At 38.8% G+C, this 223,709-nt stretch overlaps 10 protein-coding genes, 5 long non-coding RNA genes and 5 pseudogenes across 45 annotated transcripts; 11 read left to right on the forward strand and 9 right to left on the reverse strand.

Moving 5' to 3' along the window:
* Positions 1–5,627: 5,627 nt before the first annotated feature.
* On the forward strand, positions 5,628–9,975 carry LOC149036604 (uncharacterized). Its single transcript, XM_089189448.1, has 2 exons — positions 5,628–9,180; positions 9,613–9,975. The coding sequence occupies exons 1-2, from the start codon at positions 5,636–5,638 to the stop codon at positions 9,677–9,679; spliced, it is 3,612 nt and encodes a 1,203-aa protein (XP_089045574.1). The 5' UTR covers positions 5,628–5,635; the 3' UTR covers positions 9,680–9,975.
* Positions 9,976–25,813: 15,838 nt separating this feature from the next.
* LOC149036605 (trafficking protein particle complex subunit 11-like) lies at positions 25,814–49,418 on the forward strand (annotated as a pseudogene). The gene is made up of 33 exons (XR_016181444.1): positions 25,814–26,379; positions 27,584–27,753; positions 28,306–28,376; positions 28,849–28,963; positions 31,316–31,388; positions 32,016–32,042; positions 32,354–32,427; positions 33,010–33,106; positions 33,922–34,051; positions 34,898–34,977; positions 35,299–35,377; positions 35,938–35,992; positions 36,617–36,697; positions 37,317–37,381; positions 37,930–37,991; positions 38,285–38,420; positions 38,731–38,803; positions 39,857–39,914; positions 40,444–40,578; positions 40,964–41,142; positions 41,467–41,592; positions 41,781–41,824; positions 42,258–42,352; positions 43,338–43,397; positions 43,815–43,880; positions 44,329–44,389; positions 45,151–45,263; positions 45,754–45,805; positions 46,674–46,785; positions 47,204–47,295; positions 48,590–48,723; positions 48,941–49,107; positions 49,395–49,418. The product of XR_016181444.1 is annotated as a trafficking protein particle complex subunit 11-like (transcript).
* A 53-nt stretch (positions 49,419–49,471) lies between these two features.
* Positions 49,472–151,773, reverse strand: LOC149036606 (uncharacterized). Its single transcript, XM_089189440.1, has 3 exons — positions 151,446–151,773; positions 149,002–149,064; positions 49,472–49,607 (listed from the first exon to the last, which is right to left on the reverse strand). The coding sequence occupies exons 1-3, from the start codon at positions 151,608–151,610 to the stop codon at positions 49,512–49,514; spliced, it is 324 nt and encodes a 107-aa protein (XP_089045566.1). The 5' UTR covers positions 151,611–151,773; the 3' UTR covers positions 49,472–49,511.
* On the forward strand, positions 67,051–78,063 carry LOC149036607 (tetratricopeptide repeat protein 28-like). 2 transcript variants are annotated; one of them, XM_089189293.1, is made up of 3 exons: positions 67,051–68,460; positions 68,701–70,118; positions 70,239–71,791. In XM_089189293.1, exons 1-3 carry the CDS (start codon positions 67,476–67,478, stop codon positions 71,772–71,774), a joined length of 3,939 nt encoding a protein of 1,312 aa, XP_089045419.1. In that variant the 5' UTR covers positions 67,051–67,475; the 3' UTR covers positions 71,775–71,791. The 2 variants fall into 2 exon arrangements, with proteins under 2 accessions (XP_089045419.1, XP_089045420.1); XM_089189294.1 differs by lacking the exon at positions 67,051–68,460 and adding an exon at positions 77,712–78,063 and having other exon boundaries at positions 70,117–71,770.
* On the reverse strand, positions 81,670–89,921 carry LOC149036608 (uncharacterized). 2 transcript variants are annotated; one of them, XR_016181644.1, is made up of 3 exons: positions 85,695–89,921; positions 83,752–84,307; positions 81,670–82,147 (listed from the first exon to the last, which is right to left on the reverse strand). XR_016181644.1 is itself a non-coding variant. In XM_089189433.1 (2 exons), the coding sequence occupies exons 1-2, from the start codon at positions 85,971–85,973 to the stop codon at positions 84,149–84,151; spliced, it is 438 nt and encodes a 145-aa protein (XP_089045559.1). In that variant the 5' UTR covers positions 85,974–89,921; the 3' UTR covers positions 83,136–84,148. The 2 variants fall into 2 exon arrangements, 1 of the variants encoding a protein (XP_089045559.1); XM_089189433.1 differs by lacking the exon at positions 81,670–82,147 and having other exon boundaries at positions 83,136–84,307.
* Positions 89,963–93,145, reverse strand: LOC149036609 (uncharacterized). The gene is made up of 2 exons (XM_089189358.1): positions 92,374–93,145; positions 89,963–92,131 (listed from the first exon to the last, which is right to left on the reverse strand). The coding sequence occupies exons 1-2, from the start codon at positions 92,735–92,737 to the stop codon at positions 90,561–90,563; spliced, it is 1,935 nt and encodes a 644-aa protein (XP_089045484.1). The 5' UTR covers positions 92,738–93,145; the 3' UTR covers positions 89,963–90,560.
* LOC149036610 (uncharacterized) lies at positions 93,144–102,830 on the forward strand (annotated as a pseudogene). The gene is made up of 4 exons (XR_016181664.1): positions 93,144–98,155; positions 98,878–99,597; positions 99,720–100,021; positions 101,337–102,830. The product of XR_016181664.1 is annotated as an uncharacterized LOC149036610 (transcript).
* Positions 105,651–109,202, reverse strand: LOC149036611 (uncharacterized). Its single transcript, XM_089189366.1, has 2 exons — positions 108,565–109,202; positions 105,651–107,285 (listed from the first exon to the last, which is right to left on the reverse strand). The coding sequence occupies exons 1-2, from the start codon at positions 108,615–108,617 to the stop codon at positions 105,770–105,772; spliced, it is 1,569 nt and encodes a 522-aa protein (XP_089045492.1). The 5' UTR covers positions 108,618–109,202; the 3' UTR covers positions 105,651–105,769.
* LOC149036612 (trafficking protein particle complex subunit 11-like) lies at positions 111,425–130,354 on the forward strand (annotated as a pseudogene). The gene is made up of 29 exons (XR_016181620.1): positions 111,425–111,518; positions 112,334–112,467; positions 113,032–113,092; positions 113,367–113,447; positions 114,167–114,254; positions 114,550–114,629; positions 114,945–115,023; positions 115,593–115,647; positions 115,922–116,002; positions 116,599–116,684; positions 117,234–117,295; positions 117,611–117,746; positions 118,055–118,127; positions 119,233–119,290; positions 119,820–119,954; positions 120,341–120,518; positions 120,851–120,976; positions 121,165–121,208; positions 121,642–121,736; positions 122,714–122,773; positions 123,190–123,255; positions 123,932–123,997; positions 124,791–124,898; positions 125,390–125,441; positions 126,196–126,307; positions 126,726–126,817; positions 127,909–128,042; positions 128,261–128,428; positions 129,296–130,354. The product of XR_016181620.1 is annotated as a trafficking protein particle complex subunit 11-like (transcript).
* LOC149036613 (uncharacterized) lies at positions 127,861–143,093 on the reverse strand. The gene is made up of 2 exons (XR_016181669.1): positions 142,170–143,093; positions 127,861–128,932 (listed from the first exon to the last, which is right to left on the reverse strand). It is a non-coding gene; the product is annotated as an uncharacterized LOC149036613 (long non-coding RNA).
* LOC149036614 (uncharacterized) lies at positions 135,426–140,490 on the forward strand (annotated as a pseudogene). The gene is made up of 4 exons (XR_016181638.1): positions 135,426–136,330; positions 136,435–136,656; positions 137,244–137,383; positions 137,484–140,490. The product of XR_016181638.1 is annotated as an uncharacterized LOC149036614 (transcript).
* On the forward strand, positions 145,092–148,330 carry LOC149036615 (uncharacterized). Its single transcript, XR_016181672.1, has 2 exons — positions 145,092–145,555; positions 146,456–148,330. It is a non-coding gene; the product is annotated as an uncharacterized LOC149036615 (long non-coding RNA).
* A 2,923-nt stretch (positions 151,774–154,696) lies between the features above and the next one.
* Positions 154,697–157,715, reverse strand: LOC149036616 (uncharacterized). The gene is made up of 3 exons (XR_016181663.1): positions 157,465–157,715; positions 156,322–156,413; positions 154,697–156,088 (listed from the first exon to the last, which is right to left on the reverse strand). It is a non-coding gene; the product is annotated as an uncharacterized LOC149036616 (long non-coding RNA).
* A 508-nt stretch (positions 157,716–158,223) lies between these two features.
* LOC113665333 (uncharacterized) lies at positions 158,224–167,267 on the forward strand. Of its 4 annotated transcripts, none has more exons than XM_089189270.1 (3): positions 158,224–165,630; positions 166,023–166,091; positions 166,204–167,267. In XM_089189270.1, exons 1-2 carry the CDS (start codon positions 159,654–159,656, stop codon positions 166,082–166,084), a joined length of 6,039 nt encoding a protein of 2,012 aa, XP_089045396.1. In that variant the 5' UTR covers positions 158,224–159,653; the 3' UTR covers positions 166,085–166,091; positions 166,204–167,267. The 4 variants fall into 4 exon arrangements, with proteins under 4 accessions (XP_089045396.1, XP_089045398.1, XP_089045397.1 ...); XM_089189272.1 differs by having other exon boundaries at positions 158,224–165,620; XM_089189271.1 differs by lacking the exon at positions 166,023–166,091.
* A 2,492-nt stretch (positions 167,268–169,759) lies between these two features.
* LOC149036617 (uncharacterized) lies at positions 169,760–172,715 on the forward strand. Its single transcript, XM_089189383.1, has 2 exons — positions 169,760–170,035; positions 170,146–172,715. The coding sequence occupies exon 2, from the start codon at positions 170,650–170,652 to the stop codon at positions 171,925–171,927; it is 1,278 nt and encodes a 425-aa protein (XP_089045509.1). The 5' UTR covers positions 169,760–170,035; positions 170,146–170,649; the 3' UTR covers positions 171,928–172,715.
* LOC149036618 (uncharacterized) lies at positions 172,420–174,313 on the reverse strand (annotated as a pseudogene).
* LOC149036619 (uncharacterized) lies at positions 172,613–173,170 on the reverse strand. Its single transcript, XM_089188599.1, has one exon. It carries the CDS (start codon positions 173,168–173,170, stop codon positions 172,613–172,615), a length of 558 nt encoding a protein of 185 aa, XP_089044725.1.
* A 5,424-nt stretch (positions 174,314–179,737) lies between the features above and the next one.
* On the forward strand, positions 179,738–186,081 carry LOC149036620 (uncharacterized). Of its 2 annotated transcripts, XR_016181671.1 has the most exons (4): positions 179,738–180,225; positions 181,742–181,808; positions 182,147–182,670; positions 184,967–186,081. It is a non-coding gene; the product is annotated as an uncharacterized LOC149036620 (long non-coding RNA). The 2 variants fall into 2 exon arrangements; XR_016181670.1 differs by lacking the exon at positions 184,967–186,081 and having other exon boundaries at positions 182,147–183,317.
* Positions 186,082–187,133: 1,052 nt separating this feature from the next.
* On the forward strand, positions 187,134–213,202 carry LOC149036621 (tetratricopeptide repeat protein 28-like). 21 transcript variants are annotated; one of them, XM_089189320.1, is made up of 11 exons: positions 187,134–189,471; positions 190,642–190,696; positions 191,056–191,119; positions 191,958–191,996; positions 192,973–193,029; positions 193,249–193,318; positions 196,811–196,838; positions 201,497–201,524; positions 202,112–204,510; positions 208,967–212,398; positions 212,864–213,202. In XM_089189320.1, exons 10-11 carry the CDS (start codon positions 211,129–211,131, stop codon positions 212,884–212,886), a joined length of 1,293 nt encoding a protein of 430 aa, XP_089045446.1. In that variant the 5' UTR covers positions 187,134–189,471; positions 190,642–190,696; positions 191,056–191,119; positions 191,958–191,996; positions 192,973–193,029; positions 193,249–193,318; positions 196,811–196,838; positions 201,497–201,524; positions 202,112–204,510; positions 208,967–211,128; the 3' UTR covers positions 212,887–213,202. The 21 variants fall into 21 exon arrangements, 14 of the variants coding, with proteins under 14 accessions (XP_089045446.1, XP_089045445.1, XP_089045447.1 ...); XM_089189319.1 differs by having other exon boundaries at positions 204,316–204,510; XM_089189328.1 differs by lacking the exon at positions 196,811–196,838 and adding an exon at positions 212,688–212,756 and having other exon boundaries at positions 187,137–189,471; positions 204,486–204,510; positions 211,620–212,398.
* Positions 213,203–216,370: 3,168 nt separating this feature from the next.
* LOC149036622 (uncharacterized) lies at positions 216,371–219,495 on the reverse strand. Its single transcript, XR_016181684.1, has 3 exons — positions 219,191–219,495; positions 217,322–217,369; positions 216,371–216,961 (listed from the first exon to the last, which is right to left on the reverse strand). It is a non-coding gene; the product is annotated as an uncharacterized LOC149036622 (long non-coding RNA).
* Positions 219,496–223,709: the final 4,214 nt, after the last annotated feature.

Genomic DNA, 223,709 nt, shown 5'->3' on the forward strand with positions numbered 1-223,709 from the left:
GTAATGAACACGTCCTATAGAATTGTATGGGGAACCAAATATGGTCGATTTGAAGTAGTAAAATTGTGACGTGCAAAACCGAAATAGATTCACTGCGGAGTAAACTGCTGATCGGTTTTCCATATCAGTGCATGAAAAGTTGATTATCGCTCACAGCAAGCTTACCGTTTAAAGAAAGAAGCTTTGGTTCTATTGGTATCGATCTGGTAATGAAATTTTAATTTTCGAAATGGATGGACACAGAAGCTTGACATTTCGTGTGAAAAAAGAATGAAATAAGTTATTTTATACATATGTTCAATCCAGCAGTGGTTATAAAGTGTGACGTACGAAACCGAAATTCATTCGTTTGAGATGGAACACTTAAATCTTCAGGGTAAATGTTGATTCGCCCTCCAGATCCCCCTTACTAATTCGCCATTAGTATTCGAATTCCGTTTTGAATTTTCGAAAGTCGCATGAAAACTGGGGAGTTTAACTCTCGCTATCTTCTGCAAGGTTAGAGATATATTTATAATTTGTACTAACACTTCGTGATATGAGAATCACTAGTTCACGTCTCGTACATAATGAATCACTTCAGGGAAAAAAAACATACCATTTTGATCTTTTTCTCGATCGTATTTGATAATTGATCAGTTCCTATTCTCGGTAATTTTGTTAAATACTTTTAATCACAGTTTTCATTTTTCCTAATCACAAATTGGCAGTAACAGTGTTAATAATAATAATAATTAATAAGATTAACCGTGAGGCGTAAAACGGCCAAAAAAATTAGCAGTTAAACACTTTTCTGGTAAAAATTTATGGAACGAGTTGTTAAACATTTCTGGTAACAACTCATAGAATGATGTTAACCGTTACGCGTAAAATGGCCAAACTTTTAACCGTTAGCCGTAAAAGCCATCACCCCGAAAACGAAATTTCTCCGCATTTCGAGAAATCAGGTAATGTTGACATCAATACTAAATTAAACGGGAAGCAAGCTTGTCAAGCTGGCAATTGTTTGTTATTTTTTAAAGACATGCAAGAACCTAAGCCATATATAATTTTTATCATTCAAATGATCGCTGGGTGTTGGTGCCCTCTAGTTGCAAGTTTCTTGCGATTGTCTGAGGAAAAGAGGAAACAAAAAGGTTGAAAAGCACTATTGCCATTGGGAGTTTTCAGGAAAGTCCCTTCCGGATGCGCGGATCCTACAACGTAACTGTAGTCCAGTCCATTTCCCCCACCTCTCTTCCCTTCTCAAAAGAAATATGAAGGACAATTAAGTATAATTATTGATTATTACTGAAAGTCAAGCTACCTCCTCATTTACTTGTTGCCATATTTCAGTCATTGGATTAACACCTTCAAAGGTAAGACCAGTGATATGATTATGTTCAAGCAAATTACCGATCCACTCCGTCCGTTTTCTTTTTTTTTTTTTTTTATCAATTATCTCAGTTGCTATTTTTGTCTTCGATCATGCAAATCACACCCTCAAGAAAATGAAAAGTTCACGTGTACAATGGGTCAGTTTTTACGCACAGATAGCTTACTGTTTAAAGACAGAAGCTTTAGTTTTACGCTCAATCTTATCGATCTCGTGATGCAAATCCTAACGAACTAAAAGGGACGAACACTGAAGCCTGGCGTTCAGTTTCGAATAAACAAAGTAAGATGTGTCATTTTTGGATGCTCAAATCCATCATTAGTTAGAAAAGTGTGACGTGCCAAACCAAAATACAGTCACTAAGTTTTTTTTAGTATTTTTAGCTTCGATCATGCAAATCACACCCGCTAGAAAATGAAAAGTTCATGAAGGCAATGAGTCCATTATCACGCAAAGATAGCTTAGCGTTAAAAAAGAAACTTAGGATCGATCTGTTCCACGTTCAATTACATCGTGTGTGATAAAAGTTGGACGTACAAAACCGAAATACTGTCTTATTAACTGAGTGGTATGGCCGGAAGGAAAATTATTTGGCTCGGGGTCATGACCTATGGACAGAGCGCAGCGATGCTCAAGCTTCATCACCCAGAGCCAGATATTTTCTCCACTGGCCCCACTAAATTCGGTCAATAAGCATTTTATCATATGACCACTGACCATTTTCAACGTTAATGGGAAGCGATAGACGGGCATGCGAACGCACAAAAAATATGCAATTTTATTTCGAGTAGCCTAGAGCGGGAGGGGAATAACCGAAAACACACGTGATCTAGATACCTGAAACGCCGTGACAGCGAAAGTTCGGAAGGTTGAGAAAAGTGCGGAGTGTAATTCATTATTTTTGTTGTTTCATTTTGAAAGCATCAGCCACATTGTCAACATCTTGGTAAGTGCGATTGAAAATCTTTCCTATTCACTCGGTTTTTATCAGCCTTAGTCATTTAGTAACTGTAGAGAGCGAGGTAAGGCTCTCATGGCAAAGCCCAGTAGCTGCTTTTTCGAGCTTTGGTTTTTGCAATATGTAGTTATGTCTCGTTTCGAGCGTTAGCCCTTCATTTAAGCGGTTGATGGCGCCATTGAATCGCCACCACAGTGAAATAAATTCGTTATCCAGCGGTCTTCTCAAATCTCTGTAGCTTTATACCGTTTAATTTATCCTCATTAACTAATGTTATTGAGTATCGTTCAATTTGAGAAATTGACGATCATAAAACTAAAATCAGACCTTTATTTATGTTGTGGACTGTCCCTCGCTGAAGGAATCTCTGGTGCTTGATCAGGTGGTTTTCCAATGGCTATGACTCTACATCAGCTATCAACTTGAATCTGTTTAGGAGGGTTGAACGAACGATTCAGAGATCGCACTAGATTCGAAATGCCATATTTCTACTTGTACACAAGCGTTTCATTGTCGAAATACCCTTCACTTAAACCTTTGGATACTAACGGCGGGTTCTGCGGTACATATTTTTCTAAAGCCGTAATCTGTTTCTTTTTTTTTCCGTTTAAGCCCCAGAGTCTCGCACAGGAAGATAAGTTGTGAGGCTGCGCGCTCACTAAGAAACATGGTTTAATTTTCTCAGAGGAGTGAAACTTTCTTAAATTCACTGTTATTGCATTCATAGTATAAGCGTATCTTACCGTTGAACGGATGCTTTATATTTCCACCGTTAAAGTTCTTTCTTCAAACCGTTAAGGTTTTATACAATATATTTCAACCTCAGTAGTTAAGATATTGTTAGGCATTGTTTAATTTGAGAAACTGATGGTCTCAACAATCACGTGATCAAAAACTAAAATCAATCCCATATAAAGATACATTCATAATGCAGAATGTCCTTTACTGATCAGTGTCAGCAGAGGTGGTCCAAGTTCACGTCTCGAGAAAAAGCAAACGATTAATTCATGATAGCGTCACGGATTGTGTGACTTATGTGTTAAGTTATGAGCGTTGAACACGTTATTAAGAATAGAATGGGGAGCGAATTATGGTCGATTTATCACGAGAAATATTTCGAGAAATCAACATTTAACACGTAAAATCAATAAAAGTACACACATCTTGTGTGTCCATATTAGTTTCTGGCGATTTCTGCCGTTTTAAGCTTACTTTGCCATCGCTGTTATTCCCATCCCCACAGTGACACCTCGCATTAATCGAGCGTCCCAATCAACCAAGCAGACAGCTGTCCCCGTGATAGGTCTGCAATTCCTGATCCATAATAGGAATGCACGATAGAAGCGGCACCAGGATCGTGCATGCTATACCACTGGAACATACCACAGAAACCTTTTTCCAGCCGCTCGAAAATTGTTGATGACTTCCCTTACCACAGTAGACTTACCAGTTCCCCCCTTGGCCAGTCCCTAAAAAGTTATGACCCTCACAAGCCAGGCATACAATCTCCGCCCGTCCGTGAGATAAGTGAACGCTCATATTGACGACATGCTAATAACTGAATATTATGGAGAAAGAGTTGTCACAGGAAGAAAAATTATGAAATAACATAATGAACATCACTTGACGATCTGCGCGCTTAAGGAATTGGCTGAACTAATAGAAATTTTATTGTCCTTTACAATGAATTTCCGGTGACTAAAAAGGCATTAACACCAACACAACTGTAAGGGGGTAGATTAAGGGTAATTCGGCCAAATCTTGCAGGCTTTTCTTTTTATCCAGAAGTTTAGTGACATCACCTTGGAAAGGTAAATGCAATCGACGGTAGGGCATCATGTGGACAATTATATTTACTATATTTGTTTTCAGGGACATTCGTCTGATAAATGCACTCATTGCTTTTAAAATGAACAATCTTTGCAAATGTTGCCATATTCCCGAATGTCAATAACTTACATCTGTGATCATCTCGGTAATGAACCAAAAGAACGGTGTTTCAATAAAATCGAGCGAGGGAATTTCCAGTACAAACATTTTGGACGGTACATTATTTAAACTGTAGAATAGTTCTCAAAAAAACCAGAGCAATTTTCTCAGTAATCAATCTTGTATTATTCATGAATAAGAAATAAAATAGAGTGATCCGAAGGGCCTGCATTGCAAATACATTTTGACAGCCGGTATAAAAAAATCAATAAACTAAGAATGGGGAAACTAGAACTTATATTGTGGACTATTCCTTTCTGATTTCTTTCTGATTTCTTTTGATGTCCATGGATTTTTCATTAGCTGAATTTGCATTTTTTTTCTTGTCTTTTTTGTTTGTTTTTAATCAAAGCGAATAATGCCTCAAAAACAAATCAGCGAGTCAGGCTATGACACATGACAGAAGTTTGTTTCCTTTGAGAAAAGGTAGCTTCCTTACCTCACAATACATGATATAACCAAGCCTCTTATTCTTCAATCTTCTTCATTGATTGAATCAATGAGCTTCATTATCAATTAAGAAGGGACTCTCTTTTCCCATTTCTTTCTGTTTCCGGTTTCCTAATTATCTGCCTTAAGAAAGTTGAGACACTGGGAAGAGAAATTTTTTTAGTTTCCTCATGCGATAATCACTTTGAAACCTTCAACATTCCCTCCCTTCTCCTCGAGCACCCCACAGGCATTTGATCTTCATCCAAGCCAAAGAGGGTGGGGGGGGGGGGGAGGGGATTTTAACCCTGCCTGACTGGCGTTAGGGAATTTAAGGAACCTGTCCGTAGGTTCTTTTTCCTCTACTTCAGACTCCTGTGTAGACCATTCAAATGACGAAGGTAAATCCATGGAAAAATTCTCTAACTAACCAAATGAAAGTTGAAAGTCTTGAATTCTGGAAGAGATCTTAAACCTAAAAGTCTTACTTCCTCTAACAATCTCCTAGATAAAGTTTTTATTTCCAACTTTTCATTCGTAATTTGGTGTTGTTTCCTCTTTCGAAGAGGCTTTCCTCTCTTTGTTTATTAATATTTAACCTCATGACATATCAATTCCATCTCCTATTTTCTTTCAATAATTCAAATGTTTCACATTTGTTTGTAAATCCAAAGAGGGCATGCACTGACGTTGTTATCCCACGTACAAACCTACTTTTCCCCAGCCCGTTTTTGTAACTTAACATGTGTGTTCCTGTTTGAAGTGACTCGTTATTAATCAAGATTATCGACCATTTAGTATTGTGTTACTAAAAATAATGTTTTTCCCTGATAACAGTTGAGGATTGCAATGGAAACCTAACAGCAGAATCCATGACACCTTTCATGAGCCTCGCCTTATTTGTTGCCCTGTTCTTGCTCAACTCAGATCGCATTCAAAAAGCCATTGAGATATGCAGCGAATGTTTGATTTTGCTAAATGGCACCGATCAAAACAGCAAAGACCAATTTGACTCAGCACTGCTACAATTTTACAGCGACATCTATACCATTCTTTTCAGCGCTTATCGTCATATCTATGACTACATAAGTGCGGAAAGATACGGAAGGAAACTGTTTGACTTATACAGAGGATACGGAATTATGCTATATAAACTTAGCGAAAGCCTAAAAGCAAAGAAATATTTTGAGAGGGCCCTTGCCATAACAACCAAAATTGCCGACAGACGAGGGGAAGCATCATGTTATGGAAACCTAGGTACTGTGTTTACGTCGCTTTGCCAATACGACAAGGCTGAAGAGTATCTCCAAAAAGCGCTTGTCATCACAACTGAAATTGGTGACAGACAAGGGGAGGCAACTCACTACGGAAACCTTGGTACTGTGTTTGCGTCGCTTGGCCAATACGACAAGGCTGAAGAGTATCTCCAAAAAGCGCTTGTCATCACAACTGAAATTGGCGACAGACAAGTGGAGGCAGCTGCCTACGGAAACCTTGGTACTGTGTTTAAGTCGCTTCGCCAATACGACAAGGCTAAAGAGTATCTCCAAAAAGCGATTGTCATCAGAACTGAAATTGGCGACAGAGAAGGGGAGGCAACTGACTACGGAAACCTGGGTACTGTGTTTAGGTCGCTCGGCCAATACGACAAGGCTGAAGAGTATCTCCAAAAAGCGCTTGTCATCACAACTGAAATTGGCGACAGACAAGGGGAAGCATCATGTTATGGAAACCTAGGTACTGTGTTTCTGTCCATTGGCCAATACGACAAGGCTGAAGAGTATCTCCAAAAAGCGCTTCTCATCAGAACTGAAATTGGCGACAGACAAGGGGAGGCAGCTGACTACGGAAACCTTGGTAATGTGTTTGAGTCGCTTGGCCAATACGACAAGGCTGAAGAGTATCACCAAAAAGCGCTTGTCATCAGAACTGAAATTGGCGACAGAGAAGGGGAGGCAACTGACTACGGAAACTTAAGTACTGTGTTTACGTCGCTTGGCCAATACGACAAGGCTGAAGAGTATCTCCAAAAAGCGCTTGTCATCAGAACTGAAATTGGCGACAGAGAAGGGAAGGCAACTGTCTACGAAAACCTGGGTACTGTGTTTAGGTCGCTTGGCCAATACGACAAGGCTGAAGAGTATCTCCAAAAAGCGCTTGTCATCAGAACTGAAATTGGCGACAGACGAGGGGAGGCATCATGTTATGGAAAACTAGGTACTGTGTTTAGGCCGCTTGGCCAATTTGACAAGGCTGAAGAGTATCTCCAAAAAGCGCTTGTCATCACAACTGAAATTGGCGACAGACGAGGGGAAGCATCATGTTATGGAAACCTAGGTACTGTGTTTAAGTCGCTTGGCCAATACGACAAGGCTGAAGAGTATCTCCAAAAAGCGCTTCTCATCAGAACTGAAATTGGCGACAGACGAGGGGAAGCATCATGTTATGGAAACCTAGGTACTGTGTTTACGTCGCTTGGCCAATACGACAAGGCTGAAGAGTATTACCAAAAAGCGCTTGTCATCAGAACTGAAATTGGCGACAGACAAGGGGAAGCATCATGTTATGGAAGCCTAGGTGCTGTGTTTGCATCGCTTGACCAATACGACAAGGCTGAAGAGTATCTCCAAAAAGCGCTTGTCATCAGAACTGAAATTGGCGACAGAGAAGGGGAGGCAAATGAATACGGAAACCTTGGTACTGTGTTTAAGTCGCTTGGCCAATACGACAAGGCTAAAGAGTATCTCCAAAAAGCGCTTGTCATCACAACTGAAATCGGTGCTAAGGATTTGGAAGCAACAGTTCTTGGAAACCTTGGAATTTTGTTTAGCACTGGTGGTGATTTTGAAGCTTCTGAAGAATGCTTGGAGAAAGCTTTATTCATATCCAGAGATATTGGAGATGGAAGAACAGAGTTTGAAATCCTCGAAGGTTACGCCGTTTTGTATTTATATCAATATAAAATCAAAGACTCCCTGTCGTGTCTTCATCTGTGCATTGAAAAGTATGAGGAGCTGAGATATTTCTTGGGCGCCAATGATCAGTTCAAAACATCATTTCTGGAGGCCACAGGAATATTTCCCTACAAGCTGCTTTGTACTTTGCTTTGTGACACCGGAAATGCTCGGGATGCTCTTTATGTTGAGGAGTTGGGTCGAGCTAGAGGCCTATCAGACTTAATGGCAGAGAAGTACTCGGTTGAAACGCACATCTCTGCTAATCGACAATCTTGGTTTGGCATTGAGGACATTTTAAGAAAGATAAGAAACTGTACTTGTCTGTACATTTCTTATTTTCAGAATCGTCTGCATTTGTGGATCTTGAAAACAAGTGGAGTCCTTCACTATAGAAGAGTATCACCAGAAGAGAATCTAGTTCAGGCTGGGTTACCCAAAGATTTGTCTTTGAGTCAATTTTTGGATTATAATTTCCGGAGTCTTGGTATTTTGCTCACTAAAGATTGTGAAGATCGGTCTTTAAATACGATTAAATTGCAACCTCTCTCCCCCGCGCAAAAGAGCTCAGCAAGATTGCGACTCGTGGAGGAGGATGAGGACGAGGACGAGGACGAGAAAGTGATTTCAAGTCTACATTTGTGTTACAAAATGTTCATTGCCCCCGTTTATGAATTGCTTGATGAGCCTGAAGTCATTATTGTTCCTGACCGCAGGTTGTACAAAGTTCCCTTCGCTGCCCTGAGTGAAAAGGAGGGAGCCGAATACTTGTCAGAGACTCGTAAGATCCGTATCATTCCTTCGTTGACAACACTCAAGAACATTCAAGATAGTCCAGAGGACTATCACAGCAACACTGGTGCCTTGGTAATAGGCAATCCCAAGGTTAATTGGCTGCAACCATTGCCAGGTGCAAGAAAGGAAGCGGAGATGGTCGGACGACTGGTGGGTGTTCCGCCTCTAGTTGAAGAGAAAGCAACGAAGCAGGCGGTACTCAAGCGGATAAGTTCAGTGAGCCTGATACATTTTGCTGCCCATGGTGACGCCGAAAGGGGAGAAATTGCCCTCTCCCCCGTTCCTACTTCCAACAGTGGAAACGCTACCCAACCAAAGGAAGATTACATGTTGACGATGGCTGATGTCTCACGAGTGAAAGTCAGAGCCAAACTGGTGGTACTTAGCTGCTGTCACAGTGGAAGTGGAGAGATAAGAGCCGAGGGAGTTATAGGAATTGCCCGTGCGTTCTTAGGATCCGGTGCTCGCTCGGTGTTGGTTGCGCTATGGGCCATTTCAAATTCAGCAACAGAGCAGCTGATGAGTCGGTTCTACGAACACCTTGTTAAAGGAGAAAGTGCCAGTGAATCCCTTCATCAGGCCATGAGGTGGATGAGGAAAAACGGCATAACCAATGTGTCTGAGTGGGCTTCGTTTACGCTGATTGGGGATGATGTGAGACTCGAGTTTGACAACCAGCGGCAAGATTCGGTGAGAACAGGTATTTCATAAATTAAAGTTAAATTAGATGTGAGGATGGTTATGACTTACTGGTCGTTGACCGGATGGGGATCCTCTGTTACCTTGAACATCAAGGCTAGTTTAATATCTATCTATATATACATATATATATATATATATATATACATATATATATATATATATATATATATATATGTACATAAATATGAATATATCTATATTTACGCACACTTTTTTTTCCTTTTTGAAGAGTTACTATCTCCACTCTCTGGTGTAAAATATAGAATCTCACAGATGCCTCTCTATCAATGAGACACAAGTAATAGCCAATTATTTTTATATATCGTGCTTGGTGTAATTGTGTTTGCTTTATATCCAAAATATTAATTGAGGTAATAACAAATTGGGTTATTTCAAATTTTTTCTTGCAGGAAAAAAGACCCCGATAGAGTAAATAATGACAAGTACTCGAAGGGAACAGAGTTAAAAGACTTTTAGATGGATAAATTAAATAGAAATAAGTAGAGAAAATACTCTATCCGGTATTTCATCGACATTAAAAAAAAAGAGCTATCCCAGGTTAGGGGAGATTTATTCCAATTTTTGGTGCTTTCTTTTCTGATATTCTCAGGAGGAGGTACTGGTTATGTACTCACCATTTTTTATGTTTTTCACGCAAAAATTATATTCTGATATAATAGGCACGAAACTGTTGACCTACGTAAGGCTTTTGAGTAAAACGAATTCAGTAAAGTTAAGACAGTGGTTTAAGTATTAAACAAACCACTAAAATCTGGTTTAATTTTTGTGTTTTCAAGCCTTTTGTAAGGTTTAGTTATTAAGAATACCTTCCATATTTGTTTTTGTTAATATACGGGTAACTGCGGAGAGATTCGTTTATACTAGCTCAACGCCTAGCAGGAGTCGTGCCGGCACGTAAACACTTTTTAAGTGGCGTTAAGATAGGATTCGCAAAAGGAGAAGCGTTGCGCATCCTAAAAATAAGTCCGAAGCACTTCACATTTAAAAAAATCGTACAGAGCTTAAAAATACGACTTAAAGAGGGGAAAGAGGATACCTGACGAACTTCTGGAGAAATACGTGTCTGAAGTTATCTGCTCCAGTAGAGAAGGATCACTTCCGGCTTTACAAAAGCTCAAGAACACGCTGATGTGGAAATGTCACATTCAAAATCACATCGCCAAAAAGTATATCCTGGCCAGAACTGATCTTTGGAGACAGAATTTTAAAATCGCTTGCAGATGGCGGGAGTGTCATGGGGGCATGTCGATACTTCAATTTTTAAATGGTCACTTGCCACTTGTGCTATGCACCCTGCGCGAAGCTTGTCGACTCTTAAATGCAGAAAAATCTCTGCCAATTGGCTATGAGTTAGATCTCTGAAATATGGAAGTAATCCTGTCTTGGAATAAAGAGTTCATCTGTTGTAGAATAAGTTGATTCGTAACACCCTGTATGTAAGGAATAACAGCAAAACCAGTCGCTGGTTCCCTTTCATCAAGAGCGTTACTATTTGTAACTGGTTTTTGGCAGTTACGAAGAAAAGTTTTTGTATAGCCATTTGCCCATTTGGATTTTAGTGAAGAGCGAAACAACGTCGAAAGATACTAATTCTTCACAAGCGTTAAGAGTTTTATCTTTTATGAAATCCCCAAATTCGCAGGAATTTTTGACAGTGTAATCAGTATTCCCAACAACAGGCGACAAAATTCTCGCAAGATAACCAGAATTTGCTTAAGTCGGAGAATTAACAAAATAGACAATTGGTCCCAAAGGAATTCCCGGTTTATGAATTTTAGGTAGGCTATAAAAACGTGGACATAAGCCGTCACTACTGTCTAACATTTGTACGTAGAGTCACTAATTTTACCAGCTTTTTGCAAATCAAGCAACATTTTGTTTAACTTTCTTTGAGGTTTTACTGGTAGGATCAGAGTTTAAGACAGCATACGTACTCTTGTCATTAAGCAGAGTCAAAGCTTTGTCGTGATATTGCTGTTTGTCCATTACCACAACACACTTACCCTTGTCAGCAGATAATACGTGCCTGTCCGGATCCTTTTTGAGAGCTATAAGTGCATTGAAAACATCCTTTTGAATGTTTTTGGGAGGAGGTTTAGATCGTGACGATGGCGGTTTGCTTCCTGACGCTTATTTACACCTCGTCAGAAAAACGTTTGGTCTATGAATTGTAACTTCGGTTACATTCATTAAATCTGCAAACCAGAGTAGCATCAAACTATGTCTGATTGTCCAGGTTGCCGTGTGAACTTTAATGTATTAGATAAGAAGGCATTTGCTTACCTTGGCTCCTTTGATCACTGAACCAGTCGGCCTACGGTTGATGAAGTTCGGGATCTTTTGGTCGGTAACGGCCCATGGAAGCGCGCTTGACAAGGTGATACAAGATGTCCTACTATTGCGCCACTTCCAAACCATTGATTTGGAAATTCCGTATTCCCTCGCTATCTCTCGATTGTTGTTAACAGCTTCAATTACGTTTTTCAACTTAAAGTTGAGATCGTAAGAATGATGGCGAGCGTTTGGCATGATTGTGCTGAATGTAGACTTCGCAAGATAATGTTCACCAGTTGAAGTAAATTTGCGACTACTAATTTTGTTGATCGAATTGTTTTTATACTTTAAAACCATGTTTCCCGAGAGGGAAGGCTAAAAATTAATGTGTACCGATAGGTTGTCATTAAATGTGTGACCTTTTTTGCTTTTTGTTTATCACTGTGATTAAATGTGTGCCATTTTTCGGCTTTTGTTTATGTGTGTGACATTTTGCTTTTGGTTAATCAAGGCTTTTCTTTGTGCGCGTGGCCGCGTGTGCGACAATTCTGCTTTTGTTAATTAACGGTAAACTAAAATCAATACGCGACTTTTTCGCTTTTTTGTAAGTTTATGAAAGAATTTACAATAAACTTGACCGATCTTTACTCCCCAAACAACGATGCGCCTTATAACCAAGTATTTTAGCGATATTTTCATTTTGAAAACATGCAATAATGAAATTGCCTAATTGGGGGTGCGTCTTATAGCCGAGTGCGCCCTATAACCGAATAACTACGGTAGTATGGAGGTAATTACCAGCACTGATCTGGTTCTTACTTGTTCTGCACTTTTCCATGCAGACCGTTTCCTGTGAAACGGTCATAATCCATGTATTTTTGTTTTAAAAGGTACCAAATTTAAAACTAAAAAGTTTAGTCCAGTTGCAATGTGATGAATCACTTGCTAACTTTTCTTGCTCAAATTCTACTGAGGAATATTGGCCATCCGTTGTTTTTGTGAGGAACTCAGGAAAATGTTCTCTTATGGCCCTCAGGCTTGGTAAGAAGTTATCATTTGCAGTTATGGCTGAATTAATCTGCTGCAAATTTACATTTATAAAATGAATGAGAGACAGTTGATTTCATTTTGATTCATATTTTATATTTTTAATATGGTTGACGTGGTGGGCATGGTCACCACATCCACCGTGTAGGAGTGCCCTCTCCCTCCTAAGTTGAAACATTTTTTATTTCTTTGATAGAAAAAAAAAATGAAAAGTTGAGGTAAGGCAATGCACTTGCAAGGAGATGTAACCCAACTGACAACTATACTCATAAGATCTAAATAAATTACCCTTTTGCCCTAAAATCCCTATTTGTATTATCATAGATTTTTATCTTTCAATGCCTGCTTATGGCAGCTTTTGTTGGATTGGAAATAAAACAGTCTTTGTATATGTGTATGTGCTGGAAACTGTTGCAATGGACCTTCAAAGGGTTTTTTATTTGATCTATATTAAACTTTAATTTCTTTGTCAACAGTCAAAAATAATCATATAGTATCACCTTTTTTTTTCCTTCTCACCTCTAAATCTTTGAAAAATTATTTAATCTTCTATTTGAGAATTGTTTAGAAATGAAATTTATTTTAATACAAATAGGGATTTACGCTGTTAAGTAGTATCATTTGTGGCTTTAATGAAACGAACAATGCATTTTCTCAGTTGTTAGCTTCCAATCTTTGTTGGACAGTAAAAGAAAATTTTGGTATGTATGAAATGGAAGCATCATACCATGGAAAATGCTTGAACAATTTTTATCCACTTGTCGCGTTGATCAAAAAAATTCACTTGTTCACTAGGCTCAATTGTTAATTTTTGTTTGATGCAATAAATCTCATTTGTGCACACTTTCCATGGAATAATCTCTGTTTGTTACAGATTGAAAAATATTTCTTGGGCCCCATACTGTTTCTAAAATTTAACTTCTTTTCGCATGAGCATGATAAATTCAAGATTTTCTAAATACTGTGGAAAATGGCATCGAAAACAAATGTTAGCCCAGTTTATTGTAATGTCAGTTGTTGTTAGGTTACTATTTACTTTACTTCACCATTCCACTTCTTCCACACCTTCTCTTTTTAATTATTTTTCTTGTCCACATCTATTTTATGAAAAAAGCAATACTTGGTTTGAACAAGTTTATTAAAAATACTGCACAAGTTCTATAACTGTATTAGAAAAGGTTTCTCTGAAGTGACAATATTGAACCAAGTGATGGTAACATTGCAAAATTATGAACTTCTACTTTACTGGAAATGGTCAAAGGAAAAACAGTTTGCTAACCAGACATCATTTCTTATTGCTTAGACTTTAACAGGAAAGTTGTATTTCAAGGAGGCTATGGTGTCACTTTTCCAACTTCCTACAGAGGGGAAAGACTATTCACTGCGTACAGTTGCATGACATTTTGTGGAATCATAGCATTATAGAAGAAAAGAAAATATTACCGTTGACACTTACCTAGATCACTGCCTGCAGGGGGTGGTCCTTCAGGTAGATCTTCATCATCTATTGTATAAAAACTAAACGTATGTAATTGTCAATTTGAAAAAAAGGTATTTTATTTAAATCAAGGTAAAGCATTATACATTGTTTAAGCGCCAGAGTCTCGCATAAAAAGATAAGTAGTGACTCTGCGCGCTAACGAAGAGAGATGTTTTAATTCAGGGAAACTGAAACTTTCTTAAATTCAATGTTATTACATACATAGTATAAACGTACTTTTCCGTTGAACGGATGCTTCATATCCTCACCGTAAAATTGCTTTCTTCAAACCGTAAGGGTTTTATACAATATATTTTAGCCTCATTAGCTAAGATTGCTCAGCATTGTTTAATTTGAGAAAATAACGGTTTCCGCAATCACGTGATCAAAAGCTTAGCTCAATCCTATATCAAGGCATAGTTATTATGCAGAATGTCCTTTACTGATGTCAGCAGAGTCTGACATCAGGCTCGCGTCTCGAGAAAAACCATTAATTTATGAATCACACCCACAAGAAAATGAAAAGTCCATGAATACAATGAGTCAATTTTCACCACGGATAGCTTACTGTTTAAAGACAGAAGCTTTAGTTGTGCTCTCGATCTCATCGATCTCTTCAAGCAAATCCAACCGTTCCAAAAGGGATGAACACTGAAGCCTGACGTTTTGGTTAAACAGAGTAAGATGTTTCATTTTTGGACGCTAAAATCCATCATTAGTCAGAAAAGTGTGACGTGCTAAATCGAAATATAGTCACTCAGTTTTTTTTTTTTGGCAATTCTGGCCTCGGTCATGCAAATCACCTCCGCTGGAAAATGAAAAGTTCACGAAGACAAGGAGTCGATTGACACGCAAAGATAGGTTACCGTTTAAAGAAAGAAACTTAGGTTGTACTGTGATCAATCTTGTGATGTAAATCAAACTTTTCAAAGACTCAACACTTAAGCTTGACGTTCCTCATTAAAAATAGAACAAAACTTTTCATTTTTCATGTTCAGTTACAATGGGCGATAAAAGTGTGACGTACAAAACCGAAGTACTGTGTACTTATTGATTGAGTGGTAGGAGCGCAGCGAGGTCCTTGCTTGATGACCGAGACCCAAAATTTTCGCGTCCGGCCCAACCAAACTCAGTCAATAAGCAGTTTATCATAAAACCACTAACTGTTGAAAATTTTGACCTAAATAGGACGCAATAGACGGGCATACGAGCACAAATCTTTTTTTTTTGTCTGCATAAGCGCATAGGAGTCTCGCATAAGAAGATGAGTCATGACACTGCGCGCTCACGAGGAGAGATGTTTTAAAATTCTCAGAAGAACTAAAACTTTCTTAAATTCAATGTTATTGCATACATAGTATAAGCGTACTTTTCCGTTGATCGGATGCTTCATATCTCCACCGTCAAATGGCTTTCTTCAAACCGTTAAGGTTTTATACAACATATTTCAACCTCATTAGCTAAGATGGTTAACCATTGTTTAATTTGAGAAACTGATGGTTTCCACAATCACGTGATCAAAAACTAAAATCAATCCAGTATTATGACATATTTATCATGCAGAATGTCCTTTACTGATGTCAGTAGAGGTGGCTCGAGCTCACATCTCGAGAAAAAGCAAACGATTAATTCATGAAAGCGTCAGGCGTTTTGTAACTCGATGTTAAGTTACGAGAATTGATCACGTTGTAAAGAATAGTATGTGGAACCAAATATGGTCGATCTGTAGTTATAAAAGTGTGACGTGCAAAACCGAAATAGATTCACTGCGGAGTAAACTGTTGATCGATTCTCCATATCAGTTCATGAAAAGTTGATTATCGCGCATAAATAGCTTACCGTTTAAAGGAAGAAGCTTTAGTTCTACTGGTATCGATCTTGTAATGAAATTCCAATCTTTGAAAGGGATGGACACAGAAGTCGGACGTTTCCTGTTAAAATAGATTGAAATAAGTTATTTTTATGTTCAATTCCATCATTGGTTATAAAGTTGTGACGTACAAAACCGAAATTCATTCGCTTGAGTTAGAACACTTAAATCTTTTGAGTAAATGCTGATTCGCTCTCCATATCTCCCTCTCATTAAATATTTTTGATCACAGTTGTCATTTTTCCTAATCACAAATTGGCGGTAACAGTGTTTGATAGAGGGTCTTAATAAGGTTAACCGTTGGCCGTAAAACGGCCAAAAAATTAGCCGTTAGGCGTGAAAATTGACAAATTTTAACCGTTATTGGCAAATGCCAAATGGAAAGATATTAACTGTTAGCCGTAAAAGCCATGGCAACACCCCTTTGCGACCCTCGTGATACTTAGAGAGGTATCCTCTCCTATTTAAAAAATTTTCTCAACTCCTCAGATTCTAATAAATAGTACATAACCTGTGAAATATCTATGGTGTCAGTTGCATATGATAGCAAATAATCGCGGTAAAAACCTTTTTGATGTCAGTTATTTACCACTGATTTAATACGTCGTATACTTCTAGTGGGGTTTTAATGGGGTTAACCAACAGCAATGAAACAGCCAGAAATATTTAAGCGTTAAGCTAAAAATTGTAAAATTTTGACCATAAGTCGTAAATAAAATTTAACCTCAAAAAAAACAATTTCTGGTAACAACTCATGGAATGATGTTAATCGTCAGCTGTAATAGGGCCAAAATTTTAACCGTTAGCCGTAAAAACCATCACCCCATTGAGACCCTCCCTCTACTACAGTGAGCCCATAATTCTCAAATGCGATTTGATTGGCTATGACCGTGTAAGCTTCGAAAATGAAATTTCTCCGAATTTCGCTCAGGGTTAAATCAGGTATTGTTGACGTCAATACTTAATTAAACGGGAAACAAGCTCATCAAGCTTGCAATTGTTAGATATATCTCGAAGTCAAGGAAGAACTTAAGTCACATATAATTACTATCATTCAAATCATCGCTCGGTGTTAGTGCCATCTTGTTGCAAGCTTCTCGCAGTTGTCTGAGGAAAAGAGAAAACAAAAAGGTTAAAGCAGCGCGAATTGCCGTTGGGAGTTTCAGGAAAGTGCCTTCCGGATGCGCGCATCTTACAACGTAACTGTAGTCCAGTCCATTTCCCCCACCTCTCCCCTCCTCAAAAGAAATATGAAGGACTATTAAGTATAACTATTGATAATTACTGAAAGTCAAGCCACCTCCTATCCCTGATGTCATTTGCTTGTTCCGTCACTGGATTAACGCCTTCAAAGGTAAGACCAGTGATGTGGTTATTTTCAAGCAAATTACCGATTCACTCCGTCCGTTTTTATCTATTAGAACAGTTACTGATTTTTGTCTTTGATCATGCAAATCACACCCTAAAATAAATGAAAAGTTCATAAGTACTATGGGTCAGTTTTCACGCACAGGTAGCTTACTGTTTAAAGACAGAGGCCTTAGTTGTACTCTCGATCTGATTGATCTCGTGATGCAAATTAAACCGTTCTAAGAGGGATGAACAATGTAGCTTGACGTTTTCGGTTTAACAGAGTAAGATGTTTGATTTTTAGATGCATAAATCCATCGTTAGCTAGAAAAGTGTGACGTGCCAAATGAAATATAGTCATTTAGCTTATTATTATTATTATTATTGTTATTATGGGCTTCGATCATACAAATCACACCCGCTAGAAAATGGAAAGTTCACGAAGACCATCAGTCGATCATCACGCACAAATAAATGAATTCGTCGCGATGCTGGACTTCAAAGCTTTGTGGTCTCACATATTGTTCATCATTCTTATCAGCTAAGAATAGATTCGTTTTCACTGAAATTTATCTGATAAGTAGGCTCGTTACTTGGTAATAACCCGCTGCAACAAAATTTTAAATCATTCAGGCCTTATTGCGGACTGTCTGGCAATTTTCCAGGAAGTTGTAGCAAAAGGTTATCTTTCTTGTTAGCCTAAGAATAGAACGCTTTAAACTCGACTGCATATAACTTGATCCCAAGAGGCTTCATTGTAAATACGCTCTGACAGCCAGTAAAAATCCAGATGGAAAACGATGTATAATGTTGATACAGCAGGCCACTCTCTGTTGGTTTCTTTGGAGAATACTGGCAATACAACATCATTGGTTTCCCAAGATTATCAAATGCTCTAATGAAGGGCTAACGCTCGAAACTTCAGCTTCAGAAACTCATTACGATGGCCAATTTACATTGCCAACTCAGTTGGTAAAGCCAAATTATTTTGTAATACCCCACCAAAGTTTCTTTAGAAACTTACCCCGTTGATTTATGTTATTTATAGAAACTATGCATGGGGAAATTTCTCATAGGAAAAGTCATGGTAGATGCTGTGCTTTTTGTTTTTGTCCTGTGACTTTTAAGTCGTGTCGTGTTTCGCAGCAAAAATTACGACTCAAATAAAATGAAAGGTGACAAGCCGAATTTTTCAAACCATTGTTACCTCAAATCTTGGCAATCATCTTCATCAGTTACCAATAGATTGGTTTTTACCCATCTACTTCAAATAAGTAAGCTCATTATTTAGTGATCATCATAATCACTGCAGTTTGTCGGGGGCGACAATGACTGTTTCATTCAGATTCCTTCACGCAGCTCTGTCCTTCACTTTCCGCTGCCAGGAACTCTTGTCTATATCCAACTTCTTCAGGTTTCTTTTAACAGTGTCTTTGAATCTCAGCCTTGGTCTACCCTGATTGCGTTTGCCTTCGCATAACTGTGAATGAAGTAGCTGCCTAAGGAGACGTTGATGATCCATCCTCTCAACATGGCCGGGCCATTTTAGGTTCATCTGTATTAGCAGACAGTCCAAGTCTCAACACCGTACAATAGAGTAGCCAGTATTGACGCTCTGTACACTTTGCATTTCACACGAACAGACACATGTCGTTTATTTCACAGTCTCTCTCTCAAGTTTCCGAACGCAGAACTTGCTGTTCCCATTGTGAGAGATAGTTCATCCTTCAGCCATGCATTCTCTGAAACAGTACTCCCGAGGTACTTGAAAGTCTTACACTTGACTAGTGATTCTGTACCAGTGCTGATCTCTTCTAGTAGTGATGTTGAAAACTGGAACTTTGGCGGTTGGTAAGGGAATTCTGTCTCCTCGCTGTTGATTTTGAGGCTCAATTGATCGGCTGTTCTCGCAAATTTCTCCAATGAAGATTGCATATCTTCTGCGCATGCACTGTGTGCAGCTAGGGACTTTCATCGGCAAAGAGCATTTCTACTACTACCTTCGTCGATGTTTTACTCTTAGCTTTGAGCTGTGCCACATTGAACAGGTCTGCTTCTTTCCTTGTTTGAATGTATACTCCTTCTGAAGTGTCTTTGAAGGCCATCTCAAGCATCGCTGACAGATAGTAGCGAGAAGAGTGTAGGCGCCAGTACACACCCTTGTTTAACCCCGTTGCTTACTGAGAAGTCTTCAGACACTGAACCACTCATTGCCACGTTAGCTTACATACCTGTATGGAGTGCCTCGATCACGTTGACAAACATCTCTGTGCAGCCATATTTCTTGAGTACCTGCCAAAGTCCTTGTCGCGATACAGTATCGAAGGCTTTACCGAAGTCAATGAAGACTACAAAAAGTGGCATGTTCTGTTCGATACACTTTCCTTGAACCTATCTCAAGCAGAAAATCAGAGGTGTGTTGATTGAGCCTGTTCAGAAGTACGCGTGCGAGAATCTTACCTTTATCTTCTTTCACCTCCCCTGTGTTGGTCATTGTTGGGGCATACACGCTGAGGAAAGTGGCATACATCTTTCGCTGTAGTGGGAGTCTCACAGTCATTATTCTGTCGTTGATTGGCACTGGTTCCTCGTCCTTGTTAACCCGGGCGACGTCCGAGCCGGTATGAGTTGTTTTCTGACTGACCATTTCATGAAACTGCTTGCAAAGAACTGAAGCACTGCTAGCTCTAGCTGGATTAGCAGCACATTATCGGCAGATGAAGGTGTTTCAGTGGCAAGGATAGGCCAAGACAAACTGACTCCAGCATCTGTTGCAGTAACTAACCAAATGATTGGTTAGTTTGTCTCCGCTCTTTTTGAAATGCATTCCACAATGCACCGACTTGCAAAAGTCCGCCACAAACCTTACGACAGAAGTGTTGATCATCTACAAGGATGTCCATTCTCACCCCGAGTAACTGGGAGTGGTCCACCACAGACCTTAAGACAGATATTGTTTTTAATTCTGTCAGGATGCCCAGTTTCACCCTCCACGCTCTCTAAGGGGCGGGGTTGCCGGTTGAGTCGACTTCCCGACCCATGAGACGGGTAGTACTGGTTTTTATGGTTATCCAGTAGCAAGCAAACCAATACCTGACCTGACTTGGTGATAAACTGCTAGAGAAACATTTTCAAATGTTCCCAGAACGTTGCAGTGAAAGAATCGATTCTTCTTATTCTTTTAGAAAACCCGCGACCTTTCGAAAACCACCTAATTGATGGCGAGACACCCGACACACGACCATTAATCAAACTCAAGCATGCGTAACTTTTTTTTTACTTGATAAGATAAACAAACGAAACAAACGTAGTTAATATTGTGAATTCTAACACTTTAAGCTCGTTATAAAAAGGTTCCAGTTGTAATCAAATCGGCTTCACATATAGGTTCCTCTTTGTAGTGACTCATTATGAATCCAGATTATCGAATCGTTCAGTTAACTTGTGTTACTAAAAACAATGTTTCCCTAATAACAGGAGAGGATGGCAATGGAAAAATAACGGCAGAAGCCATGATAACTTCCATCAACATCGCCTTACTAGTAGCCCTGTTCCTGCTAAACTCCGATCACATTCAGAAAGCCATTGAGATATGCAACGAATGTTTAATTTTGCTAAATAACAGCGATCAAAACAGAAAAGATCAATTTGATTCAGTGCTACTACAATTTGACAGCGACATCTATACAGTTCTTTACAGCGCATATCGTCATATCTCTGACGACGTGAATGCGGCAAGATACGGCAGGAAACTGCATGTCTTCTACAGCAAGTATGGAATTCTGTTTTATAAACTTGGCGAAAACCTAAAAGCGAAGGAATATATTGCAAGGGCCCTTATCATATCAACCGAAATTGGCGACAAAAGCGGAGAAGCATCCTATTACGTAAACCTTGGTGCTGTTTTTAAGTCGCTCGCAGAATACGACAAGACTAAAGAGTATCTCTACAAAGTGCTTGTCATCATAACTGAAATTGGCGACAGAAATGGAGAAGGAGCATGTTATGCAAACCTAGGTAATGTGTTTCTGTCGCTCGGAGAATACGGCAAGGCTAAAGAGTATCTCCACAAAGCGCTTGTCATCACAACTGAAATTGGCGACAGAAATGGAGAAGGAGCATGTTATGCAAACTTAAGTACTGTGTTTCAGTCGCTCGGAGAATACGACAAGGCTAAAGAGTATCTCCACAAAGCGCTTGTCATCAAAACTGAAATTGGCGACAGAAATGGAGAAGGAGCATGTTATGCAAACCTAAGTACTGTGTTTCAGTCGCTCGGAGAATACGACAAGGCTAAAGAGTATATCGACAAAGCGATTGTCATCAAAACTGAAATTGGCGACAGAAATGGAGAAGGAGCATGTTATGCAAACCTAAGTACTGTGTTTCAGTCGCTCGGAGAATACGACAAGGCTAAAGAGTATATCCACAAAGCGCTTGTCATCGCAACTGAAATTGGCGACAGAAAAGGAGAAGGAGCGTGTTGTGAAAACTTAAGCGCTGTGTTTAAGTCGCTCGGAAAATACGACAAGGCTAAAGAGTATATCCACAAAGTGCTTGTCATCACAACTGAATTTGGCGACAGAAAAGGAGAAGGAGAATGTTATGTAAAGCTAGCTACTGTCTTTCAGTCGCTCGGGCAATACGGCAAGGCTAAAGGTTATCTCGAAAAAGCGCTTGTGATCACAACTGAAATTGGCGACAAAAATGGAGAAGAAGCATGTTATGGAAACCTAAGTAATGTGTTTCAGTTGCTCGGAGAATACGACAAGGCTAAAGAGTATCTCTACAAAGCGCTTGTCATCACAACTGAAATTGGCGACAGAAAAGGAGAGGCAACTGACTACGGAAACCTAGGTATTGTGTCTCTGTCGCTCGGAGAATACGACAAGGCTAAAGAGTATCTCGAAAAAGCGCTTGTCATCACAGCTGAAATTGGCGACAGAAATGGAGAAGGAACATGAAGATTTAGATATATGAAAATTCACATATTTGCACTGCGGCGGAAAGATGAAATTAGAAGATCCTCGCAGCTAAGAACACTACTGAAACTAGTAGTTGTAAGTAGGACCTGAAAAAAATTTCAGGCCCGTACGGGATTTGAACCCATGACCTCTGCGATACCGGTGCAGCGCTCTACCAATTGAGCTAACAAGCCAACTGGGAGCTGGTCAATGAATTGGGTACAAATAAACCTCCGAGTGAATGAAGATTTAGATATATGAAAATTCACATATTTGCACTGCGGCGGAAAGATGTTCTTAGCTGCGAGGATCTTCTAATTTCATCTTTCCGCCGCAGTGCAAATATGTGAATTTTCATATATCTAAATCTTCATTCACTCGGAGGTTTATTTGTACCCAATTCATTGACCAGCTCCCAGTTGGCTTGTTAGCTCAATTGGTAGAGCGCTGCACCGGTATCGCAGAGGTCATGGGTTCAAATCCCGTACGGGCCTGAAATTTTTTTCAGGTCCTACTTACAACTACTAGTTTCAGTAGTGTTCTTAGCTGCGAGGAGAAGGAACATGTTATGCAAACCTAAGTAAAGTGTTTCAGTCACTCGGAGAATACGGCAAGGCTAGAGAGTACCTCCACAAAGCGCTTGTCATCAAAACTGAAATTGGCGACAGAAAAGGAGAAGGAGCATGTTATGCAAACCTAAGTACTGTGTTTCAGTCGCTCGGAGAATACGACAAGGCTAAAGAGTATCACCAAAAAGCGCTTGTCATCGGAATTGATATTGGTGATAAGAAAGGGGAAGCATCACATCTTGCAAACCTTGGACATCTCTCTGCAATTGTTGGAAATTACGAAGTTTCGGAAGTATGCTTGGAGAAAGCTTTATCCATATCCAGAGATATTGGAGATAGAAGACAAGAGTTCCGAATCCTTCAATATTACTTTTGTATTTTGCCCACTGAAGATTGTGAAGATCGGTCTTTAAATATGGTTGAATTGGAACCTCTCTCCCCCGAACAAAAGAGCCTAGCAAGAATGCGACTCGTGGAGGAGGACGAGGACAAGGAGATCATTTCAAGTCTATCTTTGTGTTACAAAATGTTTATTGCCCCTGTTTATGATTTGCTTGAGGAGCCTGAAATCATTATTGTTCCTGACCCGGCAGTTTGTACAAAGTTCCTTTTGCTGCCCTGAGTGAAAAGGAGGGAGCCGAATACCTGTCGGAGACTCATAGGATCCGTGTCATTCCTTCTTTGACAACACTCAAGATCATTCAAGATAGTCCAGAGGACTATCACAGCAACACTGGTGCCTTGATAATAGGCAATCCCAAGGTTGATTGGCTGCCACCATTGCCAGGTGCAAGAAAGGAAGCGGAGATGGTCGGACGACTGGTGGGTGTTCCGCCTCTAGTAGGAGAGAAAGCAACGAAGCAGGCGGTTCTTGAGCGGATAAGTTCAGTGAGCCTGATACATTTTGCTGCCCATGGTGACGCCGAAAGGGGAGAAATTGCCCTCTCCCCCGTTCCTACTTCCAACAGTGGAAACGCTACCCAACCAAAGGAAGATTACATGTTGACGATGGCTGATGTCTCACGAGTGAAAGTCGGAGCTAAACTGGTGGTACTTAGCTGCTGTCACAGTGGAAGTGGAGAGATAAGAGCCGAGGGAGTTATAGGAATTGCCCGTGCGTTTTTAGGATCCGGTGCTCGCTCGGTGTTGGTTGCGCTGTGGGCCATTTCAGACAAAGCAACATAGAAGCTGATGAATCGGTTCTACAAACACCTTGTTGAAGGAGAAAGTGCCAGTGAATCCCTTCATCAGGCCATGAGGTGGATGAGGAAAAATGGCTTAAGCGAAGTGTCTGAGTGGGCTTCGTTTACGCTGATTGGAGATGTGAGGCTCGAGTTTGACAAGCAGAGGTAAGACTTGATGAGAATAGGTATTTCATAAATTAAAGTTAAATTAAATGTGAAGGTGGCTATGACTTACTGTTCGCTGACTGTCGGCAGTTATCCTTTGTCACCTTGAATATCAAGGCTAGTTTTATATCTTTTTTTTTGTTTCTTTCAAAGAGTAACAATTTATTCTCCCAGTTAGGTGTAAAATATAGAATTTCGAAAGCGTCTCTCTGCCAATCAGATACAAGTGTACATTTGCCTACATATTGCGCCTGGTATAACTGTATTTGCTTTATTTAAGAAATGTTGATTGTGTTATTTATAATTGTTTTTTACGTTTGTCACAGGAAAAAAGATGATAATATCTCGAAGTAAACAGACCTTAGAGACTTTTAGCTGGATAAACAAATAGAATAAGTAGAGAAAATACTCTATCCGTTATTTCATTGTGTAATTACAGAAAGGGCAATCTCAAATTAAGCATATTGATTTTAATTTTTTGCTTTCTCTTTTCCGATCTTCTCAGAAGGAGGTATTGGTTACGTATCCGAGAATTTTTTTTTCTGCACGAAAATTATCTTATCCGGCCGATATAATTAGCACGAAACATTATTGACTCATACGGCTCTTAAGTGAAGTGAAATCAGGAAAGTTAAAACAGTAGTTTAAGCATAAAAAACGAGCTAGTTAAGTCTTACAGGGTTTTCCTTCAAAGCCTTTTATTATAGGTTAAGTTAACAGAATCCTAAATTTTTTTATGTAAAATCTTTCCGGAAAGTTTTTCTTTTGGTGAGTTCCAGTACTACTTCTGAGTGCTTAAAAGACTGGAAAAAATACATGGATTTCCAAACAGAACCATGGAAAAAGCTTTCAAGGTCAAGAACTTAATCAGTATCAATTGGAAAAATGACGGCAGCAATATTTTGAAATTGGTTGAACAAGTCACTTAATTACGTATTGTAATGTTTGAGATAATGTATGTTTGCACAGTGATTTAATTGTTTTCAAGTCAGGTTATTGTCAAAGTGTTGTTTATGGAATCAAAATATTCTTGCTATTTACCACAATTTATACACTTTTTTGGGCAAAGTTTCTTAGAGGATTATGCAGTAATTCCAAAGACGCTAAAATAAAAGATGGCTTAAGAAAAATTTTTTAGACAATATCGTGAACGTTTGTTTTAACCAGGTTACAGAGTAAAACAGATAGCACTGTTGTTCATTGTTAAGGCGGCAAGGTGGTGGGATAAATGATGCAAGTGGTAGGAGTGTCTGCCACGGTCTGCTGACGCGGATAGGAATGATTAATGCTTGCTTCCGCCGAAAACATCAACAAACGCTATGATCGCAAGAAAGTTGTTTTGTTTCTCAATGCTTTTCAGCGCATTTCTTTGATCGTTTCTCCTCAACCCATGTTACTTGATACTTGTCTTATAATCAAAAAAATTCTGGCGATGAAGTTCTGGTGATTAGTATGCTAACGTCGAATATTAGTTCCAGTATTAAATAGCAATCCAAGCCGCAACAGTTATAGCGTCAAAGATCATAACAAATTATGGGAGCCAAACGAGTTTTTCGTCCCTTCATTTGACGAAAATTACGTTAACTTCAACATAAAAACTTGACGCATAAATAAGTGATCACATGCACGAAAAAAAGTTTGACCATGTCACGTGTTCTTGATAGGGTGTCCTTCTCATTTCCTTCTTTAACAATTTCTAAGAGCGTTTAACATCACGCTAATTATTCCGAACGTTAACACCTGAAATATTTGAAAGGAAGCGCCAGTGCCTGAAAGCACCAGAGATGTTGGTGAAATAACTTAAAACGTTGGCGAAACGACCTAAGACGTTTTTATAGCAACAGCTGGTCGTTAAAGAAACGACCCCCAAGCAAAACGGTCGCAATTCCCCGATATAGATCAGACTTAACCGCTGATAGCCATTCACTCGTGGAAAGCGGAAGGAACCACTACTACTAAAAAAATCTGCGTCTAATGAAGTCGATATTTCCGATCCAGTCACTACCGGTCGACGTTACAGCCGGCCAGGTTACATTTCTAGCCTAAACAATAATGGCGGCTGCTAGCGAGTTTCCAACAGAACTGGCGACCCGTCCTTTGGGCCTCACAGCTCTTATGGGACTTGATATTAATCAGAAACCTTTGCACAAATCTATCTGGGAGTCTTTTTCTGTGAACAGGCATCCTGAGAGAGTTCCACTATCCTTCAGACTTCTACCAATTGATCACGAATTTCCCAAAGCAAAATCAAAGGTGAGCTTTGCTATCGCTTTTAAGTGTAGTCACTCTTAAATCCTTTGATTACGTGAAATTCTTCTTATTTTAAGCTCTTTCAGTATAGTGGGAGCTCACTCAATGGGCTCTCTCGTAGTAGGCAAGTCAACTTGGCCCACCTTCACTAAAAATTAAACCCTTTTGAGCTCTTGGACTAAACCTAACCCTTTAAACCCGAACGTCAGTATGAATATTCTCCATACTTTTCCTAATACTTTCCTAAGGTAACAATCAAGAACTGTAGTTGGTGATCATTTCCGTTATTCTCATGACCTTAGCTTAATGTTTGATTCTGGGGTTATATGGCAAAGAGAAATTAGATGCTGAAGGGTTAAATAGACACTATTTTCGTACAGCAAGGGTGTCTGCATAGGAAGTTGCCACTGTTTCATTTTTCTTAGATAATATTATAAAGAAAGTTCCAGGAGTGATTTCCACAAAATCATTAAAAGAGTTAATCACAATTCAATCATACTCCTGGGTTTTTTTCCCAAGGAAGCATTCTCTTGCTTCCTTGAGTTCTGACTTTCTTAAACCTTTCACTCCAAAGATTTCCTCAGTAATTCTCTGTACTGTTTGGTGTACAATTCTTAGGATGTTAGTTCAGAGAATCTGGAATTGGATCAACTAATGATCCTGTAATTTATTCTTTTTTCTTTTTTCTCATCGCTTGTCTGCTTGATATTGCATTGAAATTTTAGAAGTAAGTTCTGTCTCTGTCACTCATGGGATTTGAAGTGTTAACCCTTTAACTCCTAAGATCTGATTGTTAATTTTCCCCTCCAGCTGCCACAAATTTCCTTGTAAATTAGTTATGAGAACTTGATGCTAGATCAAGATGAAAGCTTCTACCTGATAAATTTGAATATTCTCATTACCTGTTTGCTGAATAATGTTTGGATATCATAGGGAAAAGTTTCATGTTAATCACTTCTGGGAATTAAAGGTTTAAGTGAACCTTTATCTTTGTTGGTGTGCATGGAGCCTCAGTAACATTTTCCATTAGTGAGGGCAGATACTGCTATTAGTGGGGTCACTACCATTGAAAATCTTAGCAGATAGCCAATTAATAATGTAAGACCTCTCACAGAAACAGTAGGCCTCCCTGTAACCAGTGTTACTGAGACCTCTGCTTATGCAAGTGTATGCTGGCTTTTTATCACTGAGTCTTGTTTCCCTGTAGCGTTCTACCTATGAGTGGTACATACCAAAGGGTATCTTGAAGACAAAATGGATGCACAAACATCTTTATCTCTCTCCTGCTGTGGTGGTCATGTTTTATGAGTTGGATTGGGATGACGTTCAGTGGAAAGACAGGCAAACTGAATGTGCTTCAAAACTAGAAAGAGTCAGGTAATAACAAGAGAGTGAGAATTTTATCTTACTCCTCTATAACAGTGAACCTTAATCAGCACTAATGACATGACTGAAAATTATTAATAAGTATTATGAAAAGTGTAGTTTGATTAAGAGGGTTCCATTGTATGTGTTGATTTTTATGACATTGTACAACTCAAAAACTTAATTCCGTGCTCTCTGACAGATAAACACACAGAATAATATGTAAATACTAACATGTATATTTGAGCAGAAAACAATTGTTTAATTAACAAAAGAAAATGACTTTTGTCCAATCATCAGCTTAATTAACAATTACTGTGATTTAGAGTGCAATTCAAATAACAACCATGAAATAAGTTTGTCATAACAACAGTAAGTGCTCCTGACACTCTGGAAACCTCCTTCTCTACCAAGCGACAATCAGATACTTGTAAGTTATAATAAGAACATTACAAAACTCATCAACTCATCAAATGCAAAAAAAAATACCCAGTACAATGAATAATTTTGGATTCTATAACTTCAATCCTACACATTTAAAGCAATCTTTTAATTTCTGAACAGGACCAGCCTTCAAGACCAGAACACTAAGGTTGCTGTGGTTCTTATCCAAAAGAATGCTCCTCTTCCTCCAGGTAAACATCAGTAAATACATAGAAGTCAAAAGATGATGTTATTAAGTAGAGAGTTTTAGATCCATGTTTAGTGTTTTCATGCTAACGTCAAACCATAAGTGACTGCCAGGTCTATCCTATAAATCTGCCAGAGGCATTATGATGTTATTTACATGTCATTTATTGAGCTAGGCATGGGCTGGAAAATGGAGAAAAACTGTGCCCAAGGTCTTGAGTATGGCCCAAGACTGGTGTCTGTAATCGAGGTCAAGGGCACAGTTTCTTCCCACATCGAAAAACATGATTGTAAAACTGTATTTTAACAAGCTGGACCAGTTACTGGGGTACAATTGGCCAATCAGAGTCAAGAATTTAAGATTCCAGCCTGTTGACATGCTTCAGAAAAAAAAAATGTTATTTCATATTAGTTCCTGTATCCAAGGATTTGAGTACCCTTCATGGAGGAAATTTATGCTATTATAATGAATCACAGGTGATGATTTACAAGCACTAGAGAGGGCAGCAACACTGTGCAGTGCATGTGACCTGTCAGCCAAATCATTGTTTGTCCTTCCACATACAGATCACTTGATTGGCTACACAATTAGGTATTTGTACAAAATTTATCATTTTAGATTGATTTTGATGAGATTGGTTTTCATTGAGTTTGCAGTTGAATGTAAAAGCCCAACTTTTGTCAAATATAAGAAAAGATTTATTTAGTAAGAGTTTCATATTTTTTCTATCATATTTTATTGTAGCTGATCAAGAAAAGTTACAAAACAGGACACAATAAAGACTTAGTTAGTTAGAATTATTTGGAAAAAGTGACAGTGAAGTAGAAAGAAATTGAAAAGCTTTTACATGAGTAAGCCTCAGACTCTATTAACCCTTTAACTCAGTCTCAAGATTTCATTAGTAATTCTCTTTACTGTCTGCCATACAATTCATGTGATGTTTGTGTGGAGAATTTGGAATTGGATCAACCAATAATCCTCCACTGGATATTTTTTTCTTCATTCTCATTACTTGTCTGCTTGATATTGTACTGATGTGTAAGGAGAAATTTTGTCTTGGTCACTAGTGGGACTTAAAGGGTTAACTAACTTTAGACTCACTACAAGTTGTTTAGTTACTTACATGGGATGAGAATGTTTTAAAAATAAGGGAATATCTATCAGAAAATCAGATGTTATCAGCATTTATCAAGACTTTCCCAAGAGAGTTAACAGCCCCTCTATTGATTTGTGTTTTCATCTGATTAACCCTTTAACTCCCAGATCAAATTTGTAATTCTCCCTACTGTCAACCATACAATTCTTATAATATTAGTTTGGATAATTTTTTATCAGATCAACTAATTATCCCCAAATTGATATTTTCTTTATTCTCATCTCTAATCTAGTTGATATTGTATTGATATTGTAAGGAGAAATTCTGTCTTGGTCACTCATGGGAGTTAAATGGTTGAATGATCATACATATATGTTATTTGCCGGCTGGGAGGTCTGTATGGTGAAAAACTGTGACCGAGGTCTTGAAAATACTGCCCGAGGCCGTACGCCGAGGGCAGCATTTTCAAGGCCGAGGTCACAGTTTTTCATCATACGGACCGACCCTTAGCCGGTAAATAACATATTTATTGTTTTTAAACTCGACGAAATTCTTTCCGAAAGAACCCGAATGACTTATGACCGTAAATACGGCAAGATCTTCCATAAACTGAACAATTTTTGAGTGAGTAAATGGTAGTTAAAATAGAGGTGATGCAAATTTGAGAGAGATGCCTCAGCGAAACATTTTCATTTCCGTAACGATAAAGGTGATTTAAGAGGCTTCCAAACAAACTTTGAAACATTATTTTTACAAGTATCTGTCACAATCTGACACCTGTCAATTAGAGAGCGCGCAAGAAAAAAAAAATCGTAGGAACATTTGAAAACCAACAGAACTAGTTTGGCAAGGACTGTCATGACAATGTTTTCTTAAAAATCAGTTAATGATCTAACGGAAAGTATTATTTACTCTCATCGACCATTCATTCATGTACGAAGATTTACCTCTGTTCATTAAGTAAACGGCGAGGAAAGTAATTGTGAGTAAACTCAATTTTTTATTTTGAAGTTGTGAGAGTTTGCTCGTTTGTTTGCTGTAGTGGCGTGTTTAACTCTGATCTTTCCTTCACAAAAACTAAATTCGAACAGCACACTCCAACGAGACACAAGGGAATTTAATGTAGCCTTTTCTCAATTCCTTCAATTTCTGTTGTGCAATTTAAGGTACAAATGTCCAAATTGAACGGAATTGGAAAGACTCACCAGGAGCGTATATTTGTTGTAGAACTTAAATTAAAACTTCGCTCGCTCTTTCACTATGAACAAATTGCTTGAGAAAATTCAGATTTTAAATGAATGAAAGTTCCATCGTTCAGTTTAACTGTAACCAAATACCTCACGTTTCAACTTTCTGGGTACTTTTTGTGAACGATTAAAATTAATTGCAGACGGTTTTTAGGCCGCTTGTCAACCAACGTAATGACACTATTGTTTATACAAATTCATTCTGAAACCAATATTTTTCTGTCAACCAAAGTGATTTGATAGAGAGAAAAGGGAGGATTCATAAGTTATTTATCGGCTTGAGGTAGTGACCGACGTGTTTGCTTAAAAATACAGCCCAGCCAGAAAACGAGGTATATTTATGAAAAATGACAACGAAAGTTGGGATGTACTCGGCGACTCACGAAAGCGTTACCGTGGCCCGTGGGCAGAGATAGGAAAATACTGACTGGGTAAAGAACCAATCAGATTGCAAGATTCGTTACCGTGCTCTCTAAAAAAACAATAATACAAGTTATCGTAGTCATTCATGGGACATGAAATTCATACAGCTTCAAAATAAAAAAGGAACAGGTTTGAAACTTATGAGATAAGTATTTCTTCTTCTTCTTTTTTTTTAAGGCTGGAGAATGCTTTTTATGATTTAGCACAGAGTTATTACCATGGAGAATGTAGGAGAGTTAAAGCCCACAAGGTGAGGTTGCAATTCTGGAAATTTAAGGGAGTAGGGAGAAGGTCAGGTTATTAAAATCCCAGCCAGGAGGAAACAACAAGCCTGTATTTGCTTCATGCTGCAGTGAATGGTCCTTGTCTAAAATTTATTTTCAACTGTCACTGTCTACATCGTCTTGTACATAGATGATATGTAGATGGATGACACAGATTGAAGATGAGGCCACAGTCTCTGAGTGTCTTGAATTGAATTTTCAACTAGTCAGTAAAAGGGGAAAAGATAGTGTTCTGGTTAGCTTTTTGGACTCTTTTGGTTTAACTGCCTTAGTTCGACATAAATTCATGCTAAAACCATTGGGTTTTTCAGTAGGACACTCCCCTTGTACTAAGTAAATTTCTCTTCTCAGATCAAGGACAGAAAAGTATCAGTAACCTAAACTGTCTGTTGGAAAATGTGCCAAAATTCTGGGTCATATACATGCCTGTATAACTTGCCTGGTAGGGCAATGTAATGTTTCTATAGATTACCTTTTTACTAGCCAGAATTACCATCAAAATAATTTTATGTTGTAGCACAAAAAGTAAAATTTTATCAATATACGGAATGAAGAGACACTTATTATGTTTTCATGCTCTTTATGATCATTAGGAATTTCTTAACAAAGGAACTCATCAGGTGAGAACTTCAATTTGCAAAAGTGATCTTTGTATGTCAATAATTTGATGTGATGGATTCTACTCAAACTACAGAACTACATTTAGTTAAAGGCTGAGGGAAAGAGTTACCAAGAATTCTGAGCAGAAAAAGCTTGTTGATGTCAGCTTTGAAAGGTGTTACTTTGAAATGTTTCTCATTCGGTGTCTTTTTTTTGCTACCCTCTTATATATATATATATTCCACCAAAGACATCGCTGACCACATTTTGCTTTGCAAATGGCCTCAACAATTCACAAATCTCTTATTTTGCTTCTCTACTGTTGTTGTAGCTATTGTTGGTGCGACACCAATTCAAGGTTTCCTTTTTCAATGAGCTAAGACAAGACCCTCACTCTGCTATCAAGTAAGTTCATCAGTATTTATTTTTTTATTGATCTTACAATGACAAAAATTAGTTGGCCAAAAGGTAGATCTCAGTGTTTCCCTTTTTTTCGGTTAAGGGGTCAGGAAGGAAAAGGCACTTTCAGGGCTGTATTAGCCAACTTTCTGTTAAGAAACTTTTTTGAGAAAAGAAAATATAAAGAGGAAAAGTAGAAATGAAAATTTTGAAAAGGACACCTTGTGAGAATATTAAGCAATATAGTTTCAGCTGACATCAATGCTTGTCTCTGAAATGATCAGCAAGTAGTGTAGGATTTTTACAAGGTATCTCAAGGTTTAGAACTAGGACAGTGGAGGAGAAGGAGCAAATTTTTTTTTTATGAAAGAAAATGACAGAGAGTTAAAAGTTGTTCTGCCTTGCCACATGACAGCCAAAGACAGTTTACAAAATTGGCAACTCCTGCCACAGATTTCTTCCCCTAATATTTTCAGTCTTCCTGCCTTGGAGATCTCTCAACATAAACTCCCAAGTTAGTTACATTTGCATATTAACATACCAGACATCAGCTGATTGATGTAGGACTTTTTTAATTTTTAACCCCAGGCACTACAGGCAAGCATACAGTCTTCTTGGAGAAATCAAGACAACTGACATGAACATACTAGAGATCAAAGTTGTTGCTGGATTTATTAATTTCAAGGTTTGTGTTTTTTCATATTTTAGAACTCTAGTCAATATATATTTGGTGTATACCATTGTAATAATAGTTACATAAAAGTAATGATGTGAAGAAGACATTGTACATCTTGGACGAGTTAAAGACATGATCTCTTATCACGTAATTTTACATTTTTGGGATTATGTACTCCTTTTGTCAAATATGCAAGGTAAATTTTTCACCAGATACCTTAATTGTGCCATTAAATCAAAAGATCTCCATCTGTAATTCTAAGTCTGAGGTGTACAGTCAAGTTGCTCTTAAGTGGGCACTTTAGGGAGGTGGCCATTTAATAAGTTTATTTTAGAAAAATATAATCAGAAAGTTACGAGTGAACTATGGTACAGTACTTATTTGGTATTTATTAATTCTTGAAATCAGTTTACCCACTTAACCATCCAATTTCATTTCAGAATGAAACTACATTATAGAAAGTGTCGCTTACAACATTGATGAAATATTCCTTATTTCTCTCTGATTTTATAACAAACCTGTTGGTGACTGCTTATGAGAAACACAGAACCAAAAATGTGTCCAACATTTTTAGTATGGTCACTTACAGGAGTGTTTTGGAAACAGTGACAAACAGAAACAAAATGGTTATTGGCAGAGTGGTTACAAAAAAACCAAATATCTTTGAAAACATTTGATGCTAAATTTAGATTCAATGGAATTTAAATGTCCTATGGGACCAATATATCTGGTGATTTATATCCCTCCTACAACATATATTACAGACTTTTGAGTTATCCTGACAACCAAACAGTATTAATCAATTTTTATTAATTGTCTCACAGATTTGCCGTCTAAGTTTCCAAGCATCAGCCCCATTAGATGCCATATCACAATTCAGATAGCATGTGGATTTGTTTAAGGAAAAGGTTGGCTGCCCTGACTTAGCCTTTGAACACTCAGCCTGGCTCTCCAGTGAGTATTTTTTCTGTTTAGCCTCCTCACTCTTAACTGGAAGGTCTGCATTCAGTTTGTTTTTTGGGCACTTACATATGTACAGCTAAAGTACCTCCCTCCACCCCAGAGTTGAAATAAGTATCGGCCAATTATGAAGGGAATTTGATAAAAATGCTGGGGGGTGGGGGTAGGGGGTAATCTACCAGACCTATATGTAGCATCAAATCCAGAGAGAGAACTTTTAGTCTCTTTATGCTACAGAAACCATGATAAGCTTTGATGTGGTGAGTCCTCTTTGGTTTGTGTTCTAGAAGGTTTTTGCTTTCAAAGAAACCCAAGCTGTAACCAGGATCTAACAACTCTTGTTTCTTAACAACATTAGATCAAGAACAGGTCAAGTTGAAGTGAAATTTTCGACTGAACTTTTCAACATAATGGAATTGAAGTGATGAAAACAGGAGACTTTTAAATAATTTGTTAGTCAGTTCAATGATGAATAGTTGTCAAAGTTAATACAACATGCTGTATGGTAGGGAATTATAGAGGCTTAATCAATAACAAACTATGTGAAAAATTAATACAGGTTCAGTTTATTTGGAGAACTGTTTGATGAAGCCATCAGAAATGGTTTAACCACCTTACTCAGTAAGTTTCCTTTGCAAACCATGTACTGGTTGAAAAGCTCAGTGTTAGAATTTTGTTCCATTTGATAAGAGAAAACTTTTGGTGTATTAAAAACACTCTGTTAGAAAAAAAATTCTAAAACTTTTTTTTCGAGCTTATTTGAAACTTGATCTGTTGAGATGCAATACTTTCCTTTAATTTGTAGAACTGCTGGGTTCATTTGACTTAATATATTTGTAGGAACAGAACCACCAGATGCAGGAATAGAGAAGGCTGGAATTATAGCCTTGCAGTCCCAAGAAATCCAAGTGGACCATTCTGTAAGTGCACTGTATTGTTTGGCAGACTTTCATTTCAAGAAAATTAAGATCAGATAAATGTCAGGGAGAAATCATGGTGACAAACTAAGTTTAAATGCAAGGTTAATATGTCTGTAAATTTTTGGTTGCGCACAATTGCATCAATGAGCTTTCTAGCCAAACCAAAGCAATTATGAATTTGAAATCCCAATTGCCAGTATTACATAATACCTTGTTAGCAAATACTCTTACCATCAATCTCTTTATTTATGCTAACCTACTTTGTATATTTGGTTGAGGTACTTAGAATATTGGCTCCTTTTTTTTTTTTTTCTCTCGCAGTGGGTTATCATTCCCCTTCTCAGTAGTGCAGTGGCTCAGTTTAAAAAGTACAAATCACCCAGGATGAAGAGATACCTGAGTAAGTTCTCTCTTTTTTCACTTTAACCCTTTAAACCCTAAGAGTGACCAGCATCAAATTTCTCCCTAAAATATCAGCCCTGAATCACATGTTAAGGTCATGAGAATAAAGGAAATGATCACCAACCAAAGAGGCTTTTGATTGGTGAACAAAATCTCCTTGTCAGCACCTTAGGAAATGTATAAAGAACAGTATGGAGAATATATAGACTGATTTTAGAGTGTAAAGGGTTAAGAACTTAGCAAGATGCAACTAAAAGCTTTTGTTTCTTCATGACAATGTACATGTAGTGCTTTTAAAAGTTAACAAAGTCAAGACAGACGAATTTGCACTCGTGCTACACGAGAATGCACTCGTTTTTAGCCAATCAGAAGCGCGTAATTTTTGCATGTACATTTTTAACGTTCTAATATCATGAGAAAAGAGAGACCGCTGAGCAGTACCTGTACGACAAAAGAGAACTTTAAGTTTATCATTATGTCTTGTGGTGTGGTTGTGAACATGAGAACGTTTCGTGATGATAATAACCTGACAGAAACTATTTCCTGTTAATTCTGCAGTGGTTCAGATGGGTTAGGAGTATTACCACGCCAGGGATTACAGTAAAGCTTTATTGTGAGTAAAGCAGTAGAGAAAGTTTCAGTTTAGAATCAGTAGTGGTCAAGTATTGTACCATAGGCAGACCAGGCAGACCAGGCCGTTTGAAGCGTTTTTTTTTAAGAAATTACTTTCGGCCGGAGGCCGTTATGAGAAAGTTATTTCGTAAAAAGGCGCCAACATACCACAAAATGAGTTGATTAACATTTCATTTAACTTTATGGAGAAAGTCAGACCGAGATGTAATTTAGGTATGCATTTTTCAGGGCTTTATTCATAACCCTCGTAGATTTTGTTAAGTAACAACAAACACAGTGTGGTCTGCTTGTGATTGCACGGAAGTTTTCGCCGCTCCTTTGATTGATGTTTAAAATCTAGCTTTTCATTGTGTTTTTCACGTTACCATCTTCCTACCAATAGCTTAGCTCCATTTTTCTTTATATAAACCACACACGACTCTCAATTCCTCCATTCGCTCTAACGAAGGGCTAACGCTCGTAACGTCAGCGTTAGAAACACTATTAACGGTGGCCAATTTTCTTTATCACCTCAACTAACTTTACCGACCTCCGCCGAAGCAGCACCAAAGTGTCTTCATAAACTTACTCCATTTATTGTTGTCATTCTTTGTTGTTCTTTAAGGTTGTTGGGAAAAGTCACGTGGGATTACCGCAGAGAAAAATGGTGGTCACTTCTCACGTCAGTTTTAATCACATCACTGAGGTACTGTTGTTTTGTAGTAAGTGAGACAAGATTTGTACTCTCCAGCTCTTGTTTCTGAGAACTCAACATGTAAGCATTTTCAGTGGAAATAATCTGAGTTTACTTTAGTTTTGCATTACCTTGCTCTTAAATTTGTCTTGAAAACACGCGCTACCCTCTCAACAAATCAGAAGTAAAATTGAAGCCAATGGCGCCTTGGTTAGGCGCGTTTTCCCGCACTTCAGGCAGGTTACTTGTTTTTTCTTTAAGTTACCCCTTGTGGTATTTACCATCACTGTGATTGGTTGTTGGGTTTACCTTGGTTGTGGTTGGCAACACGTTATTGAAAAGCCCTTAAGCGTGAGAATCAGGGATAGTATGTCGATGTTGGTGGAAGTTTGGCTCATTTACAGTGCGGACACAACCAACTCGGACAGACAGAATGATTCCACGTCTGTTCAGTTGGACTGCTACAATGCCAAAAATCAAAGTTGGTCTTCTTTTTCCATTTCAAATTATTGTCAAGGGGTTGTTTATGAATAGCAACTTTGGGGGTAGAACATTCAAAACAGCTTTTCTCAACTTCAAATTTTAGATTTATTTATTTTTACATCCATAGTCTACTTAACTCTTATTACAGGTGTGCATACTTGGTTTGCAATGTGGAGGAATATATCACCCTTTCGCTTGAATTGACAGGAAGATGTACCCTTGAAAATATTGCCTATCATCTGAATAACTGAATGTAGCATTTTTTCTTGATGAAAAGATTCTCTTAGTTAGAGTTATTTTCAATGCAAAGTGATCTGGGATTGCATTGGTTTAACTTAGCTTCGTAATGTGATTGGTCAAGAAAACTCGGGCCACTTTCTCCACCAATCAGATGCAAAACTAAAACCAACCACGACTTGGTCACCCGCTTTTTCCCGCGCTTCAGGCAGGGTGCCTGTTTATGCTTTGAGTTCTTATTGATTCTTCATGCTAGTCACTCTTAGGGGTTAAAGGGTTAAAGTGATTTCCAAGTCAGGTGGAAAGGCTGAAAAGCGCCTTCAAAACGCAAGGTACTCTACGGTAACCAACTAGTAAGGTTGCAAAATTTGGGAATTTTAGAATAATATCAATTGACTATTGTAGTCGTATTAAGCTGAACAGATTTTCTCTAAGTCAAATCCATCGCGTTGTAAAAGTGAAACATCATACCCAATATGTGATATTGTATTGGTGATAGAGTCCTTGATTCAAGAAAACATCAGATGTTGAAAATTCACCAGAGGAGAAAACAAGATGTCAGACTAATCTTATTCACGTCATGTCGGTAAGGACTTATTTCAAATGGTCGTTTAAAGAGGATTTCTGGAAGAACATTTATTGTAGAATGAGTTTACGCTGAGTTTCTCTGTTTTTGTCATCTACGACCCTGACACTGGTGATTTAAACATAGAAAGCACACGCGCGGGAAAGAGAGTTTCTTTCCCCGCATGGCTGGTCTTTCGCGCGTAGATAACTCGCGTTTTCGCCGAGCGCTTCTTACAGGACAAGCATGTTACGAAAAACAACTGAATTCTTATCGCTGTATCATTTCTTATTTTTCATTGGAATTACAAACAGAATGAATGTCCTGAGCCCGAGCCAGGCTGTGACTTTGAAGCAGTGGAAGAAGCTAAGGTGCTATGGAAAACACTTAAAGTGACACCACAGGCACCCCAAGTATTTACCATACAGATGGAACAAATAGCACCATTTGGTGAGAAAATGTCAACTCTATTGTGTATTTTTCCTCTTTGCGCTGATATCATTTCACAATTTACAGAGGATTAAAATGAATTTGGTTGTAGAAACTGCTAAATTCAATTTCCAAATACAGCAAACAAAATCTTGCAGGGTAGGAAAAAACTCTTCTTTAATACCCTTTGAAACCAAAGCTCGATAAGGTGACGGGTAAAATCTTTAAGCTCAAAATATTAATGAGTGAATGAATTTATTTTATTTGTCTTATGCAAAGGAGCGTGATATTTTAATATTTCCTGTTGTTTTCAATTTTGTTCTTTCTCCAGTGGAATGTAAGCCAGTCTTTGATTCAGTTTCAACAACAGCAGATTCTACCATCCTTCTTCAAATTTACTTAAGGTTTGTCTTCTTAGAGTCGCTTAATCCAAAACAGCTTTCACCTTTAACTCTCAAGCTTTTATTAATTCTCCAAACCAATGACAGATTTTTCTTTTGATGGTGAGTCATGAGAATTTCGTTTTATACGTGACAAACAGATTCCATGATGCCGTGTGTCTGTTCATTAACAGATCACAGACGACGTCAAAATGTTGAAATAACAAAAAAGTGATACATTTTCACGTCTGCACTGAAATTATTTAGCTCTTCTATACATGGTAACGATTCGGTGATTCTTTGTGAGCGTTATGAAGTACGCGATCTGACCCCAAACCTCTCTGGTTTTCACTCTGCTGCTACTGTCGCGCTTTATCGCGTTTTACCCTCTGAACGCATGGAAAGAGAGTTTGGTGTTATATTTGACAAACTGGTTCCATGATGCCGTACGTCTGTTCCATAATAGATCACAGACGACCTCAAAATGTTGGAAAGAACCAAAAAGTGATGCATTCTGATGTCATCTGTGATTTATTATTAAACAGACGCACCGTAACATGTCGTCGCTTTCTTGAATATCCCTTGATGGATCATTTTCTGTTCTTGATTCTCGTAAACTTTCTGTTTTACATATTATTAAAGTATGGAGAATTTAAGTTCTGATTACTCGTGGGAAGAATATGGTTAAGAGGAAGCTTTTAAGAGACCACAACCTTGGTTCAAAACTGTCAGCACTGAAGTTATTTAGCTCTGTTATGCATGGTGACGATTCGGTGATTCTTCGAGAGCACTTTTTGATTAAGTGTTGTAAAGCAACCTAAAATAACCACAACGGTCACTCAGGACAAAAGAAAATATCACGAGAAGTTTATGAAAACTCAGCGTACAAACAAACTGCCATTAAGCGCGGGAAAAGGCGGGAGATTGGTCGAGAGAGTGGCTCGACTTTTCAAGACCGATCTTTGACCGTAACGAAGAATAACTGATGTAGTCTCGCATTACCATTGACAATCAATTAAAAGTTGTTCTAAGTAAAGGTCTAAACACTCGTTATTGTTGTGTGTTATTATATTTCAGGGTTTCTTGCCCATTTCCCCTCCGATTCTCGAAGTTTGCCGTTTTCTTTAGCAATCAGGTAAGTTAAAATATTCCTATATACGTAAGGCTAGTGTTACTTTGTTTCGCCAAAATATGAAAGCACAGTTTAGTCTCGCGCTTACAATAGCAAGGTAACTACCACAGCTAACCGGAACGAAGGTCGACCATAAAATGCACCAAGGAGAACTGAAATCAAACAACTGTGTACAACAGTAAGTGTAGGACAACGCGGATAATAAAGGCATGATTGGTTTGGTTTTGCATGTGGCGTTGAGCTGGTGTCTTATTGTCTATGATTTTGAAGGCGTCAAAAGTGAAATGTAATCATTTGTGGTCACTTTCGATGTGGATCGCAACGTTTCGACTGCATACTGCCAGTCTTCTTCGGGCGATGAGGTCGATCGAGTACACGTCACTAATATGCTCTTGTGCTAAGCTGTGATTGAATGCTTGGAACATGCTAATTTCGTGTCTGCCTGCCTGTAATCATGTCATGACACTCTGGATGCTAATTTGGTTGCATTTTCTACTGGCCTGACTCAATTTTCTTTTATCTTTTATCTTAGTTTTATAACCAACAGTGTGTTGTGGAGACTGGGTCCGCTCAAGGGGAGGGTGGATTGTATCTTCTTCCAGCAAAGACCAAAGTCATACCATTTCAACTAGTGCCCCAGCCTGAGGATGTTGGAAAACTACTTCAGGTAAAAAAATACTGAAATACTTCGCCATACGAGTCTTTACACTTATCAATAATTTATTCGTATGAAATGATAATTGTTGAAGTCAGCTGACGAGACTAGTAGCCAAAAGAGGAAAAGCTAATGGTCTTTTACTAGAAGCTATGTTTAGAGTGTTGCTGTCAGTCCAAAGTAAGATTGCCCCCCTCCCCCTGCTTCCCCGCACTTTATCATTCCTAGGTGTAGAGTAAAGAATTTTTGTCCAAGAACATTACTCAGTGATCCCAACCCAGGGCTCAAACCCAAATCTCTCGGTGATGTCACCGGCAAAGTTTGACAGAAAACTTTTTTCCAGAGGAGAACGCTTTAAAAGAAACTTCAGATTTATTTTTCTTGGTGTGGTTCTTAGGTCACCTCCGTTGCTCTGGAGTTGGGGTCCCGTGAGTCTCGGTGTGCTGTACTGGTGTGGAGTGGCTGGGGAGGGGAGACTGGTAACCAAAACCTCCCTTTTGTATCATATGGTTTAAAATCCGCCAGCAAGGAGAATCAGTTTGACTGGGATGAGTTAAAGGTTATCTCGAAAATTAAGTAAGTCATGCTTGTTTTCCATTGAATCTTTAGCTACGGAGTGGAGTATATATTAACAATTGTTAACAGACGTAGAGGTGAATTGTTGTTTCAGTTTGTACCACACAAACTGAATAACTAGTGATCCAAAACATTTTTAACGTATCTACCTCCCAGTTAGCCAATCAGCGCGCGCGTATCCACTTGAATGGTAATTGCTTACAGGTTTGAATCACATGGCACTGAGAGTTCTTCGGGAAGTAATTAGTCAAATGAATAATTACGACCCCAGAAAGCTGGAATTTATTGTTGATATCTGTTCCCTTCGCGAACTCTTTACGCCAGAATTGAACCGCGCAAGCCTAGAGTTAATATCACACTGAAGCACGAACCACCCGCCCTCGTAAACGAGCTTTATGAACTTCAGCTGGTTGTTGAGAGTTTGGAAGATACACCGCTGAAAGACCTCAGGTATGCCTTTTTAGTGTGTTTTTATCTAAGTGTTAAAAAAGAACGTGAACCAGTTTTCTCCTCTCCTACCGTCATTTGAAAGTAATGCAACATGTCTTTGCCTTTCTCACATTTTCGCGCTTTTGTCGGTCTTCGTGAACCTAACTCCTTTTTCAAGCGTTACAATAACAATTAATGCCTTTTTTTAGAGTATGGCTTGGATTTCAGGACGAGCAGGAATCTCCCAAAAAAGGTGAGTGTTTTAAAACAACAACGTCTTCCCAAACGTTATATTGTCATATGTCAATAAAGATATTCAATCTGAGAGAGCCTGGGTATTTTCCTACGTCGGAAGATTAGAGCGTTAAAGCGCTTTTTGAGTTAGCGTCGTAAACCAAAACCACAGGAATCACAACAGCCAATCGCAAGAAAGGAAAATAACTTTAAGAGCCAATTAGAGTTCAAGGTAAAACCGAAGTTTTACATCTGATTGGTGGAGAGAGAGGCGCTAGTTTTCCAGACCAATCACACAGCGAAGTTAAGCGAAATCAATGAAATCTTTGTTTACTTTTAACACTCAATTGAAAACTGCTCCAAATTGCATTCATAATTTAACCGATTAAAATTTAATTTTTGTTGATGTGTTTTCGTTCAAAATGTCAAGTTTCTGTTAATTGTATTTCCAGGCGCTTTGATATACTCAGAAGTATCCGCAGCAGATAAGACTGAGAGAGATGCAACGAACTTTTTGGAATTTACTGTGGATGGAATGACTGATAAGGTATGAGAGGTTGTATAAAAGATGATACTTGGCCGTGCATGGCTACGAGCTTTATCTTCGACCCTTGCGTCTCTACCTTCAACCAAGAAGCTATGCATTTCAGAGTGAAATTTGATTTGCGACACGTGAGATTTGTGTACAGAAAACTTTGATGGTGGTGGTGAATTTATTGTTTTGTTCACATTGAGAACCTCATGACACACGCTGAATTTTTATCCTTTTAGACGTTTTGGTGTGTAGTATGGCTGTGTTTTTTACGATGTTGCCGTATTTTGACAACCGATTCAAATTTGAAACCAACGAAGGAAAATACTCAGTGATACTATACACCAAAACTTCTAATAAGTTATTCGTTATCCAACTGATTTATTTATACGAAAATGTCGTCCTTTCTTTTCTCCAATAAACCAACTCACGCAAAGCATAGCTAACCTGTCAAAAAGGTTTTTTTTTTTTTTTTTTTTTTTTTTATCTTTCTTATTCTATTTACAAAACATGACGCCAACGACATTGCTGATCCTAGCAGTATGCAGGACGCGTGTCATATATGAGCTTCGTAAAGGGAATTGCTTACCATTGAGTCTCTGTGGCTCAGTGGTAAAGCATCGAAGCGCGGAATCCGAAGGTTTGAGGTTTGATTCCTCATGGGGAATGTTTTCTTTGTCCTACGCTCGAGACGAGACGAAAAACACCTTTCTCTTTTTCTTTACCGATCTTAAAAATAACCATCTTTTTACTCTATTTACAAGGTTTTTTTTGCAGTACAAAGTAACCAACTGTCGAAATAACCGTACAATATCGAGGGTAATTTATACTCGTTGCGCGCGTTATTTCTTTTTGATATTCTATGTAGTGCTGTGGGATAAAAAACGTACCTTTACTTCGTTTGTCTGGTGTGCAGGAAAATGAGGCTTTAACGCTAATAAACCACCCTAATTCACGTCTGGCTTATTGTCAATGTGTCCCTTTCGTCTTTTCTCTCTAGATCGAGAGGTCGTACTTGGTCAAATGCTCTTAAGTAGGATCGCGGACTGTAACAGCAAAGGTGTAATACTTAAGTAAGCTATAATTGTACCTTTAATCACAATTCTTTGGGCGTCTATTTAGAGACCTCAAGTCAAATTGTCGTGCAATAGGTAGCCTGCAGAAGAGGCGTTTTTAAGGCGAACGAGGATTAGAGAAAGGGGAGGAGTGCCTTATTTTTCCCCGCCTTTCCCTCGTACGTCACTTCCGCTTGCCTCCGTTCGCCCTATTGTGCATGTTCTGCGGGCTATGCGTTTCCGTTCAGTACGTAGTTAATAGATCTCTATACAATACCTTTAGATACGTAATATTTTTGTATGTTCTTACTCTCTTAGGATCGAGTTTCAAGTTAAGATATCTTGCATTCTTTGAAAAGATTCCTATCAATGCTTAATCCTAGTCATTTGCTTATTTTTTTATTTATTTTTTTTTAATGCAGATTATCTATACTGTAGATGTCCAAGTTGAACCAAATTCTTCGCCGGTCACCTGTACCTGTGCCAAGGTGAGATCACTCTTTTGTGTCTTAAAAGTAAAAGTAAAACTACCTCTCAGTATTTCCACATTTCATTTTAATTCTCGTTCGCTTTGTAATGTAGTTGCACTTGTGAATGTGACTTGCACTTGTAACATGGAGCGCTTTTCGGTTGACTGTCATAAAACCAAAACCAAAGCAATCACAACGGCTAATCAGAAGAAAGGAAAATAACTGAAAGAGCCAATGAGAACTCAAAAGAAAAACAACAATACCTAAAGGGCGGGAAAACGTGGCTTTAGTATTGCATCTGATTGGTTTAGAAAGTGGCGCAAGTTTTCTGGACCAATGATAGAACGCAAGTAATCTCAGATTTCTTTCGACACGCAATTAAAAAATCCTCTACCTGGTGAATACAAAATCACGACGACTTTTTGCCTTCTTCTTTCTCTACTGTCCTGATTTAAACCCGCCCTAGGAGGAAAGTGTTGTTCTCAAGACTGTTATGCCATTTCAAATCTCTTTGTCTCTGACAGATAAGGGAAAATAGGCAATATTTTTTACGATGTAATTTTACGTCTCTTGGAATCGATCAAACTTGCGTTTTTGGCTATGTTAGCAAACTTGCTCTCGCTCTTGTTTCAATTTTTTTTTATTACATTGAAAGTTATGGCATATATTAATGCATCTATAAATCCGTCAAAAATTTTTGATCGCTGCATAACTCTACGAATATAAACCTGGTCTGGTGCATCAAGAAACACTTTCTGACTAACACGCATCTGAATGAGGGTGCTGTGGTTTGAATTGATGATTAGCGCCAAGTTGTCTTTTACCACGCGATGAAAATTCAATTGTAAGGTTCCTATACAAAGTAACGCAGTGTCTAGGCTAGTAAATGGGGACCTCAGGCAGTCAGGAAGGCAACGCCGCAGTAAACGATGGTTTAAAAATGAATTTATAATTTCGCGAATGGCTAAATGCGTTTACTGCTTCTTGTAGCACCACACGTCAACCGCAGCTGAACGTATGGCAGCAGCGTTGAGTTCCAAACGGGCGCTTAGATAGTTTGCCATCGGGTTTTCCGTTCACAGACCACACACATTTGGTTGATTTCAAGTTGTTGTTTTGCAAAAAACGGGTAAGAAATGTACAAAGTTTTGAAATGCACGTGCCGATCAATTGTTCTGAAAATTAGATATTTTGTTTTGTTATGCCCTCGTTGTCGTCGTCGTGGTTTGCTTTTGGGGGTGTGAACCAAAGCAATGTAATGAGTTCAAATCATTGATTTGCGTTTATTCTCAGTTGGAGAGACTGGATCAGCTGTTCGAAGAAGAACCATTCCTCTTATTAGCTGGCATCAAATGCACCTCACCTTGGCCTGTTACCATGGTCACCACTACATTGAATATGGTGAGTTTACAAACAATTTATGTTCGTAAAAACTTGATTTGTCTTCCTTTAGAAAATATAGTCGTGAAGATAAGTTAATGGAGCAGGAGAGCAAGTGCTGCAAGATATTGGGTGCGGTGGGGTGGGTCGGAGCGAAATCTCCGATTAAGTGGAAGAGTTAATCTCTGGGTTCACTTAGTATCCCCTCCCCCGAGTCAAGCTGGGAATGTATATATACTACAGCTTTCGTGCGTGTGCCGGAACCGCGCGAAAATAATATGTCATTAATTATTTTTCAACCTTTGGATAAGATGACATGTCTCGAATTGATCTTCTCAAACTTACTGCAATTTAACTCTTTGAAGAAAAAGTAGCCTGAGAAATTCAGGTTTTATCGAGGATTGACAAGGAACTTATATCTTCTTGAGAATAGTCGGTTCCTACTTTCAACTGTGCTTCGAATTAGAAGCAGAAATTCTGGAGAACTGTTTGTTTGTTTGTTTGATTTCAGTCTCCAGAAGTGAATATTGTGGGCGAAGAGATGGGATCGCAGCTGCAAGGAAGTAAGGAATACATGTCTGTGTATTACGAGAATAACCGATCGGAATTAGTTAAAGATGCGTCTACTTGCATTGCTGTCCCCAAAAAACTGTGAGATTCTCGTCGTTAGAGTGGATTAGGCTTCTTTATAACTAATCGCCGAACATTTGGGGAAACTAGACAAGGTTGAGCGTTTTTTGGACCAATTGAAGGAGGGGGGAATCAGCAGGGGAAGACAAGGGAATTTTCCTGAGGAGCTTCAAGGCTTTCAAGGCCCCCTCCTCATACTAGACAAGGTTGAGCGATTTTGTAGATCAATGGAGAGAGGGGGTGTGGGGGGGGGGGGGAAATCTGCATGGGAATACGAGGAGAATTTTGTTGAGGTGTTTTCAAGGCCCCTCCTAATTAAAAACATACAAGACAAGGTTGAGCGATTTTGTAGACCAATGGAGAGAGGGGGGGGGGGTCTTCATGGGAATACGAGGAGAATTTTGTTGAGGCGTTTTCAAGGCCCCTCTTGATTAAAGACATACTAGACAAGGTTGAGCGATTTTGTTGACCAATGGAGAGAGGGGGGGGGAATCTGCACGGGAATACGAGGAGAATTTTGTTGAGGGGTTTTCAAGGCTCCTCTTCGTTAAAAACATACCAGGAAAGGTTGAGCGATTTTTTAGACCAATGTAGGAAGAGTGTAAGAATTTGCATGGGAATACGAGGTGTATTTTGTTGAGGAGTTTTCAAGGCCCCTTTTCATATGAACATACAGCTTTGCGTTATGTGTCCTTACATGCAAATTGCAGGTGCAAGATTTCTTGTGAAAAACGGACAATTATTCCCGACTTGCTTGCTGTTTTCTTTTTCTCCTTCTAACGTCATGTGTGGTGGTCCCAGTCTCTTTGCAACAGGGTGAAAGTGCGTCGGAATGCTACTGCTTAGCTGTTAAAGAGGGTGTCAGTAAACTGAAGGTCGTGAACATTGGAAGTCTTACCCTCCAGTGGAGACGGTAAGTTCGTGGTTAACTCGAGGGAGTCTAAGATAAGTGAGATAGTTGAAGCAATTTTCAATTGAGTACCGATTGTAATACCGAACTGCATTCAAAATTTGGTCTTGCCTTCCTTTGCTTTGTGATTGGAGTAGGAAAGTTGCACAACTCTCTCTCTCTGTCAACCAATCATGAAATGCAAAGTTTAAACCAGTGGCGACTTGGCCATCCGCGTTTTCCCGCGCTTCAGGCAGTTTGCTTGATTTTTCTTCGTGCTCTCATTGGTTCTGATGAACTAATTTTATTACTTTGGTTTTGTGGTTTTTGCCAACACTCAGTGGACCCACTGATGCCTTTTCAACTGAACCTTATTTAGGGGAATATATAGAAGTCCTTTCGTTTCTTGATTTAATCATTTTACATTGTTTTAATTCTTTAGAACTTCTGCGGCTGATAAGTTTCCAGTTGTGGTCACAGAGCTCACTTTCCCTTCTGTAACAGTAGAGAGTGTTCCTTTTGCGATACAGGCAGGTGCGTTTCCAGCAAGGTTAATCATACGGCAATATGCCAAGCGTCAAAATCAAACTATACTGGAAAAGGTTTATTCGTGCTTCTCCACCTTTGTGCAGGCAAAGTCGTCCAGATGTGAGTTTATGTTTCAACTACAAGTTCAGTAGTGTTCTTAGCTGCGAGGATCTCTTAAATTCGTTTCTTCACCGCAGTGCAAATGTATGAATTTCATATATCTAAAATCATTATTCATCACTTGGATGGTTAATTTGGACCCAACATATTGACCAGCTCCCAGTTGGCTTGTTAACTCAGTTGGTAGAGCGCTGCACTGGTATTGCAGAGGTCATGGGTTCAAATCCCGTACGGGCTTGAAATTTTTTTCAGGTCCTATTTTCAACTGCTATTTCAGTAGTGTTGTTAGCTGCGAGGATCTCTTAAATTCGTCCAAATGTGTTACAACTATCAGTCTTACAGTCAATTTGGTGAAATTCCGGGCCAATTGGCATAAACACGATAAAGTCGATAAGGTTGTGCGAAAGCACTCTTACTGCGCGTTTTACAGGGTTTCAAATTGTTCAAGAGATGAGAAACCTCACACGCACTGGGAAAAGCCACTCATAAGAAAACGTGGTTAAACTCAGTGTTAATAAATGTATAGATGGGGTACGTTTTTAAACATAATTTGGTGCTACGTCAGTGGGGGTATTGAACAATAGTCATGTTTTATTAACAAAGTTAGTAAAAGAAATTGGTCCCTGTAAAGAGTTTCTCAAGCGGACCTCTCGAGCGTCAGCCCTACGTCGATACTTCAGCTGTAGAAATCCTTTACGGTGGCCAATTTACATTATCACTTCAGTTGATAAAACCAAATTATCTTTGAATATATGTATTTGTTAATGAATAGAAAGGGAAAGACGGTAAATTTATAGCTCCGTAATAAAGTAAAGAAAGATATTTTTTCTTCGTCATACAAGCGTGGGACAAGGAAAAAGTAAAGCTTGCCATTCGAGAGCGGAAGTCGAAATTCTGGGGCTCTAATCCTCATGGAGGCACGACCTCGTTACAAGACCAAAGAAAAAAATTTATATATTGTACCTGGTAATTTAATGTTAACAACTAGGTTAAAAACGTAAATTAGCCATCGTAAAGGGTAAAAGCTAGCTTTTTTACCCTTTACGTTGGCTAATTTACGTTTTCAACCCAGTTGTTAACACTAAATTACCTGCTATACTCTCCCACCGACGCAGCACCACAGTTTCTTTAGAAACTTACCCCTTTATTCATTTGTTATTTATTGTACCGTTTTTTTCAGATTTGCCTGCATACGGCTGTGTACAGAGCCCACTTTTCGTAAGCTATCTCGTCCGCAATAGAACGCTTCAAGGTCAGGAAGTCGAAGTCACAGTGGAGCCAAGTGACGCCTTTATGTATTCAGGTCATAAACAGGTTAGTTCAGCTTACTTGCTACACGTAAAACTTGTCTCATGCGAGGGGGTTTGGTGAAATAATATAATTGAAGAAATATATCATTGGCTACTGCGCTGCGATTGGCTACTCAAACTCCCAATATCCTTTGCTATTTATCTACGAGAAACGCGGGCGGAATTCGCCAGAAGCCAACGCAACTTTGGTGAATAGTTGTTAACTATGAATTTCATCTCAGATTCAATTTCGTCTGCGGCCAACTGGCGATCACAGGCTCAAGTTCAGTTTGTACCCTCTTTACGGGGGCTTTTTGACTCTTCCCAAGCTGCATTTCAAACTGCCTCGCTTTCAGGTTAGCTGAGATGAACATGCGCAGAAATTATTCCGACCAATGTTTTTATAAAGGTAAGAAACTTTTTTTATGTCCAAAACGTGAAAAAATGCAAATATTTTGCAACGCGTTGGCAGAACATCGGATAACGGTCAAGTTGGTTTGTTATATTTGTTAACACATTTATCGTTCTAATTCGGTTTACTAAACTAATTATAAATTATTCAAGTTTTTGATTACCGTAACGTTAATGATTCTAATCGCCACACTGGCTTCTCGCTGAAAGGCTGTATCCTTTAACCCTTTCACTCCCAAGATATTTTTATTAACTCTCCTTACTGTCTGTCTTACGATTCTTTAGATGTTAGTTCGGAGAATTTGTTGATGGATCAACTGATAATCCCCTAGTTGATTTTTTTTTATTCGCATAACTTGTCTGCTTTATATTGTTTTGATATTGTAAGGAGAAATTCTGTCTTTAGTCACTTATGAGGACTTCCTGACTTGAAAGTGGATGTGAATTCTCTTGCGAGGGGGAATTCCCGGTGGCCGTATTTGCAACACCTCTATGGCCCTGAAACGAAAGACAACAACAACAAAAAGACAACAACAACAAAATAAACAGCTGCATTAACCTTGTTGGAAGGGATGGCTGTGTAATGTGTTATTACACAGCGTGGACCGACTGTCTGAACAAATCACACATACCAAAAATGTATTAGTTATCAGTGTTAAAAGTTAGCACGCAGGATGTTAAAGCCAAACAACTCTGTGGTTAACAGATACGCTTACGTGTTTTTGCGCGCATGTCGTACTGATATCACGTAGAATCAGTTGCACTACTTCCTTTGGGTGGATTAAGAAATTAAGACTAGCGCTATTACATGGAACGACGACTTGCCTGACGATTTTTGCTCCGTTTGTGAATTTCTCTCTCTTGTTGAGTTGGGGTGACATTTCCCAGTTTTGTTCATATTCAACCCTTGAAATTTCGGGTGGAGCGCTTTTTGACTAAGTGTCGTAAAACTGAAACCAAAGTAATCCCAACAGCCAATCAAAAGAAAAAAATACTCTGAAGAGCCAAAAAGAAATCAAAGTGAACACAACCAAACTGTCTAAAGCGCGGGAAAACACGGGCGACTAAGTCGTGGTTGGTTTTAGTTTTGCATCTGATTGGTTGAAAGAGAGTGGCCCAAGTTTTCTGGATCAATGACAGAGTGGAACAAACAAACGTAATCTTGGATTGAAAATTGCCCTATGAGTTCAAGATTTCTTTCGCGTGGTCGTTGACGTGAGCCAAGCCTGAATCAATTCTCACACAGAGAAATCAAAAGCGAATGATTTAACTGTTTCTAAGTTGAACTCGTTCAAAACTTAACAACGAAACAGGCTCATGGTTTTTTTAGACACCTGGACAGTATGAGGCTACGTAGTTGCGTAGCCAATCAGATTGCAGCATTTGCGAATTTCTACTGATATATGATTTATGATATTTCTTTGAATTTATAGCTTATACCGTCGATTCTTAAAGAAGTTATTGTTCAAGGAAATTGTAAAAGTCAACATAGTCTTAGTCATGTAAACTTAACTGGAAATAATGTAAAAAAAACAACAACAACAAAACAAACAGGCAATACAAAAATGTTTAAACTACGACGAATGACTAAAATTAATGGCAGCAGCCATATTTTTTATTGAAATTTAGGAAATAAAAAAAAACAATGTTATGTTGCTATGTTTACCTATTACTTAAAGGATCTATAACACAAGAACAACCCATAAATCTTTCAAGGGGATTGGGAAAATCGAAATGTAAAACATGTCAGAGCTTCCAAATGTCTCTTTTCTGACGAAAGATGAGCGTTATGTAAATCTGCTTAGTTATAATGGTACTATAGTACATTTTATAAATAAGCTGCCTCTCTGCCAATCAGACACAGGTGTTAGCCATTTATATTTTTACATATTGTGCTTGGTATAATTGTATTTGCTCTGTGTCTAAAATATTAGTTGAGTTAATAATAACCGTTGTTTTCCACCTTTTGACAGAAAAGGAGACCCCGACAGGGTGAATGATGAGAACTGCTCGAAGGGAACAGAGCTTAAAGTTTTTTAATAGACTTTTTAAATTAATAGAATAGATAAAAGACGAAATTTGTGAAGCAACAATATTAATATTTGAGTATACTAATACCAAATGTTTTACATAAACAATAAACATGCCATTTCTCTCTAAATTTAGAGACTTGCGTCCATATCTCCACTATACTTTGTAAGTTAAATTCTTCACTTTTATTTTACATATTTTCGCCATCAGAATTTAGCGTCTTAACTTGAATGAAAGAAATCAGACAAAAATCGTAACATGTGTCGAGCCCGCGTTTTTTTCTTTTGAGTTTAGATAGTTTACATTTTGTTATTCCGACCTACCTGTAGATAGCTTGTTCCGTCATCTTTCACACCCCTTATTGCCACATCATAGTTACTGGTATTATTTGGTGCTACTCCAGCAACACCGAAACCAACCCAACCTGTGGTTCTTACTTGCACCATAAACTCCAGTCTGTCTGCGAACTCATAGTAGTTGTGGGAAACATTGTAATTTCCTTTGTCATCGAGCATGATCATGTTGGAATACATGTTATACATACTGCTACTTTTTGTGGAAGCCACAAACAGCGCTAATATACACAACTGTACAACGGCCATTTTCTTCGTCAAAGATCGGCCTCGCCTTCACTGAGGAACAGTAGCCTTGAATGACCGTGCATTTTTGTAATTGTGCGTTTTATAGCCTTTTTTCTAATTACTTATGTAGCCAATATCTGTCGGTGGTATATTTTGTATTTTTACTTTTTTTTTGGCTTCAAAACAAGCTAAGTGCGATAACAGAGAACAGGAAGCAGCAATTAGAGGGAAAAAAAAAGATATGCGAAGAGAATATTCAAGTAGAAAGTTTTCAGTGATAACAGGATGGGAAACCAAGGAAACCAGTTGTTTTCTGAATGAGATATTTCCTTTTACGGTGAATCTGAAGAGATCAAAATTGAATCATGCAAAAGCTGGAAGAATTTGTTAACTTAATCAGATGAGCACGGAGATCTCAACTACTATTCCGATAAAGGGAAGTGATAAACAGCAAGCGAATGAAGTGAAAGAAAGGTAGAAAATACATAGGTAAAAAAGTGACATCTTAGCCAGCTGAAAATTAGCCAATGATATCTGAGAAATATCCAAAAGGCAAAATCTATCTAAATTTAGGCAATTGGTTGTTAATTTTGGACCTACTTATAACACATAACCGCTGGTCTTTAAGCGTGAGTCCAGCATTGGAACAGTATTGGTCAAGTAAGATAAATTAATCAACTACCTTCGCTTTCAACCAATATCGATGCAAAGTTTCCCCACTTTGAATACGCATGTACTTGACTTAACGTTTAAACATGTCAGTTGTCAATATATCTGATGAGTCTTAAGTTCAGGAAATTTAATCAAACCACGTCACTGTTTGTTTATTTTGAAAAATGTAGTCTCACTCTATAAAGTTTCTCATTTTGCAATCAGCGTCACCGACTTCTTTCAATTATGTGACCCCTGCGTTAATTTCAAAATCGACTTTTTTTTTTTAAACAATTTTATTTACAAGACCATCACTTACACTACTTACAGTATTAATTACACTTACATTGTACTTGCTACTTACACAACTGATACGTATACTTACACAAATTATGCATACACTACATTACGATACATGTATTACAATACTATTAACATTAATTTAATTTACGGTTGGCGTGTTTACAAAGTTCTTTTCAATTAAAAGACAATCACAAGTAAACATACAGGTCTCAAAAATGCTACATTTCTTTGGATATTTACTTTTGATATAGCTTAAACAAATGTTTATGAAATTAAGTATAAGTCTAACCTAAAACGACAGCAGCATGAAAAATTAAAGTAAAAAAGCCCACGTGCGATAAAATTTCGGAAGTTCTTTTTTTGCGGTCGCGATCTCTTTTAGGATTTCAAGTTTTCCCGTCATGAACGGTAGGAAGATTTGAAAATCTAAGATGTCTCCGGAAAGGCTTGTGCAGAAAATGTGATATTTGGCTAACAATAGGCAATAATTTAGGACTTGCCAATGCTTTGTCCTATAATGCCAGCCATAGAGTATATGACTTGTGGATAACGTTATTGTTTCATTTGTTTTTTGGTGCCACCAGTCTTGAAACAGAATCCAGAAGTCGAGTATTAGTGTGCAGTTTATTATTAGGTGATGCAACGTTTGTTTTTCTGTATTGCATAGGTTGCATAAGGGGCTCTCTGAAATGCCGTCTCGGTAAAGAGTGGCGCGAGTTGGAAGCACGTTATGAATCACTTTATACTGAAACATTATTATTTTAACTTCGTTTGTAACTTTAAATGGCATAAGATAAATGTTCTTGATGGTAGTTTTTGTAAATCCGTGGCGTAGAATTTTGGTTTCGGCAGTGGGAGGAACAAAGACAGTGTTTAAAAGAGAAGAGTAAATAGAACTGGTTCTTAGGCTGTTTACAGTGGTGTTCGCGTGTGTGACGTTTGGAATAGGGTTTGTAAGAATAGCTTTCCAGTCTTTTGGGATTGCGTTGACCAAGCCATAGTATGTGGTGAAAGGCACATTTAAATTAAATTTTGTGACAAATTCATGCCACTTCAAAAATTTCTGATTTTGGTTTAACAAGTAGTCGCTTATCTTAGTAATACCGGCGTCATACCAAGTTTGGTAAAAGACAGGTTTTTTTCCTATAAGAATTTTTCTGTTATTCCACACTATTTCGTTTTTAGGATTTGTTTTGGAATCGATGCCCGTTAAGATTTCAAACTCGCACCAATAATCTAACACTTTTTTGTAAAATGCATGAAGCTTATCATCGAGGTCTAGTGTGCTTGGTGTAAAGTTGCATTTTGTTAGAAAAGTAAGACCACCATGTTTGTGTAAGAGCTGGTTAGGAATAATTTTCCAGGAGGCTTGTGAGTCATCTTAATAATAATAATGACAATCTTTAATGAGGAAACTTTTTCACTAAAAAGTGGTTTACAAAAAGGACCTCGAAAATTAAAAATTAAAAATTTACAATGAATAAAAATGCTAAAAGATGCTACTAAAAACTAATGTATCTTATGTGTAATACAAAACTTAAATCAATGAATTAAAAATCTGACGCTTCAAAATATTTACATTATCAGAGGCTCGTATAGTTTTGTCCAGCGAGTTAAAATCACTTACAGCATGATAGCCAGTTCTTTGTTTACCCCAGTTTCTTTTAACGGATGGAATTTTGAGGTTTGCTTTATTTCTTGTGTTGTAACTATGCTGTTCTTGCTGAGTGACTAATGTTAATTCGTGATGCGTGAGACCATTAAGACATTTATATACATGTACGCATCGGCGCTGGAAGCGCCTTTTTTCTAGTGTTAACCACTTCAGTGTAGTTAACGCATCAGACGCAGAGGAATACAGTGGTCGATCTAATATTATTTTAGCCGCCTTATTTTGAAGCACTTGCAAACTAGACATTAAAGTTACATTATGTTTGTCTCCCCAAACTAAATCAGCATACTCGAATAAGGGCATAACAAGGCTTTTTATAAAAAAGGATGCGCGCCTTAAACGGTAACAAATGCTTAATGCGTCCAAGTAGGCCAAGCCTTTGATTAACTTTCCCTGCCATGTATTCGACATGATTTGTCCACGAAAAATCAGACGATATTAAGATTCCAAGATATTTAAAACAAGTAACATTGTTTATACAATGATCAAAGATTGAAACAGTTAGAGCTATTTTCCTCTGTAACTTCTTGTTACTGCCTATAAGCATGCATTTGGTTTTTTCCAGATTCAGTGTTAACTTATGTTCATTCAGCCATTTCGCCACAGCCAGGAGGTCTTGGTTGAGCTTTTCAGTCAGCTCCTGAGAGGAAGACCCATAGCAGTAGATCACCGTGTCATCTGCATAAAGTGATGCTTGACAGGCACTAGAACGCTTGGCAAATCGTTAATGTAGATGACAAATAGCAGAGGACCCAGAATACTTCCCTGAGGGACCCCATGGGTAACTGGCAATTCATCAGACAACTCATTCCCACAACATGTACGCTGTTTCCTGTCAGTAATGTAAGAGCGGAACCACTGAAGCGAGTTCTCACATAAACCAAATTTGGAAAGCTTGCGTAACAAAATCCAATGGTCCACGGTGTCGAAAGCCTTGGTTAAATCCAAAAACACGGCCCCACACAGTTTACCTTGTTCCATGTTCAATAAGACTTCATCAGCAAATGATGTCAAAGCAGATTCAGTAGAGAGCCCCTTCCTGAATCCAAACTGTTTCCTTGTGAGAAGGTTGTTAATAACCAAGTACTGGTACAACTGGGAATGCACGGCTTTCTCGAGAATTTTACTGAGTGTCGGTAAAATAGAGATAGGTCGATAGTTCGATGCATTTGACCGGTCGCCTGATTTAAACAAGGCTGTAATTTTTGAGCATTTCCACAATTTAGGAAATTTACCAGTAAGAATCGATCGATTCAACAGCTTAGTGATGGAGGGAGTGATTGTATTAGCAGAGCTCTTGAGTAGTCTAGCACTAATTTTGTCCAAACCAATTGCTTTATTTGTCTTCAAAGAGGTAAGCTGCTGAAGCACAAACGATTCCTCTAGTTCAGTTAACTGGAACTGAGACAACGGTTGTTCTAAAACCAAGTTACAATTCGACCAGGTAGTCGTTATTTTGTCAGCTAGGCGCTTGCCTATGGATGCAAAGAAGTTATTCAAAGCAACAGCAATGGATTTGGAAGTGGTGTGCTGAATGCCATCGGAAATGATGCACTGAACCTTTTCTGAGGATGAATTACGATTGCATGCTTCGTTTACAGCTTTCCACATTTTGCCGTGATCTCCTCTGGCTTCCTCGATCATGTCACAGTAATATTTCGACTTAGCAGATTTTACTAAGCGGTTTACTTTGTTCCTCAGTTTCCTGTAAGTGTTCCAGTGCTTTTCTGAGTTCGATTTACGTGCTTTACGATGATACCAGTCTCGATCTCTCATTGATTCGCTAATTTTGCTATTCATCCAAGGAAGAGGTGTTCCCTTCACACGTCGTCGTTTGACAGGTGCATGATCGTCTGCAACTTCTGAAAACAGTTTGTTCCAAGTTAATAAAGCGTCATCGATATTGTTTTCATTGTCAACGACGTGCCAAGGAACATTCCTAAGATCTTCGTTAAATGAATTCGCATCGAAATTCTTGTAAGAGCGATACTCAAACATTCTTGGATGTGCTTTTGTGTGCACACCAGTCTTTAGAATGCAAAACACCAGGTAATGGTCGCTCAATGGAAACGGAACAACACTAGATTTAACAATGCGATGTTCATTATTGACAAAAATCAGGTCAATCAAGGTCCGTGAGGTGTCAGATATTCGAGTAGGCTCTTTTATCAGCTGTGTGAAGTCAAAAGCGCGCGAGAAGTTGAGAAGTAGTTGTTTGTCTTTCTTGGGCAATTTTGAATTAGGCATCATGTTTGCGTTTAGATCTCCTAAAATGACCACATCCGATTTTTCAAGATCAACAGCAGGCATACTATCTCGCAGAGACGAAATAAAAGTGCGGAGATCGGCATCTGGTGCTCTATAAGCGCAACATAATAACGTTGGCTTACATTTATCTCGAATTAACTCAATCCATAAACATTCCTGTCCACCAGTATATATATCATTCCGCAAACGAAACGCCAAATCTTCTCTTACATATATAGCAACTCCGCCATATCCCTCTTTATTGCCAGTGCGATCTAACCTTATGCACACAAATCCAGGGAGTTTTATTTCAGCATCACTTGTTGAGGAATCCAGCCAAGTCTCGGACAGAGTTAGCACGTCAAAAGTTTTGTTGTTAATTCCCTCAAGACGCAGAGAGTCGGTTTTGTTTGCGAGACTTCGTATATTCAAGTGAGCAATCTTGAGACCTCTAGTGGACTTGATATCAGCAAATGTCTGGTAGCCGGGATTAATCTCAATGTCACCAGCAAGAGCAATAAGAGTCAAAGCAAAACAGGCACGATGAAAAAGCTTACAAAGCATAACACTCTTCAGTCGTCCATTAGACTCTTGCCTCCGGGTCGGTTCGTTTCGATGAAATGAAGCACCAGCAACTTCAGCCCTGCAATTCATCTGGGAAACAAAATACGTCTCTCTATCGTTAAGCAAAGTGTTCTCATATACATCTGAGAACCTGAAGAACTCCAAAGTGATGTAAATACAGAGAAACACACATAAATTTGCGGAGAGCTTGAAGCCGCGTCCGAACGCCATGATAAAAGTATCACCTTGATTCATCTTGAATTCTGTTGGCCCAAGCTATTTTGAGTGCTTTTTCCATGATATTAAAATCGCACATTTTCAAACCGCCATCTTTCTTTTCTCCAATTATGGTGTTTCTTTTTATTTTAGGGGGTTTTCCTGCCCAAATAAAGTTGAAAGTTAGCTTATTTATTTCTTGGATATAGTGATCTGGAACAGGGAGCACGGAGGCTGAGTAAATTAACTTAGATATCCCAAGTGTTTTGACTATGTTTATCTTTCCATAAAGAGTTAGATTTCTCCGTTGCCAAGTGGTTAGCGTTTTCTCGAGATTACGTATTTTTTCACCGAAATTCAGTCTATTAGCACTTTCTTGGTTATGAGAAAAAAAGACACCAAGGGCATTGACAGGTTCTTTTGGCCATTTAAAACCAAAGGGTTCATCTGTTCTGTCTTTCCATTCGCCTAACCACATTGCTTCGGTTTTAGTTGTGTTTATTTCTAGGCCAGAAAGTTCTTCAAAATCGACTTGATTACTCGGTATTTTTACGAGGGACCGGCGTCTGCTCAGGGCACACCAAAAGGGCAACTAAATGTCATTTTTTAAAAATAAATTAATTACCCTGCCTTAGAGACCTAAGCAGCATGATTTTTGTCTTCGTTCAGCCGTAACGAACAAACGGCTTCTTCATTTTTGTAATGTAGCAAAGGCAGTAACAAAAAACTGTTTTGTCACTGCCTTGAAATTGTGAGTTTTGATTTGAGATTACTGTCAACAAGATCCGGTCAAATTTCCAAACTTTCATTTCATTTACACTTTATTTAGAGAAAACACTGAAACTAAATTTGCTGGGGAAAAAAAGAACTTTTTAAAACTTTTGTTCCATACTTTATAAGTTTTTCAGTGATATATAGTTTTTATGGTTTCTTTGAAAGTAGGGCGCGTAGAGCGATTTTTCAAAATGTTTTTTTCCAAAATGTTTCCTTGTCTCCATACATTTCGATGTTTACTGTGCATTTTGTTGCATATTTGTCGTCTTTACTTGAACTCCCTCGACGAGGCCGTACAGTTCATGATCATCAAGGCAGGCAAAGCGCTAGTTCCTCTTTTTCTTCCTTCTTGTTCCTCACTGAGGAGGGGGGACGGAAGCCAAACCCCAAATCAAAACTTAGCACATTTTTCTCCAATTCCGATATTTATCACTTATACTTGAAATTACTTTGCGAGTTGCGAGTATTGGGAAAACTGTGAGTTTGAAATGTTTTCAAATTGCGCCGGTAAATATTAAAAGTGTGACGTCCCAACAAGCTGTGTTTACATACTCTCATCTAAACTAACCAGTTGACCTATGAGAGCGTGCGAACTATCTCAATTATTTTAGAACCATCACTAGTTACAAAAGTGTGACGTGCAAAACCGAATTACAGTCACTTGGCTTTTTTAGTAGTTTTGGCTTTGATCATGCAAATCACACCTGCTAGAAAATGAAAAGTTCACGAAGACAATGAGTCCATTATCACGCAAAGATAGCTTAGCGTTAAAAAAAAAATAGACTTAGGTTGTACTGTGGTCGATCTTGTGATGAAAATCAAACCTTTCAAAGGGGTAAACACTGAAACCTGACATTTCCTGTTGAAAAAGAATAACATTTTTCATTTTTCATGTTCAATTACATCATGAGCGATAAAAGTGTGACGCACGAAACCAAAATACTGTGTACTTATTGATGGAGTGGTAGGGGCGCAGCGAGGTCATTTCTTCATGACCCTGAGCTTAATATTTTCTTCACTGGCCCCACCAAATTCTGTCAATAAGCATTTTATCATATGACCACTAACTGTTAAAAATTTCCACCTAAATGGAACGCGATAGACGGGCATACGGGCACACAAGAAGTATGCAATTTAAAACTTTTCCCTTTATTTCGATAAGCCCAGAGGGGGGGGGGGGGGGGGGGAAGGGAATAACCTAAACACGCGTGATCTGGATACCTAAAACACTGTGACAGCGGAAGTTAGGAAGGTTGGGAAAAGTAATTCGTTATTTTTGTTGTTTCATTTTGAAAGCATCAGCCACACTGTCAACATCTTGGTAAGTGCGATTGAAAATCTTTCCTAGTCACTCGGTTTTTATCAGCTTTAGTTATTTAGTAACTGTAGACAGGTAAGGCACTTATGGCAAAGCCCAGTACCTACTTTTTTGATCTTTATGTTTGCGATACGTCACGTTTAGAGTGTTAGCCCTTCGTTAAAGCGGTTGATGGCGCGATTGAATAGGCGAAATAAATTGGTTTTACGGCAACTTTTTCAAATCTCTGTGGCTTTATACCGTATAACTAAAATAAGGTTATTGAGCATTGTACAATTTGAGAAATTGATGATCATAAAACTGGACTGTCCCACGTTGATATAGGAAATCCGTAGTGCTTCATTACGTGGTTTTCCAGTGGCTACGATCTCCACCAGCTATTAACTTGACATTTTTTAGGAGGGTTTAACGACCGATTCCAAGATTGCGGTAGACTCCAATTGAATCTCCGTTTTCTGCTTGTACACAAATGTTTCATGGTCGAGATACTATTCGCTTAAGTTTTTAGATACTAGCGGCGGGTTCTACGGTACATATGTTCCTAAACGCCGTAATCCCTTTCTTTTTTCTGTCTGTTTAAGCGCCAGTCTCGCATAAGAAGATAAGTCATGATGCTGCGCACTCATGAAGAGAGATGTTTTAATTTTCTCAGAGAAACTAAAACTTTCTTAAATTCACTGTTATTGCATACAGAGTATAAGCGTACTTTTGCGTTGAACGGATGCTTCATATCCTCACCGTAAAACCGCTTTCTTCAAACCGTTATGGTTTCATACAATATATTTCAACCTCATCATAACTAAGATTGTTCGGCATTGTTTAGTTTGAGAAACTGATGGTTTCCACAATCACGTGATCAAAAACTAAATTCAATCCTATATTAAGGCATAGTTATAATGCAGAATGTCTTTCACCGATGTCAGCAGTGGCGGCCCAAACTCACATCTCGAGGAAACGCAAACGATTAATTCATGAAAGCGTCACGCGTTGTGTGACTTGTTGCTAAGTTACGAGAGTTGAACATGTTATAAACAGAGGAAGATGTTTCATTTTTGGACCTAAAATCCGTCACTAGTCAGAAAAGTGTGACGAGCTCAACCGAAATACAGTCACTCGGTTTTTTTTTAGCAATTCTGGCTTCGATCATGCAAATCACACCCGCTAGAAAATTAAAAGTTCACGAAGACAATAAGTCGATTGTCACGCGAAGATAGGTTACCGTTTAAAGAAAGAAACTTAGGTTGTACTGTGATCAATCTTGTGATGTAAATGAAAGCTTTAAAAGAATCAACACTTAAGCTTGTCGTTCTCCATGAAAAATAGAATAACACTTCTCAATTTTCATGTTCAATTAAATCATTAGGGATAAAAGTGTGACATACAAACCCAAATACTGTGTACTTATTGGTTGAGAGGTAGGAGCGCAGCGAGGTCCTCGCTTCGTGATCGGGAGCCTAATATTTTCCCGTCCGGCCCAACAAAACTCAGTCAATAAACATTTTATCATATGACCACTAACTGTTGAAAATTTCGACCTAAATAGGACGCGATAGACGGGCATACGAGCACAAATCTCTTTTTTTTTGTTTTTTTTTTTGTCTAGCGGCGAATTCTACAGTACATATTTTTCTAAACGCCGTAATCCGTTTTTTTCTCTGTCTAAGCGCCAGAGTCTCGAGTAAGAAGATAAGTCATGACGCTGCGCGCTCACGAAGAGAAATGTTTTAATCTCTTGATAGAAACTAAGACTTTCTTAAATTCAATGTTACTGCATACATAGTATAGGCGTACTTTTCCGTTGATCGGATGCTTCATATCTCTACCATTAAATGGCTTTCTTAAAACCGTTAAGGTTTTATATAATATATTTCAACCTCATTATAACTAAGATTGTTCAGTATCGTTTAGTTCGAGAAACTGATGGTTTCCACAATCACGTGATCAAAAACTAAAATCAATCCTATATCAAGACATATTTATAATGCAGAATGTCCTTTACTGATGTCAGCAGAGGCGGCCCAAGCTCACGTCTAGAGAAAAAGCAAACGATTAATTCATGAAAGCGTCACGCGTTGTGTGACACGGTAGTCACTCACAAGAAATGAACACTTCCTATAGAATTGTATGGGGAACCAAGTATGGTCGATTTGAAGTAGTAAAAGTGTGACGTGCAAAACCGAAATAGATTCACTGCGGAGTAAACTGCTGATCAGTTTTCCATATCAGTGCATGAAAAGTTGATTATCGCTCACAGCAAGCTTACCGTTTAATTTAAAGAAAGAAGCTTTGGTTCTATTGGTATCGATCTGGTAATGAAATTTTAATTTTCGAAATGGATGGACACAGAAGCTTGACGTTTCCTGTGAAAAAAGAATGAAATAAGTTATTTCATACATATGTTCAATCCAGCAGTGGTTATAAAGTGTGACGTACGAAACCGAAATTCATTCGTTTGAGATGGAACACTTAAATCTTCGGAGTAAATGTTGATTCGCCCTCCAGACCCCCTCTCATTAATTCGCCATTAGTATTCGAATTCCGTTTTGAAAGTCGCATGAAAACTGGGGAGTTTAACTCTCACTATCTTCTGCAAGGTTAGAGATATATTTATAATTTGTACTAACACTTCGTGAAATGAGAATCACTAGTTCACGTCTCGTACATAATGAATCACTTCAGGAAAAAAAAAAAACATACCATTTTGATCTTTTTCTCGATGGTATTTGATAATTGATCAGTTCCTATTCTCAGTAATTTTGTTAAATACTTTTAATCACAGTTTTCATTTTTCCTAGTCACAAATTGGCAGTAACAGTGTTAATAATAATAATAATTAATAAGATTAACCGTGAGGCGTAAAACGGCCAAAAAAATTAGCAGTTAAACACTTTTCTGGTAAAAATTTATGGAACGAGTTGTTAAACATTTCTGGTAACAACTCATGGAATGATGTTAACCGTTACGCGTAAAATGGCCAAACTTTTAACGGTAAAAGCCATCACCCCGAAAACGAAATTTCTCCGCATTTCGAGAAATCAGGTAATGTTTACATCAATACTAAATTAAACGGGAAGCAAGCTTGTCAAGCTGGCAATTGTTTGTTATTTTTTAAAGACATGCAAGAATCTAAGCCATATATAATTTTTATCATTGAAATGATCGCTGGGTGTTAGTGCCCTCTAGTTGCAAGTTTCTTGCGATTGTCTGAGGAAAAGAGGAAACAAAAAGGTTGAAAAGCACTATTGCCATTGGGAGTTTTCAGGAAAGTCCCTTCCGGATGCGCGGATCCTACAACGTAACTGTAGTCCAGTCCATTTCCCCCACCTCTCTTCCCTTCTCAAAAGAAATATGAAGGACTATTAAGTATAACTATTGATTATTACTAAAGGCCAAGCTACCTCCTCATTTACTTGTTGCCATATTTCAGTCATTGGATTAACACCTTCAAAGGTAAGACCAGTGATGTGGTTATGTTCAAGCAAATTACCGATCCACTCCGTCCGTTTTCTTTTTTTTTTTTTTTTATCAATTATCTCAGTTGCTATTTTTGTCTTCGATCATGCAAATCACACCCTCAAGAAAACGAAAAGTTCACGTATACAATGGGTCAGTTTTTACGCACAGATAGCTTACTGTTTAAAGACAGAAGCTTTAGTTGTACGCTCAATCTTGTCGATCTCGTGATGCAAATCCTAACGAACTAAAAGGGACGAACACTAAAGCCTGGCGTTTTCGAATAAACAAAGTAAGATGTGTCATTTTTGGATGCTCAAATCCATCATTAGTTAGAAAAGTGTGACGTGCCAAACCAAAATACAGTCACTAAGTTTTTTTAGTATTTTTGGCTTCGATCATGCAAATCACACCCGCTAGAAAATGAAAAGTTCACGAAGACAATGAGTCCATTATCACGCAAAGATAGCTTAGCGTTAAAAAAGAAACTTAAGATCGATCTTGTGATGAAAATCAAACCTTTCAAAGGGGCGAACACTAAAGCCTGACATTTCTTATAACGAATAAGATTGATGGCGCGATTGAATCGCCACCACAGTGAAATAAATTCGTTATCCAGCGGTCTTCTCAAATCTCTGTAGCTTTATACCGTTTAATTTATCCTCATTAACTAATGTTATTGAGTATCGTTCAATTTGAGAAATTGATGATCATAAAACTAAAATCAGACCTTTATTTATGTTGTGGACTGTCCCTCGCTGAAGGAAATCCGTGGTGCTTGATCAGGTGGTTTTCCAGTGGCTATGACTCTACATCAGCTATCAACTTGAATCTGTTTAGGAGGGTTGAACGAACGATTCAGAGATCGCACTAGATTCGAAATGCCATATTTCTACTTGTACGCAAGCGTTTCATTGTCGAAATACCCTTCACTTAAACCTTTGGATACTAACGGCGGGTTCTGCGGTACATATTTTTCTAAAGCCGTAATCTGTTTCTTTTTTTTCCGTTTAAGCCCCAGAGTCTCACACAGGAAGATAAGTTGTGAGGCTGCGCGCTCATTAAGAGACATGGTTTAATTTTCTCAGAGGAGTGAAACTTTCTTAAATTCACTGTTATTGCATCCATAGTATAAGCGTATCTTACCGTTGAACGGATGCTTTATATTTCCACCGTTAAATTTCTTTCTTTAAACCTTTAAGGTTTTATACAATATATTTCAACCTCAGTCGTTAAGATATTGTTAGGCATTGTTTAAATTTGAACTTAAACCTTTGGTTTCAACAATCACGTGATCAAAAACTAAAATCAATCCCATATAAAGATATATTCATAATGCAGAATGTCCTTTACTGGTCCAAGTTCACGTCTTGAGAAAAAGCAAACGATTAATTCATGATAGCGTCACGGGTTGTGTGACTTATGTGTTAAGTTATGAGCGAAGTTATGAGCGTTGAACACGTTATTAAGAATAGAATGGGGAGCGAAATATGGTCGATTTATCACGAGAAATATTTCGAGAAATCAACATTTAACACGTAAAATCAATAAAAGTACACACATCTTGTGTGTCCATATTAGTTTCTGGCGGTTTCTGCCGTTTTAAGCTTACTTTGCCATCGCTGTTATTCCCATCCCCGCAGTGACACCTCGCATTAATCGAGCGTCCCAATCAACCAAGCAGACAGCTGTCCCCGTGATAGGTCTGCAATTCCTGATCCATAATAGGAATGCACGATAGAAGCGGCACCAGGATCGTGCATGCTATACCACTGGAACATACCACAGAAACCTTTTCCAGCCGCTCGAAAATTGTTGATGACTTCCCTTACCACAGTAGACTTACCAGTTCCCCCCTTGGCCAGTCCCTAAAAAGTTATGACCCTTACAAGCCAAGCATACAATCTCCGCCCGTCCGTGAGATAAGTGAACGCTCATATTGACGACATGCTAATAACCACCAAACTACTCTACTGAATATTATGGAGAACGAGTTGTCACAGGAAGAAAAATTATGAAATAACATAATGAACATCACTTGACGATCTGCGTGCTCAAGGAATTGGCTGAACTAATAGAAATTTTATTGTCCTTTACAATGAATTTCCGGTGACTAAATAGGCATTAACACCAACATAACTGTAAGGGGATAGATTAAGGGTAATTCGGCCAAATCTTGCAGGCTTTTCTTTTTATCCAGAAGTTTAGTGACATCACCTTGGAAAGGTAAATGCAATCAACGGTAGGGCATCATGTGAACAATTGTGTGATCATCTCGGTAATGAACCAAAAGAACGGTGTTGCAATAAAATCGAGCGAGGGAATTTCCAGTACAAACATTTTGGACGGTACATTATTTAAACTGTCGAATAGTTCTCGAGAAAACTAGAGCAATTTTTTCTTTAATCATTCTTGTATTATTCATGAATAAGAAATAAAATAGAGTGATCCTAATGGTCTGCATTGCACATAAGTTTTGACAGCCGGTTTAACAAAATCAATAAACTAAGAATGGGGAAACTAGAACTTATATTGTAGACTATTCCTTGCTGATTCCTTTCTGATTTCTTTTGATTTCCATCGATTTTTCATTAGCTGAATTTGTATTTTATTCTTGTCTTTTTTGTTTGTTTTTAATCAAAGCGAATAATGCCTCAAAAACAAATCAGCGAGTCAGGCTATGACACATAGCAGCAGTTTGTTTCCTTTGAGAAAAGGTAGCTTCCTTACCTCACAATACATGATATAACCAAGCCTCTTATTCTTCAATCTTCTTCATTGATTAAATCAATGAGCTTCATTATCAATTAATAAGGGACTCTCTTTTCCCATTTCTTTCTGTTTCCGGTTTCCTAATTATCTGCCTTAAGAAAGTTGAGACACTGGGAAGAGAAATTTTTTTAGTTTCCTCATACGATTAGAAAGACCAGAAGTTCTAGTTCGATCACAAATCCTGTGACAAATTCTTAGCAACAATGAAACTTTTTGATTTTCAAATATGAATGTAGTTTAAGTCAGGCACAACTGTCTATCACCTGAGTGAAATGTGAACAAAGGTATTAAATATTAAATACCAAAATAAATATTAAAACCAAAACTCTTAGTAATTTATTTTTTTTTATGCGATTATCATTTGGTATCTATTTGTTTATAACCTGTATGAGCTTTCTTAACATTGATTTATTATATTCCAATTGTAACTGTTTTAAAACTACAATTAATTCCATTGTCATTCCTTTAAGCCCATTTGCGGATAATCTTTAAGTTCTCTTTGAAGTTTGTAAGACTTTTCACTAATCTTCAGACTGCTCCAACATCGAGGATGTACATACATAGATTTTTGGCTTTTAACGTTCACTCACAAAAGGATGAAAGACAGAAATCGGTAGGAATATGATTCAACCTAAGGGCAAAATGTTTCTTTTACATCACGTGACGAGATGAAGGAACCAAAAAACCTAGGTCAAAGTATAATATATAGATTTAGCCAAGCCTAAAAGCGGAGCTCTAATTTTTTTTTTCCCCGCACGTCTCAAGGGCACAAAGCCTTGCCCCGGCCAGGACTAGAACCCGGGTCGCCCAACTCGCAGCCCAGTGCACTGACCACTGAACTACTGGACAAAGCCGTGGCGTTGGCGTGCCCGCGGTACAGTTGACCACGCATGTTAAAAGAAGCACCTTGTACGGTCGTACGGTAGAACGGTCGTACATGCAAACTTTTTCGGCTTGATGGGCTACTACTATTTTGCATAATCTGCGAGCTCCGCTACTATTTACGACAGTGACCCAGTGAGTTAAGTCTAGTTTCTACGGTTCGCTTACCTGCGAGTTAACAAAGTTGATGGACTTCAACACGGAAGCTGAGTCAGTTCAGTAGTAAACTTGGTCTGCTGTCATTTCCAATTCTTCTCCAATAATTCTGGAGAGCCTCACGCAGATAACACTGACTGTCAGTTCCAATATTGGAATTGAAATTTCATGTATGGGACTTGCTTCTTCCATGACAAATGCACAGTGAACTTGGTTAATTACATTTTTTCAAACGGATGTAAACGACGGCTGAAATTCATTATCATGGCCAATTTACATTGTCAACTCAGTTGGTAAAGCCAAATATTTTTTTTAATACCCCACCAAAGTTTCTTCAAAAACTTACCCCGTTGTTTATAGAAACTATGCATGTGGAAAGTTCTCATTGCAAAAGTTAAGATAAAGTCTGTCAGTTTTTTTTTATCTTTGTCCAATGACTTTAAAGTCATGTAATGTTCTGCAAAAATCCCAACTTGAGGAAAATGAAAGGTGACCAACTGACTTCTTCACTTTTTTGTTTTTTTTCTGTTTTTAAGTGGATATTGTGAATTCTAACACTTTCAGCTTGTTACAAATAGTTTCCGGGTGTAATCGACCCAGCCCGTTTTTGTAACTTAACATGTGTGTTCCTGTTTGAAGTGACTCGTTATTAATCAAGATTATCGACCATTTAGTATTGTGTTACTAAAAATAATGTTTCCCTGATAACAGTTGAGGATTGCAATGGAAACCTAACAGCAGAAGCCATGACACCTTTCATGAGCCTCGCCTTATTTGTTGCCCTGTTCTTGCTCAACTCAGATCGCATTCAGAAAGCCATTGAGATATGCAGCGAATGTTTGATTTTGCTTAATGGCACCGATCAAAACAGCAAAGACCGATTTGATTCAGCACTGCTACAATTTTACAGCGACATCTACACCATTCTTTTCAGCGCTTATCGTCATATCTCTGACTACATAAATTCGGAAAGATACGGAAGGAAACTGTTTGACTTATACAGAGGGTTTGGAATTATGCTTTATAAACGTGGCGAAAGCCTAAAAGCAAAGGAATATTTTGAGAGGGCCCTTGCCATAACAACCAAAATTGGCGACAGACGAGGGGAAGCATCATGTTATGGAAACCTAGGTACTGTGTTTACGTCGCTTGGCCAATACGACAAGGCTGAAGAGTATCTCCAAAAAGCGCTTGTCATCACAACTAAAATTGGCGACAGACAAGGGGGAGGATCATGTTATGGAAACCTAGGTACTGTGTTTAAGTCGCTTGGCCAATACGACAAGGCTGAAGAGTATCTCCAAAAAGCGCTTGTCATCAGAACTGAAATCGGCGACAGACAAGGGGAAGCATCATGTTATGGAAACCTAGGTACTGTGTTTACGTCGCTTGGCCAATACGACAAGGCTGAAGAGTATCTCCAAAAAGCGCTTGTCATCACAACTGAAATTGGCCACAGACAAGGGGAAGCATCATGTTATGGAAACCTAAGTACTGTGTTTAGGTCGCTTGGCCAATACGAAAAGGCTGAAGAGTATCTCCAAAAAGCGCTTGTCATCACAACTAAAATTGGCGACAGAAGAGGGGAAGCATCAAATTATGGAAACCTAGGTACTGTGTTTAAGTCGCTTGGCCAATACGACAAGGCTGAAGAGTATCTCCAAAAAGCGCTTGTCATCACAACTGAAATTGGCGACAGAGAAGGGGAAGCATCATGTTATGGAAACCTAGGTACTGTGTTTACGTTGCTTAGCCAATACGACAAGGCAGAAGAGTATCTCCAAAAAGCGCTTGTCATCACAACTGAAATTGGCGACAGAGAAGGGGAAGCATCATGTTATGGAAACCTAAGTACTGTGTTTCTGTCCGTTGACCAATACGACAAGGCTGAAGAGTATCTCCAAAAAGCGCTTGTCATCAGAACTGAAATCGGCGACAGACAAGGGGAAGCATCATGTTATGGAAACCTAGGTACTGTGTTTACGTCGCTTGGCCAATACGACAAGGCTGAAGAGTATCTCCAAAAAGCGCTTGTCATCACAACTGAAATTGGCGACAGACAAGGGGAAGCATCATGTTATGGAAACCTAGGTACTGTGTTTAGGTCGCTTGGCCAATACGACAAGGCTGAAGAGCATCTCCAAAAAGCGCTTGTCATCAGAACTGAAATTGGCGACAGAGGAGGGGAAGCATCATGTTATGGAAACCTTGGTATTGTGTTTAATTCGCTTGGCCAATACGACAAGGCTGAAGAGTATCTCCAAAAAGCGCTTGTCATCAGAACTGAAATTGGCGACAGACGAGGGGAAGCATCATGTTATGGAAACCTAGGTACTGTTTTTACGTTGCTTAGCCAATACGACAAGGCTGAAGAGTATCTCCAAAAAGCGCTTGTCATCAAAACTGACATTGGCGACAGACAAGGGGAAGCAACTGACTACGGAAACCTAGGTATTGTGTTTACGTCGCTTGGCCAATACGACAAGGCTGAAGAGTATCTCCAAAAAGCGCTTGTCATCACAACTGAAATTGGCGACAGAGAAGGGGAAGCATCATGTTATGGAGTCCTAGGTACTGTGTTTAAGTCGCTTGGCCAATACGACAAGGCTAAAGAGTATCAGCAAAAAGCGCTTGTCATAAGAACTGAAATTGGCGACAGACGAGGGGAAGCATCATGTTATAGAAACCTAGGTACTGTGTTTGAGTCGCTTGGCCAATACCACAAGGCTGAAGAGTATCTCCAAAAAGCGCTTGTCATCACAACTGAAATTGGCGACAGAGAAGGGGAAGCATCATGTTATGGAAACCTAGGTACTGTGTTTGGGTCGCTTGGCCAATACGACAAGGCTGAAGAGTATCTCCAAAAAGCGCTTGTCATCAGAACTGAAATTGGCGACAGAGAAGGGGAGGCAACTGACTATGGAAACCTAGGTACTGTGTTTCTGTCCGTTGGCCAATACGACAAGGCTGAAGAGTATCATCAAAAAGCGCTTGTCATAAGAACTGAAATTGGCGACAGACGAGGGGAAGCATCATGTTATGGAAACCTAGGTACTGTGTTTGGGTCGCTTGGCCAATACGACAAGGCTGAAGAGTATCTCCAAAAAGCGCTTGTCATCAAAACTGAAATTGGCGACAGACAAGGGGAAGCAACTGACTACGGAAACCTAGGTACTGTGTTTAGGTCGCTTGGCCAATACGACAAGGCTGAAGAGTATCTCCAAAAAGCGCTTGTCATCACAACTGAAATTGGCGACAGAAGAGGAGAAGCATCATGTTATGGAAACCTAGGGACTGTGCTTCAGTCGCTCGGGCAATACGACATGGCTAAAGAGCATCTCCACAAAGCGCTTGCCATCTTAACTGAAATTGGTGATAAGGAAGGGGAAGCAGCAGCTCTTGGAAACCTTGGAATTTTGTTTAGAACTGTTGGTGATTTTGAAGCTTCGGAAGTATGCTTGGAGAAAGCTTTATTCATATCCAGAGATATTGGAGATGGAAGAACAGAGTTTGAAATCCTCCGAGGCTACGCCGTTTTGTATTTATATCAAGATAAAATCAAAGACTCACTGTCGTGTCTTTACCTGTGCATTGAAAAGTATGAGGAGCTGAGATATTTCTTGGGCGCCAATGATCAGTTCAAAACATCACTTCTGGAGGACACAGGAATATTCCCCTACAAGCTGCTTTGTACTTTGTTTTGTGACACCGGAAATGCTCGGGATGCTCTTTATGTTGAGGAGTTGGGTCGAGCTAGAGGCCTATCAGACTTAATGGCAGAGAAGTACTCGGTTGAAACGCACATCTCTGCTAATCGACAATCTTGGTTTGGCATTGAGGACATTTTAAGAAAGAAAAGAAACTGTACTTGTCTGTACATTTCTTATTTTCAGAATCGTCTACATTTGTGGATCTTGAAAACAAGTGGAGTCCTTCACTATAGAAGAGTATCACCAGAAGAGAATCTAGTTCAGGCTGGGTTACCCAAAGATTTGTCTTTGAGTCAATTTTTGGATTATAATTTCCGGAGTCTTGGTATTTTGCCCACTAAAGATTGTGAAGATCGGTCTTTAAATACGATTAAATTGCAACCTCTCTCCCCCGCGCAAAAGAGCTCAGCAAGATTGCGACTCGTGGAGGAGGACAAGGACGAGGACGAGGGCGAGGACGAGGACGAGGACGAGAAAGTGATTTCAAGCCTATATTTGTGTTACAAAATGTTCATTGCCCCCGTTTATGATTTGCTTGATGAGCCTGAAGTCATTATTGTTCCTGACCGCAGGTTGTACAAAGTTCCCTTTGCTGCCCTGAGTGAAAAGGAGGGAGCCGAATACTTGTCAGAGACTCATAAGATCCGTATCATTCCTTCGTTGACAACACTCAAGAACATTCAAGATAGTCCAGAGGACTATCACAGCAACACTGGTGCCTTGGTAATAGGCAATCCCAAGGTTAATTGGCTGCAACCATTGCCAGGTGCAAGAAAAGAAGCGGAGATGGTCGGACGACTGGTGGGTGTTCCGCCTCTAGTTGAAGAGAAAGCAACGAAGCAGGCGGTACTTGAGCGGATAAGTTCAGTGAGCTTGATACATTTTGCTGCCCATGGTAACGCGGAAAGAGGGGAAATTGCACTCTCCCCCATTCCTACTCCCAACAGTCAAAACGCTATCCCACCGAAGGAAGCTTACATGTTGACGATGGCTGATGTCTCACGAGTGAAAGTCAGAGCTAAACTGGTGGTACTTAGCTGCTGTCACAGTGGAAGTGGAGAGATAAGAGCCGAGGGAGTTATAGGAATTGCCCGTGCGTTCTTAGGATCCGGTGCTCGCTCGGTGTTGGTTGCGCTGTGGGCCATTCCAGACTCAGCAACAGAGAAGCTTATGAGTCGGTTCTACGAACACCTCATTGAAGGAGAAAGTGCCAGTGAATCCCTTCATCAGGCCATGAAGTGGATGAGAAAAAACGGCTTGAACCAAATCTCTGAGTGGGCTTCGTTTACGCTGATTGGAGATGATGTGAGACTCGAGTTTGACAAGCAGAGGTAAGACTCCGTGAGAACAGGTATTTCATAAATTAAAGTTAAATTAGATGTGAGGATGGTTATGACTTACTGGTCGTTGACCGGATGGGGATCCTCTGTTACCTTGAACATCAAGGCTAGTTTAATATCTATCTATATATACATATACATATATATATATATTTATATATATATATATATATATATATATATATATATATTTATGCATGCTCACTAGTTTTTCTAGTTTGAGCACTCTGGCATGGCTTAAGTGATCCCACATGTGTGAGATCACTTGGGGTGGCTTTATGGCCTTACCTCCATCCTAGCATCAGCACTGCACTGATTCGGCCCAGAAGGCCGAAAAAGTACTGAAAGCTTCTCGGCCTCTTGGGTAAGGTTAAAAGGCTTATGAAAAGTTTATTTTCCTTGCTTTTGCAGCAATTGGTCAACATGGACAGCCAGGAAAGTGAAAATATCAGCCAGTTTACTACAGATAACTCGACAGCGAATCCAGGAGACGTCGTAGACGCAAGCGTGGTAGAAGGTTCACAGTCCTGGGGCGCAGACGTGGAAATCGAAATCCCTGAGGTACTAAAAAATCTGGAAAATAAGGGTGTGAAATTTCAGGCCGTGCCTTTTTTGAATGCTCCTAGTCAAAGTAGAATCACGAAGGATCGCTCTATTTATTTTAGCGTTGATACAACCGTCACATCGCAAATAATTCTCGAAGCTTTTGACGCGGCAGAAATCGATATTGACGCTATCACCGGAATCCAGAGAAAGGCGTCCAATAGATCTTGGATCGTGACTTTTAAGAGCCGTGCAGCTAAAGAAGCCGCTCTTGAAACACCTTTTGTCGTGATTGCCGGTCTCAAAGTGTTCCTGGGCGACTGCGAAAATCGTTTGGTCCTCGTCAAGATCCATGAAGCCCCCGCTGAACTACCCGACACTGCCGTGATTGGCCGACTCAGCCACTACGGTCGTGTCCTTTCATTTCGGCGCGACAAAATTGCACAACATATCGAGAATGGAGTAAGAACGGCTCGAATGGCGCTACATCGAACTATCCCTGCCAACATCAACATAGCTGGTGAACCTATCAAAATATGGTACCCAAATCAGCCAAAAGCTTGCCGGAATTGTGGAGCTACTGACCACATGGCCAAAGACTGCTCTGCAGTCCGTTGTTTTAATTGTGAATGCCCTGGGCATCGAGCTCAAGAATGTAAAGACTCGCCAAGATGTTCCGTTTGTTTAGCGGACAACCATTCCATGCCTCAATGCCCCTTCCTGCTCTTCAGCGCGAACGTCGATAGTGAGCCAACGCCACCTAAAACTGAAAAGGAAAAGAAACAAGAGCGAGCCCAGCGCGCCAAGGAAAGAGAAGAAAGGCAGAAAAAACTACAACAACAGAGAGAACAACAGCGACAACAAGAAGAACAACAGAAATTACTAGAAAAGCAGGAACAGCAACAACAACAGAAACAACAAGATCAAGAGAAACAACGAGAACAACAACGCGACGAAGGTAGAAGAGAACGACCAAGAGAACGAAGAGACGAGCGAGGGAGGGACGATCGAGAAGAACGAAGAGATGACCGGAGAGACGGTAGAAGAGAGAGAGATAGAAGCGATCGAGATTATTATCGCGGCCGCGATGACCGCGATAGATCTTCCCGCCGTGACTACTCTGGCTCCGAAACTGATGATGATGGATGGGAGAGAGTTAAACTTAGGAGAAGGCGGTACAGATATTAATTTTTTATTTATATTCAATGAGTAAGCTTAAAATAATTTCTCTAAATGTGCGAGGACTCGGGTCCTCCAGTAAAAGTCGAAAAATTATTCAAGAATTAAATTATTCAAACTGTGACATAATCCTTTTACAAGAAACACATGTCTCATGCAAAAAACAAGCGGAGGAATTCGAAATACTCTGGCGCGGCAAATGTCTGTGGTCCTTCGGGACTGGCAGGTCTGCCGGTGTTGCCATCCTCTTTTCTCTAAACTTTCCAGGCAAAATTATCCGTTTTTTGACCGATTCCGAAGGAAGAATATTGAGCTTACTCATTGACTACTATAATTCTAAACTAAATTTAGTAAACATTTACTCTCCCAATACTATTTCGGATCGTAAAAGTTTTTTCTCTTGTCTGCACAATTACTTTCTCCCCCAAGGGGACCTAGTGATCGGGGGAGACTTTAATTGTGTGGACAATGTCCTAGATAAATTAAATTGTTCCGCCATCCTATTGTCTGATCAAAAGCTTCTCCGATCCCTTTGTGCTGACTTCTCACTTACAGACATTTGGCGCAAAAACAACCCGCGCAAAGTAGCTTTCACCTGGTCTAATAAAGACCATACCCAGGCATCTAGAATTGACCGCTTTCTCGTCGCTAAAGGCTTAACCCTAGTAACGAAATGTAATATTCTTCCATGCGTATACGACCTATCCGATCATGACTTTGTAAAAATTGAACTAACGACTAACCCTTCTAATCACGGTCCTGGAATTTGGAAGTTCAACAGCTCTTTACTCTCAGATGTAGAATTTAAAAACATTATGTCAGAATCGATTAACAACTTTAAGCTTAAAATCCCCGAATTCGCCTCCCTTCGCGAATGGTGGGATGCTCTAAAAATTGAAATCCGCAAAACAAGTATTTCATACTGTATCCGTAAACAGAGAACAGCAAATGCCAAAAGAATCCTAATTACTAAGCAATTAACCCATGCTAAAAACGCTTTACATTCTAATCGCTTAAATAACCCAGGTGTAATTAGCGATTTGGAAAGCCAATTGTCCTCTCTGATCTCGAAAGAAGCCGAAGGAGCTAAAGTCCGCTCCCGAGCACAATGGTTCGAAGAAGGTGAGAAACCAACACGCTATTTCTTCCGTCTGGAGAAAAAACGAGCTGACATGAATAGTTTTGAATCTTTTTTTGACGAGAACGGTGTTCTCAGAAATTCTCAAAATGATCTTGAAAGAATTTTAACCAATTTCTACAAGAATTTATTCACCCAAGATCCTCTTGATATGCGAATTCAAACTGAAATAATTGACGGCCTCGAATTTTCACTGACTGATTATGAGCGCAATCTATGTGAAGGCCCTTTTTCTAATAAAGAATTACTTACTGCATTGGAAGGCCTTCAGACCGGCAAGTCACCTGGTTCTGATGGTCTCCCAACAGAATTTTACTCGTGTTTTTGGAACGATTTGAGCGAATCTCTCCTTTCTGTTTTGAACGAGGCCTTTCTTGCTGGCTCCCTCGCGGATAGCCAGTACGAGGGCCTCCTACGACTCATCCACAAAAAAGATGATCGACGCCTCGCAAAAAATTGGCGCCCAATTTCCTTGTTAAACACTGACTACAAGTTAGCATCTAAAATCATCACTGAACGATTGAAAAAAGTCATGAACTCCATCGTGCATTCAGACCAAACGTGCGGCGTGGTCGGCCGCACTATCTTCTCAAATTTGGCCTTACTTCGTGATGCCCTCGACATGATTGACAAAACTAATGAACCGGGTATTCTCATTTCCTTAGATCAAGAAAAAGCTTTTGACCGAGTTGACCACGAATTCATGATGAGAGTATTGCGTAAATTTGGTTTCGGCCCCTCCTTTTGTGGGTGGGTCGAACTATTTTATTCTAAAGCCTTCTCTAGAATCATTGTTAATGGCTCCCTGTCCCCCCCTGTCCACTTAAGAAGAGGGGTGAGACAGGGATGCCCATTATCTCCTCTCCTTTATGTGCTAGTTTCAGAAGTATTATCAACGCAAATCCGTAATTGTAAAGATATTGAAGGTTTCCTGCTCCCCGGAGCAGGGGGCCTTCAATATAAAATATCCCAGTACGCTGACGATGCTACTTGCATCTTAAAATCCGAAAGATCTCTTTCTTCACTTCTCCGAGTCGTATCAAAATTTGAACAAGGATCTGGCGCTAAACTGAACACGTCCAAATCAGAAGCAATGTGGTTAGGAAAATGGCGAACTAGAATTGAATCTCCCTATGGCCTCAAATGGGTCACTAAAATGAGAGTGCTTGGTGTTTACTTCTCAAACGGCCTCGTCAATGTCGACGACGACAATTGGCGGGCCAAATTAGACAAACTAAGTTCGGTTCTAAATCTTTGGAAACAAAGAGACCTGTCTTTTATCGGTAGGACCTTAATTGTAAATACTTTAGGCGCAAGCCGTTTATGGCACGTTGCTAAAGTCATCCCCCCACCCCGTTGGGTGCACGATAGCTTTAAGTCGATCATTTGGCCTTTTATCTGGAGAGGAAAAATGGAAAATGTTAGTCGCGATCGCTGTTGTGCGCCCCCATCATCCGGGGGCCTCAACGTCGTTAATTTTAAAGCTAAGTGCGCTAGCCTGCGCCTTTCTGTTTTTTCCAGTTTAAGAGATGACTTTGGCACATCCAAATGGCATTACCTAGCTCGATATTTTTTAGGACATAAGCTAACTATTCTAGATCCCCGTTCTTCTTTTCCCACCAATTCTGCTCCCTCTTCCTTCCTTCCTTCCAATTACTACCGCCTTTGTCTAGATAATTTCCGTACCTTGCATCAGAAAACTGGTGCCTTACCTGATTTACTCACCGGTAAGAATTTATATCTTTTGTTGCTTGACCCCGTCTGCGTTGCACCCCGGTGCTCCGGTTTTTGGACGTCTGCTATGGACCGCCCCATCAATCGTTGGGCCTGGGTGTGGCGCAAGTCTCGCCTAAAGCTAATTGAAAACAAGAAGAACGATCTAATTTGGCTATTGATCCATAGAATGATCCGCGTAAGATATCTCCTTAAGTCTTGGGGATACATCAATAATGACAAATGCGCGATCTGCGGAAAAACGGAAACTATTGAACACTGCTTCTTGGGATGTCCCAGAGTTGTGAAAGTCTGGGACCACTTCTCCCCCCTTTTCCGTGCTCTACTCGACTCCCCCTTCTCTATCTCCCCTACATCTATCTACTACCCTTTTTCCCTAGACCAATCTACCACCGCTATATCCTTATCTGACTTTCTCAAGGCAACCATCATATATTGGTGTTGGCTTGCCAGAAATAAAGCTACCTTCGAAGGTTCTCTTTTGAGCTCCAACGCGATTATAGACTTAATTAAGAAAGATGTCCAACTCAGAATTCTTAGTAACGACACTGATACCTTAAGGAATTTTTGGTCTTTTAAAAACGTACTTTGTTCGGTCGACGCTGGTAAGCCCATCTTCTTCCCCTCTCTTGCTCCCCCCTGAACCTTTGCATATAATAAAACTTGTTAAATCTCGCCCATGAGGGGTGCTTACTCCGGGCTACAGGCCCGCGCGCTGTTTGCGCCCCACATGGTCTGAAATATCTCTTTGTAAATAGTAAATAGAAAACTTTTAAATAGAACTTTGTTACCTCTTACAGGTGGGCGCTTACTCCGGGCTGTTATAGCCCGTGCGCTGTTCGTGCCGCCTGTAAGAGAAAATATCATTAGTTAATTGAGACCTGTAATTACCTAAATAACTCATAATTTAATTCGAATACTTTAATCAATTAGAATTGTAAATAGATATCATTGACGAAATAAAACTGCCTGGTCTCCAGGCTTTTATATTAAAAAAAAAAAAAAAAAAAAGTACTGTCTGCAGTTAGTTATATATTTATATATATATATAAATATATTTATATGTATATATATAGTGTGCGTGTATATATATACGCACACTTTTTTTCCTTTTTGAAGAGTTACTATCTCCGCCCTCTGGTGTAAAGTATAGAATCTCACAGATGACTCTCTACCAATGAGATACAAGTAATAGCCAATTATTTTTTTTATATCGTGCTTGGTGTAATTGTGTTTGCTTTATATCCAAAATATTAATTGAGGTAATAATAAATTGGGTTATTTCAAATATATGACTTTCATATATTCTTAACCATTTATTCAAATTTTTTCTTGCAGGAAAAAAGACCCCGATAGAGTAAATAATGACAAGTACTCGAAGGGAACAGAGTTAAAAGACTTTTAGATGGATAAATTAAATAGAAATAAGTAGAGAAAATACTCTATCCGGTATTTCATCGACATTAAAAAAAAAGAGCTATCCCAGGTTAGGGGAGATTTATTCCAATTTTTGGTGCTTTCTTTTCTAATATTCTCAGGAGGAGGTAATGGTTAAGTACTCAACAATTTTTTGTTTTTCACGCAAAAATTATATTCTAATATAATAGGCACGAAACAATGTTGACCTACGTAAGGCTTTTGAGTAAAACGAATTCAGTAAAGTATTTTAAGTATTAAACAAACCACTAAAATCTGGTTTAATTTTTGTGATTTCAAGCCTTTTGTAAGGTTTAGTTATTAAGAATACCTTCCATATTTCAAGAATGAATTTGAAGTAGCATCTGAAGCGATCTTGTCAACCACGCCTCTGTTTTTGTCAATATACGGGTAACTGCGGAGAGATTCGTTTATTCTAACTAACGAATAAAGGGGTAAGTTTCTAAAGAAACTGTGGTGCTGCGTCGGTGGGAGAGTATAGCAGGTAATTTAGTGTTAACAACTGGGTTGAAAACGTAAATTAGCCACCGTAAAGGGTAAAAAAGCTGACGTTTCGAGCGTTAGCCCTTCGTCAGAGCGATTGACGAAGGGCTAACGCTCGAAACGTCAGCTTTTTTACCCTTTACGGTGGCTAATTTACGTTTTCAACCCAGTTGTTAACACTAAATTACCTGCTATTCTAACTAACGCCTAGCAGGAGTCGTGCCGGCACGTAAACACTTTTAAAGTGGCGTTAAGATAGGATTCGCAAAAGGAGAAGCGTTGCGCATCCTAAAAATAGGTCCGAAGCACTTCACATTTAAAAAAATCGTACAGAGCTTAAAAATACGACTAAAAGAGGGGAAAGAGTATACCTGACGAACTTCTGGAGAAATACGTGTCTGAAGTTATCTGCTCCAGTAGAGAAGGATGTCTTCCGGCTTTACAAAAGCTCAAGAACACGCTGATGTGGAAATGTTACATTCAAAATCACATCGCCAAAAAAACATTAAAGTATATCCTGGCCAGAACTGATCTTTGGAGACAAGTTTAAAATCGCTTGCAGATGGCGGGAGTGTCATGCGGGCATGTCAATACTTCAATTTTTAACTGGTCACTTGCCTCTTGTGCTATGCACCCTGCGCGAAGCTTGTCGACTCTTAAATGCAGAAAAATCTTTGCCAATTGGCTATGAGTTAGATCTCTGAAATATGGTAGTAATCATGTCTTGGAATAAAGAGATCATCTGTTGTAGAATAAGTTGATTCGTAACACCCTGTTTGTGAGGAATAACAGCGAAACCAGTCGCTGGTTCCCTTTCATCAAGAGCGTTACTATTTGTAACTGGTTTTTGGCAGTTACGGAGAAAAATTTTTGTATAGCCATTTGCCCATTTGGATTTTAGTGTAGAGCGAAACAACGTCGAAAGATAATAATTCTTCACAAGCGTTAAGAGTTTTATCTTTTATGAAATCCGCAAATTCGCAGGAATTTTTGACAGCGTAATCAGTATTCCCAACAACAGGCGACAAAATTCTCGCAAGATAACCAGAAATTGCATAAGTCGGAGAATTAACAAAAGACACAACGGGTCTCAAAGGAATTCCCGGTTTATGAATTTTATAAAAACGTGGACATAAGCCGTCACTACTGTCTAACATTTTGTACGTAGAGTCACTAATTTTACCAGCTTTTTGCAAATCAAGCAACATTTTGTTTAACTTTCTTTGAGGTTTTACTGGTAGGATCAGAGTTTAAGACAGCATACGTACTCTTGTCATAAAGCAGAGTCAAAGCTTTGTCGTGATATTGCTGTTTGTCCATAACCACAACAATTACCCTTGCCAGCAGATAATACGAGCCTGTCCGGATCCTTTTTGAGAGCTATAAGTGCATTGGAAACATCCTTTTGAATGTTTTTGGGGGGAGGTTTAGATCGTGACGATGGTGGTTTGCTTCCTGACGCTTATATACACCTCGTCAGAAAAAAAAAGGCCGCTAATTAGTGATCATATAAAAGGACCCCTTGTTACAGCGTCCAGATCACCCCTGATGAAGGCACTAGACAGGAGTGTCGAAACGTTTGGTCTATGAATTGTAACTTCGGTTACATTCATTAAATCTGCAAACCAGAGTAGCATCAAACTATGTCTGATTGGCCAGCTGGTTGCCGTGTGAACTTTAATGTATTACATAAGAAGGCATTTGCTTACCTTGGCTCCTTTGATCACTGAACCAGTCGGCCTACGGTTGATGAAGTTCGGGATCTTTTGGTCGGTAATAGCCCATGGAAGCGCGCTTGACAAGGTGATACAAGATGTCCTGCTGATTGCGCCACTTCCAAACCATTGATTTGGAAATTCCGTATTCCCTCGCTATCTCTCGATTGTTGTTAACAGCTTCAGCTTCAATTACGATTTTCAACTTAAAGTTGAGACAGTAAGAATGACGGCGAGTGTTTTGCATGATTGTGCTGAATGTAGACTTGGCAAGATAATGTTCACCAGGTGAAGTAAATTTGCGACTACTGATTTTGTTGATCGAATTGTTTTTATACTTTAAAACCATGTTTCCCGAGAGGGAAGGCTAAAAATTAATGTGTACCGATAGGTTGCATTAAATGTGTGACTTTTTTTGCCTTTTGTTTATCACTGTGATTAAATGTGTGACATTTTTCGGCTTTTGTTTATGTGTGTGACCTTTTGCTTTTGTTTAATCAAGGCTTTTGTTTGTGCGCGTGGTCGCGTGTGCGACAATTCTGCTTTTGTTAATTAACGGTAAACTAAAATCAATACGCGACTTTTTCGCTTTTTTGTAAGTTTATGAAAGAATTTACAATAAACTTGACCGATCTTTACTCCCCAAACAACGATGCGCCTTATAACCAAGTATTTTAGCGATATTTTCAGTTTGAAAACATGCAATAATGAAATTGCTTAATTGGGGGTGCGTCTTATAGCCGAGTGCGCCTTATAACCGAATAACTACGGTAGTATGGAGGTAATTACCAGCACTGATCTGGTTCTTACTTGTTCTGCACTTTTCCATGCAGACCGTTCCTGTGAAACGATCATAATCCATGTATTTTGTTTTGAAAGGCACCAAATTTAAAACTAAAAAGTTTAGTCCAGTTGCAATGTGATGAATGACTTGCTAACTTTTCTTGCTCAAATTCTACTGAGGAATATTGGCCATCCGTTGTTTTTGTGAGGAACTCAGGAAAATGTTCTCTTGTATGGCCCTCAGGCTTGGTAAGAAGTTATCATTTGCAGTTAAGGCTGAATTAATCTGCTGCAAATTTACATTTATAAAATGAATGAGAGACAGTTGATTTCATTTTGATTCATATTTTATATTTTTAGTATGGTTGACGTGGTGGGCATGGTCACCACATCCACCGTGTAGGAGTGGCCTCTCCCTCCTAAGTTGAAACATTTTTTTTTTCTTTGATAGAAAAAAAAAAATGAAAAGTTGAGGTAAGGCAATGCACTTGCAAGGAGATGTTACCCAACTGACAACTATACTCACAAGATCTAAATAAATTACCCTTTTGCCCTAAAATCCCTATTTGTATTATCATAGATTTTTATCTTTCAATGCCTGCTTATGGCAGCTTTTGTTGGATTGGAAATAAAACAGTCTTTGTATATGTGTATGTGCTGGAAACTGTTGCAATGGACCTTCGAAGGGTTTTTTATTTGATCTGTATTAAATTTTAATTTCTTTGTCAACAGTCAAAAATAATCATATAGTATCACCTTTTTTCACCGGCCTTCTCACCTTTAAATCTTTGAAAAATTATTTAATCTTCTATTTGAGAATTGTTAAGAAATGGAATTTATTTTAATACAAATAAGGATTTACACCGTTTAGTAGTATCATTTGTGGCTCTAATGAAACAAACAATGTATTTTCACAGTTGTTAGCTTCCAATCTTTGTTGGACAGTAAGAAAAAATTTTGGTGTGTATGAAATGGAAGCATCATACCATGGAAAATGCTTGAACAATTTTTATCCACTTGTTGCGTTGATCAAAAAAATTCACTAGTTCACTAGGCTCACATGTTAATTTTTGTTTGATGCAATAATTCTCATTTGTGCACACTTTCCATGGAATAATCTCTGTTTGTTACAGATTGAAAAATATTTCTTGGGCCCCATACTGTTTCTAAAATTTAACTTCTTTTCGCATGAGCATGATAAATTAAAGATTTTCTAAACACTGCGGAAAATGGCATCTAAAACAAATGTTAGCCTAGTTTATTGTAATGTCAGTTGTTGTTAGGTTACTGTTTACTTTACTTCACCATTCCACTTCTTCTTCCTCTTCTCTTTTTTATTATTTTTCTTGTCCACATCTATTTTATGAAAAAAACAATACTTGGTTTGAACAAGTTTATTAAAAATACTGCACAAGTTCTATAACTGTATTAGAAAAGGTTTCTCTGAAGTGACAATATTGAACCAAGTGATGGTAACATTGCAAAATTATGAACTTCTACTTTACTGGAAATGGTCAAAGGAAAAACAGTTTGCTAACCACACATCATTTGTTATTGCTTAGACTTTAACAGGAAAGTTGTATTTCAAGGAGGCTATGGTGTCACTTTTCCATCTTCCTACAGAGGGGAAAGACTATTCACTGCGTACAGTTGCATGACATTTTTTGGAATCATAGCATTATAGAAGAAAAGAAAATATTACCGTAGACACTTACCGTATTTCTTCACCTACAAGCCGAGCGATTTTTCAGTATTTGACACAAAAGTTTGAAAATTTTTTGACAAGAAACGGGGTTCGGCTTATAGCCGAGGGTTTGGGATTCAAAACAATTACAAATTTTAATGTTAATGCGAAATGACCGTAAATTCCGTGACTGCAGCGCTCTTTACGTGATGTGGTTTTAAATTGACGTGATAACAACGTATTTCTGACCACCAATCAGATTCTTTGCTTCCCACGCATTGAAAGACGATCTCACTCAACTCGGCAAAAACTCTCCTCATCGCACATTACTAATGAAATATTTGGTCTCTCTGCTGTGAAAGTCACTCCATCGCTCGCTGGTCTAGTTCGGGACACTTGGGAGTGAAACGGCCTATTTTTGCACGTTTTGCCGAAATCTTAAGCTTGCCAGAAAGAATAGTCGCCGAGTCTTATCTCCAGCGTCGCACCATGGACTCGCTAAGTCCATAATCTCGAGCGATTTCCGAGCTGTTTTCTACAGCTTCGGCTTCCGCGGTAACTTTTATCCTGAAAACTATAATATACAAAAAGCGGCGTGCTTCTGGCATGATGAGAAAAATAACAGTAAAGAAGAGATACTGAAATGTTTGTCAGGCTACAGTAACTGTTGTGTTTCTGCAGTCGCGTAGTAGTATTTACATCTTCACTGATTCGCCTTTTTTTCTTTTGGGTTTATTCTCATTCATTAGCTTTTGTGTTCATTGAGCCATTTCCCAATTTTTCCCGTGAGATTCGCACACTCAAATGGCCGGTTATAATCAAGAATTTCGCTCTCGGCTAATAGCCGATGGTTTTGCTTTTTCTTTTGGATAACACGAGTCTGTTGGAAGGTCTCTAACTTTTAGGGTGTCGGCTCATAGCCGAGGTCGGCTTATAGGTGGAGAAATACGGTACCTAAATCACTGCCTGCAGGGGGTGGTCCTTCAGATAGATCTTCATCATCTATTGTATAAAAACTAAACGTATGTAATTGTCAATTTGAAAAAAAAGGTATTTTATTTAAATCAAGGTAAATCATTATACAATGAGCTAACCTAACAAAACCTTCATTGCACAGAGTTTAAAAGTGAAATTGCGTTTCAAGGAGGCCATGATGTCACTTTTCCAACTTCTTAAAGAGAGGGTAGACTATAAATTGTTTACAGACGCATTACATTTCGTGGAATCATGGCATTATGGAAGAAAAGGAAAACTTTATTTTCCAGTCAACACTTACCTAATCTCCACCTAAAGGAGGTGGTCCTTTGAGTAGATCTTCACCATCTTTTATATAAACAGTAAACTTAAGTAATTGCCAATGTGGGGAAAAAGTATTGTATTTCAACATTAAGGAACAGATGTGTTGTGAAAATATTTTGTCTAAATTGACCATCTAAAAAAAGTTCGTCATGTGGTTGCAGAATATATTTGTTGAATAGCATATTATTTATTATGCATATGTAATCTTACAAACATTTAAATCTTAATCTAGTTTAATAATTGTGGTTTAATTAAGTTAACATTCTGTTGTAAAACTAACACTCACCTTCTTGGTTTAAATGAAGACCATGTGTGAGAATAAATAGAAATGTTTCCACTTTAATTGTGTAAATGAGTTTGTTAGTAACCTGTGGTTATAAAAATCTTATTAAAGTAATTCCATGTAAGTGGTTCAGTGCCTTGACAAAGATTATTAGAGAGTATGTCTGAGTGTTCATTTGAAATGGCAGTTTTAAGCCTTGAATTAATTTTTCAAGAATGATATGCGTCGCAAAGTAAACTGATCTTGACATCTGAAAAAACAAATGCCATAATTTTCATGTGATTGTTTATTCCAATTTAAGATAAGACTTTGTTGAGATATCGTTGTAACAAGTAGTATTGAGATTGAAATTAGAGTAATAAATCTCCTTTACGTCTGGAAATATATGAAAATCATATACGTGCACTGCGGTGAAGAAACAGATAGAGGCGATCCTCGTAGCTATGAACACTACTGAAGTAGTAGTTGAAATAAGACCTGAAAAAAATTCAGGCCCGTACGGGTAGAGAGTTGCACCGGTATCGCTGAGGTCATCAGCTCAAATCCTTTATTGAGATTGAAATTAGAGCAATAACTCCTTTAACGTTTTGCTTGATTGTGGGGAATGAGTAAAACAAATAACAGCGATGTGCATTCTACTCACCTTCCTCAAAATAGCTCTTCCACTCACCTTTTATCACGGTGAAAGATGGCGGGAAAATAGATGCTGCCTGGCATTTCCTTCATCTGGCGAGAAAATCCAAGGTGTTAATTGTTAGAGAGCAAAATCGCCTGTTTCAATTTCGCGGTCCCATTTTGCCCCCTTATCGTTGTTTTCAGAGGTACTGCCTCGTTTAATTCAGTTGCTTAGTAAGTTTCTGAGCGCCTTCTGCGTTTCTGGATACCAATTATCTGAGATATGAGATGATGTGTGTCGTGCTTTATGAGCACTAGCAGTGTTTTACAGGTGGAGACTGCAATTTCACATACTTGTCCATACATGCCCCAATATTAAACGAGTCCTTGCATTTTCTGGTTGCATATTGTTGGAAAACTTTTTAACGGTTTACACAATCTTCAGTTCGTTCCTTTTATTGAAAATGTTCGACTTCTCGCTGCAAGCTATTTTATGGAGACCCCCAAAAATTGAAGTTACGGATTGAAATCCATTAAAATACGCGCTCTACTTTTGGGCTTGGCCAAATCTATGCATTATACCTCAAAATAAGTAGACTCATTTGCAAGAATTTCGGAGTTAATGTAATGTGTTTCCTCAGGATGGACGTGGAGGGGAAGTCGACTAAAACGAAGCTTTAGCCAAAAAATGAAATAGGATTAAACGCTAGTAATGAAAGAAGAGATTTGTTAGCATCAATATTTGAGTAAACAAATACTCAAATCCTCTAGGCTGTTTTATATAAACAATAAACATACCATTTCTCTTTAAATTAAGAGACTTATGTCCATATCTCCACTAAACTTTATTCACTTTAATTTTAAACATTTTCGCGGTCACAAATTAGTGTCTTAACTTTAAAGGGAAAATGAAAGAAATCAGACAAAAAACGAATCATGCGTGACGCGAAACTTAAAATCGAATCTCACGATTTTTTTTCTTTCGTTGTTTAGATAGTTTAAATTTTGTTATTCCGACCTACCTGCAGATAGCTTGTTCCGTCGTCTGTTACTCCTTCTATTGCCACATCATAGTAACTCAAATTATTTGATGCTACTTCAGCAATACCGAAACCAACCCAACCTGTGGTTCTTACTTGCACCATAAACTCCAGTGTGTCTGCGGCCTCATTGTAGTTGTCGGAAACATTGTAATTTTCTTTGCCATCAGGCATGATCATGTTGGAATACATGTTGTTTATACTGCTACTTTTTGTGGAAGCCACAAACAACGCTAAACTATACAACTGAACAAAAGCCATTTTCCTGGTCAAACATCGGCCTCGCTTTCACTGAGGAACAGTAGCCTTGAATGACCGTGCATTTTCGTAATTGTCCGTTTTACAGCCTTTTTTCTAATCACTTACGTAGCCAATATCTGTCGGTGGTATAATTTGCATTTATACCTTTGTTTTGGCTTCAAATCAAGCTAAGTGCGATAACAGAGAACAGGAAGCAGCAATTAGAGAAAAGTAAAGATATGCGAAGAGAATATTCAAGTGGAAAGTTTTCAGTGATAACAGGATGGGAAATCAAGGAAACGAGTTGCTTTCTGACTGAGATATTTCCTTTTACGGTGAATCTGAAGGGATCAGTATTGAATCATGCAAAAGCTGGAATAATTTGGTAGCTTAATCAGATGAGCACGGAGATCTCAACTACTATTCCGATAAATGGAAGTGATAAACTGCAAGCGAATGAAGTGAAAGAAAGGTAGAAAATACATAGGTAAAAAAGTGACATCTTAACCAGCTGAAAATTAGCCAGTGATATCTGAGAAATATCCAAAACAAAATCTATCTCAATTTAGGCAAATCGTTGGTAAATTTGGGTCTACTTATTACAAATAACAGCGTGAGTCCAACGTCGGAACAGTATTGGTCGAGTAAGATAAATTAATCAACTACCTTCGCTTTCAACCATTATTGACAGAAAGTTTCCCTAATTTGAAAACGCATGTACTTGACTTAACGTTTAAATATGTTGTCAATATATCTGAAGACTCTTAACTTCAGGAAATATAATCGAGCCACGTCATTGTTTGTTTATCTTGAAAAATGTAGCCTCACTTTGTAAAGTTTCTCATCACCGAGTTCTTTCGATTAAATGACTCCTGCGTTAATTTTAAAATCGACTTGATTAACTCTGCATTTTTACGAGAGACCGACGTTTGCCCAGGGCACAGTAAAAGGGCAACTAAATGTCATTTTATTAAAATCAATTATTTACCCAGCCTTCGAGACCTAGGCAGCATGATTTTTGTCTTCGTTCAGCCACAACGAACTTTCCTTTGGTATCTTCCAACGTTTATCATTGTGTAGAAAAATTAAAGCTTACTGCACATGGGTTGCGTGTCGTCTGTTACAATGAAGATTGACAGAAAGTGCGTGAGGTATGACAACACAAAGACGAACGTAGCTCATTATTGTTCAGCTCTACAACTTTAATCTCTTTTTTCAATACATAAATGCTTTTCCTATGAACATTTCCATGTAAAAGATCAATGAATTTAAGCAGCAATATATTATGGCACGGTAAGATTTGACGAACGTTTATGTTTGCGCCACTCGTGTCAGAAGTTTTTTCTTAAATGAAATAAACAGTATTTCAACGTATAGAACTTTGTTTTTCTCTTGACTCATAGCTGATAGCATTCAATATTGGAAATATATAATTAAGTATTTAAAATTTCACTACACCTTCAATTTCCACACTAACAACTTATTGATTGAACAGTTGAACTAGATATGAAATTTGGCTTTTTAATTTTTGTAATGTAGCCATGGAAAGGCAGTAAAAAAAGAATGAGTTTTGATTTGAGGTTACTGTCATCAAAATCTGGTCAAATTTTCAAACTTTCGTTTCCTTTACTCTTTATTTAGAGAGCACATTGAAACTAAATTTGCTGGGGAAAAAAGAAACTTTAAAAACTATTCTTCAATACTTCATAAGTTTTTTAGTGATATATAGTTTTCATGGTTTCTTTGAAAGTAGGGCGCGTAGAATGATTTTCCAAATGTTTTTCCAAAATTTTTCCTTGTTTCCTTACATTTCGATGTTTTCTGCGCATTTTGTTGCATATTTGTCGTCTTTACTTGAACTCCCTCGAAGAGGCCGTACAGCTTATGGTCATCAAGGCAGGCAAAGCGCTATTTCCTCTTTTTCCTCCTTCTTGTTCCTCACTTGAGAGGGATGGCAGCCAAATCCCAGATAAAAAATTGGCACATTTTTCTCCAATTCCGATATTTATCATTTATACTTGAAAGTACTTTGCGAGTATTGAAAAAACTTTGAGTTTGAAATGTTTCCAAATTGCGCCGACAAACATTTAAAGTGTGAATTCCAAACAAGGTATGTTTACATACTCTCATCTAAACTAAACAGTTGACCTATGAGAGCGTGCGAGCCATCTCAATTATTTTATAACCATCATCAGTTATAGGAGTGACGCGCCAAACCGAAATACAGTCACTTGATTTCTTTTCGTAGTTTTGTCTTCGATCATGCAAATCACACCCGCTAGAAAATGAAAAGTTCACAAAGACAATAAGTCTATTATCACGCAAAGATAGCTTAGCGTTTAAAAAAAAGAAACTTTGGTTGTACTGACCCTGAGCTAAATATTTTACCCACTGGTCCCACCAGATTCGGTCAATGAGCATTTTATCATATGACCACTAACTGTTGAAAATTTCAACCTAAATGGGACGCGATATACGGGCATACAGGCACACAAAAAATATGCCATTTAAAACTCTTCCTTTTTATTTCGATAAGCCCAGAGGGGGGAGGGGAAGGGAATAACCTAAACACACGTGATCTGGATATGTAAAACACTGTGATAGCGGAAGTTCGGAAAGTTGGGAAAAGTGATTCATTAATGTTTCTTGTTTTATTTTGAAAGAATCAGCCACATTGTCAACATCTTGGTAAGTGCGATTGAAAATCTTTTCTAGTCACTCACTAGTTGTTAAGTAACTGTAGAGAGTTGAGGCTCTTATGGCAAAGCCCAGTAACCGCTTTTTTGATCTTTATGTTTGCAATATGCCACGTTTCGAGCGTTAGCCCTTCGTTATAGCGATTGATGGCGCGATTGGATCGTCACCACAGTGAGATATATTGGTTCTTCGGCGACTTCTTCAAATCTCTGTGGCTTTATACCGCACAATTTATCCCCATTAATTAAAATAAGGTTATTGAGTATCGTTCAATTTGATGATTCAGACCTCTATTTGTGGTGTAGACTGTCCCACGCTGATATCATAGGAAATCCGCAGTACTTCATTACGTGGCTTTCCAGTGGCTATGATCTGCACTAGCTATTAACTTGACTTTGTTTTAGGAGGGTTTATCGTTTATCGATTCGGAGATCGCGGTTGATTCAAATTCAATTTCCATTTTCTACTTGTACACAAGCGTTTCATGGTCGAGATACTATTCACTAAATTTTTGGACACTAGCGGCGGGTTCTGCGGTAAAAATTTTTCTAAACGCCGTAATCCGCTTTGTTGTCTCGCATAAGAAGATAAGTAATGACGCCGCACGCTCATGAAGAGAGATGTTTTTATTTTCCTAGAGAAATTGAAACTTTCTTAAATCCAGTTATTGCGTACAGAGTATAAGCATACTTTTGCATCGAACGGATGCTTCATATCTTCACCATAAAATTGCTTTCTTCAAACCGTAATGGTTTCATACAATATATCTCAGTATATTTCAACCTCATTAGCTAAGATTGTTGAGCATTTTTTAATTTAAGAAACTGATGGTTTCCACAATCACTTGATCAAGTTGCTATTCTCAGTAGTTTTGTTAAATACTTTTGATCGCAGTTTTAATTTTTTCAAATCAAAAATTGGCGGTAACAGTGTTTGATTGAGGGTCTTAAGAAGGTTAACCATGAGCCATAAAACGGCCAAAAAAATTTAACTGTTAAGCGTAAAAATTGTGTAATTTTAACCGTTAGTCGTGAACAAAATTAAACTCAAAAAAAATTTCTGGTAACAACTCATGCATGGAACGATGTTAACCATTAGTCGTAAAATAGGCAGAATTTTAACCGCTAGCCGTTAAAGCCATCACCCCATTAATTAAGACCCTCGTTCTACTACAGTGAGCCCATAATTCTCAAAAGCGACTTGTTTGGCTTTGACCGTGTAGCCTTGGAAAATGAAATTTCCCCGAATTTGGAGAAATCAGGTAATAGGGACCTTAAGGGGGGATTCTACCTAAAAAAAGTGCATTTTTTCAAATAATTGTAGGAATTTAAGTTTTGGTCACAACTATCTAAAACTATATATCACTGGAAAGCTTATGAACTATATTTTTCAAAAAAAGGTGTTATGTCACACCTGCAGCAAATGTAACCTGACACCGGTCATTTCAATTAACAACTTGTAGTGTCTCACCTATATGTACTTGAGTAAAGATTGTTAGAAACTGTTTCAATGAAATACCAATATTTTGCTGTTATTCTAAAGAATATTGAATACTTGTTGGGATGAGTGAAGGATTTCAAGAATTTTTTAAATTTGACATCACAGCACTGGTGTCAAGTTACACATCTAACACATGATCACTATTTGTTTAATCATTTCTTTAGAAAGACCTCTATGGCATTTTCCTTCACTCATCCCAAATAACTCAATTAGATCAGCAATCCCTAAAAATTTCAGGTCCATAGCTCTCATACTTCTTGAGTAATCTTTTCTCAAGTATTAAAAAATACGTTTTGAGAAAAAAAGGCCTAAAGTTACAAGATTTTAAAATTAAACACCTCCTGTATTCAAATTATGAAGTCAATGAGTAGCCATAAGTTCAAATATAATTAGGATAGGCAAGAGCAAGAGTTAGAATGCCCCAGCTTCATATGAAACATCTTCTTTTTCACGAAGAGCCGCTTCTCTTTGAGTACGGATAAGCTGCAATCCCTGCCGGCGCTTCTTCTCCTTGGCCGTTGCCTGCTTATCAGCTTTCCGAAGCCTTGAATTATCTCTTAGTCGAAATGCATCCTCAGTAAATGCACCTCCAGGAATTGAAAGCCTTTCCATCAATCTTTCTCTGCTTTCTGCACCTCTGTGGAAGTGGCAGACTGCAGACGCAGCAGCACACTGGACAACTTTCACTCCATGGTGTTTATGTTTGGGACACCGGACCCAAACCATTGCGTTGATGCTTTCATTTGGGTTCTGGGTTTTTCCTCGTACACATCTTTCTAAAAGTTTACTGTCACTTAATGACACAAATGTGGGTTTTAGAGTCTCCACGAAGACTTCGGGCAAACAGTCATCTCCTTTGTAGGTACTGGTTCCTGTTGCCTGGTCCTGTTGCCATTTGCACCATGATGAATCACCTGGTGGACAGAAGCGGTGTTGTTTAGCATTGTCAGTTGAATTTACACAGTGATGGAGAATGGCAATAATATTTTTTTTCATAGCATAAACTGCAATGTCAACCTCCCGTTCAGAGGGATTTGCCTTGGTCAAGGTGTTTTGCCGGATTGCTAGGCCATAGTACCTTTGAAGCTGCTTGATCTTTCCTTCTGTAAGCCGGCCACGCCCTCCTATAGGTTTTCCATCAGCAAGTTTACCCTTACTGCATGCCTTCAAATTCATTAAATGTTTGCCCATCCTTTTCTGCACATGGCCTACACAATCCAGTTTAATAACTTCACAGTCATCATAGGCATGTTGAACAGTGTTAAAGGCCTTACTGTCCCCGTCTGACACCATCCATTTGTACCTCATGTTATGAAGTTCGATGGATCTATTCCAAAGAACAGAAGCTCCTTCTGCTTCCATAGCAGGTGAACTTCCTTCGAAGTTGATGTCACAATCTCCAGATGCAAAATGCTCCCTCCTCCATTCTTCAAACTCTTCCACATTCCCTTCACATTGTGAGTTCTTTAGGGAGCACTTACGGCAAGATTTAGACATCACATGATAGTCTAAAACTTCTCCTGTGTCAATTGAGATGACGAAAACAACACCTGTTAGTGATGTGAAACCTCTTTTGGCCCAAGTGCCATCAAAGCTAACAGCAGCATCAATTATTGTGGTGCTGTCTGAGATGCCATTTTCCTCCATGATTAGCTTTCGGAGCCTTTGGCCTGCACCTTTTAGTTCTTCTTTTGCTTCACTTTCCAGTGCTTCCAAAATTACATCAACTTGCTTGTAGTAAGCAGCTCTTGACAAACAAGGCATGTTCATTATCGCACAGAAAGAAGAGAGTCCGTCGTAGCCACTTCCAGTTTCTATTGAGTGGTAGACAGCTCTCCGGTTGACATCAAATGATTTGCCTTTCTTGGCAAGGTTGGGTGATGTCTGCCAAGGAGTACTTTCATCACAAGAATTGCAGTGAATGGAGAGATCTGACATCAGTCCATAACGGCTAGCGGTATTTTCTTCAATAGTAAGGTCTCCTATATTAAAAACATGACGGAAAAGGATGCTATTAGCTATAGTTACTGAACCAAACAGAACCACAATGTTGGAGCATTAGTTCACACCTCCATAAATGTGTACAAGTGTTGCAGTGAAGAAAGATCAGAAAAAATGATTAAACAATAATAAAACTCCTTTTCTGCAAATAATTCTAACTATCGTTTTTCTTTAGGTTCAAGGGGCTGAAAAGCATATTTATGATGTGTGATATTTTTCTCACCTTCTTCGCATTTGTGTAAAGTTGAGAGCACAGAAGAGAAGCTCTTTAGATCAACGAGCCTGTATCCTTTTTCTACCTCAGCTACCTCGAAAACTTTTTTGTTTTCATCAGAACTTGAAGAAGACTCATCTTCTGAGCTCTGGAATCTCATCTTCTTCCTTGAAGAACTAGGAAGCTGATCGCTTTCTTCGCCAAAATCTGACAGATCAGACTGATCGTGCGAAGTTCCTGGGGTCGGTTCGTTTGGTTCACTCTTCCTGTTGCAACCGCTTTTCTTCAGTAATTGCGCTTTTTTACGATCTCCTCCATGCCCCTTTCTTTTCCTAGTTTTCCTGTAAACGGTTCTTTTCTTCTTTCCAGTCATTCCAGCACAAAAGAGACAAAAGGAGTTCAATATTTCGCAATACACTGTGACAACTTTCACACAAAAATCTCTCACTCGTCTCCAGTGTTACTCTTTCAATTTCTTATTTTCCCCTTCATGTAAGATAGCACAAGGATTCTAAGGGGCGTTTCGGGCTTGTTTGACATATTTTGAGCTCCAAACAGGCTGGTAAACAAGTAAGAAACAAAAAATGCTGTTTTGGTTGCCATGGAAACGAGATTTCTATTTAGATACCTCTTCTTTTCTAACGTAATTTCTCATTTATATTTTAAAATTTTTCGGTAAAAACGATCGTCAGTGTAAAGTCGAATAGTTGAACCTCGCATTTCTGAAGAAAACAAAAAAACAATATTTTGAGCTAATTTCAGGTAGAATCCCCCCTTAAGCAAACCACGACGGCGACGGCAACGAGGACATGGAAAAACAAAAGATCTAATTGGCAGAACAATAGTTCAGCACGTGCGTTTGAAAACTTTGTACATTTCTTTGCCGTCCTATGCAAAACAACAACGTGAAATCACCACAACTTGCGTCGTCTGCGAACCGAAACCGCGACGACAAATTATTTTAATTTCCATTTGGAACTCAACGCTTCTCTTATTACGTTATGCTGAAGTAGAGGTGTGGTGCCGTATGAGACGGTAAACACATGCTGCCATTTTTAAAATTTGATTAAAGGCAGAAATTCATTTTTTTGATCGAAGTCTTCGTAAGCGTTGCCATCCTGACTGCTTAAGGTCCCTGATGTTGACGTCAATACTAAATTAAACGGGAAGCAAGCTTGTCAAGCTTGCAATTGTTTGTTATTTTTCGATAAGAAGGAAGAACCTAAACCATAGTGAATTTTTATCATTCAAATAATCGCTCGGTGTTAGTGTCCTCCAGTGGCAATTTTCTTGAAATTGCCCGAGGAAAAAAGAAAACAAAAAGTCAGTGCCTTGCAGATACGCGGATCCCACAACGTAACTGTCGTCCAGTCCATTTCTTCTACTTCTCTCCTGTTCCCAAAAGAAATATGTTGAACTATTGATTATGACTATTATTTATTACTGAAAAGTCAAGCAAAGTCAAGCTACTCTCTCTGATGTCCTTTACTTGTTGCCATATTTCAGTCTCTGGATTAACGCCTTCAAATGGAAGACCAATGAGGTAGATTTTTCGAGCAAGTTACCCGAGCCACTCCGACCGTTTTTTTTTTTTCAGTCTTTTCTCCCCTCCCCCGCCCCCTACCCCCACTACTCTTCACTCCCCTACCCCCACCTCTCTCCTTATTTTTGACCGTCGACCGCCCCCTTGGTATAAATTTTTCCTCTCCTCAGCCTTCCGCTGCCATTAAAATCAAAGATGGCGGCCATAATATTCGTTATGAAAAAACTAAGCATTTCCTAGCTTAAATTACGCCTGCTCTGCAGGCTAGGTTCTGTGTTACATATTTTTCTTAAGGCCGTAATTTGTTTCTTTGTCTTTTAAAGCGCCAGAGTCTCGCATAAGAAGACAAGTTATGACGCTGCGCGCTCACGAAGAGAGATGTTTTAATTTTCTCAGAGAAACTGAAACTTTCTTAAATTCACTGTTTTTACATACACAGTATAAGTGTCTTTTCCGTTGAACGGATGCTTCATATCTCCACCGTTAAATGGCTTTCTTCAAACCTTTATGGTTTTATACAATATATTTCAACCTCATTAGCTAAGATTGTTCAGCATCGTTTAATTTTAGAAACCGATGGTTTCTACAATCACGTGGTCAAAAACTAAAATGAATCCTATATCAAGACATATTTATAATGCGGACTGTCCTTTACTACTGTCAGAGGATATTCGCGGTGTTACAGTTCGTGGTTTTCCAGTGTCCATAATTTTCTTTAGTAATTCACGTGACCTTGTTCGCTTTTTGTGAAAGTACCAAGGTCTCGCATAAGAAGAGAGGTCAGTCTATGACCGCGTGCTCACGAAGAAAGATGTTATAATTCTCCTTGAGGAACCGGAGGAAGTGTAACTGATCACTGCGCTTACTTTTCAGATGTAATTAGTTTACGAAGCCCAGCCGTTAAATTAGTTGAGAAGTATTGTGAGGCTTTCAAATGAGCTCCAACAACATTCCCTTTGAAATCTAAATATTTTGTCATTGCTATTTCACAAACTCATAATTAAATCCTTTTACAAATGTGGGAGAAGGGAGATTGCAATCTTTTTACTTCCATCACGTTATCAGGTTACTGGTAAAATGACAACCAAAATATTTCTCTATCTCTTAAACGGTCAAAAACGTGCAGCACAGTATTATGTGGTTTTAAAATTAGTCAATATGTTTTTAGGGGAAAAGTGCAAAATGTTTTTGTCGTTTCACTTTCAGAAGTATCAGCTGCGACATTGATAATTTTGTATTGTTTTTTTAGAATAACTTAACCGTAACTTAAGCTTTAACTTTACGGTTACTTGAGGTATGAGTAACCTTTTAATTCCAAATTACTAATTTGTCCTGTCCTTTCCTGATACTATTAAGTCATGGCATGTTGTGCGAAGATTGGCACCGGAGTGAAATGAATTCGTCGCAAAGCTTTGTGGCCTCACAAATTGTTTATCATTCTCATCGGCTAAGAATGGATTCGTTTTCAGTAACATTAATCTGATAAGTAAGCTCGTTACTTGGTAATAGCTTGCGACAACAATATTTTGCTACAACTCATGGAATAATGTTATCTGTCAGCCGTTAAATGGCCAAAATTTTAGCCGTTAGCCGTAAAAGCCATCACCCCATTGAGACCCTCCTTCTACTACAGTGAGCCCATCGTTCTCAAATGCGACTTGTTTGGCTTTGACCGTGTAAACTTGGAAAATGAAATTTCCCGAATCTCGAGAAATCACGTAATGTTGACATCAATACTAAATTAAACGGGAAGCAAGCTTGTCAAGCTTGCAATTCTTTGCTATTTTTCGAAGACAAGGGAGAACCTTAGTCATATATAATTTTCATCTTTCACATAATCGCTCGGTGCTAGTGCCCTCTAGTTGCAAGTTTCTCGCAATTGTCTGAGGAAAAGAGGAAACAAAAATGTTAAATCAGCGCGAATTGCCGTTGGGAGTTTTCAGGAGAGTGCCTACGGGATGCGGGGATCCTACAACGTAACTGTAGTTCAGTCCATTTCCCCCACCTCTCTCCCCTCCTCAAAAGAAATATGAATAACTATTTGCAATAACTATTGATTATTACTGAGAGTCAAGCTACCTCACTCTCTCTCTAATGTAATTTTCTTGTTGCCATATTTCAGTCACTGGATGAACGCCTTCAAAGGTAACACCAGTGATGTGGTTAATTTCGAGCAAATTACAGATCCACTGCGTCCTTTTTCTTTTTTAATTTTTTATTATTTTTTTTTATTATTATTATAATAGTTACTATTTTTGTCTTCGATGCAAATCACACCCGCAAGAATATGAAAAGTTTATGAGCGCAATGGGTGAATTTCCACCCACAAGAAGCTTATTGTTTTAAGACAAAAGCTTTAGTTGTACTCTCCATCTGATCGATCTCGTGTTGCAAATCCAACCGGTCCAAAAGAGATGAATACTGAAGCCTGACGTTTCCCGTTAAACAGAGCAAGATGTTTCATTTTTGGATGCTCAAATCCATCATCGGTTAGAAAGTGTGACGTGCCAAACCGAAATACAGTCACTTAGTTTTTTTTTTCAGTATTTTTGGCTTCGATCACGCAAATCACACCCGCTAGAAAAATGAAAAGTTCACCGTGACCGTGACCGTGACCGTGACCGTGACCGTGACCGTGACCGTGACCGTGTCTTCGGAAAACAAGGGGTCGATTGTCGCGCAAAGATAGCTTACCCTCTTAAGAGAGAAACAAGTTTCACCGAATGTGATCCGTTGATGTGTTCCAGTTGTACTTATCCACGCGTCTTCTTCACTTATTATTTTTTGTTTTAATTCGATATTATGAATTCTAACACTTTCAGCTCGTTACAAAAAGTTTCCAGCCCGTTTTGGTAACTTCATATATGGGTTCCTGTTTGTAGTGACTTATCGTGAATCCATAGTCATTCTGTTAACTTTTGTTATTAAAATAACGTTTCCCTTTAACAGGAGAGGATGGCAATGGAAATCTAACGACAGAAGCCATGATAGCTTTCATGAACATCGCCTTTCTAGTTGCCCTGTTCCTGCTCAATTCAGATCGCATTCAGAAAGCCATTGAGATATGCAGCGAATGTTTGATTTTGCTAAACAACACCGATCAAAACAGCAAAGACCAATTTAAAACACTACTGCTACAATTTTACAGCGCCTTCAATTTACTTCTTTTCAAGGCTTATCGTCGTATCTCTGACTACATAAGTGCGGAAAGATACGGCAGGAAACTGCTTGTCTTATACAGCGAGTCTGGTGACTTAGAAAGAGAAGGAGATATAAGCTTAGCTCTTGCAGAGATTGTTGAGAGTCAAAACAGGTTTACAGATGCCAGACAACTTTACGTAAAAGCAGTTAATATCCAGAGATTAACTGGTGAACAAATTGGCGAAGCAAGCGCCTGCGCAAGATTCGGAATTATGCTTCATAAACTTGGCGAGAACCTAAAAGCGAAGGAGCATGTTGAGAGAGCCCTTGCCATAGCAACCGAAATTGGCGACAAAGAAGGAGAAGCATCCTGTTGCGAAAACCTAGGAACGTTGCTTCAGTTACTCGGGGAATGCGACAAGGCTAAACAGTGTTTCAAAAAAGCGCTTCTCATCAGAACTGAAATTGGCGACAGAAAAGGAGAGGCAACTGACTATGGAAACCTAGGAACTGTGTTTCACTCTCTCGGGAAATACGACAAGGCTATAGAGTATCTCCGAAAAGCGCTTGTCATCAAATCTGAAATTGGCGACAGAAAAGGAGAGGCATCATGATATGGAAACCTGGGAACTGTGTTTCACTCGCTCGGGCAATACGACAAGGCTAAGGAGTATCTCCAAGAAGCCCTCGCCATCACAACTGAAATTGGCGACAGAAGAGGAGAAGCATCATGTTATGGAAACCTAGGAACTGTGTTTCAGTCGCTCGGGCAATACGACAAGGCTAAAGAGTATCTCCAAAAAGCGCTTGTCATCAGAACTAAAATTGGCGACAGGGAAGGAGAGGCAACTGACTACGGAAACCTAGGAACTGTGTTTCATTCTCTCGGGCAATATGACAAGGCCAAAGAGTATCTCCAAAAAGCACTAGTCATCACAACTGAAATTGGCGACAGAAGAGGAGAAGCATCATGTTATGGAAACCTAGGAACTGTATTTCAGTCGCTCGGGCAATATGACATGGCTAACGAGTATCTCCAAAAAGCGCTCGTCACCAGAGCTAAAATTGGCGACAGAGAAGGAGAGGCAACTGACTACGGAAATCTTGGTACTGTGTTTCAGTCGCTCGGGCAATACGACAAGGCTAAGGAGTATCTCCAAGAAGCCCTCGCCATCACAACTGAAATTGGCGACAGAAAAGAGGAGAAACATCATGTTATGGAAACCTAGGAACTGTGTTTCAGTCGCTCGGGTAATACGACAAGGCTAAAGAGTATCTCCAAAAAGCGCTTGTCATCAGAACTAAAATTGGCGACAGGGAAGGAGAGGCAACTGACTACGGAAACCTAGGAACTGTGTTTCATTCTCTCGGGCAATACGACAAGGCCAAAGAGTATCTCCAAAAAGCGCTTGTCATCACAACTGAAATTGGCGACAGAAGAGGAGAAGCATCATGTTATGGAAACCTAGGAACTGTATTTCGGTCGCTCGGGCAATATGACATGGCTAACGAGTATCTCCAAAAAGCGCTTGTCATCAGAACTAAAATTGGCGACAGAGAAGGAGAGGCAACTGACTACGTAAATCTTGGTGCTGTGTTTCAGTCGCTCGAGCAATACGACAAGGCTAAGGAGTATCTCCAAGAAGCCCTCGCCATCACAACTGAAATTGGCGACAGAAGAGGAGAAGCATCATGTTATGGAAACCTAGGAACTGTGTTTCAGTCGCTCGGGCAATATCACATGGCTAACGAGTATCTCCAAAAAGCGCTTGTCATCAGAACTAAAATTGGCGACAGGGAAGGAGAGGCAACTGACTACGGAAACCTAGGAACTGTGTTTTATTCTCTCGGGCAATACGACAAGGCCAAAGAGTATCTCCAAAAAGCACTAGTCATCACAACTGAAATTGGCGACAGAAGAGGAGAAGCATCATGTTATGGAAACCTAGGAACTGTATTTCAGTCGCTCGGGCAATATGACATGGCTAACGAGTATCTCCAAAAAGCGCTCGTCACCAGAGCTAAAATTGGCGACAGAGAAGGAGAGGCAACTGACTACGGAAATCTTGGTACTGTGTTTCAGTCGCTCGGGCAATGCGACAAGGCTAAGGAGTATCTCCAAGAAGCCCTCGCCATCACAACTGAAATTGGCGACAGAAGAGGAGAAGCATCATGTTATGGAAACCTAGGAACTGTGTTTCAGTCGCTCGGGCAATACGACAAGGCTAAAGAGTATCTCCAAAAAGCGCTTGTCATCAGAACTAAAATTGGCGACAGGGAAGGAGAGGCAACTGACTACGGAAACCTAGGAACTGTGTTTCATTCTCTCGGGCAATACGACAAGGCCAAAGAGTATCTCCAAAAAGCGCTTGTCATCACAACTGAAATTGGCGACAGAAGAGGAGAAGCATCATGTTATGGAAACCTAGGAACTGTATTTCGGTCGCTCGGGCAATATGACATGGCTAACGAGTATCTCCAAAAAGCGCTCGTCATCAGAACTAAAATTGGCGACAGAGAAGGAGAGGCAACTGACTACGGAAATCTTGGTACTGTGTTTCAGTCGCTCGGGCAATACGACAAGGCTAAGGAGTATCTCCAAGAAGCCCTCGCCATCACAACTGAAATTGGCGACAGAAAAGAGGAGAAGCATCATGTTATGGAAACCTAGGAACTGTGTTTCAGTCGCTCGGGCAATACGACAAGGCTAAAGAGTATCTCCAAAAAGCGCTTGTCATCAGAACTAAAATTGGCGACAGGGAAGGAGAGGCAACTGACTACGGAAACCTAGGAACTGTGTTTCATTCTCTCGGGCAATACGACAAGGCCAAAGAGTATCTCCAAAAAGCGCTTGTCATCACAACTGAAATTGGCGACAGAAGAGGAGAAGCATCATGTTATGGAAACCTAGGAACTGTATTTCGGTCGCTCGGGCAATATGACATGGCTAACGAGTATCTCCAAAAAGCGCTCGTCATCAGAACTAAAATTGGCGACAGAGAAGGAGAGGCAACTGACTACGGAAATCTTGGTACTGTGTTTCAGTCGCTCGGGCAATACGACAAGGCTAAGGAGTATCTCCAAGAAGCCCTCGCCATCACAACTGAAATTGGCGACAGAAAAGAGGAGAAGCATCATGTTATGGAAACCTAGGAACTGTGTTTCAGTCGCTCGGGCAATACGACAAGGCTAAAGAGTATCTCCAAAAAGCGCTTGTCATCAGAACTAAAATTGGCGACAGGGAAGGAGAGGCAACTGACTACGGAAACCTAGGAACTGTGTTTCATTCTCTCGGGCAATACGACAAGGCCAAAGAGTATCTCCAAAAAGCGCTTGTCATCACAACTGAAATTGGCGACAGAAGAGGAGAAGCATCATGTTATGGAAACCTAGGAACTGTATTTCGGTCGCTCGGGCAATATGACATGGCTAACGAGTATCTCCAAAAAGCGCTCGTCATCAGAACTAAAATTGGCGACAGAGAAGGAGAGGCAACTGACTACGGAAATCTTGGTACTGTGTTTCAGTCGCTCGGGCAATACGACAAGGCTAAGGAGTATCTCCAAGAAGCCCTCGCCATCACAACTGAAATTGGCGACAGAAAAGAGGAGAAGCATCATGTTATGGAAACCTAGGAACTGTGTTTCAGTCGCTCGGGCAATACGACAAGGCTAAAGAGTATCTCCAAAAAGCGCTTGTCATCAGAACTAAAATTGGCGACAGGGAAGGAGAGGCAACTGACTACGGAAACCTAGGAACTGTGTTTCATTCTCTCGGGCAATACGACAAGGCCAAAGAGTATCTCCAAAAAGCGCTTGTCATCACAACTGAAATTGGCGACAGAAGAGGAGAAGCATCATGTTATGGAAACCTAGGAACTGTATTTCGGTCGCTCGGGCAATATGACATGGCTAACGAGTATCTCCAAAAAGCGCTTGTCATCAGAACTAAAATTGGCGACAGAGAAGGAGAGGCAACTGACTACGTAAATCTTGGTGCTGTGTTTCAGTCGCTCGGGCAATACGACAAGGCTAAGGAGTATCTCCAAGAAGCCCTCGCCATCACAACTGAAATTGGCGACAGAAGAGGAGAAGCATCATGTTATGGAAACCTAGGAACTGTGTTTCAGTCGCTCGGGCAATACGACAAGGCTAACGAGTATCTCCACAAAGCGCTCGTTATCAGAACTGAAATTGGTGATAAGGAAGGGGAGGCAGCAGATCTTGCAAACCTTGGAGTTGTGTCTAGAACTGTTGGAGATTATGAAGCTTCGGAAGTATGCTTGGAGAAAGCTTTATCCATATCTAGAGATATTGGAGACAGAAGAAAAGAGTTCCAAATCCTTCAAGAGCACGCTATTTTGTATTTATTTCAAAACAAACTCAAAGACTCCCTTTTGTGTCTTCACCTGTACATTGAAAAGTATGAGGAGCTGAGATCTTTCTTGGGCGCCAATGATCAGTTCAGAACATCATTTCTGGAGGACTCAGGAACATTTACCTACAAGCTGCTTTGTAAGTTGCTTTGTGCCACCGGAAATTCTCGGGATGCTCTTTACGTTGAGGAGTTGGTTCGAGCCAGAGGCCTATCAGACTTGATGACAGAGAAGTACTCGGTTGAAACGCACATCTCTGCTAATCCACAATCTTGGTTTGGCATTGAAGACATCTCTAGTAAGGAAGACAACTGTACTTGTCTGTACATTTCTTATTTTCAAAATGATTTGCATTTGTGGATCTTGAAAACAAGTGGAGTCCTTCACTTTAAAAGAAAATCTGTGGAAGAGAATCTAGTTCAGGCTGGGTTGCCCAAAGATTTGCCTTTAAGTAAATTTTTGGCAGATTGTTTGCAACCTCTCTCCCTCGGGCAAAAGAGCTCAGCAAGATTGCGACTCGTGGAGGAACACGAGGACAAGAACGAAGGAGTCATTTCAAGTCTATCTTTGTGTTACAAAATGTTTATTGCCCCCGTTTATGATTTGCTTGAGGAGCCTGAAGTCATAATCGTCCCTGACCGCTGTTTGTACCAAGTTCCGTTTGCTGCTCTCCGTGAAAAGGAGGGGGCCGAATACCTGTCGGAGACTCATAGGATCCGTGTCATTCCTTCTTTGACAACACTCAAGATCATTCGAGATAGTCCAGAGGATTATCACAGCAACACTGGTGCCTTGGTAATAGGCAATCCCAAGGTTGATTGGCTGCTGCCATTGCCAGGTGCAAGAAAGGAAGCGGAGATGGTCGGACGATTGGTGGGTGTTCCGCCTCTGGTAGACGAGAAAGCAACGAAGCAGGCGGTACTTGAGCGGATAAGTTCAGTGAGCTTGATACATTTTGCTGCCCATTGTAACGCCGAGAGGGGAGAAATTGCCCTCTCTCCCATTCCTGCTCCTAACGGTCGAAACGCTATCCTACCACAGGAAGCTTACATGTTGACGATGGCTGATGTCTCACGAATAAAAATCAGAGCTAAACTGGTGGTGCTTAGCTGCTCTCACAGTGGAAGTGGACAGACGAGAGCCGAGGAAGTTATAGGAATTGCCCACGCGTTCTTAGGATCCGGTGCTCGCTCTGTGTTGTTTGCGCTATGGACCATTTCAGACTCAGCAACAGAGCAGCTGATGAGTCGGTTCTACAAACACCTTGTTGAAGGAGAAAGTGCCGGTGAATCCCTTCATCAGGCCATGAAGTGGATGAGAAAAGACGGCTTTACCAAAGTGTCTGAGTGGGCTTCGTTTACGCTGATTGGAGATGATGTGAGGCTCGAGTTTGGCAAGCAGAGGTAAGACTCGGTGAGGACAGGTATTTCATAAATTAAAGTTAAATTAGATGTGAAGGTGGCTTTGACTTACTGGTCGCTGACTGTCGGCGGTGATCCTTTGTCACCTTGAAAATCAAAGTTGGTTTTATACCCTTTTTTTTGTTTCTTTCAAAAAGTAACAATTTATTCTTCCAGTTGGGTGTAAAATATAGAATCTCGAAAGGGCCTCTCTGCCAATCAGATGCAAGTGTACATTTGCCTACGTATTACGCCTGGTAGAACTGTATTTGCTTTATTTAAGAAATGTTGATTAAGTTATTTATAATTGTTTTTTTTACGTTTGTTACAGGAAAGAAGATGAGAATAGCTCGAAGGAAACAGACCTTAGAGACTTTTCGACGGATAACCAAATAGAATAAGTAGAGAAAATACTCTATCCGTTATTTCATTGTGTAATTAAGGAAAGGCCAACCTCAAATTAAGGACATTAATTTCAATTTTTTACATTCTCTTTTCCGATCTTCTCAGAAGGAGGTATTGGTTACGTATCCGAGAATATATTTTTTCTGCACAAAAATTGTCTTATCCGGCCGATATAATTAGCACGAAACATTATTGACTTAGGGCTCTTAAGTAAAGTGAAATCAGCAAATTTAAAACAGTAGTTTAAGCATCAAAAACGAACCAGTTAAGTCTTACAGGGTTTTCTTACAAAGCCTTTTGTTATAGGTTTCGTTCACAGAATCCTAAATTTTTTTATTTAAAATCTTTACGAAAAGCTTTTCTTTTGGTCAGTTCCAGTACTACTTCTGAGTGCTTAAAAGATTGGAAAAAAATTCATGGATTTCCAAATAGAACCATGGAAAAAGCTTTCAAGGTCAAGAACTTAATCAGTATCAAGTGGAAAAATGACGGCACCAATATTTTGAAACTGGTTCAACAAGTCACTTAGGCATTGTAATGTTTGAGTTAAAGTATGTTTGCATAGTGATTTAATTGTTTTTAAGTCAGGTCATTGTCAAAATGTTGTTTAGGGAATCAAAATATTCTTGTTTTTTAGCACACTTTATACAATTTTTGGCAAAGTTTCTAAAGGGATTATGTAGTAATTTCAAAGATGCTAAAATAAAAGACAGCTTGAGAGAAATCTTAGAAAATATCGTGAGCGTTTGTTTTAACCAGGTTACAGAGTAAAACAGATAGCACTGTTGTTCATTGTTAAGGCGGCAAGGTGGTGGGATAAATGATGCAAGTGGTAGGAGTGTCTGTATGCGGTCCACGCATGTGCGCATGAGGAATTCTCATTCCTACCCCAACCTACACGTCCCAACCCCCTCCCTCCTCCACTTCGCTCTGCTTCAAAAAGGAAATTAAAGAGATGAATTCTTTCCACATTTGTTTGGAAACCTTTCCGTGAGCTATGTTTCAAACCACCGACCCCTTCGTATCGTGTACGGTCAATACGGAAGACAGTTCTCAGAGTCCTGATTAACCGACTTCGCGATGTTGAGTCATTTGGATGCTATAGAGACTAATCTTTACATAGAAGTAAAACATAAAATAAAAGACCCATTCAAGGTCCGTTGGCCCTGTACGAGAAAATTAAGATTTAACAAAATTTAGAAGTCATTCTGAAATTTTGTAGGTGACTGGCTTTTGTTTCTGTTGTGGCAGAAAAAGTTTTTAAAACATTTGACAATAATTTCGTGGGGCTCACCTCGCTGCATCGTCGGCAACTTTCGTCAGTTAGAGTCAAGACGCGCCAAGCTAAGTGACATTGCCCTCCAGTAAAATAATTTTCCAAAGAATAAATGTGGCGAGTGTGAGGAAACGCACATTTTTTCATTACTGTGATCAAAGCGCAATGATGTACCTTATTTGATATTTACGTTATCAAACTATTGATTCTGACAGGGTGAGCCTAACTTTTCTGTCGAGGTCGACGTGACTTCACATTAAAAGCGTTTTTGACGGAACAAACTGAGAAGGTAAAAACTTTTATTTATCTCCCACGCGTTTGGTGGGAGATAAATGCAGGGAGGGGGAGGGTGGTCCATTTCACCCCCGGAAAAAAACAAAACAGAAACCAGTTTGTCTTTTTGAGTTTTGGGGTAGACCCTTGAAACTGGCAAAGTTTCATTGGAATCAGTGAGATGGCATGTAGCAAGACTGCCTGGTGCTCTCGTGGACACACTCTTAATCATCAAATCACCAAAGGCTAGTAGCCATGTTGATGTGCAAAGCAGCCTCAGGCATGACATAATTTATCTTGCTTTATTTGATAGAATAGCCAAACAGAATTAGATATATTACTTATAAATCAAGTTGAAGGAGTTTTTTTCTGTGGATAAATAAAATTATCAATCAGTCATTCAATCGGCTGCTCGCTACCACCCTCCCGACCCCCCTTATGTCGTACTGAAGTGCCCCAGTATACCTTTTGTTAAAGAAAAATTCACTTTTCTCTTCACTTGCACACAATTGAACTTTCTTGTGCCTATCAAGAAATTAAAATTTTGAAGATAAAATAGTATTTGATAGGTAACAGGTGTAACAGATGATGTCGTTCCCTAGTCTCGTACCCACTGTGTAACTGATATAAAGGCTTGGCCGGCCGCACAAGGCCTGGGTACGAGACAAGTTGCCCTCCTGGACGGTCGCACCAAGTTCCGTCGCCTCGAAACATGGTTGCGTCAGCTCAAACTTTAAGTTACGTTACCCCCAACTTGAAGTTCCTCATTAATCGGGCAAAAATATCCGCTCGCGCAAGTTCCTAACTTAGAGCGGCTCCATCTTTGATTATAATTAAACTGAACACTTTGATTTCAATTCGAAAAAACTGATTCTTTCATCTCTCGCTCCAATCCTTCTGGAGCGCTGTAATCTTAAAAAGGATAATTCTTCGATCACCGATGCAAATAAAAGCTCGATAATCAAATAACAATAGATGTTATTTAGCACTGTCTAATAAGGGGGAATGTTTAGCTTGTACAGTGGATAGTTGTACCAATTTGTAATACTAGCGTTGTTTTTCTCTGTTTCATGCGATGGAGTACTGTCGTCAGCATACAGCTTCACAGGTATTTTGGTACCATAATAGACGTTGTCTTGGAGCACGTGATGTTGAGAAAGATCGCCATTGGTCAGCCAGATACATATGTAATTAGTGGGGTCGCTTACTCCAACGATCTCAAATACATTAGCGGAGTAAGTGATGTTCCAATCTATCCCAATATCATGGGGCTCGTAATAATAGATACCACTTGTGAGATGACCAGGATTGGTTCGTTGCACGATGTGATTTCTGTAGACGACAACGTTCTTCAAACCATTAAAGAGACATGGATTGATTGTTCTGTGAGTATACAAAAAAATACCTGTGTCGTCGAGGTAATTACGGGCAACCAATAGATTTTTTCCATTTCGAGCTTTAATGCCCCCTGAATAATCCGCTGGCCAGCCTCTGACGTAATTACTAACAACTTCCATCATATTGAAGCCTTTGAGGTACATCACGTGGTCTCGGAAACGGCCTGTGTTTGGGCTTCCCTTGAAGACATTTTTCACGATTCTCATCCTTTCGTCGCACTCTTCATAACAACAACTTTGAAAGAAGCCTTGATCAGATTCCAGATTGTAATGAGTCATAAGGAATTCTAATTTTTGTTTTTGATCTCGCCAGTACCATGCTGGCTCAACTTTGGTGGCTAACCAGCCTATCTTGCCTAAATCCAGCCCACATATGTTTTCTCTCACCTCTACACCCACAGTGAAGGTAAATTTTGAAGCAACTCCATACGCATTAGAATCGCGCAAAAAGATGTTTCTGTACACATTACTGTTTCTAAGGTCCATCATTTCCAACTGCTCCCTCTCAGCGTTTCTCGGAGTTGGCCTTCCGGATGAAAAGAATACACAGCTGTTTATGGTGACGTTACTCATAGCTGTTGGTCCAGGGACTTCTCGATTGACTCCACCGTCAAAATTCACACGAATTCCGTCGAAGTACACATTATTCAATGAAACCGATTTCACTGGTGAAGCATTGTAAACTTGAAAAACATAAGGAGTCGAGGACTTGATAACTGCGATACCGCTCTGTGTTCCGTGAAGTTCCACCGGGCCAGGGATGGCGATATTACTGCTTTCTAGGTATTCACCTCGAGGGAAGAATACCTTATTATTTTTGGAACTTGCAGCGTGATTAACGATGGCCTGAATGGAAGACGTGTCGTCCGAGATTCCATCCCCAACGGCAGCAGTTAAGAATCTACCAGGACGCTTCACGTTTGTCATTCCAGCGGGTATGTCCTCTGGTTCCGACGCTAAATAGTTTGGACGTAGTAGCAAAAACTCTCCATCACCGACTTCACTCGATTTCTCTTTGATAACGTATTGCCGCTCTCCCTCGCGTCGCAAAAATATGTTCTGTGCCATGCTTTCTCTGCCAAATGCCTTTCGGGTAGAACTTATCCCCATCCTTAATAAAAAATAAATCAACATTGCATTAGGATTCGTCGTTTGGCCAAACAAAGCAATTACCATATCTTACGCATCAACCGAACTCGGTAAACCCAAGGATTTTTCACGAAAACAAGATTCGCACGAGAACCAACGGGCGTACAAATACTTTGCCGATGTTTCACTCGACCTGAATTTAACGAAAAGGAAACAACTCTGATAACAAAAAGAGTACAAGTGAGTTTAATAGTTGCTTGGAAGTTGCTGGCAAAAACAATAAAACTTTGGATCAAGCTTTCACTTGCATGTTCCAGCTTCCATAAACGGAAAATGATTTGGAGAAACCTTAAGTTACACGCCTGAAGCGTTTTCTAAGAAATCGAGCGACTAAACTCTTCGGATAATCAGATTCGGAGCTGGGAAAAATTATTGGCAAAAATTGCAATGACGTGATATGTTTGTTGATTTCACAATTTTCAACAAGATTTTGGCATGCAATTGCCTTTGGCAGAAATTCATGCGCGAACCGCCTTTGGAAAGCTTAAGTATATTGAATAGCCAGCTTTAAAAATCATCGGGTAGATTTGTGATAAGACGAAACAATAGCACGAAGAATAACTTTTGCGCGGCCTTTGTCTCTTAGCAGGGTAATTTAGCATTATCAAATGAGTTCATAACGTAAATTGGCCACCATAAAGAGTTTGAAAGGTGACGTTTCGAGCGTTAGCCCTTCGTCAGAGGGATTGGAGGAACTGAGGATTGTGTATGGGTTTAAAAAATGTTTGTGCAGAAAATGGAGCTACGCTTTATTAGTGGGAATGTGGTGACGGGAGAACAACTTTACAAAAAAATTAACTGAATGAAAATCGCTCGTTGATACCGCGGTGATTAAGAGTGCCGATTTAAAAGATAAATTTGACGAAGGGCTAAGGCTCGAAATGTCAGCTTTTAAACTCTTTACGGTGGCCAATTTACGTTCTCAAGTCAATTGATAATACGTAATTACCCCGTTACACTCTCCCACCGACGTAGCACACAGTTTCTTTAGAAACTTACCCCCTTTATTCCTTTGTCTCTTAACCCAGCCCTGATAAGTTAATGAGCTATGCCATTATTCCCCGAGGGAAGGGGCACAAAATCACGACCAATTAAAACCATCTCGTGTACGCTTCGCCGCTTCTATTACGGATCTAGAATTTTTTCGCTTCTGCAAGTAAATGTCTCGAGAACAATAGGCATTTTGCATGCGCGATGGAATGTTTTCCATTTTAAATCACATCATTTCCATTGACACTCACCCAAGCTCGAAGATCGCACTCACAAACAAAACCACTTCTGGTCCTCTCATCATGTGAAAGTGCTCGACAAAAGACAAACACTTTTCAGTGTTCTTAATGACGCGACTTTAGACTCGTTACTTAAACTGCAAACGCGTTATGCTTGGCTTGCTAGTCAGTTCAAAGAGGTCTTCAAACGCAGAACAGAACAGGAACATTCCATGCTATGGCATATCTCATTGGCATGAGCAGCATCTAATGGTAATGTATCGTTTCCTCAGTGTTACACAGGCAAAGCGTACTTGGATCGGTCGCAGCTAACCGGGGAGAATTGACTCGATAAAAATCGTCTCGATAACTGACTAGGTACTCGATTTATGATAATTACGTGAATCGTTTCAGTTAAGACTCTTTTGAGAAACAATAGTACTTGGCAGGTATTGAAGACAGGGACAATCCGGGATTTCTCCTGGGAGAGGGTGCACCACAAAGGAATACCGTAACTTACGGGAGACGTAAAACGAATTTTCCAAGCGAACAATGAAGAAGAAGGGTTATGATTGGGCAATAACACAATAAGAACTACTGAGAATTCATAGAACTTTTATAGCGCTTATCATAAAGTCATCACAAATCAGGTTTAAAGTCGATTAGCTCTGAAATATTTGAAAGGAAGCGCCAGTGCCTGAAAGCACCAGAGATGTTGGTGAAATAACTTAAAACGTTGGCGAAACGACCGAAGACGTTTTTATAGCAACAGCTGGTCGTTAAAGAAACGATCCCCAAGCAAAACAATCGCAATTCCCCGATATAGATCAGACTTAACCGCTGATAGCCATTCACTCGTGGAAAGTGCAAGGAACCACTACTATTAAAAAAAATCTGCGTCCACGGAAGTCGATATTTCCGATTTAGTCACTACCGGTCGACGTTCCAGCCGGCCAGGTTACATTTCTAGCCTAAACAATAATGGCGGCTGCCAGCGAGTTTCCGACAGAACTCGCGACCCGTCCTTTGGGCCTCACAGCTCTTATGGGACTTGATATTAATCAGAAACCTTTGCACAAAGCTATCTGGGAGTCTTTTTCTGTGAACATGATTGGCTACACAATTAGGTATTTGTACAAAATTTATCATTTTAGATTGATTTTGATGAGATTGGTTTTCATTGAGTTTGCAGTTGAATGTAAAAGCCCAACTTTTGTCAAAATTTATATAAGAAAAGATTTATTTAGTAAGAGTTTCATATTTTTTCTATTGTATTTATTCTAGCTGATCAAGAAAAGTTACAAAACAGGACACAATAAAGACTAAGTTAGTTAGAATTATTTGGATATCAGATTTTATCAGCATTTATCAAGACTTTCCCAAGAGAGTTAACAGCCTCTCTATTGATTTGTGTTTTCATCTGATTAACCCTTTAACTCCCAGATCAAATTTGTAATTCTCCTTACTGTCAACCATACAATTCTTATAATATTAGTTTGGAGAATTTTTTATCACTTAGATAAACTACTTATCCCCAAATTGATATTTTTCTTTATTCTCATCTCTAATCTAGTTGATATTGTATTGATATTGTAAGGAGAAATTCTGTCTTGGTCACTCATGGGAGTGAAACAATTGAATGATCATACTACAAGTTATCGTAGTCATTCATGGGACATGAAATTCATGCAGCTTCAAAATAAAAAAGGAACAGGTTTGAAACTTATAAGATAAATATTTCTTCTTCTTCTTTTTTTTTAAGGCTGGAGAATGCTTTTTATGATTTAGCACAGAGTTATTACCATGGAGAATGTAGGAGAGTTAAAGCCCACAAGGTGAGGTTGCAATTCTGGAAATTTAAGGGAGTAGGGAGAAGGTCAGGTTATTAAAATCCCAGTCAGGAGGAAACAACAAGCCTGTATTTGCTTCATGCTGCAGAAACTAGGGAGATGCAGTGGCAAATGTAATAAACTGTGTCCACTGTTGAATGGTCCTTGTCTAAAATTTATTTTCAACTGTCACTGTCTACATTGTTTTGTACATAGATGATACGTAGATGGATGACACTGGTTGAAGATGAGGCCACAGTTTCTGAGTGTCTTGAATTGAATTTTCAACTAGTCAGTAAAAGGGGAAAAGATAGCACTCTGGTTAGCTTTTTGGACTCTTTGGTTTAACTGCCTTAGTTTGACATAAATTCATGTTAAAGCCATTGGGTTTTTTAGTAGGACACTCCCCCTGTACTAAGTAAATTTCTCTTCTCAGATCAAGGACAGAAAAGTATCAGTAACTAAAACTGTCTGTTGGAAAATGTGCCAAAATTCTGGTTTTTTTTATTGATTTTGCAATGACAATAATTAGTTGGCCAAAAGTTAGATCTCAGTGTTTCCCTTTTTTTCGGTAAAGGGGTCAGGAAGGAAAAGGAACTTTCAGGGCTGTATTAGCCAACTTTCTGTTAAGAGACTTTTTTGATAAAAGAAAATATAAAGAGGAAAAGTAGAAATGAAAATTTTGAAAAGGACACCTTGTGAGAATATTAAACAATATACTTTCAGCTGACAGCAATGCTTGTCTCTGAAATGATCAGCAATTAGTGTAGGATTTTCACCAGGTATCTCAAGGTTTAGAACTAGGACAGTGGAGGAGAAGGAGCAATTTTTTTTTTATGAAAGAAAATGACAGAGAGTTAAAAGTTGTTCTGCCTTGCCACATGACAGCCAAAGACAGTTTACAAAATTGGCAACTCCTGCCACAGATTTCTTCCCCCAATATTTTCAGTCTTCCTGCCTTGGAGATCTCTCAACATAAACTCCCAAGTTAGTTACATTTGCATATTAACATACCAGACATCAGCTGATTGATGTAAGACTTTTTTAATTTTTAACCCCAGGCACTACAGGCAAGCATACAGTCTTCTTGGAGAAATCAAGACAACTGACATGAACATACTAGAGATCAAAGTTGTTGCTGGATTTATTAATTACAAGGTTTGTGTTTTTTCATATTTTAGAACTCTAATCAATATATATTTGGTGTATACCATTGTAATAATAGTTACATAAAAGTAATGATGTGAAGAAGACATTGTACATCTTGGATGAGTCAAAGACATGATCTCTTATCACGTAATTTTACATTTTTGGGATTATGTACTCCTTTTGTCAAATATGCAAGGTAAATTTTTCACCAGATACCTTAATTGTGCCGTTAAATCAAAAGATCTCCACCTGTAATTCTAAGTCTGAGGTGTACAGTCAAGTTGCTCTTAAGTGGGCACTTTAGGGAGGTGGCCATTTAATAAGTTTATTTTAAAAAATATAATCAGAAAGTTATGAATGAACTATGGTACAGTACTGATTTGGTATTTATTAATTCTTGAAATCAGTTTACCCACTTAACCATTCAATTTTATTTCAGAATGAAACTACATTATAGAATGTGTCGCTTACAACGTTGATGAAATATTCCTTATTTCTCTCTGATTTTATAACAAACCTTTCGGTGACTGCTTATGAGAAACCCAGTACAAAAAATGTGTCCAACATTTTTTAATATGGTCACTTACAGGAGTGTTTTGGAAACAGTGACAAACAGAAACAAAATGGTTATTGGCAGAGTGGTCACAAAAAAACCAAATATCTTTGAAAACTTTTGATGCTAAATTTATATTCAGTGGAATTTAAATGTCCTATGGGACCAATATATCTGGTGATTTATATCCCTCCTACAACATATATTACAGACTTTTGAGTTATCCTGACAACCAAACAGTATTAATCAATTTTTATTAATTGTCTCACAGATTTGCCATCTAAGTTTCCAAGTATCAGCCCCATTAGATGCCATATCACAATTCAGAAAGCATGTGGATTTGTTTAAGGAAAAGGTTGGCTGCCCTGACTTAGCCTTTGAACACTCAGCCTGGCTCTCCAAACAGTGAGTATTTTTTCTGTTTAGCCTTCTCACTCTTAACTGGAAGGTCTGCATTCAGTTGTTTTTTGGGCACTTACATATGTACAGCTAAAGTACCTCCCTCCACCCCAGAGTTGAAATAAGTATCGGCCAATTATGAAGGGAATTTGATAAAAATGCTGGGGGGTGGGGGTAGGGGGTAATCTACCAGACCTATATGTAGCATCAAATCCAGAGAGAGAACTTTTAGTCTCTTTATGCTACAGAAACCATGATAACCTTTGATGTGGTGAGTCCTCTTTGGTTTGTGTTCTAGAAGGTTTTTGCTTTCAAAGAAACCCAAGCTGTAACCAGGATCTAACAACTCTTGTTTCTTAACAACATTAGATCAAGAACAGGTCAAGTTGAAGTGAAATTTTTAACTGAACCTTTCAACATAATGGAACTGAAATGATGAAAACAGAAGACTTTTAAATAATTTGTTAGTCAGTTCAATGATGAATAATTGTCAAAGTTAATACAACATGCTGTATGGTAGGGAATTATAGAGGCTTAATCAATAACAAACTATGTGAAAAATTAATACAGGTTCAGTTTATTTGGAGAACTGTTTGATGAAGCCATCAGAAATGGTTTAACCGCCTTACAGGTAACAATGTAGAAGATCTTATGATAATTGTATGCAATATAAATGAATAGAATGGAGTGTTTTTCTGTTTTAAAGGTACTTTTTGTCATCTCTTAACAATCATCATGATTTTTTCTCCCCTAATTAAATTTTGGCTATAAACAGAGAGAGGCACCTTAATAAATAGGATTGATGTAAATGTGCCCAAACAAGTCTGGTCTAGTGACTGATTAGAGTGTCCAAATCAGTCATACTCTCAGATTCTGGTAAAGACTTAACTGTTACTTTATCACAGACTCAACACCCAGGATTTTACTATCAACAAGCAGCAAACAATGCCATTGTCAGGAGACAGCTTTGCCAGGGCTTGTGTCATGTAAGTAAAATTATTATCATGCCAGAGGATTGCTGAGAACAATCTGAAGGAACAGTGACAGACACAAACTCAAAGGAGCAATATTTTTCTTAATGAAAGTGACCATTTTTTTATCATTAGTTGAAAATTACCAATAAAAATTTGAAGACTAGAACTGTCTGACTTAGGTAATTTTGAAGTACAAATTATTTCCAAAGAACTTTTCCTGGAGGGCCTTACCCAGATAAATTGGGCTACATACTTGTGCACATGGGTGGACATAGCTACAATGGAGGTCAAAGCTTGTTCGGACAGTTATCAAAAAGATATCCTATATCCAAACATATTACAAAAGGCCATCTTTTGCCAATTCAGCTGTGTACACAGAACTCCCCCCCTCTAACAATGTTGGTAAAGCCTAAGTTTAGGCACTACATCCTGGTAATGTTTACAAAGCACACAAAATTTGAAATTGTTTGGGGGAGGGGCAGGGAAGGTTTTGATATAAGTAATATTGCCTTAGACTTTAAACCACCCTTGTAGTGTGGGATAATGTTGAATGTAAACTAGTGGCAAGAAAGGGTCATAGATTCCCTTCAGAGTACACCTAACCAAAAACTAATTAACTACCACTCAAAGGGTCATTTGTTTTCTGCATATAATTAACTTTTATTGTTCATTGAGTCTGATGAGTTACTTTTTAGTTAATACATTGGAATCTGTTATTAATTCATCTCTAGACTACCACTCCACTTACTATGAATCCCTTAGAAAATGCTGGAAATCTCGACTTCTATGGTCAGAGACCTTGGAGACAAGGTTTTCAAGGTAACTGCAAATATATAATTTTTTTCCTCTGGCAGTGTTTTTTAGAGTAAGTACAAAAGGTGTTGAGACACTCAGTAAGTTTCCTTTGCTAAACCATGTACTGGTTGAAAAGCTCAGTGTTAGAATTTTGTTCCATTAGAGGAGGGAAAACTTTTTGTGTATTAAAAACACTCTGTCAGAAAAAAAATTTAAAACTTTTTTTTTTTGAGCTTATTTGAAACTTGATCTGTTGAGATGCAATACTTTCCTTCAATTTGTAGAACTGCTGGGTTCATTTGACTTAATATATTTGTAGGAACAGAACCACCAGATGCAGGAATAGAGAAGGCTGGAATTATAGCCTTGCAGTCCCAAGAAATCCAAGTGGACCATTCTGTAAGTGCACTGTATTGTTTGGCAGACTTTCATTTCAAGAAAATTAAGATCAGATAAATGTCAGGGAGAAGTCATGGTGACAAATTAAGTTTAAATGCAAGGTTAATATGACTGTAAATTTTTGGTTGCGCACAATTGCATCAATGAGCTTTCTAGCCAAACCAAAGCAATTATGAATTTGAAATCCCAATTGCCAGTATTACATAATACCTTGTTAGCAAATACTCTTACCATCAATCTCTTTATTTATGCTAACCTACTTTGTATATTTGGTTGAGGTACTTAGAATATTGGCTCCTTTTTTTTTTCTCCTAGTGGGTTATCATTCCCCTTCTCAGTAGTGCAGTGGCTCAGTTTAAAAAGTACAAATCACCCAGGATGAAGAGATACCTGAGTAAGTTCTCTCTTTTTTAACTTTAACCCCTTAAACCCTAAGAGTGACCAGCATCAAATTTCTCCCTAAAATATCAGCCCTGAATCACATGTTAAGGTCATGAGAATAAAGGAAATGATCACCAACCAAAGAGGCTTTTGATTGGTGAACAAAATCTACTTGTCAGCACCTTAGGAAATGTATAAAGAACAGTATGGAGAATATATAGACTGATTTTAGAGTGTAAAGGGTTAAGAACTTAGCAAGATGCAACCCAAAGCTTTTGTTTCTTCATGACAATGTACATGTAGTGCTTTTAAAAGTTTTTTTTTTATTAAATTTACGAAGCAGAGTGATATAGTGTACATAGTCGAGGTCTATTGGCTTTTCTTATCTAATTATCAATATGACAATAATATGCAATAAGAATAACTGATAAAACATAGGGATATAACTGTACGTTGAATAGTAGTTACAATGATGATTAATATTGCATATGGATAACTGGGCAAGCTAATCATTTTCTACTGTATGCTCTGAAGTTCTTTCATGTTTACGTTAACAGCAAGTCTTTTTTTTAAATTCTGCAGTGGTTCAGATGGGTGAGGAGTATTACCATGCTAGAGATTACAGTAAAGCCTTATTGTGAGTGTAGCATAAAAGAATGTTTCAGTTTAGAGTCAGTAGTGATCAAGTATTGTACCACAGGCAGGCCAGGCCGTTTGAAGCGTCTTCCTACGAAATTACTTTCGGTCGGAGGCCGTTACGTGAAAGTAATTTCGTGAAAAGACGCTAATTTACCACAAAATGAGTTGATTAATATTTCATTTAACTTTATTGAGGAATTCAGACCAAAATGTAATTTAGATGTGCATTTTTCAGGGCTTTATTCATAACCCTCGTAGATTTCTTCTTTAAGGTTGTTGGGAAAAGTCACCTGGGATTACCGCAGAGAAAAATGGTGGTCACTTCTTACGTCAGTTTTAATCACATCACTGAGGTACTGTTGTTTTGTAGTAAGTGAGACAAGATTTGTACTCTCCAGCTCTTGTTTCTGAGAACTCAACATGTAAACATTTTCAGTTGAAATAATCTGAATTTACTTGGTTTTGCATTACCTTGCTTTATGATTGGTCTTGAAAACACGTGCCACCCTCTCAACCAATGAGGTGTAAAATTGAAACCAATGGCGCCTTGGTGACGTGCGTTTTCCCGCGCTTCAGGCAGCTTACTTGTTTCCTCTTTAAGTTATCACTTGTGATATTTACCTTCACTGTGATTGGCTGTTGGGTTTACCTTGGTTGTGGTTGGCAACACGTTATTGAAAAGCCCTCTAGCGTGAGAATCAGGGATAGTAGGTCGAGGTTGGTGGAAGTTTGGCTCATTTACGACACGGACACAGCCAACTCGGACAGACGGAATAATTCCACGTCTGTTCAGTTGGACTGCTACAATGCCAAAAATCAAAGTTTGTCTTCTTGTTTAACGTCAAATTATTGCCAAGAGGTTGTTTATGAATAGCAATTTTGGTGTAAAGCGTTCAAAACAGTTTTTCTTAACTTCAAGTTTGAGATTTATTTATTCGTATATCCTTAGTCTTCTTAACTCTTGTTGCAAGTGTGCGTACTTGGTTGGCAATGTGGAGGCATATATCACCCTTTCGCTTGAATTGACAGGAAGATGTATCCTTGAAAATGCTGCCTATCATTTGAATAACTGACTGTAGTATTTTTTCTGGGTGAAGTGATTCTTTCAGGTAGAGTTATTTTCAATGCAAAGTGATGTGGGATTGCATTGGTGTAACTTAGCTTCGTTATGTTATTGGTCAAGAAAACTCGCGCCATTTTCTCAAGCAATTAGATGCAAAACTAAAACCAACCACGACTTGGTCTTCCGCGTTTTCCCGCGCTTCAGGCAGGGTGCCTGTTGTTGCTTTGAGTTCCTATTGGTTCTTCATGCTAGTCACTCTAATGGGTTAAAGGGTTAAATTGGTTTCCAAGTCAGGTGGAGAGGCTGAAAAGCGCCTTCAAAACGCAAGGTATTCTTGGGCAACCAACTAGTAAGGTTGCAAAATTTGGGAACTTTAGGATAATATTGACATTTGTAGTTGTATTAAGCTGTGCAGATTTTGCCCAAGTCAAATTTACTGCGGTGTAATACGTTAAGAAAACATCTTACCCAACATTTGTTATTGTATTAGTGGTAAAGTCCTTGATTCAAGAAAACATCAGATGTTGAAAATTCACCTGAAGAGAAAACAAGATGTCAAACTAATCTTATTCACGTCATGTCGGTAAGGACTTACTGTCAATGGTCGTTTAAAGAGGATTTATGGAGGAACTTTTATTGTAGAATGAGTTTACGCTGATTCTTTCTGTTTTTGTCATCTACGACCCTGACACTGGTGATTTAGACATAGAAAGCACGCGCGCGGCTGAACGCGAGTTAAACACGCAGGAAAGAGAGTTTCCTTGCCCGCATGGCTGGTCTTTCGCGCGTGGATAACTCGCTTTTCGTCGAGCGCTTACTACAGGACAAGCATGTTACGAAAGACAACTGAATTTTTATCACTGTATCGTTTCTTATTTTTCATTGGAATTACAAACAGAATGAATGTCCTGAGCCCGAGCCAGGCTGTGACTTTGAAGCAGTGGAAGAAGCTAAGGAGCTATGGAAAACACTTAAAGTGACACCACAGGCACCCCAAGTATTTACTATACAGATGGAACAAATAGCACCATTTGGTAAGAAAATGTCAACTCTATTGTGTATTTTTTCTCTTTGCGTTGATATCATTTCACAGTTCACAGAGGCGGAAACTGAATTTAGCTGTAGAAACTCCTAAATTCAATTTCCAAATACAGCAAACAAAATCTTGCAGGGTAGGAAAAAACTCTTCTTTAATACCCTTTGAAACCAAGGCTTGATAAAGTGACTGGTAAAATTTTTAAGTTCAAAATATTAATGAATGAATGAATTTTTTTCTATTTGTCTTAAGGAGCGTCTGATATTTTAATATTTCGTGTTGTTTTCAATTTTGTTCTTTCTTCAGTGGAATGTAAGCCAGTCTTTGATTCAGTTTCAACAACAGCAGATTCTACCATCCTTCTTCAAATTTACTTAAGGTTTGTCTTCTTAGAGTCGCTTAATCCAAAACAGCTTTCACCCTTAACTCTAAAGATCTTATTAATTCTCCAAACCAATGACAGATTTTTCTTTTGATGGTGAGTCATGAGAATTTCGTTTTATACGTGACAAACAGATTCCATGATGCCGTGTGTCTGTTCATTAAGAGGACGTCAAAATGTTGGAAATAACAAAAAAGTGACACATTGTGACATCTGCATTGAAATTATTTAGCTCTGTTATGCATGGTAACGATTCGGTGATTCTTTGTGAGCGTTATGAAGTACGCGATCTGACCCCAAACCTCTCTGGTTTTCACTCTGCTGCTACTGTCGCGCTTTATCACGTTTTATCCACTAAACGCTTGGAAAAGGCTAACTTCGTGCCTGCTCTACAGAAAAGCTTTTCCTACGTGTATGACTAGACAGGTAATCATGCAAGGAGGATGTGGTGTTATATTTGACAAACAGATTCCATGATGCCGTACGTCTGTTCCATAATAGATCACAGACGACCTCAAAATGTTGGAAAGAACCAAAAAGTGATGCATTCTTATGTCATCTGTGATTTATTATTAAACAGACGTACCGTAACATGTCGTCTCTTTCTTGAAGATCCCTTGATGGATCATTTTCTTGATTCTCGTAAACTGTCTGTTTTACAAATCATTAAAGTATGGAGAATTTCTGATTACTCGTGGGAAGAATATGGTTAAGAGGAAGCTTTTAAGAGACCACAACCTTGGTTCAAAACTGTTAGCACTGAAGTTATTAAGCTCTATTATGCATGGTGACGATTCGGTGATTCTTTGAGAGCGCTTTTTGATTGAGTGTTGTAAAGCAACCTAAAATAACCACAACGCTCACTCAGGACAAAGGAAAATATCACGAGAAGCTTATAAAAACTCAGCGTACAAACAAACTGCCATTAAGCGCGGGAAAAGGCGGGAGATTGGTCGAGAGAGTGGGTCCACTTTTCAAGACCGATTTTTGACCGTAACGAAGAAAAACTGATGTAGTCCCGGATTACCATTGACAATCAGTTGAAAGTTGTTCTAAGTAAAGGTCTAAACACTTGTTATTGTTGTGTGTTGTTATATTTCAGGGTTTCTTGCCCATTTCCCATCCGATTCTCGAAGATTGCCGTTTTCTTTAGCAATCAGGTAAGTTAAAATAGTCCTATATACGTTAGGCTAGTGTTACTTTGTTTCGCCAAAATATGAAAGCACAGTTTAGTCTCGCGCTTACAATAGCAAGGTAACTACCACAGCTAACCGGAACGAAGGTCGACCATAAAATGCACCGAGGAGAACCGACATCAAACAACTGTGTACAACAGTAAGTGTAGGAAAACGCGGATAATAAAAGCACGATTAGGTTGGTTTTGCATATGGCGTTGAGCTGATGTCTCATTGTCTATGATCTTAAAGGCGTCAAAAGTGAAATGTAATCATTTTTAGTCACTTCGGATGTGGATCGCAACGTTTCGACTGCATACTGCCAGTCTTCTTCAGGCAATGAGGTCGATCGAGTACGCGTCACTAATATACTCTGGTGCTCAGCTGTGATTGAATGCTTGGAACATGCTAATTTCGTGTCTGCCTGCCTGTAGTCATGCCATGACACTCTGGATGCTAATTTGGTTGCATTTTCTACTGGCCTGACTCAATTTTCTTTTATCTTTTATCTTAGTTTTATAACCAACAGTGTGTTGTGGAGACTGGGTCCGCTCAAGGGGAGGGTGGATTGTATCTTCTTCCAGCAAAGACCAAAGTCATACCGTTTCAACTAGTGCCCCAGCCTGAGGATGTTGGAAAACCACTTCAGGTAAAGAAATACTGAAATACTTCGCCATACGAGTCTTTGCACTTATCAATAATTTATTCGTATGAAATGATAATTGTTGAAGTCAGCTGACGAGACTAGTAGCCAAAAGAGGAAAAGCTAATGGTCTTTTACTAGAAGCTATGTTTAGAGTGTTGCTGTCAGTCCAAAGTAAGATTGCCCCCCTCCCCCTGCTTCCCCGCGCTTTATCATTCCTAGGTGTAGAGTAAAGAATTTTTGTCCAAGAACATTACTCAGTGATCCCAACCCAGGGCTCAAACCCAGATCTCTCGGTGGTGTCACCGGCAAAGTTTGACAGAAAACTTTTTTCCAGAGGAGAACGCTTTAAAAGAAACTTCAGCTTTATTTTTCTTCCTTGTGGTTCTTAGGTCACCTCCGTTGCTCTGGAGTTGGGGTCCCGTGAGTCTCGGTGTGCTGTACTGGTGTGGAGTGGCTGGGGAGGGGAGACTGGTAACCAAAACCTCCCTTTGTATCATATGGTTTAAAATCCGCCAGCAAGGAGGATCAGTTTGACTGGGATGAGTTAAAGGTCATCTCGAAAATTAAGTAAGTCATGCTTGTTTTCCATTGAATCTTTAGCTACGGAGTGGAGTAAATATGAACAATTATTAACAGACATAGAGGTGAACTGTTGTTTCAGTTTGTACCACACAAACTGAATAACTAGTGATCCAAAACATTTTTAACGTATCTACCTCCCAGTTAGCCAATCAGCGCGCGCAAAGAACGGTATCCACTTGAATGGTAATTGCTTACAGGTTTGAATCACATGGCACTGAGAGTTCTTCGGGAAGTAATTAGTCAAATGAATAATTACGACCCGAGCAAGGTGGAATTTATTGTTGATATCTGTTCCCTTCGCGAACTCTTTACGCCAGAATTGAACCGCGCAAGCCTAGAGTTAATATCACACTGAAGCACGAACTACCCGCCCTCGTAAACGAGCTTTATAAACTTCAGCTGGTTGTTGAGAGTTTGGAAGATACACCGCTGAAAGACCTCAGGTATGCCTTTTTAGTGTGTTTTTATCTAAGTGTTGAAAAAGAACGTGAACCAGTTCTCTCCTCTCCTACCGTCATTTGAAAGTAATGCAACATGTCTCTGCCTTTCTCACATTTTCGCGCTTTTGTCGGTCTTCGTGAACCTAACTCCTCTTTCAAGCGTTACAATAACAATTAATGCCTTTTTTTAGAGTATGGCTTGGATTTCAGGACGAGCAGGAATCTCCCGAAAGAGGTGAGTGTTTTAAAACAACAACGTCTTCCCAAATGTTATATTGTCATATGTCAATAAAGATATTCAATCTGAGAGAGCCTGGGTATTTTCCTATGTCGGAAGATTAGAGCGTTAAAGCGCTTTTTGATTTAGCGTCGTAAACCAAAACCACAGGAATCACAACAGCCAATCGGAAGAAAGGAAAATAACTTTAAGTGCCAATTAGAGTTCAAGGTAAAACCGAAGTTTTACATCTGATTGGTGGAGAGAGAGGCGCTAGTTTTCTAGACCAATCACACAGCGAAGTTAAGCGAAATCAATGAAATCTTTGTTTACTTTTAACACTCAATTGAAAACTGCTCCAAATTGCATTCATAATTTAACCGATTAAAATTTAATTTTTGTTGATGTGTTTTCGTTCAAAATGTCAAGTTTCTGTTAATTGTATTTCCAGGCGCTTTGATATACTCAGAATTACCCGCAGCAGATAAGATTGAGAGAGATGCAACGAACTTTTTGGAATTTACTGTGGATGGAATGACTGATAAGGTATGAGAGGTTGTATAAAAGATGATACTTGGCCGTGCATGGCTACGAATTTTATCTTCAACCCTTGCGTCTCTACCTTTAACCAAGAAGCGATGCATTTCAGAGTGAAATTTGATTTGCGACACGTGAGATTTGTGTACAGAAAACTTTGATGGTGGTGGTGAATTTATTGTTTTGTTCACATTGAGAACCTCATGACACACGCTGAATTTTTATCCTTTTAGACGTTTTGGTGTGTAGTATGGCTGTGTTTTTTACGATGTTGCCGTATTTTGACAACCGACTCAAATTTGAAACCAACGAATGAAAATACTCAGTGATACTATACACCAAAACTTCTAATAAGTTATTCGTTATCCAACTGATTTATTTATACGAAAATGTCGTCCTTTCTTTTCTCCAATAAACCAACTCACGCAAAGCATAGCCAACCTGTCAAAAAGGTTTTTTTTTTTATTTTTTATCTTTCTTATCCTATTTACAAAACATGACGCCAACGACATTGCTGATCCCAGCAGTATGCAGGACGCGTGTCATATATGAGCTTCGTAAAGGGAATTGCTTACCATAGAGTCTCTGTGGCTCAGTGGTAAAGCATCGAAGCGCGGAATCCGAAGGTTTGAGGTTTGATTCCTCATGGGGAATGTTTTCTTTGTCCTACGCTCGAGACGAGACGAAAAACACCTTTCTCTTTTTCTTTACCGATCTTAAAAATAACCGTCTTTTTAATCTATTTACAAGGTTTTTTTTGCAGTACAAAGTAACCAACTGTCGAAATAACCGTACAATATCGAGGGTAATTTGTACTCGTTGCGCGCGTTATTTCTTTTTGATATTCTATGTAGTGCTGTGGGATAAAAAACGTACCTTTACTTCGTTTGTCTGGTGTGCAGGAAAATAAGGCTTTAACGCTAATAAACCACCCTAATTCACGTCTGGCATATTGTCCATGTGTCCCTTTCGTCTTTTCTCTCTAGATCGAGAGGTCGTACTTCGTCAAATGCTCTTAAGTAGGATCGCGGACTGTAACAGCAAAGGTATAATACTTAAGTAAGCTATAATTGTACCTTTAATCACAATTCTTTGGGCGTCTATTTAGAGACCTCAAGTCAAATTGTCGTGCAATAGGTAGCCTGCAGAAGAGGCGTTTTTAAGGCGAACGAGGATTAGAGAAAGGGGAGGAGTGCCTTATTTTTCCCCGCCTTTCCCTCGTACGTCACTTCCGCTTGCCTCCGTTCGCCATATTGTGCATGTTCTGCGGGCCATGCGTTTCCGTTCAGTACGTAGTTAATAGATCTCTATACAATACCTTTAGATACGTAATATTTTTGTATGTTCTTACTCTCTTAGGATCGAGTTTCAAGTTAAGATATCTTGCATTCTTTGAAAAGATTCCTATCAATGCTTAATCCTAGTCATTTGCTTATTTTTTTATTTATTTTTTTTTATGCAGATTATCTATACTGTAGATGTCCAAGTTGAACCAAATTCTTCGCCAGTCACCTGTACCTGTGCCAAGGTGAGATCACTCTTTTGTGTCTTAAAAGTAAAAGTAAAACTACCTCTCAATATTTCCACATTTAATTTTAATTCTCGTTCGCTTTGTAATGTAGTTGCACTTGTGAATGTGAGTTGCACTTGTGAATGTGAGTTGCACTTGTGAATGTGAGTTGCACTTGTGAATGTGAGTTGCACTTGTGAATGTGAGTTGCACTTGTGAATGTGAGTTGCACTTGTGAATGTGAGTTGCACTTGTGAATGTGAGTTGCACTTGTGAATGTGAGTTGCACTTGTGAATGTGAGTTGCACTTGTGAATGTGAGTTGCACTTGTGAATGTGAGTTGCACTTGTGAATGTGAGTTGCACTTGTAACATGGAGCGCTTTTCGGTTGACTGTCATAAAACCAAAACCAAAGCAATCACAACGGCTAATCAGAAGAAAGGGAAATAACTGAAAGAGCCAATGAGAACTCAAAAGAAAAACAACAATACCCAAAGGGTGGGAAAACGTGGCTTCAGTATTGCATCTGATTGGTTTAGAAAGTGGCGCGAGTTTTCTGGACCAATGATAGAACGCAAGCAATCTCAGATTTCTTTCGACACGCAATTAACAACTCCTCTACCTGGTGAATACAAAATAACGACGACTTTTTGCTTTCTTCTTTCTCTACTGTCCTGATTTATACCCGCCTTAGGAGGAAAGTGTTGTTATCAAGACTGTTATGCCATTTGAAATCTCTTTGTCTCTGACAAATCTCAAGGTAAGGGAAAATAGGCAATATTTTTTACGATGTAATTTTACGTCTCTTGGAATCGATCAAACTTGCGTTTTTGGCTATGTTAGCAAACTTGCTCTCGCTCTTGTCTCAAATTTTTTTTATTTCATTGAAATTTATGACATAAATTAATGCATCTATAAATCCGTCAAAAATTTTTGATCGCTGCATAACTCTACGAATATAAACCTGGTCTGGTGCATCAAGAAACACTTTCTGACTAACACGCATCTGAATGAGGGTGCTGTGGTTTGAATTGATGATTAGCGCTAAGTTGTCTTTTACCACGCGATGAAAATTCAATTGTAAGGTTCCTATACAAAGTAACGCAGTGTCTAGGCTAGTAAATGGGGACCTCAGGCAGTCAGGAAGGCAACGCCGCAGTAAACGATGGTTTAAAAATGAATTTATAATTTCGCGAATGGCTAAATGCGTTTACTGCTTCTTGTAGCGCCACACGTCAACCGCAGCTTAACGTATGGCAGCAGCGTTGAGTTCCAAACGGGCGCTTAGATAGTTTGCCATCGGGTTTTCCGTTCACAGACCACACAAATTTTGTTGATTTCAAGTTGTTGTTTTGCAAAAAACGGATAAGAAATGTACAAAGTTGCCGATCAATTGTTCTGAAAATTAGATATTTTGTTTTGTTATGCCCTCGTTGTCGTCGTCGTGGTTTGCTTTTGTTTTGTTTTGTTTGTTTGTTTTTTATGAGGGGGGTGGGGGGTGTAAGCCAAAGCAATGTAATGAGTTCAAATCATTGATTTGCGTTCATTTTCAGTTGGAGAGACTGGATCAGCTGTTCGAAGAAGAACCATTCCTCTTATTAGCTGGCATCAAATGCACCTCACCTTGGCCTGTTACCATGGTCACCACTACATTGAATATGGTGAGTTTACAATCAAGTTATGTTCGTAAAAACTTGATTTGTCTTCCTTTAGAAAATATAGTCGTGAAGATAAGTTAATGGAGCAGGAGAGCAAGTGCTGCAAGATATTGGGTGCGGTGGGGTGGGTCGGAGCGAAATCTCCGTTTTAGTGGAAAAGTTCTCTGGGTTCACTTAGTATCCCCTCCCCCGAGTCAAGCTGGGAATGTATATATACTACAGCTTTCGTGCGTGTGCCGGAACCGCGCGAAAATAATATGTCATGAATTATTTTTCAACCTTTGGATAAGATGACATGTCTCGAATTGATCTTCTCAAACTTACTGCAATTTAACTCTTTGAAGAAAAAGTAGCCTGAGAAATTTAGGTTTTATCGAGGATTGACAAGGAACCTATATCTTCTTGAGAATAGTCGGTTCCTACTTTCAACTGTGCTTCGAATTAGAAGCAGAAATTCTGGAGAACTGTTTGTTTGTTTGTTTGTTTGATTTCAGTCTCCAGAAGTGAATATTGTGGGCGAAGAGATGGGATCGCAGCTGCAAGGAAGTAAGGAATACATGTTGGTGTATTACGAGAATAACCGATCGGAATTAGTTAAAGATGCGTCTACTTGCATTGCTGTCCCCAAAAAAACTGTGAGATTCTCGTCGTTAGAGTGGATTAGGCTTCTTTATAACTAATCGCCGAACATTTGGGGAAACTAGAAAAGGTTGAGCGTTTTTTTGGACCAATTGAAGGAGGGGGGAATCAGCAGGGGAAGACAAGGGAATTTTCCTGAGGAGCTTCAAGGCTTTCAAGGTCCCCTCCTCATACTAGACAAGGTTGAGCGATTTTGTAGATCAATGGAGAGAGGGGGTGGGGGGGGAATCTGCATGGGAATACGAGGAGAATTTTGTTGAGGTGTTTTCAAGGCCCCTCCTAATTAAAAACATACAAGACAAGGTTGAGCGATTTTGTAGACCAATGGAGAGAGGGGGGGGGGGGGGGGGAATCTGCATGGGAATACGAGGAGAATTTTGTTGAGGTGTTTTCAAGGTCCCTCTTCGTTAAAAACATACCAGGAAAGGTTGAGCGATTTTTTAGACCAATGTAGGAAGGGGGTAAGAATTTACATTGGAATACGAAGTGTATTTTGTTGAGGAGTTTTCAAGGCCCCTTTTCATATGAACATACAGCTTTGCGTTATGTGTCCTTATATGCAAATTGCGGGTGCAAGATTTCTTGTGAAAAACTCACAATTATTCCCGACGTGCTTGCTGTTTTCTTTTTCTCCTTCTAACTTCATGTATGGTGGTCCCAGTCTCTTTGCAACAGGGTGAAAGTGCGTCGGAATGCTACTGCTTAGCTGTTAAAGAGGGTGTCAGTAAACTGAAGGTCGTGAACATTGGAAGTCTTGCCCTCCAGTGGAGACGGTAAGTTCGTGGTTAACTCGAGGGAGTCTAAGATAAGTGAGATAGTTGAAGCAATTTTCAATTGAGTACCGATTGTAATACCGAACTGCATTCAAAATTTGGTCTTGCCTTCCTTTGCTTTGTGATTGGAGTAGGAAAGTTGCACAACTCTCTCTCTCTGTCAACCAATCATGAAATGCAAAGTTTAAACCAGTGGCGACTTGGCCATCCGCGTTTTCCCGCGCTTCAGGCAGTTTGCTTGATTTTTCTTCGTGCTCTCATTGGTTCTGATGAACCAATTTTATTACTTTGGTTTTGTGGTTTTTGCCAACACTCAGTGGACCCACTGATGCCTTTTCAACTGAACCTTATTTAGGGGAATATATACAAGTCCTTTCGTTTCTTGATTTAATCATTTTATATTGTTTTAATTCTTTAGAACTTCTGCGGCTGATAAGTTTCCAGTTGTGGTCACAGAGCTCACTTTCCCCTCTGTAACAATAGAGAGTGTTCCTTTTGCGATACAGGCAGGTACGTTTCCAGCAAGGTTAATCATACGGCAATATGCCAAGCGTCAAAATCAAACTATATTGGAAAAGGTTTATTCGTGCTTCTCCACCTTTGAGCAGGCAAAGTCGTCCAGATGTGAGTTTATGTTTCAACTACAAGTTCAGTAGTGTTCTTAGCTGCGAGGATCTCTTAAATTCGTTTCTTCACCGCAGTGCAAATGTATGAATTTCATATATCTAAAATCCTTATTCATCACTTGGATGGTTAATTTGGACTCAACATATTGACCAGCTCCCAGTTGGCTTGTTAACTCAGTTGGTAGAGCGCTGCACTGGTATTGCAGAGGTCATGGGTTCAAATCCCGTACGGGCCTGAAATTTTTTTCAGGTCCTATTTTCAACTACTATTTCAGTAGTGTTGTTAGCTGGGAGGATCTCTTAAATTCGTCCAAATGTGTTACAACTATCAGTCTTACAGTCAATTTGGTGAAATTCCGGGCCAATTGGCATAAACACGATAAAGTCGATAAGGTTGCGCGAAAGCACTCTTACTGCGCGTTTTACAGGGTTTCAAATTGTTCAAGAGATGAGGAAACCTCACACGCACTAGGAAAAGCCACTTATAAGAAAACGTGGTTAAACTCAGTGTTAATAAATGTATAGAGGGGGTACGTTTTTAAACATAATTTGGTGCTACGTCAGTGGGGGTATTGAACAATAGTCATGTTTTATTAACAAAGTTAATAAAAGAAATTGGTCCCTGTAAAGAGTTTCTCAAGCGGACCTCTCGAGCGTCAGCCCTACGTCGATACTTCAGCTGTAGAAATCCTTTACGGTGGCCAATTTACATTATCACTTCTGTTGATAAAACCAAATTATCTTTGAATATATGTATTTGTTAATGAATAGAAAAGGAAAGACGGTAAATTTAAAGCTCCGTAATAAAGTAAAGAAAGATATTTTTTCTTCGTCATACAAGCGTGGGACAAGGAAAAAGTAAAGCTTGCCATTCGAGAGCGGAAGTCGAAATTCTGGGGCTCTAATCCTCATGGAGGCACGACCTCGTTACAAGACCAAAGAAAAAAAATTTATTTATTGTACCGTTTTTTTCAGATTTGCCTACATACGGCTGTGTACAGAGCCCACTTTTCGTAAGCTATCTCGTCCGCAATAGAACGCTTCAAGGTCAGGAAGTCGAAGTCACAGTGGAGCCAAGTGACGCCTTTATTTATTCAGGTCATAAACAGGTTAGTTCAGCTTACTTGCTACACGTAAAACTTGTCTCATGCGAGGGGGTTTGGTGAAATAATATAATTGAAGAAATATATCATTGGCTACTGCGCACTGATTGGCTACTCAAACTCCCAATATCCTTTGCTATTTATCTACGAGAAACGCGGGCGGAATTCGCCAGAAGCCAACGCCACTTTGGTGAATAGTTGTTAACTATGAATTTCATCTCCAGATTCAATTTCGTCTGCGGCCAACTGGCGATCACAGGCTCAAGTTCAGTTTGTACCCTCTTTACGGGGGCTTTTTCACTCTTCCCAAGCTGCATTTCAAACTGCCTCGCTTTCAGGTTAGCTGAGATGAACATGCGCAGAAATTGGTTCCGACCAATGCTTTTAGAAAGGTAAGAAACTTTTTTTATGTCCAAAACGTGAAAAAATGCAAATATTTTGCAACGCGTTGGCAGAACATCGGATAACGCTCAATTTGGTTGGTTTTATTTATTAACACAATCATCAGAAGATGTTTCTACGCTCTAATTCGGTTCACTAAATTAGTTATAAATTATTCAAGTGTTTGACTACCGTAAAGTTTACGATCCAAATCGCCATACTGGCTTCTCGCTGAAAGGCTGTATCCTTTAACCCTTTCACTCCCAAGATATTTTTATTAACTCTCCTTACTGTCTGTCTTACGATTCTTTAGATGTTAGTTCGGAGAATTTGTTGATGGATCAACTGATAATCCCCTAGTTGATTTTTTTTTTACTCTCATAACTTGTCTGCTTTATATTGTTTTGATATTGTAAGGAGAAATTCTGTCTTAAGTCACTTATGAGGACTTCCTGACTTGAAATTGGATGTGAACTCTTAGGCCCGGTGGCCGTATTTGCAACACCTTTACGGCCCTGAAACGGAAAAACAAAACAACAAAATAAACAGCTGCAGTAACCTTGTTGGAAGGGATGGCTGTGTAATGTGTTATTACACAGCGTGGACCGACTGTCTGAACAAATTACACATACCAAAAATTTATTAGTTATCAGTTTTAAAAGTTAGCACGTAGGATATCCTTGCGAAAACAGGTCTAGAAGTTTTTAGTACAACTAGCGACTGGAATACCAGTGATTAGTCATAAAATGGATTAGTCACAAGTTTTAAAAGTTAGCATGTAGGATATCTATGCAAAATCAGGTATAGAAGTGTTTACCATAATCAGAACCTGGAAATCCATTGGAAAACTCATTTATAACGTGTCTGTTATCACACAGCCTCGAGGCCGGGAATTGGAATCTAAGAAGAAGCCTGGTTACGAGTACTAAAGATAGCTAATGGAACAGTGGAGACTGGAGGCAAACTTTCCAGTTATAGTCACAATAGGATTTTAAGCAGCAAAGTGATGCAGCGGAGATTTGAACCGCTGTAAACTGCCAGCCACATGAAGGAAATTCTTGAGTGGGGGCTTTTGTCCACTGGCTGGTGAATTGCAGGATGTTTAAGGCCAAACAACTCTGTGGTTAAAAGATACGCTTATGTGTTTTTGCGCGCTTGTCGTATCGATATCACGTAGAATCAGTTGCACTACTTCCTTTGGGTGGATTAAGAAATTAAGAGTAGTGCTACTACATAGAACGACGACTTGCCCGGAGATATTTGCTCCGTTTGTGAGTTTCTCTCTCTTGTTGACTTGGAGTGACATAACAATAACTAATAATAACCCTTGAAATTTCGTATAGAACGCTTTTTGATAAAGTGTCGTAAAACTGAAATCAAAGTAATCCCAACAGCCAATCAAAAGAAAGAAAATACTTTGAAGAGCCAAAGAGAAATCAAAGTGAACACAACCAAACTATCTAAAGCGCGGGAAAACACGGGCGACCAAGTTGTGGTTGATTTTAGTTTTGCATCTGATTGGTTGAAAGAGAGTGGCCCGAGTTTTCTGGATAAATGACAGAGCGCAGCAAAACCAATGTAATCTTAGATTGAAAATTGCCCTATGAGTTCAAGATTTCTTTCGCGTGGTCGTTGACTTGGGCCAAGCCTGAATCAATTATCACACAGAGAAATCAAAAGCGAATGATTTAACTGTTTAGTTGAACTTCTAAGTTGAACTCGTTCAAAACTTAACAACGAAACAGGCTCATGATTTTTTTAGACACCTGGACAGTATGAGGCTACGTAGTTGCGTAGCGAATCAGATTGCAGCATTTGTGAATAAGGGAATAACATGACTTTTTGAGGGAATGTTGTTTATTTGCGCCCTTGTAGTGTCATTTGTGGCCCGAGCGCTTCGCTTCGCTTTATCAATAAACAACGCCAAATGATATCAAGAATGCGAGTTTTAATAATACAAGCTAAGTGAATGACGAATTCAAAGTCACTTCAAATCATCATGTAAGCTGTAGGGCTGATAATGCATTAGCAGCCCGCTGTCAGTCTTTTGCGGCCCGCTGTGCGTGTGTTTTGAAGAGGCCGATTTTCTATTTGGCCGCGTATATTGATAATAATTTCTACTTATATATGATTTATATGCCACTCTCGCTAAGAGCGGTCCTCTTGACTTCCCGTCGGAGAAAAGTTTTCTTTTATATTTTGCCCATGAAAAGGGTTTAGGACACATGTTTCAAAAATAGTTTAGTTGTTCTCCAATTCTCTTTTTTTGCTTCGCCACAAGCCAAAAATCATTTTTGGCCAGACCACCCCTGCGAACAGTGATCGAAAGTGTCAATTTCAAAGATTTTGTCTAGCGCGCAGCGACTGCAACAATGTAGCTCACGGAATTCTATCTGCTACATGTTACAAGGTGTATTCATTTAGTTCACAGACAAAATATGAAAACTTCAGCTGAAATATTTTTCATACCAGCGTGATCAGAGGAGACCCTGCTCTCCGACCTTAATTTGCATATCAAAAATTCACTACTTTGTACGAAAGAATTCTCAAAATGCAGGCGTTAATCGGGCCGAAAAAGCATATCAGTGCATAGTTTATACACCAATGAGGTTATGGATTGCCTCAAATCCGCGGGTATATCTCTAGCTTCCATCCACCAACTTCTTAAAAACAACGCAAATCCATGTGTCTGCTCAATTGCGCTCGTGTCAAAGATCATTTGCATGATTCTTGGAATTGACCAAGATCTCCTTTTGGCAGTTCAGACTTCGTTTATCTTCTACGTTGAGGATTTTAGGTTTTCACTGCAACTGAATGGAGATTACATGCCGAGTTGTCCTAAAACGTTGCGTAAACGTTATCGGTAGTAACGCTTGCGCGCTTGCGTGACTTACAAAGTAGACAAAGGTGATAGGAAGGCCTCCTCGATAATTTACGTTGAAATATCAGGTCATGAATTATGCAGTGTGGAGAAGATCAAAATTAAAGAATAAAATTTGGCACGCTGGTCATAACAGACATATCGCGTTGCTTGAAAGGACACAAAAACAAGTTTAAAATAGGTTGCAGTGTTTATATTTATAATATCATGCCTGTTACTCATGGGTGGTCAAAAATGCCTCTTGTTGTTGTCTTCATGGTGTCCAAAAGGCACATTGATGGCAACCAAAAACTAATCCAGCCATACACAATTATCATTCATGGTGGTTTAGATGGTTTTTCAAGAATCATAGTATTCCTTTAGGTATCAACCAATAACAGGGCTTTAACTGTACTGCAGTATTTCCAGTCAGCTGTTGCGCACTACAATTTACTATCAAGAGTTCGCAGTGATCTTGGAATGGAAAACATAGAAGTTGCTCGCTTCGTGCTGCAAGAAAGAGGTTTAAATAGAGGCAACCACATCACTAAAAAATCTGTTCATAACCAGAAATAGAGCATCTCTGGTGTGATGTCAACTGGGTTATTGTGAGCCACTTTTTGAACATTTTCCTCTTTCTTGAGCACAGTGGAATTTTAGATCCAACAGATGAGGTGCATCTGTTTTGTATTCATCTAGTCTACATTCCACTGATTAATAATGCAATTAACCAATTTATTGGTCAGTGGAATAATCATCCTGTAAGCACATAATGCAATTTCTCTCCCAATCAGCTCTGGATACAAGGAATGCTACATTTCAGAAATTCTGGGTATAAGGCTGTGAAAGATGTGACTGCCAGCAAGGCTGTTAATTTATTCAATCATTATGGGATTGATGAAGAAGGGCCTGTACCTGACATGCAGAGTGACTATGCAGTTTCAGTACCTGACACAATTACTACTCTGACACATAACCAAGAATTGTCACTGCAAGAAGCTGGAGATGCAGCCTTCCAAACTGGTGATCATGATGGAATCATAGCCTACCAAGTGGTATTGCAGATTGCTTCTTTTTATTTAAACTGCTATTCATGATTTACTGTATTAACTTCATGTACTTGGAATGAACTCTTAATACAGTTGGTATAAATTGGTTACTGTTATACATGTCAGTATGCCAAGAATAAAATTACTAATGACAATGTAAATGGGAAACAGTAACAATAATCAGTTATAATCTCAAATCTAACAGCCTTACTAATACAAAGGAGTGTAAAACTTTGAATAGCTGGGAAAAAAATACATGATGTTGTAGTGACATAATGTACTAGATGCTTCATAGTATTAACACTTTAAACCTGAGATCTAGCCTTGATTTGCAATCACTCAAAACAGTAACAAATGAGGTAAAGCTATGGCTACATTGCATGCATAATGGCTATTGCCGAGAAGTTTATACCCTTGTAAATGAGCTCTTGTAAGCTCTTTTATGTTAGTGTTGAGCTTGTCATGCTGTTAACAAAACAGTTAATATGATGAGTAACTTGAAACTGGAACTTTGAACGTGGAACATTTCCTAAGTAACCCAAACGGATGTGAAAATTTTATTGTTTTATATGAAGGGTCCACAGGCATATATTCCTTGGCCACTGCTTAGGAAATTAACAGAGATTTTGTATTAATTTGAGCAGTAGAAACTTCTAACAATAAAGGAGCAAAACATTCCCATAAACATATGTAAAGTCATGGATAATTGTACCAAGTACAAAGATTTCTTACCTCAAGTTACGCCCTCCCCTATTCAGTCTCTTAGTGATTATGATTCTATGTGTTATTTTTTATGTCCTATGAAAAATTATGAATAAAAATGGTTTGTGGGCCCAAGAATAACACAACTGTTAACTGAAAGTAAGATAAAGAAGGATCATCCTTTCATGTCTATATCTTGCCAAAACCAATTTTGCCATAAGCAATACTCTCATCCAAGAATTCTTCCGATATCAGCCCGACGAAAACCGGCGTCATTTTGCAGAGTTTGCAACTGTTGCAACAAGTTCGTTTAGATCAGAGATCACCTCAACTTCATTTGGGAAGGCTTCTTCTATTCTTAGAGTCAGTGACAAGAGTTCTTTCGTTTTTTCGTAAACGGCGACTAAAAAATTCAGCCGAGTCGTAGGACGCAGTGTTCCTTTGCCCTTCTGCACTTTCCAGTAGCCTAACCAAAGACGTAAAAAATCCTTTGATGTTGGGCAGCCAAATTCGTACACCTTGCATAGTGCTTCTCAAACTTCACTGATCGTCTGCCTCTATTTCCCGCCATTTTAAAAGTGTTAGTTTCCGGGGCTTCTTGTTTAATCTGACTTCTGGTCATTTCTATTTCCGCTTCCTCATCTTTTAGTTTTATGGAACATCTTTTAGTTATATAAGGTCACGGATGAATGAGTCAGGAAAGCAATGTATGCTGCACAACATCGATATATGACATCCAAAATCGATGTATTCCGGATGAATTTGATTTATTTTATTTTAAGACTTGTATTATAACGCATAACGATAATGTAATTGAACAAAACATCAATGTATCCATGTTCGATATTTTGTCCGTAAAAGAACCTCATATGTATGCGTGTTGTTTTGTAAATATAAACACTGCAACCTATTTTAACTTGTTTTTGTGTCCTTTTAAGCAACGCGACATGTCTGTTATGACCAGCGTGCCAAATTTTATTCTTTAATTTTGATCTTCTCCACACTGCATAGTTCATGACCTGACATTTCAACGTAAATTATCGGAAAGGCGCCTTCCGATCACCTTTGTCTACTTTGTAAGTCACGCAAGCGCGCAAGCGTTACGACCGATAATGTTTACGCAACGTTTTAGGACAACTCGGCATGTAATCTCCATTCAGTTGCTGTGAAAACCTAAAATCCTCAACGTAGAAGATAAACGAACGAAGTTTGAAATGTTAAAAGAAGATCTTGGTCAATTCCAAGAATCATGCAAATGATCTTTGACACGAGTGCAATTGAGCAAACACATGGATTTGCGTTGTTTTTAAGAAGTTGGTGGATGGAAGCTAGAGATATACCCGCGGGTTTGAGGTAATCCGTGACCTCATTGGTGTATAAACTATGCACTGATATGCTTTTTCGGCCCGATTAACGCCTGCATTTTGAGAATTCTTTCGTACAAAGTAGTGAATTTTTGATATGCAAATTAAGGTCGAAGAGCAGGGTCTCCTCTGATCACGCTGGTATGAAAAATATTTCAGCTGAAGTTTCCATATTTTGTCCGTGAACTAACTGAATACACCTTATAACTTGTAGCAAGATAGAATTCCGTGAGCTACATTGTTACAGCCGGTGCGCGCTGGACAAAATCTTTGAAATTGACACTTTCGATCGCTGTTCGCAGGGTGGTCTGGCCAAAAATGATTTTTGGCTTGTGGCGAAGCAAAAAAAGAGAATTGGAGAACAACTAAACTATTTTTGAAACATGTGTCCTAAACTCTTTTCATGGGCAAAAAATAAAAGAAAACTTTTTTTCCGACGGGAAGTCGAGAAGATCGCTCTTAGCGGGAGCGGCACTTAAGCAGTTCAGCCCTTTGGCTGTAATATGATATTTCAATAAACTATCTATCTATCTATCCATTTGATAATTTCTTGTGTAGTGTGTACTGATCATACCCATACTAAGAGTTGATACTTATAAAGTAAACTAAAGAAGAAAAGCATATAGAACACAATGGAGGTACATGAATAAAGTCATACCTGCACTTAGACCTGTATCTTTCTGAGATTTATCTCTTCACAACTTATGCCTGCTCTTTATTCAGGTGAGTCAAGCTGAGCTTATTGTGCAAAGTTTGTGCAGTTGCTTGTTCAATCTGATGTTCTGATGTTCATACAGGACATCATTAGTGTAAAAAGTATACTTTATTAATAACTGATGAGGTTCTTTTAATTTCTAAAATTTTTTTTTACCTATAAAGATTCTTTCTCTATTTAGTTAGATTTATATCAAAATGTCAGCTGTAGGTTTACAAACAAACCGCGATTTAAGATGTTAATAAAGAAAGAACGTAAAGAATGGTTTAAATATCTAAATATATATCCTTACGAAGTTAAGAGCCCACGACTGTAAATGTCGAGAATCGCTGGCCAGGCTAAAAAAATCGAAAGTTCTGATAATTTGCCTGGAAAACCCTTTTAGGGAGATATATTAAAAAAAAATATCTCAAAGTTTGAAAAATCAAATGTGACCGAGAAAATGGGGAAAAACGAAAATTTGCTTTTTTACCTTATTAATTATGCAAAAAATACAGTAAAATTGACGAACTTTAGTGTGCTAGTACTGAAGGAGGATGTTTCGTAAGAAATCGGGGATGTTTTTACTTCAAAATGTAATTCATTTGATTTTTATTTGTGGCGCTTTTAGGAGCTTTGGTTTAATTTTAAAATTCACATGATTTTTTTAACAAAGTACTCTCAAACACTTGTTGCAAAAAGCGAAAAATTGAGCGACTTCAAGCCTTCAAAACGTGTCTTGGTATGTGAGAAATCATGTCAAACTGCATGCTGGCACAAAGTTTGGTCCTTATACGAAAATAATATGAAATAAAAAATTTGGGTAATTCAGAAAAGTGCCGGCAAAATAAAAGAGTTTGCGACGCATTGTGGCTAAGGTCAGGAATTTGCATGATGCAAATCAGCTGTAGAAATCGTACTTGAGAACTACGAAGTAAACAAGATAGTTAAAGATGGTCAAAAAATTCTTTGATATGGAAATGATATGAAATTATACAATAAAAAATCCGTAGACATTGCTGAAGAGGGCTGTAAATTGATGTATAGATACGAATTTTTCTGTTAATTTGAATTGCAGAAGACTCTATTATTGTTGACTCGCTATTTCAAAGATCCAAACGTGGCTGACTTTGTCGAATTGAAAGACTGTACTAGGGACGTTACAGCTCACTGGAAGAGTTATAACATTTTGACGGATGTTAAAAGCATCAACAACGAAAGGAAATTATTACTTACACGGGCAGGTTAGTAAAGATCGTTTTGATTTACAATTTTCGATTGCAAAATAAATGCATTTGGACTATTAATTTCTGCAGAATTAATTTACTAATTAAGTTTTCTTTACCAGGGATTTTCATCGCACAGTAATGTCAGATACATATGACGCCGGTATGACCTAAACACAGAGACGCGTACGGTACTCGCTGGCGAACAGGCAAGACTAGATGTTGCGCTCCAGCAGAAGTAGTGGGTCACAAGTCGACAACCTGTCGAGGTGATCGTGAAATTGACAGAAAAAAATCTTGTTTCGTTTTCAAAGAAACTGGAATGCTCGTCCCAGTTGGGTCGCGTAAGTGCAGTCAAATCGTCCACTGCTTTAGTAGGAGGAGAAATATGTAAATCTAATACACTCTTATTGTTTTGACCCTCTTTTGACAAATAAAACGGACGCAATGTGCCCAAGAGGATGAGGAACGCCAACAAGCGGCCAATATCGCAGACAATTAAGTCAGTGGTCTCTCTTCTTGCCTAAAGTATCGTTGGAAATTCTCCTTCGGAGCAAAATAGCCGACCGAAGAGTCATAGGGGTGGAACAGGGGGTCTCCTGCCGCGTTCCGTACGGGTATCTTGCATTCCCGGCTTCCGCCCCTTTTTTCTTGGCTTCCTTCCTTTATCCACTCTTCGATTGCCAAATATTTAAAAGCATTGTTACGTGATTTCAACAAATTTCTCCCGCTTCCCACCATTTTCTAACGCCCTCTTTCTGCCCTTTCCTCTCCCGCCACCTATTCTCCCGGGCGCTCACCCCGAAGATTCCCTTGTAGGTTACGCTAAAGAACGAGTGAGCGTTAATGAGTAAGAAGTACTAAGAATAACACCATTTCTATCACCATGCCAATTTATCCTTGCCTAACTCCGTGTTTCTTTGATCCGTAGCTATTTGCAGGTAATTCAAGGATCATCTGGGTAAAATGATGGTGTCTACTTCTGCGGACTCAACAGAAACTGCCTTATCTTCGCCAACAGTTGTTGTTGAACCCGTGTCCGTACATAAAAGACAGGAAACGTTTTCATTGGTAATTGTCGTTTAAACAGATAGGCAGTCTATAGGTTTAATCGGTATCTTGTGTTAATTTGCGATCATTTAATTACTTTTCATATTTTTCCCTCCTCTAGGTAGCCGAGGCAAGTAGTACAGAATATATGTGTGAGAATTTAAAACACTTTTCCATTGACGACAGCTACATTTTTGGGTCATCCGAAAACACAAGCACAACTAGCTCCGGTGAAGTGGTTCTTCGTGCCAACAAACCTTTATATCGGATAGAGCAAAACGAAGGTACATACAACACACATGAGATATCTTTGTCGCAGCGTTCGATCGGCACTCCAAGTTTCAAGGGCCGTCAATGATGAGCTTGGTGCAGAGGGTATAATGCTCCCATCCCAACGTCTTTACCTTGAGGCCATAGCAGAAACGTACAAAAATGCCGGCAGCTGGGACACGCGGAGACAAATCCTCTCAATTATGACTGCCACTGCGAGTTTTTCTACCAAACGAGAATTTATTCCCGGTCTGTCCCAGTATGGATACACTGTGGCGAACTTACATCGCCCTGAACATGGAGTAGCGACGCCCGTTCCTGTACAGCCTTCAGCGAGGATACGGATAGACGAGGCCCAACTTGACCATTTTTTGCAGTTCATAACAAGCCCACATATTTTTCAAGATATGCCTTTTGGTCTAAAGAATTTACGCCTGTCCAAATGTAACGGTAACGTATTGGAAGTACCAAATGTGATTCAGTGTCTAATACCAGAGCGAATTGCTGTTCAATATGAGCAGTATTGCAAAGAAGTCGAGTTTACCCCCTTCAATAAAAGAACACCACTGCGTGTATTAGCTGCTTGTGGCACGACGGTTAGAAAGAGCCTCCAGCGACTGGACTATTTTGTAGCCGATGGAGCCTCTGCATTTGACAAGATGATTTCACTCCTAAATCAACTAAAAAGGCCTGGTTGAAGATACCACGGTAGGCAGATGGAAGGAAATGCTCAAGAACTCAAAACTTTACCTAAAGGCGGACTTCAAGATAAGATATTACCCAAAGAAATAATAGTCCAGTTTCGCGTTTGCTATGACCGCTGAATGAAAGAAGTGAAGAAGCATTTTTTACAGGCTTAGCCTCCATCCGAAATTCCCAACGATAAGAAGACCTGTTTGTTACTCTATCTATAGTGTATTTTTAAATTTAAAACACTTGCTTGCCGGAATCTGTGAATATTCACTTTATGTGGAGGCTAACCTTTTATGAATGCGTCGGTAATGTCTGTATTGAGCGGTAACTTTAAATTCGAAAATGGAATATTAACAGGGTTTTTTGAAGTTCATTAACTCTTTCATTAACTTTTTTTTCTCCCTTTTATTGATTTCAGGGTGGGCTTTAACATCGCCTACATTTGTGATTTTCTCTACCCCAGCCCTAATTATCCATGCTACTTTTATAACTTTAGACTGCGAGAAATCTCTTGTTTTTCTTTGCCAAGTTACTGCACGCGAAAATCAAGGAAGCGAGCGGCGAAGCCGCGAGCCGCGATAAACGATAACGTCGTGGTTTGCAATCGCGTTGACTGAGATAAGAACTGGACAGATGAGAAAATGCAGACTGCAAGCACTCTATTATAACTTAGAAGCGTTAAGTCTTTCAAAAATTACAACTATTAGCATCAATTAGAATACATATTAGAAATGGGGGGTGGGGCGAGTGATTTAAGTTTTTGTTATTCTGCGTTTACATACTGAGAAATGATGGTATATTAATTGGTGCACGTTGACGATGAGGCTACCATAGCATATCATTGTATGTCATATGCTTTGGGTGATCCGAGTGACAGCTGTTTTCAGCAGAAGTGCCAACATACCCATGGGGACCACTGTTTTCAATGTGAAGAGCTTGGTACTTTTCTAGATGAGATTCAAGTGGCTGTTGAGGAAGCTTCTTTTCACACAAAAAATGATCATGACGAAGCCACATACTTGGTAAAGCACAGCAGGGACATAATTCATCCCTGGAAGGCTCACCAGCTTCGTACAGTGAGGCAAGAGTCTAGATTAAAGATTCTCAGAGAGCTAGATAGTGGTTCAGTCTTTATTACCCAGGACTGGGCCATGAAATTTCTACCGCGCAAGTACCGTGAATCTCAGTCAGACTGGTTTGGTAAGCGCAGCATCTCTTGGTCTATATGCGTTGTCGTGCGCCGCCAAGCTGACCAGTTTGAGTCACAAGGATTTGTACATATTATCCAGAACTGCACCCAAGGAAGTTCCGCTGTGGTCTCCATTATGGCGCATACCCTTAGAACTTCGAAATCAGAGCACCCAGAAATCAATCAAGCATTTTTTCGTTAAGACAACGCAGGGTGCTACCATAGCACTTATACTATATTGTCAGTGCCAACAATAGAATAAGAAGCAGGAATTAGCGTTTCTGTGATAGGCTTCTCAGATCCTCAGGGCGGAAAAGGGCCTGCTGATCGTATGGCTGCAACAATTAAAGGACACATAACACGATTCATAAACGAGGAGAACAATGTTACCAACGCGAAGGAAATGGGAAACAATTCTATCCCATGGGGTCTACCTGGGATTCGTGTAGTGATGTTAGACAGTCTTCTCCACAGAAGATTAGTGGCATCAGTAAATAGAAAAACTTCAGATTTTATCCCGGTGGAATGGGGGTGTGGCAGGCATTTGATATAGGCCCCAGCAAATGCATTTCTTTGGAGGGAACAAATGGTGAACCTTACGTTATACTCTCTATGCAGTTTCTAGCTATAATGTAGCACGATCTTTAGTTTCGAGACTGAAAAATTCAGTAAGGGAAAGCTGGAAATCAAGATCACTTGAAAACATCAAACCTTGCGCCAGTTTTTGTTATAAAAATTCATTTCAAGTTTTTTTTTTTATTTAGAACGCTATACTGGAAAAAGAAACTTCTACTTCATTTAGGTAAAAGTCCACAAGCTGCACCTAACGCTATTTTCGCAATGTGAAACGAACGAAATCTCACTCTGGATAATGTTTAGATGTGTTTGGTTTTATCTTTCATGTTATCATTTTCCACAAAACGCCATTACAAAAATATTTCGGTTACTTTACCCTCGGAGAATTTAAAGAGATCGCCCTAAGGAGAAAACTTAAAGAGCCAACTAAAACTTCCACAACGGATCACGCAGAAGAAGAGGACTATGGCCGTGAAGCGAAAGACCATGATCAAGTGTTTCAATGTCCAAAAGAGGGCCGCACGCGTAGTTTCTAACGGCACTCTTCGAAACTTCAGCTTTTTTACTCTTTACGGTGGCTAATTTACGTTTTCAACCCAGTTGTTAACACTAAATTACCTTCTATACTCTCCCACCGACGCAGCACCACAGTTTCTTTAGAAACTTACCCCTTCATCTACTTTTGAGCAGTTGTGAATGTAACTCATCCTATTCATTACCAATAGTACAACATCTGTTCCATGGTCGAGAATAACACACTCAAAAATCTCAAACTTACAATCTTAAAACTCCTTTGCGAGAGTTTCAATCTTGCATTACCACCTGGGGTTGTTCAGAGAAAAAGAAAAAAAACTTACATCGCTCTGCTCGAAGACCTTGTTAGATGCTGCTCTTGCAGTGCAGTTTAAAAGGCAAATGGCAAAAGGCTGCTTCAAAAATTGAGTTTTCTATGAACGTTGATATAGAACGGGGGCCGGGTAGCATATTTTGGATCGGAGGAGCTATTGTAGTTCCTGCGTAGTGTGAGCTCATTGGCACCAACTTATATATGAGGGTCCTGGGGCCTCCCCTGGCAAATTTTGAAATCTAGAGCTTCTGAAATCACCCGAAACACGTTTTAATCCTAAGAAAAATTTGTCAATTTTTTTACCACAAAGATTAAAATAAACAATAATGATAATAATAAATTGTCCTTGGTGGGGCTACAGCCCATTCAACCCCATAGCTCCGCGGTCCCCGTATTAAAGGCGCAAACTGGAAACGAAAAAGTCCCCTTCGAACCGCACTTGGCAGTCAGCCTGGAGTCAGATAGGATCAGGCCGGCTAGATATTGTTTGATATAGACTCATAAAAGGATTTACACAAGTAATGCAAAACGAGATATATAGGACTAGATGCTTTAGAATGGAGTTTTTACGAAAAAGGATCGTGTCCGCTTTACTTGGCTTTTTCACCTTTGATCCAACGTGACAACTGTCACGCAATTGAAACATTTTGCTTTTCGTCAAGACAGTTACGAGAAATGAAACAAAAAACTCATTGGCTTAAAGACGAATTAAATGCTATTAAATACTGGTCATTATTCTTGTAATGTTTATGTTGTAGCCGTCAAAAGAGCCCTTCCTACACCAGAACCGTTAGGCGGTACGATTTCTACAACTGATTTGCATCATGCAAATTCGTGACCTCTGGCCACAGTGCGTCGCAAACCTTTATGTTTTGCCGTCATGTTTCTGAATTACCCAGATTTTTTATTTCTTATTATTTTAGAACAAAGACCAAACTTTGTGCCAGTATGTAGTTTGGCATGATGTCACACATACCAAGACGCGTTTTGAAGGCTTGAAGTTGCTCGATTTTTCGCTTTTCATCGGCAGAAATATTGGACAAGATGGCGGCCGCGCTTGTGCATTTCGTCCATAATGGCGACCAAATAATATAAGAAACTGTATGGAAATTTGCAAAATTTCTAAAATATAACAATCAGGAGCTCATGGTCCCGTCTGCTCTCGATCGAGACATATTCAGTACTGCTATTCATCAAACCTCACAGGGACTCGATAAATAAAAACCACTTACTTCCCGAGCCAGTTCTTTTGTCATTGATCATTGACCTAGGTCGCCATACAGTTGTTCAAAATCCGTCGTTCTCTATCCCAAAGACTCGCCAATTACAGGAAAGTGCATAAATAAAGTCAACTGCTCTCGATCGAATTGACTGCTACAGAGTTCGAAGCGTCCTAATATCCTGTAAAATTGCCATTTCCTCCCATCAAAAAACTTCCCAACGCACCAGAATATCCCTTATTTTCCATGTTGAGTAAGTGACAAGCGACTAAATACAGGAATGGCTCCGACCTGTAATTGGATGATAAAAATAGTAAAAGTTAATAAGTTATATCTTAACTCTTTGCTCGTGAGTATTGTTAACCGCGTGTCTCAAAGCGGAACAATGAAATATCAATGCGAGTGAAAACACCGATCTGTAAAAAAAGGAATGATTACTTACGTAGCGAAGGGAAGGCAGCCTTTCTTATTCAGCGAGGTCGTTCAGCGATATTCCAGCGATGAAAAAGTCATCGGCTAACAAGCTCCGCTGACAAAACTCATTTGGTCAGTTCAGGCGGACGACCAGAGACTGGAGCCATTCCTGTATTTCACCGCTGACAGGAATAGCTCCGACTCAAACGTTTATTAATTTTTTTTCAATAACTTTTTAGTAATTTTTAAAAAAAAAATTTTTAAAAATTTAAAACTAAAATGGTGAGCAGTGCTGTACGAACAGTAGTTGTAAAACTTCTTTATTCTCTGACGCGTTTCGTCTAACTCTCGTAACTTCTTCGGGGAGTTTTACGAGGTAACACTAAACGCGTATAGTTATAAACCATTGTTAGCAGCTATGACCAGTGACCATAAGGGCTTACCTGGACCTACGAGCAGGAATAGGCAAAGTTGTGAAAATTTGAAAATTTCTTTTGAAAATTTATTAGGCAAGATGCGAAATATTTTTTGGGAGCCGTGGTTTTAGCTGAAAATTTTCAAATTTGAAAAATTGAAGAGGTTTTTTACAGATGATGCCTGGAAAGCAGTTGGAAAATTAGGTTAGGATGGCTCGTACAGAAAATGTAGTTTACGGTCCACTCATTCTTTCTTAAATTTAAGTGGTATAAATACCTTGTCTAAAACAGTAGTGTGATACGATAACTAATGAGATATACTCGTTCCAATACTATGTCATGTGATGAACAGCCTTCATTAATTTTGGAACATATTTTATAAAATCATTTTACTCTTTCTTGTTATAGCCAAAAACTGTTCAAAGATACTTCTCCAGTAGAGCATACTGTAAATTAAAAACATCGGTGGCAGCGTCACGCAACCTTGCGTGATCTTTCAAACATGGTATGCAGTTGCTGCATTATTTTAAAACTTAGAAACTACATGGCCCTGTAAAAATAAAAGAGGGCTTCATTTGCAAGCACTGTAGACTTCAACATAAGAAGAACCTAATAAATAGCTCTTTCACTTTTTATCTGTATATAAATTATTTAGCCAGAGCTAAAAAATTAATATACGCATGAGTTGGAGCCATTCCTGTCAGAGGTGAAATACAGGAATGGCTCCAGTCTCTGGTCGTCCGCCTAGACAGACTAAATTAGTTTTGTCAGCGGAAATTGGCAGCGGATGACTTTTTCATCGCCGGAATATCTCTGAACGACCTAGCTGAAGAAGATAGACTCTGCCTTATCTTCGTTATGTAAGAGGCCATTTCTTGTTTGACACGTCGGTGTTTTCGCATGGATATTTCATTGTTCCGCTTCGGTACACGCGGTTAACAAGACTCACGTGCACGTGCAAGGAGTTAAGATATAACTTATGAACTTTTACTATTTTTATCATCCAATCACAGGTCGGAGCCATTCCTGTATTTAGTCGCTTGTGAGTAAGTGACGAGACGCCATGTTGAAAACTATGACTGAAATAGTTAAACACGAGCAACGCTGATCTTCGAATCGCCGGCTATATTTGTTTATGCTCTTGCAGGGAAATAAATTAGTTCTCAGGTCCTTTTCGGAATAAAAATATGCCAGGCATTGAATGCAAATTCAGTAGTCTTAGCGCGAAAAATTAAATTAAAGCAAATCAAAATTCTGACATCATGTCATCGCTCTGCCTCGAAAAATCCCAAAGATTTACTTGCAGGTCTTCTTTTCTTTTTCTTTTCATCAAATAGAAGATCTGCAGTGCTCAAATTCTATAAGTCATGGTTCGAAACACTCTTATTTGCAGATCGAGCCGTGATCGCCGCCGTATTGAATTCTCGTGATATTCTATTGTTCCGGAGTGTAATACGATATACCGCTGATAATTGTTAGCGGGCTCGAAATGTCCTTGATTTCTGGCGATGTTGCAACAAGTGTTGACAGCACTTTGTCAAAATTAAACCAAAGCTCCTTAAAATGCGACAAATAAAAATCAAATGAATTATATTTTGAAATAAAAACACCCCCTATTTCTTACGAATCATCCTCCTTCACTACTAGCACACTAAAGTTGGTCAATTTTACTGTATTTTTTGCATAATTAATAAGGTAAAAAACCAAATTTTCGTTTTTCCCCATTTTCTCGGACACATTTGAATTTTCAGACTTTGAAATAATTTTTTTGAACACATCTCTCTAAAAGGGTTTTCCAGGCAAATTATCAGAACTTTTGATTTTTTTAGCCTGGCCAGCGATTCTCGATATTTACAGTCACGGCCTCTTCAAAACGTTTCCGTTTCATCTGAATAACAAAATAAACATGGCAATTGTCGGGAAAGTCCCGACTTTCTTTCATTGTTTTTGTCTTTTCACTTTCAAAAACATGCGCTACGAAGTCAACAACTTGGTAAGTACGAGTAGAAATGTTTAATACAGGGGTACACAGCTTTCTACATCTACAAATAAATTTGTAACAGAAGACTTTTATTTTAAGTAACTTTGCATGAGTAACGTTTTAATGGAAAAGCCTCAAATAAATGCTATTTTGTCAATGTGTATGTCCTGTGCCTATCCAGTCATGCGATGTTATGCAAAATCGCAACCATGAATAACACACGTGTTAGGATATCCAAACACGTGTGTTTGGAAAACATTAACAGCCCACTTATCTTTGTACTGAGTACTTTTACGCTTTGAACGTTCGAGCAAAGAAACTTCCTCTTTGCAACTTTTCGGCGGTCGAAACCACTAAAAGTACTCAGTACAAAAATAAGTGGGCTGTTTATGTTTTTCAAACACACGTGTAATTGTAGGGAAAGTCCCGACTTTCCTTCATTGTTTTTGTCTTTTCACTTTCAAAAGCATCCGCCACGAGGTCATCACCTCGGTAAGTACGAGTAGAAATGTTCAATACAGGGGTATACAGCTTTCTATACCTACAAAAAAATTAGTCACAGAAAAAGCCACGAAGTCTACATCTTGGTGAGTACGATTAAATAATCTTTCATATCACACAGCTTTCCATCGCTCAAATGACTGAGTAACTCAAGAGAAATAATCCTTTTTTGGGAAGACCCAAGCTATTTCGATCTTTATGTTTGCGCTCTGTAGTTACTTATCATTCGAATAACACGCGGCGAAAGAATCGCCAATGTAGTGATATACATTTAGAGCACCTTTTTCAAACCTTTGTGGCATTATATCCTCGTTCCTCATTCCTGCACTATGTAGTTATGTCACGTTAAGAAAGAAATTCGTTCCAAAACGACTTTTATACCTTTGTGGCCTTTCACCCTCAACTCTATCCTCATCAGTTAAGATTTAAAACTATCGCTCAATTTGAGGAAATGACGATCCAAAAAATAATATCAGACCTATCTAAATTATGACTGTCTATCCATGATATCATAAGATATTCGTTGTGATTAATTACGTGGTTTTTCAGTAGGAAGTAACCGTCAGGTTTCCCCAGATTTATACTGGTTCGACTGCGTTGTTATGGTGTACCATGAATCCGCGTAAAATTCGTTGAAAGTTTGAAGATATTGTTCGTGCTATTTTTATTATGCCTGACTAAGGTAATATGTAACAATTAATCGCCGAAGGCGAAGCGAATTTTGCTTAATAATCCTGGAGACGAAGTCAAGGGGATTATTGTCCTATATGCGTGTATGAATTAAGCGTGGGGTAAATATTTGTTTAAGCAGAATTTCATGCTTAGCTGCGGGTGCTTTCAATTTATTTGTGAATTCGTTTTGATTTGGAACTATTCTGTCCCAATTGTTTTGTTGAATCTTATCGAGATATTTATCTCCCCTTGAATTGAACAAGTTTGTTTATTTCATTCAATCAGCAAAAACTTCATATTCTTCTTTTGAACAGTGATACGCCAAACTTAATGGCATCTTTTGCATTCTTCGGAATTGCATTTCCTTCGCTGCCCTGAGTGAAAAAGAGGGAGCCCAATACCTATCGGAGACTCACAGGATTCGTGTCATTCCTTCTTTGACGACACTCAGGATCATTCAAGGTTGATTGGCTGCTGCCATTGCCATGTGCAAGAAAGGAAGCGGATGTGGTCGGACGACTGGTAGGTGTTCCGCCTCTTGTAGACGAGAAAGCAACGAAGCAGGCGGTACTTGAGCGGATAAGTTCAGTGAGCCTGATACATATTGCTGCCTATGGTAACGCCGAAAGGGGAGAAATTGCCCTTTCCCCATTCCTACTCCCAACAGTCAAAACACCATCCCACCACAGGAAGCTTACATGTTGACAATGGCCGATGTCTCACAAGTGAGAGTGGATACATAATTTGCTGTGGGAAAATCACGCAAATTGAAATGACATCGACTCAAAACGTTCCACGAGTCTTTCCTTTCAAGGTCGTAAATTTGCATCCTGGAGAAACGGGCAGGCTCTTAACTTTATCTTTTTTTTCTCTTCGAAGAGTTTTTTTAAATTTCCCAATTTTAAAGGGGACAAATTGTACACCAAAATCATGCAAAAGAATTTTAGGTCACTCTACTCGTTCGAGAGCTAAAGAGTATCGTTCCTCTTTACCCGGTCCATGGTTGATAACAATACCGTGTTCTCAGAATGCACGGCCGGGTACTCATTCCCCTGACTAGGTAATTTTTACACGCAGTATGAGATGCGCAGTGCAAAACTGAGAAATCATCTTAATCACAAAATTGAGACGACAAAGGGGTGGGATTTAGAATCTAGTATCGAATTCTCGTTCCATTATCCAAAGTATTTACGTGAGAATGATGATACCGTACTATGTCAGCAAAACAAAATTTTCCTCATTGAAATCTAGATATGACGTAAAATACCTTGATTTCAGCTTTGGAGCGAAGGACTACACAGCGTGGACATGACCAGCTACGCCAGAGGAAGAGATTGCACGTAAATGAGATAAGGCCTTGCTGCTGAGTGAATTTTAACAATTAAACTGACCCGTTTAAAATTATAACGCTACCAAGTTTGCGGTTCATTTTTCAGCTTTTACATGAAACTATTTACAGAGACAACTTTAAATCAAGTTTCATTGAATACACCACGATGATGGGAGGTACCCAAGAGTAGGACCGGTGTGGCTGATAATACGTAAGCCGAAAAAAAACGTTTTCTCAGGGAAAATTACATATTTAGAGTTTACCTTTGAGCGATTATTCTGGTTTTTGCTTTTGTTTAGTTATCTTCCTTTAGACCTTTCATATGAAAATTTAATTGCAATCTCCAACCTAAAAATCAGACCGGAATTGGAACAAAAATGTGATAAGTCCTCCTCGACTATTTGATGCTCATCACATTTTAACAGAGGTGAAATAGACTACATTCGTTGATTATTACTAAGAACATTATGTAATAGAGTAGTCCGATCGTCCAGGTGAGTGGAGACCTGAGAAGAGCTGTTGTCGGTAGTGGTGACTACTGATAACAGTCCTTCTCAGGATTACACTCACCCGGACGATCAGACAACACTCTACACTTAATGTATGGTCCCGAGGGAAACAGTTAGTTTTATTTTCCCGAGAGTCCTGATGAATATGATCAGGGGCACGTGACCAAGAATCAGCCAATCACAGTGCTCGTTTTGTTGAGTTAAATTCTAGGTATATAACAATATCACATGTTACCCCCAGGTTCAAACCATTTATTGTATTAAGAACATTCTAACATGGCTTCTTGTCCTCTCTCTACCCATATCACTGGGTCTTTTGCAAAGGCGTAAGTACAACTTCAGGATTTTAACCCGACAATTATGTATTCATTCTTTACCAATCTTTCTCTGGACTTTTTCAGCCACCTCCTCCACAGATAGACCACGCTCAAATGATAAGCTCCAGTCAATATGTTTGGGTTACCGTATTTACCCGTGTATAATACGCACTTTTTTTCTATAAAAATAACCATCAAAATCACGGTGCGTAATATACACGGTTTCTATTGTTTTTTAAGCACATCCTAATTTGCATACATTAAAAACACAACAAAGAAAGTAACAAAAGCCTAGTAGTAATTGGTCTTTATTAGCCAGTCAATATGTTTGGGTTACCCGGTGGCTGGTTAATTCAAGTTGTGAACGAGTCGCCACCACAGTTAAATGTATTCGGTGTAAGGCAACTTTTCGAAACGTTTGTGGCTTTATACTCTGTATTTTATCCTTATCAATACAATCACGCCATCGATAAACAGATCAAAAACGTCAAAATTTTTATTGTGAACTTTCCTCGCTGATATCCCAGAAAATTCTTGGCATTACAGTCTCTTGTTTTGCAGTTGCTTTAATTTGCATTGGTCATTAACTACGTTTGTTTTTCTGTTAAAACGCCACTGTCTGGCGCAAGAAGATAAGTCAGTCTATAACACCGCGTGCTCTCAAAGAAACGTATTATAATTTTCTTTTATGAACTGTAACGTACCTTTTGAGCAGATAAGAGAAACAGATCATAGACATAGACTGGAGTTTCTGGTTCATTGGTAGTCTAAGATATAAAAATAAGTTGAGGAGTTAAGTCCAGAATAGCTAAGGTCTTAAAATGGCTCCTTAACAAGATTTGGTATGGGCTAAGAGTACTTGAGTACCCGCCCAAAAGATCAGAGTAAGCCCTCTAATCAGATCCTCACGTTCATGATGTTTTCCTGTTTGCCTGATACTAGTTACTAGGAAAGTTACCTTATATTCACAATTACAAGCCTTCCCCAATACACTTCACTTGATCCATTAGTTAAAGGTTTCTGTGTGCGACAGATCCTTTTCGTGGAACTGATATTCCAGAGACTTATGGTGCGTAATATTTAAGTAGACTCATTGCCAAGAATTTCAAGAGTTGATGTTATAGTGTTCCGCGGGTAGGGAGTTGACTTCTGCATTTACAGCAGATGTGTCTTGATGAATATTCAATGCCTGAAGCGATTTCACGCCATTCATCACGACATTCTTTTTGAAAAACTCAATCATTATGGGATCCGTGGTCTGGCACTAGAATGGGTTAAAAGTTATCTTTCTGAGAGGACACAATTTGTCGAATTTAATAACGTTAGATCTGCCCCACAGGGGATTCCCTGTGGGGTGCCTCAAGGTTCTATTCTTGGTCCCTTATTTTTTATCCTGTGTGTTAATGATTTGAACAATGCTTCCCTGCTTGATGCAATCTTGTTTGCTGATGATACAAACTTATTTATCTCCCATAATGACCCTGTTTACCTAATTAACACATTAAATAGAGAATTAAACAAATTGTCAACCTGGTTTGCAGCAAACCGGCTCTCCTTGAATTTAGCCAAGACTAATTTTATGGTATTCAAGCCTTGGCAAAAGAAGCAATCCTTTGAATTTCAAGTTTTCATAAATGAGCAGCCTATTCTTCGTGTTTCTGAGACCATGTTTTTGGGTGTTTTATTAGATGACAATTTGACCTGGAAATCGCATATATCCTTAACAGCAAATAAATTATCCAAATCTATAGGTATTATTCATAAATCTAGGTTTTTTCTCTCTACTCACTCCCTTCGTACTTTATACAATTCTATGATCCTTCCATATTTGTATTATTGCAATTTAGCTTGGGCTGGTACCTATAAGTCAAACCTTCAAAGAATTGTAACCTTACAGAAACGTGCGTTGAGAATAGTAAGCAATTCTACATACATTGCCCATACTGGCCTATTTTAAAGGAACTTAAACTCTTAAAATTTCATGATATCCATTCGTTTCAATTAGGTACTTTTATGTTTTCATTCGAGAACTCTACACTCCCTTCCGAATTCAATAACTTTTTTTTACTGAATAGTCAAATCCACAATTATAATACTAGGAATGCTCAGTCCTTCCGTTTGCCACTGTGCAGAACGAACACCAGGAAGTTTTCAATTTACTTTCAAGGTCCAAACTTTTATAATTCGTTAAATTCTGACATAACTAGTTCTCCCTCCTCCGCTTCTTTTAAAAGAAAGCTTAAGGAATTTCTTCTCTCTAAGTATTAGCTTCTGTAAGGCAGTAATTCTTAACTAACTTACTTAATATGTGTGTGCGTGTGTGTGTGTGTGTACGTGTGCGCGGTCAAAGTTAATTACCATAAGTCCATATTGTAATTCTAATATAAGATTAGTTATTTTAAGTGAGAAAACCTGACTTGTTATAAGCCTCGTGGTTTCTTTCAGGTTTTCTCGCCATTTATTTTCTGTCATCAATTTTCTTCATTTTTTTTTTCCATGTGTAAATGTCGTATATGGCAAATAAATATTGTATTGTATTGTATATTTTACTGAATCATGGTCATTTGAATATGTTACGTCATTCGACACACGCAAAATTAGAATTTTATGTTCCATTTTTCTATCCTCAAAACAAATCATGTTTCCTTAACAGAAACGGTATATACCCGGCTTTAATTTCTTTTCAACTGAATTTGACTAAAACGAGGCTTAAGCTAAAAATATAAAAGCGGATGAAACGCCAGTGATAAAAGACGAAATTTTTGAAGCAACAATATTAATTTTGAGTACACTAATACCAAATGTTTTACATAAACAATAAACATGCCATTTCTCTCTAAATTTAGAGACTTGCGTCCATATCTCCACTATACTTTGTAAGTTAAATTCTTCACTTTTATTTTACATATTTTCGCGATCAGAATTTAGCGTCTTAACTTAAATGAAAGAAATCAGACAAAAATCGTAACATGTGTCGAGCCCGCGTTTTTTTCTTTTGATTTTAGATAGTTTACATTTTGTTATTCCGACCTATCAGCAGATAGCTTGTTCCGTCATCTTTCACACCCCCTATTGCCACATCATAGTTACTGATATTATTTGGTGCTACTCCAGCAACACCGAAACCAACCCAACCTGTGGTTCTTACTTGCACCATAAACTCCAGTCTGTCTGCGAACTCATAGTAGTTGTAGGAAACATTGTAATTTCCTTTGTCATCGAGTATGATCATGTTGGAGTACATGTTATACATACTGCTACTTTTTGTGGAAGCCACAAACAGCGCTAAAATACACAACTGTACAACAGCCATTTTCTTCGTCAAAGATCGGCCTCGCCTTCACTGAGGAACAGTAGCCTTGAATGACCGTAAATTTTTGTAATTGTTCGTTTTATAGCCTTTTTTCTAATTACTTACGTAGCCAATATCTGTCGGTAGTATATTTTGTATTTTTACCTTTGTTTTGGCTTCAAAAGCTAAGTGCGATAACAGAGATCAGGAAGCAGCAATTAGAGGAAAAAAAAGATATGCGAAGAGAATATTCAAGTGGAAAGTTTCAGTGATAACAGGATGGGAAACCAAGGAAACCAGTTGTTTTCTGAATGAGATATTTCCTTTTACGGTAAATCTGAAGAGATCAAAATTCAATCATGCAAAAGCTGGAAGAATTTGTTAACTTAATCAGATATGCACGGAGATCTCAACTACTTTTCCGATAAAGGGAAGTGATAAACTGCAAGCGAATGAAGTGAAGAAAGGTAGAAAATACATAGGTAAAAAAGTGACATCTTAACCAGCTGAAAATTAGCCAATGATATCTGAGAAATATCCAAAAAGCAAAATCTATCTAAATTTAGGCAATTGGTCGTTAATTTTGGACCTACTTATAACACATAACCGCTGGTCTTGAAGCGTGAGTCCAGCATTGGAACAGTACTGGTCAAGTAAGATAAATTAATCAACTACCTTCGCTTTCAACCAATATATCGATGCAAAGTTTCCCCACTTTGAATACGCATGTACTTCACTTAACGTTCAAACATGTCAGTTGTCAATATATCTGATGACTCTTAAGTTCAGGAAATTTAATCAAGCCACGTCACTGTTTGTTTATTTTGAAAAATGTAGTCTCGCTTTATAAAGTTTCTCATTTTGCAATCAGCGTCACCGACTTCTTTCGATTATGTGACCCCTGCGTTAATTTCAAAATCGACTTGATTACTCGGCATTTTTACGAGGGACGGGCGTCTGCTCAGGTCATACCAAAAGGGCAACTACATGTCATTTTTTAAAAATAAATTAATTACCCTGCCTTAGAGACCTAAGCAGCATGATTTTATCTTCCTTCAGCCGTAACGAACAAACGGCTTCTTCATTTTTGTAATGTAGCAAAGGCAGTAACAAAAAACTGTTTTGTTACAGCCTTGAAATTGTGAGTTTTGATTTGAGATTACTGTCAACAAGATCCGGTCAAATTTCCAAACTTTCATTTCATTTACTCTTTATTTAGAGAAAACACTGAAACTGAATTTGCTGGGGGAAAAAAAACTTTTTAAAACTTTTGTTCCATACTTTATAAGTTTTTCAGTGATATATAGTTTTTATGGTTTCTTTGAAAGTAGGGCGCGTCGAACAATTTTTCAAATTTTTTTTCCAAAATGTTTCCTTGTTTCCTTACATTTCGATGTTTACTGTGCATTTTGTTGCATATTTGTCGTCTTCACTTGAACTCTCTCGACGAGGCCGTACAGTTCATGATCATCAAGGCAGGCAAAGCGCTAGTTCCTCTTTTTCTTCCTTCTTGTTCCTCACTGAGGAGGGGGGACGGAAGCCAAACCTCAGATCAAAACTTAGCACATTTTTCTCCAATTCCGATATTTATCACTTATACTTGAAATTACTTTGCGAGTATTGGGAAAACTGTGAGTTTGAATTGTTTTCAAATTGCGCCGGTAAATATTAAAAGTGTGACGTCCCAACAAGCTGTGTTTACATACTCTCATCTAAACTAACCAGTTGACCTATGAGAGCGTGCGAACTATCTCAATTATTTTATAACCATCACTAGTTACAAAAGTGTGACGTGCAAAACCGAATTACAGTCACTTGGCTTTTTTAGTAGTTTTGGCTTTGATCATGCAAATCACACCTGCTAGAAAATGAAAAGTTCACGAAGACAATGAGTCCATTATCACGCAAAGATAGCTTAGCGTTAAAAAAAAATAGACTTAGGTTGTACTGTGGTCGATCTTGTGATGAAAATCAAACCTTTCAAAGGGGTAAACACTGAAACCTGACATTTTCTGTTGAAAAAGAATAACATTTTTCATTTTTCATGTTCAATTACATCATGAGTGATAAAAGTGTGACGTACGAAACCAAAATACTGTGTATTTATTGATGGAGTGGTCGGGGCGCAGCGAGGTCCTTTCTTCATGACCCTGAGCTTAATATTTTCTTCACTGGCCCCACCAAATTCGGACAATAAGCATTTTATCATATGACCACTAACTGTTAAAATTTCAACCTAAATGGAACGCGATAGACGGGCATACGGGCACACAAGAAGTATGCAATTTAAGACTTTTCCCTTTATTTCGATAAGTCCAGAGGGGGGAAGGGAATAACCTAAACACACGTGATCTGGATACCTAAAACACTGTGACAGCGGAAGTTAGGAAGGTTGGGAAAAGTAATTCGTTATTTTTGTTGTTTCATTTTGAAAGCATCAGCCACACTGTCAACATCTTGGTAAGTGCGATTGAAAATCTTTCCTAGTCACTCGGTTTTTATCAGCTTTAGTTATTTAGTAACTGTAGAGAGGTAAGGCACTTATGGCAAAGCCCAGTACCTACTTTTTTGATCTTTATGTTTGCGATACGTCACGTTTCGAGTGTTAGTCCTTCGTTAAAGCGGTTGATGGCGCGATTGAATCGTCACCACGGCGAAATAAATTGGTTTTACGGCAACTTTTTCAAATCTCTGTGGCTTTATACCGTATGATTTATCCTCATTAACTAAAATAAGGTTATTGAGTATTGTACAATTTGAGAAATTGATGATCATAAAACTGGATTGTCCCACGTTGATATAGGAAATCCGTAGTGTTTCATTACGTGGTTTTCCAGTGGCTACGATCTCCACAAGCTATTAACTTGACACTTTTTAGGAGGGTTTAACGATCGATTCCAAGATTGCGGTAGACTCCAATTGAATCTCCGTTTTCTGCTTGTACACAAATGTTTCATGGTCGAGATACTATTCGCTTAAGTTTTTAGATACTAGCGGCGGGTTCTACGGTACATATGTTACTAAACGCCGTAATCCCTTTCTTTTTTCTGTCTGTTTAAGCGCCAGTCAAGCATAAGAAGATACGGTCATGACGCTGCGCACTCACGAAGAGAGATTTTAAGTTTTAATTTTCTCAGAGAAACTAAAACTTTCTTAAATTCACTGGTATTGCATACAGAGTATAAGCGTACTTTTGTGTTGAACGGATGCTTCATATCCTCACCATAAAATTGCTTTCCTCAAACCGTAATGGTTTCATACAATATATTTCAACCTTATTATAACTAAGATTGTTCAGCATTGTTTAGTTTGAGAAACTGATAGTTTCCACAATCACGTGATCAAAAACTAAATTCAATCCTATATTAAGGCATAGTTATAATGCAGAATGTCTTTCACCGATGTCAGCAGTGGCGGCCAAAGCTCACTTCTCGAGGAAACGCAAACGATTAATTCATGAAAGCGTCACGCGTTGTGTGACTTGGTGCTAAGTTACGAAAGTTGAACATGTTATAAAAAGAGGAAGATGTTTCATTTTTGGACCTAAAATCCGTCATTAGTGAGAAAAGTGTGACGAGCTCAACCGAAATACAGTCACTCAGTTTTTTTAGCAATTCTAGCTTCGATCATGCAAATCACACCCGCTAGAAAATTAAAAGTTCACGAAGACAATAAGTCGATTGTCACGCAAAGATAGGTTACCGTTTAAAGAAAGAAACTTAGGTTGTACTGTGATCAATCTTGTGATGTAAATGAAAGCTTTAAAAGAATCAACACTTAAGCTTGTCGTTCCCCATGAAAAATAGAATAACACTCCTCATTTTTCATGTTCAATTACATCATTAGGGATAAAAGTGTGACATACAAACCCAAATACTGTGTACCTATTGATTGGGAGGTAGGAGGGTAGCGAGGTCCTTGCTTCGTGACCGAGAGCCTAATATTTTCCCGTCCGGCCTAACAAAACTCAGTCAATAAACATTTTATCATATGACCACTAACTGTTGAAAATTTCGACCTAAATAGGACGCGATAGACGGGCATACGAGCACAAATTTTTTTTTTTGTCTAGCGGCGAATTCTACAGTACATATTTTTCTAAACGCCGTAATCCTTTTTTTTCTCTGTTTAAGCGCCAGAGTCTCGGGTAAGAAGATAAGTCATGACGTTGCGCGCTCACGAAGAGGACTGTTTTAATCTCTTGATAGAAATTAAGACTTTCTTAAATTCAGTGTTACTGCATACATAGTAAAGGCGTACTTTTCCGTTGATCAGATGCTTCATATCTCTACCGTTAAATGGCTTTCTTCAAACCGTTAAGGTTTTATATAATATATTTCAACCTCATTATAACTAAGATTGTTCAGTATCGTTTAGTTCGAGAAACTGATGGTTTCCACAATCACGTGATCAAAAACTAAAATCAATCCTATATCAAGACATATTTATAATGCAGAATGTCCTTTACTGATGTCAGCAGAGGCGGCCCAAGCTCACGTCTAGAGAAAAAGCAAACGATTAATTCATGAAAGCGTCACGCATTGTGTGACTCGGTAGTCACTCACAAGAAATGAACACGTCCTATAGAATTGTATGGGGAACCAAATATGGTCGATTTGAAGTAGTAAAAGTGTGACGTGCAAAACCGAAATAGATTCACTGCGGAGTAAACTGCTGATCGGTTTTCCATACCAGTTCATGAAAAGTTGATTATCTCTCACAGCAAGCTTACCGTTTAAAGAAAGAAGCTTTGGTTCTATTGGTATCGATCTTGTAATGAAATTTTAATTTTGGAAATGGATGGACACAGAAGCTTGACGTTTCCTGTGAAAAAAGAATGAAATAAGTTATTTTATACATATGTTCAATCCAGCAGTGGTTATAAAGTGTGACGTACGAAACCGAAATTCATTCGTTTGAGATGGAACACTTAAATCTTCGGAGTAAATGTTGATTCGCCCTCCAGATCCCCCTCTCATTAATTCGCCATTAGTATGCGAATTCCGTTTTGAATTTTCGAAAGTCGCATGAAAACTGGGGAGTTTAACTCTCACTATCTTCTGCAAGGTTAGAGATATATTTATGATTTGTACTAACACTTTGTGAAATGAGAATCACTAGTTCACGTCTCGTACATAATGAATCACTTCAGGAAAAAAAAACATACCATTTTGATCTTTTTCTCGATCGTATTTGATAATTGATCAGTTCCTATTCTCAGAAATTTTGTTAAATACTTTTAATCACAGTTTTCATTTTTCCTAATCACAAATTGGCAGTAACAGTGTTAATAATAATAATAATTAATAAGATTAACCGTGAGGCGTAAAACGGCCAAAAAAATTAGCAGTTAAACACTTTTCTGGTAAAAATTTATGGAACGAGTTGTTAAACATTTCTGGTAACAACTCATGGAATGATGTTAACCGTTACGCGTAAAATGGCCAAACTTTTAACCGTTAGCCGTAAAAGCCATCACCCCGAAAACGAAATTTCTCCGCATTTCGAGAAATCAGGTAATGTTGACATCAATACTAAATTAAACGGGAAGCAAGCTTGTCAAGCTGGCAATTGTTTGTTATTTTTTAAAGACATGGAAGAACCTAAGCCATATATAATTTTTATCATTCAAATGATCGCTGGGTGTTATTGCCCTCTAGTTGCAAGTTTCTTGCGATTGTCTGAGGAAAAGAGGAAACAAAAAGGTTGAAAAGCACTATTGCCATTGGGAGTTTTCAGGAAAGTCCTTTCCGGATGTGCGGATCCTACAACGTAACTGTAGTCCAGTCCATTTCCCCCACCTCTCTTCCCTTCTCAAAAGAAATATGAAGGACTATTAAGTATAACTATTGATTATTACTGAAAGTCAAGCTACCTCCTCATTTACTTGTTGCCATATTTCAGTCATTGGATTAACACCTTCAAAGGTAAGACCAGTGATGTGGTTATGTTCAAGCAAATTACCGATCCACTCCGTCCGTTTTCTTTTTTTTTTTTTAATCAATTATCTCAGTTGCTATTTTTGTCTTCGATCATGCAAATCACACCCTCAAGAAAATGAAAAGTTCACGTGTACAATGGGTCAGTTTTTACGCACAGATAGCTTACTGTTTAAAGACAGCAGCTTTAGTTGTACGCTCAATCTTATCGATCTCGTGATGCAAATCCTAACGAACTAAAAGGGACGAACACTGAAGCCTGGCGTTTTCCAATAAACAAAGTAAGATGTGTCATTTTTGGATGCTCAAATCCATCATTAGTTAGAAAAGTGTGACGTGCCAAACCAAAATACAGTCACTAAGTTTTTTTGGTATTTTTGGCTTCGATCATGCAAATCACACCCGCTAGAAAATGAAAAGTTCACGAAGACAATGAGTCCATTATCACGCAAAGATAGCTTAGCGTTAAAAAAGAAACTTAGGATCGATCTTGTGATGAAGGGGTAAACACTAAAGCCCGACATCTCCTATTAAAAAAAGAATAACGCCTTTCATTTTCCCCCTTCAATTACATCGTGTGTGATAAAAGTTGGACGTACAAAATCGAAATACTGTGTTCTTATCAATTGAGTGGTAGGGCCGGAAGGAAAATTATTTGGCTCGGGGTCATGACTTATGGACCGAGCGCAGCGAGGCTCAAGCTTCATCACCCAGAGCCAAATATTTTCTCCACTGGCCCCACTAAATTCGGTCAATAAGCATTTTATCATATGACCACTGACCATTTTCAACGTTAATGGGAAGCGATAGACGGGCATGCGAACGCACAAAAAATATGCAATTTTATTTCGAGTAGCCTAGAGCAGGAGGGGAATAACCGAAAACACACGTGATCTAGATACCTAAAACGCCGTGACAGCGGAAGTTCGGAAGGTTGAGAAAAGTGCGGAGTGTAATTCGTTATTTTTGTTGTTTCATTTTGAAAGCATCAGCCACATTGTCAACATCTTGGTAAGTGCCATTGAAAATCTTTCCTATTCACTCGGTTTTTATCAGCCTTAGTCATTTAGTAACTGTAGAGAGGTAAGGCTCTCATGGCAAAGCCCAGTAGCTGCTTTTTCGAGCTTTGTTTTTGCAATATGTAGTTATGTCTCGTTTCGAGCGTTAGCCCTTCATTTAAGCGGTTGATGGCGCGATTGAATCGCCACCACAGTGAAATAAATTCGTTATCCAGCGGTCTTCTCAAATCTCTGTAGCCTTATACCGTTTAATTTATCCTCATGAACTAATGTTATTGAGTATCGTTCAATTTGAGAAATTGATGATCATAAAACTAAAATCAGACCTTTATTTATGTTGTGGACTGTCCCTCGCTGAAGGAAATCCGAAATACCTGCGAGTTAACAAATTTGATGTACTTCAACACGGAAGCTGAGTCAGTTCAGTAGTAAACTTGGTCTACTGTTATTTCCAATTCTTCTCGAATAATTCTGGAGAGCCTTACGCAGATAACACTGACTGTCAGTTCCAATATTGGAATTGAAATTTCATGTATGGGACTTTCTTCTTCCATGACAAATGCACAGTGAACTTGGTTAATGACATTTTCCAAACGGAAGTAAACGACGGCTGAAATTCATTATCATGGCCAATTTACATTGTTAACTCAGTTGGTAAAGCCAAATAGTCTTTTAATACCCCACCAAAGTTTCTTCAAAAACTTACCCCGTTGTTTATAGAAACTATGCATGTGGAAAGTTCTCATTGCAAAAGTTAAGATAAAGTCTGTCAGTTTTTTTTATCTTTGTCCAATGACTTTAAAGTCATGCAATGTTCTGCAACAATCCCAACTTGAGGAAAATGAAAGGTGACCAACCGACTTCTTCACTTTTTTGTTTTTGTTTTTGTTTTTAAGTGGATATTGTGAATTCTAACACTTTCAGCTTGTTACAAATAGTTTCCGGGTGTAATCGACCCAGCCCGTTTTTGTAACTTAACATGTGTGTTCCTGTTTGAAGTGACTCGTTATTAATCAAGATTATGGACCATTTAGTATTGTGTTGCTAAAAATAATGTTTCCCTGATAACAGGTGAGGATTGCAATGGAAACCTAACAGCAGAAGCCATGACACCTTTCATGAGCCTCACCTTATTTGTTGCCCTGTTCTTGCTCAACTCAGATCGCATTCAGAAAGCCATTGAGATATGCAGCGAATGTTTGATTTTGCTAAATGGCACCGATCAAAACAGCAAAGACCAATTTGATTCAGCACTGCTACAATTTTACAGCGACATCTATACCATTCTTTTCAGCGCTTATCGTCATATCTCTGACTACATAAGTGCGGAAAGATACGGAAGGAAACTGTTTGACTTATACAGAGGGTATGGAATTATGCTTTATAAACTTGGCGAAAGCCTAAAAGCAAGGGAATATTTTGAGAAGGCCCTTGCCATAACAACCAAAATTGGCGAAAGACGAGGGGAAGCATCATGTTATGGAAACCTAGGTGCTGTGTTTGCGTCGCTTGGCCAATACGACAAGGCTGAAGAGTATCTTCGAAAAGCGCTTGTCATCAGAACTGAAATTGGCGACAGAGAAGGGGAGGCAACTGACTACGGAAACCTAGGTACTGTGTTTAAGTCGCTTGGCCAATACGATAAGGCTGAAGAGTATCTCCAAAAAGCGCTTGTCATCACAACTCAAATTGGCGACAGAGAAGGGGAAGCATCATGTTATGGAAACCTAGGTACTGTGTTTAAGTCGCTTGGCCAATACGACAAGGCTAAAGAGTATCTCCAAAAAGCGCTTGTCATCACAACTGAAATTGGCGACAGAGGAGGGGAAGCATCATGTTATGGAAACCTAGGTACTGTGTTTAGGTCGCTTGGCCAATACGACAAGGCTGAAGAGTATCTCCAAAAAGCGCTTGTCATCACAACTGAAATTGGCGACAGAGGAGGGAAAGCATCATGTTATGGAAAGCTAGGTACTGTGTTTACGTCAATTGGCCAATACGACAAGGCTGAAGAGTATCTCCAAAAAGCGCTTGTCATAGGAACTGAAATTGGCGACAGAGAAGGGGAGGCATCATGTTATGGAAACCTAGGTACTGTGTTTACGTCGCTTGGCCAATACGACAAGGCTGAAGAGTATCTCCGAAAAGCGCTTGTCATCACAACTGAAATTGGCGACAGAGAAGGGGAAGCATCATGTTATGGAAACCTAGGTACTGTGTTTAAGTCGCTTGGCCAAAACAACAAGGCTAAAGAGTATCTCCAAAAAGCGCTTGTCATCAGAACTAAAATTGGCGACAGAGAAGGGGAAGCATCATGTTATGGAAACCTAGGTACTGTGTTTACGTCGCTTGGACAATACGACAAGGCTGAAGAGTATCTCCAAAAAGCGCTTGTCATCACAACTGAAATTGGCGACAGAAAAGGGGAAGCATCATGTTATGGAAACCTAGGTACTGTGTTTAGGTCGCTTGGCCAATACGACAAGGCTGAAGAGTATCTCCAAAAAGCGCTTGTCATCACAACTGAAATTGGCCACAGACAAGGAAAAGCATCATGTTATGGAAACCTAGGTACTGTGTTTAGGTCGCTGGGCCAATACGACAAGGCTGAAGAGTATCTCCGAAGAGCGCTTGTCATCAGAACTGAAATTGGCGACAGAGAAGGAGAAGCATCGTGTTATAGAAACCTAGGTACTGTGTTTACGTCGCTTGGCCAATACGACAAGGCTGAAGAGTATCTCCAAAAAGCGCTTGTCATCACAACTCAAATTGGCGAGAGAGGAGGGGAAGCATCATGTTATGGAAACCTAGGTACTGTGTTTACGTCGCTTGGCCAATACGACAAGGCTGAAGAGTATCTCCAAAAAGCGCTTGTCATCACAACTCAAATTGGCGACAGAGAAGGGGAGGCATCATGTTATGGAGACCTAGGTACTATGTTTACGTCGCTTGGCCAATACCACAAGGCTGAAGAGTATCTCCAAAAAGCGCTTGTCATCACAACTCAAATTGGCGACAGAGAAGGGGAGGCATCATGTTATGGAAACCTAGGTACTGTCTTTAAGTCGCTTGGCCAATACGATAAGGCTGAGGAGTATCTCCAAAAAGCGCTTGTCATAGGAACTGAAATTGGCGACAGAGAAGGGGAGGCATTATGTTATGGAAACCTAGGTACTGTGTTTACGTCGCTTGGCCAATACGACAAGGCTAAAGAGTATCTCCAAAAAGCCCGTGTCATCATAAGTCAAATTGGCGACAGAAAAGGGGAGGCATCATGTTATGGAAACCTAGGTACTGTGTTTACGTCGCTTGGCCAATACGACAAGGCTGAAGAGTATCTCCAAAAAGCGCTTGTCATCAGAACTGAAATTGGCGACACAGGAGGGGAAGCATCATGTTATGGAAAGCTAGGTACTGTGTTTAGGTCGCGTGGCCAATACGACAAGGCTGAAGAGTATCTCCAAAAAGCGCTTGTCATCAGAACTGAAATTGGCGACAGAGAAGGGGAGGCATCATGTTATGGAAACCTAGGTACTGTGTTTACGTCGCTTGGCCAATACAACAAGGCTGAAGAGTATCTCCAAAAAGCGCTTGTCATCAGAACTAAAATTGGCGACAGAGAAGGGGAGGCATCATGTTATGGAAACCTAGGTACTGTGTTTAGGTCGCGTGGCCAATACGACAAGGCTGAAGGGTATCTCCGAAAAGCGCTTGTCATCAGAACTGAAATTGGCGACAGAGAAGGGGAAGCATCATGTTATGGAAACCTAGGTACTGTGTTTACGTCGCTTGGCCAATACGACAAGGCTGAAGAGTATCTCCAAAAAGCGCTTGTCATCACAACTCAAATTGGCGACAGAGGAGGGGAAGCATCATGTTATGGAAACCTAGGTACTGTGTTTACGTCGCTTGGCCAATACGACAAGGCTGAAGAGTATCTCCAAAAAGCGCTTGTCATCACAACTCAAATTGGCGACAGAGAAGGGGAGGCATCATGTTATGGAGACCTAGGTACTGTGTTTACGTTGCTTGGCCAATACGACAAGGCTGAAGAGTATCTCCAAAAAGCGCTTGTCATCACAACTCAAATTGGCGACAGAGAAGGGGAGGCATCATGTTATGGAAACCTAGGTACTGTGTTTAAGTCGCTTGGCCAATACGATAAGGCTGAAGAGTATCTCCAAAAAGCGCTTGTCATAGGAACTGAAATTGGCGACAGAGAAGGGGAGGCATCATGTTATGGAAACCTAGGTACTGTGTTTACGTCGCTTGGCCAATACGACAAGGCTGAAGAGTATCTCCAAAAAGCGCTTGTCATCACAACTCAAATTGGCGACAGAAAAGGGGAGGCATCATGTTATGGAAACCTAGGTACTGTGTTTACGTCGCTTGGCCAATACGACAAGGCTGAAGAGTATCTCCAAAAAGCGCTTGTCATCAGAACTGAAATTGGCGACACAGGAGGGGAAGCATCATGTTATGGAAAGCTAGGTACTGTGTTTAGGTCGCGTGGCCAATACGACAAGGCTGAAGAGTATCTCCAAAAAGCGCTTGTCATCAGAACTGAAATTGGCGACAGAGAAGGGGAGGCATCATGTTATGGAAACCTAGGTACTGTGTTTACGTCGCTTGGCCTATACAACAAGGCTGAAGAGTATCTCCAAAAGGCGCTTGTCATCAGAACTGAAATTGGCGACAGAAATGGGGAGGCATCATGTTATGGAAACCTAGGTACTGCGTTTAGGTCGCTGGGCCAATACGACAAGGCTGAAGAGTATCTCCAAAAAGCGCTTGTCATCAGAACTGAAATTGGCGACAGAGAAGGGGAAGCATCATGTTATGGAAACCTAGGTACTGTGTTTACGTCGCTTGGCCAATACAACAAGGCTGAAGAGTATCTCCAAAAAGCGCTTGTCATCAGAACTGAAATTGGCGACAGAGAAGGGGAAGCATCATGTTATGGAAACCTAGGTACTGTGTTTAGTTCGCTTGGCCAATACGACAAGGCTGAAGAGTATCTCCAAAAAGCGCTTGTCATCACAACTCAAATTGGCGACAGAAAAGGGGAAGCATCATGTTATGGAAACCTAGGTACTGTGTTTAGGTCGCTTGGCCAATACGACAAGGCTGAAGAGTATCTCCAAAAAGCGCTTGTCATCAGAACTGAAATTGGCGACAGACGAGGGGAAGCATCATGTTATGGAAACCTAGGTACTGTGTTTACGTCGCTTGGCCAATACGACAAGGCTGAAGAGTATCTCCAAAAAGCGCTGGTCATCAGAACTGAAATTGGCGACAGAGAAGGGGAAGCATCATGTTATGGAAACCTAGGTACTGTGTTTACGTCGCTTGGCCAATACGACAAGGCTGAAGAGTATCTCCAAAAAGCGCTTGTCATCAGAACTGAAATTGGCGACAGAGAAGGGGAGGCAAGTGACTACGGAAACCTTGGAACTTTGTTTAGTATTGTTGGTCATTTTGAAGCTTCGGAAGTATGCTTGGAGAAAGCTTTATTCATATCCAAAGATATTAGAGATGGAAGAAAAGAGTTTGAAATCCTCCGAGGCTACGCCGTTTTGTATTTATATCAAGATAAAATCAGAGACTCCCTGTCGTATCTTCACCTGTGCATTGAAAAAAATGAGGAGCTGAGATATTTCTTGGGCGCCAATGATCAATTCAAAACATCATTTCTGGAGGACACGGGAACATTCCCCTACAAGCTGCTTTGTACTTTGCTTTGTGACACCGAAAATGCTCGGGATGCTCTTTATGTTGAGGAGTTGGGTCGAGCTAGAGGCCTATCAGACTTAATGGCAGAGAAGTACTCGTTTGAAACGCACATCTCTGCTAATCCACAATCTTGGTTTGGCATTGAGGAGATTTTAAGAAAGAAAAGAAACTGTACTTGTCTGTACATTTCTTATTTTCAGAATCGTCTGCATTTGTGGATCTTGAAAACAAGTGGAGTCCTTCACTATAGAAGAGTATCACCAGAAGAGAATCTAGTTCAGGCTGGGTTACCCAAAGATTTGTCTTTGAGTCAATTTTTGGATTATAATTTCCGGAGTCTTGGTATTTTGCCCACTAAAGATTGTGAAGATCGGTCTTTAAATACGATTAAATTGCAACCTCTCTCCCCCGCGCAAAAGAGCTCAGCAAGATTGCGACTCGTGGAGGAGGACGAGGACGAGGACGAGGACGAGAAAGTGATTTCAAGTCTATACTTGTGTTACAAAATGTTCATTGCCCCCGTTTATGATTTGCTTGATGAGCCTGAAGTCATTATTGTTCCTGACCGCAGGTTGTACAAAGTTCCCTTTGCTGCGCTGAGTGAAAAGGAGGGAGCCGAATACTTGTCAGAGACTCATAAGATACGTATCATTCCTTCGTTGACAACACTCAAGAACATTCAAGATAGTCCAGAGGACTATCACAGCAACACTGGTGCCTTGGTAATAGGCAATCCCAAGGTTTATTGGCTGCAACCATTGCCAGGTGCAAGAAAGGAAGCGGAGATGGTCGGACGACTGGTGGGTGTTCCGCCTCTAGTTGAAGAGAAAGCAACGAAGCAGGCGGTACTTGGGCGGATAAGTTCAGTGAGCTTGATACATTTTGCTGCCCATGGTAACGCGGAAAGAGGGGAAATTGCACTCTCCCCCAATCCCTGTCCCAACAGTCAAACCGCTATCCCACCGAAGGAAGCTTACATGTTGACGATGGCTGATGTCTCACGAGTGGAAGTCAGAGCTAAACTGGTGGTACTTAGCTGCTGTCACAGTGGAAGTGGAGAGATAAGAGCCGAGGGAGTTATAGGAATTGCCCGTGCGTTTTTAGGATCCGGTGCTCGCTCGGTGTTGGTTGCGCTGTGGGCCATTCCAGATTCAGCAACAGAGCAGCTGATGAGTCGGTTCTACGAACACCTCATTGAAGGTGGAAGTGCCAGTGAATCCCTTCATCAGGCCATGAAGTGGATGAGAAAAAACCCCTTGAACAAAATCTCTGAGTGGGCTTCGTTTACGCTGATTGGAGATGATGTGAGACTCGAGTTTGACAACCGGCGGCAAGACTCGGTGAGAACAGGTATTTCATAAATTAAAGTTAAATTAGATGTGAGGATGGTTATGACTTACTGGTCGTTGTTACCTTGAACATCAAGGCTTGTTTAATATCTATCTATATATACATATATATATATATATATATATATATATATATATATATATATATTTATCTAGTTTATCTAGTTTGAGCACTCTGGCATGGCTTAGATGATACCACACGTGTGAGATCACTTGGGGTGGCTATATAGCCTTACCTCCATCCTAGCATCAGCACTGCACAGATGAGGCCCAGAAGGCCGAAACAGTACTGTCTGCAGTTAGTTATATATATATTTATATATGTACATAAATATAAATATATATATATATATATATATATATATTTACGCACCCTTTTTTTCCTTTTTCAAGAGTTACTATCTCCGCTCTCTGGTGTAAAATATAGAATCTCACAGATGCCTCTCTACCAATGAGACACAAGTAATAGCCAATTATTTTTATATGTCGTGCTTGGTGTAATTGTGTTTGCTTTATATCCAAAATATTAATTGAGGTAATAATAAATTGGGTTATTTCAAATTTTTTCTTGCAGGAAAAAAGACCCCGATAGAGTAAATAATGACAAGTACTCGAAGGGAACAGAGTAAAAAGACTTTTAGATTGATAAATTAAATAGAAATAAGTAGAGAAAATACTCTTCCAGTATTTCATCGACATTAAAAAAAAAGAGCTATCCCAGGTTAGGGGAGATTTATTCCAATTTTTGCTGCTTTCTTTTCTAATATTCTCAGGAGGCAGTAATGATTATGTACTCAACAATTTTTTGTTTTTCACGCAAAAATTATATTAGACACGAAACAATGTTGACCTACGTAAGGCTTTTGAGTAAAACGAATTCAGTAAAGTTAAGACAGTAGTTTAAGTATTAAACAAACCACTAAAATCTGGTTTAATTTTTGTGTTTTCAAGCCTTTTGTAAGGTTTAGTTATTAAGAATACCTTCCATATTTCAAGAATGAATTTGATGTAGCATCTGAAGGGATCCTTGTCAACCACGCCTCTGTTTTTGTCAATATACGGATAACTGCGGAGAGATTCGTTTATACTTACTCAACGCCTAGCAGGAGTAGTGCCGGCACGTAAACACTTTTTAAGTGGCGTTAAGATAGGATTCGCAAAAGGAGAAGCGTTGCGCATCCTAAAAATAGGTCCGAAGCACTTCACATTTAAAAAAATCGTACAGAGCTTAAAAATACGACTAAAAGAGGGGAAAGAGTATACCTGACGAACTTCTCGAGAAATACGTGTCTGAAGTTATCTGCTCCAGTAGAGAAGGATCACTTCCGGCTTTACAAAAGCTCAAGAACACGCTGATGTGGAAATGTCACATTCAAAATCACATCGCCAAAAAAACATTAAAGTATATCCTGGCCAGAACTGATCTTTGGAGACAGAAGTTTAAAATCGCTTGCAGATGGCGGGAGTGTCATGCGGGCATGTCGATACTTAATTTTTAACTGGTCACTTTCATCTTGTGCTATGCACCCTGCGCGAAGCTTGTCGACTCTTAAATGCAGAAAAATCTCTGCCAATTGGCTATGAGTTAGATCTCTGAAATATGGTAGTAATCATGTCTTGGAATAAAGAGATCATCTGTTGTAGAATAAGTTGATTCGTAATACCCTGTATGTAAGGAATAACAGCAAAACCAGTCGCTGGTTCCCTTTCATCAAGAGCGTTACTATTTGTAACTGATTTTTGGCAGTTACGGAGAAAAGTTTTTGTATAGCCATTTGCCCATTTGGATTTTAGTGAAGAGTGAAACAACGTCGAAAGATACTAATTCTTCACAAGCGTTAAGAGTTTTATCTTTTATGAAATCCGCAAATTCGCAGGAATTTTTGACAGTGTAATCAGTATTCCCAACAACAGGCGACAAAATTCTCGCAAGATAACCAGAAATTGCATAAGTCGGAGAATTAACAAAAGACACAATGGGTCTCAAAGGAATTCCCGGTTTATGAATTTTATAAAAACGTGGACATAAGCCGTCACTACTGTCTAACATTTTGTACGTAGAGTCACTAATTTTACCAGCTTTTTGAAAATCAAGCAACATTTTGTTTAACTTTCTTTGAGGTTTTACTGGTAGGATCAGAGTTTAAGACAGCATACGTACTCTTGTCATTAAGCAGAGTCAAAGCTTTGTCGTGATATTGCTGTTTGTCCATAACCACAACAATTACCCTTGCCAGCAGATAATACGAGCCTGTCCGGATCCTTTTTGAGAGCTATAAGTGCATTGAAAACGTCCTTTTGAATGTTTTTGGGGCGAGGTTTAGATCGTGACGATGGTGGTTTGCTTCCTGACGCTTATTTACACCTCGTCAGAAAAAAAAGGCCGCTAATTAGTGATCATATAAAAGGACCTCTTGTTACAGCGTCTAGATCACCACTAATGAAGGCACTAGACAGGAGTGTCGAAACGTTTGGTCTATGAATTGTAACTTCGGTTACATTCATTAAATCTGCAAACCAGAGTAGCATCAAACTATGTCTGATTGTCCAGCTGGTTGCCGTGTGAACTTTAATGTATTAGATAAGAAGGCATTTGCTTACCTTGGCTCCTTTGATCACTGAACCGGTCGGCCTACGGTTGATGAAGTTCGGGATCTTTTGGTCGGTAACAGCCCATGAAAGCGCGCTTGACAAGGTGATACAAGGTGTCCTGCTGATTGCGCCACTTCCAAACCATTGATTTGGAAATTCCGTATTCCCTCGCTATCTCTCGATTGTTGTTAACAGCTTCAGCTTCACTTACGATTTTCAACCTAAAGATGAGATAGTAAGAATGACGGCGAGTGTTGGCATGATTGTGGCGAATGTAGACTTCGCAAGATAATGTTCACCAGGTGAAGTAAATTTGCGACTATTGATTTTGTTGATCGAATTGTTTTTATACTTTAAAACCATGTTTCCCGAGAGGGAAGGCTAAAAATTAATGTGTACCGATAGGTTGCATTAAATGTGTGACTTTTTTTGCGTTTTGTTTATGTGTGTGACCTTTTGCTTTTGTTTAATCAAGGCTTTTGTTTGTGCGCGTGGTCGCGTGTGCGACAATTCTGCTTTTGTTAATTAACGGTAAACTAAAATCAATACGCGACTTTTTCGCTTTTTTGTAAGTTTATGAAAGAATTTACAATAAACTTGACCGATCTTTACTCCCCAAACAACGATACGCCTTATAACCAAGTATTTTAGCGATATTTTCAGTTTGAAAACATGCAATAATGAAATTGCTTAATTGGGGGTGCGTCTTATAGCCGAGTGCGCCTTATAACCGAATAACTACGGTAATACCAGCACTAATCTGGTTCTTACTTGTTCTGCACTTTTCCATGCAGACCGTTCCTGTGAAACGATCATAATCCATGTATTTTTGTTTTGAAAGGCACCATATTTAAAATTAAAAAGTTTAGTCCAGTTGCAATGTGATGAATCACTTGCTAACTTTTCTTGCTCAAATTCTACTGAGGAATATTGGCCATCCGTTGTTTTTGTGAGGAACTCAGGAAAATGTTCTCTTGTATGGCCCTCAGGCTTGGTAAGAAGTTATCATTTGCAGTTAAGGCTGAATTAATCTGCTGCAAATTTACATTCATAAAATGAATGAGAGACAGTTGATTTCATTTTGATTCATATTTTATATTTTCAATATGGTTGACGTGGTGGGCATGGTCACCACATCCACCGTGTAGGAGTGGCCTCTCCCTCCTAAGTTGAAACATTTTTTATTTCTTTGATAGAAAAAAAAAATGAAAAGTTGAGGTAAGGCAATGCACTTGCAAGGAGATGTTACCCAACTGACAACTATACTCATAAGATCTAAATAAATTACCCTTTTGTCCTAAATCCCTATTTGTATTATCATAGATTTTTATCTTTCAATGCCTGCTTATGGCAGCTTTTGTTGGATTGGAAATAAAACAGTCTTTGTATATGTGTGTATGCTGGAAACTGTTGCAATGGACCTTCAAAGGGTTTTTTATTTGATCTATATTAAACTTTAATTTCTTTGTCAACAGTCAAAAATAATCATATAGTATCACCTTTTTTTTCCTTCTCACCTCTAAATCTTTTCTAAATACTATACACCGAATGCAAATATGGCGGACCTCTCGGGCGGCCCGGGGCTAGTTGCGTGGAAGCGAGGCTAGTGAGGCCAGCCAGTGAGGCCGGCTTTTCCCTGTGTTTTGATCGTCACGAATGGCTGCTTCACGTGCGCTCACAGAAGACGATATTCCTGGAGCTTCTCTTCGAGGTAGATCGCCTGCCACGCTAAAAAATGAAGAACTTCGTTTCTGGCTGAAATGTAGGGGCGATACATTGAAAGGACTGAAAACAAAAGCACAATTAGTGAAAAGGTAGGATGCTCGTACTTCGACCGATTCGCGGAGATTTCGCGCCTCGCTTGCCTTGATTGCAATTGCGGTAACCAAAGTTTAAAAACGATCTTATCTTCCCTTCTGTTTAGGGTTGAGGAATATATCAAAGAAGGTCGTGATCAAAATATAGTAGATCCGGATCCTGACTCCGTATATACAAAGCGCAAGGAACGCTTGGATAAAAACAAAGATGACAACTCCGGAATTGCCGCAACTCATCATCCTTTGAGTTTCCCATCAGATGGCTGCTCTGCAGACATACGGCGGATGCCCTTTTTTACCCGCGCCGAAATGAATGACCACATTTCAAAGTCTGGAAAAAGAATTGATCCGACAAGTAAAGCCCATTCAGTGCCAACGAGTATTCGGAAAGCGACAACTTTTCTGAATGACGAATATTTGAAGGGTATCTCCGCAGCAAGCGATGACAACTACTTTTATTTCCGGTCTCACTGCTATCACAGTTTTCGGAAGAATGATGCCCCACACAACTTGAAAGTCGCATTGTGCATTTTAAGTGGGAAGTGAAACATGCTACATGTTCCTGCGTTGCTGGGAAGGTTGGTTTTTGTAACCATATATTAGCACTCTTGATGAAGATTTGCAAATTCTCATTATATGAATGTAAAACTGTCCATGAACTTGAAAACGAAGAAGACATGCAGCCAAAGCAAGCATGTACTTCCTCTTTACAGAGGTGGCATAGGAAGGGAAGAGGAGACTCTATAAATCCACAACCAGCAATGGAGGTGCTTGTAGCAAAGACCTACCTGGAGCAGCCCAGATCATCAGCTCGAGAACCTGGTGTCAGATGTACACTATATGAGGCAAGGAATAATATACGGGGGCAAAAGGCAGATGAAGAGAAACTATTGGCAACCTTGAAAGAATTGAACCCAAATATGGCCCTAGCACAGATTATGACCCCAAAGGCTGATTCTATTCCCTTAGTAGAAACCAAACTTGGCAGAAGTCCACAAGGCTCGTATGCTAGCTATCAACTTGCAGTGACCGAAGATAATTTCAAAGTGTTTTGTGACATCACGTCTATCCCAAGGGCAAACCCTGCCAACCATGGTGAGCATATTGTGACATATCCAAGATTTCCCCTATCAAGTCAGTCTAATGAACAGTTTGAAATACCTGCTGATCTTTCAGAAGCAGAAAAATCACTGTTAAAGGATCTGCAAGTTGATGAAGATAAACTGAATGGCATTGAAATTAAAACACGCAGCCAATCAGAGTGCCCTGAATGGAAGTTGGAGAGGAAATTCCGATTTACTGCCTCCAATTTTGGTCTTATACGGGACAGAAAAAGAAACCATGAATCTTTAGTACAAAATCTTATAAATCCAAAGCCTTTTTCATCAAGATATACTAATCATGGACTTAAATATGAGCCAATTGCCTTAGAACAATACCAAACATATATGTCCTCTATTAACAAGTCAGTGAAGGTTTTTAAGTCAGGACTTGTAATAAGTATGGATGCCCCATACTTGGGTGCATCACCAGATGGCAAGGTTATTGATCCTGGATGCTCTGATCAATTTGGTCTTTCTGAGGTCAAGTGCCCAGAAACCAAGTACTTAGTCACCCCACTGGATGCATGCTCTGATAGCAGCTTTTTCATGGAAGAAGTCGATGGAAAGCCTAAACTTAAATGCACCCATAAATACTATGTCCAAGTGCAAGGGCTGATGGGTGTGACCGGGGCAAAGTGGTGCGATTTCATCGTCTACACCAGTAAGGGAATGAGCATCGAGCGAATTCCATTTGACGTGCAATTTTGGAACAATTTAAAGGACACATTGAAACTGCATTATTTTAAACACTTCCTAGCTATAGCAGCTAGAGAACCAAGAGCATAAGGCAAAGTCACTGTTATTATAATATGCATGTTTACTACATGGTGAGCCCCTATTTGGGACATTTAAACATCAAAACAATTAACTACTGTTATGCAATCATTAGGTTCATGAGGCTCTGGATTCTGGGGGGGGGGGTACTCCATGTATCATTGGGTTGAGAGGTGTGGCTCAGACACTCGAAATCTGACCATGTTTAAGAAGAGAAACTTTCCCACCCTGCAGACTTTCAGACAGAATGCTGATTTTGGTTCCCTGCTTAAGAAATTTAACCCAAAACAATCCCTAAAAGCCATACACAGGCTGGCTGCATATCCACCATAAGCCCTAATGGAGCACCCCCCCCCCCCCATTCCCACCTTAGGTTTATATTTATGTGTTTCATGTAACATCATGGGTCTTTGTGTTTTGTTATTGTTGAGACATTGTGCAAATGCTAAACTTTTAAGTTAGCAGGACATTTAAGTGTTATAACTAGCCCTGCCATCAAGTCAATTTTACTGTTGTGGTTCATATTTATTTTTGGTTTTGCATTTTTCAAACCAGTTTGATTTATGATTTTGTATGTTTCTAAATATCATGTTTTAAACACAAAAGTGACAAAAACAAAACTGGTTTGAAAAATATTTTAACTAAAGATAAATGAAAACAACAACATTGGCTTCGTAAAACAATAAACATAAGCAGATCATGTGATATTAGATATGAGTGGATCCTGAGCGTTGCACAGGAAAGCACAAACAGTCCACATTTGGTTAACGACACTAAATAAACTCAGAGGAACAACTCCATTCCAAATTCGGAAGTTCTTTATCTTGTTGATGGCCCTTTCGACGTGTATCCGAAGACTTGCAATCTGCTGTGTCCTAACAACATCTTCGGCAGACATTTGAGCATCACTGCCTAAAAAGGGTGGGATATTCAGATCCACACCAAGGGGCAGGATGTCTTGTATCTGAAATCCCTTGTCTGCCATAACAGAGTCACCATCTTCAAAGGATTGGGACAAAAATCCACTCCGTAAAACAATTTCGCGGTCAGAGATGCTGCCGGTATAAAATTGACTGCAAAATGTAATAGCTCCACTTGGTGCAATACCGACAAGTCCTTTCAATGTCACATGGTTTTTGTACGAGCTGAAAAGTTCAGAGTTCAAAAGCAAACTGCTTGGCATTTCACAAAAGACCTCTGTGCAGTCAATAATGACTCGCGTTGAGAGAAATTTTTCTTTGAAATCTGCAGGCATAGTTGCCTGAACAACTGACTTAGGAGGCCAGATGCAAACCTGGCCAAATTTCAGATACATGAAATTAATCCATGGCACAAAAAGCCTGCTTATGGTGGACTGGGCAACACCATACAAGTGAGCTAAATGGCGCTCTGAAAAGCCTCTTCTCAGGCGGCATTAGACAATAAAAAATTCTTCAACTGGTTTGAGTTTTCGTGGGCGTCCTTTCTTTGCAGGTGAAATGTTTTCTTCATCATCAGAGTCCACATCATAAAAATCCTCTGGCACATCTTTTAAGGTGCTTCTTGGACGAATGTTTTCTCCATTTTCACCCGGGTTCAAAAGTTAAATAAGGCGAGGAAAGTAGCATAATTTGGAAGGCCAGTATAAAAGTTGATGTCAGCGTCTGATGTAAAGTGTTCCAGAGAAAATAGTCGGGCCGAGATAGCCTCGTTCTGTTTCTCTACCTCGTCCAATTTTTTTTTTAGCTCAGTGTTTTCCTGTCGAAGTTTTAACACCTCCTCTTCCTGTTCCTTGATCTTTTTTGGCGCATTTAACTCCGAACAAGTATCGTTTGGCTCAGTATTTCGGTTAGAGGCAGTTGCCGTCGACTCGGAAAGTGATTCCGCCGTGATATCTGTTTCGCTCACTACATGTAACTCGGTGTGATCAGAGAAAGCAGACGTTGTTGCAAATAATTTCTTCTGAGGCAGAGGATGTCTTTCTGGAGGAGCTTTTCTTTTCCTTGGAGATGGAACTGACCACGAAAATCTGGTTGGAACGCCACCGGGAACCACATAAGCCCGTCCATTGAATGATTTTCTTAAATCTTCTCGCCTAAAATGAAGGAAACAAACTTTTGTTCCATCGACGATCTTAAAATCCTTTCCTTCTTCACGGCGAATTGCGTGAATCCACTGTTTTCTCCTCGTAGGAGTGCGTGGGAATTCAAAGAAAGAAACTTTCTCTCCTGTGGGCGTCTTCTTTCCTTTCTGATTGTATTCAGGGACACAACAACTCGTAACCATATCGAAAAGCGTAGAACAGAACGACTACAAAACACTTACTCGATGGACTCGAAGGATGCGTTGTCAAAACAAACTCGAGGCCTCACTAGCCTCGCTTTCGCGCAACTAGACCCAGTCCTCCCAAGTGGTCCGCCATATTTGCATTCGGTGTATGGAAAATGGCATCTAAAACAAATGTTAGCCCAGTTTATTGTAATGTCAGTTGTTGTTAGGTTACTGTTTACTTTACTTCACCATTCCACTTCTTCTTCCCCTTCTCTTTTTTATTATTTTTCTTGTCCACATCTATTTTATGAAAAAAACAATACTTGGTTTGAACAAGTTTATTAAAAATACTGCACAAGTTATATAACTGTATTAGAAAAGGTTTCTCTGAAGTGACAATATTGAACCAAGTGAATATAATGAACCAATATTGAACTTCTACTTTACTGGAAATGGTCAAAGGAAAAACAGTTTCCTAACCAGACATCATTTCTTATTGCTTAGACTTTAACAGGAAAGTTGTATTTCAAGGAGGCTATGGTGTCACTTTTCCAACTTCCTACAGAGGTGAAAGACTACTCACTGTTTACAGGTGCATAGCATTTTGTGGAATCATAGCATTATAGAAGAAAAGAAAATATTACCGTTGACACTTACCTAAATCACTGCCTGCAGGGGGTGGTCCTTCAGGTAGATCTTCATCATCTATTGTATAAAAACTAAACGTATGTAATTGTCAATTTGAAAAAAAAGGTATTTTATTTAAATCAAGGTAAAGCATTATACATTGTTTAAGCGCCAGAGTCTCGCATAAAAAGATAAGTAGTGACTCCGCGCGCTAACGAAGAGAGATGTTTTAATTCAGAGAAACTGAAACTTTCTTAAATTCAATGTTATTACATACATAGTATAAACGTACTTTTCCGTTGAACGGATGCTTCATATCCTCACCGTAAAATTGCTTTCTTCAAACCGTAAGGGTTTTATGCAATATATTTTAGCCTCATTAGCTAAGATTGCTCAGCATTGTTTAATTTGAGAAAATAACGGTTTCCGCAATCACGTGATCAAAAACTTAACTCAATCCTATATCAAGGCATAGTTATTATGCAGAATGTCCTTTACTGATGTCAGCAGAGTCTGACATCAGGCTCACGTCTCGAGAAAAAACAAACCATTAATTTATGAATCACACCCACAAGAAAATGAAAAGTCCATGAATACAATGAGTCAATTTTCACCACGGATAGCTTACTGTTTAAAGACAGAAGCTTTAGTTGTACTCTCGATCTCATCGATCTCTTCAAGCAAATCCAACCGTTCCAAGAGGGATGAACACTGAAGCCTGACGTTTTGGACGCTAAAATCCATCATTAGTCAGAAAAGTGTGACGTGCTAAACCGAAATATAGTCACTCAGTTTTTTTTTTTTTAGCAATTTTGGCCACGGTCATGCAAATCACCTCCGCTGGAAAATGAAAAGTTCACAAAGACAAGGAGTCGATTGTCACGCAAAGATAGGTTACCGTTTAAAGAAAGAAACTTAGGTTGTACTGTGATCAATCTTGTGATGTAAATCAAACTTTTTAAAGACTCAACACTTAAGCTTGACGTTCCGCATTAAAAATAGAATAAAACTTTTCATTTTTCATGTTCAATTACAATGGGTGATAAAATTGTGACGTACAAAACCGAAGTACTGTGTACTTATTGATTGAGTGGTAGGAGCGCAGCGAGGTCCTTGCTTGATGACCGAGAGCCAAATATTTTCGCGTCCGGCTCAACCAAACTCAGTCAATAAGCAGTTTATCATATAACCACTAACTGTTGAAAATTTTGACCTAAATAGGACGCAATAGACGGACATACGAGCACAAATCTTTTTTTTTTGTCTGTATAAGCGCATAAGAGTCTCGCATAAGAAGATGAGTCATGACACTGCGCGCTCACGAGGAGAGATGTTTTAAAATTCTCAGAAGAACTAAAACTTTCTTAAATTCAATGTTATTGCATACATAGTATAATTGTACTTTTCCGTTTATCGGATGCTTCATATCTCCACCGTCAAATGGCTTTCTTCAAACCGTTAAGGTTTTATACAATATATTTCAATCTCGTTAGCTAAGATGGTTAACCATTGTTTAATTTGAGGCACTGATGGTTTCCACAATCACGTGATCAAAGACTAAAATCAATCCAATATTATGACATATTTATCATGCAGAATGTCCTTTACTGATGTCAGTAGAGGCAGCTCGAGCTCACATCTCGAGAAAAAGCAAACGATTTATTCATGAAAGCGTCAGGCGTTTTGTAACTCGATGTTAAGTTACGAGAATTGATCACGTTGTAAAGAATAGTATGTGGAACCAAATATGGTCGATCTGTAGTTATAAAAGTGTGACGTGCAAAACCGAAATAGATTCACTGCGGAGTAAACTGTTGATCGATTTTCCATATCAGTTCCTGAAAAGTTGATTATCGCGCATAGATAGCTTACCTTTTAAAGGAAGAAGCTTTAGTTCTACTGGTATCGATCTTGTAATGAAATTCCAATCTTCGAAAGAGATGAACACAGAAGTCGGACGTTTCCTGTTAAAATAGATTGAAATAAGTTATTTTTACATGTTCAACTCCGTCATTGGTTATAAATTTGTGACGTACAAAACCGAAATTCATTCGTTTGAGTTAGAACACTTAAGAGAGAATTTTTCTGGAGACCGCGTGAAATCAAAAAAATGTGGCACATGCCTAGAAAAAGCTCTACCTTCATACTTCGCTCAAAGATACCTTAGGGTAAGTCTATAAACGTGGTATAATTTTTTTGTTTAGAACTGTTTTTTATTTTCAAGAAAATCACCAAACACTATATCGAGCCCCAACCGCCATAACAGTGGCCGAAATGAAGCCGACGAGTAGGGCAACAAAAACGTTATTCTTCAAAAGCGCAAAAGAAAGCAAGTCTTTCCGAATATTATCTAATTGTATACGAGGTATTAACAAAGGATTTGAATCTAATAACGGGATTATTGACACAACTATGAATTATTGGCGAATATTTGAAAATCGCCAAAATTTGATTGATTAAAAATTTCATTTTGGAGCAGTTTTTCAATAAAAATTTTTCCTACTCGGTATAACTCGGAATAACTTGAGATGAGCATTTCTGAAAATTGGAAACGATGTTCTTTTCAAGGATATAAAAATTAATTTGGGGCTCTTAATTACTGCGAAGAAATAGCCCGATCTATTTCGTGCAAATCGCAACGCCGCCGTGTAAACAACCGCAGATAATCCAATTATTCTTTTATTATCGAAGCCATAATTTCTTCAAAATCTTACCGCTTTGAGCTGTGCTTTATCAGAAACTCAATATGTTACCCTTTCCTTCTGAAACCAGTGATTAAGGAGTGATGTTTCCATTATTTTTGTTTCAAATCGCCATGTTCACTTGAAAAGTGTTTACAACGTCCGGCTTGACCATTTACAATACTCGGAGCTGTTCATAAATCATCGCAAACCATCGCAACTCTTGACTTATTTCTGCTTCCATACAACTCCAGTATATACAAAAGTCTTTTTAGCACGATAAACCAAGATGCTTTGATTGCTTACAGTTTCAGTTAAGAAACGTTTGGCTCCCCAAATGGCACAACGATGTTCACCAACGAAGTCGTGTGTCATCACTCATGTTTGTCACGCAATCACGCTAAACGTGCACAGGACACCCAGACAGGCATTCGTCTGCAGACATCGCTGTACCGAGTGCAGGGCCAACTAACATTTATTTCTTAGTCAGTGTTATGTTTTAAACAAAAACCTGCGCGAATTCACTTAAAAAACGCTGTAGATCTCTTTTGAGTGTTTTGAATCAGTGCCATTCTGAAAAACTACTTTTTGACGTTTTCGTAAATTTAGTCACCCCCTGGTAGTGACTATACATGCGTTGTTATCGACTCTATTTCCACGACTACGCGCTTGCAAAGATTCTATTTATCAATAGGCACTTTAAGCATGACGTTTAACGGCAAACGGCAAACGCAAAAAAAAAATCCTGCACAAAAATCCTGCACAAAAAATAAAATAAAATAAATCAAACCTACTTAATTCCGTGTACACACGCCTAGAGACAGACGACAGAAATTGAATTTTTGACGTTCGCGGGAAAAACAAACGTCTTGCGTAACCTCTCAAATGACGAACTTCCCAGTTAACTAAAACAACTAATTGGAAGTTAATTGTCTAGTGCTCCGTGATTATATACATTACCTACGTGTCCCTAGTGGATCGATAAGGTCTACCATGACCTTCAGTGGCAGGCAGACAGGTTCCACGGTGAGGCGTTCTTTTCTAATGACACTGGAAAAATTCTACCGACTATGTAAACAGAACAACAGACTAACAATTTCGTGCTTTATCTAAGCACTTTGAACGTTAAACTTCACTAAAAACGTAAATCTTCGAGTCACAAAGTCGGCCGTTTGTATCAGGCCGCGAAACATTACGTGTTATTCGATATCGCCTGACTGTAGATCATTACAATTACATTTTTTAAAGCTTTGGACTTACACAATCTCTGTTTTTTGTTTTTGTTGTTGTTGTTGTTGTTTTTTTAATTTTCCTTACGATAGCGGGCTCATCAATTTAAACCTTTCGATTTTGTACCTTGATTGCTACGATGATAATGGCCATCGCTAGAAACTTGACAGTTTTCTCAACTCGAACTCGGAAAAAGTTGTTTCCCGTCCCTTAATCAAACAATTAATCGGCCATTCTTTGAGATCCCGAATTCTCGACAAGACAGAGGCGGCGTACCCTCGGAGATTCAAGAAATCAGGAAGTTCCTCCATACCAGCTAACTGAATGGGTTTTATAAAAAAAAAAAAAAAAGAAAGAAAGAAAGAAAGGAAAAGAATACAGTGTCATATACTTTAGGTGTTTTCCTGGTCAATGAAACCAATATTCAAGCTACATGTAGTTCGTCACTGCTGACAGGTACAGCTAAAGCAAAGGGCTTCGATCTTGCTCACGTAAGGCTGCTTACAATGAACGGAGATATCGAGATACCGAAATATTGGAAGGCAACGTGAATATCGATGCCCGTGCTAAAATGAGATCGACTTCCGATTCAACATCATTCACGCCCACAGCCTGTTTGTGTGCTGAGATGTCTTTCTCACATAAGCGCAGAGGGACTATAAGAGAAGCTTTTCCTGCAACACGACTTCCCTTATCTTGGGAGCAGCATCTCCCAACTAATCTTTGAAAGGAGCAATTGATTTCCATTTGGTACGCTCACCTCTTAAAAAAATCGGCGGCCAAACGTAAACACCATTTTAGTTTGTTTTGGAAAATTTATGGCGCGACGCTCGTTGTATGGTTAGAAACTGTGCCTAATCTAATTTATTTTTTTAGCGCTGAGTATTTTAGAAAGCTACTCCCAATTTAATTTTTCCACTCCTGCACCTGTCTACCCTGCAAGCCGTCACAATTTACAAAATAGGATAACACATTTTTTTACGTCGTTAAAAATTAATGCAGTGAAATTTCCTCTATGCTGTAGTAACATATACCTAATTCATTTAGCAGTCTAGGGTGACGCATGAGTGGTATCGCGCTTAAAAAATGCAAACAACGGTAATTTTAAATTCTGGATTTAAAACTTTTTCCCGGAAATAAAAAATAGGGGATAAGAAGGAAAGAAAATAAGAGCGTATTGGTAACCGAGCCTCCTTTCGAGTGACATGTTATTGCGTGACACCATCGCAAAAAACGAACGTCAATGATTCATTTCATCTGTCAGGATACTCCGGCTCGTTCTATAAAAAACAAACTTCCATTCTTATTGTGAAAGGAAGACTTGTAAAATGTGAGTGTTCCAAGCTGAAATATGGTTATAACTGTCCAGCAATGCGATGTTTCCGGCAGGAACCTTCGTGAGATGTTTTCACTGTGATTTGGTATACACCGCCTGTAGTGCTGTACTATCGAAGCTGTTGTCAAGTCTCTTTATAACAAGATTGAGGCAAGGAACCAATCTTAGAAAGGTGTTTTTCGCCAGGTGAGCCTAAGAAATCCAGTTTACAATCTAGTATAGGTCAAAGCGATAAGATTTAGTTGAAATTATGGCTTCGATAATAAAAAGCCTAATTGGATTATCTGCGGTTGTTTACATGGCGGCATTGCGATTTGCACGAAATAGACCGGGCTACTTCTTCGCAGTAATTAAGAGCCCCAAATTAATTTTTATATCCATGGAAAGAACATTCTTTCCACTTTGTAAAAATGCTCATCTCAAGTGATTCCGAGTTATACCAGGTAGGAAAAATTTTTATTGAAAAACTGCTCCAAAATGTAATTTTTAATCAATCAAATTTTGGCTATTTTCAAATATTCGCCAATAATTCATAGTTATGTCCACAAGCCCGTTATTAGATTCAAATCATTTTTTAATATCTCGTATACAAATAGGTAAAATTCAGAAAGACTTGCTTTCTTTTGCGCTTTTGAGGAATAAAGGTTTTGTTGCCCTACTCGTCGACTTCATTTCGGTCATTTTATGGCGGTTGGGGCTCGATACAGTGTTTGGTGATTTTCTAGAAAATAAAAACAGCTCTGAACAAAAAAATTATACCACGTTTATAGCCTTACCCCAAGGTATCTCTGAGCGAAATATGAGGATAGTGATTTTTCCGATCATGTGCCACCTCCCACGCGGTGATAAAAAAAATTCGCTCTTAAATCTTTTGAGTAAATGCTTATTCGCTCTCCATATCTCCCTCTCATTAAATACTTTTGATCACAGTTGTCATTTTTCCTAATCACAAATTGGCGGTAACAGTGATTGATAGAGGGTCTTAATAAGGTAAACCGTTAGCCATAAAACGGCCAAAAAATTAGCCAAAATTGACAAAATTTTAACCGTTATTGGCAAAAGAGTTAACGGTAAAAAACATTTCTGGTGATAAAAATGGAAAGATATTAACTGGTAGCCGTAAAAGCCATGGCAACATCCCTTTGCGACCCTCTTGATACTTAGAGAGGTATCCTCTCCCATTTAAAAAATTTACTCAACTCCTCAGATTCTAATAAATAGTACATAACCTGTGAAATATCTATGGTGTCAGTTGCATATGATAGCAAACAATCACGGTAAAAGCCTTTTTGATGACAGTTATTTACCACTGATTTAAGACGTCGTATACTTCTAGGGGGGTTTCAATGGGGCTAATCAACAGCCATGAAACAGCCAAAAAAAATTAAAGCGTTAAGCTAAAAATTGTAAAATTTTAACCATAAGTCGTAAAAAAATTTAACCTAAAAAAAAACCATTTCTGGTTTAACGTAACTGTAGTCCAGTCCATTTCCCCCACCTCTCTCCCCTCCTCAAAAGAAATATGAAGGACTATCAAGTATAACTATTGATTATTACTGAAAGTCAAGCCACCTCCTATCTCTGATGTCATTTGATTGTTTCCATATTTCCGTCACTGGATTAACGCCTTCAAAGATAAGACCCGTGATGTGGTTATTTTCAAGCAAATTACCGATTCACTCCGTCCGTTTTTATCTATTAGAACAGTTACTGATTTTTGTCTTCGATCATGCAAATGATGATGTGAGGCTCGAGTTTGACAAGCAGAGGTAAGACTCGGTGAGAACAGGTATTTCATAAATTAAAGTTAATTAGATGTGAAGGTGGCTATGACTTACTGGTCGCTGACCGCCGGCAGTTATCCTTTGTCACCTTGAATATCAAGACTAGTTTCATGCCGTTTTTTTTTTTATTGTTGTTCCTTTCAAAGAGTAACAATTTATTCTCCCAGTTAGGTGTAAAATATAGAATTTCGAATTGACTCTGCCAATAAGATATAAGTGTACATTTGCCTACATATTGCGCCTGGTATAACTGTATTTGCTTTGTTTAAGAAATGTTGATTAAGTTATTTATAATTGTTTTTCTTTTTTTACGTTTGTTACAGGAAAGAAGATGAGAATAGCTTGAAGTAAACAGACCCTAGAGACTTAGCTGGACAAACAAATAGATAAAGTACTGAAAATACTATATCGATTATTTCATTGCGTAATTAAAGAAGGGAAATCTTCAATTAAGCATATTAATTTCAATTTTTTGCGTTCTCTTTTCCGATCTTCTCGGAAGGAGGTATTGGTTACGTATCCGAGAATATTTTTTTCTGCACAAAAATTATCTTATCCGGCCGATATAATTAGCACGAAAACATTATTGACTTAGGGCTCTTAAGTGAAGTGAAATCAGGAAAGTTAAAACAGTAGTTTAAGCATAAAAAACGAGCCAGTTAAGTCTTACAGGGTTTTCTCTCAAAGCCTTTTGTTATAGGTTTTGTTAACAGAATCCTAAATTTTTTATGTAAAATCTTTACGGAAAGTTTTTCTTTTGGTCAGTTCCAGTACTACTTCTGAGTGCTTAAAAGACTGGAAAAAAGTACATGGATATCTAAATAGAACCATGGGAAAACCTATCAAGGTCAGGAACTTTGTTACTATAAAGTTGAAAAAATACGTCAGCAATATTTTGAAACTGGTTCAACAAGTCACTTACGCATTGTAATGTTTGAAATGATGTATGTTTGCATGGTGATTTGATCGTTTTTAAGTCAGATCATTGTCAAAATGTTGTTTAGGGAATCAAAATATTCTTGTTTTTTACCACGCAAGAGTTTGTTTTAACCAGGTTACAGAGTAAAACATATAGCACTGTTGTTCATTGTTAAGGCGGCAAGGTGGCGGGATCTGGTAGGAGTGTCTGCATGCGATCCACTGACGCTTTCCTGCGCATAAAACATCAACAGACGCTACGATCGCAGGAAGGTTGTTTTGTTTCTCAATGCTTTACAGTGCATTTCTTTGATCGTAACAAGTAACAACCCATGTCACTTGATGTCTTATCATCAAAAAAATTCTGGCGATGAAGTTCTGGTGATTAGTATGCTAACGCCAAATATTAGTTCCAGTATCAAATAGTAATCCAAGCAGCAAAAGTTATAGCGTCAAAAGATCATACCAAATGATGGGAGCCAAACGAGTTTTTCATCCCTTCATTTGACGAAAATTACATTAATTTCAACATAAAAACTTGAAGCATAAATAAATGATCACATGCACGAAAAAAAATTGATCATGTCACGTGTTCTTGATAAGTGCCCTTCTTATTTTCCCCTTGAACAATTTCTAAGGACGTTTAACATCATGCTAATTATTCTGTTATTACCTGAACTATGAGTATCAGTGTAGTGAGGGATTCTCCTTCCTACCCCAACCTACTCGCCCCAACCCCCTTCCTCCGCTCTGCTCTAAAAAGGAAATTAAAGAGATTAATTCTTGCCGCGTTTGTTTGGAAAACTTTCTGTGAGCTATATTTCAAACCACCGACCCCTTCTTGATTAACCAACTTCGCGATGTTTTGAGTCATTTGGGTGCTATAGAGACTAATCTTTACATAGCAGTAAAACATAGAATAAAAGACCCGTTCAAGGTGTGTAGGCCTTGTAGGAGAAAATTAAGAAAAGCCTTTGGTTTTTATTCTTTTTGCTCTCGACCAATTAGCCCGCAGCATTTTACACGGTTATTTTAAAAGCTTTTAATAAGAAATATCTTCGCAAAATTTAGAAGCCATTCTGAAATTTTGTAGGTGACTGGCTTTTGTTTCTGTTGTGGTAGCGTTACACTTTTCGTAGACCATGAAACGTTGATGTCAAGTGTAGTTTCTTGGGCATTTTACTTTCCTTCCAATGCACAGAACACTAGAAATGAAATATCTGGAGGCCAAAATTTAAGAGTGTGTCCACGAGATCACCAGGCAGTCGTGCTACATGCCATCTCACCGCTTTCAATGAAACTTTGCAAGTTTAAGGGGTCTACCCCAAAACTCAAACAGACAAACTGGTCTCTGTTTTGGTTCTTTCCGGGGGAGGATAGACCACCCCCCCCCGGTTTTTCTTGGTTTTCACCAAGGAAATCGCTTCAAAATGGGTAAAATGTAAGAAGCTGTTCCTGCGATGGTTTTTAACCGATTCTTCTGAGAGTTTGCATACATTTTGTTACACCCTCAGTTAGCAGATCTAAAACTTTCTTTCCACTACTGATTGTTTCAAAGAACCCTTGTTATTTATAATTTATTGCAATTAGAATATGAAACTGGGTCCCGATAAGTTTTATGTTTTGTGACTCCCAAAAACTGTGTTTGCGACAACATAAATTGAGAAAACAAAGGGAGACGTTACATGGACGAGTATGTAATGTGTTGAGAGGTCAAATATTCCCACTTAATCTGTGACCCTCAAACAGATCACGTACGTCCGAAAAATGTTACGCATTTACAACGCCGCAGGCGCACCTGGCGAATTCTTTCTACTTACTTCAATCGAAAAGAGACTAGTTATTTACTTAAGCAAGCTTTTTCACCCAACTTGTAAAACTCCTGGATGAAGCCTGCTATTGTCAGGTCAAACGCATGGGAGATAATTACAAGTTTTTACTTTCTCAGTCGGTGCAATGATGCTCACTAGTTTGTTCCGTAAAAAAAAAAATCGCCTTTAATGTAAAGTCACGTCGACCTCGCAGAAAAATTAAGGCTCACCCTGTCATAGTCACTGGTTTGATACCGTAAGTATTAATTACGATACATCATTGTGCTTTGATCACAGCAGTGAAAATGTGCATTTCCTCACGCTCGCCACATTTATTACTAGTCGAAGTCGTTGATTATGAAGTACGTTCGTGGTGGAGATTGAAGGTTTTCTTTGGTTTTCGTGCTAACGCAGGTCTTATACGAAACAGGGAACAAATGGTTGGGTACCTATTACGCGGTTTGAGGTAAATAAGTTTAAACCAGAGGGAAACGTCTGCAGAGGAGTTGAAGGCTAAGTGGAAAATATTGTACAGTAAAGAGGCCGATGATGTTAGGAGCTGAACAAGACTTTATCGCCCGCAAAAACCGCCACTCAACTTGCCTCCTGTGACTTTGCTGTGACATGGCCACCAAGGAAAGATCGGCGTGAAATGCTTTATTGTTCCCGAAAGAACACAACTCGTTTGAAATAGTTTTCCTAATGTTCCAGAAGTGACGCAAACTTCCCTCAGGCTTGGATAATGGATAAAAGTTAGCTATAAAAGTCTGAAAAAACGGTTAAGCTTACTTCAAACGGGAAAAATTACCGCTTTTACTCTTCTTCCAGTTAAACTACTCGGCACAAGGTGAGCGATTGCCATTTGCGCATCGGAATGTGACATGGACAAAATGAGATAGACTATTCAAGATGGCGTTGAAAATGCAAACGGACGACGAAAATGAGTACCACATAAGATCAGCCTTGAGTAACACAGGAATCCCAACTGAGCACCATAGGACTATGGGTTGCGTTCTCCTAATGTCGAACGCAATTACATTTGGAAAATTAATTTACTCGAGGGCGAAGTCACCGGTTGGCAAGTCTTGACTCTGGCCGACGATAATTGCCAACGAGCGGCGAGGTAACCACCCTATTGAGTACCATGAAATTCTTGTCAAATGTTATAAAAACTTTGTCTTCCCTTGATTCGCACGCAAAAAAAAAATGACAAATTTTTCCCTCCCGCAACAGCCCAACGGATGGTATTGATCCTATGTAGTGTATGTGTATCAATTAGATTGCGTCCTCATAGTGATGCTACATAAGTGAGCGAGCGTCTAAAAAGCCCTCAATCCTCACTCTAGAAACCTTCAGCAAACTCATCGTAGAAGCGGGTGGTTATCAGCAACGTGCACAGATCTCTGAACCCGGGCCATCGCGAGAACTACTCAATCAGTCACAGACAGAGCAAGAGAGCGAGATATTCTTGTCAAGAGGAAGGATGTATCAAAACGTTATAGTCATATTTACTGCCTTCCAAAGGCACCTTAACATAGGCAGAGACACAAATTGAAGCTGGAAAAAAATATCCGCCTTTGATGAGATCAAGAGGAAATAGACGGAGGCTTACCAATCTATAGGGGATGGCTACATTCAAGGTCGACCTCGGGCAAAAATTCTGACGAACAACCCCTTACTAGCCAGGTGGACCGCTTTGGATGGGCCCTTTGGAAAACGCAAAAAGCAAAATAGTATTTCCTAGAAGTGTGCCGGACAGGAGAGGAAACTAGTACGATGTCAACCGCCTCTAATGTGGCTTCCCAAATTTGGAGTTTACGAGACGACACCGGCTAGAAATGTTGTATAGGACAGACTGGTTAATAGAGCAGCAGATCGCTTGATACTTCAGCCGACTATCTGCCCTGTCAAAAGCTGGTTTATTGCAGAGATCCACCTCTGTAAGTATGAATAAGGACGAAGAGGTTGATGCCGATGATCTATTTTCAGAAACTGACCGAACAAGGCACAAGATCAGAAGGGACTTTGAAAAATTTAGACGAAGACTGCAAGAGATGGTACAGCTGCCATAGGCTACAAAAAAATACAGACCTTTGCATCTCACTTTTCTCTCAAAATTATTGTATTTACCCATGAAAACAACTAGCTATGTCCTCGGATGTTTTCATCAAAGGAAATTTGCGTAAGTACGTCATGTATGGGGAGTTATTATGGATATTGCTGTATGTATGTATGTAAAATTATAGGACATGATATGTATTGAATAGATAATAATTCCCCATACATGACGTACATAGATAAATTTGTAGGAAATCCACTGGTCAAAATATTGCTGGCTCATTCTTTGAGCACGCAGTTCAACGTCGTTAACACTTGATGAGGATGTACGTAGATTTACGTGGACATATAGAATGCGTGAAAGAAAAGGTCGAAGTAAGCAATTATAGATAGAGATCTGTAGAATTCTGAGATTTTTATCTAGCAGACAGCATGAACAACGAAAATTATTCGGGTCACGATGTACATCGTGATGTACAGTTTAGTTTGGCGAAGCTCTGCATGGAGGTTAGTGTTCGATGTTAGTGTTCAAGCCGATAAATAACTTATGAATCCTCTTTTTTATCTCTATCAAATCACTTTGGTTGACAGAAAAATATTGGTTTCAGAATGAATTTGTAAAAACAATAGTGTCATTACGACAAGCGGCCTAAAAACCGTCTGCAATTAATTTTAATCGTTCACAAAAAGTACCCAGAAAGTTAAAACGTGAGGTATTTGGTTACAGTTAAACTGAACGATGGAACTTTCATTCATTTAATATCTGAATTTTCTCGAGCAATTTGTTCATAGTGAAAGAGCAAGCGAAGTTTTAATTTAAGTTCTACAACAAATATACGCTCCCGGTGAGTCTTTCCAATTCCGTTCAATTTGGACGTTTGTACCGTAACTTGCTCAACAGAAATTGAAGGAATTTTTTGAGAAAAGGCCGCATTAAATTCCCTTGTGTCTCGTTGGAGTGTGCCGTTCGAATTTAGTTTTTGTGAAGGAAAGACCAGAGTTACACACGCCATTACAGCAAATAAACGAGCAAACTCTCACAACTTCAAAATAAAAAAATTGAATTTACTCACAATTACTTTCCTCGCCGTCTACATAATGAACAGAGGTAAATCTTCGTACATGAATGAATGGTGAATGAGAGTGAATAATACTTTCCATTAGATCATTGACTGATTTTGAAGAAAACATTGTCGTGACAGTCCTTGCCAAACTAGTTCTGTAGGTTTTCAAATGTTCCTACGCTTTTTTTTTCTTGCGCACTCTCTAATTGACAGGTGTCAGATTGTGACAGATACTTGTAAAAATAATGTTTCAAAGTTTGTTTGGAAGCCTTTTAAATCACCTTTATCGTTACGGAAATGAAAATGTTTCACTGAGGCATCTCTTTCTAATTTGCATCACCTCTATTTTAACTACCATTTACTCACTCAAAGATTTTTCAGTTTATGGAAGATCTTGCCGTATTTACAGACATAAATTATTCGGGTTCTTTCGGAAAGAATTTCGTCAAGTTTAAAAACAATAAATATGATATTTACAGGCTAAGGGTCGGTCCGTATGGTGAAAAACTGTGACCTCGGTATTGAAAATGCTGCCCGCGGCCTACGGCCTTGGGCAGTATTTTCAAGACCTCAGTCACAGTTTTTCACCATACGGACCTCCCAGCCGGCAAATAACATATATTTATTTGCCTAAGTGACCGCTTAGAACCAGAATTGCGTGACAGGTGTAGTTGATAGAAGCTTCAAGTCATAGTCGCAGATTTTAAAAGGCATCCAATACAAAAATACAGCAGTGCCCAAAGATTTTTTGAATGGTTTTCAGAGATGAAATGATGGATTATAGAGGGAAATTAAAATGAGTGTTGCAGCCTTCTTTCAAGGAGAGATAGTTGACCTCAAAGTTATCAAATATTGGATGAATCGAAAAGTCTAAAAACACAGTCATTTATCTGTCTCTTTTGAGTGACAAGCCATCAATTAAATTGACTGATATGAGTATGGTATTTTCATTATTAGCTTTTCATATCCTACTTCCAGCTTTGTCTCCTACATCTAAAAGCTGATAGTAGCTGCTTAGAAGCCTGCTGATACTGTATCAATAGTGTAAAAAATGCTACTTTGTTTTACTGAGAAAGAAATGCAAAATTCCATAAAAACCCAAAAGCTGCGAACATATTTGACAACGATCTATTCTAATGCCCAGTAATTAGAGTGAGAATTTTTCTTTTTGTTTTAATAGAAGGAGCTGGGTTTTTGATTGACATGTGTCAATCAATGAAGTTTTTGTCAGATAGAGAATGTTTTGGTAAAAATTATAGAGATACAGGATACTTGAAGAAAAATTCAATAGAATGGGGAATATATAAAATAGATGATTGCGGAATATCTAATTGGAACTATAGGGATACAAACCACAGGAATTAATGAAATACAGGATAGTTAGGCCAATAGTTAATATGATATGAGATGCCCAAACTAATTTTACTTGGAAACCAACAAATAATACATTGTGACCAACAATCGAACCTGTTTTAAGTAGCCTTTTTGTATTGTCCTCCACCTGACACAAGACACAGTAAAATTCTAAACACTGCAATCAACAATCCATAATGTAATTGGTGCATTTTAATTAGTTACAAAACCATTTTTTGTTTGTATGAATTGTATGTAAACATTGTCTCTACTGATCAACCTATCAATAATGAATTACATGATATGCAGCAAATATGCTTGCTGATAATTTCACAGACAACCTAGTTGTATATAATATTTTTTTTTCAGAATTTCAACACATTACAGGGTGTATGTGTTTGAATGGATACCAGGGAGCTAGCCCAACTGTCAATCAACTTGCATGTAAGTACACATATACATCACAAATTACAAGTTGTATTCCTGTTCTGAAGACACAACTTTTCCATATGTTTGTAAATTTATCTGATTGCATTGGCAAAAACATGCCCATTATGTTACAAGATTGACATTTGAGTTCCCTCAGCCAGAGCTCAGCTAACGGGTGAACACCCTGTGGTCGGAGGCTTGTTGAACATCCAAAGGAGCAGGCTCAGAAGAGGCTGCAAAAACCTGATTTTTAGGTTTTGGTTGAAGGTGGGCATTGCCTGCCTTCAAGCCAGCCTGGTTAAAGAAAATGCAGGGGATTAAATGTTTAAGCTAGTGCCCACATGTAGCCTGGCCACCAAACAATCCAAAGGTGACTTGCAAATGACTCTGTATGGAAACCTCAGGGGGTGGAGAGGGTAAATTTTTGGAACCCTTTGGTTGACTGGCATTTTCCTCTGAGGCTAGAAAACACTTGTCTTATTCCTTGTGGTTGAAAGCCTGCATTGCAAAACTGGTAATCAGCCTTGCAACCTGTCACACTTCAACCCCTGAAGATGGGGGCATGGAGATGTTTGGTTTTGCAGTTTCTAACAGAACCCAATGCCCTCCTCACTGAGCTTACACTCCATGGCTGGAGGGTGGTTGGGTTTCAAAAGCATGCCTTTGGAAAAGAGAGCTCAATTGACATTGCAAGGTTTCATTGCTTGAAAGCTGGCATTGCCCACCTTTTAATGAGCCTGGCCAAAAAAAGTGCAGAGTCTGACTCGTACTTCACGGCATCACTTCTCATGCATTTAATTATTTTGGCTGGGGGTGGGGTGGGGTTAAAAATGTTCAATTTTGAAAGTTTTTTTTCTGTGATATTTACTTTGAGTTTGTTGTTTTTTCGGGTCTGTTAAAGGTGAATTCACTCAGATATAAATAGATATATACATATACATACACATGTACATATACATATACATATACATATACATATACATATACATATACATATACATATACAACTGTTTTGAAATGTTGCCATTTGAAAAAAATACATTAAATATATATACCTTTTGTTTTCTCATCAAGAAGTGTTTCTTTTTCTATGTCTACAATAATAATGAACTATGTAATATGCCACATGAATATGGTCATCAATTATAATATCAGTGACTACATATTTCTATTACTTTTGTACAGAATTTGTAACAAATATTAGATCACAAAATTGAAATGCAGCAATTGCAAGGCAGAGGTAATTTGCACCAATAAATTCAAAACTTTAAAATCCCCTTTTCACCATGGGGCAACTTAGAAGAAGAGGAAAAATTCTCTAATTATACATCTCAAATTAACTTTCTAATGATTAAATGCTCTATGTAACATGCCACAAATATGATTGTCTATTTTATTATTACTGACTGCATATTTCTCACATTTCGTTACAAAATAATTATATTACAAGTTATATGCAAGAAAATAGCAATCCTGGTTTGTCGGAGAATTTTGTATTTGATCAATTAATTATGCTGTAATTAGTGTTTTATTTGAGTTCCTTAATCATCTTTTTGACAGTGAATTGCTATCACTGATAGTGCTATTACTTTTTTACAGAATCTGCTACCAATGTTGTAGCACAAGTGAACACCAAACAACCACACAGCAGATAGGAACAGAGGTAGTGCACTAATGAATTCAAACCTTTAAAACCCCCCTTTCAACCTGGGGCAACTCATATAAAAAGGTCTGCAAATTCTAGCATAATTATAATGATTAAAACATTAGTCAAGATGGAAAGTTGTTTAATTATGCCTAAAATGTGAACCACAAGTGCTAAAACCCACTTATTACTGCTAGCACAAATAATTATTGCATTATTTTGTTAATAAATTTACTTGTCATTCTCATGAACCCTAATCACATGTGTTGTTGCATCAAACAATTAAAAATGCTTACTATAAATCACTGGTACAGCAAAACAGAAAAATAGCACTAACTATCAATTGTTTTTTTTTTATCATGAATCAATAACTTAAATCTTTAATGCTTGTATTATTTTTAAAGTAAAGCAACTGTGAGAACTGTGAGCAAGACATGTTGACATCGATATTTTGGCACAAAATGCTCCTGCCCAAGCAAATGTCAATGACTAGAAAGTCATAATCACTGATTTTGCCTTTTACAAAAATTGACTTTGAAATCAAACACTGAGTTGGGAATTTGAACAATACTTTGGCCCCAGGAACAAACTAATCTCTAAAACTTCAAATGCCTGAGGGGTTTGCTGTGATAGGGGGATGTTGAAGCTCTTAATTGACTGATACATATCTATGTACCATACCCAGCCTATGAAATGTGATCAAATCTTATCAATCCTAACGGAATGAGCATACATTTTAATTCATAGTTCTTTACTTGCACATAACACAGAACATCCATTCGTCCATTAGTGATTTATCTTCTTAATACTCACCATATCAACTGTTTGTGAAAATATTTCTGTTCAAACATTTTAGATGCTATATGCCGCAGACAGCATAGAATCTTGAGAGAAGGTAAGTAAATTCTCTTTTAAATATTTCTTCTACATAATATCTACTGCATCAAAATCACAAAAAACATGTCAGGACTCACTAGTGTTGACATTGTACTAGCCATTATACTATCACTGACTAAGCAATTCTGTTAAAAAAAACTTTTAAAAATATATCTTGTTCATTCATTACCCCATATTTTGTAATCTTTCCTTCAACTTCTACTTCAACTATCTTGTTCTTGTCTATCAATAATCAGCTAACAAAATACATATAACTTGTCAAATTATTTCAATTCCTTTCTAAATGAATTTGAGGAAAATTAAGGAATCATTAATAGTAATGATTCAAAATTTAACGACCATCAACATCCAACTCAATTCCATTGTAATCTGTTGTGCCAATCAGCAGTCATAGTATGTGGAATTTTACTAATTGATTCCTAGATTTGAACATTACCATTAAAGCTAAATAATGGTAATACTTTTCAAATGATTTTCAAATAGAAAATACAATGCATATTGCTTCCTTATCAGCATCATTTTAAGCATTTATCTAAACATTAGAACTTCACCACACCTGTAACACTATACTTGTATTGATAGTCAATCAAATACATCAAATCAAAATGTTCCAATCGATGAGATTTAATGCCCGACTCATTTCACAACCTGTGGTACAGATCTTAACCCTTGAACTCCCAAGATCTCATTAGAAATTCTCCTTACTGTCTGCCATACAGTTATTGTGATGTTAGTTTGGAGAATTTGGTATTGGATCAACTAATAATCCCCTGATCAATATTTGTCTTTATTCTCATTACTTGTCTGCTTGGTGTTGCATTGATATTGTAAGGAGAAACTGTCTTGGTCACTGGATCATGGGAGTTAAAGGGTGAACAAAATTCAAGTTTCCTCTGTAGATCTTGTCAACTACAAGTATTTAACCTTGGGGGATCACATCATTTTAGTGACAAATTATCTCCTATATTTCACAGAACTCACAACAAAAGAAAGGCTTTGTTAACCACATGTTGGAGGTGTGCAATTCATAGGTAACATTTTAGTTCATGTAGTTTACAGTTTAAATTAATCACAACTACAATTAGACATTCAAAAAAAGCAATTACCATTGACAGTCAAAACACAAACAAAACTTTACATTTACTCACAAGAGCAATAATCATGCAGGTGTGTGAAATTTTAATGTGCACTTTAAAGATCATTTACTCCTTCTGATGCACTCCTTCTGTTCATGACTTCTTTTCCCACAGTTTGCCACATCAAATATTGAAAAAGTTTCAACAACATCTGATGAAAATGATGCGAAAGATGAATAAACAGGTAAGATTCTGTTTCATTCTCTTCCTAGTATACTCTTCCATACCATCATGTACTGAGCTTCATATATCCACGTTACTGAAGATAGCTTGATCTTTTGTCTTCTTTATACTTATACATCAAGAGAAAGAAATGTATGACAGACAGTAATGAGAATTACTAATGAGATCTTAAATGATAAAATGAAAATAAACAGAATAAACAAGCGTTAAGTTTAAAGGTCATTCCAAGGAAAAAAATTGAGAAATGTACCTTCTATGATCTGTGGCATGTTTGCAATATATAGTTATGTCACGTTTCGAGCGTCAGCCCTTTATTAAAGCGGTTGATGACGCGATTGAATCGCCACCACTGTGATCCTTTCTAAGGCGACTATTTCAAATCTCTATGGCTTGGGCGACCCTAAAAGCCGGAACGGCGGAACGGCGGAATGGCGGAATGGCGGAATGGCGGAATGGCGGAATGGCGGAATGGCGGAAAATGACCCCAAATCCTAAAACACGGAACGGCGGAAAATGACCCCAAATCCTAAAACACGGAACGGCGAAAAATGACCTCAGATCCTAAAACATCGAACGGCGGAAAATGACCCCAAATCCTAAAACATGGAACGGATGTCAGGGGATGTTGCACAAATTTTGTACAAAGACATCAAGCGCTTGGCTCATTTATCCCCAAGACGATAAGGCGCGTGACTAAAATTAAGTGTTATTAATTTTTTTCTTTTACTGAGTGGTATAAATAATAATGAACCATTATGCATGAAAGATAGCTGCGTTTTCGCGTTGTAAACCTGTTTAGTTACCTTTTGTTATGCAAAATTTGCCATGAGTTTTAGTCGCGGCATAAAAAGTCGCACAGCATGTGAAAACCAACTCGACATACCACATTACAATAAACAATTGTAACTTTGATACGTTTCCTGGTCACGTCTGCATTGATTTATTGAAACAATAATATCTCATATGCTTGTAAATGTGAGAACATCACAGGAACGTTTTCAGGCTTCTCAAAATATGACAACGTTCAGCCCCAGCTCCAAACTTAGACTAGCGTGAGAGCAAGCCCTCGTTACGAGCCCTTCAATACGAGCGTTTTTTATCTACGAATAACTTTTGGGACTTGAGTAACACTAGTTGAAGAGAGGTTTGCAGGGTGTCACGCGCGTGGGAATTTCTCATGGCATGAAAAGACAAAAGAAAGTTAGCAGAAGGAAGCCGTCAAGAAGAATTTGAAGAAGGGAGCGAAGTCGAAAAACAAATATTCAAGCATCATTGCACACGGTTCCATGCACACAGCTTCAAACCTAACGATATGTTCACTTTTTAATCCCATTAATCCCATCCCAAAAACCAAACCATAGGATCCTCGACCGATAGCCTCTTCTTTGTCTCGCAACTGCTTCCACTCGAATAATGGTAAACCATGACAATCCAAAGATCCGTCTGAATTACACTTCCCTTTCAGAAAGGGCAATTTAAACGCCATAGAGTTGACGATTTGCAATTTGTTGAGGAACAGAAGAAATCCGCTGAACGAATTGGTGAAATAGCCTCTTTTTTGTTTAGAAAGTTTATTTCTTCCGCTGATATGTAAGCCGTAAATTTCACAGTAGAATGGTGGTGTTTTGGACACCTGGTCGCGAAGAAATTCTTCAAATTCTTCTTGACGGCTTCCTTCTGCTAACTCTCTTTTGTCTTTTCACGCCATGAGAAATTCCCACGCGCGTGACACCCTGCAAACCTCTCTTCAACTAGTGTTACTCAAGTCCCAAAAGTTATTCGTAGATAAAAAACGCTCGTATTGAAGGGCTCGTAACGAGGGCTTGCTCTCACGCTAGTCTAAGTTTGGAGCTGGGGCTGAACGTTGTCATATTTTGAGAAGCCTGAAAACGTTCCTGTGATGTTCTCACATTTACAAGCATATGAGATATTATTGTTTCAATAAATCAATGCAGACGTGACCAGGAAACGTATCAAAGTTACAATTGTTTATTGTAATGTGGTATGTCGAGTTGGTTTTCACATGCTGTGCGACTTTTTATGCCGCGACTAAAACTCATGGCAAATTTTGCATAACAAAAGGTAACTAAACAGGTTTACAACGCGAAAACGCAGCTATCTTTCATGCATAATGGTTCATTATTATTTATACCACTCAGTAAAAGAAAAAAATTAATAACACTTAATTTTAGTCACGCGCCTTATCGTCTTGGGGATAAATGAGCCAAGCGCTTGGTGTCTTTGTACAAAATTTGTGCAACATCCCCTGACATCCGTTCCATGTTTTAGGATTTGGGGTCATTTTCCGCCGTTCGATGTTTTAGGATCTGAGGTCATTTTTCGCCGTTCCGTGTTTTAGGATTTGGGGTCATTTTCCGCCGTTCCGTGTTTTAGGATTTGGGGTCATTTTCCGCCGTTCCGTGTTTTAGGATTTGGGGTCATTTTCCGCCATTCCGCCATTCCGCCGTTCCGCCGTTCCGGCTTAAGGTTATTGAGTATCGTTCAATTTGAGAAATTGATATTCAGACCTCTATTTATGTTGTGGACTGTCCCTCACTGATATCATAGGAAATCCGTGGTGCTTCATTACGTGGTTTCCTAGTGGCTATGATCTGCATTAGCTATTAACTTGACTGGTTTTAAGAAGGTTCAACGAACGATTCAGAGATCGCGGTAGATTCGAATTGAATTTCCGTTATCTTCTTGTACACAAGCGTTTCATGGTCGAGATACCCTTCACTTAAATCTTTGGACACCAGCGGCGGGTTCCACGGTATATAATTTTCTTAAGGCAGTAATCTGTTTCGTTGTCTGTTAAAGCGCCAGAGTCTGGCATAAGAAGATAAGTCGTGACGCTGCGCGCTCACGAAGAGAGATGTTTTAATTTTCTTAGAAAAACTGAAACTTTCTTAAATTTACTGTTATTGCATACATAGTTTTAGCGTACTTTTCCGTTGAACGGATGCTTCATATCTCCACCGGTTAATTGCTTTCTTCAAACCTTTATGGCTTCATACGGTATATTTCATCCTCATCAGCTAAGATTGTTAAGCGTTGTATAATTTGGGAAACTGATAGAAGAGATGTCAATATCTGACACCGCGTGCTCACGTAGAAAGATGTTATAATTCTCTGTAAGGAACTAAAGGAAATTGATCATTCAAAGGCAAAGTTAACATGCCGGCCATCACGCAAACTTTTGTGAATTAGATTTATATCAAACTGACAACCAAAGGTTTACTAACAAATGATTTCGGGTGTTTAAAAAAAAAGAATCGTGAAGAATGGTTTTAACATCCAAAAAATGTACCCTCAGGATGTTATGAACGTTTGTGTTCTCATCTGAATAGCAAAACAGTAACGGTAACTAAACGACTGTGAATATATGAAAGTCATGTATTTAAATCACGGTAATTGTTGTTCAACTGCGGATGTTTTGGAATGTGGGGAAAGTCCCGATTGTGTTTCATTGTATTTGTCCTTTCACTTTCAGAAGCATCCATTACGAAGTCAACAACTTGGTGAGTACGAGTAGACATGTTAAATACAGGGGTATACAGCTTTCTATCGTCTACAAATGAATTAGTAATGGTCTACTGTTATTTTGAGTAACTTTGCATGGGGAACGTTTTGATGGCAAAGCCTAAAATGAATGCTGTTTTGTTAATATTTGTCCTGTGCCTATCAAGTCATGTAATGTCATTCAAAAATCGCAGCCAAAGTGAAATTAATTTGTTTCAAAGCGACTTCGTTAAACCGTTATGGCTTCACATCTTACCAATCATCCTCATGAACTATGAAAAGGTTTGATTTTAGCGACACTACTATGATAAGTAAGCTTATTTCTTGGTAATAAACTGCCAGAACAATCTTTTCAAATGTTGCCATATTGCAGAATGTCCGGAAAGTTTCCAGAACACTGTAGTACTGAGGTTTATTATCCAACTGCACAAAGTAGAGAACAAATAACGAGCGAATAGAGTATAAACATCCTATGATATTATACGTGTATTTGGACCGTTGGTTACTTTGTACTGAAAAAAAAACCTGGCTAACCAGTCGGCTGCGCACAATACACTTCTCTCTCCGCTTTGCTTTTCCCGCCTTAGGAGGAATGAGCTGAAAGACTCAGCAGAAAAAAACAGTTGAATAATAAATAACTTATTGGAGGTTTTGGTGCTTAGTGTCGCTGAGTATTATTACGAGTTGTGTCGTATTTTGACGAGCTCGTAAGGTGAGTCAAAATACAAACAACGATTTTGGTATTGAAGTTTATATGAAATAATTCATATTTGTACTGCGGTTGTAGATGAAAGTGAAATGTGATCATCGCAGTAAATTTTCCAATTTAAGCAATTGGAAAGAAGAAGCCTGAAAAAAAAAATCAGGGCTTCAACGGGATTCGAACCCGTGACCTCCGCGATACCGGTGCGATGCTCTACCAACTGAGCTATGAAGCCACACATTGGGAGCGAGGTCAATTTATTGAGTTCATATCTTCCCGTGCAGTGAAATGATGTGAAGTTTATATGAAATAATTCATATTTGTACTGCGGTTGTAGATGAAAGTGAAATGTGATCATCGCAGTAAATTTTCCAATTTAAGCAATTGGAAAGAAGAAGCCTGAAAAAAAAATCAGGGCTTCAACGGGATTCGAACCCGTGACCTCCGCGATACCGGTGCGATGCTCTACCAACTGAGCTATGAAGCCACACATTGGGAGCGAGGTCAATTTATTGAGTTCATATCTTCCCGTGCAGTGAAATGATGTGAAGTTTATATGAAATAATTCATATTTGTACTGCGGTTGTAGATGAAAGTGAAATGTGATCATCGCAGTAAATTTTCCAATTTAAGCAATTGGAAAGAAGAAGCCTGAAAAAAATCAGGGCTGATTTTTTTCAGGCTTCTTCTTTCCAATTGCTTAAATTGGAAAATTTACTGCGATGATCACATTTCACTTTCATCTACAACCGCAGTACAAATATGAATTATTTCATATAAACTTCACATCATTTCACTGCACGGGAAGATATGAACTCAATAAATTGACCTCGCTCCCAATGTGTGGCTTCATAGCTCAGTTGGTAGAGCATCGCACCGGTATCGCGGAGGTCACGGGTTCGAATCCCGTTGAAGCCCTGATTTTTTTCAGGCTTCTTCTTTCCAATTGCTTAAATTGGAAAATTTACTGCGATGATCACATTTCACTTTCATCTACAACCGCAGTACAAATATGAATTATTTCATATAAACTTCACATCATTTCACTGCACGGGAAGATATGAACTCAATAAATTGACCTCGCTCCCAATGTGTGGCTTCATAGCTCAGTTGGTAGAGCATCGCACCGGTATCGCGGAGGTCACGGGTTCGAATCCCGTTGAAGCCCTGATTTTTTTTTCAGGCTTCTTCTTTCCAATTGCTTAAATTGGAAAATTTACTGCGATGATCACATTTCACTTTCATCTACAACCGCAGTACAAATATGAATTATTTCATATAAACTTCACATCATTTCACTGCACGGGAAGATATGAACTCAATAAATTGACCTCGCTCCCAATGTGTGGCTTCATAGCTCAGTTGGTAGAGCATCGCACCGGTATCGCGGAGGTCACGGGTTCGAATCCCGTTGAAGCCCTGATTTTTTTCAGGCTTCTTCTTTCCAATTGCTTAAATTGGAAAATTTACTGCGATGATCACATTTCACTTTCATCTACAACCGCAGTACAAATATGAATTATTTCATATAAACTTCACATCATTTCACTGCACGGGAAGATATGAACTCAATAAATTGACCTCGCTCCCAATGTGTGGCTTCATAGCTCAGTTGGTAGAGCATCGCACCGGTATCGCGGAGGTCACGGGTTCGAATCCCGTTGAAGCCCTGATTTTTTTTCAGGCTTCTTCTTTCCAATTGCTTAAATTGGAAAATTTACTGCGATGATCACATTTCACTTTCGATTTTGGTATTATTTATGAACAAGAAATTAGGATGCTTGATCCTAAGGAGTCTCATTACATAAACGTTTTGAAGGTCGAAATAAAAGAAAAAACGAAAAACTAAGAAAAGGGAAACTAGATATTATACTGATAACATTCCTTGCTTGCTTCTTTGAATACTCGCGATGAAAAATCATTGATTTGCATGCGGCTGAATTTACATTGTTTTGTTTGAGTTTCTTTTGTTATGAAAGTGGAATACAAAGTCACGAGGAGCTTTCTTTTCCAATAACATTATCTTTGCCAAATGCCAAGCTACGCAACAAAAGCACACCGCAATCGCTGAAAATATTAACAAGTTGCCGATGGAGAAATAAGGGACTTAGGGGAAAAATCTCACGTGATTAGTGAAACCGAAAGTTCTGTTTGGATCATAAAAAAACGAGATCAAAGTTTCTTATTCCCAACAATGTCTACACCTGAGTGAGTCAGTGAGTGAGTAGGCGGGTGGCACATTTACACGTTGGAGTCTACCCAGAAACATGTTACTATGCTTCGCCTAACTGCGAGTTAAGAACATAAGTTTAAAATCAAAGTTAACATGCCGGCCATCAAGAAAAACGTTTGTGAATTGTCAGCTGTAGGTTTACAAACAAACGATTTCAGGTGTTTAAAAAGAAAGAATCGTAAAGAATGGTTTAAACATCTAAAAATATACCTCTGGCGTGTTATGAACGTTTGCGCTCTCATCTGAATAACAAAACGGTAACGGTAATTGTTGCTCGACTGCGGATGTTTTGGAATGTAGGGAAAGTCCCTACTGTATTTCATTGTTTTTGTCTTTTTACTTTCAAAAACATCCACTACGAAGTCAACAACTTGCTAAGTACGAGTAGAGGTGTTTAATACAGGGGTACACAGCTTTCTATCTTCTACAAATGAATTACTGATAGTCTATTGTTATTTTGAGTATCTTTGCATTAATAACGTTTTACTGGCAAAGCCTGATATGTATGCTGTTTTGTTAATATTTGTCCTGTGCCTATCAAGTCATGTAATGTTATGCAAAAGTCGCAGCCAAAGTGAAATTTATTTGTTTCAAAGCGACTTCGTTGAAGCTTTATGGCTTAACATCTTACCAATGATCCTCATCAACTATAAAAAGGTTCCTTCTCAGGGACATTAGTGTGATAAGTAAACTTATTACTTGGTAATAAACCGCTAGAACAATCTTTTCAAATGTTGCCATATTGCAGAATGTCAGGAAAGTTTCCAGAACGCTGTAGCACTGAGATGTATCTTTCTTGTTGGGCTAAGACTGTTAGCAATTAAAACTCATTGAATACCACTTTCAGTCAGTATTCAATACATGGTCATCACTGATTTACATCTGTGATCATCTCTCTCTCGCTCTTTCATAACACAGTAAATAATATTTTTTCAATAAAATGGTGCAAAGGAACTTTTAGTTCGAAAAAAGGGAGAGGTCGAGTCTGTGTCCGGCTTGTACCACATCATAGAAATTGTTGAATAGTTCTCAAGAAAAGCTAAAAAATACCTCAGCGGTTAAATGTCTTACATTATTCATGAAAAAGAAATTAGGATGCTTTATCCCAAGGGGTTTCATTACATATACGTTTTGACGGCAAAAAAACTAAGAAAAGTGAAACTTAAGTGAGACTGAGGGGAAACATTTTTCGAGTTTCCCACGTGATTAGTAAAACTAAAAGTTCTGTTTGGATCATAAAAAACGAGATTAAAGTTTCTTATTCCCAACAATGTCTACACTTGAGTGAGTCAGTGAGTGAGTAGGCAGGTGACACATTTACATGTTGAAGTCTACGCAGAAACATGTTACTATGCTTCGCTTAGCTGCGAGTTAAGAACATAAGTTTAAATCAAAGTTAAAATGCGGCCAGCAGGAAAAACTTTTGTGAATTAGATTTATATCAAACTGTCAGCTAAAGGTTTACTAACAAATGATTTCAGGTGTTTAAAATGAAAGAATCGTGAAGAATGGTTTTAACATCTAAAACATGTACCCTCAGGATGTTATGAACGTTTGTGTTCTCATCTGAATAGCAAAACAGTAACGGTAATTAAACGACTGTGAATATATGAAAGTCATGTATTTAAATCACGGTAATTGTTCAGTGTTCAACTGCGGATGTTTTGGAATGTAGGGAAAGTCCCGATTGTGTTTCATTGTATTTGTCCTTTCACTTTCAGAAGCATCCACTACGAAGTCAACAACTTGGTGAGTACGAGTAGACATGTTAAATACAAGGGTATACAGCTTTCTATCGTCTACAAATGAATTAGTAATGGTCTACTGTTATTTTGAGTAACTTTGCATGGGGAACGTTTTGATGGCAAAGCCTAAAATGAATGCTGTTTTGTTAATATTTGTCCTGTGCCTATCAAGTCATGTAATGTCATTCAAAAATCGCAGCCAAAGTGAAATTTATTTGTTTCAAAGCGACTTCGTTAAACCGTTATGGCTTCACATCTTACCAATCATCCTCATGAACTATGATAAGGTTTGACTTTAGCGACACTGGCATGATAAGTAAGCTCATTTCTTGGTAATAAACTGCTCGATCAATCTTTTCAAATTTTCCATATTGTAGAATGTCCGGAAAGTTTCCAGAACACTGTAGTACTGAGGTTTATTATCCAACTGCACAAAGTAGAGAACAAATAACGAGCGAATAGAGTATAAACATCCTATGATATTATACGTGTATTTGGACCGTTGGTTACTTTGTACTGAAAAAAAAACCTGGCTAACCAGTCGGCTGCGCACAATACACTTCTCTCTCCGCTTTGCTTTTCCCGCCTTAGGAGGAATGAGCTGAAAGACTCAGCAGAAAAAAACAGTTGAATAATAAATAACTTATTGGAGGTTTTGGTGCTTAGTGTCGCTGAGTATTATTACGAGTTGTGTCGTATTTTGACGAGCTCGTAAGGTGAGTCAAAATACAAACAACGATTTTGGTATTATTTATGAACAAGAAATTAGGATGCTTGATCCTAAGGAGTCTCATTACATAAACGTTTTGAAGGTCGAAATAAAAGAAAAAAACGAAAAACTAAGAAAAGGGAAACTAGATATTATACTGATAACATTCCTTGCTTGCATCTTGGAATACTCGCGATGAAAAATCATTGATTTGCATGCGGCTGAATTTACATTGTTTTGTTTGGGTTTCTTTTGTTATGAAAGTGGAATACAAAGTCACGAGGAGCTTTCTTTTCCAATAACATTATCTTTGCCAAATGCCAAGCTATGCAACAGAAGCACACCGCAATCGCTGAAAATATTAACAAGTTGCCGATGGAGAAATAAGGGACTTAGGGGAAAAATCTCACGTGATTAGTGAAACCGAAAGTTCTGTTTGGATCATAAAAAAACGAGATCAAAGTTTCTTATTCCCAACAATGTCTACACTTGAGTGAGTCAGTGAGTGAGTAGGCGGGTGGCACATTTACACGTTGGAGTCTACCCAGAAACATGTTACTATGCTTCGCCTAACTGCGAGTTAAGAACATAAGTTTAAAATCAAAGTTAACATGCCGGCCATCAGGAAAAACGTTTGTGAATTGTCAGCTGTAGGTTTACAAACAAACGATTTCAGGTGTTTAAAAAGAAAGAATCGTAAAGAGTGGTTTAAACATCTAAAAATATACCTCTGGCATGTTATGAACGTTTGCGCTCTCATCTGAATAACAAAACGGTAACGGTAATTGTTGCTCGACTGCGGATGTTTTGGAATGTAGGGAAAGTCCCGACTGTGTTTCACTGTTTTTGTCTTTTTTACTTTCAAAAGCATCCGATACGAAGTCAACAACTTGCTAAGTACGAGTAAAAGTGTTTAATACAGGGGTATACAGCTTTCTATTTTCAATAAAATCGTGCAAAGGAACTGCTAGTTCGAAAAAAGGGAGATGTCAAGTCTGTGTCCGGCTTGTACCACATCAGAGAAATTGTTGTATAGTTCTCAAGAAAAGCTAAAAAATACCTCAGCGGTTAAATGTCTTACATTATTCATGAAAAAGAAATTAGGATGCTTTATCCCAAGGGGTTTCATTACATATACGTTTTGATGGCAGAAAAACTAAGAAGAGTGAAACTTAAGTGAGACTGAGGGGAAACATTTTTCGAGTTTCCCCACGTGATTAGTAAAACCAAAAGTTCTGTTTGGATCATAAAAACGAGATTAAAGTTTCTTATTCCCAACAATGTCTACACTTGAGTGAGTCAGTGAGTGAGTAGGCGGGTGGCACATTTACATGTTGAAGTCTACGCAGAAACATGTTACTATGCTTCGCTTAGCTGCGAGTTTAGAACATAAGTTTAAATCAAAGTTAACATGCCGGCCATCAGGAAAAACTTTTGTGAATTAGACTTATATCAAATTGTCAGCTGAAGGTTTACAAATAAACGATTTCAGGTGTTTAAAAAGAAAGAATCGTAAAGAATGGTTTTAACATCAAAAAATATACCTTTAGCAAGTTATGAACGTTTGCGCACTCATCTGAATAACAAAACAATCACAGTAATTGTCACTCCACTGCGAAAGTTTTGGAATGTAGGGAAAGTCCCGACTGTGTTTCACTGTTTTTGACTTTTTACTTTCAAAAGCATCCGATACGAAGTCAACAACTTGCTAAGTACGAGTAAAAGTGTTTAATACAGGGGTATACAGCTTTCTATCTTCTACAAATGATTAAGTAATATAGTCTATTGTTATTTTGAGTAACTCTGCATGAGTAACGTTTTACTGGCAAAGCCTAAAATAAATGCTGTTTGGTTAATATTTGTCCTATGCCTATCAAGTCAAATGTAATGTTATGCAAAAATCGCAGCCAAAATGAAATTTATTTGTTTCAAAGCGACTTCGTTAAAGCTTTATGGCTTCACATCTTACCAATGATCCTCATCAACTATAAAAAGGTTCGCTCTCAGGGACATTGGTATGATAAGTAAACTCATTACTTGGTAATAAACCGCTAGAACAATCTTTTCAAATGTTTCCATATTGCAGAATGTCAGGAAAGTTTCCAGAACGCTGTAGTACTAAGGTGTATCTTTCTTGTTGGTCTGAGACAAAATGGTCGCGGTTAAGTTAAGTCAAGAGGCGGAGGTTTTGGAATATAAGGAAAAGTCCTAACTGTCTTTCATTAAATTTTTTTTCTGTCGTTTTACTTTCAAAAGGATCAACCACGAAGTCGACAACTTGGTAAGTGCAAGTAAAAAGATATCCAGAATTCTGTCATGTATCAAGTAAATAGCACTAGAAAATTGTTATTTAGAGTAATTTTGCATGAGTAACGTTTTAATTAATGAAAAAGCCTGAAATGAAAAGGTCCTGTTTTCCCGGTTAATATTTGTCCTGTCACTTTAAAGTACTGTAACGTTGTGTAAAATTCGCCACCGAAGTAAAATGAATTTGTTATAAGGCGATCATATCAAATCTTCGTGGTCTCGCATCTTATTAATGATCCTCATCTAATTAGAAAATATTCGTTTTCAGGGACATTCGTCTGATAAATGCGCTCATTGCTTTTAAAATGAACAATCTTTGCAAATGTTGCCATATTGCCGAATGTCAATAACTTACATCTGTGATCATCTCGGTAATGAACCAAAAGAACGGTGTTTCAATAAAATCGAGCGAGGGAATTTCCAGTACAAACATTTTGGACGGTACATTATTTAAACTGTCGAATAGTTCTCAAGAAAACCAGAGCAATTTTCTCAGTAATCAATCTTGTATTATTCATGAATAAGAAATAAAATACAGTGATCCGAAGGGCCTGCATTGCAAATACATTTTGACAGCCGGTATAAAAAAATCAATAAACTAAGAATGGGGAAACTAGAAATTATATTGTAGACTATTTCTTTCTGATTGCTTTTGATGTCCATGGATTTTTCATTAGCTGAATTTGCATTTTTTTTCTTGTCTTTTTTGTTTGTTTTTAATCAAAGCGAATAATGCCTCAAAAATAAATCAGCGAGTCAGGCTATGATACATGGCAGCAGTTTGTTTCCTTTGAGAAAAGGTAGCTTCCTTACCTCACAATATAACCAAGCCTCTTATTCTTCAATCTTCTTCATTGATTGAATCAATGAGCTTCATTATCAATTAAGTAGGGACTCTCTTTTCCCATTTCTTTCTGTTTCCGGTTTCCTAATTATCTGCCTTAAGAAAGTTGAGACACTGGGAAGAGAAATTTTTTTAGTTTCCTCATGCGATTAGAAAGACCAGAAGTTCTAGTTCGATCACAAATCCTGTGACAAATTCTTAGTAACAATGAAACTTTTTGATTTTCGAATATGAATGTAGTTTAAGTCAGACACAACTGTCTATCACCTGAGTGAAATGTGAACAAAGGTAGAAAAAACTGAATATTAAAACCAAAACTCTCAGTAATTTTTTTTTTATGCGATTATCATTTGGTATCTATTTGTTTATAACCTGTATGAGCTTTCTTAACATTGATTTATTATATTCCAATTGTAACTGTTTTAAAACTACAATTAATTCCTTTAAGCCCATTTGCGGATAATCTTTAAGTTCTCTTTGAAGTTTGTAAGACTTTTCACTAATCTTCAGACTTCTCCAACATCGAGGAGCTACATAATAGATTTTTGGCTTTTAACGTTCACTCACAAAAAGATGAAAGACTTATATGATTCAACCTAAGGGCAAAATGTTTCTTTTAAATCACGTGACGAGATGAAGGAACCAAAAAACCTAGGTCAAAGTATAATATATAGATTTAGCCAAGCCTAAAAGCGGAGCTCGTATTTTTTTTTCCCCCCGCACGTCTCAAGGGCACAACGCCTTGCCCCGGCCGGGACTAGAACCCGGGTCGCCCAACTCGCAGCCCAGTGCACTGACCACTGAACTACTGGACAAAGCCGTGGCGTTGGCGTGCCCGCGGTACAGTTGACCACGCATGTTAAAAGAAGCACCTTGTACGGTCGTACGGTCGAACGGTCGTACATCCAAATTTTTTCGGCTTGATGGGCTACTACTATTTTGCATAATTTTGGGGCTACGCTCTGCGAGCTCCGCTACTATTTACGACAGTGACCCAGTGAGTTAAGTCTAGTTTCTACGGTTCGCTTACCTGCGAGTTAACAAAGTTGATGTACTTCAACACGGAAGCTGAGTCAGTTCAGTAGTAAACTTGGTCTGCTGTCATTTCCAATTCTTCTCCAATAATTCTGGAGAGCCTTACGCAGATAACACTGACTGTCAGTTCCAATATTGGAATTGAGATTTCATGTATGGGACTTGCTTCTTCCATGACAAATGCACAGTGAACTTGGTTAATGACATTTTTCAAACGGAAGTAAACGACGGCTGAAATTCATTATCATGGCCAATTTACATTGTCAACTCAGTTGGTAAAGCCAAATAGTTTTTTAATACCCCACCAAAGTTTCTTCAAAAACTTACCCCGTTGTTTATAGAAACTATGCATGTGGAAAGTTCTCATTGCAAAAGTTAAGATAAAGTCTGTCAGTTTTTTTATCTTTGTCCAATGACTTTAAAGTCATGTAATGTTCTGCAAAAATCCCAACTTGAGGAAAATGAAAGGTGACCAACCGACTTCTTCACTTTTTTTTGTTTTGTTTTGTTTTTAAGTGGATATTGTGAATTCTAACACTTTCAGCTTGTTACAAATAGTTTCCGGGTGTAATCGACCTAGCCCGTTTTTGTAACTTAACATGTGTGTTCCTGTTTGAAGTGACTTGTTATTAATCAAGATTATCAACCATTTAGTATTGTGTTACTAAAAATAATGTTTCCCTGATAACAGTCGAGGATTGCAATGGAAACCTAACAGCAGAAGCCATGACACCTTTCATGAGCCTCGCCTTATTTGTTGCCTTGTTCTTGCTCAACTCAGATCGCATTCAGAAAGCCATTGAGATATGCAGCGAATGTTTGATTTTGCTAAATGGCACCGATCAAAACAACAAAGACCAATTTGATTCAGCACTGCCACAATTTTACAGCGACATCTATACCATTCTCTTCAGCGCTTATCGTCATATCTCTGACTACATAGGTGCGGAAAGATACGGAAGGAAATTGTTTGACTTATACAGCGGGTATGGAATTATGCTTTATAAACTTGGCGAAAGCCTAAAAGCAAAGGAATATTTTAAGAGGGCCCTTGCCATAACAACCAAAATTGGCGACAGAGGAGGGGAAGCATCATGTTATGGAAACCTAGGTAATGTGTTTACGTCGCTTGGCCAATACGACAAGGCTGAAGAGTATCTCCAAAAAGCGCTTGTCATCAGAACTGAAATTGGCGACAGAGAAGGGGAGGCAACTGACTACGGAAACCTAGGTAATGTGTTTAGGTCGCTTGGCCAATACGACAAGGCTGAAGAGTATCTCCAAAAAGCGCTTTTCATCACAACTGAAATTGGCGACAGAGAAGGGGAGGCAACTGACTACGGAAACCTAGGTACTGTGTTTCAGTCGCTTGGCCAATACGACAAGGCTGAAGAGTATCTCCGAAAAGCGCTTGTCATCACAACTGAAATTGGCCACAGACGAGGGGAAGCATCATGTTATGGAAACCTAGGTAATGTGTTTGCGTCGCTTGCCCAATACGACAAGGCTGAAGAGTATCTCCAAAAAGCGCTTGTCATCAGAACTGAAATTGGCGACAGAGAAGGGGAGGCAACTGACTACGGAAACCTAGGTACTGTGTTTACGTCGCTTGGCCAATACGACAAGGCTGAAGAGTATCTCCAAAAAGCGCTTGTCATCAGAACTGAAATTGGCGACAGAGAAGGGGAGGCAACTGACTACGGAAACCTAGGTACTGTGTTTCAGTCGCTTGGCCAATACGACAAGGCTGAAGAGTATCTCCGAAAAGCGCTTGTCATCACAACTGAAATTGGCGACAGAGAAGGGGAGGCAACTGACTACGGAAACCTGGGTACTGTGTTTACGTCGCTTGGCCAATACGACAAGGCTGAAGAGTATCTCCAAAAAGCGCTTGTCATCACAACTGAAATTGGCGACAGAGGAGGGGAAGCATCATGTTATGGAAACCTAGGTAATGTGTTTACGTCGCTTGGCCAATACGACAAGGCTGAAGAGTATCTCCAAAAAGCGCTTGTCATCAGAACTGAAATTGGCGACAGAGGAGGGGAAGCATCATGTTATGGAAACCTAGGTACTGTGTTTACGTCGCTTGGCCAATACGACAAGGCTGAAGAGTATCTCCAAAAAGCGCTTGTCATCCAAACTGAAATTGGCGACAGAGGAGGGGAAGCATCATGTTATGGAAACCTAGGTACTGTGTTTACGTCGCTTGGCCAATACGACAAGGCTGAAGAGTATCTCCAAAAAGCGCTTGTCATCCAAACTGAAATTGGCGACAGAGGAGGGGAAGCATCATGTTATGGAAACCTAGGTACTGTGTTTACGTCGCTTGGCCAATACGACAAGGCTGAAGAGTATCTCCAAAAAGCGCTTGTCATCAGAACTGAAATTGGCGACAGAGGAGGGGAAGCATCATGTTATGGAAACCTAGGTAATGTGTTTACGTCGCTTGGCCAATACGACAAGGCTGAAGAGTATCTTCAAAAAGCGCTTGTCATCACAACTGAAATTGGCGACAGAGGAGGGGAAGCATCATGTTATGGAAACCTAGGTAATGTGTTTACGTCGCTTGGCCAATACAACAAGGCTGAAGAGTATCTCCAAAAAGCGCTTGTCATCCAAACTGAAATTGGCGACAGAGGAGGGGAAGCATCATGTTATGGAAACCTAGGTAATGTGTTTACGTCGCTTGGCCAATACGGCAAGGCTGAAGAGTATCTCCAAAAAGCGCTTGTCATCACAACTGAAATTGGCGACAGAGGAGGGGAAGCATCATGTTATGGAAACCTAGGTACTGTGTTTACGTCGCTTGGCCAATACGACAAGGCTGAAGAGTATCTCCAAAAAGCGCTTGTCATCCAAACTGAAATTGACGACAGAGGAGGGGAAGCATCATGTTATGGAAACCTAGGTACTGTGTTTACGTCGCTTGGCCAATACGACAAGGCTGAAGAGTATCTCCAAAAAGCGCTTGTCATCCAAACTGAAATTGGCGACAGAGGAGGGGAAGCATCATGTTATGGAAACCTAGGTACTGTGTTTACGTCGCTTGGCCAATACGACAAGGCTGAAGAGTATCTCCAAAAAGCGCTTGTCATCCAAACTGAAATTGGCGACAGAGGAGGGGAAGCATCATGTTATGGAAACCTAGGTACTGTGTTTACGTCGCTTGGCCAATACGACAAGGCTGAAGAGTATCTCCAAAAAGCGCTTGTCATCCAAACTGAAATTGGCGACAGAGGAGGGGAAGCATCATGTTAAGGAAACCTAGGTAATGTGTTTACGTCGCTTGGCCAATACGGCAAGGCTGAAGAGTATCTCCAAAAAGCGCTTGTCATCACAACTGAAATTGGCGACAGAGGAGGGGAAGCATCATGTTATGGAAAGCTAGGTACTGTGTTTACGTCGCTTGGCCAATACAACAAGGCTGAAGAGTATCTCCAAAAAGCGCTTGTCATCCAAACTGAAATTGGCGACAGAGGAGGGGAAGCATCATGTTATGGAAACCTAGGTAATGTGTTTACGTCGCTTGGCCAATACGAAAAGGCTGAAGAGTATCTCCAAAAAGCGCTTGTCATCAGAACTGAAATTGGCGACAGAGAAGGGGAGGCAACTGACTACGGAAACCTTGGTACTGTGTTTACGTTGCTTGACCAATACGACAAGGCTGAAGAGTATCTCCAAAAAGCGCTTGTCATCCGAACTGAAATTGGCCACAGAGAAGGGGAAGCATCATGTTATGGAAACCTAGGTACTGTGTTTACGTTGCTTGGCCAATACGACAAGGCTGAAGAGTATCTCCAAAAAGCGCTTGTCATCAGAACTGAAATTGGCGACAGAGGAGGGGAGGCAACTGACTACGGAAACCTTGGTACTGTGTTTACGTCGCTTGGCCAATACGACAAGGCTGAAGAGTATCTCCAAAAAGCGCTTGTCATCAGAACTGAAATTGGCCACAAACGAGGGGAAGCATCATGTTATGGAAACCTAGGTACTGTGTTTACGTCGCTTGGCCAATACGACAAGGCTGAAGAGTATCTCCGAAAAGCGCTTGTCATCAGAACTGAAATTGGCGACAGAGAAGGGGAGGCAACTGACTACGGAAACCTTGGTACTGTGTTTACGTCGCTTGGCCAATACGACAAGGCTGAAGAGTATCTCCAAAAAGCGCTTGTCATCAGAACTGAAATTGGCCACAAACGAGGGGAAGCATCATGTTATGGAAACCTAGGTACTGTGTTTACGTCGCTTGGCCAATACGACAAGGCTGAAGAGTATCTCCGAAAAGCGCTTGTCATCAGAACCGAAATTGGCGACAGAGGAGGGGAGGCAACTGACTACGGAAACCTTGGAATTTTGTTTAGAACTGTTGGTGATTTTGAAGCTTCGGAAGTATGCTTGAAGAAAGCTTTATTCATATCTAGAGATATTGGAGATGGAAGAAGAGAGTTTGAAATCCTCCGAGGTTACGCCGTTTTGTATTTATATCAAGATAAAATCAAAGACTCCCTGTCGTGTCTTCACCTGTGCATTGAAAAGTATGAGGAGCTGAGATATTTTTTGGGCGCCAATGATCAGTTCAAAACATCATTTCTGGAGGACACAGGAACATTCCCCTACAAGCTGCTTTGTACTTTGCTTTGTGACACCGAAAATGCTCGGGATGCTCTTTATGTTGAGGATTTGGGTCGAGCTAGAGGCCTATCAGACTTAATGGCAGAGAAGTACTCGGTTGAAACGCACATCTCTGCTAACCGACAATCTTGGTTTGGCATTGAGGACATTTTAAGAAAGAAAAGAAACTGTACTTGTCTGTACATTTCTTATTTTCAGAATCGTCTGCATTTGTGGATCTTGGAAACGAGTGGAGTCCTTCATTATAGAAGAGTATCACCAGAAGAGAATCTAGTTCAGGCTGGGTTACCCAAAGATTTGTCTTTGAGTCAATTTTTGGATTATAATTTCCGGAGTCTTGGTATTTTGCCCACTAAAGATTGTGAAGATCGGTCTTTAAATACGATTAAATTGCAACCTCTCTCCCCCGCGCAAAAGAGCTCAGCAAGATTGCGACTCGTGGAGGAGGACGAGGACGAGGACGAGGACGAGAAAGTGATTTCAAGTCTATATCTGTGTTACAAAATGTTCATTGCCCCCGTTTATGATTTGCTTGATGAGCCTGAAGTCATTATTGTTCCTGACCGCAGGTTGTACAAAGTTCCCTTTGCTGCCCTGAGTGAAAAGGAGGGAGCCGAATACTTGTCAGAGACTCATAAGATCCGTATCATTCCTTCGTTGACAACACTCAAGAACATTCAAGATAGTCCAGAGGACTATCACAGCAACACTGGTGCCTTGGTAATAGGCAATCCCAAGGTTAATTGGCTGCAACCATTGCCAGCTGCAAGAAAGGAAGCGGAGATGGTCGGACGACTGGTGGGCGTTCCGCCTCTAGTAGAAGAGAAAGCAACGAAACAGGCGGTACTTGAGCGGATAAGTTCGGTGAGCTTGATACATTTTGCTGCTCATGGTGACGCGAAAAGAGGGGAAATTGCACTCTCCCCCATTCCTACTCCCAACAGTCAAAACGCTACCCCACCGAAGGAAGCTTACATGTTGACGATGGCTGATGTCTCACGAGTGAAAGTCAGAGCTAAACTGGTGGTACTTAGCTGCTGTCACAGTGGAAGTGGAGAGATAAGAGCCGAGGGAGTTATAGGAATTGCACGTGCGTTCTTAGGATCCGGTGCTCGCTCGGTGTTGGTTGCGCTGTGGGCCATTCCAGACTCAGCAACAGAGCAGCTGATGAGTCGGTTCTACGAACACCTCATTGAAGGTGGAAGTGCCAGTGAATCCCTTCATCAGGCCATGAAGTGGATGAGAAAAAACCCATTAAACAAAATCTCTGAGTGGGCTTCGTTTACGCTGATTGGAGATGATGTGAGACTCGAGTTTGACAACCAGCGGCAAGACTCGGTGAGAACAGGTATTTCATAAATTAGAGTTAAATTAGATGTGAGGATGGTTATGACTTACTGGTCGTTGACCGGATGGGGATCCTCTGTTACCTTGAACATCAAGGCTAGTTTAATATCTATCTATATATCCATATATATGGATATATAAATATATATATATATATATATATATATGGATATATATATATGGATATATATATGGATATATATATATATATATATATATATATATATATATATGTACATAAATATATATATATATATATATTTACGCACACTTTTTTTTCCTTTTTGAAGAGTTACTATCTCCGCTCTCTGGTGTAAAATATAGAATCTCACAGATGCCTCTCAACAAATGAGATACAAGTAATGGCCAATTATTTTATATATCGTGCTTGGTGTAATTGTGTTTGCTTTATATCCAAAATATTAATTGAGGTAATAATGAATTGGGTTCAATTTTTTTCTTGCAGGAAAAAAGACCCCGGTAGAGTAAATAATGACAAGTACTCGAAGGGAACAGAGTTAAAAGACTTTTAGATGGATAAATTAAATAGAAATAAGTAGAGAAAATACTCTATCCAGTATTTCATCGAGATTAGAAAAAAGAGCTATCCCAGGTTAGGGGAGATTTATTCCAATTTTTGCTGCTTTCTTTTCTAATATTCAACTCAACATTTTTTTGTTTTTCACGCAAAAACTATATTCTAATATAATAGACACGAAACAATGTTGACCTACGTAAGGCTTTTGAGTAAAACGAATTCAGTAAAGTTAAGACAGTAGTTTAAGTATTAAACAAACCACAAAAATCTGGTTTAATTTTTTGTGTTTTCAAGCCTTTTGTAAGGTTTAGTTATTAAGAATACCTTCCATATTTCAAGAATGAATTTGATGTAGCATCTGAAGGGATCCTTTTCAACCACAACCACGACTAAAATAGGGGAAAGAGTATACCTGACGAACTTCTGGAGAAATACGTGTCTGAAGTTATCTGCTTCAGTAGAGAAGGATCACTTTCGGCTTTACAAAAGCTCAAGAACACGCTGATGTGGAAATGTCACATTCAAAATCACATCGCCAAAAAAACATTAAAGTATATCCTGGCCAGAACTGATCTTTGGAGACAGAAGTTTAAAATCGCTTGCAGATGGCGGGAGTGTCATGCGGGCATGTCAATACTTCAATTTTTAACTGGTCACTTGCCTCTTGTGCTATGCACCCTGCGCGAAGTTTGTCGACTCTTAAATGCAGAAAAATCTCTGCCAATTGGCTATGAGTTAGATCTCTGAAATATGGAAGTAATCCTGTCTTGGAATAAAGAGATCATCTGTTGTAGAATAAGTTGATTCGTAACACCCTGTATGTAAGGAATAACAGCAAAACCAGTCGCTGGTTCCCTTTCATCAAGAGCGTTACTATTTGTAACTGGTTTTTGGCAGTTACGGAGAAAAGTTTTTGTATAGCCATTTGCCCATTTGGATTTTTGTGAAGAGCGAAACAACGTCGAAAGATACTAATTCTTCACAAGCGTTAAGAGTTTTATCTTATATGAAATCCCCAAATTCACAGTGTAATCAGTATTCCCAACAACAGGCGACAAAATTCTCGCAAGAAAACCAGAAATTGCACAAGTCGGAGAATTAACAAAAGGGACAATGGGTCTCAAAGGAATTCCCGGTTTATGAATTTTAGGTAAGCCATAAAAACGTGGACATCAGCCGTCACTACTGCCTAACATTTTGTACGTAGTCACTAATTTTATCAGCTTTTTGCAAATCAAGCAACATTTTGTTTAACTTTCTTTGAGGTTTTACTGGTAGGATCAGAGTTTAAGACAGCATACGTACTCTTGTCATGAAGCAGAGTCAAAGCTTTGTCGTGATATTGCTGTTTGTCCATTACCACAACACAATTACCCTTGTCAGCAGATAATACGATAAAGGGGTAAGTTTCTAAAGAAACTGTGGTGCTGCGTCGGTGGGAGAGTATAGCAGGTAATTTAGTGTTAACAACTGGGTTGAAAACGTAAATTAGCCACCGTAAAGGGTAAAAAAGCTGACGTTTCGAGCGTTAGCCCTTCGTCAGAGCGATTGGCGAAGGGCTAACGCTCGAAACGTCAGCTTTTTTACCCTTTACGGTGGCTAATTTACGTTTTCAACCCAGTTGTTAACACTAAATTACCAGCAGATAATACGAGCCTGTCCGGATCCTTTTTGAGAGCTATAAGTGCATTGAAAACATCCTTTTGAATGTTTTTGGGAGGAGGTTTAGATCGTGACGATGGCGGTTTGCTTCTTAACGCTTATTTACACCTCGTCCGAAAAACGTTTGGTTTATGAATTGTAACTTCGGTTACATTCATTAAATCTGCAAACCAGAGTAGCATCAAACTGTCTGATTGTCCAGGTTGCCGTGTGAACTTTAATGTATTAGACAAGAAGGCATTTGCTTACCTTGGCTCCTTTGATCACTGAACCAGTCGGCCTACGGTTGATGAAGTTCGGGATCTTTTGTTCGGTAACGGCCCATGGAAGCGCGCTTGACAAGGTGATACAAGATGTCCTACTATTGCGCCACTTCCAACCCTTGATTCGGAAATTCCGTATTCCCTCGCTATCTCTCGATTGTTGTTAACAGCTTCAGCTTCAACTACGATTTTCAACTTAAAGTTGAGATCGTAAGAATGATGGCGAGTGTTTGGCATGATTGTGCTGAATGTAGACTTCGCAAGATAATGTTCGCCAGGTGAAGTAAATTTGCGACTACTGATTTTGTTGATCGAATTGTTTTTATACTTTAAAACCATGTTTCCCGAGAGGGAAGGCTAAAAATTAATGTGTACCGATAGGTTGTCATTAAATGTGTGACCTTTTTTGCCTTTTGTTTATCACTGTGATTAAATGTGTGACATTTTTCGGCTTTTGTTTATGTGTGTGACATTTTGCTTTTGTTTAATCAAGGCTTTTGTTTGTGCGCGTGGTCGCGTGTGCGACAATTCTGCTTTTGTTAATTAACGGTAAACTAAAATCAATACGCGACTTTTTCGCTTTTTTGTAAGTTTATGAAAGAATTTGCAATAAACTTGACCGATCTTTACTCCCCAAACAACGATGCGCCTTATAACCAAGTATTTTAGCGATATTTTCAGTTTGAAAACATGCAATAATGAAATTGCCAAATTGGGGGTGCGTCTTATAGCCGAGTGCGCCTTATAACCGTAATTACCAGCACTGATCTGGTTCTTACTTGTTCTGCACTTTTCCATGCAGACCGTTTCCTGTGGAACGATCATAATCCATGTATTTTTGTTTTGAAAGGTACCAAATTTAAAACTAAAAAGTTTAGTCCAGTTGCAATGTGATGAATCACTTGCTAACTTTTCTTGCTCAAATTCTACTGAGGAATATTGGCCATCCGTTGTTTTTGTGTGGAACTCGGAAAAATGTTCTCTTATGGCCCTCAGGCTTGGTAAGAATTTATCATTTGCAGTTATGGCTGAATTAATCTGCTGCAAATTTACATTTATAAAATGAATGAGAGAGTTGATTTCATTTTGATTCATATTTTATATTTTTAAGATGGTTGACGTGGTGGGCATGGTCACCACATCCACCGTGTAGGAGTGGCCTCTCCCTCCTAAGTTGAAACATTTTTTATTTCTTTGATAGAAAAAAAAATGAAAAGTTGAGGTAAGGCAATGCACTTGCAAGGAGATGTTACCTAACTGACAACTATACTCACAAGATCTAAATAAATTACCCTTTTGCCCTAAAATCCCTATTTGTATTATCATAGATTTTTATCTTTCAATGCCTGCTTATGGCAGCTTTTGTTGGATTGGATATAAAACAGTCTTTGTATATGTGTATGTGCTGGAAACTGTTGCAATGGACCTTCAAAGGGTTTTTTATTTGATCTATATTAAACTTTAATTTCTTTGTCAACAGTCAAAAATAATCATATAGTATCACCTTTTTTTTTCCTTCTCACCTCTAAATCTTTGAAAAATTATTTAATCTTCTATTTGAGAATTGTTTAGAAATGGAATTTATTTTAATACAAATAGGGATTTACGCTGTTAAGTAGTATCATTTGTGGCTTTAATGAAACGAACAATGTATTTTCTCAGTTGTTAGCTTCCAATCTTTGTTGGACAGTAAGAGAAAATTTTGGTATGTATGAAATGGAAGCATCATACCATGGAAAATGCTTGAACAATTTTTATCCACTTGTCGCGTTGATCAAAAAAATTCACTAGTTCACTAGGCTCACATGTTAATTTTTGTTTGATGCAATAAATCTCATTTGTGCACACTTTCCATGGAATAATCTCTGTTTGTTACAGATTGAAAAATATTTCTTGGGCCCCATACTGTTTCTAAAATTTAACTTCTTTTCGCATGAGCATGATAAATTAAAGATTTTCTAAATACTGTGGAAAATGGCATCTAAAACAAATGTTAGCCCAGTTTATTGTAATGTCAGTTGTTGTTAGGTTACTGTTTACTTTACTTCACCATTCCACTTCTTCCACACCTTCTCTTTTTTATTATTTTTCTTGTCCACATCTATTTTATGAAAAAAAACAATACTTGGTTTGAACAAGTTTATTAAAAATACTGCACAAGTTCTATAACTGTATTAGAAAAGGTTTCTCTGAAGTGACAATATTGAACCAAGTGATGGTAATATTGCAAAATTATGAACTTCTACTTTATTGGAAATGGTCAAAGGAAAAACAGTTTGCTAACCAGACATCATTTCTTATTGCTTAGACTTTAACAGGAAAGTTGTATTTCAAGGAGGCTATGGTGTCACTTTTCCAACTTCCTACAGAGGGGAAAGACTATTCACTGCGTACAGTTGCATGACATTTTGTGGAATCATAGCATTATAGAAGAAAAGAAAATATTACCGTTGACACTTACCTAAATCACTGCCTGCAGGGGGTGGTCCTTCAGGTAGATCTTCATCATCTATCGTATAAAAACTAAACGTATGTAATTGTCAATTTGAGAAAAAAGGTATTTTATTTAAATCAAGGTAAAGCATTATACATTGTTTAAGCGCCAGAGTCTCGCATAAAAAAATAAGTAGTGACTCCGCGCGCTAACGAAGAGAGATATTTTAATTCAGAGAAACTGAAACTTTCTTAAATTCAATGTTATTACATACATAGTATAAACGTACTTTTCCGTTGAACGGATGCTTCACATCCTCACCGTAAAATTGCTTTCTTCAAACCGTAAGGGTTTTATACAATATATTTTAGCCTCATTAGCTAAGATTGCTCAGCATTGTTTAATTTGAGAAAATAACGGTTTCCGCAACCACGTGATCAAAAACTTACCTCAATCCTATATCAAGGCATAGTTATTATGCAGAATGTCCTTTACTGATGTCAGCAGAGGCTGACATCAGGCTCGCGTCTCGAGAAAAAACAAACCATCAATTTATGAATCACACCCACAAGAAAATGAAAAGTCCATGAGTACAATGAGTCAATTTTCATCACGGATAGCTTACTGTTTAAAGACAAAAGCTTTAGTTGTACTCTCGATCTCATCGATCTCTTCAAGAAAATCCAACCGTTCCAAAAGGGATGAACACTGAAGCCTGACGTTTTGGTTAAACAGAGTAAGATGTTTCATTTTTGGACGCTAAAATCCATCATTAGTCAGAAAAGTGCGACGTGCTAAATCGAAATATAGTCACTCAGTTTTTTTTTTAGCAATTCTGGCCTCGGTCATGCAAATCACCTCCGCTGGAGAATGAAAAGTTCACGAAGACAAAGAGTCGATTGTCAGGCAAAGATTGGTTACCGTTTAAAGAAAGAAACTTAGGTTGTACTGTGATCAATCTTGTGATGTAAATCAAACTTTTCAAAGACTCAACACTTAAGCTTGACGTTCCCCATTAAAAATAGAATAAAACTTTTCATTTTTCATGTTCAATTACATTGGGTGATAAAAGTGTGACGTACAAAACCGAAGTACTGTGTACTTATTGATTGAGTGGTAGGAGCGCAGCGAGGTCCGTGCTTGATGACCGAGAGCCAAATATTTTCGCGTCCGGCCCAACCAAACTCAGTCAATAAGCAGTTTATCATATAACCACTAACTGTTGAAAATTTTGACCTAAATAGGACGCAATAGACGGGCACACGAGGACAAATCTTGTTTTTTTTGTCTGTATAAGCGCATAAGAGTCTCGCATAAGAAGATGAGTCATGACACTGCGCGCTCACGAGGAGAGATGTTTTAAAATTCTCAGAAGGACTAAAACTTTCTTAAATTCAATGTTATTGCATACATAGTATAAGCGTACTTTTCCATTGATCGGATGCTTCATATCTCTACCGTCGAATGGCTTTCTTCAAACCGTTAAGGTTTTATACAATATATTTCAACCTCATTAGCTAAGATGGTTAACCATTGTTTAATTTGAGAAACTGATGGTTTCCACAATCACGTGATCAAAAACTAAAATCAATCCAATATTATGAAATATTTATCATGCAGAATGTCCTTTACTGATGTCAGTATAGGCGGCTCGAGCTCACATCTCGAGAAAAAGCAAACGATTAATTCATGAAAGCGTCAGGCGTTTTGTAACTCGATGTTAAGTTACGAGAATTGATCACGTTGTAAAAAATAGTATGGGGAATCAAATATGGTCGATCTGTAGTTATAAAAGTGTGACGTGCAAAACCGAAATAGATTCACTGCGAAGCAAACTGTTGATCGATTCTCCATATCAGTTCATGAAAAGTTGATTATCGCGCATAGATAGCTTACCGTTTAAAGGAAGAAGCTTTAGTTCTACTGGTATCGATCTTGTAATGAAATTCCAATCTTTGAAAGGGATGGACACAGAAGTCGGACGTTTCCTGTTAAAATAGATTGAAGTAAGTTATTTTTACATGTTCAATTCCGTCATTGGTTATAAAGTTGTGACGTACAAAACTGAAATTCATTCGCTTGAGTTAGAACACTTAAATCTTTTGAGTAAATGCTGATTCGCTCTCCATATCTCCCTCTCATTAAATACTTTTGATCACAGTTGTCATTTTTCCTAATCACAAATTGGCGGTAACAGTGTTTGATAGAGGGTCTTGATAAGGTTAACCGTTGGCCGTAAAACGGCCAAAAAATTAGCCGTTAGGCGTGAAAATTGACAAATTTTAACCGTTATTGGCAAATGCCAAATGGAAAGATATTAACTGTTAGCCGTAAAAGCCATGGCAACATCCCTTTGCGACCCTCTTGATACTAAGAGAGGTATCCTCTCCTATTTAAAAAATTTTCTCAACTCCTCAGATTCTAATAAAAAGTACATAACCTGTGAAATATCTATGGTGTCAGTTGCATATGATAGCAAATAATCACGGTAAAAACCTTTTTGATGTCAGTTATTTACCACTGATTTAATACGTCGTATACTTCTAGTGGGGTTTTAATGGGGTTAACCAACAGCAATGAAACAGCCAAAAATATTTAAGCGTTAAGCTAAAAATTGTAAAATTTTGACCACAAGTCGTAAAAAAAATTTAACGTCAAAAAAACAATTTCTGGTAACAACTCATGGAATGATGTTAATCGTCAGCTGTAACATGGCCAAAATTTTAACCGTTAGCCGTAAAAACCATCACCCCATTGAGACCCTCCCTCTACTACAGTGAGCCCATAATTCTCAAATGCGACTTGTTTGGCTATGACCGTGTAAGCTTCGAAAATGAAATTTCCCCGAATTTCGCTTAGGGTTAAATCAGGTATTGTTGACATCAATACTTAATTAAACGGGAAACAAGCTCATCAAGCTTGCAATTGTTAGTTATATCTCGAAGTCAAGGAAGAACTTAAGTCACATATAATTACTATCATTCAAATCATCGCTCGGTGTCAGTGCCCTCTTGCTGCAAGCTTCTCGCAGTTGTCTGAGGAAAAGAGAAAACAAAAAGGTTAAAGCAGCGCGAATTGCCGTTGGGAGTTTCAGGAAAGTGCCTTCCGGATGCGCGCATCTTACAACGTAACTGTAGTCCAGTCCATTTCCCCCACCTCTCCCCTCCTCAAAAGAAATATGAAGGACCATTAAGTATAACTATTGATAATTACTGAAAGTCAAGCCACCTCCTATCCCTGATGTCATTTGCTTGTTCCGTCACTGGATTAACGCCTTCAAAGGTAAGACCAGTGATGTGGTTATTTTCAAGCAAATTACCGATTCACTCCGTCCTTTTTAACTCGTGAATTGCGCGCATGCGCAAGAGCGAGTTATAGATACGATGTGGGGAATGGCATTCGCTCGCTCGCTCGCTCGCTCGCTCGCTCGCTCGATTGGTCGATTCCTGTAAACTTTTTTTAGATTTTAGGCTTTTGAGTGCATTTTATAGTTTTTGGCGAGCAATAAACAGGCGAAATGGCGACCTTTGTTGCTAAGAATACTGGTGGGGTGAAAAAGAAGCCAATGATAATCTTAAAAGAGTTTTTTTTTTCGTTTTAGTTTCAACAAGCGGCGCCAGCGACTGGCAGGCATGCAAGGATTCACACTGAAATAACAGAACAACCTTCGTTTTTCATAAAATTGTAATTTACAGTCCTTGAACTTGAAAACAATCCGAAGATTCATTGAAAATATCACTTACTGCGAAGCGCTCGGAGTTTACAGATGTTCAAAAGCTTTTTCTGTTATAGCGTGAGATTGAGGACAAAATTGATCATTACGTTTCGTCGCGTGTGTTTTTCCTGTGAGAAGCAACAAAAGATGCTGGCGACTGACGAAATAACAAGTTAACACGAAAATCAGATAACACCTAAACAAACAATTTTAGCTACCGATTTTCAGTGAACTTTTAAAGAACAATTTTCTTTTAAGTTTCAAGACAATTTGAAGATTCAACATACAAACAACGTACTAAAATGCGAAAGTTACACACCACAAAATTGATAAATAGGCCTGAAATGAAATTCTATCCTGTTATTGATCATACGTTGCTTAGCACGTGACCTAAATCTACCCAGGCGGAGATCCAAAATGACGGTGGCAGGCTTGGCTTAGTTATATCACTCAAAACTCGTTCCCGTTTGTCTCATTTGATAAAGAGGGAATCGTTAATGTTTTCATTATGTAACAGCCGTCAATTCGATGTCAATTCCACGTTTTATTCGATCCGATCAACTACGCTCAGCACACCGTTCGAATACAATACCGTACAAGAAATCCTTACAAACAAGCAAGTGTCTCTATCCGTAACCTTGAAAACTGCTGAAATATCCGTAATGCTTCCGTAATGTTCTATTCCTTCGATGTGAGACTAGTTAAACGATCCTTATCCGAGAAATAAAGGCGAAAATAACAAGCGATAAAAGCACATGTATGCCGAGGTTTGACCTAGTGTCGAATGACAACACCTCGGCGCAGACTGGGCCTAGTGCACAGGACACCTAGCATTTACACATTAAGACAGTATTGCCTTGATTTTCTAATATTTACAACGAAAGACAGTAAATTTCACTTTTCACCCACATTTACTTCCAACCTTTTCTTTTGAACCAGAAACAAAAATGATAGACGTTTAAAACACATGACATCATCCACCTTGTCAAATGTAATAGCATGATCATTTCAATTGTAATGCCTTCTTATCCCAACGTTACTTTGTTTCTTTGCTACATTAGCGAACACTGAACTACTGCTAGTACTCTAGATATGACAATCAACCACAAAATTCCCTAAACCAGATAACATTAAACATAATCTAAAAAATCATGTGTCAATTCACGAGTTTGCTCACAGAGCACTTTGATTTATCTATTAGAACAGTTACTGATTTTTGTCTTTGATCATGCAAATCACACCCTAAAATAAATGAAAAGTTCATAAGTATTATGGGTCAGTTTTCACGCACAGGTAGCTTAATGTTTAAAGACAGAGGCCTTAGTTGTACTCTCGATCTGATCGATCTCGTGATGCAAATTAAACCGTTCTAAGAGGGATGAACAATGTAGCTTGACGTTTTCGGTTAAACAGAGTAAGATGTTTGATTTTTAGATGCATAAATCCATCGTTAGCTAGAAAAGTGTGACGTGCCAAATGAAATACAGTCATTTAGCTTATTATTATTATTATTATTATTATTATTATTGTTATTATTGGCTTCGATCATGCAAATCACACCCGCTAGAAAATGGAAAGTTCACGAAGACAATCAGTCGATCATCACGCACAAATAGATGAATTCGTCGCGATGCTGGACTTCAAAGCTTTGTGGTCTCACATATTGTTCATCATTCTTATCAGCTAAGAATAGATTCGTTTTCACTGAAATTTATCTGATAAGCAGGCTCGTTACTTGGTAATAACCCGCTGCAGCAAAATTTTAAATCATTCAGGCCTTATTGCGGACTTTCAGGCAATTTTCCAGGAAGTTGTAGCAAAAGGTTATCTTTCTTGTTAGCCTAAGAATAGAACGCTTTAAACTCGACTGCATATAACTTGATCCCAAGAGGCTTCATTGTAAATACGCTCTGACAGCCAGTAAAAATCCAGATGGAAAACGATGTATAATGTTGATACAGCAGGCCACTCTCTGCTGGTTTCTTTGGAGAATAGTGGCAATACAACATCATTGGTTTCCCAAGATTATCAAATGCTCTAATGAAGGGCTAACGCTCGAAACCTCAGCTTCAGAAACTCATTACGATGGCCAATTTACATTGCCTACTCAGTTGGTAAAGCCAAATTATTTTGTAATACCCCACCAAAGTTTCTTTAGAAACTTACCCCGTTGATTTATGTTATTTATAGAAACTATGCATGTGGAAATTTCTCACGGGAAAAGTTATGGTAGATGCTGTGCTTTTTGTTTTTGTCCTGTGACTTTTAAGTCATGTCGTGTTTCGCAGCAAAAATTACGACTCAAATAAAATGAAAGGTGACAAACCGAATTTTTCAAACCATTGTTACCTCAAATCTTGGCTATCATCTCAGTTCATCAGTTACCAATAGATTGGTTTTTACCCATGTACTTCAAATAAGTAAGCTCATTATTTAGTGATCATCATAATCACTACAGTTTGTCGGGGGCGACAATGACTGTTTCATTCAGATTCCTTCACGCAGCTCTGTCCTTCACTTTCCGCTGCCAGGAACTCTTGTCTATATCCAACTCCTTCAGGTTTCTTTTAACAGTGTCTTTGAATCTCAGCCTTGGTCTACCCTGATTGCGTTTGCCTTCGCATAACTGTGAATGAAGTAGCTGCTTAAGGAGACGTTGGTGATCCATCCTCTCAACATGGCCGGGCCATTTTAGGTTCA

The sequence above is a fragment of the Pocillopora damicornis genome, chromosome 12 (genome assembly GCF_964200805.1).
Source record: "Pocillopora damicornis chromosome 12, jaPocDami1.2, whole genome shotgun sequence".
Lineage (NCBI taxonomy): Eukaryota > Metazoa > Cnidaria > Anthozoa > Scleractinia > Pocilloporidae > Pocillopora > Pocillopora damicornis.

Coding starts and splice junctions, on each gene's coding strand:
- LOC149036604 (XM_089189448.1), top strand. CDS start 5,636: ATGAGCCTCGCCTTATTTGTTGCCCTGTTCTTGCTCAACTCAGATCGC. Junction 9,181..9,612: donor CTCGAGTTTGACAACCAGCG/GCAAGATTCGGT, acceptor TTTTTCTTGCAG/GAAAAAAGACCCCGATAGAG.
- LOC149036607 (XM_089189293.1), top strand. CDS start 67,476: ATGACACCTTTCATGAGCCTCGCCTTATTTGTTGCCCTGTTCTTGCTC. Junction 68,461..68,700: donor ATCATGTTATGGAAACCTAG/GTACTGTGTTTA, acceptor ATGGAAACCTAG/GTACTGTGTTTACGTCGCTT. Junction 70,119..70,238: donor TTGGTGATAAGGAAGGGGAA/GCAGCAGCTCTT, acceptor GGAAGAACAGAG/TTTGAAATCCTCCGAGGCTA.
- LOC149036608 (XM_089189433.1), bottom strand. CDS start 85,973: ATGGCTTTTGTTCAGTTGTATAGTTTAGCGTTGTTTGTGGCTTCCACA. Junction 84,308..85,694: donor ACGGAACAAGCTATCTGCAG/GTAGGTCGGAAT, acceptor TTGTTTTTTCAG/ATGTCAAGATCAGTTTACTT.
- LOC149036609 (XM_089189358.1), bottom strand. CDS start 92,737: ATGACTGGAAAGAAGAAAAGAACCGTTTACAGGAAAACTAGGAAAAGA. Junction 92,132..92,373: donor TTTACACAAATGCGAAGAAG/GTGAGAAAAATA, acceptor TTTTTAATATAG/GAGACCTTACTATTGAAGAA.
- LOC149036611 (XM_089189366.1), bottom strand. CDS start 108,617: ATGATGAGAGGACCAGAAGTGGTTTTGTTTGTGAGTGCGATCTTCGAG. Junction 107,286..108,564: donor AGTGCGATCTTCGAGCTTGG/GTGAGTGTCAAT, acceptor TTTTTTATTAAG/GATGGGGATAAGTTCTACCC.
- LOC149036606 (XM_089189440.1), bottom strand. CDS start 151,610: ATGGCTGTTGTACAGTTGTGTATTTTAGCGCTGTTTGTGGCTTCCACA. Junction 149,065..151,445: donor GACTGGAGTTTATGGTGCAA/GTAAGAACCACA, acceptor TTTATATCTTAG/ACTACCAATGAACCAGAAAC. Junction 49,608..149,001: donor TTCTCTTATCTGCTCAAAAG/GTACGTTACAGT, acceptor CTTTCGTTTCAG/GGCCATAGAGGTGTTGCAAA.
- LOC113665333 (XM_089189270.1), top strand. CDS start 159,654: ATGACACCTTTCATGAGCCTCACCTTATTTGTTGCCCTGTTCTTGCTC. Junction 165,631..166,022: donor GCAAGACTCGGTGAGAACAG/GTATTTCATAAA, acceptor TCCTTTTTCAAG/AGTTACTATCTCCGCTCTCT.
- LOC149036617 (XM_089189383.1), top strand. CDS start 170,650: ATGAAGATTTGCAAATTCTCATTATATGAATGTAAAACTGTCCATGAA.
- LOC149036619 (XM_089188599.1), bottom strand. CDS start 173,170: ATGCCTGCAGATTTCAAAGAAAAATTTCTCTCAACGCGAGTCATTATT.
- LOC149036621 (XM_089189316.1), top strand. CDS start 211,129: ATGGCAGAGAAGTACTCGGTTGAAACGCACATCTCTGCTAACCGACAA. Junction 212,399..212,687: donor GCAAGACTCGGTGAGAACAG/GTATTTCATAAA, acceptor TCCTTTTTGAAG/AGTTACTATCTCCGCTCTCT.